This window comes from Sus scrofa, chromosome 6 (assembly GCF_000003025.6).
Source record: "Sus scrofa isolate TJ Tabasco breed Duroc chromosome 6, Sscrofa11.1, whole genome shotgun sequence".
Classification (NCBI taxonomy): Eukaryota; Metazoa; Chordata; class Mammalia; order Artiodactyla; family Suidae; genus Sus; species Sus scrofa.
The window spans coordinates 45,335,800-45,615,186 of NC_010448.4; the positions used below are offsets into that span (position 1 = coordinate 45,335,800).

Sequence of the window (279,387 nt, forward strand, 5' to 3'; positions counted from 1 at the left end):
AGGATCTGGGTTGTCACTGCAGGGGCTCGGGTTGCTGCTGTGGGTTTGATCCCTGCCATAGGTGCGGCTAAAAAAGAAAAAGGGAGGGAGGGAGGAAGGAAGGAAGGCAGGAGAAAAAAAAAGAAAAAAAAATGGAGTTCCCCTCATGGCGCAGCAGAAAAGTGTCCGACTAGGAACCATGAGGTTGTGGGTTCGATCCCTGGCCTCACTCAGTGGGTTAAGGATCCGGTACTGCTGTGAGCTATGGTGTAGGTCGCAGACATGGCTCGGATCTGGCATTGCTATGGCTGTGGCTGTGGTGTAGACCTGCATCTGTAGTTCCAATTAGACCCCTAGCCTGAGAACCTCCATATGCCTCAGGTGTGGCCCTAAAAAGCTAAAAAAAAAAAGAAAGAAAGGCAGGGGGAAGGCTGGAAGGCAGGCAAGCAGGCAGGAAGAAAAAATTACCCCAAGCTTGTAATTAGCACATGAATCAACTCTAGATGGCCATTAGCAAGGTGGATCTCTTTGACTTGAGAATTATTAACACGTGTTCCTGCCCAAGTTTGTGATTTAGCCCTGCTTGCTCTCGGACAGTTTTCAATCAGCTCGGGTTTATAATTAGCACATGAATCAGCACAGGTTTGCACAGGGATCAGATGTCTGATTAGCACTTGAATCAGCAGTGGTTTGTGTTAGGTGCTGGAATCTTTAGGTTTCTGATTAGCATTCACGTTTGCACTCAGGGATTATGTTCACGCCGTGTAAACCCTATCTCCTTTGGTTTAGGTGACCTTCTCCTCAAAAGTTGCCCTCATCCTGAACCCCACCCCCACCATCATCAACGGGCAGGCAGATTTGATTTCCTTGCCCCTCCCCTGTCTCCCATCTTGTTCCTAATGAAATACCACAGCCACAAGCACAGGTTCAGAACCTGTTCCCTTTCTGCCTTATGAGGGGGGCACAATTCCAAAGCCTGGACTGTGTTTCATTCATGGGTCCCACACAGTAAAGGCTCAATAAATGCCTGAAGAAAGATCACTGGGCTCTCACCATTATCATTCTGCAGTGACATAAAGATTTCTCAAACCAGGCCAGATTTTCTTTGCCCTCAGAGGTTTTTTTTTTTTTCTTGTCTTTTCTAGGGCCAATTCCGCGGCATATGGAGGTTCCCAGGCTAGAGGTCTAATCGGAGCTATAGCCACCGGCCTACGCCAGAGCCACAACAACGAGGGATCTGAGCCGCGTCTGCGACCTACACCACAGCTCACTGAGCAAGGCCAGGGATCGAACCCGCAACCTCATGGTTCCTAGTCGGATTCGTTAACCACTGAGCCACGACGGCAACTCCTCCCTCAGCTGCTTCTTGCTGCCCCTGCGGAGCTTGTGGATGTAGCAGTGGTTGCTGTAGGGCCCATTGTAATCCACATTCCCTTTGCATAATTGTGACTAGGATAGAGCTGCCCAGCCTGCAAATATGTTTTCAGCCCCCCTTGCATCTGTCCAATGAAATATGGGCAGAAGGGAGCTCTGTAGAAGGTCACTTCTGGGCCACATTTTTTTGTTTTTTGTTTTAATTATAGTTGATTTACAATGTTCTATCAATTTCTTCTGTACAGCAAAATAACCCAGTTATACATATCGGAGCCAAGTTTTTTTCTTCTTTTTGGCTGCACCCACAGCATGGGATTGAACCCATGCCAGAGCAACGACCTGAGCCGAGCTGCAGCACTAACACCAGATCCTTAACTACTGAGCCACAAGGGAACTCCATGTGCCAATTTTTTTTAAGGAGCTGGTGAACTTTCTCCACCCTCTTTCTTTCCATTTGCCAGGTAGAAGCAGATAATTCTGAGCCCTAGGAGACAACAGAGGCACAGGATTAGCAAATTGACTGTGTGAATCAGCAGATGGAAGATAGCTGCCTAGCAAACAGGATACCTGTGGTGAGAAATTAACTATAGTATGAAGTCACCGAAATTCAGGGCATTGTTTGTTACAGCAGCTGGCATTACACTCACTAATACACTAATGCTTCCTTTCTGGACCCTGGATATCAAGAGAGTTGAGCCCCCCTGTCATTCTGTAAAATGAGCCTCGAATCCCCCCTCCCCAACTGTGGTATTTAGGCTTTCTCAGAACTGGTCTATGCGGTGGCCCAAAGTCTCTAAGTTTGCTAGTTAAACTTTTAAAGCATATTCCCCTCCATTGTTGGCACAAATATAAACTTTTCCCTATGTTCTTATGGAAGACTTCTTCCATGTTAATTGCTGGAAGTCATTCAAGCAGACTCCAAAAGTTGCATTCCATCTTGCAGCACAGTAAGCAGAGCCTCAGGCACAGGGTCTTGTGGCTGCCTGCTGGAGTGAGGTCAACGCTTGTCTGGAAGCCGATTTAGGGAGGTTAGTGTATGTATATGGGGGCTGGGAAGGACCCACATCTCCCAGACCCTCTCTTTTGACCACTCTGTATGGAGGTGCATCTACAGACAGGATCTGTCAGGTGAGTCCTTTGTCCTCAGCTCTGACTCATGCACTCACTGCAAAGCTAAGCTCATTTCAGTGAACCCACTGGCTGGACTTGGGTGGTACTAGTTGGCCGGTACTAGTTGAGGATAAGGCGTTATGAACTCCATCCCTTCTTGCTCTAAAACCCCCCTGATTTGGAAGGGGCCTAAGTTTCTTTATAAAGTGACAATTTTTTGGCAGACAGGCTGACTTTAGTGATTTTTTTTTTTTTTTTTTTTTAACGCACCCTGGGCTGGGGTTGAATCGGCATTTCAGCTGCCGGCCTATGCCACAGCCACAGCAACGCCAGACCCAAGCCATTTCTGCGACCTACACCATAGCTCACAGCAACGCTGGATACTTAACCCACTGAGCAAGGCCAGGGATCCAACTTGCATCCTCATGGATACTAATGGGGTCCTTAATCCACTGAGCCACAACGGGAACTCCTAACTTTACAGACTTGAGAGTATGTGTGCATGTGTGTGTCTCTGTGTGTGCCCATCCCTTGCAGGTGTCTGGTGCAACTCTCTGAATATGTTTCTTGCGTGTATGTGTGGGATTGATGCAGAATACTAACTCAGGTCACCAGTGTAGGAGCATGGGCTCTGATGCATTCTTGATATGGCCATTGATTAACATTTGTGGCTTCAGGGCTCCAGGCAGTAACATCCCCACAGGCCTTGTTTACTGTAGGGAGTGTACCTAGATGGACATTAATCTCTAATCCCCTGTGACTCCGTTTACGGGACAAAAAGGAACTATGAGATTTATAGGACATTTCCACCCCCTTGGACCTTATTGGACAAGGACTGATAGAGGTACCTAAGCAAGGCCAGTGGGAGAAGACCTATCTCTCTGGACCCCACGTTGGTACCCCCACATCTTTAAGGGATAAAAACCCCTATAGGACAATAGAGAAGGGGGGCTGTTCTCCCCCCTCCCAGCAACTCTGGGTGCCATCTGCTTTCATTTATTTATTTTTTTTTTTGTCTTTTTGCCATTTCTTGGGCCGCTCCCGCGGCATATGGGAGGTTCCCAGGCTAGGGGTCTAATTGGAGCTGTAGCTGCCAGCCTCCGCCAGAGCCACAGCAACGTGGGATCCGAGCCACGTCTGCGACTTACACCACAGCTCACGGCAATGCCAGATCCTTAACCCACTGAGCAAGGTCAGGGATGGAACCTGCAACCTCATGGTTCCTAGTCGGATTTGTTAACCACTGCGCCACAACGGGAACTCCAACCATCTGCTTTCCTTTAATAAAGACTTTGCTTGCTTGCTGCCTGTGTGTTCGCGGAGTTCACTCTTCAACTGCCGTGAACAAGAACCCAGATTCCAGGACCATCTTTCCGACATCAGGAGGGGGGCTCACACATGTGTATAAGAGAGAATCTGCATGCAGTGTTTCTGCACACGTGACCTCTCACCTGTCTGCTTTGTGAGTCTGCGTGTGTGTTTTGGAACTGTGTCTAAGGGTGCATCCCGGTATTCGAACATGTACGTCCCTGTATTTGAACACAAGGCAAAAGATGTGTGTTCTACGTGCCTGCTATCTCCATGTGTGTGTCCCGGTGAGCCTCTGAGTATGAGATGTGCATGTGTGAATGTGGATGTGTATTTTTGGGTGGATTCTGTGTGGGGATATGAACCGTTCCCTTCCCTCCAAGGCTCCCTCCGCTCTCAGGCAGTTTAACCTCATTCTTCCTGCTGTGGCTGTTTCCACTGTTTCTGTCCCCTTCTCCAGATGTTGCAATTAAGTCAATGCAGCAATTAAGCGGAGTTCCCAAACAACCGTCCCACCAGGATCCCCTTCCAGGAGCTAATGGGCGATTATAGCTCATGCAGACACACACACAGTACTATTCGGGCACAGCAGGAACCCCCACCCCTCAGATTGTACAAGCTATGGCATGAGGGCGCACAAACAGCATAGAGGTCCCTTTGCCCACTGGCTTCATTCATACTTATCCTTCATGTCTCAGTATAAAGATCACCTCCTCCAGGAAGCTCTCCTGACTCCAGAGGGAGGGAGCAGAAGGGTTGGACTCTGCCTCTGGGGCCCCACACAGCCCTGACCCCGTTCTGCTCTGTGCTTTGTCATCAAAGCCCTTATTATCTGGCCCTGTGCTTCCCCTACCGCACCCTGACCCTATGGTCTGGGCTTCTGTCCTGACAGTCCCAATGGTTTGGCCCAAGCTTCTGCCATCCCAGCCCCAAGCACCTGGGATGTCTAGAGATGTGTCTTTTTCCTTTAGGAATGTGAGCCCAGTGAAGCAGGACTTGATGCTGTCTTGGTCTTTTTTTTTTTTTTTTTTTGGCTACATCCACGTCACACGGAAGTTCCCAGGCCAGGGATAAACCCAAGCTACAGAGCTGCAGTTGCTTGTGTTTGTTTTGTTTTTTTGCTTTTGCTTTTTAGGTCTGCGCCCGTGGCATATGGAAATGCCCAGCCTAGGGGTCAAGTCGGAGCTGCTGCTGCCGGCCTATACCACAGCCCCAGCAAAGCCAGATCCAAGCTGCATCTGTGATCTACACCACAGCTCACAGCAATGCCAGATCCCTGACCCACTGAACGAGGCCAGGGATCAAACCCACATCCTCATGGATACTGGTCAGATTCCTTTCCGCTGAGCCACAACAGGAACTCCCCCGTGCTGCAGTTGTGACCTGCTCCGCAGCAGCGGCAATCCAGATCCTTAACCCACTGTGCCACAGGGGAACTTCCTTGGTCACACTTTTACTGCAGTGTCATCCAGCACACAGCCATGCCCAGAAATCCAAAGTGAATGTTGAACTAGCATCTTTGCCTCTGCCTCTCTCGGTTGCCAAATCCCTCTTTATGTCTCTAAACATGTTGGTTTCTTTGGCACACTCTTGGGGTGCTACAGCCCCTCAAGCCACCAGGTTTCGCTGTAGCTGTGCTAGAAAGTTCCACACACACTGCCGATGTTCCTGGTTTAGCCCGGTAGCTCTCAAAGTGTGGTCCCTGGGCCAGCAGCATTACCATCACCTCGGAAGGTAGGCATGCAAGTCAGAAATCCTGGGACTGGGGCCTGGAGAGCGATGGTTAACAAGTCCTCAGAGTTCCCATTGCGACTCAGCAGTAATGAACCTGACATCCATGAGGATGCAGTTTCGATCCCTGGCCACGCTCAGTGGGTTAAGGATCTGGCATTGTCATGAGCTGTGTGTAGATTACAGACAAGGCTTAGATCCCACGTTGCTGTTGCTGTGGCGTAGCCTGGCAGCTGCAGCTCTGATTCAACCCCTAAACTGGGAACTTCCACATGCTGCAGATGTGGTACTAAAACAAAAAAAGAGAAAAAAACCCAAGTCCTCCAGGTGATCCCGATGCAGCTACAGCATGAGGATCCAGGTCTAGCTCATGCAAAGCATCCCTCTCTGCTTTTCTGCTTCAGCTCGCAGCATCAGTACCGCCCCCTCTCACCAAAGGGACGAGCATTACCAAAGGGGGTGAGATTTGGTGGATAAATTCCCAAGCCTCTCTGAACTTTGCAGCAGAGGAGGAATAGACGGAATGACACTTCTGATGTGTCCTACAAGCTTCCTAAATGTTCCCCAGCAGAACTGAGTCCCAGTTGCCCAGAGAGGTAACCTGCTCCCCATCTGTCCCTTCTATTAATTGGGTTCCTCCTCTGCCTCACTCTCCCCCACCCCACCCCCACCTCCCATTTCCTGGGTCCAGTCTCAAAGCAGCCATTTCCACTGAATTCCAATTCCAGTCTGTTTGGAATCGACTCCAGGTTTTTTTCTCTATCTCCCCCCGCCCCACATCTGTAGCATCTCTGAAACTTCTCGTCCTTTTTCTGAGTGTCTGAGAAACCAGTATCTGCTGTGCCAGGCCGGGAGCACTGATGAACTTTACTAATGATCAGGAGAGGCGGGCCCGAGAGCGGAGTTAATTTTAGCTACAAGTTTTCAATACGCATAAGTGCAAGGAGCCAAAAGTCTGTTCTGAAACCTTCCGGGGAGCTTGAGATGCCAGGGTGGATGTGTACTCCTGCCTCCGCCCGCAACAAGATTGCTTTACTCCTCCACTCAGATGAGGGTTCCCGGGGGGTGGATTGTGATCAGGTTCCCCCAGGGTCATGACCACAAGCCAAAGCTGTGTCCCCTCCAGACCAGGGCTCCCAAAAGACTATGTTCCCCATAGTGCTATAACCAAGTTCCAAGGCCAGGCTTGTAGACCATAGCTCACATCCCTCTTCCTGCCACACCATCTGCCAGGAAACATGTGGGGCCCCCTCCCTCATCCTCCCCTCCACTATCCTCCAAGCATCAGCACAGGCAGACACCACTCCTGGTGAGTCATGTGTTAGTACAATTCTAATAGGCTACTCTGTGGGATAGTAGACCTGAGCTAGGAAGAGGGGAAGGCTGTGGACATACTTTTCGGGGTCAACTCGGTCAGCCCCCTGTCTCTGTCCAATTTTTTTTTTTTTTTTTTTTTGTCTTTTTAGGACCACGCCCACGGCATATGGAAGTGACCCAGGCTAGGGGTCAAATCAGAGCTGCAGCTGCCGGCCTACACCACAGCCAAACAACAGCAAACCTGAGCCGCGTCAGCAACATACACTGTAGCTCACTGCAGCTCACAGCAACACCAGATCCTTAACCCAATGAGCAGGGCCAGGGATCGAACCCACATCTTCATGGATACTAGTCGGGTTTGTTACCCCTGAGCCACAACAGGAACTCCTCTGCCCCAATTCTTATCTTCTTCTCCATGGGTTATCTGGCCAGTGTGCCTTGAGGTATAACTCTAATTCCAGAGGGCACAAAGTCTTGGAGGCAAGTTTTCCCCTTGCAGCCAGAGCAAGGAGACTTGGGAAGGAGCAAAGGCTCTGCTCTGGCTGCAAGATCAGCCTTGATGATGGGCAAGGTCCAATAAGGAAACTCCATCTGTGGGAAGGGCATCCTGGGAGGTGGTGCTGAGACAGAGGCACAGAAGGAGACAGACCGGGAGGGGGTGCCTCTGGGATGGAGAACCACATTCAAGGCTGTGATTGAGAACTGGGTACACATGTACACACATGTGCCCCAGCTCAGTCTGTCTCTGTCTCTCTCTCCCCGCGACTTTGTCTCTTTGACTTCTTCTACGTCTCTTTGTCTGTCTCTAACTTGTACTGTCTCTTGTCTCTCTTTTTCGTTCCGGGTCACTCCCTGTCTTTGTATTTCCATCTCTCCTTGAATATATCTTTCTATTTCTCTATCTGCCTCTCTCATTCTACTCTCTGTCCCTCAATCTAAGCCTGCCTATTTTTTGTCTCTGTCTTTATCTCTGTCTGTCTGTCTCTCTCAGTCTCTGTATCTCTCTGACTCTCTCTTTATCCAAGGGTTCTGTCTCCCAAGCAAAGCTAGGACGACTCCATAAGAGGTGGGGCCAGGGGCGCGCCTTTGAGAGCGGGGACCTGCCTACACCTTTAAGTGCGGGCGCGCGCGGGGCCTGCGCCTTTAAGCGCGGGTGCGCGCACGGCCCTGGGTTCCCGGCGAGGAGGCCGCGGGAGCGCCCGGACCCGGCCCGCCTGCCCGGCCCCCGCCCGGCCCCCGCCCCGGCCCTGGCGGGGGAGGGGTCTCTGAGCGCGGCCCCTCCCCCCTGCGCCCCCGCCTCTGCTGCGGTGCCCCTACACCGCGTGTCTCCGTCTGTCCGTCTGTCTGCGCCGGGCCTCGCCCCACCCCGGCCCCCGGGGCTGCCTGGCCGCCCCCCCACCCACCGCAGCCGCCCCCCTGCCTCTGGGCCAGCCCCCGCTGCAGCCCAGGAAGCAAGTCAGGACGCCGCCGCCTCAGATCCAGGGCCTGCATCGTGAAATCGGGGGCCTGCACCCCGAGATTGGATCCGGAGATCTGGAAACCCGAGCCTGGGAGCCTGATTTGGGGCTGAAACCCCAACACCTGGAGCCTGAACATCAATATCTGGGGCTGAAATCCCAGCATCAGTCTCTGGGGCTGATTTGGAACCTGAACCCCAAGAATTGGAATATGGACCCCAAGATTTGGAGCTTGAACCTCAAGATCTGGCATCTCAAACCCCAAATCTGGAGCTGAACTCTGAGTTCTGTGCCTGGGACCTTGAAATCTGGGACTGGATTCTCATGCTTATACCCTGGAACCCACTATTTAGAACCTGAACCCTGAGATTTAGGCCTCAGATTCCAAGATCTGAACCCTGGCATTCCACAGGGCCTAAAGCTGAGTTTGGGCCTGAAGTCCTTGCTGCAAACCTGAATGCTGAGATTTGGGGCAAATCTTGACTCAGCACCCCAATATCAACTGAGCACCCCAGTATCAGATTCCAAGACTGGGCCTGCGACTCAGACCTTAAACTCTGCATATGACTGTTTAGCCTCTCAAGACCAGAGCTGGGAGACCCTGACTGAGCAACCCAAACTGGGTTGGACCCTTAGAGGCCCAATATTTGGAGATCTAGGACTCAAAGCGTTAAGGTCTGCAGACACTGTGGCCACAAGTCTGAGCTGAGACACCAACAGATAGTCCCTCTACAGAGGCCTTGGGGACAAGGAAGGCATGACCAGGCACCCCCTCCAGAGCCCTGACCCCTGACCCCCTTGGAGCTTGAGGACTTTGCTCCCTGGGGCAGCTTCCAGCTCAGGTAAGGCTACTGAGAGACCCTCTGGAGGGGAGGGACTTGGGAGGAACTTTGTGGCTGGGGGTGGAGGTGAGGAGGACCAGGTCTCCCTGGGCACCCTTTGGAGTTTCTGCAGGAGGCAGGTGTATCCACTCACAAGGGTCTGCCTCCAACTCCTGCTCTGCCTCGAACACTCCGGACATTTGGCCAGCCCTGCCCCTCCCTGCCCTCCTCATCCCCAGGGGATGGCATCTCCAGGTCTGTGACCTCCCCACCCTGGCTCTCCAGCTTCTTCCTGCCCTCTGTCTTATTTGAGTATCTCCAGCTGCCTCTCCCGTCCACCTTCCACCACCTCTCCTCTCACTGACCACATCTCCATTCACTTTTCCTCTCTCTGATCTTCTTTGATGCTTCTGTCCACCCCTCTTCTCTCCCGCCACCCCTCCTCTCACTGACCACCTCTGTCTGCCTCTTCGATCTTTGATCATCATCTTCGACGCCCCTGTCCACAGCCCCTCTCTCCAGCCACCTCTGTCTACTGTTTCACTCAGTGACCAGCATTGGCATCGCTGTCCAAGGTACCTCTCTCTAATCAGCTTTCAGCAGCTCTCTTGACCTGTGACTCTCTCTGACCGGCTTTGACATCTTTCGCTACCACGCTTCTCTCCAGCTGCTTCTCTCCTCTCTGACATCCTTCGTCTGCCTCTCCTCTCTCTCTCACCATTTTACCATTTCTCTTGCCCTCTACCCCCCCCACCAACTGCCAGTCTGCAGCCATCTCTGGTCTTTACCGACCGCCTCTCCTGCCCATTGGCGCTCTCGGATCCTTCCTGACGTCTCTGGCTGCCTTTCCTCTCTCCAATGACCTCTCCCCACACCCATCGTCCGCGCCAGCTGTCCCATCTCCAGCAGCCTCTGACATGTCTGTCCTCTCCTTCTCCCTTTTAATTGCCTCTCTGCCATGTTGGACCATCTCTGATCCTCTCTCCTGGGTCTGACCACCCCTGGCCCCTTCTCCTCTCTTTGTCCACTTCTCACCTTCCCGGCCATCTCGAACCACCTCTTTGCTCTGGTCATGTCTGGCTACTTCTAAGCCTTCCCACCATCCTGAGCACCTCTTCTCTCTCTGGCCATCTCTGAGCATGTGTGTTGAACCACGTCAAAAGCTCTTACCTTCTACCCGGCCTGACCACTGCTCCTGTTCTCTCACTATCTCTGACTGTTTCTCATGCCTCCTTGCCCTCTGACCCTCTTTGTTCATTTCTGCTTCCTCTGTTCCCCTGCAACACATCTCCTCCTGCTTTTGATCTGTCTGACCACTCCTCTCTCTCTTTTTTTTTTGTCTTTTTGCCTTTTCTGGGGCCACTCCCGTGGCATATGGAGGTTGCCAGGCTAGGGGTCAAATCAGAGCTACAGCTGCTGGCCTATGCCACAGCCACAGCAGTGCCAGATCCGAGCCGCATCTGTAACCTACACCACAGCTCACGGCAATGCCAGATCCTTCACCCACTGAGCGAGGCCAGGGATCAATCCCGCAACCTCATGGTTCCTAGTCGGATTCGCCAACCACTGAGCAACAACGGGAACTCCTGACCACTCCTCTCTCCGACCGTCTTTGACCAAGTCTTCTGCTCTCAGCCCACTGGGACCTTCTCTTCTGGTCTCGGACCACCCCAATCACCCCCGGCACCCCTCAGCCTGCCCTAACGCCCCCTTCTTCCCTGCAGGCCGCCCCTGCCCGCGATGGCCGTCCTCCCGCTGCTCCTCTGCCTGCTGCCGCTGGCCCCTGCCTCGTCTCCCCCCCAGCCAGCCACACCCAGCCCGTGTCCCCGCCGCTGCCGCTGCCAGACACAGTCCCTGCCCCTCAGCGTGCTGTGCCCGGGGGCCGGCCTTCTGTTCGTGCCACCCTCGCTGGACCGCCGGGCAGCTGAGCTGCGCCTGGCGGACAACTTCATCGCGGCCGTGCGGCGCCGCGACCTGGCCAACATGACAGGCTTGCTGCACCTGAGCTTGTCTCGCAACACCATCCGCCACGTGGCAGCTGGCGCCTTTGCGGACCTTCGTGCCCTGCGCGCTCTGCACCTGGACGGCAACCGGCTGACCTCGCTGGGCGAGGGCCAGCTGCGCGGCCTGGTCAACTTGCGCCACCTCATCCTGAGCAATAACCAGCTGGCAGCCCTGGCGGCTGGTGCCCTGGACGACTGCGCCGAGACACTCGAGGACCTGGACCTCTCCTACAACAATCTCGAACAGCTGCCCTGGGAGGCTCTGGGCCGCCTGGGCAATGTCAACACCTTGGGCCTCGACCACAACCTGCTGGCTTCCGTCCCCGCCGGCGCCTTCTCCCGCCTGCACAAGCTGGCGCGCCTGGACATGACCTCCAACCGCCTGACCACCATCCCGCCCGACCCACTCTTCTCCCGCCTGCCGCTGCTGGCCAGGCCCCGTGGCTCCCCCGCGTCCGCCCTCGTGCTGGCCTTCGGCGGGAACCCCCTGCACTGCAACTGCGAGCTGGTGTGGCTGCGGCGGCTGGCACGGGAGGACGACCTGGAGGCCTGTGCCTCCCCCCAGCCCTGGGCGGCCGCTACTTCTGGGCTGTGGGCGAGGAGGAGTTTGTGTGCGAGCCCCCCGTGGTGACGCACCGCTCGCCGCCCCTGGCGGTGCCCGCCGGTCGGCCGGCCGCCCTGCGCTGCCGGGCAGTGGGGGACCCTGAGCCCCGCGTGCGTTGGGTGTCACCCCAGGGTCGGCTGCTGGGTAACTCGAGCCGTGCTCGCGCCTTCCCTAACGGGACACTGGAGCTGCTGGTCACCGAGCCAGGCGATGGTGGCATCTTCACCTGCATTGCGGCCAACGCAGCTGGCGAGGCCACGGCTGCTGTTGAGCTGACCGTGGGTCCCCCGCCACCCCCCCAACTAGCCAATAGTACCAGCTGTGACCCCCCGCGGGACGGGGATCCCGATACCCTTACCCCGCCCTCTGCCGCCTCTGCCTCCGCATCTGCCAAGGCGGCTGACGCTGGGCCCCCGACCGACCGTGGCGTCCAGGTGACTGAGCATGGGGCCACAGCTGCTCTTGTCCAGTGGCCAGATCAGCGCCCTATCCCAGGCATCCGCATGTACCAGATCCAGTACAACAGCTCGGCTGATGACATCCTCGTCTACAGGTGCAGGGTCCAGGTGGCGGCGGGCCGTTTGGGTTGGGGCGTGTTGTGGAAGGAGGGTTGGAGGAACACGTACTAATACCCCAGTCCAAAGCACAGGAAATGAGGCTGCCACGTTACAAAGAAAATCGGATGTCAAAAGTAAAAAAAAAAAAAAAAATCAGGCAGCAGCGGTGCAAAGAAGGCAGCAAAAGTAAAGAGTAATGGGGAGTTCCCACTGTGGCTCAGTGGTAATGAACCTGACTAGTATCCATGAGGACTCTGGTTTGATCCCTGGCCTCGCTCAGTGGATTAAAGGACCTGGTGTTGCAGTGAGCAGATGAGGTTCAGATCCTGCGTTGCTGTGGCTGTGGCGTAGGCCAGCAGCTGTAGCTCCTATTCAAGCCCTAGCCTGGGAACTTCCATATGCTGCATGTGTGGCCCTAAAAACCAAAAAAAAAAAAAAAAAAAAAAAAAGAGGAATGAATAGCAGACAGAAAAAGGATATCAAGCAGCAAGAGCAAAAGGTAATCGGGCCAGAAGAGTAAACAGTTAATTAGGGGGTGGGGGGCAAGTTTGAGGAGATATAAACACATTTAAGTAATAGAAACCAGATGACAGGGCTAGATTCAAGCCACGCTGCAGGAAGAAAAAGAGGGATCCATATGCCTCGGGGTGGCCCTAAAAAAAAAAAGCAAAAGGCAATAAATAAATAAATAAAAGGAAAACGGGGGAGGAGGTTACCTAGAGATGAGGCTTTGGGTTCGTGTGGTGTGACCTGCTCCATTTGTTTGGAGTTCTAACATGTGATACCTCAACTTTGAGTTTTCTAACTGAGATCAAACCTAGTTCAAGCTCCACTGCTGGGTGAACAGGGACTGTCTGCCACTGTTGGGAACTCCCATTGCTCTTCTCTTGTTGCAAACACAAAACCCGGGGCTCACGCACTCCCAGAGGTAGGTTCGTGTAACGTTTGCCCTCAAGCCAGAGAGCCTTTGGAACATCTGCCGTGGCCACATGGGGTCACTAGCATGGGCTCTGACCCAGGTGCTGCTGACCTGTTTCCCCAAGTCCAGCCTTGCCCGCATGGCTGTGAATGGCTCCCTGTTCTCTCTGCCAGGCAGGGTCAAGGATCCCTGAGGCCTGGCTGCAGAAGACTGGGCCTCCCGAGGCCTGGGGTGTGTACCTTGTAAACTTAGTATCTGGATCCCCTTTGCCTCCCCACAAACCTGGGTTTCAAGAGATAATCACTTGGAAGTTCCTGTTGGGGCTCAGTGGGTTAAGGACCCAGCATTGTCTCTGTGAGGATGTGAGTTCGATCCCTGGCCTGGCTCACCAGATTAAGGATCCGGTGTTGCCACAAAGCTATGGTGTAGTTGCAGCTAGCCTGGGAACTTACATAGGCGCCTGTGAGGCCCTAAAATGAAAAAAAAAAAAAAAAAAAAAGGAGGGGGGAGAAATTATCACTTGATTTCCTTTTCAGGCCTGGAAAACCAACGAGCTTTTCCCACACCCTTTCTCAGACAGCAAAATGCAGTAGAATCCACGGAGGGCCCACACTTGAAAATCACACAAGTCCTGCCCACCCTGCCTGGCAGGGGGTGACAGATGCTCTCCAAGATAGTCACCTTCCCAGAGACAGTCACAGGGTTCCCTCATTAAAGCAGTTTAGGAATAAAACAGTGATTATAAAAACAAGCTATGTCTCCAGGGTGCTCTGCTGCTAAAGGAAATACAGTGGAATTGGCTACTGAGGGTAAAAGGAAAATGGGAAAGATAAGCATAGATAGAAACCAGGCCACAGAGATAGAGGGGAATCAGGAGACAGAGCTGGGAAGAAAAAAGGCAACAGGGAGGGAAAGACATCAGCAGTGATGACTGAGGCACATCAGTTTAATGAAAACGGAGTCAGAAGACGGGGCCCACCGGCCAGCAGGCTGTGGGTGCGGTAATAATAATACGCCAGCGGGGCTAGGGGGATGTTCGTTGACAGGTTGGAAGGAAATCAAGATTCAACGCTTTGGGGGAATCAGGCAGTTAGATGAGACTTCTAACTTTACACTAGAGGAAAGTTGGGCAGCTGGAAAAAGGAAATCAGGCACCGGCTGGAGGAAAGTCGGGGGAACAGAGGGAAATTAGGTGAGGGTCTCGAGGGAGACTTGGAGGTGGGATTAGAGGGAAATGGGTGAGGGCCTAGGAGGAACTGGGCATCAGGTTAGAGAGATACCAGCCAGAGAAGAAAACTAGGCACTGAGCCGGAGCGATGTCTGGCAGCAGGGCTGGAGGGAGCCCAGTGGTGGGCTGGTGGGAAGGTGGGTGATAGACTGCAGGGGAAACTAGGGTAGGGGAGCGGAATGCAATCAGGCCGTGGAGTGGAGCAACACTGGGCAGCCGAGCTGGAGGGAACTTGGGCTGCAGACTGGTGGGAAATTGGGTGGCATCACAGGACGGGAATCAGGCTGCTGGGTATGAGGGGAAACAGCACTGGGAGTTCCCATTGTGCCTCAGTGGGTTACGAAGCTGACTAGTATCCATGAGGAGGTGGGTTCGGTCCCTGGCCTTGCTCAGTGGGTTAAGGATCCGGCATTGCCGTGAGCTGCGGTGTAGGTCGCAGGTGCAGCTAGGATCCCAAGTTGCTGTAGCTGTGGTGTAGGCCAGCAGCTGTAGCTGATTCAAGCCCTAGCCTGGGAACTCCCATATGCCACATCTACTGCCCTAAAAAGCAAAAAAAGAGAAAAGAAAAGAAACGGCGAGAGTTCCCATCGTGGTGCAGTGGAAACGAATCCAACTAGGAACCATGAGGGTGCGGGTTCAATCCCTGGCCTCGCTCAGTGGGTGAAGGATCTGGCGTTGCCATGAGCTGTGGTCTAGGTCACAGATGCGGCTCCGATCTGGCGTTGCTGGGGCTCTGGCGTGAGCTGGCAGCAACAGTTCTGGTTAAACCCTTAGCCTGGGAGCCTCCATATGCTGCGGGTGTGGCCCTAAAAAGACAAAAGACAAAAAAAGAAAAGAAACAGCCCTCAGGAGACAGACAGGGTCCAGCGGGAAACCAGGCGGCAGAGGGGAAGTGAGCGGCGGCACTGGAGGGAATTGGGGCACTGAGGCCAGAGGGAGGTCAGATGGGCATTTGAGCAGCAGCAATGGGGCAGTGAGAGGGTGGGTGCAGGTAAAATTGGCTAAGACGGAGGGATGCTGGGCAGCTGATACGTGTCAGACCAAAGGGAAATCAGTAGTGGTTGCAAGGAACTCGGGCTGGGGGAATCCTCCCGACTGGAGCGTGCAGGGTGGGTGCTGGGCAGCCAGAGACCTGACCCCCACCTGCCTGTTCCTCCAGGATGATCCCGGCCGACAGCAGCTCCTTCCTGTTGACAGACCTCGCATCGGGCCGTACTTACGATCTGTGCGTGCTGGCCGTGTACGAGGACAGTGCCACGGGACTGACAGCCACCCGGCCCGTGGGCTGCAACCGCTTCTCCACCGAGCCGGCGCTGCGGCCCTGTGGGGCCCCACACGCGCCCTTCCTGGGCGGCACCATGATCATTGCACTAGGTGGCGTCATCGTGGCCTCGGTGCTGGTCTTCATCTTCGTGCTGCTCATGCGCTACAAGGTGCACGGCGGCCAACCCCCCGGCAAGGCCAAGGCCCCGGCGCCCGTCAGCAGCGTTTGCTCCCAGACCAACGGCGCCCTGGGCCCCACGCTGGCCCCGCCTGCCCCTGAGCCTGCCGCACCCAGGGCCCACACCGTGGTCCAGCTGGACTGTGATCCCTGGGGGCCCAGCCACGAACCCACGGGACCCTAGCCTTGCACCCACCTCTCGGCCCTTCCGGCCCCAGGGGTGGCAGGACCCAGACTCCCTGTGGGACCTGGCCTGAGACTCACCAAATTGCTCATGGTTTTTAAAACTCTGACGGGGAGGGTGACGGGGACACCAGGGCACAACAAGAAAGTCCTATTTTTCTAAGCTTGGGCGTGGGCCCTTGCCCTTGTCTCTGTCTGTTGGGACTGGGGGATCGTTCAGGGGTCTGGAGCTGGGATGCCCCCTCCGGGGAGAGGAACACCCTCCGCCCCCCGCCGCCAGTTCTGTCTGAGGTCCCTGGATGAGGCTGAGGATGGTTATTTAGTCAGTCAACAGACATTCTTTGAATGTCCTCTCTGGCCTGCCCTGTGCTGAGTGGTGCCAAAGGGACCCAGGCGGCCCCGAGCCCTGCCCTTCAGACCGTGGTAACTCGTGGTGATGAGGGAAGCCTAGGAGATTGTAGGAGCCCAGAAGAGGTGCCCAACTCAGTCCAGGGTGTGGTTAGGGGGGGCTTCCCGAGGGAGAAATGTGATCTGGAGGAGATAATTGGGCAGAGAGCAGAGGGAAAGGTGTTTTTGGCAGAGGGAAGCAAACGTGAGGGCTTAGGAAGTGCCAGGCACAGGGCGGGGGGTGAGCAGGGGTCAGGACCCCAGGCCAGGGAGCTCAGACACTGGCCTGATCGTCTCGGGGAGCTACAGAGGAGCCTGTGCAAAGGAGGGGCAGGGTGAGCTTCGGGTTTGAGGAAGATCCTTCTAGTCATCCTGAGGAATGTGGACTAGAGGAGGAGACGGGCTGGGAGCCCCGGGGAAACCAGGGCAGGGACTTTGCATGGGCGCAAACAGGGCTGGACCAGGGCAAGCCTGGGGGAAGCTGAGTGGGGGAGTTCCCGTTGTGGCTCGGCAGGCTAAGAGCCTGACTAATATCCATGAGAATGTGGGTTCCATCCCTGGCCTCGCCTAGTGGGTTAAGGATGCAGCTGTGGCACAGGCTGGCAGCTGCAGCTCTGATTCGACACCTAGCCTGGAAACGTCCGTATGCTGCAGTGCAGCCCTAAAAAAAGAAAAAATATATTAGCAAAAGAAGCTGAGTGGATGGGCTATGGAGCTGAAGGGCTGTGGGGGAGGGAGGTGTCCAGGGTAAGGCCCAGGCCTCTGGCCGGGGGACGGACAGTGGAGCTGTCCTAATGCAAGACCAGGGAGGAGGGGCAGGTTTAGGGAAGATTCTGAGTCCACAGTGGGACATGGTGGATATGGGGGGGCCCAGAGGATGGAAAGGCCACCAAGGGTGACAGCCAGGAGGCCTCAGGACCCCTGGTCTGAGTCTAGAGCTGGGGACAGAAATGGGGTTCCGACAGCTGTGATGGGGAGCTGAGGCCATCGGACTCTATATTTAAGGGACGGACAAAGAAAAACCTAGACCACAAACAAAGGCTAGGAGTTCCCTAGTGGCCTAGCAGTTAAGGATCTGGCATCGTCACTGCTGTGGCTCAGGTCATTGCTGTGGCACAGGTTCAATGCCTGGCCTGGGAACTTCTGTGTGCCGCGGGCTCAGCCAAAAGGCAACAACAACCCAAAGACTAAATGAGAGCAGCAGGTGGAGGAACAGAGGAAGGCAAATCAGACGAGTCACACTCAAGTGACTTTTGAATTTAATGATATCAAGGCTTCAGTGACCTCAGGGAGACTGGTGTTAGGGCATCAGCAGGGCAGGATGGAGGTAGGAAGGTGCAGACAGGCAGTGTAGATCCTGCAATTCTGTGGGCCTAGAGCCTGGTTTGATTGATCTGGGCCTTTCTGCCTCATGTCTCTCCTGGGCTGGTCCTCACTCTGTCTAGGGCTGCCCTAGGTACCTTCTTCAGACACCAGGCCTGGAGGTTTGGAGAACCGAACCCTGGGCCCTGGAAATGTCATGCCTCAGTGGAGATCCAGTGAGATCCAGCCTCCCTGGAGCGGGCAGTAAGAGGAATCGCGCTCTGTGATGGTGCAGAGGCAGAGATGCGGAGGGAACTCAGGTCTTGTCATCCTTCTCTGAAGTGATGTATGAGGGGCATGGTGAAAAGAGCCCGAGACTGGACCATTCCATGATCTGGCACCCGTGACTTGTCCTCATGGGATGACATCCTAGTTTCTGGCACAGCCTTCTTTGTTGGGTATGGGCCTTGGAAATGATGCTCCATCGGCCAAGGGAGCAACCTGAGTCCCAGGGACCTGGTCTGATCCCCAAGTTCTCCAGCAGCATCATGAGGTCTTTATTCTTTTCTTTTTCTTTCTTTCTTTCTTTTTTTTTTTTTTTTTTTTTTTTTTTTTTGATCTTTTTAGGGCCGCACCCACGGCATATGGAAGTTCCCAGGCTAGAGGTGTAATCCAAGCTGTACCTGCTGGCCTACACCACAGCCATGGCAACACGGGATCCGAGCTGCATCTGCGACCTACACCACAGCCCACGGCAACACTGGATCCTTAGCCCACTGAGCAAGGCCAGGAATCAAACCTGCATCTTCACGGATACTAGTCGGGTTCACTACTGCTGAGCCAGGACAGGAACTCCATGAGGTCCTTATTCTTATTGTTTGTTCCCCTCGGTGGCTGAGGTCATGCGAAGCCATCAGGGAGGGTGAGGTGTCTTGGGGAAAGGGGTCTAGGGAGTAGGACTCCTCAATGGACTCCTAGGGTCCGTCACAAAATACCAGTTGCAACCATGAGGGGGAGCCAGAGCGCGCCCTTCCTCAACCCTCCTTTTTCAGTTTGAAGGATTAACTGCGTGCCCACTGTGTGCAACGTGCTGGGGACTCAGTACTAATCAAATACAGGCCCAGCCTGCCCTTATGTATCTCACCATTTGATGGAGGAAACAAGCATTAAATAAGCAAGTGTGACACACCTGTAGTGACAAGACAGGGTCATGCAGGAGAGAGAACCTGGAAACTGTGAGACCCTATACTCCAGCGACTTGACCCAGGGAGAGAGATTGAGGGAGGCTTCCTGGAGGGAGTAACGCCTCCGCTGGATGCTCAGGTTGGACTTAACCACGCAGGGGTTGGAAAGGGTGTTCCATACAAATGGAACAGCACCACAGGAGGCCAAGGGGCTGGAGTGGAGGGACAGGGTGTGATGCCATGTTGAGGCTGGAGAGTGGGAAGGGGGCGGATGATGCAGGAGCCTGTAGGCTGCTGGGAGGAGCCTGGAGTTTATTCTTGGCGGGACAAAGGTGAAGCGAGGGGACCAGGGAGGAGGCTACCGCAATGGTCCAGGCAGAAAAGTAACCGGAGGAGGCTGGGACCTGCAGTGGACAGATTGAGAGATTTGAAACTACCTCACCAGAGGCTTCCATCCTCTACACAGACAGGGACAGTATGGACCACTGTCCAGCTACCCCTTTCTCAGGCAGGATTGCTTTGGCATCTGATATCCAGGGATCCATCCCTTAGATAGAGGAGCTGGCTTCTCTATAGCACAGTAATTAAGGACCTTTTCCAGGTTCAAGTGCCAGGACTGAGGCCATGGCCAGTTGGAGGGAATGTGGACACAGGACATGGAGACCCAGGAGGCGGACACACACCCACAGTGGTGGTTTATTACACATTCAGAAGCAGGGAGGTGGGAGGACGTACATGGGGACAGTTGGTCCCTCTAGCCTGGTCCCCCTCCACCTCCCCCACAGGATGCCTGGACCATCCCCCACCCCCATGTGGAAACAGTATGACTGTGGACGAATGATCCCGTGTATCTGGAATTTAACGTTAAGATGTAGCTTGTCCACCCTTGCCCAGTGGATTCCACACCCCTGTCTGTGTCCTGCCAGATGCGACCCATGTGTCTGGGTGCAGCTAATCCCCCAAAGGCCCTGAGGGTCTGACGTACCTGGGACCCCTTGCAAAGCCTCAGCTAATGCCAAGCCTTCACAGCCGTTTACCTGGGCACATGTGGGAGAATCAGATAAAGAGTCCTCAGGAATGCGGCTGTTTCTTTCCTAGGTTGAACTTGGCCATGGCTCTTCCCTTTGGTTCCTCTGATGCCTGTACCCTTTCATGCCTCACAAAAGCAAGGCTAGGTATCCCTGTGTTGGTATTGGTGTTAGGGTTGCCCTGACCTGTGCAGAATGATGCTGGAAACACAGTATTGGCCAACACAGCCCCAGACCCTGCCCTCAGTGAGTTCAAGTCCAGTGGAGGAAATAAACACTCACCAAACAATGGCAGCTCAGAGTGGTCAGGGCTGGGATGGGGGAAGCACAGGCAAGGATGATTAGGGCCTGTTTAAGCCCAAGGGACTCTGGGAGCTAAAGGGGGTTCCTAACAGCCTGGGATGGGAGGTGGGGAGATTTCCTGACGGCAAGGCCGGCTTCAAGGAAGTGTGACCTGTGCGGTCGACCGGCATCTCATGTTTAAAAGGACCCTGTGCTCGGCGGATGCCCCGTTGTCACCATTGTGAATTTCTTAATGATTTTTGAACAAAGGACTCCACGTATTCATTTTGCACTGGACCCAGCACACTGGAAGGATAGACAGAAAGAGCTGGGAGAAGAAACAGTCTTCCTAGGAGAGAGAACATTGTGCACAAAAGCTAAGAAAGGAAAAGAGAGACTTGTGCGCTTGGAGAGCTGGCCCCAGTTCCAAGGAGGAACCAGAACACAGAATGGGAGAAGGGGTGAGGGGTGAGCTCAAGAGGCGGCGGACGCCTGCTTCCAGGCTGAGAAAGTGTGACTCTGTGCCAGGGGCACTGGGAAGCCAGGGAGGGACGGGGTTAGGTTTGGGCTTGAGAAAGATCTATGTGACTCCGGTGGGGAGGGTGGATGGGACACATGGTAAAGAATGAGGTGGGGGGGGTTCCCATTGTGGCGCAGCTGAAACAAATCCAGCTAGGAACCATGAAGTTATGGATTTGATCCTTGGCCTCACTCAGTGGGTTAAGGATCTGGCATTGCTGTGCGCTGTGGTGTAGGTGGCAGACATGGCTGGGATCCCTGTTGCTGTGGCTGTGGTGTAGGCTGGCAGCTGCAGCTCCGATTCAACCCCTAGCCTGGGAACCTCCGTATGCTGCAGGTGCAGCCCTAAAAAGCCAAATAAGAAAAACAAACAAACAAAAAAAAACAAGCTGGGGACCTGGGGCTCCGCTGCCTGTAGAGAAGTTGGGAGTGTCGCCCACTGTGGGCGGGCTGATGAACAGCCTTGAATGGCTGGGTGACAGACACCCCAGTGCACCAGGAGACTGGCCGGGAAGATCCCAAAGCCACAGGCTGGACCCGGAGCTTCATTTTCACTGTTGAGGATGGGAAGGGGGTACACAAGGGTAGGTTAAAGGATATCCTGGTAAGTACTTGAAAAATCTTCTTTTTATGTGAGAACTCACATGGATAGGCTGATGGAGGTGACTGCAAAATTGACAAGAATTTAGAGTATAAACTGTGAGACTGCAAAGGACTTTATTCTGGCTTCAACTCTGTGGAACCCCCAGGGTACACTTCACTCTGCCCAGTCCTCTGGATAAACCAATAGTTCTTTGGGAACCTCCTCTTCATCTGCAGCCCTGCGCTGGGACCGCACCCGCTTCCTCCTCCTCCACTCACCTCTTTCTGAGGCATCATCCCCAACACATCCCAGCACCTCCACTTCTCTGCTTTTGGCCCTGGCCCCTCTCCTGAAACCCCAGACCTGGCTTACCTTGGCTTCCTGAACATCCTCCAGGCCTCTCATACCCTCTGAGTCCCACGCTGGCCTCAGCTTCACACCTGCCCCTTTTCCCAGGTCCTGTCTCAGAGCCACCCCCACTCAGCCTCCAGAGCAGCCGGTCCACTCACCCTTCCTCCCTTCTCTGGCCCCATCCTGTTCTAGCTTTGGCCCCACCCAACTGGATCCCTACACCTCCTTCCCCTGGGCTTCTGGCTTCTGGTCCCAGGAACCTTCCTAAAAGCCAAACCTGACTCTGCATAGAAACCTCTATGGGTGTTCCCGTTGTGGCTGAGCTGGTTAAGAACCTGACAGAGTATCCATGAGGATGAGGGTTCGATCCCTGGCCTCTCTCAGTGGGTTAAGGATCTGGCGTTGCCACAAGCTATGGTGATGGTTGCAGATGCGGCTCAGATCCAGTGATGCTGTCCTGTGGCTGTGGCGCCCCAACAACTGTAGCTCCGATTCAACCCTTAGCCTGGGAACTTCCATATGCTGCAAGTACAGCCCTAAAGAGGAAAAAAAAAAGAAGAAGAAGAAGAACCCTCTATGACTCTCCAGGATTCCCAGGACAGGGTCCCAGCTCCATCTCTAGCACAGAAATTTCTTTCCTGAGGCTGGAAAGAAATCACAGCTCCCTGAACACCGCCCACCTGTATACGCCCCCACCTTCCCTCACCTCCTTCTCTGGGCCTTGCTTCCTCTCCTTTGCTTGTAATGAAGAGCTCAGGAAGGATCTGAAGCAGGTGAGAAACGAAGCTATTGAAAGAAAGTCGGTTTCTTCTAGAATTCTCTCCCGCCTCCCACCTAAGGTAAGGCTTCTGGGGGGGAAGGGGCTAGGGATGCAGGCTCCTGGGACCTGGGGGAGGAGGAAGGGGTTGGAAACTGTACCCAAGGCCCCTCGTCTCTCTCTGTCTGGAGCCCCAGCGTTGCCCTTCCGCCAAGATCCTCTGTGGAGGGTACAGCTCCACAGTTCTTCAGCTCAGGATGGCTGGGAGGATGGGAGTTACTGGAAGCCATTGTCTCCCCTTGGGGAGCTCTGCCCCCAAATCCTCCACAGGCGTCACACAGCATCCTCTCCCCTGCTGTCTCCAACCACGTCCTCTCCCTAGGGGTCCAGGCCCCAGCCCCCTCCTTCCCCAGGAGTTCAGGTCCCCAGACCTCTCTCAGACGCAGAAATCCAGTCTCCTCCTTCCACAGAATCCAGGAGCCCAGGCTCCTGATGCCTTCCTTCCTGGGATTCCCAAGTTCAAGCTTGAAGCTCCTCCTCCCTCTGCAGGATCAGCCCTGCTCCTCTCTTCTTAGGAACCGCATGTTCTTGCCTTGCCCTCTTTGGTCCCCTGATTTCTCATTTTCTGTCAAACTTGGAGACTTCACTCCATCCAAATACAACCACTTCCTCCGCACTCAAAGGCCCTCCTCGGAAGAGACAGCTTTCTTGTCTCCTTTGGTTCTTGTACATCTGTCTCCACCACTCTCCACTCTATGCTGACTCTGCCTGTCTCTCTCCCCACACCCATCTCGCCATCTCGCTGCTCTTGTATTTTTCCTCTCCCTCTATTTTTTTCCTTTTTTTTTTTTTTTTACCCGTTGGCATATGGAGTTTTCCAGGCAAGGGGTTGAATCGGAGCTACAGCTGCCGGCTTACACCACGGCCACAGCAATGCAGGATCTGAGCCACGTCTGTGACCTACACCACAGCTCACAGCAACGCTGGATCCTTAACCCACTGAGCGAGGCCAGTGATCAAACACGAAACCTCATGGTTCCTAGTCGGATTCGCCACGACGGGAACTCCTCCTCTCCCTCTTTCATCATCTCTGCTCTTCTCTGTCTCTCCCTCCCCTCTCTGCCTCTCCCCTCTCCCCTCTCCCTCCCCTGTCTCTCCATCTTCCCCTTCTCCCTGACCCTGCCCACATTATTAGGCCTCATTTTGATCGATGGCACCACAGCAGACTGAGCCAGTGCTAATGGGGACATCCGTGGGCTGACCCTGGGAGGATGCTGAAGGCCAGGCCCAGGCAATGGGGACTCTAAATGCCCCCCACAACGTGCCTGGCCTCAGTCCCCCTCCTGGCAGGTGAGACTCTCAACTTTGCCTTTTCCCCTGGCCTTTGAGGCCCAAGACCTTTTCTGTGATTCCCCTTGTGTCCCCTTCTGCTCCTGAAGTAGGAGGGCTGGTAGGCAGCCTGGCAGGAGAGGCTGCACCAACTGGCCCGGATCTACCCACCCCATCTCCAGCCATGGCTGTCCTCACACCTGCCTGGCTGTCCCTCTGCACCCTGAGTTTCCTACGGGGTTAGTGATCTCGGGGAGACAGAGTAGGCTGGTGCACTGGTCTCCATCTGTAGCAGGGGACTGGCTGTGCTGGCTGGGGTTGGGCGCAGCCTGGCAAGTTCTGTGACAGGGGATTCACCAACCGTGGCACTTCCGAGGACAGGGCCCTGGCCACCTGGAACAAAGGATGTTCTGGGCAGACTCTGTGGCAAGGGATGGGCCAAACCGCTTATGGGAAGGGCACTAGCCAGGCCTTTCTGGGATGACGGCCCCTGGAAGCAACTTTCGTATTTATATACGAGACATCGTTCCACGGTCCTCGCATACATTATCTCAGCTAATCTTCTCCTAGCTCTGTGAAGTGTGGGCTAACACCGCCTCTCACAGATGAGGCAGCTGAGGCCCAAAGAAGGTAAATACCTGCTGCCCACGTTCTCGTGGCCAGGGAGTGGCAGGCAGCGTCAAGATTAGAACCTGATATATTTGGCCTCAAAAGCCACGGGATTAGGCTGACTCCTTCCTATCCGCTCCTAGTTTCCTCCAGCTCGATGGCTGCGTTCTTGGGTTTCCACTGCCGTTACTTCATCACAGCTTTCTTGGAGTATCCGAGTGAAGCCCAACTGTACCAGTCGCCACCGCCCAAGGGGCCCCAGACGACGGCGCTAGTGAGGCGCAGCCGGTGCACCGCGGGTTTGGTGTGCCTGCCCTGCGATGCAGAGTTGCGGGGCTTGAGGCGGGCAGCCGGCGGCGAGCTGGGTCTAGAGGACTCGCGGCCAGGGAGGGAGAGTGGCCAACGTGGGTGTACGCGCCTCTCCAGCCATCGCGCTGGCTCTTCCGCGCCGCCTGCTGGTACTCGCTACGTGGTGGTGACGCCGTCGCTGCAGCCCCTTGACCAGCCCAAGGAGTTTGCAGTGGTGGCCGGAGCTCGGTCCACGCACCTGCGCCTCAGTCCTCCGCTGTGGGTCCTGCTGGACCGTGTCGAGCACACTGTCCACGGGCCTCTCCTCCTACACCTTGAGCCTTTCCAGGTACTGCGGGTGCAGAGCTCCGGAGACCCGGTGGGCACCTACGTCGTGACCACTCATCCCATCGCGCTGCTGACTGGGCACAATTGTCAGCAATCGGGAGACAAGGCTTGTGGCTACGTGTCCAAACAACTGCTGTCCCAGGGTCTTTGAGGCCGGGTCTATGCCGAGCCTCCGTTCGCGCCCGCGGATCCGAAGCTCGAGACCTCTTTTGGGGCCTGCGCTTCGGGCTGGGAGCGGCGGTGGGCGGCGCCGAAGGGGCGCAGACCCTGGAGCTTCGCTGCACTTCGGCCTGGACCCTGTCGGTGCGCCCGCCTGCGCGGCCCTCCTCCGCCCGCCTGCAGAGGCCGTGGCCCGTGGGGCCGTCGCCTATGATCCCTTCTTTTCTCGTGCTCCCAGTGGGTGCGTTCAATCCAAGCGTCGGGCTCACGGAGCTGCCAGACTTTTCCAACTGGCGGCCGCTGCCCAACCTGCACTGGAGGCCTGTCCTCGCTGGTCCCGAGCCGCATCACCCGCAGCATTCTCGCCAAAAGCCTAGTCCCGGCTCAAGGCTTCACCTAGACCGAGTTGGCTTATGAACTGGCGCTGGCGCGATGCTCTGCACAGCCTGGAGACGCGCGGGGCGTCCATCCAAGGGTTCAGCTTCAGCACTGCCCACAGCGCGGGCTTCCGGACCCAAGCCGTCGGGTAGCCAGCGGCCAGTGAGCAGCCCTGGGACCCAAGAGAGCCCAGGGGTGGGCACGTGATGGGATCTCTGGGGGTCGAAGAAAATCATAACCCTACATTCAATTGTTCATTTAGCAACCAGAGACCGTTTTGGTTTTGGTTTTCCTTTTTTTGCCACGCCTGTGGCAGGTGGAAGTTACAGTGCCAGGGATTAACCCCTGTCACATCATCGACCCAAGACCGGCAGTGACAACGCCGGATCCTTAATCCACTGCGTCACAAGAGAACTCCCAGAGACAGCTTTTAAATGCAAGTCATGTCCCACCCCTCATTCAATCATTCTATCTCACTCCCAGCAAAAATAAAGTCCTTACAGTGTTTTATAAAATTCCATACGACCTCCTCCCATTACCTCTCTGATCTCATCTCGTCTCTTGTCCTTCCCTCACTCTATTCCAGCCACACTGGCCACCTTACTTTCTTCTCTCTGCTCCAGGGCCTTTGCACTGGCTGTCCCCACTATTCCCTTATAGGTTGCTCCCTCACGTCTTTGCTCAAATGTCACCTTCTTACTGAGGCCAAACTAACTACTCAATTTTTTTCTTTTTTCTTTTTTTGGCCACCCCTGCAGCATGCAGAAATTCCTGGATCAGGGATCGAACCCACGCCACAGCTGTAACCAGAGCCACAGCCTTTAAAATGCCAGATCCTTAACCCGCTAAGCTACAATGGAATTCCAACCACCCAATTTAAAATTGCAATTCCTCAGAAGTTCCTGTGGTGGCTCAGAAATAAGGAACCAGGAGTTCCCGTCGTGGCGCAGTGGTTAACGAATCCGACTAGGAACCATGAGGGTGCGGGTTCGGTCCCTGCCCTTGCTCAGTGGGTTGACGATCCGGCGTTGCCGTGAGCTGTGGTGTAGGTTGCAGACGCGGCTCGGATCCTGCGTTGCTGTGGCTCTGGCGTAGGCCAGTGGCTACAGCTCCGATTTGACCCCTAGCCTGGGAACCTCCATACGCCGTGGGAGCGGCCCAAAGAAATAGCAAAAAGACAAAAAAAAAAAAAAAAAGAAATAAGGAACCAAACTAGCATCCATGAAGACATGGGTTAAGGATCCGGTGTTGCCATGAGTTGTGGTGTAGGTTGCAGACATGGCTCAGTCTCAGATCCAGCATTGCTATGGCTGTGGCCATAGGCTGGCACCTGTAGCTCTGATTCAACCCCTAGCCTGGGAACTTCCATGTGCCATGGTTGTGGCCCTAAAAATCAGTATATATAAAATGGCTGATATTAAGTGCTTAACCTTCCCTCTAGACTTTAAAATAGACTCTATAATAATATAGTAATAATTCCTTTTTTTCCCCCTAGAGAAGGGAGAGGGAAAGGCTGGAGTGCAAGTCTTTTGCCAAGTTTATACAGCTAGAAAGGGGCAGAGCCAGGATTTGAACTCCAGTCCACCTGCTTCCAGAGCACAAGTTTTGTTTGTTTGTCTGTTTTATTTCATTTGTTTGTTTTTGTGGCCACACCCACAAGATGTGGAAGTTCCCAGGCCAGGGATCCAACCCAAGCCACAGCAGTGACCTGAGCCACTGAAGTGACAAGCCCGATTCTTTTTTTTTTTTTTTTTTTTTGTCTTTTTGCCATTTCTTGGGCCACTCCCGAGGCATATGGAGGTTCCCAGGCTAGGGGTCTAATCAGAGCTGTAGCCACCGGCCTACGCCAGAGCCACAGCAACGCGGGATCCGAGCCGCGTCTGCGACCTACACCACAGCTCACGGCAACGCCGGATCGTTAACCCACTGAGCAAGGGCAGGGACCGAACCCGCAACCTCATCGCAGTCGGATTCGTTAACCACTGCGCCACGACGGGAACTCCCCACAAGCCCGATTCTTAACCCACTGCAGCGGAAGGGAAACACAGAGCACAGGCTTTTTTTTTTTTTTATCACCTTTTTGTTTCTTTTTTTTTTTTTTTTGGTACTGCCTTACAAAGACTTATAAATAGTCAAGACTTATGAGCTAAGTGATAAGTCCTTTTATATAGAACGTGTGTATGTTATATAATGTAGTCCTCATAGCTACTGTGGAGGCCAGTATTTTTATTATTCTCATTTTATAGAGGAAGCAGTTGAAGAATGAAGTCAAGAAATCGCCACCTAGGAGTTCCTTGTGGCACAGCAGGTCAAGGCTCCAGTGTTGTCACTGCAATAGCTCTGGTCACTGCTGTGGTGTGGGGTTGATTCATGGTCCAGAAACTTCCACATGCCTTGGGCACAGCCAGAGAAAAAAGAAAGGAAAGAAAAGTCACCCTTCAAATCTGCACATGGAGCAGGTAACAGCTGCAACCCCACTCCGGGCTGATTCTTTGTAACTGGATATTGACCAAAGTCCTGAATTATTCTGAGACTTGGGATTTTCGTAACCCTGGAATAAGACACTCCTATCCAATCTCTTCCAGGCCTGAAAAACAGTAGGTGATCAGGGGGATGAAAGAAGCCTGAAGGATATGCAGAGGCTAGGGTTTCTTACAAAGACAAGGATTTCAATTTGTTTCATCATAATGGCTCAGAACCAGACTCTGCTGCCAAGAGGCCTGGATGAAAATCATTCTACACACCTCCTAGAGTAATGACAATAAAAACAAAAATAAAGAAATGGGACCTAATTAAACTGAAAATTTTTGCATAGCAAAGGAAACCCTAAATAAAATGAAAAGACAGCCCACGGCACAGGAGAAAATATTTGCAAATGAAGTGACTGACAAGGCATTAATCTCCAAAATTTCTAAACACCTCCTGCAGCTCAATATCAAAAAAAAAAAACAAACAATCCCATCAAAAAATGGGCAGAAGATCTAAACAGACAATTCTCCAAAGAAGACATACAGATGGCCAAGAAACACATGAAAAGATGTTCAACATCACTCATTATTAAAGAAATGCAAATCAAAACTACTACAAGGTACCACCTTACACCAGCCAGAATGGCCATCATCAGAAAGTCTACAAATGATCAGCGCTGGAGAGGTGTGGAGAAAAGGGAACCCTCTTACACTATTGGTGGGAGTGTAAATTGATGCAACCATTATGGAAAACAGTACGTAGAATTACCCTTTGATCCAGCCATCCCACTCCTGGGCATTTATCCAGAGAAAACCATGACTGGAAAAGATATATGTATTCCAGTGTTGATTGCAGCACTATGTGCAATAGCCAAGACACAGAAGCAACCTAAATGTCCACCAGCAGAGCAGTGGATAAAGAGATATGGTACATATACACAATGGAACATTACTCAGCCATAAAAAAGAAAGAAAGAATGGCATTTGCAGCAACATGGATGGACCTAGAAATTATCATGCTAAGTGAAGTTAGACAGCAAGACGCCAACATTGTATGCTATCACTTATATGTGGAATCTAAAAAAAAAGGATACAATGAACTTCTTTGCAAAACAGATACTGATTTAAGGACTTACTAGTCGATTCATTAACCACTGAGCCACGACAGGAACTCCTTGATGGCTACTCTTTCCTCATGACTGGAGGCTGCATCTACATGCTGAGCCATTGACCTCAGACCCTACCCTGTGGCCTCCCTTCCTTCCAACTGTGGGTTGCCTCCTCCAGAGGAAGACAGTCCATGCTTTGTCACAGTGTACATCTTTGGCATCACCGTCACCATCACTGCTGTCAAACATGAGTTCAAGTTTGCTTGGTTAAGAATTACACTGTTTGAGAGTTCCCATTGCGGTGCATTAGCAACAAATCTGCCTAAGAATCATGAGGTTTCGGGTTCCACCCTGGTCTCGCTCAGTGGGTGAAGGATCTGGTGTTGCCATGAGCTGTGGTGTAGGTCGCAGACATGGCTTGGATCCCACGTTGCTGTGGCTCTGGCGTAGGCCTGTGGCTACAGCTCTGATTAGACCCCTAGCCTGGGAACCTCCATATGCCGTTGGTGCAGCCCTAAAAAGACAAAAGACAAAAAAAAAAAAAAAAAAGAAAAAAAGAATTACACTGTATGGAATCCTGGGAAACCGCATCCTTCACTGTCCCTCGTTTTTGTTTTCTCTAAAATGGAGGCAGTTATGCAGATCCACAGAATCTTATGTAAAATGATTGAGGCCAGATGCATTACTGGTTTTGTAATTTCAAACGGTTATACCATGCAAACGCTGCATATTATATAATCATCCTAGTGGGTATTACAAAATCACAAATAATAATATCTCTGTGGTGATATTCATACCAAGTGGGATAAATTGAACCTATAAGCAGCCACACATGAATTCAGGTCAGCTTTTGCTGCCAGTTTAGTTTTACCATCAAACACACGTCTTGTCTTTCAGTCTTTGTATCATTTTTGCATTTGGGGATTGTCGGTAAGGGGTTGTGGGTTTCTAGTACCTATGTCGTCAGGTTTCTGTGAGGTGGGAACAAGTTTGCACAAGAAAAGCACTTGAGGAGTTCCTGTCTTGGCGCGTGTGCGCGCAGGGCTGGGGAGCACAAATCCAACTAGGAACCACGAGGTTTCAGGTTCGATCCCTGGTCTTGCTCAGTGGGTTAAGGATCCAGTGAGCTCTGCTGTAGGTCACAGATGCTCGGCTCTGGCGTTGCTGTGGCTGTGGTGTAGACCGGCGGCTACAGCTCTGATTGGACCCCTAGCCTGGGAACTTCCACATGCTGCAGCTGCTGCCCTAAAAAGAAGAAGAAAAAAGAAACTAAGGACACGTCAGCATCCATGATAGGCAAAATCTTTGTTCTCACAGCGCTTATACTCTAGAAGAGAGAGAGAAACCATGCATATAAATTAACTATATAGTATGTTAGAAGACACTACAGGCGGAAGAGATAAAATAGAGCAAGGAAAGTGGGATCCGGATTTCTGAGCATACAGTTTTAAATAGGAGGCCCTTCCTGAGGAGATGAAACTTAAGCCAAGTCCTAAAGGAGGTGAGGGAGAGAGCCATGTGGATATCTGCAAAAAGAGCATTCCAGGCAGAGGGAACAGCAAGTGCCTAAAGTGAAAATCTGCCACCCACATTCAAGGAACAGCAAGAAGTCCAGGCTGCAGTGGAGGGAGCTGAGTAAGGGGAGAGATCATGGGAGTCAGAGTGTCTATGGCTTGTGGGTTGTTCCTGCAGTAACTTTGACTTTTCTCCTGTGTGAGGCAGGGACCAAGGAAAGATTTTGTGCAGAGGAGGGATGAGATGTCACTTGCATGTTGATAAGAGCTGTGCGGCTGCTCTGCCGGGGGGAGGGGGGGACCTTTGGGGCTTGTGAAGGAAGCGCTGGGAGCCCAGGGAGGAGGCTTGTTGCACTAGGAGGGGCAGGAGATGATGGGGGCTGGGCCAAGGTGGAGGCGGTGGAGGAGAGTCAAAGTTGGGTTGGGGACACAAGAAGGAAATCAGGAGTTCCTGTTGTGGCGCAGTGGTTAACGAATCCGACTAGGAACCATGAGGTTGCGGGTTCGGTCCCTGCCCTTGCTCAGTGGGTTAACGATCCAGCGTTGCCTTGAGCTGTGGTGTAGGTTGCAGACGCGGCTCGGATCCTGCGTTGCTGTGGATCTGGCGTAGGCCAGTGGCTACAGCTCCGATTCGACCCCTAGCCTGGGAACCTCCATATGCCGCGGAAGCGGCCCAAAGAAATAGCAAAAAGACAAAAAACAAACAAACAAACAAACAAACAAAAAAAAAGAAGGAAATCATGCATCGGGAGAAGGGAGACACTCTCTGAGCTGGAAGCAGTTGGTGGAGGTTCTTGGTAACTGGGGGAAAGCCTTTTGGGTCCTGGCTGAAGGTCCACCTATTAACTGGAGGAGGAGGCACTCCCAGCTCCACAGTGGGATCGCTTATCTGGATCCCTCAGAGGAGGACTTGGAGTTTTGTACGAGGACAACTCTGGGTTGTGGAAACAAGACTGCTGGTTAGTGGATGAGGGTGAGACCTCGCACAGCCCCCACTCCTTCAGCACCCCAACATTCAACTCCCTCAGCTTCCTTCTCTCACCCTTCCTCAGATTCTCCGGAATGCAGCCTTTCTGGTGACCCTGTCTCTTGGGTCACCCTGAGGGTCACCCAACAGTGCCTGCCAGTGACCTTGAGAGTCTGGACCAGGACAGGGGCTGGGGAGGAATAGTTGCAGGCTGGCACTGTGGGAAGTACCAAGTCTCAGGGACGAAGCTGTGCAGGGAGGGGCTGGCACCGGGAGGTGGGCAACTCAGGTTGGAGGGGGGCCAGATTCCCCAGATAAACAAAGGGAGAGGCTGGATCGAGGCCCTGGACACTCACTGCACAAGCTCAGTTTCTGCCAGGAGAAGGCTTGGTCACTCAGCAACTGGCAGGTTTCACAGTAGACACTTGGCATAAGACAGGGTCCAGTGCCCAAGTGCACCATGCAATCTTGGACATCGGGGTTTGGTGCAAGCAGCTTATGACACAGTCATAGGGGCCCTAGGGGGGCTAAGGGGATGTCACTTATGTGGGCAAAGTGGACTGGGATGCTAGTGGTTGGCAGAATGACACAGGAGATGGTGGCAGTGGCAGCATCTTGCCAGCAGCCTCAAGGCACCCAGCCAGGGAATTCATCAAGAGGTTATAGCTGAAGGCCCAGGCCAGCGCATCCTCAGGAAGCTTGGTATCCCCTAGAGCGGAGGCTTTCCAGCCCCCAGCCTTGGCAGTTTCTGTTGGACTTCAAGGCCCCTTCAAGGAGATAGAACGCAAAGCCTCTGGCCAAGAAAAGAATTACCAGACCCTTATCATCCCACCCATCTCATTGTAATGCCCCTTCCTCACCTCGAGCAACCTGGCCTTCTCCTTCCTGCCCCTTTAGGGCCCCCTCCAAGCTGGGTTGCCCACCTCCCGGTGCCAGCCCCTCCCTGCACAGCTTTGTCCCTGAGACTTGGTACTTCCCACAGTGCCAGCCTGCAACCATCCCTCCCCACCCCCATCACAGTCCAGACCCTCAACATTTGCTCATTCTAAAGTGTCAGCCCAGGAGTTCCTGCATCATGGCACAGCGGAAACAAATCCGACTGGGAACCATGAGATTGCGCGTTCGATCCCTGGCCTTGCTCAGTGGGTTAAGGATCTGCCATTGCCGTGAGCTGTGGTGAAGGTCGCAGACGTAGCTCAGATCTGTGTTGCTGTGGCTGTGGTGGAGGCCGGCAGCTGTAGCTTCTATTCGACCTCTAGCCTGGGGACCTCCATAAGCCACAAGTGTGGCCCTAAAAAGAAAGGAAATAAAGTGTCAGCCCAACTCTGACAAAAGTCCAGCCCCAGCTCTCATCCTTCCCGCTTCTTAGTCCTAATTATGGTCCAGCTCTTCAACCCCTACCTCCTCAGGAACTCAGACCTATTTATGGTCCAGCCCCCAAATCCCTACCCATCCCAAGCCCCTACAGAGCAGTTGTACCTCCGATTCATGACTGGTCACCTGATACTTATCTATCTGAGGGGTAGTTTCAGCTCTGCCCCAGTCAAGCCATCCAGCCCTTACCCCTTCAGGGACCCAGATGCCCCATCCCAGCCCCAGAGGTGGGGGGTGAGACTCCAGCAGGCACTTACCACCAGTAACCCTCCAATCCTACTCCTTCCCAAAGGCCTGCTCCGCCCAAGGAAAGTGGGGGAGGGGGGAAGACGGCTTCTTCCTCATCCTTCGAGTAGCTGTCAGGCTTACATCACTAGCTCCTCCTTCGTATCAGGTAAGAGAGTATTTGACCCTATGAGGTCAAACTAGGACTGTCATGGTGTTTATTCAAATCAGCAGAAGGGCAGTAATGCTAGGGGGACCATGGACTGAAACTGCCCACCTTGGCCGGGCATGACCAGAGTCGCTGGCTCCAGCTGTCTCACAGCAGGAGGTCCTGCTAGGGAACAGGGTGCTGCCCTGAAGACTCACCCAGAGGAATTGGGAGGGGCAAATAAGAGGGAGGAGACGACCAACCTCCTAGGATCCTTGGTGCTGGAATCTGCCTTGGCTGAGAGGGGCACCTGCCACCAAGAAGGACCCAGGGCCAGACCAAGTGTGGGCCAAGCAAGACGACTGACCAGAGACAAACCTGGAAATTAACTCCATTCCTGGAATTCCTATCATGATTCGGCGGAAATGAATCTGACTAGGATCCATGAGGATGCAGGTTCGGTCCCTGGCCCTGCTCAGTGGGTTAAGGATCTGGCATTGCCATGGGCTGTGGTGTAGGTCATAGATGCAGCTTGGATCTGGCGTTGCTGTGGCTGTGATGTAGGCCAGCAGCTACAGCTCTGATTCAACCCCTAGCCTGGGAACCTCCATATGCCTTGGGTGCAGCCCTTAAAAAGCAAAAAAAAACTTCATTCCCATAAAACCTGAGGCTGCGAGCCACGTGGCAGAGCAGTTCTCCTGGGTTCTCTTCCCCTGCTGCTCACCACCTGGACGCCCCTTCCCAATAAAATCTCTTGCTTTGTCAGCACATGCATCTCCTCAGAGAATTCCTTTCCATGTGTCAGACAAGAGCCCATTCTCAGGCCCTGGAAGGGGTACCCCTTTCTGCAAGGGTAACATATGCTAAAATACATTGAATCATTTCAGGTTTCCATAAAATGAGGGTCTCCTACTTTTTTGGTTTGTTTTTCTTCTTAGGGCCGCACCTGCGGCACATGGAAGATCCCAGGTTAAGAGATGGGAACTCCAGCACTGGTTTTTATCCCTGCACTACTGTTTCTTGAAAGCTTTTCCTTTGTTCATACATTCGCTTACTTCCCTTAAGATCTGTTTAAGGGCAGAAGCATTGTGGCCGGGTTTCGATTGGAAAATGAGTTAGGCCAAAAATGCCTTCTTTTATGTCCAGAAAACCATGCCTAGTTCTTTTTCTCCAGGGACCGCCCCCCCCCCCGCCCCATCTACTTACAGTTCCAAAGGCCCACACTGACCCACCATCCCTCACGGTCCCCACTACCCTCAGGTAGCAGAGTGACCCCTCTTCCTGCTGATGCCCCCTTTATTGACTCTCCCATTGGTCCTCGAAGATGTCCACTCTAATTCCCTAGCGCCCTATTCGTCCCTTAGCAATGGCTACGGACCCCCCTCCCCACTGACTCGCTTACTGCCTCCTTCCCACCGACTCCCACTTGTCAATTTTACCACCCTTGAGACTCCTATGACCCTCCCATTAACTCTTCTCTGAGTCCTCAGCAGACACCCTAATTGGCTCCCTTTAACCCACAGGCTCAGCCCTGTGCTCCCCATCGGCCTTCCCTTTCACCACCCCCTCCAGTTAACATCCCCTTAACCCACTGCCCCTCCCCATCCTACTATGGGCCCCCCCTCTCAACTTGCCCATTAACCCTATGTACTGCCCTGTTGACGCCCCCCACACTCTCACTCTGGAAAGGGCTCTCAGTGATCTAATGGCCCCGTTTACACCCGGAGGATCTTCCCATTGAGCATCCTCGGACATGGACCCGTTCTCAGGCCTCTTATCCTAATTGAGCCTCTCTGACGCATTGCTTCATCCACTGAGCCTTTGATAATGTCCCCTTAAATCATGGACTCACCTTCTGACCCCATCCTCAGCCTCCAGCTGAGCCCTCCCATTGCCCCCCCAAGCCGTCTAAGCCTTCTCTCCAGCCTCAGTGAGGCAAGGATTTGTCCATCCGCTTCCTCTAATTGCCCTCTATTTGTCCTCCCCTTGGTCCCCCACTGGCCCCTCCCACCAACTCCCTAAGTATTCTCTTGTTACCTCGTTATCTTCCACTGACCCCTCATTAATTCTGACCATACAGTCACTCTAGCATTGATCCCCCATTGGATCTTTTATTGACTATTTAGCCTCCAACTGACCTCCCCCTGAATTCTCTTTTGATCCCTAATAACTGAACTACCCACAGGTGTTCTCCTCAATCCTTCTCTGATCCTTCACTGATGTTCCAAGGATGTCTTCTGACCACCACCACCACCTCCCTGGCTGTTCCCCTCTCCCGCATGCCCTCCCTGTAGGTGGATGGAATTCTGGAATCGCTGCCCTTCGTTCACGGCCACCACCTCCGTGCCTACTGCCGGGGCTGCCTGCTTTGCAGAGACATGGACTTCAGCATCTCAGTGACCTACGATTGGGAAAGCCTGGCACTTGTGATGCTGTTGCACCCTACCTATGTGGATTCTGTAGCCTAGGCAGCCCTAATGGCCCCTCAGTGCCCTTGCCCAACACCTGGTAGGTGACAGGCCCCTCTGCTCTGGCTGGTGCCCTGTGGCTGCGTGCATACGATTCTCTAGAGGTGCACACTGTGGGCTGCTAGTGGCAGCCCAGGGTCCCCTAGCACCATGTCATGCTATGCAGTGCTGGACTCGCACCAGATCCATACTTTCTGGATGATGTATGTTGCTGCCACAGCACCTGCCTCACAGCCTGCTTACACTGACTGTGTAAGCAGTCAGGACTCACTGACTGTGAGTCCTGGCTGCTTACACTGTTGCCTGTCAGGTCCTGAAGGATGCCTTACTTCTGTCCTAAGTGTGCAGGACTGTTGGAGATGATCTCAGAGAGACAGCAGTGAAAGATGGCTTGGAGATTTTAATTCTCTGTTCAGGAATTGAAACTGGGCAGCCAGGGTAAAAACCAGGAATCTTAGCCATTAGACTAGCTAGAGGCTAAAAGCAGTACAACACGTGGGAGAGCACAGTGAGAAGTAATTTACTTATCTAAGGCAGAAGCAAAGCAGTAATACACACCAAAAGCAGGAGTGCAGGTGCCGGCATCCTCCAGAATGAAGAGTGTGCCGGCGAGGTGATTTAAACCACATATATAGACAGTTCTTCTGAGTCTTTGTTTTCCTTTGGCCAATTATCTTGTTTTATTTCTCACACCTGACCAGACCCAGGGCCCGCCCCCATATGCGTGTGCATCTCTTGGCCAAGATGGATTCCAGAGCAAAGGATTGTGGGATGATTATCAGGACTTATTAGGTCCTGGAACCCCCCTCCCTTTTTGACTCCTAGGAGTGCATCTGTGCATCTGTGACTCCTAGGCAAGAAGGTCTCCTTGACCTTGGGTGAGACTGATGGGATCATCTTCTCTTTTTACTCCAGCAGAGCTCAGCTCCTGCCATTAGCTTTTCCCTGACGTGTCAAAGACAAGCAAGGCCCAATTTACTCAGCCTAACAAGTCCCAGCTGTTCTCAGCCCAGGGGGTCATCTACCTCCTGCCTCAGAGATACAGTGAAGCTGGGAAAAGCTTACATTTTGGGCCAGCAGGAGACGGACTCGGGAGGACCAAGGGAGTTCAGGCCTGGGTGGACGGGGTCAGGTGAAGAGGGTGGGAGAAGAGTTAGGACGAGGTTTAAAGAAGCAGCCAAACCTGGAGGGACAGCATCTTGACAAGGTCTTTCTGTCTTTTGTTCCTTGGTCTCCCTTTTGTCTCCCAGCCTATCCTGCAGCTTGCCAGGAGGCTAGGCTCCCTGGAGGGGTCCCAAGCTTTGCTGTGAGTTCTCTGGGGTGCATCCAGGGTGGGTTGTGGGCTGATGAAGAACCCCTCTCCTGATGGGGATTGGAGAAGACCTGACGTAGATGGAATTGGCTGGGAGAGTGTGTCGGAGGGACATCCAAGGGACAGGGAACTGGAATTGCAAAGGTGGTGAGGTTGGGAAACATCAATGGAAAGCGAGCCTGACGAGGGGCAGGAGGCCATGGGCTTGGAAAGGGAAACCGGAGTCCTGAGCCATCCACCTGCAGCCCTGACTTGCCTACCCGAAACCACTATAGCATCTGTGCATGGACCAATCATGGGGGCTGTGTCCTGCCTCTCAGCCTTGCCCTCTTTTCCACCTGATGCCATGAGGGCTGGGAGGGTGACCCTGTGTGTCCCAGGACCACTGTGGCTGCTGCCACAACGGATGTTACATCCCTGTAAGAGAGGTCTCTAGCCCTGGGTGGGAGGGCACAGAGTCTCCCCTACCTCCCTGAAGCACAAATCCAGCAGGGAGAGATGCCAGGGTGGAGGAAGCGTGGCTCCTCAAGGAACTTGGAAGCAGGAGAGCAGCAGGAGAATTGGGATCTGAGCAAGCAAAATGGACAGTAGTCATAAGGAAGGGGAAAACAAACCTGAAATCCTGTGATGAGAAACAGCATCACCTCAGAGTTCTCATGGTGGCGCAGCAGAAACTAATCTGCGTAGGAAGCATGAGGTTGTGGGTTTGATCCCTGGCCTCACTCAGTGGGTTACGTATTGGGTGTAGCTGTGAGCTGTGGTATAGGTCACAGATGTGGCTCGGATCTGGTGTTGCTGTGGCGTAGACCGGTGGCTACAGCTCCGATTTGACCCCTAGCCTGGGAACCTCCATATGCCACGGGTGCAGTCCTAAAAAGACAAAAAAAAAAAAAAAAAATTGAAATGTTTAATAAACTATTTTAAATATTCACTGTTTTCAAATAAACATATTACATAAAACAAATTAGGTGACAGCATATTAAAATATCAATTGCATCATATTGCATATTTTATTAACAATACTGTCATACATAATCTTATAAATGAAATATTAAAGCGCTTGGAACAGTGCCTGGCCTTGAATATGTGCTCGGTAAACAGATATTAGATTATGAAGACACAGGTGAGAGAGATGTGATAGGTTCCAGAGGCTTTTTTTTTTTTTTTCTCTAAAGCTCTCCTAAGAAAGTGTTTATTATGGAAAATTCCAAGCATCACAAAAGGAGAGACTAGTGTTATGAAACGCCATTACAGTTACAAATATTTTGCCATGCTTGCTTTCATCGTCTCCTCCCACTCTTTTTGTTTGTGCTGGAGGATTTTAAAAGCAAATCCCAGCCTTATTCCTTTAGCAAAGACCTGGGTATGTATTTCTGATAGTGACACCAGAGGGATTCACAGTGGGTTTCAGATCTTCCCTTGTGCTACTCCTGGACTCCGGCCCTCATTCCCGCCCCCGACCCGCCTCCCTTCTGGCGGAACCCACGCCTCGTGCTGTGCAGTTCGAGTAGCTGGTGTGCAGGAGGTGGTCGCACGCTGGGCATAGGGCTCTGGTTATTGTCCAGTAGTCCTCCACGCTCAGGGTGCTGGTAGGGCCCTAGGGGGCCGTGGCCTTGCAGGCCTCCCAGAGCTACCAGGACGCCTCCAAGTAGCCTGTGGGGCGTACAACGGAATTTCGGGCAGCCTATTCGACGGGTTTCAGGCAGGCTGGACTCCGGGCTATAATAGCTGGGGAGGTCCCTCCCTCTCCTACCCCGGGAACCGACTCGCATCGGCAGAGGGCGCTAGCAGCCCAACTCCCAGCCCCACCTTTGGAGGCTTGCAACCTATATCATCTCCCTATGCTCGTCTTCCCACAGCACCGGGAGGCTTGTCCCGCCAGCTGTGACCCAACACTTCATCGCGTGACCCCGAGCCTCTCGCGTTCCTAGGGTTGGGGTCCTCGACGTACACCCGCTTTGGGGGTGGGAACGCCCGGAACTTCCCGAGATTGCTTTAATAAATGAGGACTAAACCATGCCTGTGCCTGTCTTCTCTCTCCCAGTGCCCCTTCGCGCCCTGGGGGGACACACGAGTCCCGACCTCCAGATCTCTCCTCTCGCAGGACCCAAGAGTAAGTCAGGATCCCCTGCTCCCTTCTGACCCCAAACCTAAGAGTCTGAGCGCCTACTGCGCTCCTGCTCCGGGCCCTCAGAACTACCGTCCCTTCAAGGACATGATTCTCCCTTGGGGTCAGCAGCTCCGCCCCTTACTCACAGCATTGTGACCTAACAGCTGCGACAGCCAATGGGGCGCGACGGCGCCGTAAAGCAGGAGGCGGGCGCCGGAAGTGCTCTTTGCCGAGCTCTGCCGCGTCTCCCGAGTGCGCTGAGGCGCCGCTTGGTGGGGTTTCGCGGCGTGCGCCCTGGACCCAGCTGCTACCATGAGCCGACATAGCCGGCTCCAGAGGCAAGTTCTGAGCCTGTACCGCGAACTGCTGCGCGCCGGGCGTGGGAAGCCAGGGGCCGAGGCGCGCGTGCGGGCCGAGTTCCGGCAGCACGCCTGCCTGCCACGCTCTGACGTACTGCGTATCGAGTACCTTTACCGCCGCGGGCGGCGGCAGCTCCAGCTGCTGCGCTCAGGCCACGCCACGGCCATGGGCGCCTTCGTGCGTACGCGTGACCCGACCGAGGAGTCCTGCGGCGCCGAGGCCCCAGGGACCCCGCCTGGTGAAGGTCCGAAGAGACCGCTGGACAGCATGGGGGCACCGGGTACCCCGTCCAGTGAACGGTGACCGGCTAAAGGGCTCGCTCGATGGCTCAGGGGAACTGGGGGGCCCGCCTGACTGCCTGGGAGGCCCAGGAAACACGCTTGATGGAAAGTGAAAGGGCTTGAGAGACTGGATCGACAAATTGGGGGAGTTGCAGAGCCCTCCTGGCAACGGGTCAGATGGCGAGAGATGCCTGACCTTGCCTGCTCACGGCTCGGGGCGGCCTGGGTCGCCCGCTGACTGGACTGTCAGGCTGAGAGCTATTTATCCCAAGGCCTGGGGAGCCGGGACTCCCCGCTGTTGGACGGAAAAAGACCGAGACGCCTTCTCTTGACGCCTGAGAACGTATCACTCCTGGTTCCTCAAGGAGACTCTCCTGGATTTAACTCTTAGAAGAGCAGACTTTTTGCTGAGGAGTTTGGGAAGATGTCCTGGTGGACGGTGAAAAGCCTGGAATCCTCCTTAAGAAAAATCTTTCCCCCGTTGTTACAGACTGGGACCAGTGAGGAAGGGGCTAGGGGTCTTTCACCCCAGTTAATCAACTAAAGACCCCCGTCGAGACCTCTACGTCATGGTTCTGAGGGGACCCCCAACTCTTGCTCCTTTCCTTGCTCAGGGCCACTGGACAAAGGGAATAAAATGGGGGATGTGCTTACTTCCCTGTTGATGATCTTAAAGATTTGATGTGTTTGGGTTTTTGAAGAGGTCCCCCCTACACACACCAAGCCCTGACCTATGGGGAGAGGATGTGTGTGGGGAGCTGTTTCTTCTCTAAGCTCTCTGGAGTGGTAGATTGGTTGGAGTAGCATAGTTCTCACCCCTGGGCAGATCCATGGAGCAGACCCACCCTGGTTTGACCACAGAGAAGCCCCACTTGACTTCTTCATGGAAAGCAGTGAGGTGGGAGAGGAGATGATGGAGCAGAGGAGACGAGGCTGGTAATCCCTGAGGCAGTAGTGGGGCCCTTAAACCTGGCTGAGGAATCCAGTCTCAGCTACAAGCTGGGGTTTTGCTAGCAAGGCCCAGGGGTGGGGAAGGAGAGATAGACCACAAGCCACAGGCACAGCTCCTCGCATGTCCCCACATTCTCTGGGGTACTTCATTTTGCAGCCCTCAGCGGTATTTGCACTCAGGTCGGTTAAATAAATGGAAAGTGGGAGTTCCCGTCATGTCTCAGTGGTTAACGAATCCGACTAGGAACCAGGAGGTTGCAGGTTCGATCCCTGGCCTTCCTTGCTCAGTGGGTTAACGATCCAGCGTTGCCTTGAGCTGTGGTGTAGGTCGCAGACGCGGCTCGGATCCCGCGTTGCTGTGGCTCTGGCATAGGCTGGAAGCTACAGCTCTGATTCGACCCCTAGCCTGGGAATCTCCTTATGCCGCAGGAGCAGCCCAAGAAATAGCAAAAAGGCAAAAATAAAATAAGCCGCTTCACTCATGTCCTTGGCTTGGAGTATGCTGCTGATAAAGCTCCCGGTTGGTAGTGTGTCTGTGTTGCCATGTGTTAACACTCTTCTTAGGCACAGAGTGAGTGCATCTCAACCCCTTGACCCTCTTCTGTTAATCTCCTGATCTGAGAAAATTGCTATAAAGGACTTAAGGGACTGAGAATAATTTGGAATACAGATTGTGGGTTAATAATTGAATTTAGTGGGAGTTCCGGTCGTGGCTCAGTGGTTAACGAATCCGACTAGGAACCATGAGGTTGCGGGTTCGGTCCCTGGTCTTGCCCAGTGGGTTAACGATCCGGCGTTGCTGTGAGCTGTGGTGTAGGTTGCAGACGCAGCTCAGATCCTGTGTTGCTGTGGCTCTGGCGTAGGCCAGGGGCTCCAGCTCCGATTCGACCCCTAGCCTGGGAACCTCCATGTGCCTCGGGAGCAGCCCAAAGAAATAGCAAAAAGACTAAAATAATTGAATTTAGTTATTAAATTTCCCGATTTTGGTAACTGTACTCTGGTTATATAAGAGTAACCTTGAGGAGTTCCCATTGTGGCTTAGTGGGTTACAAACCCAGCTAGGTATCCATGAGGATGCAGGTTCAATTCCTGGCCTCGCTCAGTGGCTTTAGGATCCAGCATTGTCATAGGCTGGCAGCTGCAGCTCTGTTTTGACCCCTAGCCTGGAAACTTCCATATGCCACAGATGCAGCCTTAAAAAGAAAAAGAAAAAAAAAAAAAAAAAGACTAGCCTTGAGGGAGTTCCCTGGTGGTCTAGTGGTTAGGACTTGGCACTTTCACTGCTACAGTGGTGGATATATTGGGTTAGAGTATAAGTTAAACTAATAAAATTAATTTCACCTGTTTCTGTGGTTTTCCTGGGATAGCTAGGAAAGGTAAAGATAAATTTGTGGCTCATATTTTTACTGGTCAGCACCCCTGTAGGAGTCCCGTGGCTTGCATCCTCACTGCAGTTTGGCAATGAGATAATTATAGCATAATGATGTAATTGTCACCTTAGTTCCTTCCTCAACCACCCTAATTGTGCCCCCTTCTGCTTTGCCTTTGCTCACTGTAGTTTTCTCCTTGGCACTGACCATCCTTGGCCCTATTACATATTTTACCTGCTTCTTTTACTTCCTGTTGCTTTGCCCCACTAGGATGTCAGCTCCACAGAGACCAGTGTTTCAGCCTGCCTTGTTCACGGTCACAGCCCTACTCTTTGACCAGGATCTGGTTCACAGCAAACAGCATTAAATGAATGAATGAACAAGTGGCATGGATGTGCTCCATTACCTGGTAGGTTGGGTCAATATGGCTAAAACTCTGCCCATCTTATATGCTGGTGACCCCAGGGTGACCATGCCTCCTCCTCAGTTGGGGACAGACACCTGGCCTGGCATTTGAAACAGGACAGACCCAGGTGTGCATCCTGACTGCTTCCTGAACCCGGAGTTATTCCCAGAATCCTCTGCTTCCCACCCACCCTCCAGTGTCCATTCCCCATCTGGTAACAGCGCCCTGATTTTCTTTTTGGAGAACCACTCCTCCAGCCATCCCATTTTCAGCAAGCAAGGCTGGCTGCAGCCCTCAGTGAGGCATGAGACACTAGCCAGTGGAGGTAGCTTTGGGATTTTGGTTGGAACATTAAGGGAAGAGTACTCTCCTATTGCCACATTGGTGAGATGTAGGCGGTTTTGAGGGGCACTTGGCCACCCCTGGGATAAGGAGGCCAAAATAGGAAAGACCTGAGCCCCTGGATCCAGCTGTCCTGAACTTTCCAATTACTCAGGAAAATCCTGTTTGTTTTTAAATCGGTTGGACAGTGGGCTTCAGACACTTGCCCCCCGTGTGGCTTCAGGTTGGTGGCTTCTCCTCTAGAGCCTCAGTTTCCTGTTCTGTTAAGTGGGGACACATTGCGTGGTTGTGACAAAGAAGGGATCTGTCTTAAGTGCACATCCAGGAGCCCTGCCCAGGGCTCCTGCCTCTGTTCTGAGTCTGATCTGCTCCACCTCTTGTCCTGTTAGCTTAAGCTCCGGGGAGAAGACGAGCTTAGACACCTGAAGCTGGGGACCAGGTTCCAGGACTGAGCCCTGGCAGTTCAGCTTGGTGTTGTCAAGGCCCAGGAGAAGGGCTTTCACAGTCCTGGGCCAGTGATGGCCCAGCCTGGGACCCCACTGGGTAGAATGAACAGAGCACTTGGATGAATGCAGGTCAGGGGCTATAGCAGGTGCCGTTGGCAATCTGCCCCCATCACCTGCGCCCCTCCTGTGCATCGGCAACCCCCCAACTTCCTGTGGCAAGCACCTGAGGGTCTTTTACAGGAGAGGCTGGAAGTGCTAGGGGGGTTAACATCTCCAGGAAGAGTCCTTAACCAATGAGAGATGGGAACTGGTACATATATGCCACAACTTCTTCATCTTGGGGGGAACAACTTTGCATGGTTCCACAATCTCTGGGGAGACTGCGGGTGGCACCCCAGGTGCCCAGAGCAGCGACCAGCTCGTTAAACTCCCTTCCTGGGCTCACTTCCCATTGCCCTATCAACCTGCCCAGGATCACCTCCCTAATAAACTACCTGTGCTTAAATCTTTGTCTCAGGGTCTGAGGGAACCCAAGCCAAGATGAGCTGATTCAGTCCCGAGTCCTGTGCTCAAGGCAAAGGGATCTGTGGAGGGGGCTGTCCAGATGTACCAGGGCTCCACGATTCTTGGTACTCCAGCACCCAAGAGCCTACACATCCTCCTTTTGACAGAATGTCTGTGTCTCCTCAAAATTCACACATTGAAATCCTAACCTCCAAAGTGATAGTATTAGGAGGTTGGGGCCTTTGGGGGTGATTAAGTCATGGGGGGGGAGCCCTCATGAACAGGATCAGTGCCCTTATAAAAAGACGTCATTTCCCTGCTTCTCCTTCCACGTGAGGACAGTGAGAAGACAGACGTCATGAACCAGGAAGTAGGTCCTTATCAGACACTGAATCTCCTGACACCTTGATCTTGGACTTTTCAGCCTCCAGAACGGTGAGAGATCAGTTCCTATTGTTTATACGCCACCCGGTCTATGTTATTTTGTTACAGCAGCCCACACAGACTAAGACACATCCTTTGGCAGTGACCATTTATTGCATGTCTAGGGCGTATACTCAGATTGGGGGAGGCCCATTGACATAGCTGAGCACCAAGTAAGGTGTCCTGGCCAGTCGTGCAGGAGAGCAGCAGGAGCCCTCTGATGTGGGCAGGAGCAAGGTGGCACCCACCAGGAGAAGGAGGAGGAGGAGAAGGAGGAAGGTCAGGGGCCGCCTGGAGGTAGGAGCAGAGGCTCTGTGGAGGGAAATGCAGTGTTAAATGTAGGGGCGGGGTGCCACCATGAGCCCTGCCCCCGAGCCCATCTCCCAGGCATCTCACCCAGGGTCTACTTCCAACAGCATATCCTGAAGATCGGGAGATGCTTGTCTCATCTTGTCCTAAGGGCAGATAGCATCCAGCAGCAGAATGGGTAAAAGTGCCATTTAATGTGGTCTTCCCCTTACTACTATTGACCAACAGAGGTGGGCTTATTTCTCCTTTCCTAGCTGCCCCCCAACCCCAAAACCCCATATCTCCAAGTGCAGTGGATGTCTGTCTGTTCCTGCCCTCATCCAATCCCCCTTTTTCCAGTCACAGTGGCTCAGCTTGAGGTGTGGGGTGTCATACCTGCACACTCTCCAGACCTCACAACTCTACGTCCCTGATGAGGCATGTGACCCAGATCTGGCCAATCAGAGCCCTCCATTAGCTTGGCCTCGGTGGCTGGTTCAGGGGGTACCGTAACCCAAGTTGGGGAAGCACAAGTCAGCCCTCGGATTTTGCTGCGGGTAGGTTGCCAGTAGGTCAGTGGCAGTCTCTCCTCCAGGGGTGGGTAAGCCCATGGGAAGTGAGTGCTGGGGTTGAGAAGGAATCTACCTTGGAGAAGTAGAGCCCGAGAGAGGGAGGGACTGAGCCCTGACAGCATCTGAGGTCTTGAATTCCACAGCACCTGGACTTTTCAGTTCCATGAAAAAAATAGCATCCCCTTTTCTAGTGTAATTCAACTTGGTTTGGGTTGCTGTCACTGGTCAACAAGATTCCTAAGTGGGGAGTTCCCATTGTGGTGCAGTAGAAACGAATCCAACTAGTATCCATGAGGATTCGGGTTTGATCTCCGGGCTCACTCAGTGGGTTGGAGATCCGGTGTTGCTGTGAGCCATGGTATAGGTTGCAGATGTGGCGTGGCTCTGGCCGTGGGATAGGCTGGCAGCTGCAGCTCTGATTCAACCTCTAGCCTGAGAATTTCCATATGCCACGGGTATGGCCCTAAAAAGCAAAAAAAAAAAAAAAAAAAAAAAAAAAAGAATCCTAAACAGTGCATCTGGCTGAGGACAAGCTTACCCGAGACTTCTGGAGCAAGGAGCGTCTTCGGTGACCTGCGAAGTGTTTCCGGTGGCTGAGGCCTGACCTGAGCATGTCCTGTCGGGGGAGAGAGGGGTGTGGTCCTTGGAGAATCATTGACAAAGAGACACAAAGTTGGGGAATGGCCCAGATCCGGGGTGTCATAGAGATGAAGACTCTCTCTCTTCCTGGGAAAGAGATCTCTGAGATCAAGAGAGGAACAGAGCCAAAGAAAGGAAGAGAGACATTATTTATTCATCCATTCCACAAATATTTAATGAGGGTCTGTTACATGGCCAGCACTGCTCTAGGAGCTGGGGACACGGTGGGCATGGAAACAAGCCAAGTTCTGGTGTCCATGGAGTTTATATTCCAGCAGGAGAGAGAGACCCCATAAGTTATTAAACAAATGTATAATGACAAGTGGTGATAAGTGCTATTAGGACATAAAGTAGGAAGGTAAGGAGGGAAGACGTTTGGAGGCCAGGGCAGGCCTCTCCAAAGAGGCGGCATTTAGGAGAGGCTGGAATGAAGGGCATGCATCTGGGGGCTTTGAGATGGGTGAGTATTTGGAATATTTGAAGAGCCAGGAGGCTAGTGTGGCTGTGGTGGGGTGAATGGGGGAGAGTGGGAGGAAGTGAGGAAATGCAGATACAACAGAGGGAAACCAAGACGAGACAGAGGAAGAGCCAGAGGCCAAGAGAGGCAGAGGGAGAGACAGCCACAGAAACCTCCTTGAAAGAGAAGGACCCCATTGGAAGCCACAGAAACCTCCTTGAAAGAGAAGGACCCCATTGGAAGACACACAGACCCCACCTGCTCTCACCTCAAGCCACTGTCCCCTGCCCTGGGGGCCCTTGTGGCCACACAGCTCACAGGGAGCCCCTGGTGTCCAGGCCGTCCTTCGTCCCAAAGGCCCGAGGCCCCCAACGTCCCCCGCTGGGTCCCACTCCAACTCTGCGGGAGTGGGGAGGCTACTGGGTGCCCAGGGCCCCCAGACCCCACCAGGTCCTGGCCCGTCTGAGTCCCCCTCAACCTCCAAGTCCTGCTCCAGTGTGCTGGCCTCCTCATATACCTGGTCAGAGGACAGAGGTCATGAGGGTTGGGATTGGCACCTGTGCCAGGGGCTGCCAGGGTGGGCCATACCAGGCTGTAGCTGACCAGCTGGGCTTGCAGCCGCCACAGCTGCCGGAAGATGCTGTCTCGGTGGGCTCTGAAGGCCCTCAGGACCTGCTCCAGGGAGGCCTGGGCCTGAGGCTCACTCCGCTGCACCAGCCCCTCACCGAACACCAGCAGTGCATCCAGATGCTCAGCTGTCCCACGTAGGTCTGCCTGGAGGGTCTGGGACACATGGGTGGAAATCACCACCATCCCACCCTACCCCAGCGCCTGCCTCCATACACACACACCGGGACACCAGAGACTTGGGACCTGGAGTTAGAACGGCCTCCTTTCCCATCTAGATACCTGGAACATGGAATAAACCCATTTCCCACCCCAGGAAGCTGGTACCCACTCCTGAGGCCCCGCCCACCCTCCCACACCTTGGCCTCCCACTGCCCACCTGCAGCTGGACCATCCCTCTCCGGGTTGATGCCCACGGCGCCAGGCCTCGGTCCAGGTCCTGCAGCAGGAGGCCCAGCCCCAGAAGGCAAAGATGCAGGCTGTCCTGCTCAGCCTCCAACACCTCCCAGCCAGAGATGGGGCGCTGGGGAACACAGGGGGCTGAGTCAGGGCCAGTGAGCCAACCAAGACCTTACCCCCACACTCCCACTGCACCCTTCTGCAGGCCCCTGCCTTCGGGATGCTTCTCTGCAGCAGAGCCCACCTCTGGGTGTGCACCAGGGCTCCTCCCACCTAAAGAAACTTCCCAGTGGGAGAACCTCATGTACAAATTCTCCAGGTTTTCAGATGTTCCTATTGTGGTTCAGCGGGTTAGGGACCTGACATGGTGTTTGATCCCTGGCCTGGCGCAGTGGGTTAAGGATCTGGCATTGCCACAAGCTGCAAATGTGGCTCAGATCTGGTGTTGCTGTGGCTGTGGCATAGGCCGGCTGCTACAGCTCTGATTCAACCCCTGGCCCCATATGACATATGTGGGGCCATAAAAAGAAAAAAAAAATCCAGGTTTTCAAGGCTCCTAGAAACTTATACATGTGGGGCATGGGAGTCCAGAGGGGGTGGGTGATGGAACTGGATACCCCACAGGAATGGGGCTACACCAAGGCCAATGATAAAATATCAAAGTACTTTTTTGGTAAAATATCAAAATACTTTTATAACAATCGGTTTAAAGGATCATGTCTAGAGCACCCCTCCCCACACAGATGCCCAGCACTTTTCCAGAATCATCACCTATCTCCGGTGTGGGGGCCAGATTCTGGGAGACAGACAGGAGGTAGAGGCGCACAGGGGCCCAGGACACCTCAGCTCACCTCACGGCATTTGGCCCCAGCTGAGTCCTCATGAGAAGTGGGCGTTGGCTCAGTGCCCCTCAGGCCACCCTGGAAGGGCTCGGGAGGGTCCAAAGTGTCCTGCCCCAGCTTCTGGGCCTGTTCCGACCTGAGAGGTAGGGGACATTGACAGGTGAGCCTAAGTCTCCATTATCCACCCTACCCTACCCCTGTCCTCAGCTACCTCTCCCAGGGCCCCAGGTGATCATAGCCACAACACCTCCTACCCTCGGAGTTCTCCTGTGGTGCAGCAGGTTAGGGATCCGGCATTGTCACCACAACAGCTTGGGCCACTGCTGTGGCGCATGTTCGATCCCTGGACCAGGAACTTCCACGGGTGCAGCCAAAAAGAAGGAAAAAAAACCTCTCCTACCCTCAAAGGGCCCCCTTTCACTGCCCCACCCTTTTGGGACCTTGGTTTCAAATGCCCCAGCCCCTACCTTATTCTCTCCTTTCCAGACGCCGGGCAGATGGCGTATCCAGCAGCATCCAGTTCTCTAGGGGCTCCAGGGGGGTGGCTGAAGGGCTCTGAGGTGGGTCTAGGGTCCAGGGGTGGGGGCAGGGCCATATTTGGGAGCCTAGGGACAGAAAGTCAGGATCCCCGGTAGGAGCCCTTTTTCTAGCGGGGGGGTATCCACTTAGACCTCCTCAGCAGGACTCAGCCAGGCAGAGACAGCCAGAAGCCCAGGGGCAGCAGGCTGAGCGCCACCTCCTTCCAGGTGGAACACTGGACCCAGGTAATTTGATGCCCAGCTCAGGTGACAGCAGCACCACTTAACTCCTTCCTCCCTAGTGGACCAGTAGCTGAACCTCCCAAGCTCACCCCACGCCCGGAAGGGGTATCCAGATATAACCCCGCCCTCCCAAGAGCCCTGGATTCTTCTCCACTCTATGACCCATCCAGGGCCCGCGCCTTCCGAGGTCCCAGATGCGGCGCCCCTTAGGAATCCCATCACCGGGCTCCCCGCCCCCAAATATCCAAAGCCAAAGTGAAGATTTTGTAGTTGTTTATTTGGAATGGGGCCTTTTCCTGTGGTTCCCACACAGTTACAAGGAAAATAACCCGCGGGAGCCGCCTCTGCCCCAGGGTTCCAAGGTCACAGGGCGGTAGTTGTCCAGAGCAGGCGAGAGCTCAGGAATCTGAGCGGGTCCGAGGGCCTGGAGTCACTTGCTGAGCAGGAGGCTAGCGCGCAGCACGCGGGGCACGCGGCGGATGGTCAGCGAGATGCGGGTGCCGCGGACCAGGCGCGCTCCGGGCTGCGCCGAGGGGCAGGCGGCTGCGTTGGGCGGCAGGGAGACTGCGTCCAGAGCGTCTATGCGGGCGGCTGCTATGCCATGGAGGAAGCGCGTGTAGGCGGTGCCACGGAGCACCAGCAGGCTGCGGGGTTCAAGCAGCAGCGAGGTGGCCGGCCGGGGCGGGGGCCGGGGCTGCGGGGCGGGTTGAAGGTTAGAGGGTCCCCAGAAGTCGGGGGTGGGGTGGGGGTGGGGGTGAGCGTGAGGGCGGCAGTTCAGGGGGCAAGGGTCAGCGAGTCCCAGGTACAACAAAGCCTGCGGGGCAGGTGTGCTCCCAGGGATCGGGACTTTGGAGTGCAAGTCCGGCGGGGGCCAAAGCCAGGCTTGCAGTGAAGTGGAGAGGGTGTGTGTGGGTGCGGGTGTCAGCAGTCCTCCGGGAGGGGGCAGGTCCTAGGCTGCAGATGGGGGCGTCTAAGAGTCTGCAGGTTGTGAGAACCGCAGCTGGGATCTGCAAGGGGCTGGGGCTGAGGCTGGGGGTTCAGCGGTCCCAGGAAACTCGGGTGGAACTGGGTGGAGGACTTGGCCTCCAGGAAGTGAGGAAGAGATAAGCAGGAGTGCTCTGGGCCCGTGTGCAGCTCTCTGGATGCTTGAGGACCCCGGCAAAGTAGGAGGGGGTGTCAGTGTATCCCAGAGCATGTCGGATTAAAAAGGAGAGCCCTAAGGAGCAGCTGGGGTCAGGGTGTCCAGGGGAGTGAACAGAAAGGCATCAAAGACAGAGGTTAGGGAAACTGTTGTCACGGGCATCCTTCACAGAGGGGAGGCAGGCTATCTGAGGGTCCTTGAGCAGTGAGTCATGGCTGAGGTGCCAAGAAGAATCTGAGGGTGTCCTGCATGGCAAATCACATTACCAGAGTGAGAGGGAGGAAGTCAGTGTTGGGGTGCCTGTGCAATGGCCATCGAGGGTCATGGTGTCTAGGAGGATGTCAGAGACACCCATGGGTGGATGGTATTGAGGTATCTGAAGAGCTCAGTGTCTGCAGGAGAAGTGGGGAGCCCTGCATGAGGTATTGGAGCACTCTGAATGTGTGAGGTAGGGATCTGCTGGATGTCAGGGTATTTGTTCAGCAGGTGGGGGTAATGGTGTGCCTGCGGACATCATGGTTTCTAGGGCACCCTGCTAGCAGAGGGGTCAGGCATCAGGGAGGATGGGGGTGCCCTCCATGAGGGGACAGATGAAGATGTCTGGAAGGCTATCAGGGGTACCTGGCAGGCTGGTGGGATTGGAGGATATGAGGTGTTGGAGCGCCCACAGTGGCTGGGGCGTTGTCTCGGGGCCCACCTGCTCTGTAGGGTCATCATCCTCTGGCTGCCGAGGCTCGTAGAGGTCCAGCATGGTGTGGGAGCCCAAGCTGATGGTGCTGACGGTCGGGTAGTAGAGTGGCCCGTCCTCGTGGGGCTGGGGAGTGGGCACCAGGGCTGGACAGGGCAGGAGTCCACACCCCCCACCCTCTGGGGCAAAAGGGGGGCTCCCCAGCTGGGGACAGGGAGGCGAATGCCTGGTTGGAGTATGTGGCTGCTTAATGAGAGTGGACGTGGGTCAACATGATGCCCTGCCCCATGGTGGATCTGAGGTCTAGGGGTCGGGGTGAGAGTGTGGTTACCATGATGCCCTCCCCAGGCAGATACTGGTTCACAAGGACGTGGTTGGCTGGGAGACCCCCAAAAAGGCTGAGGTCAGACACTTTGTCCACATAGCGCTGGAGCCACGGTGGCAGCCGCTCAGGAACCATCCCCCGGGGATGGGGGAGCCCACCTGGGGGAGGGGGAGGCTGAGGGCACCCAACCAAGGAGCCCCCCATGATGGATATCCTACTGGTTGGTAGTACTCTGACCTCCTCCGGGACCCCTAACTCTTTGAAGATCACCACTCTACCCTTCAGAGTTTTCCTGACTTCTCTAAACCCCTGGAAATACTCCCCAACTCATCAGGAAATCCCTAACCCCTCAGAATCCTCCTGGCCCTTGGGACCCCTTGAAGCCTTAGGGACCCCATCCCTACCAATAACTCTCCAGGACCAGGACCTCCCCACCCCCTACCCCTGACCACCCCACCAATGTCCTGAGACTATCCAACCTGAACTGCCTAACCCAGCCCACATCCCTAAATCACCCATGCCCACAGCCAGGGACACTTACCCCAGTTCTGTAACTTCCTCCCGGAAAGCTGGGTCCACTTTGGCTTTGGGGCATTGAAGACCTGGGAGGTGGGAAGGGGGTCAGTCCTTTTTCCAGGACCGCCCTCGAACTCTCCCACCCAGGCCAACACAGAGATTTTTACCTGGGGTGGAAATGGGTCATCTCAGTGTCTGTGGGATCATTCTCTGGGATAATGTTCCCAGGATTTTGTGGTTTGCCCTTTGCCCTATGGAGGCCACTAGCTTCGAAGCCCACCTGTGTTGCCCAGGATTGAGGAAAGGAACCAGGCAGGGCTGCACAATCAGGGTCTGAATCTACTCAGAGCTCTGGGCCAGCTTGGGCTCCTTCATCCCGGCAAACAGTTTGCACTCAATTTCCTGTTGCCTGGGCTGAGCAGTGGAATCCAGTCTGAGTTCTGGAATCTCCTAGTTCCTATCACCTGGGGGAAAGAATGCTAAGCTGGGCTCTTTGTAATAGCAAAGAAAATACTTGGAAAATTTTCCACTGCCAAGATTCCAAGGGTCTAGGAGTTCCCATCATGACACAGCGAAAATGAATCCGACTAGCATCCATGTGGTTGCGGGTTCGATCCCTGACCTCACTCAGTGGGTTAAGGGTCTGGTGTTGCTGTGACCTGTTGGTATAGGCAGCAGACAGCGGCTCGGATCCCACGTTGCTGTGGCTGAGGCATAGGCTGGCAGATGTAGCTCAGATTAGACCCCTAGCCTGGGAAACTCCATATGCTGCAGGAGCAGCCCTTAAAAGCAAAAAAAAAAAAAAAAAAAAAAAGGGTTCCAAGGATTGAGAATGGGCTGTCTCCAAGAAGTCTAAGAAATCTATTCTCTACTTGCTAATCTCTTTATTCCCTCCATGGTTACAGGGCTGGAATGGGCTGTCTCAGCGTGAGAGTCTGAGTTCTGTAGCTAGCTCATTCCTGGGACTCAAACTAGACAAAACTAGTTGGGAGAGCACAGGAAGATCTGTCTTCTGTGAGGTTCAGAGGCTGCAAAGGGCCATCCCAGTGTAAAGACTGAGCTTTGTAAATTCTTCTTTCCCCGAATACAGATTGGGCTATCTCAACCCAGGTGATCTGTGCTTGGTTCCCAAGATTCTGGGTCTGTACTGAACTGTCAGCACAGAGAAGCATTTCCTCTGTAACACTCTGAGGCCTGGGCTATCTCAGCACAGATACCTCAACACTGTAAATTCTTCAGTCCCCAAATCTCAAGGGCCTGAACTGGGCTATCTCAGCCTAGGTTTATAACTTCCTTTCCTCTAAGGTGGAAGGATTGGGCTGTCTCAGCACAGGGAGTCTAAGCTCCATAACAACAACTTCCTTTCTAAGAATCAGTTTGGTTTCCCCTAAGTCTCCTGGGAAAAGCTCTTTCAGGGGCTGAGAAGGAAGAGGGAGGTGAGGGATGGGTGCTAAGTGGCACTCTTCCTCCTGCCAGGATCTTCACTGTGGCCTTTTAGGCTCTCACAAGGGAGCTGGGGTTTGGTGAGGGAAGAGGGGAAAAACAGACCAGAAGGGTGTTGGGGTCACCTGTCGAAGCAAATACTCCTCCTCTTCCTTGGAGATGAAGTCAGGGACATAGTAGATTACAGGTGGCGCCTAGGATAAAGAGATCCCTCTGAAGGTGTGGCCCTTCAACCCACACAGAGATGCTAGCATCCATGAGCAGCCCCTCCTCTGGAGCGAAGCTCCAGGATGTTCCCTAGACAGGCCAGGGCCTTAAGTCGAGGGACCAGTGCCTATTTGGAGGATGGGGAGGTAGGAGTGAAGATGGGGCTGGGTCCTTAGGGTAAGAATGAATTTGTAGGGAGGGGGCAGTCCTAGCCCACAAACCCAGGAGTCAGCCTGCCTACCCCCACTCTATCTCCCACCCTCTAGACCCAACCTTCACCCTCCTCTGCATCCCCAGTCCTGACAACCTGCTCCACCCTGTATGGTTCCAGGGCTGGGACCCTGGCGTCCTGATCCTCCATCGACACCAACTCCTTGTATGAAGTCAGTCCTGTGGGGGGAGGAGAACACACTGAAATCACAAAGCCTCCACCCTCAGGCTATGATACAACTTTCTGTTCTCATCACGGGGGCCAGGGCCTTACCTTAGCCCTCTAGTGAAACAACTGGTTTCTAAAACCTAAGTCCTCAGTATCTCAAAGGCACCCAATGGAACCCTAGGCTCCCTGCCCAGACACAGTGAGCACCCAGAACACTCTCCCCAAATCCATCCACCAGGGGCCCACCAAACTACACATATTTAGCCTCTCAGAGAACATCCTCTGACTCCACTGGGAGCCTTTCTCAAGAGCTCCACCCATATCTCCCAGAGCCCCTTTAAACACTTGCATTTGAGACCTTATCCTAAAAACTTCAGACCTGCAACGCTGAGCCCGTCTCAAGGACCCTCCTCCCGCCACCAGCCCTTTCAGATTCCAGCCCTTTCAGACCGCCCATTCTGAGCAGCCCGGTGCCCCAGCCTAAGCCTCCTCAGACACAGCCATTTTTAATCTCTTTCGATCCTCCCACTGGAGACTGCCCTCAGATCTGCTCCTGAGGGCCCCTTCACTGAAGCACCCTTGGACCTCTGACCCCGAGCCTGTCTCCTCTCTCATCTTCCCTCCCCTAATCCCTTGGATGTCCCGTTTCTGTTTCTAGAACCCCACACTCTGAGCTTTCTCGGATTCCTGTCTGAGCTTCCCCGGATCCCTATTCTCAGCCCTCTCGGATCCCCATCTCCACCCTCGGCCACCCCAGCAAACTGACCGTCCACCAGCGTCCCTTCCAAAATCCAAATTCAACACCCCCATTCCCTTCCCTGCCACTTCCGCCCCACATGCCTAACGCAGGAGTCCTCAGACCAATGGGAATTCTCAAAGGCTCTGGTGCTCTGCCTTCCACCCAATAGGCGCTCTCATACAGCATTACCCCGCCCCTTCAGCCTTGCTCGGTGATAGGCTGTGCTTCCTGGTCTCTGAGCCACTGGGGACCCTTCAGAGACCCGTCTTCGTCTGGTACGGACCAATCAGAGCTCCAGAGCCGAGCCTGTCCACACTGCGCAGAGAACCCAGACCCGAGGCGCAAGCGCGGCGGCCGCAAGGGGAAAGGTGACCAGTTAAAGGATTTCCCACAGGCTAGAGCATCCTATATCCAAGCCAACCCCGGCAAGATTGAGGGATGGACTTCCTCTGCCATCCTCCCGTAGCAAGTGGACAGAGGCAGGGCCCTAATTACCTAAACACCGACCCGACACAGAGAGCCATAGAAACGTCTTTATTGAAGGGGTTAGGGGTCATGCGGTGGGGACATGCAGTGAAGGGGCAGTCGTGAGCTGTCCTTGGTGTTCAGGGCCCCGGGTCTGCCCTGGACCCCCTGGGCCTTCAGGGTCTCCGTCCGGCTGTTGGTCTGGCCAGAGTGCTGTGAGGTCCTTCCGGGCCAGTAACAAATATTTGGTGTTATGGACCTGTGACCTTAATGTAGATTGAAATGGGGGTTCCAGGATTTGGGATCCCCTCAAGGCCCTGGCACCTTTCATTCTTGAGGACTTGGGGTTCCTTTGGGGCTGGGGCTCTTGGAATTTAGGTGTTCTGAGGTCCCCAGACTCAGGGCATTGAAAGTCCTCTGGTTTCCAGGAATGGGAATTTCTTTGGGGGTCTCCTGGTGCCTATGAATAGGGCCTGAGGTGCCCTGGGAGCCCAGGATGCATATCCTGAACTACAGTCTCCTCCATTCCAGGCGCAAGCACCTCCGTGATTGGGGTTTCCTGGGAGCTTGGGATTGGACTTTTAAATTTGGGATTCCCTGGGGATTTGCGGGATCCATGATTTGGGGGTCCTGTGAGTTAGGGCTTTGGGGTCTCCTAGGAGTTGTAGGACTTGGGGGCACAGGGGAGTTTGGGACATGTACTCTGGGGTTTGGGATCCTCAGAGTCCCAGAATGGGGCCTCCAAATTTTGGGGTCCCCCAAAGGGGGAAATAATTACTTTAAAAATAGAGAATTTTCTGGGAGCCTGGCCAGCACAGGTGCTGTGGGCCGCATGGGGTGGGCTTCATACAAGGCACTGGGGGTTTCTTGAGGGTGCAGAGGATAGGAAGACTTGGGGGTCCTGTAATTAGCACTTCCAGGACTGTTTTGGTGTCTGTAAATTGGGGGGTGAGAGTGGGCTGGGTAATGTGGGTCTCTTCTTGAGGGATAAGAGCGGGTTTTTGTTAATGGAGGGAGTCTCTGATTGCAGTGTAAGGATTGTTGGGGTGACCGGGGGGGTCCCAACATCTTGAGGGTACTGATATTAAATGTACGGCTGTTACTCTGTTGCTCCGGAGGTGTTTCTTTCAAGGGGACTTGATGGGAGGGGTCTTTGTTAGCAGGGAAGGGTTCTGATCCAGTGACGAGTGACTCAGGAATGTTCTGGTGTGGAGCATTATGTAGAGAAAGTCACTGTCATTTGGGGTGATGTGGAAATCTGTTATTGGGGGTCTGCTCTGAGAGGTTGGGATGAGGACTAGCCTGAAGGGGCTACACTCAGGGAATCTCTTTCTGGGTAACACAGGGTCTGTATTTGGGGGGTTATCAATGGGGGACATCTGTTAATAATGGGGCCTCAGTGATCGAGGGCTGGCTAACGGGGGTCTCTATTCTGGATGTGTTACTGGGAATCTCTATCTCAGGGTAACTCAGGGGCTCCGTGTGTCAGGAGACGCTAGAGGGGCCTCTGTGTCTCGTCATCGGATGTCCAGGGCCTCTAAGACTGCATCTCCGCCCTCAGCATCCAGGGAAACCAGCAGCAGAAGAGCAACCTGGGGAGGAAAACTGTGTCACCCCCAGTGCAGGGCGCAGAAGGACCTGGATCCATCCCCACCCAGCTCTTCCCCAAGTGCCTGGGATTGGGTCTTTCTGGATTCTGCCTCTACCTCTTGAGGTGTGCACTCTCGGGTTCCTGTGGGGCAAAGGGTGTTCTGTCTCCTTCACCTGCCCCTTCAAAGTTGAAGTTACCAGAATGCAGTGTGGGGTCTCCCCAGGACCTTTTCTGGGAGTACCTCTGTGGTGCAGAAGGTGAAGGATCCGGCATTGTCACTGCAGCAGCTAGGGTCACTGCTGTGGTGCAGGTTCAATCCCTGGCCCAGGAACTTCCACATGCTACAGGTGTGGCCAAACCCGCAACCCCCACCCCCCCAAAAAAAACCCAGACTATTTCTGGGTAAGCTAACTAGTCATAAGTTTTCCTAACCTCTATCTCTAGTCCCAACCAGAACTCCAGACCCCTGTGTCCAATGGCCTGGTGGATGCCTCTCCCTGAATATCCCATAGGACTGGGGCCCCAGGATGCTACGCACCTGGAGATAGAGTTCTCTGATGCGATGTCCTTTGGGGTCCGTACTGTTGTGAAGTTGCGTTTGGGCTGCGTCACTGAAGGGAAGGGCAAGGTCTCATATGAGGGGATGACAAACCCGCTTTTGTCCTTAATACACACCTAGACTCCCTGTCATTGATATTCATCCATCTCCAAGATCCTATATTCCCAATAGCCATCTAATACTCTCTATGTCCTGGAGTTCCCGTCATGGCTCAGCAGAAACAAATCTGACTAGCATCCATGAGGACGCAGGTTCGATCCCTGGTCTCACTCAGTGGGTTAAGGATCCGGCATCACCATGAGCTGTGGTGTAGGTCGCAGATGTGGCTCGGATCCTGCGTTGCTGGGCTTGGTGTAGGCCAGCAGCTGCAGCGCTGATTCGACTGCTGGCTTGGGAACCTCCATATGCTGTGGGTGTGGCCCTAAAAAGACAAAAAAAAAAAAACAAAAAAAAAAAAACCCTGTGTCCTCCAAAACTGACCCATGTCCCCAGTGCCTGCTCAGAGTCTTTTCATTAACATCCCCAACCCCAGAGAATCCAGCTCTCTTGATATCCTGTCTCATCATTTTCCAGGACCTCATTTCCCCGGATTATACACTGGTGATTCCGTCATCTCCGATTCCCAAACGCACACTCCTTCCCACACCCAGCCCCAACTCACTTGTCACTTGATGTACTTTTTTGGCTCCAACATTGTCCCCAGGGGGGTCAGTGGATCCACCAATCCTGGGGAGACACAGGGAGTGGGAGGAGTCAGAGCCACAAGAGGCCAGGCAGGGGCTGACCAGGAGCTGAGCCCCAGGGGGCCTACGAGAAAGAGCTGGGGTGTGGGGGTGGGCATCCACACTGTCCTCCTGGTCCAAGAGGAGGAGATCTGAGGTGGGGATCAGGGTTCTGGGTAGGGATCAGTGTTTGGGCTCACCTCTGAATTCGAGATGCTGGTGCAAAGACTCCATGCTTCGGGGGGCAGGTGAAGTACCGGACACCGAAGATGGAGCCATCGTGCTTGCCAGTGGGCTGGTCTAGCTCAATGCCATACCAGTAGCCTGCAACAGAGGGTGTCAGGATGCCTGGCAGCCCTGCCTGCCTCCCAGCCCAGATAGCTGTCCTCACCTGGGGCAAAGTCTGTCTTCCCGTAGAAGCGCACAATCCCTTGCTTCTGGCCTGCGACGAGGACTTGGTCTCCAACCTCAGCCTTGGCTCCTTCGCGCTGCTGCAGGCTGCCTGCAGATGGGGATGACGTGGGCTTCTTCTTGCCTGGGAGTGGAGGGGACAAGGGTGAGGCCTCCAGATGCCAGCCCTAAGGACCCAGTGTCACTCAGAAAGCCATAGGGAGAAACTGCTCTGGCTCAGGAGTTCCCATTGTGGCTCAGAGGGCTAAGAACCTGACTAGTATCCACGAGGATGCGGGTTCAACCCCTGGCCTCACTCAGTGGGTTAAGGATCCTGCGTTGCTGCAAGCAGTGGCTTGAATCTGGCGTGGCTATGGTGTAGGGTGGCAGCTGCAGCTCCAATTCGACCCCTCGCCTGGGAACCTCCATATGCCATGGGTGTGGCCCGAAAAAGACCAAACAGCAACAAACAGAAACTGCTCTGGCTCAAATGGGACGAACTGCTGAGCGTTCCCCAAAATGGGAAGGCAGTGGGGTTTGAGAAGAAACAACCTCAGCTGCCAGAGAACTGGGGGTGGGGGCTCTAAGCCTGAGGGAAAACTGAGCCAGGAACTTAGAGAACCCCAAAACTCCTTCTCAAAGTTCAGGCTATTTGGGCTAAAGGAAAAACTGAGTCTCAGAAGTCAGGGACCCAGAAACTGTCCTTTTGAAATGAAGCAGGGAGTTGGGACTGAAGATAAATCAAGTCACTAAAGGAGTTCCCTTGTGACACAGTGGGTTAAGGATCTGGTGTGGTTACTGCAGTGGCTGGGGTCCCTGCTGTGGTACAGGTTCGAACCCTGGCCGGGGAACTTCCACATGCCATGGGCATGGCCAAAAAAAGTCACTAAAGCCAGGAACCCCCCAGATTCTTCCCTAAAACTGGGAGAAAACCTTTGGGTCTGAGGAGGAACTATGTCATGGGGGCAGGGAACATCCAGGTCCTTTCAAGATCTGGGTAGGGCCAGTACTGAGACAAAGGAGAAACTGCATCACAGAAATCAGAAACTCCCAGATCATCCTCTAAAATGGGAGTTTGGGCCCGAGGAGAATCTGCGTCAGAGAAGCTGGGCTCCCCACGAAATAGCCTCAAGACTGGCTCTCCTCTCTGACCTTTGTGTTCCCTGCGGCCTTTTCCAGTGACACGGGAGAAGTCCATCCGGGGAGTCCGAGGTGTGGAGGTGACAGATGAGGGGGGTGCATCCACTGCCTTGGAGATCTTGGACACGGAGGCAAAGAGACCTGGGGGGACAGACAGAGCCTGGGATGGGAGCTGTCCAAGCCTCTGGCCTCTGCCCCGCCATCCCCCCCCAAACCCCATCACTCAGTCAGCAGCAGCAGAACTACTGAGTGGACCCCAGCACCGTCCTCTAGCCCCAGGTGGGACTGACCCTGCTTGGGAGGACAGATGAAGTACCGGACACCCCCAACGCTGCCATCATTCTTGCCCTCAGGTTCATCCAGCTCCACGCCCACCCACTGGCCGCTGGCGAACTCCGTGGTCCCGCAGAACCGCAGCGTGCCCGTCTGAGGAAACAAGGGAGGATACGGCTTGGGTGGGTCTTGGAAGGCTGTGGTAATGTCGCAGGCACACAGGCAGCAGGGTGGGGTGGGGAAGGGAGCCCCGGGCTCAGATCTCAGCTTGGACATCACCATTTGCTGGCATTCTGAATGACACGTTCACCGAACCGCACCTCAATGCCCTCATCTGCGCAATGGGCCTCATCTGCGCAATGGGAACAGAAATCGCACCCATCTGAGAGGATTGTGACAGAGCTGCCCTGTCTGATGTCATCCGTTGCCACTGGCCACCTATGACTAAATTAGCTAACAGTAAATTAAAATATCCTCTCTCCAACGGCACTAGCCACATTTCAAGTGTCTACTTCACTGGGCTACAAGGACCCAGAACGTTTCACACAAAAAGGTCTACTGGACATGAAAGCTATAGAGACATTAAAGCCGTCAGAACAGGGCCTGGTGCTGAGTAAGGGATCAGCAAGTATTGCCTATTATTATCCTTTAACTTTGGTGAAGAGACCATACTGGCCTCAATTTCATCTGGAAAATGGGGATCGCAATCCACTCACTTCTGAGGCCAGGTGTCTGGTTGAAATTTTTTTTCCCCCAAACTTACAGCATGGGGAAATTCCCAGTCCAGGGATCAAACCTGAGCCATGGCAGCAACCCAAGCTGCTGCAGTGACAATGCCAGATCCTTAACCTGTTGTGCCACAAGGGAACCCTGAAATGGTTTTGATATATGTGAAGTGCTTAGCCGCACTGAATGTGGTTATTATCACCGTGTGAGGTACCCTCATCTTTCTAAGGCTCAGGTCCTCATCTATAAAATGGGCTAAATAATAGTGTCTACTTTTTTTTTTTTTTTTTTTTTTTGGTCTTTTTAGGGACACACCTGCGGCCTAGGGAGGTTCCCAGGCTAGTACACCACAGCCACAGCAAGGTCAAATCCAAGCCGTGTCTGTGACCTACACCACAGCCCAAGGCAATGCCAGATCTTTAACCCACTGAGCAAGGCCAGGGGTCGAACCCGTGTCCTCATGGATATTAGTCGGGTTCATTAACCACTGAGCCACGATGGGAACTCCAAGAGTGTCTACTTCAGAGAACTGGTGTGGGGATCAGAACAGTGCTTGGCACATAAAGAACATGTGGTGTGTGCCAAGCCCTGCTGTAAAGGCCTTACACGTCTTACCTAACTTAAATCTCATACAACCCCCTGAAGTCAGTACTATTAGCTCCATTTTACAGATGAAGAAACTGAGGCCCAGAGAGGTGAACTCATGGGCCCCACAGCTGTTTAAGTGGGAAAGCTGAGATTTGCCTGAACAAATCCATGAGCCTGAGCTCATACACAGTGCTATGCTGCTTCCCCATGGACAGAGATTGTTATTACAGATCTTCTGACAAAGGGTTTCACCTCTCTGAGCTTCTTACAGTCTTCTGTATTGTAAAGGGTTTCACTGCTTTGAGCTTCTTAGATCCTGCTTTCAAAACTGGCACATGGACTTGATTAGATCATGTAGAGAAGCTTTCCAGATGGGGCTGATGCATGCAAAACGCTTGACTAGGAAACAAACTGACTTTTATGGCTTCTCACTGTGCAAAGAAACAAAATTCAAATGCATTCCAGTAGCCTGCAGGTCTGGTGTGATCCAGCCCCTGCAAACCTCTCACTTCACCCTCCCTAGATAACTCCTCTCATCCCACTACCTCTTCGTACCTGCTGTTTCCTGTCTCCATATTTTTGTGAGGTGAGCTCCTTCCCGTCTCAGCTCAGAGACATCTTCTCAGCAGATCTAGCTAAAACCAGCTCTGCCCTCAGCTGGTGACGATTTATTAAATCCAAGCATTTCATGGTTTTCATAGCCCTTGTTGCTACCAGAAATTACCTTAGCTATGGGTTTAATTTATTGACTGTCTTGTCTTCAATAGAAATGGAGTTCTACGAGAGCAGCACTGGGACTGAGACAGCCCTTTATCTCCAAGGACAAGCTGGGTCCAGCATGGAGCCTGAGGGACACCAGGTAAACGAATCAAACTCGGAATGCCTGGATGAATGAAGAATCTCTCTGTCCTCTGGGCCTTTATACCTGCTCCCCTCCCTGAGAGCCCCGTCTCCTTTTCTCCTCCTAGCTCACTTCTCCACATCTTCAAGTGGGTGCATTCCCATCACACCCCTGATCGCTCTGACCTGTACTTTTTTCCCAAAGTACTGAACATTCTGGGAGCACAGGTGGCCCCTGGATGGGGACCCCAGAGCCCAGGGGGGACCCAAATGGGGCCAATCACTCTGTTTGTGCTTTCTCATGACACCCAGGACTGCTCTGGGCTGTCACTGCCAGGTGATGGATCTGTCTTCCCCCTTGGACTGAGAGCTCAGCCTAGGGCGGGGCACAAAGGAGGCACTCAGAGAACAACTGTGAGATGAAACAAATACATGTGAATGATCTGGAGGGTGGGATCCCAGGAGGGTGGGATGAGGGCTGAGTCCCGCCTCCCCTCCCCGCTTTAGTCCCTAACCTTCTGGCCATCCAGCAGCACACGGTCTCCCAGGCGCAGGCCCAGGGCGCTGAGCATGAGATTGCCTGGGACGTTGTCATAGTTGGGTAGTGTGACCTTGGGGAGGGCACAGGAGAGCGGCACAGCCTCCTCCAGTAGCGTCCTCAGCTCCTTGGCCACCAGCGCCGCCTCTGCCTTGTCCAGGGACATGTCCATGGGGTCTGGGACCACCTCCGCTGGCACCTGTCCCTTTCGGTTCTGGGGACCAACAGGAAGAGACGGGGGGCTGAAGACTCAGCAGCATAGGCTGCACCCCCACTGAGCCCCATACCCCCAGAGACCCTGGGGTTAAGGTGAAGAAGAGGTAGGGCTAGGTCATACCTGAGCCAACACGGAAATAGGAAGGGGCAGGGCGTTAAGGTATCAGGGTCCCCAGGGAAGTCCACCCAGAGACCTCGGCTGGGAAGGTCAAGTAATTGAGGGTGGGACTAGGGGTGGAGCCAATGGGGAATGAAGGTCATACTTCAGTGGGTGGGTCAGGCCCTCAGGACCCAGACCCCAAGCCTGGAATTGGACCACTTGAAAGGCAAATACTGAAAATGGGCTCCTCAAGTCCTGGGTCAAGGGTTCAACTGGGCCAACGGGGAATGAGTAGAGGCCATGTCCCCCCAAGACATCTGTGTCTGAGATGCTGTAGAGTGACTGCTGTTGGGGACAGGACCTGGAAATGGATGGGTCAGGGTCAAAGATCACATTGAGGGCTTATGGGGGCATAACCCTTTCATTCACCAAGGGTCTCAACCCAACTCCATGATCTCAAAATGCTGTGTACACACAGCCACAGGGTCAGCCAGGATATGAGAAAATATTCCTTGGTGGAAGGTTCCTTCCTGGACAAATCACTTATTCCTTCTGCCTCAGTTTCCACACTGTAAAATAGAGCTCAAACTAGAGCCCATTTGACGTATCATGAACACTAAACATCAGCTATTACTTCCTTTGTTGAAGGTATAGATACTTTTTTGCAATAATTTTTTTTTTTTTATCTTTTTAGGGCCGCACCCACGGCATATGGAGGTTCCCAGGCTAGGGGTCGAATTGGAGCTGCAGCCGCCAGCCTACACCACAGCCACAACAACACGGGAGCTGAGCCGAGTCTGCGACCTACACCGCAGCTCGTGGCAACGCTGGATCCTTAACCCACTGAGCAAGGCCAGGGATCAAACTGGCAACCTCATGGTTCCTAGTTGGATTTGTTAACCACTGAGCCATGACAGGAACTCTGATTTTTTGCAATATTTTAACAACTTCAATAAATTTAAGTGGTCCTGGCCCTGGCCCTGTCCCACCCCATCCTCTGCAGAGGCCTGCTGGTTGGGAAGGCAGCTGGGGGGAGGAAGGAGAAGGAAGATGAGAGGCTGGGCCAGGGTGGCAGTACCCGAAGTGCTGGGTTGGCACCGTGCTCCAGCAGACACTTGGCAGCGCCCAGGCACAGGTTGGAGGCCGCGATGTGCAGGGCTGAGCCGTGGTTGAAGTCACTGCACGTGGAGTTCACCACTGGGAAGCCAGGGAGAGAAGGGTTCCAGGTAAAAGCTCTTGGCATCCCAGCCCTCCCGCTACCTTCCAGCCTCCCAAAGTCCATCTCTTCATCCATCTCTGAACCCAAAGGCCCCAGTGCCTCCCGCAGCCTCTGGCGCAGAGCTTGCCCTTCCTCCGCCACCCCCTGCCCAACCAGCTCTGGCCATGCCACTGAGCCCCGTCTCCCGCATCTCCTGCCTCCAGCCTCCAGGTCTCACCTCCCAGGCCAAGCCCCATCACTCGCCTTCCCCACCTTTCTCACTCTGGGTCTCCTCCCCCAACCCCTGAGCACTGCCTTCTGCTTCCTGCCCCCCTCCCAGCCCAGCTCCTCTTCCTCACCTCGCGGCCGTGCGCCCTTCAGCAGCACGCGCACAAGGTCGGGCACATCGAAATAGGCCGCGTAGTGAAGCGCGTTCATGTTCGTCCAGCGGCTGCGCAGGGTCACATCGGCACCCAGTGCCAGCAGCTGCTGCGAGAGGCGCACAGCTGCCGCGGGGTCCCCTGTGCAACAGCCTAGGTCAGTTTGGGTCCTCTCTTCCGGAGCGTGGGCCCAGGGGACCGGGAAGACTCTGGGTCACAGGGACTGCACTCTGGGATCTCAGGCTGTGGGTTCAGGATGAGGGTCTGAGGGCTGGGGTTCTGAGGGTGTCAGGTATAGGAGCCTAGGTTTGGGGGCTCATGGTTGGGGGGTTGGGCCCTCACCAACTCCGTGGGCCCCAGCCTTGCACGCATAATGGAGCAGTGTCATGTCGGTCAGCCCATCGCGATCATTCACATGGCAGCCTCGCCGCAGAATCTGGGAGTGGAGGGGACCGAGGAGGGGTTACCCAAACACGTGAGGGACCTGTCCTCTCCTCCCTTGCTTCCCCAGCCTTCTTACCTCATTGCCAATGACGTCGATCTTGTGCTGGACCTGCGGTACCCACTGGCGCACAATGGCAAACAGCTCCGGGATGGTGGTCTGCGGGTCAAACAGAATCTCCTGGCAGGCAGGGTCGTTGGGGTCGAAGAAGGTGAAGGCTGGGGTGGTGAGAAATCCATGGTCATTCCAGACAAACAGACCCCCCCTTCCTTTCATCCTTTGTCTTTAAGACCTTCTAAGCAGGGTCTCCAACTAGTGGCTCATGGGCCACAGGCATTTTCTGTGTGGCCAGCATGAGGTCTCAAAATCAGGAAATTTCACATAAAGATTTGGATGCCCAGCATGTTTTGAAAAATTGGAAGATACGGCGTTTCCGTCGTGGTGCAGCAGAAACGAATCCAACTAGGAACCATGAGGTTGTGGGTTTGATCCATGGCCTCGCTCAGTGGGTTAAGGATTCGGCGTTGCTGTGAGCTATGGTATAGGCTGGTGGCTGTAGCTGTGATTCAACCCCTAGCCTGGGAACCTCCGTATGCCATGGGTGAGGCCCTAGGGAAAAAAAAAAAAAGATAAAAGAAAAATTGGAAGATCAGGCAATTCCCAGACAGCAACCAACTCTACCCCAGAAATAAGAGTGTGATAAGGGGTTTGCATGCCCAAGGGTGCAGCTACTGCTCTAGGCCACTGCCACCCTGTTAGAGTAGGGGCACAGTTTGGCCAAATCTCCAGAGTAAAGAAAATTTAAAAGCCAGACATCATGGTGTTTAAGAAAAATCTCTCCAATTTTTCAACTGTGCAATCCACATAAAATGCATCTATGGGCAGCCAGGCAGTGCTCAGAGGAACTTCCATCTCCCCCCTTTATTTAATCAATTTATTTTTGGTTTTTTGGGCCACACCTGCAGCATATGGAAGTTCCTAGGCAAGGGGTTGAATCAGAGCTGTAGCTGCCTGCGCCACAGCCACAGCAACACAAGATCCGAGCCTCATTTGTGACCTACCCACAACTCATGGCAATGCCAGATCCTTAACCCACTGAGCGGGGGCCAGGGATCAAACCTGCATCCTCATGAATATTCGTGGGGTGAATATTAGTTGGGTTCGTTACTGCTGAGGCACAATGGGAGCTCCTATTTTTAAAATTTTTATTTATTTTTACAGCCACCCCTGTGGCATACACAAGTTCCCAGGCTATGGGTGTGATTTCACAGAGCTGAGGCTGCCGGTCTACACCACAGCCACAACAATGCCAGATCCAAGCCCATCTGGGACCTAGACTGCAGCTTGCAGCAATGCCAGATCCTTAACCCACTAAGGGGGCTGGGGATTGAGCCTGCATTCTCACTGACACTGTGTCAGGTTATTAGCCCACTGAGCCACAACAGAAACTCCTCCTCCCTTTAGACTCTGCTGAGTGTTGCTCTCTGTAGTAATGTGGGCACCCAGCACAGGGCCTGGCACAGGACAGGAATGCAGTGTGTGCTGAATGGATAAGCAAATGAATAACCAGATGATACAGAGCCCGGGGAAGGATGGCACAGAATGTGTCTCCAGGAACCAGCCTCGTGTACTCCTTTCAAAATGCCAGTCACGGCACAGCCCTCTCTGGCTGAAAACCCTGCCCTGGCTCCCATCACACTCAGAGTACAGGCCAAAGTCCTCAGCCAGGGCCCGCAGGCCCCGCACAAACTGGCCTTGTCTGTTCTCTGCCCTCTCCCCTTCACTCATTCCCCTCCAGCCACTGGCCTCCTTCTGTCCTTCCAATTCCCCAGGCAAATTCCTGTCTCTGGGGCTTTGTGCTTGCTGGGCCTTTCTTTCTTGCCTGGACCAGCTTTCCCTCAGATCTTAAGGCTTCAGAGAGGCCTCCCCAGACCACTTGGCTAAATCAGCAACTCTACCCATTTCCATCTCTTGCCCTTTTTTCTTTCTTTCCTTTTTTTTTTGTCTCTTTAAGGCCACACCTGCAGCATATGGAGGTTCCCAGGCTAGGGGTCAAATTGGAGCGGCAGCTGCCGGCCTATACCACAGCCACAGCAACGCAGGATCCAAGCCATGTCTGCAACCTACACCACAGCTCAAGGCAACGCTGGATCCTTAACCCACTGAGCGAGGCCAGGGATGGAAAACCTGCATCCTCATGGATACTAGTCGGTTTTGTTACCACTGAGCCAGGACGGGAACTCCTCGCCCTTTTTTTATTTCTTAATATATCACTACTTAACATGACTTGTTGATGCCTCCCTCCCTCTTTCCCCCTCTTTTTCTTCTTCCCTCTTCTTCCTCTTTTGCTCCCCTTCTCACTTGTCCCCCTCACTGGCTTGTATCCATGCTGCTTTGTTCACACCCTTATTCCTAAGGCTGGCACAGCACCTGCCAAGCAAGCTCAGTCAGTCTCAGCTGAATTAATGCAGAAATTTCACAAACAAATAATGTGAGTTTTTCCTGGCATCCACCTTAGCCCTCTCTCTGTCCTAGGTGACATTTTCAGATTCCCTCACATTCTGCAAGCAAACCCTCCTTGTCCTACAAGCAGGATACCTGGGAGCGGTGGGGTGGGGGACACAGACTTTTCTGGACACCCAGATAACATTCTTTTTTGTTTTGTTTTGTTTTGTTTTTTGTTTTTTTTTTTTTGTCTTTTTGCCTTTTCTAGGGCTGCTCCCGCAGCATACGGAGGTTCCCAGGCTAGGGGTCGAATTGGAGCTGTAGCCACCAGCCTACGCCAGTGCCACAGCAACACAGGATCCGAGCCACATCTGCAACCTACACCACAGCCCATGGCTATGCCGGGTCCTTAACCGACCGAGCAAGGGCAGGGATCGAACCCGCAACCTCATGGTTCCTAGTCAGATTTGTTAACCACTGCGCCACGACGGGAACTCCCCCAGATAACATTCTTATTTTTCTATCAGACTGAGGACAACGTGTAGCCTCTCTGATCCACCTCTAGTGGGTGACATGTCCACGGATGTCAACCCTCCTGCCCTAACCTGGGGACGCCTACCCTCTGAACTGGAAGCTAGTTTCTGAACTCACAGCTGCTGGAGATTCCTGGCCAACATCTTCTAAGAGCTTCCTCCTGTATCCAGTTTTGGCTGTGCTCCACCCTCTATATCCAGTAGCTAGAGGGAGTTTTATTATTTATTAATTTTTTTTTTTTTTTTTTAGGGCCACACCTGCGGCACATGGAAGTTCCCAGCCTAGGGGTTGAATTGGAGCTACAGCTGCCAGCCTATGCCACAGCCACAGCAATGCCAGATCCAAGCCATGTCTGCAAACTGCCCGGCAGCTCATGGCAACGCCAGATCCTTAACCCACTGAACAAGGCCAGGGATTGAACCTGCATCCTAATGGATGTTAGTCAGGTTCGTTTCCACTGAGCCACAATGGGAACTCCCAGAGGGGGCTTCTAAAAATATAAATTCGACCCGCCAGTCCTCTGCTTTCAAATACCAGCCCCTCCCACCACAACTGCTCTTCCCCACCTCACACTTAAAAATATATCCAAAGTCCTCACAGTCGCCTTAAAGCCCTTCCAGATCTAGCACTGCCAACCTCTCATCTCAACTCCCATCACTCACTCACTGCAGTACCACGATTTTCTTTCTGTTTCAAGCTCAGTCCTGCCTCAGGGCTTTTGCACTTGCTGCTTACAGCCTGGAACTCTCGCTAGTTCTCCTATGGCTGATTCCTTCTCACGCCCTGAATCTCAGCTCAGATGCTACCTCCTCAGAAAACCCACCCTGACCCCTCTGTCTCAAGGTGCTGCCCCCAAGCCAATTTCTATTATATCTCCCTCCATCTTTTCTTTCTTTCATTGCATTCACTCCAATCTGACCTGGCTGCGTGATAAATCTCTTCCTTGCTTAGTCTTGCCTTCTCTCCTGAGAGCCGGGATCATGCCTGGATTGCTCACCGTTAAATCTCCATCTCCCAGCACAAGGCTTGTCACAGAGAAGTAGTGATGAATAAACATTGCTTGGTGAATGAGTAGACATTTTCAGTTTCTCCAAGATGCCACCCTCTCAGCTCCACATCTTACCACCTCGGAGTCTTTTTACTCCTGTAGTTACATCTCCTGGGATCCCCCCCCCCCCCCGTTCCCCTGACTCTTTCCTTTGTTAACCCTCAATTCATCCTTGGGTGTCCCTAGGATGTTATATCCTCAGGGAAACCATCGTAAAAAGCTCTTGCAGAACCCTGTTCTTGGCAGACACAAGTCTCATCATGTTTATATACTGATATTTTTACTTATTTGTGGGGTCGTGAGTGAGGCCTGTGACATCTCTCAGGCAAAGACTGGATCTGTCTTGCTCCATGCTGTGCCGCCAGCTCCCAGGTCCATAGCAAGGCTTTCAAAAAATGTTTGTTGAATGACAAAATAATTGAATGATGTGTCATGAATCAAAGATGAGGACTATCCTAATTCCATTCTCCAACAGATGGATGAATGAATGAATAAAGGCGGGGGGGGGGGACCCCAAGGGCCACGACTCCTCCAGACCACCTACAAATCCTCCAGAATCCTCCCACCATCTCCACCAGCACAGTTCAGCCAAACCCCCCTGGCCATCCAAGGCTCCGGGTCATATTGCAGGGTGGGGAGGGTGGTTACCGTAGTCCTTGGGGAGGGGGGCAGGTGCAGAGGGGTGCACAACAGGCTTTTGCCGGCGCTCCTGGGTGGGGCTGGGGGGCTCCTGGACAGGCTCATCTTCTTCCTCCTCTTCTTCTTCCTCCGCCCTGAGTGGTGGGGCCATCGGGGCTGGATCTGTCTTAGTCATGGTCCTTGGTGGCCCTCAGGGGGCAGATGAAGAGTTGGGGGTGGCCTTCAGGCAAATCCTGGGGGCAGAGGTCAGCTAGAGCCTGTGCTCAACAATCTCCGGAATCTGAGCCCCCAGATGCTCCCAAGGCTCCAAGTGGCTCCCACGCCCCTAGCTCTGGATTTTGAGCAGTCATAGGGGTGCCAGTCACCCAGCAGAGGACCCTGGTTTGTGGGTCCAGCGCCTAGCACTTCCCGCAGGCCTAGTCCCCCATTCTTCTCCAGTCAGGCCCCTCAGTCTAGGCCGCCCCCTCCCCGGGTTTGTTTATCTCGGGATGCAGGATGCTTTGCCCCTCCCCTTCTCCGCAGGCCTCCCCTCTACCCCACTTACCTCGGGTGGATGCGGCTGGAGACCAAAGCTTAAACCCGGGAAACTGGCGCAACGGGGTGTCAGTGTCGAGGGAAGTGATGGGGGCGAAGGAGACAGAGAAGGGGACGAGGCCCAGACGCCGACGGGGGATGGGGGTGGAGAGGGAGGGGCGCCGACAGCGCATGCGCTGTGTCACCCTCAACTGAGGCGCGGGGGCGGAGACGCTGAGAGGCTGTTTGCATTGATAAAAAGGCTGGAGGCAGCGGTGGGAAGGGTATAGACACCGAGGATGGGGAGAAGAAATGGCTACGGAGAAGGATGTGAGAGATGGAGATGGAAGGAGAGAGATGAAGCAGAGCCAGGGTAGAGAGAGGGATGGGAAAACGCGCACAGTTCTCCTTTGCCTATCCCGCTGTGATGGCGCCTTTCCGCAGGCGTCCAAACCAGACCAGTTAGGACAGGAGCTAGGTGTGTGGTAGCGATGGGTGTTCTTCTCTCAGACATATCAGACTTGACCTCTTCTCCATGCTCTTCGTAGACAAGGGATGTCTTAGAGGCATGATTTTGTAGAGACTCCTATAATCATTATCATCAGCTTGATCCCGTAGTGCTCGAAGAGCACTTACCAGGCCCAGAAAGGTTAGGCCACTTGCCCAAGGGCACACAGCAAGTAGGTGATGGAGCTGACTTGAATTCAGGTGGCCTGGCTGTAGAGTCTGGGCTTTTAATCACCACACTACATGGCTTTAGCAGTGTTTAGGGGATACATCTGCCAATGGACTCCTCCCCAAGAAAGGCCTCCAGGAGCTATCTCAGGGCTCAGGCCTTCCTGGCTTCAGTACCCTGGTTTGGCTGTCATACCTGGCTGGCTGTGGCCTGCGCTGTCCAATCACCCTAGCCTGAACAGGGCTGGTTGACTTTGCCTAATGGCCAGGCCCGGTAGCTACATTCAAAACATTTCCAGAATTTCATCCCTCACGCCCAACTCCAGGCCCCCATCCTGGTCCATCCTTCATCCTCTTCCACCTGGACTATTGCAGCAACCTCTTCCCTGTCCTCTCCACTGCCCATATGCCTATCACATTAGGACCTTCCTGGAGGCATCTGCTTGCTACACCCTGCTCCAGGTAAAAGCCAATGTTCTCAACCACAGCCCACAAATCCCTACGTGAACTTTCCTGTCTCTCTCCAATCTCACCTCCTCTCGCTCAGCCCACTCTAACCCCACTGGCTTCTTTGTTTCTACTCACCCCAGGACCTTTGCACTGGCTGTTCCTTTTGCCTGGAATCCTCTCCCCCCAGAAACCTGCCTGGTTCCTGTTTTCCCCTCTTTTAGGCTTTCACTTCTTGGTGCCTTTTCAATGAGACCATTTCTGCCCTATATAAAATGGCATCCCAAGCCCACTCTCCTCACACACACATTTCCTCCTTGCCCTGCTTCAGGGTTTGCCATGGCGACACTGCCCTCTTCCAGCTTACACTTGTGTCCTGGGGCATGTGTAGGGACTGTTCTCTCTGCAACAGCTGGCCCACATGCTTTCAGGCCAGCTCCTTCTCATCATCCAGGTCTCTGCTCAAACATTGTCTCCTTCAAGAAGCCTCCCCACTGCCCAGCCTGTTCATTTTCATTCAGTTTTTATAGCACTTATCACCATCTGAAATTATCTTGTTTATTAGTTTACTAGTTCATCTACTCAAGCAGGGTGTGAGCACCATAAGGACAGGACTTCGGTCAGCTATGTTCACTGCCGTATTCCCAGCTTCGTACTAGGCCTGGCAAAGGGTGCGAGGGGCTCTTCAGAACCAGATGTAACTCTCCCCAAACAACCCTTGTTCTGCTCTGATGGGTTGTTGTTGTTTTGGCCTTGACAGAGGCATGTGGAAGTTCCTTGGCTAGGAATCAAACGTGCACCACAGCAGTGACCTGAGCCACAGCAGTGACAATGCCAGATCCTTAACCTGCTGAGCCAATGGGGAACTCCTGAGGGTGTTTTACTGACTGCAAAGATTCCAGGTGGGGTTGGCAGGGATCTGATACCCAGGGTAATCACTGCTGACAGGGATCTTGGGCCCGGATCAGCCCGAAGATTCAAGGGGTCCCTAGGGGTCCCTAGTAGCGGGAGCCAGGCACTGAAGGAGACACTGCTTTGCCCCAGGCGTGGGTGCTGCGGCTGGGCCAAGCCCATGTGTGATGCCTCTCTCTTCTATGTCTTCTGTCATCTGTCCTGTGACATTATCTGTCCTGGTCCTTATGCACTGGGAGTCTGAGAGTCCAGGAGCTCAAGCTTGGCATCCAGCGTGGGAGGTGCAGGACCTTGGGCTAGGACCACAGCAATGTCAGCCCCTCCACAGATGATGGTGAAGGCTTGGGAATCCTGGGGTCCAGGGAGCTAGGCCGTCCCCGGCAAGGAAGTAGTGTAAAGATGGAGGACACAGGGGAGTGAAGTGGGGGGCAGGAGGGAGGAGGGAAGGAAAAAGTGGGAGAGGGGGAGGTGGGAGGTGGGTACCCAGAAACAGAGAGAGAGAAATGGGCAGAGGGAGGCATGAGGAGAGAGATGCGAGGACCAGAGAGACATTCGGGAGAGAACAAAGAGGTAGAGGGAAACAGGGAGAGAGATGCGGGGGAAGAAAGACACAGAGAGAGACATGCAGGTGGGAGAAATTCAGGGGCAGAGTGACAGGGACATGGATACGGGCGATAGAGAAAGATGCAGATGAAGAGAGACGCAGAGAAGTGGGGAGACAGACAAGATGGCAGAAAGACAAAGATGGATATGGGGGAGAGAGAGGAAGAGATTGAGGATGGGATGGGGCAGGGGGAGCAGAGAGAGACATTGTCAGACAGGGGCCCTGGCAGAGTTCATGGAGAGCCCCAGGCCCAAGTTTGAATCCCCACCCCCGCCCCCGCTTTTTAGGGCCACGCTCTTAGCACATGGAAGTTCCCAGGCTAGGGATGGAATTGGAGCTGCAGCTGCTGGTCTACACCACAGCTATATCAACTTTGGATCCAAGCCGCATCTGCAACCTACACTGCAGCTCATGGCAACGCTGGATCCTTAACCCACTGAGCAAGGCCAGGGATCAAACCCTCATCTTCATGGATACTAGTCAGGTTTGTTATCGCTGAGCCACAACAGGAACTCACCAATCTGAATTCTCTCCTTGCCCCACCCCACCGTACATCCCTCCTGTGCCCCAGCAAGGTTCAGGCTGCAGTCTCAAACCGAAAGCCTGCAGGGACAGCCACTGCAGCTCCAGCTGACTGCTACTCTTTGGGGATATGAACCCAGGGCTGCTAGATCTGCTGAGCCTTCAACAAGGAATATTTTAAAGCATTATGGAAGCCAAAAGAATAATATCTGCAGGCCAGGTCCAACCAGGCTGTCAGGTTGAGACATCTTAGTTACAGAGGCACCTCAGGGGCTTTCTGAAACCCCCTCCCACCTCCCTCTTCCGAGCAAAACAAGAGCCCTGGGACCTCAAGCTTGACCTTGGGGTTTTAAGCAGGAGAAAGACCTGGTCAAATTTTGAGTTTTTACAACATGATCCCTTCCGTCTCCAACCCTGGAAAATACTCAGCAGTAAAATAGGGCCTTAGACAGTGCCTGGGAGACTCTAGTATAGACTTGCAAAGCTCTCTACGGGCCAGGCAGGGAGCTCTCCAACAGGAGAGCACAGGCCTCCTCTCTGGCCAGACACCCTGGCCCTGCCATGGACCCGCTGCCAGACTTGGGCCAAGTTACCAGACCACTCTGTGCTTCAGTTTTTTCCCATGGAAAATGGGGAGAAGAGCAGGGTCAATAACAAGGTCACAGTGATTTTCCATGAGTTATTAACTCTATGTCTAGCAGACAGTAAGGGCTTCTTAAATATTATTATTAATAAATGGAGCGGCCACTACTCAGCTCCGATCAATAGTTGCTTGACATACCAGATTGATTTTTTCAAGCCAGAAATTTGGAAACGTGGATGAAACGTTCTGATGTTTAAACATGGGCCGGGCGGGGCACTCACCGCGCGCAGCAGGCCCTGGCGCGCCCGTGCCAGCAGGCTCTCCGCGCACAGCTGCTGCGCCAGCTGTTCCAGAGCCCGCAGCCGCCCCTGGTGCCGCTCGTGGCGCCGCTGGAGCCTCCACACCCGCCGCTGCAGCGCTCTCAGCGCCGCGTGCAGCCCAGCCCGGCGGTGCTGGGCCGAGACTCCAGGGCGCGGCCCCGCGGGAACCGGCGGAAGGGGTAGGGGAGTCAGGATCACGGTGGCTGGGGCCTCGGGGCCTCCGGATGCTGGCCCCAGCACCACCAGGCGGACGGGGCCCGGGGCCGGGCCGGCTGAGCCAGGGAACAGGGACGTGGCCTCCGGCGGAGGCGGAGGCATGACTGGTTTCTCGGTGCTTCCGCAATTCTCTTGCCTCTGGAAGACAAGGTGGGGGGTGGAGGACATCAGGGCGGGGCTCCCAGGGAGATTTTCTCAGGAGTGGAGGGTTCGGGGCGAGACTCCAGCAGTGGGACCTCCCTGAGCTCACCTCGGTGAACGTCGCCGGGGAGAAGATGGAGGGCACAGCATCTGGCCGCAGGTAGCGCACCCCCCAGCGCCACTGGAAGCAGGAGGGGGCGAAGTGCTCGCTGCACAGGTGCTGGTGGCAGCTGGGCACCCAGTGCTCAAGGCCCATGTGCCTCAGCCAGGCCTGCAGCCTGGGGCCGTCCTTCAGTGGGAACCTGCCAGGGGGGCGGAATCAGCAGTATCAGGTCTAAGCCCACCCCTCCCTGAGGATTCGTACACCCAGAGGTTTCTGGGCTCCAAACCTCTGCCTCCCCTGGATCAGGCCCTGCCTCCCAACCAGGCTCTCTACCTCCCACCCACGTCTAATTTTGCGGCATCGGCCCACCTCTCCGCCCCTCCCATTCAGCCTCCAGCCTCCCCTGGCTGGGTTTTTGCCACAATCTCCTTCCTGGTCTCCCTGCCCACTGCCACTCTCTACCCACCCCCACCACCCAAAATCTGTTCTCCCTGTGGATCTAAGAGAGCAGTTTACAAAAACTGGACAAATCTAGTATGTGGGTGATCCCAAATTAATGGGGGTAGTGATGGGAATATAGATTTAAAGCGATTTAAGAAACATCAACCCAAAGGCAGATGTGGACTTGATCTGCAACAAATCATTCTGTAAAGATGTTTTAATACAGTTGTGAGCAACTGAACATGAACTGAGTATCAGATAACTATAAGAAATTAATTTTGCTAGGTGTGATGATTATATTGGTTTAAGCATCTAAAATAACAATCTGTTGGGGAGTTCCTGCTGTGGCTCAGTGGGTTAAGAATCTGCCAGCAGTGCCGGGGTCACTGTGGAGGTGTGGGTTCTATTCCTAGCCCAGTGCAATGGGTCAAAGGATCCAGCATTGGAGTTCCCATTGTGGTGTAGTGGTTAACGAATCCGACTAGGAACCATGAGGTTGTGGGTTCAATTCTTGGCCTTGCTCACTGGGTTAAGGATCCTGTGTTGCCATGAGCTGTGGTGTAGCTCAAAGACTCGGCTTGGATCTCTCATAGCTGTGGCTCTGGTGTTTGCCGGTGGCAACAGCTCCGATTGGACCCCTAGCCTGGGAACCTCCATATGCCGCCGGAGCGGCCCTAGAAAAAAGGCAAAAAGACAAAAAAAAAAAAAAAAAAAGGATCCAGCATTGCCCCTGTGGGTAGGTCACAGCTATAGCTCGGTTGCAATTCCTGGCCCAGGAAATTCCATTAGCCTCAGGTGTGGCCATTAAATTAAAAAAAAATTTTTTTTTTAACTGTTATCTTTGGAGTTCCCATCATGGCCCAGCAGTTAACAAATCTGACCAGCATCCATGATGACGCAGATTCGATCCCTGGCCTTGATCAGTGGGTTAAGGATCTGGTATTGCCGTGAGCTATGGTGTAGGCCAGCAGCTGCAGCTCCGACCCCTAGCCTGGGAAGCTCCATATGCTGCAGGTGCATCCTAAAAAGGAAAAAAAAAAAAATAGTTATCTGTTGGAAAAGCATTCTGAAATATTCATGAATAAAAGACTTAAATGTCTGGAATTTACTTTAAAATACTGAATTAAAAATGTATGTGGGAGTTGGGGAGTTCCTGTTGTGGTGCAGTGGAAACGAATCCGACTAGGAACCATAAGGTTTTGGGTTCGATCCCTGGCCTCACTCAGTGGGTTAAGGATCCATAGCTATGAGCTGTGGTGTAAGTCACAGATGCAGCTCAGATCTGGAGTTGCTGTGGCTCTGGTGTAGGCCAGCAGCTGTAGCTTGGATTAGACCCCTAGCCTGGGAACTTCCATATGCTGTGGGTGCGGCCCTAAAAAGATAAAAGACAGGAGTTCCTGTCGTGGCGCAGTGGTTAACGAATCCGACTAGGAACCATGAGGTTGCGGGTTTGGTCCCTGCCCTTGCTCAGTGGGTTGGGGATCCGGCGTTGCCATGAGCTGTGGTGTAGGTTGCAGACGCAGCTTGGATCTCACGTTGCTGTAGCTCTGGCGTAGGCCAGAGGCTACAGCTCCGATCTGACCCCTAGCCTGGGAATCCCCATATGCCGTGGGAGCGGCCCAAGAAATAGGAAAAGACAAAAAAAAAAAAAAAAAAAGATAAAAGACAAAAAAAAAAAGTATGTGGGAGGAAGGTGGATGAAAGCCATTAGCAAAATGTTGACAGCTGGTATAATTGAATGATGATACGTAAAGATTCATTTAAACAACTCAGTTTTGGAGTTCCCATCATTGGATCTGTGGTTAACAAACCCGACTAGTATCCTTGAGGTTTCAAGTTCGATCCTCGGTCTCGCCCAGGGGGTTAAGGATCCGGTGTTGCCATGAGTTGTGGTGTAGATCACAGATATAGCTCAGATCCCGTGTGGCTGTGGCTGTGGCATGAGCTGGCGGCTATAGATCCAAATGGACCCCTGGGACCCTCCATATGCTAAGGGTGTGGCCCTAAAAAGCAAAACAAACAAACAAAAACCCAAAAAACTTGTGATTGCATTTAGGGCCAGCCGGGATAATCTAGGATTTCCCCATCTCAAGACCCTCACATCTTTGGCCATGAAGTGTAATATTCATAGGTACTAGGCCTTAGGACCTGGATCTCTTTTGGAGGGAGTGGGAACTACGGCTGCAGCTATAGCTGCTGGCCACAGCCACAGCCACAGCCACGCAGGATCTGAGCCGCATCTGTGACTTAAACCACAGTTCACGGAAAATGCTGGATCGCCAACCCACTGACCAAGGCCAGGGATGAAACCCACATCCTCATGAATACTAGTCGGATTCGTTTCCACTGATCCACAATGGGAACCCCACAAGTATTCTTATAAGAGGGAAGCAGAAGAATATATTACCACAGACAAAAGAGGAGAAGGCAACGTGACCACAGAGGCAGAGACTGGAGTGATGTGGCCACAAGCCAAGGGATGCCTGCAAACACCAGAAACTGGAAGATGCAAGGAAGAGATTGTCTCCAAGAGCCTCCCAGGGAATGCAGCCCTGCTGACGCCTTGATTTTGGCCCAGTAAAACCGATCTGGATTGTGAGAGAATAATCCCTACTGTTTTAAGGCACCAAGTTTGTAATGGCAGCCACAGGAAATGAATAAATAGAGGGAGGAAATAACATGTATTCAGATTTGCTTGTATCTGCATTCACACTGGGAAATACGCATAGGAAATTAAAGAGGCCATAGTGGGGAGGAGGTGGATGGGATGAGGAAGGTTGGTTTGTTGGGGGGAAAGCAAGATTTCTCAGGCAAAAGGCAGACAGAGAGGGAAATGGGGGCCAGCTGGTGAATGGGGACAAAAGGGCTGACTCAGAGAAGAGCCATAGTATCCGAAGAGCAGAAGCCCAGGCACAGAGCCAGGAACTCTGGCTGCGGCAGTTCCTTCAGCCTCAGTCTAAGATCCAAATGCTCTCGTCAGCTTCATTCTGCCTGGACAGGCACATGAAACCCCTTATACCGCACTTCCCACCCTCTCCTGGGCAGAGACTGCCAACTGGTTCCAACATAGCCACTCCTTTCTTCTGTGGTATGAAAAACTCCAACTTTGAGGCCATAATGTGCCTTGCTAAACTATTTCCCAGGTTCCTTTGCAGTACATGGAGCCATGTATCTAAGTTCTAGCCGGTGAATATTGGCCAGAATGCATATGATGTTGTGTGAGGTATCTGGGATGGTACCTTAAATATGAAGGGGTTGAAGGAGAAAAGGAGGAAAGTAGTATCATTAAAAAAATCTCTTACTGGAGTTCCCGTCGTGGCGCAGTGGTTAACGAATCCGACTAGGAACCATGAGGTTGCGGGTTCGATCCCTGCCCTTGCTCAGTGGGTTAACGATCCGGCGTTGCCGTGAGCTGTGGTGTAGGTTGCAGACGCGGCTCGGATCCCGAGTTGCTGTGGCTCTGGCATAGGCTGGCAGCTACAGCTGCGATTAGACCCCTAGCCTGGGAAACTCCATATGCCGCGGGAGCGGCCCAAGAAATAGCAAAAAGACAAAAAAAAAAAAAAATCTCTTACTAACTTGGTCTTGATTTTATTCTCTCTCTTTGGTTGCACCCATGGCATGTGGAAGTTCTCAGATCAGGGATTGAACCCAAGCCACAGCAGTGACAACACCAGATCCTTAATCTACTGAGACGCCAGGGAACTCCAATTTGCTTTTGTTTCTCTGGTTGGGAATATTTTTAGGGTTTTGGGTTTTTTTGGTTTTTTTTTTGTTTTTTGGTCTGTTTTGGCTGTGATATACGGAGTCACAGATCATATCAGGGCCTCAGTTGTGACCTACGCTGCAGCTGTGGCAACACCAGATTCTTTTAACCCACTGTGCTGGGCTGGGGATCGAACCTGCATGCTGGTGCCGCAGAGATGCTGCTGATCCTGTTGTGTCACAGCAGGAACTCTTGGATGGCAACAGTTATAATGGGAACTGTGCTCCTCTAAAAATCTACCTTCAGTGGCCAACCAGTGTCCTCCTTTTTTTATTTTACAGCCACACCCATGACATTTCGAAGTTCCCAGGTCAGGGGTTGAACCTGAGTCACAACTTTGGCAACGCCGGAATTTTTAACCCACTGCACCTGGCTAGGAATCAAACCCATACCTATGTAGTGAGCTATGCTGCTGCAGTTGGACTGTTATTCTTAACCCACAGCAGGAACACTTTTTTTTTTGGTCTTTATAGGGCTGCACCTGTGGCATGTGGAGGTTCCCAGGCTAGGGGTCTAATCAGAGCTGTTGCTGCCGGCCTACACCAGAGCCACAGCAACACCAGATCCAAACTGTGTCTACAACCTACACCACAGCTCACGGCAATGCCGGATGCTTAACCCACTGAGGGAGGCCAGGGATCAAACCTGCAACCTCAACCCGGTTCTTAGTCGGAATCGTTTCCACTGTACCACGACGGGAACTATCTTCTCTCCTTTTTTTAAAAAATAAAATACCTTAGTCTCATTGGCCAGCCTATCTAGAGTATTGCTAGAAGTTCTCTTCTTCCTCATTAACATAACTCAAAATGTCTTCAGGGTGGTTAAATGCCCAGCTAAAAGACCACACTTCCCAGCCTCCTCTGCAGTTAATGAAGAACTCACCATTGGGTGGGGTTTCCGGGAAGACTCCTTTAAGGGAACGGGCTCCATTTAGAGTTGATCCCCTTTTGCTCTTCTCCCTGCCCCTTCTCTCCCTACCAAGAATACTATGGCATGATGGCTGGAACACTTGGCAGCCAAAGGATGACTTATGAAAGATGGGACCCTCAACCCTGGGGACTGTGGTGTTGCCACACTAGTGCTGGGCAGCCAACCCCTGTACCCCTGAGGCATGTGGAAGTTCCCAGGCTAGGGGTCGAATAGGAGCTGCAGCTGCCAGTCTACACCACAGCCACAGCAATGCTGGATCTGAGCTAAGTCTGTGACCTCCACCACAGCTCATGGCAACATCGGATCCTTAACCCACTGAGCAAGGCCAGGGATCAAACATGTATCCTCACAGACACTACGTCGGGTTCTCACCCCGCTGAGACACAACGGGAACTCCATCATCTCTCCTTATTTTCTAACAGGATTCTGCCATTTGCATCCATAACTGTACTGCCACGGTATTAGGGGTTTTGCTGGGACTGTTGCAGGATGGGGATGTGCTGGAGGGTAGAGTCAAAGGATGGGTTAATGGACTAGACTGGGGGCAGTGGTGCTGAAGAAAAGAATCAAGTCGTGAACTCAATTCTTCAATGACTGACCCCTGCTCTGTCAGGGTCCTTTGTGACCAGCAGGGGCTTACTTACTCCAGGAGACACTCAAAGTTGCTAAACTAATAAACAGTGTCAGAGTGATATATTTTTGAAAAGCAAGTCTGGACATACTTATTCTGGTACAAAGACGTCTCTGCATGCCTCCTACCCTCAACCAGGGTCCCGCAAGGGACTGCTGGGGCACAGAGTGCTAGGTTTCCTGAGGGTCCCATCTGAAATGCATTCACTAAATTCATCCAACAAATATTCACTGAGCACCCACTCTGTGCCAGGTACTGTTCTAGGCACTGGGAACACAACAAGGAATAAGAGACAAAAATCCCTGCCTTCATGGAGTTGACATTCTAGTAGAGGAGACACAAAGTGAAACTATCGAATATGTGGTGTGCCAGACAGTGGTAAGGGTTAAAGGGAAAAATAAAGCAGGAGGCAAACAGGAAGAATGCGCATGAACTGGGAGAGGGTATCATTTTCACCCTCACTGTTAGAGAGGTGGTCATAAAGGGAAGAATTTTTCAGGGGGAGGGAGGTAATGGCACAGGCAAAGGCCCTGGGGCAACAATGCATCTGGTGTGCTAGAAGAACATCTAATAGGCCAGTGACACTGGAGTGGAGTGAGTAAGGGGCAGGAAGGAAGAGATGAGGTCATACAGAGAGTGGGGATCCAGTTCCTGCAGGGCTTTGTAGGCCTGTTTTCTGCCTGCGCCAGCTGTGTTTCTTGTCTTTTACAGAGTTCGATGGGAACCAGGGGAGGGATCCAAGCCCTGATCTGACTCAGGGGTTGACAGGTTCCCTGGGACTGCATGTGGAAAACAGTCTGTGGAGCAGGCTGACAAATGGAGAGGCTACTAAAATAGTGCAGTTGAGAGATGACAGTGGCCAATACCATGATGGGGACAAAGAAGAGGGTCAGAAGTGGTCAATTCTGGAGAGACTTTAAAGGGAGAGTCAACAGGATTTACTGATGGACTGGATAAGTAATGTGTCCTGGGAGTTCTCGTGGCTCAGTGGTAATAAACCCAGCTAGTATCCATGAGGACACAGGTTCAATCCCTGGCCCCACTCAGTGGGTTAAGGATCTGGCATTGTCATGAGCTGTGGTGTAAGTTGCAGATGCAGCTTGGATCCTGCATTGCTGTGGCTGTAGTGTAGGTCACAGACATGGCTTGGATCTGGTGTGGCTGTGGTATATGCTGGCAGCTGTAGCTCTGATTCAATCCCTAGCCTGGGAACTTCCATATGCTGTGGGTATGGCCCTAAAAAAAAAAAAAAAAAAGAGAGAGAGAGAGAAAGAGAGAGAGAGGAAGAAAAAAAGAAAGAAAAAGGAATGTTTCCTGGCCCACTTAGACTAAGGCCCCCAGGGAAAGACCTGTAGTCTAAGCAAGTCAGGATTACTTACCGTGGCAATAAGGAAACTGCACACCAAGGGAGGTACTGTGGGGAGTTTCATCAAAGAGGAAAAGAATTATTATTTGTGGTTGGGGGGATGGGTGGAGTTCAAGTGAAATCTAAGTGAAATAGCATTTGGATAGACTCAAAGCAAAATAGAACTGTGTGTAAGGGGATCAACATCAGACCTGCATTGCAAAGTGGGCCCAAAATCTGTCCCTTAGGAAGCAATAAAGTTTGGATAGATGTGGAATACTGTATCCAGAAACTCCTTACCTGAAGCTCTGCACCTGGACTATAAATCAAGGCTGCTTCTCTGTGTCAAAGCGATTTTTTCTCCAGGCCTTTAGTAAGATTTTTTTTTCTTACTGATGTAATTTCAAACAGCAAAATTTGTGATAGCCTATGATTTTAAAGAACAAAGCTTCCTAGTAAGAAGGCAGTAGTCAAGAGTTTCATTGTAGCACAGGTGGTTAAGGATCCAGTGTTGTCACTCCAGGGGCTGGGGCCACTACTGTGGCACGGGTTCAACCACTGGCCTGGGAAATTCTGCGTGCTGCAGGTGTGGCCACAAAATAAAATAAAATAAAGAAAAAAGTAGTAGTCACTTGAAGGAGAGTTTCGTCACTTTACACTTGCAGCACGTCCCTGAGAAAAATATAGTATTTTTTTCTAGGGAGTTCCCGTCGTGGAGCAGTGGTTAACGAATCCGACTAGGAACCATGAAGTTGCGGGTTTGATCCCTTGCCTTGCTCAGTGGGTCAAGGATCTGGCGTTACCGTGAGCTGGGGTGTAGGTTGCAGATGCGGCTCGGATCCCGCGTTGCTGTGGCTCTGGCGTAGGCCGGTGGCTACAGCTCCGGTTCGACCCCTAGCCTGGGAACCTCCATATGCTGCGGGAATGGCCCAAGAAATGACAAAAAGACAAAAAAAAAAAAAAGGAAGTATTTTTTCCTATTAATTCTTCAGCTGGCTTTTTCTGTGTGTTATTCCAACCAAATTAAAGAGAAGGCAAGGGTTTTTTTTCTTTTCTTTTTTTTTTTTTTACAGTTTAACCTAATTTTTATTTTCTCAAGTGTGAGAAAAGTGAAGAAATAAGGATGATTCTAAGGGTTTCTAGCCTGAAAGACAGGAAAGGAAATGGGAGACTTAAGAGATACAAAATAATGCCGTAGGTTTTGGCCGTTCTGAGTTTGAGACGCCTCAAATTCGGGGATAGGGCGAGTGGGCAGTTGCAGCCTTTTACTGAGTCTGGATCAATCTCACTTCTCTCTACAAACCGCCCTCCCATTCTTCTGCTCGTCCGGTTCACCACCCGCAGTTAATCATCTACCCTTGGTTCACACATCTGCACCTTTGCATGTGTAGTATTTACTACCAGTGAAACTCTGGGAATAAGGTCTCTTGAGCCCGGTAACCCTGCTTTTAAACGCCCGCAAGCTGGACGGTGCCCCACACTGCAGCATTTATCGTCGGCACCGCCCCCACAGGACCCCGCCTCCCTAAGCCCCGCCCCTCGCTTGCGCTCACTTGTAGAAGCTCACCGGGCGGTGATCTGCGCCCAATCGGCCCGCAGTGTTGGAGCAGTTCGGAGCCCGGCAGTACCTGGGCATGGCTGTCCAACTCAATTGGGTTTTGCCTGGTCTGCAGACGCACTTTGGTCCTCGCCAGGCGCCGCCGAACCCTGCCCCGCCCGCCCGCCAGCTCTCCGCCTGTCTCACGTGATGGCCCTTGGGGCCTGGTCACGTGCCGGGGGGTTGTAGTGGGAGGAAAGGGGAGCGCCTGCGTACTACGCGCCCAGCCTCATAGCTAGCTACGCCCTCGTCACGTGGCAAATGGGGAAAAGAATACGTCTGCGCAAAGCCAGCTTTTAGTCACCCGGACTTTATTTGTTGAGGGACAGGTGGCGACACGGCGTTTCTGAATCTGCTCTTCAGTCTCTGTCGGCTCCGCCCTACGCTTACTTCCGGGCGACTGCCACTGCGCGGATAGCCGCCCTGGTGGAGGGCAGCAAAAAACGAGGTGAGGATTGGTAGTAGCCTCGTAAAGGTTAAAGCCTGTGTATTTTGTGAATGATGAAAACACAGATAGGGTTAAAATATTCCACAGCGCCAGCTCAAGCATCCAGCTGACAAACCGTGGCTACCCCATATCAGACCCTCCGCTCCGCCTCCTAGCTATCATTGGTCAAAAGCTCCGCCCGGCAGCCCTGAGATTGGCCAGAGGACGGTTTGCCGTGTCCAATGGGCTGCAGCGCCGGCTTTCCCGCGGCGGTTCGCTATTCGAGTGGGTTGCGGCGGCGGCGGCGGCGGCGGCAGTTGGGCGTGTAACGGTCGCCCGGCCCTGGCGCGACGATGGCGGCCTTGGGGACCGGAGGCTACGTGCGGAACGATGCAGTCGAGAAGCTGCCAACCATCATGGCGGGAGTTCCGGCGCGGAGGGCCCAGTCGTCCCCGCCCCCTGCTCCACCGCTCTGCCTACGGCGGCGGACGCGACTCACAGCGGCGCCAGAGGACGCGGTGCAGAACCGGGTGAGGAGCTGCTGGCCCTGTACATCCCAGTTTCAGTTCCCCGGGTCTCCCTTGGCCCCGCCTTAGGTCTTTGGCCCCACCCACCAGACCCCAACTGGTATCCCCTAGCAGCTCTCTGGCCCGCCTTGTCCCCTAAGTCCCGCCCCCTCATCCAGGGCTCCTCCCACTGTCCCTTCCCCCTTCTCGGGTACTGCCTGTTATTCCTAGTCCCACCTCTCAACCCCTGGTTCCACCCTTAGTCCTTGGAGAAATTCCCGGAGTTCTTCCTAGGCCCTATCCCTTGGAGCGCATTTTAATTTTGCTAATCACCTCCTAGTCCTGTCTTCCTCCTGCTTATCCCTTCAGTCACCTTTAGACGCCTGTCTGGGCCCTTCGACTTTTGACCTCACCCTGCACTAGATCTTTAGGGAGTCTACCAGGGTTCAGTCTCAAGTCCTACCTGTTTCAGCTCTCCCTCAGCTCCACCCTGCCTTCCCTAACCTCCTGCCTGCTTTCTTTCCTTCTTCCTTACCAAGATTGGATTCTTAATCCATGTTGCCACCCTAAATTATGGAGACGATGTGAGTAATATTTGTAAATTCTGAGGGACAGATGGCGATACGGCGTCACTTCCAGGGCGGGCTGAGGAGGACTGTGGTATAGAACAGCTCCCTAAATCCTGAAACACAGAAGCAAAATTTTAGAGTAGGTAGAAGAAATTCCAGTAGCACAGCAGAAATTTTAAAAAATTGGAGTTCCCATCGTGGCGCAGCGGTTAACGAATCCGACTAGGAACCATGAGGTTGCGGGTTCGGTCCCTGCCCTTGCTCAGTGGGTTAACGATCCAGCGTTGCTGTGAGCTCTGGTGTAGGTTGCAAACGCGGCTCGGATCCCGCGTTGCTGTGGATCTGGCGTAGGCCAGTGGCTACAGCTCCGATTCGACCCCTAGCCTGGGAACCTCCATATGCCGCGGGAGTGGCCAAAGAAATAGCAAAAAGACAAAAAAAAAAAAAAAAGAAAAAGAAAAGAAACAAGAAATTTAAAAAAATTGTTCTCCAACTCTTTGAGTTGCAAAATCTGTTTTTGTAAAATGGAGATAACAGTAACCATGATGTTTCAGGGAGATGAACTGTAATTGCGCATATGACCTACTTGGCACAAAGTCCAGATAAAGGGTCGATACATGGTAGCTGCTTGTGGGCCTTGTTCCTGCCACAGGGCTTCCTGCTACACTCTAATTCTGTCACCCACTCCTGGCTGCAAGGCGTTGGGCAAGTGGCCCCTGCCCCCCTCTTTGGCCACATTTTCCTGTCCTCCTTCTCATGGAGGTTCAGTCACACTGGCCTGCCTACTGTTTTCCTGAGGCTCCAAACTCTTTTCCACCTCCTAGCGTTGGTATTTGGTGAGTCCTCTCTCTGGGCTTTTTGCTGCAGCCTACCTGGCTGGCTCCTGTCCCTTGAGTCTCAGCCTGAATATCCCTACCCTCAGATGCCTTGTTGAACCCCAGCCTAAAGCAGATATCCACCTTAATCCCACCACCCTGTACTTCATAACTCTTACCTTGTATGTTCATGAAAGTGCTTTGTGAGCTCTAAAGTGTATAAAGAGAGGAATCACAGTAGTAGTTTCAGAAAGGCAGGATAGCTAGGTGGTTCAGAGCACTGCCTTTGGACCCAGACTGCCTAGGCTTTAACCTTAACCCCACAGCATATGGAGATTCTAAGGCTAGGGGTCCAGTCGGAGTTGTAGCTGCTGACCTTTATCACAGCCGCAGCAACCCAGGATCCAAGCCGAGTCTGTGACCTACACCACAGCTCATGGGAATGCCGGATCCTTAACACACTGCTCAAGACCAGGGATCGAACCCATGTCCTCATGGATGCTGGCTGGGTTCCTTAACCGCTGAGCCACGACGGGAACTCCTCTTTCTTTTCCTGAATTTTTCTGTGCCTCTGTTTCCTCATCTGTAAAATGAGAATAATAATATAAATGTTCCTATAGGGTATTTATGAGGATTAAATAAGCTCATGTATCTTAAGTACTTAAAAGAAAACACATGGCACGTTGCAAGTACTGGGTTGGTGTTAGTTACTACTTTTACGACTGTGAATTTTGGGTGATTGGTGTCATTTATTTTTCTTGTTTGTGATGTTGAATCCAACCAGCTTGCAAAATTCTGCCAGCTACGAAGCGGGTTAAGGATTCCACATTGTCACAGCAGTGGCTTGGATTGTGTTGTGGTGCAAGTTCGATCCCTGGCCTGAGAACTTTCATATGCCGCAGGTGTGGCCAAAAAAAAAAAAATGACTAGCCATGCTAATGCCCAGTAGTGCTGATTAACAGATAAAAAACAATGTGAGTGCCACTCCCTGGTTGTATGGGTTAGTCCTGACACTGCTCTTTCCAGATTACCTCTCAGGGCCTCTTTTTCTTTATCCATAAGGTGGAGATGATGAAGATGATGATAAGGACCATATCACAGGATTATTGTGAGCCTTAAATAAGTGAATACAGTTGCAGGTATTCAGACATGCCTGGCTCCTGGTTAAATGCTCAAAAAATATTTGTTATTACTATCCTATATTTGTCTTTCATTTCTGTATGTGTGTGTGTGTGTGTGTGTGTGTGTGTGTGTCTTTTGTTTTTTTAGGGCCGCACCTGTGGCATAGGGAGGTGCCCAGGCTAGGGGTCGAATCGGAGCTGCAGCTGCCCGCCTACACCACAGCCACAGCAACAGCAGATCTAAGCCGCATCTGCGACCTACACCACAGTTCACGGCAACGCTGGAACCTTAACCCACTGAGCGAGGCCAGGGATCAAACCCGAAACCTCATGGTTCCTAGTTGGATTCGCTTCTGCTGTGCCACGACAAGGACTCCGCCTCTCATTTCTTTTTTTATTTTATTTTATTTTATTTTTTTTGTCTTTTTGCTATTTCTTTGGGCCGCTCCCGCGGCATATGGAGGTTCCCAGGCTAGGGGTCGAATTGGAGCTGTAGCCACCGGCCTACTCCAGAGCCACAGCAACGCGGGATCCGAGCCGCTTCTGCAACCTACACCAGAGCTCACAGCAACGCTGGATCGTTAACCCACTGAGCAAGGGCAGGGACCGAACCCGCAACCTCATGGTTCCTAGTCGGATTCGTTAACCACTGCGCCACGACGGGAACTCCCCGCCTCTCATTTCTGAGGCCAACATCTCACTTGAGAATTTTTTTGTTGTTGTTGTTGTTTTTTTTTTTTGTCTTTTTGCCTTTTCTTGGGCCGCTCCTGCGGCATATGGAGATTCCCAGGCTAGGGGTCCAATCGGAGCTATAGTTGCTGGCCTATGCCAGAGCCACAGCAGCGCAGGATACGAGCCGCGTCTGCGACCTACACCACAGCTCACGGCAACGCCGGATCGTTAACCCACTGAACAAGGGCAGGGATCGAACCCGCAACCTCATGGTTCCTAGTCGGATTCGTTAACCACTGCGCCACCACGGGAACTCCAGAGAATGTTTACTTTATAATGTTTAGAAATTAGTCTCTTCAAAATATGAAAATACCACCGTTCTACTAGTCCCTACTCTAAGTTGTTTAATCAAGCGTGAAGGGGACTGGCTCATTTGGCTTACTTTGCTTAGAGAGTTTTAAATTTTTAAATGTCATCATTCACTTTTTTCTTTACTCGTTGAACCTCTAGACTGAATTTAGTGGTGGAATGGACAGTACCCACTTTTGCTCACTGCTGTGTCTCCCCTGCACAAAGTGCTGGCTTTGAAGCCAGAGACTGCCTGGCTTTGTATTACCCAACCTTGCCACTCAGCAGGTGTGGTACCTTGTGCCTCAGCATCCTCATCTGTAAAATAGGTGTGATGATAGTGCCTTCTTCTTGGATTGTTTCAGGCTCTCAAGTCTTTCATCCGTATAAATACTTGAAGACTTACTCACATCCTCAGTGAGGCTTTCTCTACTTCCTCTGTCCTCTTGATCTCCTTCCCTGCTTCATTTTTCACTCCTACCTGACATCTATTTTACCTATTTGTTCTGTTCATTTTCTGTGTCTGCCATCCCGTCACCATCAGAATGTGAGCTCCGAGAGGACAGGGGCTTTTTTTTGTCTACCTTCCTCATCCTTCTGTGTCCTCCACCCAGCAGTATATTTGTCAAAGCAGCATTGAGGAGAACAAGCATTAGCCACTAGTAGATGCCTCTAGGAGCTCCGGGCAGGTGATGGAAGTAACAGGGTGGGAGGTGGCTGTGCCATGTGGGGCCTGATGGGGCAGGTGCTTCAGATTTCGGCCTTTTCCCTGCAGGTATCACTTGAGAAGGTACTTGGCATCACAGCCCAGAACAGCAGTGGCCTAACCTGTGACCCCGGCACAGGCCACGTGGCCTACCTGGCAGGGTGAGTGAGTGGGTGGGCCTCGGCCTCTAATCTCTGATCCCGAATTCAGAGCCTGAAGTCTTTGGTGAGCCTCCCTGGGCCTCAGCTCTTCCAACTGTAGATTGCAGATAATGCCGCTTCCTTCTGAGGGCTTAGGAAGGGTTCCACGGCCCCTCTGTGTCTAGAACGGTACCTGGCATGTGTGAGTGCCATGAAAAAGTCTTATTGTGACTGCAGGTGGGAGGGGGCAGAGATTCTGCCAAAGACAGGTGGTTAAGATCCAAGCCATGGTTGATGTCAGGCAGTCTGGGTTCGTGTCCCAGCTCCACCATGTACGTTTCTCTCTGAGCCTCTGCATCTATTAAATAGAACTCGTGCTACCCTTCTCTTGGGTAGTTAGTTGAGAGAACTGAAGGGCATCTGTACCTGTTTGTTCTATAAATACTGGTCTAGCCTGGCACTCTTCTAGGTACCAGAGGGACCCTCACCCCTGTAGGGTAGGGCAGGGCCATAGAAATTCCTGACAACCGGTATCTGTTATTGAGTCTTTGGGAAGCAGCCAGAAGAGAGGACAAGGGTGGTCTCTTGAATCTGACAGGTGTGGAGTCATAGCCCCACTCTGTCCCTGACCTGCTAGGGAGCCCTGGGCAAAGGACTTCCCTCTCTGGGCTTCAGTTTTTTGTTTTTTGTCTTTTTGCCTTTTCTAGGGCCGCTTCCCGCGGCATATGGAGGTTCCCAGGCTAGGGGTCTAATTGGAGCTATAGCCACTGGTCTACGCCAGAGCCACAGCAACTCGGGATCCGAGCCACGTCTGTGACCTTCACCACAGCTCACGTCAACGCTGGATCCTTAACCCACCAAGCAAAGCCAGGGATCGAACCCGCAACCTCATGGTTCCTAGTCAGATTTGGTAACCACTGTGCCACAATGGGAACTCCTGGGCTTCAGTTTCATCATCTGTGAAATGGGACTAAGATTCCTGACTTCACCTGGCATTTGTGAGGATTTTAAGAAATTGTACACAGTATATCTTTATTAGCCCAGAGCCTGACAGAGGAAGTGTTGGCTTCTGTTAAGCACCCTAGAGTTCTCAGCATAGATGCCTGGAGGAGGAGGAGGAGACCAAAGAGAGAAGTATCTGTTTGGAAAGAGCCTTGTTTATATGTGGGCTCTTGTGTTGAGAATAGAATCATTCCTGGACCCAGTACTCCCCTCATTTTGAGCACATTTTTCTCTTTCTCCCCAGCTGTGTGGTGGTGATTTTGAACCCTAAGGAGAACAAGCAGCAGCACATTTTGAATACTGCCAGGTAAGCTGGGTCCTGGGCATGCTGTAGGGGTGTGACCAGGGTCCTGGCACATCCTTCCTTCCCCACATTGCCTGGAAGCGCTTGTGAGTGACTCCACCCCACCCACGCACCCAGTGGTTCAGTGACAAGGTCCATAGTGCTAGGTACTCTTCTGGGTGATGGGGACACAGCAGTGAGTCTGCTCTCGCCAGGAGACGGACTAAGCTAGGTGGCAGATTACTAGCCGACCAGGACTGTCGCTGTGGAGGAAATGATGGGCATGTGTTAGGGCAGGTTCACAGGTGGAGAGTGAAGGGGAAGCCATCTCAGATCCTCCCTAAGGCTGAGAGCTGAAGAAAGTCAAGGGGTGACCATGTGAAGGTGTGGGGAGAGCTTTCCAGGCAGAGGGAAGAATAAGAGCAAAGGCCCTGCAGTGGTTAAGAATCTCAGGTTGTTTGCGGAGCAGTCAGGGTTCCGTGGGCCAGGTTGGCTGCCATGCTGATTGCAAAGACGAGCCACTAGAGGGCGTTCATAGGCTAAGAACGTGCCTAACCCAGCCCAGCCCTCCAGCGCGGTGTCTCCCTTTCCTGCTTTATTTCCCCCCCCCCCACCCCCGCAAAATGTAATCCTTTTTGATATGCTGTCTAATAATTTCTTCAGTGATGATATTTACTGTCTCTTTCCACAGTGTGCGCTCTCTGAGGGCAGGGAATGTCTCGTAGTTAATTTCTGTGTGTGTCCCTGTACCTTAGATCAGTGTCTAGCATGTTGATGGCACTTATTGTTTCCTGAATGAAAGTGTTTGGGGTTTTAGAAAGATCCCTCCTGCTGCCAGTTCATTGGGGAAGGCCCCTGGACCTGAGCAGACCCAAGTTGGTGCCCAGGGTCTTCCTTGGGCTGACTGATCACTGTGTCCTCCTGGGTCTTTGGTCCCAACTGGGTTGTGACCTTGGGAGGCGGCCCACTACAACTTTTTATTCCACAAATACTGCACAGATAGCTCAAGCTAAGCTCCTTCAGCCTGGCTCTCCATCTGCACTCTAGCTAGACAGAGAAGATGTGGATTTTCTTTTTCCCTTACGGTTCCTAAAGGAAGGTCCCTAAGGTATGGTTTAGCAGATACAGATTCCCTCTTGGAAGGAACTTCTGGGACCCTTGGCTCTGACTGTGGGTTCTGTCACTTATGGCGAGGGGAGAGGTGGGTTCCAATTCTGGCTTAAGCATTTATTCACTCTGTGTCTCAGATGAAACACTTCTTGGCAGTAATCACAAATGAGAGGCCCCAGACTTGGCTGACAGAATTCTTAAGTATCAAATTTAGCGGACAACATTTAAGAGTTTTCTCCACAAAAATCCAGATGAGAGATTCAGGTCTCTAGAGCCCCCATTCCCCCATGGCAGGGATGGTCTGGAGCTTAGTGGCATTTATCAGAGCCCCCCTTCAACCCTTCTGTAATCCGCCCTGTTGCCTCTGATTCCTGTAGGCAGCGGGGTAGGTGACCTTGATCTGAAGCAGATAGCAGAGAAGTATCCACTCTCGATCACTGGTGGCTGTGTCTCAGGAGGTGGTGTGGCTAGAGTGGAGGTTTTCATTCTGGCTGCATTTCAGAGTCACCTGATCCCTGGGCCTCACTCCCAGAGGAAGCTGAATCACTTAGTCTGGAGTAAGGCCTAATCACCACGGGCAATTTTTAAACTTATGTTGAAGTAATTTCAGACCTGTAAGATAGTACTGAGAGCACCGCCACACCTTTCACCTATGTTTCCCAAATGCTAACATTTTAGCACATTTGCTTTATAATTCTCTGTCTATGGATGTAGTAATTTTTTTCTGAACTGTGAGGGTAGTTGAAACCTGATGCTCCTGAACCTCTAAATACTTGAGTGTGAATTTACTGCCCCCCCCAAAAAAAAATCTTTCAAAGCCAAAATGCATTAGCAAAATCAGGAAATTAAAATTGGCACATCACCACCATTTACTCCTCATTCAGGCTTTACCATTTGTCCCAAGAATGTCCTTTACAGTAAAAAAGATTCTGCCCGGAATCATGCATTGCTGTGAGTTGTCTCTTCAGTATCCTTCAGTCTAAAGCAGTTTCCTTCATCTTTTTATTTCATTTAATTAATTAATTTATATTTGGCTGTGGCCTGCAGTGCTTTGATGCACTTAGTTCCCAGACAAGGGATTGAACCCGGGCCAAAGTGGTGAAAGCACTGAGTCCTAACCACTAGATCACCAGGGAACTCCCCTCCTCCATCTTTTCTTTTTTCTTTTTTCTTTTTTTCTTTTTGCCTTTTCTAGGGCCATTCCTGCGGCATATAGAGGTTCCCAGACTAGGGGTCTAATTGGAGCTGTAGCCACCGGCCTACACCAGAGCCACAGCAACGAGGGATCCGAGCCACGTCTGCAACCTACGCCACAGCTCACAGCAACACCGAATCCTTAACCCACTGAGCAAGGCCAGGGATCGAACCCGCAACCTCATGGTTCCTAGTTGGATTCGTTAACCACTGCCCCACAAAGGGAACTCCCATATTTTCTTTTTTAGGGCCGCACCCATGGCATGTAAAATTTCCCAGGCTAAGGGTTGAATCGGAGCTACAACTGCTGGCCTATGCCACAGCCACAGCAACGAGGAATCCGAGCTGCGCCTGCGACCTACACCACAGCTCATGGCAATGCCGGATCCTCCACCCACTGATCAAGGCCAGGGATCGAACCCGCTATCTCATGGTTCCTAGTCAGATTCGCTTCTTCTGCGCCACCGTGGGAACTCCCTAGTTGAATTCCTAACCTACTGAGCCACAGTGGGAACTGCGGCTCCATCTTTTCTTGACTTTCATGACTTTGACACCCTTGAGGACTGCAGCCCGGGGGTTTTGTAGAACATCTCAGTTTTGGGGTTTGTTTGCTCTGTCCTCGTGGTGAGACTCAGGTTCTGCAGGAACACTGCGGGAGGAATTTCTCATCCTGCGCAGTGCGTTCGGTCAGGAGGTACGTGATGTTGGTCTCGTCCATGACTTGAGCCCCTCATGAGGGTGGTGTCGGCCAGGCTTCTCCACCTCGAAGCTGCTCTTTCCTCTTTGCGATTAGTGAGTCTCTGGTGAGGAGCTTCTCTGAAACGATGCAGATATTATCCTGTTTCTTACCAAAGTTTCACTCACTAGTCTTAACACGATAGCTTTGACATTTTTCAAATCCTCCCCAGGGAATTCTCATGTGCCCTGTCTGGTTGAGTAATCTTGGCAGGATGTCCTTGTGTTGAGTCTCCTCATCTCAGAACTGGCTAATGAGGGTCCTGACTTCACAAGGCATGCTCAGTGACCTGTGTGGTGATGCTCAGGTGGATTTGGCAGAGGGTCGGGCATGCAGTAGTTGGGCTAGGAGCAGCCGCACACCACAGACATCTCCCAACAGGCATGGCTTCAAACACAAAGGCCTGCTCTTCCTGAGCATGAAGTCTGGAAGCAGGCACTTAGGGGCTGGTGTCTGCCAGCATCAGGCACCTCACTCCTTCTATCTTTCTGTTCACCATGCTTATTGGGAGGCTTCTGTTCTTAAGGTCCCTTCATGGCCCAGGATGGAATTCTGGTTGTCATGTCCTTGTTTCAGAGGGGAGCGAGTGGGGAGGAGGGCAGAGATTTCCCTTTGGGACGCTTTCCTGGGAGTCCTACACAGCGCTTCAGCCTACCTCTCGACTGGCCAGACTACATCCTGCAACTGAGCCTCTGCAGCTGCAGAGAAGGCAAGGAAATGTACTCCACCTGGGGACATTGCCACCCCAGTTAAAACCGGGCTTCTGTTGGTGAGGAGCGAGGACGAGTGCATATTGGATAGGCAGCACACCTTATCTGCTACTTTCTTCTTTTTCTTTCTTTCTTTCTTTACCCCGGCCGCACAGTATAGCAGCTCGATGTGAGATCTTAGTTCCCAGACCAGGGATTGAACCTGGGCCACAGCAGTGAAAGCACCAAGTCATAACCACTAGACCACTAGGGAACTCCCCTTTTTTCTTTTTTTTAAATTGAAGTATAGTAGATTTACAATGTTGTGTTAGTTTCAGGTGTACGGCAGAGTGATTCAGATATGGACATATGAAGATAGAGCTGTGTGGAGATAGAGATCTATAGAACATACACATCGATCTTCTTCAGATTCTTTTCTGTTAGAGGTTTTTACAGGATAATTGAGTACAGTTCCCTGTGCTGTACGTTGGCTCCTTTTCCTTGGCTGCTACTTTAAGGAGTGATAGAGGGTTAAGTTGATGGTGTTAAATGTTCTGTGAGATTGTCAGTGACTCACTTCAGGGCATTTACTTCGTTATCTGCACACCAGTTACTCATATGAGGGGGACAGTGACTAGACGGTGAAGGGACAGAGTTAAAAGCAAGACTAGAAGAGAGAGGGGAGAGAAAAAACAAAAACAACATAGTGTGGGAACAGTGCCCTCTCTGCCACAAGACATGCAAACGAGCCGGGTCATTCCGGGCCGGTGCGCGCTGGCTGGGAAAGAAACGTGCTGAGGTTCAGGGTTTGCCACGACACCTTCAGTGTTTAGCCATGAGGTCCTCACATCAGCACCACCTCCATGGTTAGGCCAGGTCGGCACCATTTCCTGCATCTGACTGTCTCAAGGTTACAGGGTGGTGGGTGCGATCTTAGGGAGCCCAGCCCTGCTGAGGGAGGGAGCGGGGGGTCTCCATACAGCATCTACCCCATCAGGGTTTGGGGTTTTAGGGAGAAGGAGCCTGTGTCTTTACAAAACCCCATTTCCCTGTGCCACTGCCCTCTTCTCCCCAAAGCATTGGCTCTGTGGGAGCTACTGGCGCTCACCTCCCCTGGCCAGTTCCAGGCTTGGGAGCGAGGAGTGGGCGGAGTGCCATGAGCACTGCCAGGCTGGCGTCTGGCTGCCCACCGTCAGTGGATCCAGTGGCCACCCCCTTTGCTTGTCCCCAGGAAGTCTCTGAGTGCTCTGGCCTTCTCCCCTGATGGGAAGTACATAGTGACAGGGGAGGTGAGTCACCATCAAGATTGAGTGGGTGGGAAGGGACTTGGGGGGGGGGGGCATTCCTTCTGTCCCCAGCAGGCCTGAGGAGTCCCTGGAATAGGTCCTTCCTTGGCTGGAAAAGATGGGGGAGGTGGCTTTTGGGCACACCCTGGGGCACTGCCAACTTCAGCCCTGATAGCCCCTCAAGGCCTGCCCGGTGCAGAACCCAGCCGCAATAAATGGCCCCATCTTTTCCAGAATGGGCACAGGCCAGCTGTGCGCATCTGGGACGTCGAAGAGAAGAATCAGGTGGCGGAGATGCTGGGCCACAAGTACGGCGTGGCCTGCGTGGCCTTCTCCCCCAACATGAAGCACATCGTGTCCATGGGCTACCAGCACGACATGGTGCTCAACGTCTGGGACTGGAAGGTAAGAGCTGGCCGGTGGCGGGGCAGGGGTGGGCAGCCAGCCGCCAAGCACCTGCACCTTGGGCACTGGGAGAGCGTGCTGAGACAACCTGGTAAAAGGCCCGTTTAGCTACCAGGTATTTATTGAGCACCTGCTACATGCCGATCCCTATTCTAGGCACTTACTGTAGGCCACTGACTGAGCTGACAAGCTCTCAACTGGTAGAATGTGTAATTCTTTTTATATTGACCAGCTGTGACCCTGAGCAAGTGACCTAATCTCTCTGAGTCTGATTCCTCCTCTGTGAAAAGGGTATCATAGTCTCTGCTTCGCTGAGGGGTGAGAACTCAGAATTGATATGCTGGAAGGCTTTGGAAGACGTGGAGATGGCAAAAATGGGTACCACGTCCTGGCTCTGTTCTTAACCTGCTCTGTCACCTTGAGCGTGTGACTATCCCCTCTGAACATGATAGGGTCGGGGGAGAAGCACCTCCCTGGTAGGACTGTTGCAGGGATTCCCAGCCTTCTCCTGTGAAGGGCTTGGCAGTGTCCAGGTCACTGGTGGCGTGGGTTGTGTTGTCCTTACTTCCCAGCTGTGGCTGTCCTCAACACTCTGTGTGGACTCTTGAGGAGAGCTCTGGAACTTACTGTCATGTGGGAACCTTTCCAAGCCGCAGTCTCCTCCGTGTTGGGACTGATAAGTGGGCCTCATGTAGGGTTCCCCACAGAGGAGGCCCGAGGAAAGCAGACTCAGAGCAGGGGGTGCGGGGAGACGCACAGCTGAGGGCAAAGCTCAAACCATCTGATGCGAACTCCTCTGCACTGATCCTTCCAGAAAGACATCGTGGTGGCATCCAACAAGGTATCCTGCAGGGTCATCGCGCTCTCCTTCTCAGAGGACAGCAGCTATTTTGTCACTGTCGGGAACCGGCACGTGAGGTTCTGGTTCTTGGAAGTCTCCACCGAAGCTAAGGTGAGTTTCTGTCCCTGCCACCTCAGCTGGGCCCAGGGAGACCTGTCAGGAGCTGTAGGGGCTCCCATTTGTGCCTGAGATTCAGGGGCATTGGTCTCAGAGGCTGGGTGGCTTTTCAGGGGTCTGCCTTCTGCTTCTGGGCCTGCTCTCCAGGTGCTGGCTGACTGGCAGGCCCTGCTGGGCACCCTCTTCTCCCCTGCCGGTCCCTGGCATCAGACCCTGTTCCTGGCCTGCTGCCTCCAGCCTCTGCCCAGAAGTGTGTGTTCCATTTGTCTTTCCCTCCTCCATTGGGAGGAGTTCCTTAGCCTTCTCTTGGGCTGTGTTATATCCACTGGTCATGAGAAGCCCATTAGGACCTTGCTGGGGGCTAGGCCATGGGATGGTGTCTCACTGGGCCCTGCTTTGCCCCCAGGTGACGGGCACGGTGCCCCTCGTGGGGCGCTCAGGCATCCTGGGTGAGCTGCACGACAACGTCTTCTGTGGTGTGGCGTGTGGCCGGGGCCAGATGGCAGGCAGTACCTTCTGTGTGTCCTACTCGGGCCTCCTCTGCCAGTTCAACGAGAAGAGGGTGCTGGAGAAGTGGATCAACCTGAAGGTACCACAGCCTCCCTCTCTGCCATCAGCACTTGCCATGACGTGTGACTCCAGGGACACTCAGCAGTGCCCTGCATGGCAGTTGGTCACCATGCAGTGACCTGCATGGGTCTGGCTTCTTGCTCTGCTCGTGTGACTTTCCCTCTCTGAGCCTTAGTTTTCCCATCTGTAAGACGGAACAATGCCGCCCACCTCACAGAGTTGATGGCAGTCACTTGAGATAATACACATGTGGCACTTAGCACAGTGCCTGGTACCACATCACGGTAACAAGTGCTTTCCTGTCACTGTTTGATCCAGTTCACATTTCTTTTTTTTTTTTTTTTTTTTTTTGTCTTTTTGCTATTTCTTTGGGCCGCTCCCGCGGCATATGGAGGTTCCCAGGCTAGGGGTCGAATCGGAGCTGTAGCCACCGGCCTACGCCAGAGCCACAGCAACGCGGGATCCGAGCCGCGTCTGCAACCTACACCACAGCTCACGGCAACGCCGGATCCTTAACCCACTGAGCAAGGGCAGGGACCGAACCCGCAACCTCATGGTTCCTAGTCGGATTCACTAACCACTGCGCCACGATGGGAACTCCCAGTTCACATTTCTTTTCTTCACTGAACACTCTTGGCTGGTGGGAGGACCACTTTTTTTTTTTTCCAATCTAAGGTATCATTGATTTAATAATTTTTATATTATTTTTATAGTCAAATACTATACAAAATACATAAGGTTTTAAACTAAAAGATAAGTCACTAAACTGTAGAGCTACTTTTCTTCAGGATCTGAAGGTTTGTGGGTTTGTTTTTTTTTTTTTTTTTTTTTTTTGCCTTTTTGCCATTTCTTGGGCACTCCAGCGGCATATGGAGGTTCCCAGGCTAAGGGTCCAATCGGAGCTGTAGCTGCTGGCCTACGCCAGAGCCACAGCAATACAGGATCTGAGCCACGTCTGTGACTTACACCACAGCTCACGGCAACGCCGGATCGTCAACCCACTGAGCAAGGGCAGGGACCGAACCCGCAACCTCATGGTTCCTAGTCGGATTCGTTAACCACTGCACCACGACGGGAACTCCTTTTTTTTTTTTTTTAACTTTTATCTTTTTAGGGCTGCACCACAGTATATGGAGGTTCCTAGTCTAGGGGTTGAATCAGAGCTATAGCTGCCGGCCTACACCACAGCTCACAGCAACATGGGATCTGAGCAGTGTCTGCATCCTACACCAGAGGTCATGGCAATGCTGGATCCTTTACCCACTGAACAAGGCCAGGGATCAAACCCATGTCCTCATGGATACCAGTCGGGTTCGTTAACCACTGAGCCACGGCGGGAACTCCAGGATCTGCAAGGTTTGAGTCCAGGCTGTCTCCCAACCCAGGACTGGATGCCTGTCTGACTCCTAGCAGGAACTTCACAGTTTCCCCCCTTGTTTTATATCTGCTTTTGTCATGCCCCTCCAGAGCTCAGCTTTGGGGTTAATGGCATGGCATCCAGTGTGGGGAAGAATTCTGAGTTTTATCTGTCTTTCCTAATTGGTTGAACATCATTTCTTTTTCTCATTTGAATCCTCTCGTGCAGCCTTTTTTGGCTGCACTCAAGGCATGTGGAAGTTCCCAGGCCGAGGATTGAACCTATGCTGCAGTTGAGACCTGTGCCACAGCTGTTGCAGTGCTGGATTCTTCTGTGGCCCAGCAGGCCACAGAAACTTCAGAACTCATGCAACTTCTAAGCAAGTGAGAAATTTTGGATAGATAGATGTTTAGCCCCTGAGCTGTTGTCTTAAATGATGTAAACTAAGTCCCTTTATTTTTGGAAAAACTCCTCTAAGTTGTATCTAGATGTCTGGCACTCTGTGCTCCTTCTAGCTGCATGCCCTGGTAGGATAGATAGTTCTTTCTGTGTATAATAACTTTGCTATACTGCCTTTCTGTTTTTTCCTGCCCCCCTCAGCATGTTCAAGTTCCCAGGCCAAGGATCAAACCCATGCCATAGCAGCAACCTGAGCTGCTGCAGTGACAATGCCCAACCCTTAACCCGCTACACCACAAGAGAACTCCCTTATTTATTATACTGCTTTGAAGTATAATCTCTATGAAGTTATTTATAAGCAATAGGGGATATAATTTAAGCCTAAAATTCAGCAGTATTACTGCAAGTGACCTCTTTGATGTCATAGTCAACTGAGGTGATATTTTCCACACAGAGCTGAATTCCTCTGTAGTATTGACAGCTCTATCTTGCTGCCACCTTCCATTCACTAGTGACTGTGCACTATATCCTGATTTCAAAAATCGTAAAGTTTGCGGAGTTCCCATGGTGGCTCAACCAAAACGAATTGGACTAGTTTCTATGAGGACACAGGTTCGATCCCTGGCCTCACTCATTGAGTTCACGATCCGGCACTGCCACAAGTGGTGGCAGGTCGCAGGTCGCAGACGCAGCTTGGATCTGGCGTGGCTGTGACTGTGGCTGTGGTGTAAGCCCGTAGCTGAAGCTCCGATTAGACCCCTAGCCTGGGAACCTCCATACGCCATGGATGCAGCCCTAAAAAGACAAACAAACAAACAAACAAAAAGACCCCACCCACCCAAAATCTTAAAATTTGCAAAAAATGGGCTTTTTAGACCCCAAAACTATAAGGCTTCTCTGGAGGCCCAAGGCTGTTCTGCCCGCCCCCTTATCCCTGAACCAGGCCACACAAAGCACCAAATCCACTTGGGTCCCCTTTGTGCCCACAGGTCTCCTTGTCTTCCTGCCTCTGTGTCAGCCAGGAGCTCATTTTCTGTGGCTGCACAGACGGGATAGTCCGCATCTTCCAAGCCCACAGCCTGCACTACCTCGCCAACCTGCCCAAGCCACACTACCTCGGGGTGGATGTGGCCCAGGGGCTGGAGCCCAGGTACTACCCAGTGGGGGAGGGAGAGGGGTCTACCCAGAGAGCCATCCGTGGCATCCATCCAGGCTTCCAGAACCACTGACCGATTGGCTAGCCTGAAGCTGGAAGCAGGATACAGGCTCTAACGAGGCAGTAGAATCTCTTCAAGTGAAATCTAGTGAGGGTGCTCAATGCTAAACAATAGCATTTCGAACAGTCATAGATGCTTTGCTGAAATAAAGCAGGGACTCAAGAAGGAGAGCATCTGAGGGATGGGGCTATGTTGACTGGGTGGCCATGGGGCCCTCTCTGGCCAGAAGAAGCTGGCTGGGTCCTAACAACTGGCGTAAAGGCTTTAGGGGGACAGCACACTGGGCTCAGCATGTCACGGGAACAGCAAGGGGCTGAGTGGCTGGAGCCCAGTGTGCCATGGAGGATGGAAGGAGACAAGCAGGAGGCTGAGGTCAGTAGGCAGCCTCTAGGGCTTCAGGCACCGGTGTTACACGGTCAGGCCTTGCGTAGTAGATGTCTCTGGTGGCATGAGAGCCAGTGGAAGGGCTGAGCTCTGGTGGACCTCCCTCTTTGTTCTAAGTCTGTTCTAGGGCAGGGGGGCTACCTAACCTGGGGGTAAAGGGTGCCTGGGGCTGCCTCTTCATAGACTGCTAGACACTACTTCCTGGGTGTGCCTTTTCTAAGAGAGGGCATGGAAGGGGTGACTAGATATCACAAAGGGAAGAGAAGGTGGGTAAGCAGCCCACAGACGGTGATGTGTTGGAGTGGTCAGGGTGCCCAGCTCTGCCACCTTCCGCTGTGTGCCATGTGGCCTCAGGTAGCGCAGTGTATCAACCAGTGCTTCACTTTCCCCATCTGTACAGTGTAGTACCACCTCTCATGGGAATTCCGTGTGGCTAAAGCTCTCAGCCTGGCACACAGTAAGTGCTCAGTAAACCATAGTCTTGGTAGGAAGACCTCAAGCTAGGGGAAGGCTCCCCAGCCCCTTGCACAGGGAATTTTTTTTTTTTTTTTTTTTTTTTTTTTGTCTTTTTAGGGCTGCACCTGCAGCATATGGAGGTTCCCAGGCTAGGGATCCAATCAGAGCTGTAGCCGCCAGCCTATGCCACAGCCACGGCAACCCAGGCCCTAAGCCGCATCTGTGACCTGCACCACACTTCACAGCAACGCCAGATCCTTAACCCACTGAGTGAGACCAGGGATCGAACCTGCATCCTCATGAATGCTAATTAGGTTCATTAACCGCTGAGCCACAACGGGAACTCCATGCACAGGGAATTTTGATCATGTGTTGGTGAGGCCGAGAGGGAAGGCCTGAGCTTCATGCCCATCATCCTTTTATACTCAGAGAGAGAGGATGGCACTTGGGCCAGGTGAAGTGAAGGGAAAGAAATGTTAACAGGAGTGAAAAATTCAGACCCTCTTGGAAGCCAGGCAGAGGCTTCTGGTTTATAATCTCTGTTTTAGAAGCAAAGCAAAGCAGAGGAAGAAGATGGAGGAGGGAGAAGTGGAGTTGGAGCAGGAGAGATGTGTCACCACAAATATAAGAAATGGCATTTCCAGATAGGAGGCAGCTCAAGTGTCACCAGAGGCAGCTGTCACTACTCACAGTAGCATTGATGGTGATTGATGACTCATGTGGCCCTGTTAGCTTCCTCTTCCATAGGAAGGCGGAAGCTGTCTACCCGGATACAGTGGCGCTGACCTTCGACCCCAACCACCAGTGGCTCTCCTGTGTGTATAAGGACCACAGCATCTACATCTGGGATGTCAAAGACATCAACAAAGTAGGCAAGATGTGGTCGGAGCTCTTCCACAGCTCCTACGTCTGGAACGTGGAGGTGAGCCCCTTCCTCCCTCCCCCACCCTGGCTCAGCTTCATCTGGAAGCTTCTGCAGAGTTTAGGGAACCCGTTCAGCCATACCTGCCAAAGATACTCATGGCCCCTTACTATGTGCCAGGGTCTGTTCTAGGTACTGGGGACACAGCTGGGCAGGAAGCTGACACAGGTCCTGCACTCCTGGAGCGTGTAACTGGGTGGCAGAATAGATCTGTAAGCACGTCAGTATAGAACATGCCAAGTGCAATAACTCTGTGAAGAAACCCAAAGCCACCTGGGGGAAGGGGGTCAAGGGGGCTGTTCCAGAAGGGAGAGTGGCCACAGAAAGCCTCTCTGAGGACATGACATTGCAGTGGAGACCTGCAGAAAGTGGGGAGTGGGGCATGTCCCCGACAGGGGGTACAGCAAGAGCAAAGGTCCCACAGCAGGAACACGTGGACTTCAGGGAGCTTTCTGTCAAGGTCATTTGTGTAGTTCATTTTAAGTGTTGAAAAAGTCTTTATTTTCTGAGAATGAATCTGTGGGGATTTTTCATTCTCTAAAGCGGTTCTAAGTACTTCTTGCAGATAAGGCAACTGGTAGAGGAAGAATTGTATTGGTATTCTACTTTACAGAAAAAAAATTTTCTGCAAATTTCTTGTCACTTGGAATGTTTGTCCTAGAGAAGCTGTTTTCAGTGACCCAGTTCAGGATTATGAGAAATAACTGTATCCTTTTGAATTGGCATTAGTCTACCCTTTGCTTGAATACATCTGCCTTTGTGGATCTGCTATTTCTGTTGCCGGCACTTTTCTCACTTAACAAGACTGTTTGTTAACTTTAAAAAATTATACATAAACATATTCTCCCTGAAAAAAAGGTGAAATATTAGATAAGTCTAGTCTGTTTTGATCACCTCCCCCACCTAATCTTCTTCTCTCTTTCACCCTCACTTTTGTTACCAGTCTATTATGTGTGTTTTTTTTTTTTTTCCCAGTTCATTTTCTTGGCATCTGCCTGTTATTTATATGTATATATATGTATTCTCAACAAAAGGATCTGTGGATAGATCTTTTTATCAGTTCTGGAAAGTTCTCGGCCAATATGGATTTAAGAATTGTCTCTTCCCCATGTTGTCTTTTTCTGTTACTCCAATGTCCTGTCTTTCTCTAGCCTTCATATTTTTAAAAAATAAAATGAAGATTTAGGAAACCACACAAAAGAAATGTAGTTTATTGATATTGTTAGCAGCTGTTGACACTCAGTGCCTAGATCCGTTTATTCATCAGGGGTTGCAATATGGTGATATTCTAATTCTATCATTTCTTTTTATTAGTTGGACTTCTTATATGAAGAGAAACTTCCCCTCATCTACCATTTGGTCACCCAGTGGTACACTTCCTATAGGAAAGGCAGGATAAGTGCTTGATTCTTTCCCTTTAATTACCAGTTTTCAAGATAATGAATTGGTTCCCTGTCCTCTAAAGGTAACTAGTTGTTTTTATTTATTATCATTATAAATTCATATATTTAATATATTGGCTATATCTTAATCCATTGCAATTATGAACATTATTGGAGCTCAAATTGTCCCATCTTGAACCAGTGGAAGCCTCTTCAGGTTGGCTCCTGGGTCCTTTGGACATGACCCCAGTGGTCTTTGACGGCTGCCTTGCCCTCTGGGATGATGAGGTGTTCTGGCCTCATCTTGTACATTTCCTGGCCCAGACCTGGAATCAGCCATTTCTTCAAGAGGTCCTGGTTTTTTGTTTTGTTTTGTTTTTTCAGTTTGAATTGTTATTTCAAAATCACAGTCTGGGTGCTGGGGATGCTCATAGCTATTGGATTGGGCCTTCCAGAATCCTAGTTCTCAAAGACAAAGTTAATCATTTCCTTGTTCTGACGTTATAATACAGCAGTCCAAGAATAATTCAATTCTGAAAACAGTTAAAGCAATTTTTGTCCATATGTGCTCTCCATTTTTCCCCAATTTTTAAAATAATTCTGTATCTATATGATCTGATCATATAGCTATTATATACTATATTCTCTCCTTTTTGACCCCATTTATTTGAGGAGCGTATAAGTGTACATACATATTATGGTAAAATACACATAAAATTTACCATTTATGTCATTTTAAATGTACAATTCAATGTCCTTTAGTACATTCACAGTGTTGGTGCAACCATCACTCCTTTCTGGTTCTAGAATTTTTTCATCACCCCAAAAGGAAATTCTGTACCTTTTAAGTAGTCACTCTCCATTTCCACTGTCCCTATTAGCTGTCCCCAACCCATAGCAACAGCTAATATCTTTTCTGTTGCTATGGGTTTGCCTGTTTGGAATATTTCGTATAGATGGAATCACAGACTTATGGATCTTGCGTCAGGCTTCCTTCATTTAACGTGTTTTCAAGATGCATTTCTGTTGTAGCATGTTTGAGTACTTTGCTCTTTTTTAAGTTTGAATGATACTATTCCATTGTATGGATAATACATTTTGTTATGATTCATCAGTTGATGGACATTTCAATTATTTCCTTTTGGTTTATTTCCTATTCATAATAGCCAAAATAAACTTGTGACTATTGTGAATAGTGCTGCTGTGAACATTCATGTACAAGCTTTGTTTGAACATCTGTTTTCATTTCTTTTGGGTGTATACCCAGGAGTGGAATTACTGGGTCATGTGGTAATTCTATGTTTAACTTTTCGAGAAACCACTACCAGGCTTTTCCGTGGTAGCTGCCCCATTTTACGTTCCCATCAGCAATGTATGAAAATTCCAGTTTCTCTGCATCCTTGACAACACTGGTTATTTTTCTCTTTGGGTTTTTTTTTTTTTTTTGTCTTTTTGCTATTTCTTTGGGCCGCTCCTGCGGCATATGGAGGTTCCCAGGATAGGGGTCTGATCGGAGCTGTAGCCACCGGCCTACACCGGAGCCACAGCAATGCGGGATCCGAGCTGCATCTGCAACCTACACCACAGCTCACGGCAACGCCGGATCCTTAACCCACTGAGCAAGGGCAGGGACCGAACCCGCAACCTCATGGTTCCTAGTCGGATTCGTTAACCACTGCGCCACGACAGGATCTCCTCTCTTTGGTTTTTTTAAAAGTTATAGCTATCTTAGTATTTGCAGGACAGTACGATATTGCGATTTTGACTTGTATTTCCCTATTGATTAATGATTTTGAGCCTCTTTTCATGTGCTTGTTGGTCATTTGTATCCTCTTTGGAGAAATGTCTATGTAAAATTTTTGCCATTTCTTTTTTTTTTGTTTGTTTGTTTTTCAGGGCTGCACCCACAGCATATGGAGGTTCCCAGGCTAGGGGTCGAATTGGAGCTGTAGCCACTGGCCTATGCCACAGCCACAGCATGTCAGATCTGAGCTGCGTCTGCGATCTACACTACAGCTCACAGCAACGCCGGATCCTTAACCCATTGATCAAGGCCAGGGATCCAACCTGTGTCTGCATGGATACTAGTCAGATTCGTTTCTGCTGAGCCACAAGGGGAACACCTCCTTGCCCATTTCTTAGTTATTTGTCTTTTTGCTTTTGAGTTGTAAGAGTTCTTTTACGTTCTGAATACTAGTTTGGTATGGTTTGTAAATATTTTTTGTAAATATATGGTTTGTAAATATTTTCTCCTGTTCTTTATGTCTTTCTTGATGGTGACCTTTGAGGAACACAGGTTTTTAATTTAATGAAGTCTAATTTCTCTGTTTTTTGCTTTGTTCCTTGTGCCTTTGGTGTCATACCTAAAAAAACATTTCCAGGAGTTCCCTTGTGGCACAGCTTGTTAAGTCTGGCGTTGTCACTGCAGCAGCTTGGGTCGCTGCTGTGGTGTGGCTTCGATCCCTGGCCTGGAAACATCCACATGCCACTGGTGCAGTCAAAACACCCCCTCCCCCAAAAATCACCACGTTCATGGTCACAAAGATTTACCCTTATGTTTTCTTCTAAAAGTTTTATAATTTTAGCTTTTCCACTTAGGTATTTATCCTCTAATTTTTGTATATGGTGTGAAAGTAAGGGTCTAACTTCATTGTTTTGCTCATGGATAGATGGTTCCAGCAGCACTGGTTGAGCAGACTATTACCCCATTGGGTGATCTTGGCATCCTTGTTGAAAATCAGCTGACCATGGGTGTATGGGTTTAATTACAGTTTTATTTTATTCACACATGTCTATCTTTACGCCAGTACCACATTGTTTCGATTACTCTAGCTTCTTAGTAATTTGATTTGGCTATATGGGGATCCCTTTCAATTCTATATAAATTTTAGGATTAGCTTTTCCATTTCTTCAGAAAAGACTGTTTATCTCTGTTATACTTTTTATTATTTCCTTCCTTCTGCTAGCTTTTGGTTTAGTTTGCTCTTTGTTTTCTAGTTCCTTCAGGTGATAAGTTAATTGATTTGAGATTTCCTTTATTTTATTATGTTTTTTATGGCCAGACCCGCAGCGTATGGAAGTTCCTGGGCCAGGTGTTGAACACCAGATCCATTAATCCACTGCACTGGGCTTCCAACCTGCACCTCCACAGGAGCCCCATCCGCTACAGTCAGATTCTTAACCCACTGCACCATGGCAGGAACTCCATGTAATTGATTTTTTTTTTGGTAATGTCTCATTTTGATTTCCTTCTCATTTCCTCTTCTGTATATTTTAAAGTTATTTTCTTACTGGAGGATTACAGGTGACTTTTTTTTTTTTTTTTTTTTTTTTTTGGCCGTGCCTGCAATGTGCAGGAATTGCTGGGCCAGGCATTGAATCCAAGCCACAGCAGTGATGCCAACTTCTTAACCACTAGGCCACTAGGGAACTCCTCATGTTAAATTTTTAACAAATTAGTTTGAAGTAATACCAACTTAGCTTCAATAGTATATAAACATTCTACCCCTTATATAGTTCTGTCCCCCTCCTCTATGTTGTTATTGTCACAAATTATATCTTTATACAGTGTATTCTCATTAACATTGATGTTTAATTATTGTCTTTGCCTTTGTCTTTTAAATCATATAGGAAAAGAAAAAGGAGTTACAAACTCAAAATATGATAATACTGGCTTTTTTATTTATTTATATAGCTACCTTTACCAGTGTTCATTATTTCTTCATATGACTTCAGGTTAGTGTCTAATGTCCTTTGACTGACTTAACCCGAAAGGACTCTCTTAGCATTTCTCATAGGGCAGGTCTACTGGGCACAAATTCCCTCAACTTTTGTTATATGTGAGTTCTTCCAAGTTTTCTGTTTTTTTCCTATGACCGTGCCCGTTCTGGGCCAGGGATTGAACCCATGCCACGGCCTCAACACAAGCTGCTGTAGTGACAACATCAGATCCTTAACCTGCTGCACCACAAGAGAACACCCAATTTTTCCATTTTGAAGGATTCTTTTGCTTGATATAGAATTCTTTATTTTTCTTTTCAGACTAGGGGTCGAATTGGAGCTGCAGCTGCAGGCCTACACCACAGCCACAGCAATGCAGGGTCCTTAACCCAGTGAGCGAGGCCAGGGATCAAACCCACATCCTCATGGATGCTAGTTGGGATAGTTAACTACTGAGCCACGATGGTAACTCCCAGTGTACATCTCTTTTAGTTTGTTTATCCTACTCAAAATTTTTTAAGTTTTTTAAATGTGTTGATTTATATCTTTTATCAAATTTGAGAAGTTGGAGTTCCCGTCGTGGCGCAGTGGTTAACGAATCCGACTAGGAACCATGAGGTTGCGGGTTCGGTCCCTGCCCTTGCTCAGTGGGTTAACAATCCGACGTTGCCGTGAGCTGTGGTGTAGGTTGCAGACGCGGCTCGGATCCCGCGTTGCTGTGGCTCTGGTGTAGGCCGGTGGCTAAAGCTCCGATTCAGCCCCTATCCTGGGAACCTCCATTTGCCGCAGGAGCGGCCCAAGAAATAGCAACAACAACAACAACAAAAAAAGAGAGACAAAAGACAAAAAAAAAAAAAAAAAAAAATTTGGGAAGTTTTTGGCTGTTATTTTTTCAAATATTTTTCCGCTCTTTTCCCTCTGTCCTTTCTAGTACTTCTATAATGTCTATGTTGGTATTCTCTAGGCTATTCCATAGGTCCCTTGGGCTGTATTCATTTTCCTTTATACTTTTTTTCTTTTGGATCCTTAGACTAAGTAATTTCAGTTGACCTATTTTCAGCTTCACTGATTCTTTTCTTTTGCCTGTCAAATTTGCTTTTGAACTCTAATGAATGTTTTATTTTACTTATTCTACTCTTCAGCTCCAGGTTTCTATTTGGTTCTATTTTATAATTTGTCTCTTTATTTATAGTCCCTATTTGGTGAGACATCATTCTCTTGGTTTCCTTTAGTTCTTTGTCCACAATTTCTTTGATCTTTTTTATCCTATTTAAAACAGTTGATTTTGGAGTTCCCATTGTGGTGCAGCAGAAACAAATCCGACTAGGAACCATGAGGTTGCGGGTTCGATCCCTGGCCTTGCTCAGTGGGTTAAGGATCCAGCGTTGCCATGAGCTGTGGTGTAGGTCACAGACTTGGCTCATTCTGGCATTGCTGTGGCTGTGGTGTAGGCCAGCGGCTACAGCTCTGATTCGACCCCTAGCCTGGGAACCTCCATATGCCACAGGTACAGCCCTAAAAAGACAAAAAGACCTGGGAGGAAAAAAAAAAACAAAACAGTTGATTTAGTAGTTTCTGCTCTTGTGCTGTCGGTTTAAGGATATGACTGCAGTGGCTCAGGTAACTGCAGAGGTGCAGGTTCACTCCCCAGCCCAGTGCAGTGGGTTAAGGAACTGGCATGCTGCAGCTGGTGATGTAGGTCCCAGCTCTGGCTCAGATTCAACCTTGGGTGCATTTGGAAAAAATACATGAGTAAATAAATAACATTTTTTAAAAAAATGTGTAACTCTGGAAATCAAATTCTCCTTCTCCCCAAGGTTTGTTGTTGTGTGTTGTAATTGTTTAATGACTTTTTGGAACTGTGCTTTTGAAGATTGTATTCTTTTTCATGTATGTTCACAGAAGTCTCTATTCCATTATCTTAGTGTTCAGCTAGTGATTTTTAAAAATTTTTTATTATAGTTGATTTACAATATTCTGTCAATTTTTGCTGTACAGCAAAATGACCCAGTTATACATACGTGTGTGTGTGTGTGTGTGTATTCTTTTTCTCATGTTATCCTTCATCATGTTCCATCACAAGTCAGCTAGTGATTTGATAGCCGTGTCCTTGGTTGTCAAAACTCAGCAACTTTTTTCTTCATTAAGCCCTCCTTTGTTTGATGTAAGTGAGATTCCAGAGTTCTGAAAAAGTTGATTTTGATAGTTTATGCCAGCCTAAGTTTTCATTGATATGGAGTTCCCATCCTGACTCAGCAGTATTGGACCCAACTAATATCCATGAGGACGAGGGTTTGATCGCTGGCCTCGTTCAGTGGGTTAAAGATCCGGCATTCCTGTGAGCTGTGTGTAGGTCACAGACATGGCTCAGATCTCACGTTGCTGTGGCTGAGGCATAGGCTGGCAGCTGTAGCTCCAATTAGACCTTAGCCTGGGAACTTCCATGTGCCGTGGGTATGGCCCTAAAAAAAAACTTTGCATGGACAGCTTTTTGGAGTTCCCTATGCTGTTTTATTTTCATTGATGTGACTTGACTTTCCTTTGTTTTTATTCTTAATTTTACAAGTAACTATATATTTAATCCTCATGTTGGCATCTCTCTAGTTATTATCTTTTTTTTTTCTTCTCACGGCTGCACCTATGGCATAAGGCAGTTCCTGGACTAGGGGTTGGAATCAGAGCTGCACCTGCAACCTACAACACAGCTATAGCAATGCCAGATCCTAACCCACTGAGGGAAGCCAGGGATTGAACTGCATCCTCCTGGATACTGTTTTGGTTTCTCAACCCACTGAGCCACAATGGGCACTCCTCTAGTTGTTATCTAATGCTTATTCTTTAGGAAATTTTTCAAGAATAAGTCATGGGAGCATTATTTCCTGAGTTTTTGCGTGTTGATCACAGTACTGTCCTGTTGATAACTGAGAACAATATTTCCTGGGTTGAATGTTGTTAGTACCCTTTTTATTTGAAAGTCAACTTTTGCTGGATAGAAAGTGCTTAGCTCACATTTTCTTTCCTTGTCTATATTAAATATGTTACTCCTTTTTCTTAATGGTTATTGAAATGTCTGGTATCTTTCTTTTCCTTTTAAGTGACTTGCAGTTTTTGCCTAGAAGCCCAAAGGACATTTTTTTTTTTTTTTTTTTTTTTTTGGTCTTCTTAGAGCCTCACTTGCAGCATATGGAAGTTCCCAGCTAGAAGCAGAATCAGAGCTGTAGCCGCCAGCCACAGCCACAGCCACAGCAATGCTGGATCTTTAACCCACTGAGCGAGGCCAGGGATGGAAAACCCACATCCTCAAGGATGCTAGTCGGATTTGTTTCCACTGAGCCACGATGGGAACTCTGACTTTTTTCTTTTTAAGCTTAGTAATGTTGCTGAAATTTTGTCTTCATATTGGTTTGTATAGTATATATATTCTTTTTTTTTTTTTTTTTTTTCTTTTTAGGGCTGTACCTGTGGCATATGGAAGTTCCCAAACTAGGGGTCAAATCGGAGCTTTAGCTGCTGGCCTATACCACAGCTACAACAATGTGTGATCCGAGCCACATCTGCAACCTCCACCACAGCTCACGGTAACGCCAGATCCTTAACTCCCTGAACAAGGCCAGGGATCGAACCCACATCCTCATGGATACCAGTCAGGTTCATTACCACTGAGCCATGACAGGAACTCCATTTATAGTATATATATTCTTGTCTTTTCTTTTTTTTTTTGTCTTTTTGCCATTTCTTGGGCCGCTCCCACAGCATACAGAGGGTCCCAGGCTAGGAGTCAAATCGGAGCTGTAGCCACCGGCCTATGCCAGAGCCACAGCAACGTGGGATCCGAGCCTTTTCTTCAACCTACACCACAGCTCACAGCAACGCCGGATCCTCAACCCACTGAGCAAGGCCAAGGATCGAGCCCGCAACCTCATGGTTCCTAGTCAGATTCGTTAACCACTGAGCCACAACGGGAACTCCTATAGTATATATATTCTTGAATTACAGATTTTAGTATTTTTTTTTTTCTGTTCCCTTGATTTGCTTTTCTTCAGGGATTTCTATCATCTGTATAGAAACTTGGAACTTCTCTGCCTAGCTTCAATATTTGCCACTTTTCTTCCAATCCTATTAGCTCTTTCATCATTTCTTTTTGATTTTTAATAATTTCCTCCTTAAGAAGTTCCTTGGTGGCCTAGTGATTAAGGATATGGCATTGTCACTGCTGTGGCTCAAGTTGATTCCTGACCCAGAAACTTCTGCCTGCTCCAGGTGTGCCCCTCCCCCCAGTTTTATGCATTAATGCCTTATCTTTTGTGTTTATTTAGTCTTGGGTTTTTAATTTGGCCTTTATTTCTGAATGATTTCTTCATTTATTTTTAACTTTGAATTCTGTCACCTAATCTCTGGGTTTTCCTAATTTTTTTTTTCTTTTTGGCCGCACTTGCAGCATATGGAAGTTCCTAGGCCAGGGATCAAACTGGTGCCACAGTAACAACCTGAGCCACAGTAGTGACGACACCAGGTCTTTAACCTGAGCCACAGAGGAACTCTTGGGTTTTTCTAATTATGATTTAAGTTGCTTTTCATGTCTTAAATCACTTTGTTAATGTCTTGTAGCTTATTTTAAAATAGAAATTATAATTTTTCTGTGTTCCAGTGTGCTTTTTTTTCTTTTCCTTTTTTTTTTTTTCTTTTATTTTAATGAGTAACTTTGGGGCTTGGCCTTGATCGCTTTTTTGTTGTTCATTTTTTGTGTTACTGGTTTTTCTGAATTTTTAGAAGTTGGTGTGGTTCAGGGCAGCTAACTTCCCAAGAAAGAACTCTGTCTTCTATGATTTTTGTTTGTTTATTTAAAAAATACGGCAGGAGCGCTCATTGTGGCTTAGTGGAAATGAATCTGACTAGTATCCATGAGGATGCAGGTTTGATCCCTGGCCTGGCTCAGTGGGTTAAGGATCCGGCATTGCTGTGAGCTGTGGTATAGGTCATAGACGCGGCTCGAATCTGGTGTTGCTGTGGCTGTGGTGTAGGCCAATGGATACAGCTCTGATTAGACTCCTAGCCTACATATGCCAGGGCTATGGCCCTAAATAGACCCCCCCCCCAAAAAATGGCAGGAGTTCCTGCTGTGGCACAGTGGGTTAAGGACCCAACTGCAGCTGCTCAGGTCAATGCAGAGGCACAGGTTTGATCCCTGGCTCAGCACAGTGGGTTAAGGATCTGGTGTTGCCACAGCTGTGGCACAGGTCGCAGCTGTGGTTCAGATTCTATCCCTGGCCCAGGAACCTGCATATGCCCAGGTGTGACCAAAAAAAAAAGGCAGCTTACTTTCTGAAACTTCCTTGTTATGTTCCTATTTTTGTGTTACGTCCAATTTTATCTGTACCTCCTCTTTCTTTTCTGTCTCTTGTCTCTATCCTGATCAGCTTTGTTTCCATTCCCAGGAGTTTCTCCTTACTATGAGCCTTTGTTCTGCAGGAAGTCCGGCAGGTTAGTTTTGAGAGTTCACGGGGCCTTGACTGCTCCAGCCCCTTCAGACCTTTCTGCCAAGCCCATGTCCTCCGCCATGGCTTGATAACTCCCACCCCCAAGTTCAACTGCTACTAAATTTGGCCATTAGTGCTTCCTAGTGAATACCTGCTTTATACATTCTCTCTGTCTCTCTGAGCTGCATTCTGAATGATGTCTTTAGTTCTGTCTTGCAGTTCACTTAATTTTCTTTTCAGCTGTGTCAAATCTTTTGTTTTTAATATGCTTTATTTTTCATTTCTAGAAGTAGTTCTATTTTGTTCTTTTCCAGTTCTGCTTGGTTATTCTTTTATAGTTTCTGATTGGCTCAAAGTGCTGTTATTTCTTCAAATATATTAAGCATAGTTATTTTATATTCTGTCAGATAATTCCAGTATTTGAAGCTAGACTCTGTTGTTTCTGCTGCTGCTTGCTCATGGTACCTTGCTTCCTTTTGTGCATGGTGATTTTTGACTGAGCTGCCCATTTTCCTTAGGAATTGTTTTGTGGGGATGTTTTATAGCCTGGGCTGAAGATGAGGCCTGGGTAATATATTATTTCATGTCATTTTTTTTCTTGTAAGGCATTATACTAAGGCAGTTTATACTTTTTTTCACCAAAATGCAATAGTATATTGTAGTGCCGTCGTTGAAGTGATTATGTTGAATCGCCCTTTGCCTTGTTCTCTGGGGACCATAGGTATATCCTGAGTTTGAAGATCAGAGAGCTTGTCTGCCATCAGGATCTTTTCTGACTTGTTCCTCAGACAATACCATCCGCTTCTGGAACCTGGACAGCAACCCCGACTCTCACTGGCAGAAGAACATCTTCAGTGACGTGAGTGACTCCATGGTGAACCATGCTTTAGGAGGACAAAGACCTCCTTGAAGCTGGGGTACACGGACAGGTGGGAGCTTTAGGGAAGCCTGGTGTTAGGCCTCACTAGGGGCAGGAATCAGGAGTGAGGGCAAGTCAGTCTCTGTCTCCTCTCTTTCTCTCTCCCTCTTTCTTTTTTTTTTTTTCCCCTGTCTTTTTGCCTTTTCTAGGGCCATTCCTGTGGCATATGGAGGTTCCCAGGCTAGGGGTCGAATTGGAGCTGTAGCCGCCGGCCTACACCACAGCCACAGCAATGTGGGATCCGAGCCACGTCTGCAACCTACACCACAGCTCACGGCAACGCCAGATCCTTAACCCACTGAGCAAGGGCAGGGACTGAACCCGCAACCTCATGGTTCCTAGTCGGATTCGTTAACCACTGAGCCACGACGGGAACTCCTCTCTCCCTCTTTCTTTCCAGGCACCATCGTCTTCCCTCTCTGCTTTTCTTTACCAGTCAGCTCCTGCTCTCTAGCTGTGTGTGGACACAGCCATGCCAGGCAACCGCACATACTTAACAAAGATGAAATTGCTCCCCCTGTCTTGGTTAGAACTCCCTGGGAGAGCACCTGATGGGCCAAACTAGCTGCCACACAGTGAGGTCTGGGGTGGGGGTGCTGACAGGGGCCTAAAGAGAGCCGTGATGAAAGGCTGCTGGGAAAACCTTTGCAGAAGGGATGGTTAGCATTGCTAGGTCAGTGAGGGAGCTTCTCTGAGCAGCCGAGATCTGAATCATGCCTTCATTGTTCTGCAGATCCTCGGTAAGGTCAGTGCTAGGTGCTGTGCTGCTTGGCTGGGGACACATCAGTGACTAAGACAGATCCTTCCCCTGCTCCTGTGGCATCTACAGTCTAGTCTGGGGAGACAGGCAGTGAGCCAATACTTGCACAAATTATGCTATAACCACAAGCATAATAAACACCAGGAGAGAGGTTGTAAGGTGTGACTAGGATATGTTAACAGCCATCTGCTTTCATCTGTGGCGTTAGGGGCAGCCTCCTGGAGGGAGAGATAACTGAACTGAGATACGGAGGCTGGGAGGAGTGAAGAGGGGAGGGGAGAGTGTTTTATACCAAGGGACAAAGGCCTTGAGGTTGAAAAGAGCTTGGTGGGTTGGAAAACCTAAAAGAGGTCAGTGTAGCTGGAACAAAAAAGACCCCTAGGGCACGGTGTGTGTAGAAGTTCTTTACTGCTCCCCTCACCAGCCCGTGCTGCCGTCTTCTCTTTTGCACCTGTGATGTACATGTTCTGTTGGTCTGCATACAATAGAAAAATGGGTTTTCTATCCCATACGATAGCAAGAGGTAAAAAGTGGATTTTTCCTAATCATAAAAATAGTCTAGAGGTGGAGTTCTACCTGTGGTGCAGCAGAAATGAATCCGACTAGTATCTATGAGGACATGGGTTCCATCCCTGGCCTTGCTCACTGGGTTAATGATCTGGCGTTGCCGTGAGCTGTGGTGTAGGTCACAGACACGGCTTGGATCCCTCGTTGCTGTGGCTCTGGCGTAGGCTGGCAGCTGTAGCTCTGATTTGACCCCTAGCCTAAGAACTTCCATATGCCTTGGGTGCAGCCCTAAAAAGAAACAAACAAACAAAAATAGTCTAGAGGTAACCGGTCCAGGCTGTTTTGGTGGCTCTAGGAAGCCCTTCGAGATCTAAGAGGAATCCAGCCCTCAACGCTGCCATTTTGAAGAAATGGCCCTTGTCCTTGTGCCCCAGGGTGGCTGCTGGAGTTCTGGTCATCACATCCAAGTTCCAGGCAGCAGGGCAGTGGGAGGGAAGCAGAAAAATTTTTACTTGCTTTACATTTCATTGACCAGAATTTATTCACAGCTTTATCCAGATGGAAGGGAGGCTGGGAAACAGTTTTTATTCTGAGTGGTGAAGCTCCTAGGTCAGAATTGGCATTTTGTTACTCCAGCTGAAGAATAGGAGACTGGCTCTCAGGAGACAGAATTGCAGAGGTGCTTCGGGGCTTTCATAGCACTGACCTCACCCTTTCCTTCCTGCAGACCCTGCTGAAGGTCGTGTACGTGGAGAGTGACATCCAGCACCTGCAGGACATGTCACACTTTCCAGACCGAGGGAGTGAGAATGGGATGGCTGTGGACATGAAAGCTGGGGTGCGAGTCATGCAGGTCAGTCCTGATGGCCAGCACTTGGCTTCAGGAGACCGAAGTGGAAATCTGAGGCAAGTGGGCCCTGGCGGTGTGAAGTGAACACCTCCCAGCTTGGGCTTGGGTTCTAGGAACAGTGGGGAGGAACTCTGGCCTTGGCACCTCCAGCTCCCCATTGGGATTGAGGGGGTGAGTAGCTGTCTGGTAGGCAGCCACCCCTGGGAACATAAGCTTCCAGCATGACTCTAGGGCAGGGTGACACCTCAGCCACGTAGTAGGAGCACTGCTGAACCATCAGAGAAGTTGCCAGCTGGAGCTCGGGGTTCCTGGTGGCCCGGGGAGAGGGGCCAAGAGGATGGGACATTTGAGAGCTCAGGCCGTTTACCACACTGCGGAGGGTTTCAAGATATGACAGACCCAATAAGTGCTGACAGAACATGATCCCTATCACAGGGATCAGGTGTAAGGGGACAAATGACCTGCGTGACCGCCTGGGTTCCGGGGCACAGGAGAGTGTGTGCCTTATAAAGGGGCACCACGCAGCACCAGCAAGACAGGCTCCAAGTGGTCATACAGCCTCGTCCAAGAGGGACAGAGTGCAGATTTTTTCTGTGACGACTTGTGGTATGTTAAATGGTGGCAGCTCTTTTGATGTCAATCCCTGCATAAGGCAGACCGCCTGTGTCAGGGGGCTGCTCCCCTTGACAGCACTTGCCTGTGAATGAGGAAAACGGTAATGAGAGCTCTCACGGGCACAGCAGGCTCCTCTAGTACCGCGTATCTGGACTGATTTCATCCCGTCACTGACCCACTGATGTAAGTGCTATTGTTAGCCCAACTCTCAGATGGGTTAGCTGAGGCGAGAGAGGCCGAGTGGCTGGACCAGGATCACACAGGTGGAGAGTGGAGGAGCTGGGATGACTGGTTTTTTTGTTTCATTTTGTTTGCTTTTTAGAGCCTCACCCGCAGCATATGGAGGTTCCCAGGCCAGGGGTCTAATCGGAGCTATAGTTACTGGCCTATACCACAGCCACAGCAAGGCAGGATCTGAGCCGCACATGCAACCTACACCACAGCTCACGGCAACAACAGATCCTTAACCCACTGAGTGAGGCCAGGGATCAAACCTGCAACCTCATGGTTGCTAGTTGGATTCATTTCCGGTGCACCATGACAGGAACTACTGTTTCTTATTTCAACCTTGGATGACCTGTATTCTGATGTTGTTTGGCAAGAATGTGAGGAAAGGAGTTCCCACTGTGGCACAACATGTTCAAGAGCGTCTTAGGAATGCTGGGAGGTGGATTCGATCCCTCTGCTGGTACAGTGGGTTAAAGATCTGGCATTGCTGCCAGTTTAGGTTGAGACTGCACGGCATGGATCTGATCCCTGGCCTGGGAACGTCATATGCCAAGAGGCCACCAAAAATGGGGAGAAAAAAGAATGTGAGGAAAGTCTGAATATGAGATGCTTTAAGAATGAGAAATTGGGGAGTTCCCGTCGTGGCGCAGTGGTTAACGAATCCGACTAGGAACCATGAGGTTGCGGGTTCGGTCCCTGCCCTTGCTCAGTGGGTTAATGATCCGGCGTTGCCGTGAGCTGTGGTGTAGGTTGCAGACGCGGCTCAGATCCCGCGTTGCTGTGGTTCTGGTGTAGGCCGGTGGCTCCAGCTCCGATTCAACCCCTAGCCTGGGAACCTCCATATGCCGCGGGAGCGGCCCAAGAAATAGCAACAACAACAACAACAAAAAGACAAAAGACAAAAAAAAAAAAAAAAAAAAAAAAGAATGAGAAATTGGGGAGTTCTCGTGGTGGCACAGTGGTTAACGAATCTGACTAGGAACCATGAGGTTGCGGGTTTGGTCCTTGCCCTTGTTCAGTGGGTTAAGGATCTGGTGTAGGCCAGCGGCTGCAGCTCCGATTCGACCCCTAGCGAAGGAAGGAAGGAAGGAAGGGAAAGGGAAGGGAAGGAAAAAGAAAAGGAAAGGAAAGGAAAAAGGAAAGAGAAATTGGGGAAGTTCCTGTTGTGGTGCAGCAGAAATAAATCCGACTAGTATCCATGAGGATGTGGGTTTGATCCCTGGCCTTGATCAGTGGGTTAAGGATCCGGTGTTGCCATGAGTTGTGGTGTAGGTTGCAGATGCGGCTCAGATCCTGCATTGCTGTGGCTGTGGCTGTGGCTGGCAGCTGCAGCTCCAATTCATCCCCTAGCCTGGGAACTTCTTCCATATCTGGCCCTAAAAAGCAAAAGAAAAAAAAAGAACGAGAAATTTGGAAGTTCCCACTGTGGTGCAGCAGATTAGGAATCCAACATTGTCTTTGTGGTACTATGGGTTCAATTTCCAGCTAGGCACAGTGAGTTAAGGATCCAGTGTTGCTGCAGCCGTGACACTGTGGCATAGGTCACAACTGCAGCTCAGATTTGATCCTTGGTCTGGAAACTTTCATATGCTGTGGGTACTGCCAAAAAAATAATGATGATGATGATGAGAAATTTGGAGTTCTCTGGTGGCCTAGCAGGTTAAGGATCTGATGTTGTCACTGCTATGGCTCAGATCACTACTATGGTGCAGGTTCAATCCCTGACCCAAGAATTTACGTATGCCATGGGCACATGGCCAAAAAAAAGGTTAAAAAGAAGAGTTCCCATGGTGGCTCAGAGGGTTAATAACCCAACTAGTATCCATGAGGATGCGGGTTCAGTCTCTGGCCTTGCTCAGTGGGTTAAGGATCTGGCATTGCCGTAAGCTTCAGTGTAGGTCGCAGATGCAGCTTGGATCTTGGGTTGCTACAGCTCTTTGATTCCACACCTAGTCTGGGAACTTCCATATGCCACAGGTGCAACCCTAAAAAAGAAAAAGAAAGCGATATATATTGATTAAAAAAAAAAGAATAAGGGAGTTCCCGTCGTGGCGCAGTGGTTAACGAATCCGACTAGGAACCATGAGGTTGCGGGTTTGGTCCCTGCCCTTGCTCAGTGGGTTAACGATCCGGCGTTGCCGTGAGCTGTGGTGTAGGTTGCAGACGCGGCTTGGATCCTGCGTTGCTGTGGCTCTGGCGTAGGCCGGTGGCTCCAGCTCCGATTAGACCCCTAGCCTAGGAACCTCCATATGCCGCGGGAGCAGCCCAAGAAATGGCAAAAAGACAAAAAAAAAAAAAAAAAAAAGAATAAGAAATTGGAATCAAATATTCCCTTCCATAGATCCTATCCTGGAATATAACCTCTGACTCCTTCCTGACCCCCAGGAATCACTTCTGATAGAGCCCTTCCCTAAGCCTTGTTCCCCCAGAGGATCATCCTAGATCTCACCTGTGGAACCATAGGGGCAGGTGCCCACTGAGGTGCCCCCAGGCTTGGTGCTGCTTCCTTGAGGATGGCGGGTTTCTAGAGAAGGAGGGTGGTTGGGCATCTCTAGACAAACTGGGCAGGGTAGGCTAGTCTCCATGTCGCCTTTCTGGCTGCTCTGACCTTTTCTAGTAGTGGCAGAGCACCTGGAATTGAGGGGTGGCGGCTTCATTCGGGGTACAGCAGGCAGTATGTGTCCCCAGGATCCACGAGCTGCACTTCATGGATGAGCTGGTCAGGGTGGAGGCCCATGATGCTGAGGTGCTGTGCCTGGAGTACTCCAAGCCTGAGACAGGTGAGCCCATGGCAGGGTTGGAGCTGGGGAGTGGCCTGCCTGGCAGAGCCACAGAGAAGGGCAGTTGGTATCTGTGAATGACAGCTGGGAGTCCTGTGTTTAATAAGGGCTCCCAGGGCTGGACCCTGGGAACAGGGTAGCTGGGACTTCAGAAAGCAAGACATCAGCAGGCAGGACTCAACTTGCTTATCCTGGTCCCTAGAACCCTGAGCAGTGCTCAGGCTAAAGAGGTGAGCATTGGATGAGTCAGTGTATGAATGAGCTCGTGTCTGCTAGAGAAAATAGATCAACAATCAAGCATATTATTCTGAAAAAGTTTGGTGCCTGCAGAAAAATTGTAAGAATATTATGATAAATAGCCATATCCTCCTCACCCAGATTCCCCAAGTTTTTTTTTTTTTTTCGGAATCCTGTCTGAGCTTGTGACTGTATATATGATTTTATCTGCTTGCCCTCTGTCCATTTCTCTGTTTCTGCATGTGTGTATGTACACACACACACACACACACACAGTACAACAACAGCACATATGGTCATTTTGGTTTTCTTTTTTTTTTCCTGTCTTTTCTCTTTTTAAGGCCGCACCCTCAGTGGCATATGGAGGTTCCCAGGCTAGAAGTCTAATTGGAGCTGTAGCCTCCGGCCTACACCACAGCCACAGCAATGCCAGATCCGAGCCGCATCTGCAACCTACACCACAGTTCACGGCAACGCCAGATCTTTAACCCGCTGAGCGAGGCCAGGGATTGAACCCACAACCTCATGGTTCCTAGTCGGATTCGTTTCTGCTGCACCATGATGGGAACTCCACATTTTGTTTTTCTTTTGCTAAACTATTCGAGAGTAAGTTGCAAGCGTGCCACCCTTTCCCCCTTCAGTGCTTCTGTGAACATTTCCTAGCAAGGAGGACACGCATTTGCATGACCACGGTGCACTTATCAAATGTGGACATTGCCTTTAGAGACTGTGCTGTCCTCTGTCCTGTGGGTCTCATTCACATTTTGCCAGTTGTCCCAATGTTTCCTTTGAGCAGCTTTGGTTTTCCAGTCCAGGTTCACACTTCAGTTGTCCTGGCTCTGTTGCCACCTTTGTTCTGGACTATTTCCACAGCCTTATTTAATTTGTCTTTATGAATTGGCTTTCTGCAGAATATAGACCAGTTATTTAATAGAATTGTCTTCCATTTCGGTTTGTCTTATTTTCCTCGTGATTTGATTCTGTTGCCAGATTTCCTGCAGGAATGTGACGTAGGTGGAGTTATGTCGTGCTGGGTTAAAGATCTTTCGCAGGCTCTTGTCTCCTCCTTCCTTCCCCTGCACACATCCTCTGCCCCACAAAATTTACTTTTAAATTTCTTTTCATTCAGGACTCCTCTGTGGAGCGCTCCTCAGCTCATGTGTTAGGCCTCAGATATAGCAGGTGCCCAGGGGAGGCACTGTCTGCGGGACCAGCATGAAGGTCCAGTAGCAGCCAGTGGCCACTGGGTTCTTGACAAGGCTTCTGTAGCCAGATCTCAGACTATAAGGGGGCGGTGTTGGGGGAGGCTGAGAAGTTGTCACGGCTTCATTTGGCAGACCAAGTAGCTGGACTTGTAGGAAGGGGTGCTGGGCTCTGCTGAAATGTCTGGTGTGGTCACAAGTGGAGGAACCTCCGGATATCGATCAAGATTCATCCTGCACGAACCAGTGGCGAAAGATGTCAAATGCGCGAGTTTGGAGTGCTGGGGAAGGACTGCCCAGGGTGGGGTAGTGACCCCTCCCTGGGTTTGGAGTCAGTGGGCAGCAGTTATGAAACCAAAGACCCCTTCTTCAAGTCCAGGAGAGCTCGGTCACGCTGTTCCTTGGGAGGCTGAGGCATCAAGCAGCCTCCGAGGAGTCCAGCACCACACTCTCCACCCACAGGGCTGACCTTGCTGGCCTCGGCCAGTCGAGACCGACTGATCCATGTGCTGAACGTGGAGAAGAACTACAGCCTGGAGCAGACCCTGGATGACCACTCCTCCTCCATCACGGCCGTCAAGTTTACTGGTGAGCCCCTTCCTGCCGCGTCATGCACCTCATTAGATGGGCTCCTTTGGCTGCACGTAACAACAAAGCCCCCTTTAGCTTAAACAAAAGGGAGAGGCAAGCTCTGGATTCAAGCACAACTGGATCCAAAGGTTGATTTTTTCTTTTTCTTAATTATTAGGACTCTCCCTCTGTCATCTGTCCTTTCTCTGGTGGACAGGATCCTGGTGGTCGCTATGCCACTGGAAAGAGATTTTCCCTTGTGCTGTCAGTTTTGGCAGAAATTGGGAGCCAACTTCCCTTGTGCTGGCTTGAGGCGCTTGTCCTTTCCAGAATAGTTATCGGTGCCAGAGCTTAGGGGTGTTCTCTTGGGCCAGGTCTGACTCATGTGCCCCCAGCCCCCACCTGCCTCCATCTGCATCCAGGAGGACTGGCATTAGATGAGAACTGGTCCCCAGAAGGCAGTCAGGGTGCCAATCCAGGGTGGGATGGGTGCTGGTGACTTTGGCAGAAAAATGGGTGACAGCAGCCATGGCTGGAGGCAAATTCTGTGCTGGGTGATGGTCCTTGCCCATCCCAGCAGTTACCCACCTCCTTATCCCCTTTACAGCCAGGGACACAGCCAGTAGGTGCAGGCCTGGTATTTGGCATAAGGCTGTCCTTCAAAGCCTGTGCTCAACCCAGCAATTGAAGGGATCCCTCCAAGACTGGAAAGATTGAGTGTGGAGATCCCTGGCCATGAGGAATTCCAAGAGAAGAGCATGTAGGCCTCATGGGGGTTTAACTGATTAGAACCTAGGAACATATTCAAAACTGTATTCAAGAAGAATCCGGAGTTCCCGTCGAGGCGCAGCAGAAACGAATCCGACCAGGAACCATGAGGTTGCAGGTTTGACCCTTGGCCTCGCTCAGTGGGTTAAGGATCCAGTGTTGCCATGAGCTGTGGTGTGGGTCGAAGATGCTGCTCGGATCTGGTGTTGCTGTGGCTGTGGTGTAGGCTGGCAGCTGTAGCTTCGATTAGACCCCTAGCCTGGGAACCTCCATGTGCTGCAAGTGTGGCCTTAAAAACCAAAAAAAAAAAAAAAAAAAAAAAAAAAAGATTCCATTCATGGAGAGAATACATCTGTGTACTCCAAGTTCTCAACCATGAAGAGTTTCCTTCACATAATCTTGCGGCTAAGAATGTACTAATGTGCCTTGGTTTTCTCGCTTCCTGCCCTGCCTCTGTCTAACTAAGGTGGTCAGGAGCTGGGCCAAAACGGGTCAACAATATTTGCAATGTCTTAGTGAGGATCTAACAAAAGCTCATCTGCTCAGACTTCTCAGACATCCTTAAAAGACCATTCTTTCCACAGGGTAGTTAGAATTGTTCAGTAAACCTGGAAGTTTGGCCAGCAGTGACCTCACCTTTAAAGAATGGTCTAGATCCTAGAGAGGTGATGACTGCCCAAGAGGGTGGCCCAAGAGTCAGTCCTTGAGGCCACCTTCAGAAGGTGTGGGCCTCTGGTAAAGTCCCAGCCAGGCTGAGGAGGCGCATCCTAAAGCAAACTCCTGTGAACCCTGCTCCGACTGGGCTGGCTCGCCTGGGCCTTGTCCTCAAAACGTTGATAGTTCATAGAAACTGGGCTCCAGCCAGTCAGAAACTGTCTGGAGCTACCTAGCTAAAAAAATGAGTCAGTGAAATACACATCCAAAAATACACAGAAAACCTGTTACTAGTTCACAGACTCCTTCAGTGAGTGTCCACATCAAGGGTCATAGCTGGTAGGTTTGAACCATGCCAGACACGCATTGTTTACAGCCAGCAACTGTTCTGATTGGTCCTGGTCCCAGTATTGCTAAATACTTGGACTCACCACCCTGGGTAAAGAAGCAAAACATTACCAGTGACTTGCAGGCCCTCTCTGGGTCCCTCCTGGGTCCCAGTCCCCCTCCCTCCAGCCCCCAACACACACCCCCTTCCGTGATCTGCTAACTCCTGCCTGAGCAACACCTTAACTTGCATGTCAGGCCCGGACGCTCTTCAAAAGTCCTGTCATGAAGGAGCAGTGTGTTCTGTCTTTTCATTCTCACTACAACTCTCTGAGGTATTTGTGCTGTGATTATTGTTATTTTATAAAGAAAGAAGGATAAAAGCAACGCCACGCCAGTAGTGCTTACCAGGTGGCAACCATTGTCCCTAGAGCTTCACGCCGCTCCACGGTGAAGGAGGCTCGTTAAACAGGCTGGAAGCTGAGGCTCAGAGAGGAAGCCTGGCTACAGAGCAGTGTTTAACCAGAGCTTGCCTGGGTTCAGCCCTGGCCCGGTCCTGACGCTGCACCCTGGGACAAGGACTGTGTGACGCTGAGCCCCTGGGTTCCCATTTGTGCAACGCAGTGGCTGGTGACAGGAAGGGGAGGCGCAGGCAGTGCAGGCCCTGGACCGAGGAATGTGTGGATATTCTGATTGTTCTTGATAGTGTGAGCCTCCCAGAGGTCTGCCTGTCTCCTCTCTTCTGTTCAGTCCCACCTCCATGCTGCAACCCAAGTCACCTCTCCAAATCCCACATGAAACATGGTGCCCCTGCTGCGTCCTGGCCTCTGCTTCCCTACCTGCTGTTGCTCTGCAGAGGCCTGCAGCCCACTGCTCCCTGTGTCCCCACACACACACACGGCTCTACCACTCACCGCACCTCTTCCACGAACCCCAGCACTCACCTCACCTCTTCCACGAAGCCCCCTCTGACCCCCAGCAGAGTTCCCTTGCGGTAGTTTCCCTAGCTAGGATCTGCAGCCCAGCGGTGGCCCAGCCCTGCCTAGTACACTGCTCCTTCCTCCAGGCAGCAGAGACATCCAGATGATCAGCTGTGGTGCCGACAAGAGCATCTACTTCCGCAGTGCCCAGCAGGTAGCGTGGGGTGGCCTCCTTGGGGTAGGGGGCTTGTCAGGGGCGTCCTCTGAAGGCCCTGCCTGCCCTGCCAGGCCTCGGATGGACTGCACTTCGTCCGTACCCACCACGTGGCAGAGAAGACCACCCTGTATGACATGGACATTGACATTACCCAGAAGTATGTGGCCGTGGCCTGCCAGGACCGCAACGTCAGGTGAGGGCAGTCCTGGCTTCTGAGTTGGCTTGGCCTGGGCTGGTTTCTGAGCGGGGCCTGTAGGGGCCTAGTTGGGCCTGTCTTCTCATGGGCTGCTTGCTTTCCTCCTGCTTATCTGGTCCCTGAAGCAGGGTGGGGTGGAGGGACCGTGTGGGTGTTTCTTAGGAGCTGGGCTCACCCAGGTCAGCCGAGGGTTCCCCTGGCTCTCAGGAGCCTGTGTGGGGTGACTGAGAGGTGCTGATGTGGCTCGTAGACTTATTCACTCACCCTTGTTTCCTGAGCAGCTGTCTAGAAGGGACAGTGGGAAAGTCATGTGGAGTGGAAGAGAGAGAACCTCCCCAGACTGTGACAGCACAGAGTGACCAGAGCTGGGACAACAGGAGCTTGTGGAAAGGGCCTGTTGGAAGGGACGGCTGAGCTTAGCCCGGGAGGATGGGGAGGAATGAGCATGTGCAGAGAGCTTCTCCACCACCTTCATTTGCTCATTCGAACTGGATGCCAGGCCCTCAGCTTGCTATGGACGGGGAGGCAGACATGAACTCAAGGGACACCCAGTACATAGCCTCTGTGACCCAGCCTGGGATGAGGTCACATTCCCCGGCATGGGGTTTCAGCCCAGACATTAGATGGGGGATAGGAGGAATGGGGACTTCCAGGGGAAAGGAGGGAGCAGGTAAGGCTGGATCCAGAGGACAGGAGAGGGTGAGTGGGCAGGGCCAGGTTAGTCACTTATGCCCCCCACCTTCCTAGAGTCTACAACACCGTGAACGGGAAGCAGAAGAAGTGCTACAAGGGCTCCCAGGGAGATGAAGGGTCCCTGTTGAAGGTAAGAAACTGGGGCTCCCGGGTGAAAGCCGCACACACAGCCACACACAAGGCCCCCCTCTCTGTCTTCTCCCCTGCTAGGCCGCCTGAGACTTGCGTCCTCCTTGGCACCTGATCCGTAGATCACACCCTGGCCAGTATCCACTAAGGCCTGGCTGACCAAGGATGCGGGGAGCCAGCCCTGATTGCTCTACCTTTATTTACTGAACCCTGCCCCAAGCGGAGCCATTTAAGTGGTTTCCATCTTGAGTGTCAGTAGAGCGGGGTGTGGGAAGAATCCGAGAGACCTGGGGTCCCTCTCCAGCCTTGCTCCCTGCCTGTGTCATCCAGGACGAGGTGGGAGCCTTCTTAGGGGCCTCTGGACAAGGAGTTTAGGCTTCAGGGTCAGACCCTCTTAACAGCTCTGCCTCAGGCTGCCTGTGACCTTGGGCAAATGTCATCTATTCTCAACCTGTTTCATCATCTGTAAAATGCAAAGAAGCCTCTATCAGAGAGTTCTGTGGAGGAAATAGGTTCACACACGTACAGTGCTCAGCACGGAGCCTGGTTGCCGTTAGTACCATTGCCATGGCTGGTCGTTTCGCCTGTGGAGGGGGAGGTGTATGTGGTGAAGGTTACCTGGGACAAGTCCATGTACCAGGTGCCCAGCAGAGGGGGCCACTGAGTGGGGCCCTGAGGTTGCTTCCCAGGCCCCTGGGAAGGAGGAGACCGCCCAGGGGTCACGTGGATCCTCTTCTTGGCAGGTCCATGTGGACCCTTCAGGCACCTTCCTGGCCACAAGCTGCTCTGACAAAAGCATCTCCGTGATTGACTTTTACTCAGGCGAGTGCGTTGCCAAGATGTTTGGCCATTCAGGTGGGTGTGCCTCCCTGCTTGGGACACCTCCCCACTTGTCGCCACACAGCCTTCTGGCTCAGAGGGCCAGCGCAAGCCTCTCTGCTCTGCTTGCAGAAATCATCACGGGCATGAAGTTCACCTATGATTGTCGTCACTTGATCACAGTTTCTGGAGACAGGTGGGAAAGGCCTGGAGGCTGCTGCTGGCCTGGCCTCCTCCTGGGAGTGGTGGGCCCTCCCTGTCAAGGGCTCAGACCCGGGCCACCTTGCCCAAAGCCTGCCTGGGCAGAGGGCCCTCTGAGCGTTCCAGCCTACTCCCTGGACAGTGCACCAGCCCTGAGTTGAGATCCCAGATCTGCCACTTACTTGTGACCCTGAGCAGATCATTTCCCCTCTCTGAGCCTCTGTAAGAGAGGCCACTCCCCTCTGCCTCGAAAATTGTATGGTGAGAGTCAAATGAGATGACATATATAAGTTCCTTAGCACATGGTTGGTACCCTTTTTAGCACGAGGAAGTCCCTTTTGTTGTCACTCTTTGATTTACTATGGTCCTTCGTCACAGCCCCCTTCCTTGGGTCTTCAGGTGGAGACCTGACTTGGACCTGAGCCCTTGCACTATGCTGATGGGGGGCAGGGACTGAGGAATAGGGTCCTGGCTGTGGTGACCCAGGTGGCCTCAGGGTCAGATGGTTTCTGCATTTCCTGTTCCTCCCTCTTCCACGTCTCTCCTTGGCCTCTGTAGCTGTGTGTTCATCTGGCACCTGGGCCCGGAGATCACCAACTGCATGAAGCAGCACTTACTGGAGATCGACCAACGGGAGCAGCCGCAGCAGAACACGAAGGACGGGAAGTGGAGCAGAGACCCCAGGTCCTGGCCACCTATCCATCCCCTGTGGGTCCATTCACTGGAGGAATGTCTTCCTGCCTTGGACCCCGTGAGGAGTGAGGCAGGACACAGCTGTGGCTCAGACAGCCCTGAGCTGGGCCTTTTGTGCATGCGAGGCCTAATGGGGAGATGGAATTTGAATACAGAGTTACAGTATTACATATGAGAAGGGTTTGAAGTGGGAAAGCAAAAGTGCTTGGAGATCCCCAGAGCACTCTGGTGGGGAAGCCCCAGGGGCTGTGGGGACCAGAGGAGACCCCCAGCTTAGCCCAGGTGGGGAGGGAAGAGGTCAAGAAAGGGTCCAGTGGAGCCAGGATGTCTTCTTAATCTTGAAAGTTATTTCTTCAGTTATGTCTTTGAGTTTCTTGAACTTTTTTTTTGTCTTTTTGTCTCACTAGGGCCACACCCGCAGCATATGGAGATTCCCAGGCGAGGGGTCCAATCTGAGCCATAGCCGCCAGCCTGAGCCATAGCCGCCAGCCTACGCCACAGCCACAGCAACGTGGGATCCAAGCCGCATCTGTGAACTACACCACAGCTCTCAGCAACGCTGGATCCTTAACCCATTGAGCAAGGCCAGGGATCAAACCCGAAACGTTATGGTTCCTAGTCAGATTTGTTTCCACTGCGCCACAACGGGAACTCCAGTATTTCTTAAGTCTTTATGTTTCAAGACCAATATTATTTGTAGTGAATTCCTGTTCTGATTTGGGTTTGGAGGTCTCAGTTTGAGTGGGAGGTTTTGAATTTTCCTCTCTCCTGCCTCTAGAGCTGTGCTTGCCTCTCCTTCTCTCTCTTTTTTTGGCGGGGCGGAGCGGGGTGGGCTGCAGCATGTGAAAGTTCCCTGGCCAGAGATGGAACCCACGCCACAGCAGTCACCTGAGCTGCTGCAACACCGGATCCTTAATCCACAAGGGAACTCCTTTCTGTCCTGAGGCTTTGCCGTTGCCTCCCTGAGGAGACCAGGCCTGACATGGGCCTCCTGGTCTGTAGTCTCGGAGGGAATGCAGATCAAGGCACCAAGGGAGTGGGTAGTTCTTTGGCTCTTAGAGCTGAAATCTCATTGCTAACCCTGCTCCCCACAGCAGAACCCAGCAACTCAGGACTCATGGCCCGCTGTCTGCATTGCTTTCCATTCCATTGCTGTGACCCTTGAAGAGTTTGTCTTATTTTTTTGGCCCAGGCTTTGTTACATCTCATTTTATTTTGCAGTATGTTTCTAGCGGGGGCGGGGGAGGTGGCAGGGGAGCCCTCCCAGTACCATCTTGATCAAAAGCTAAGAGTATATTCATATGGACCGTAGCCCGGGGCCCAGCTCAAGGCAGGTCCCCTCTCCCACCCCATTTACCTATACTTCCCTCCCTGTTGTCCTCATTGCTGGCTTCAGGCAGGAAACGTGCACATCCATGCCCAGCGAGATCTCTCTAAGCCCTGGAGAACAGACAGAGGATGAGCTGGAGGAAGAGTGTGAACCTGAAGAGCTGCTGAAGACGCCATCCAAAGAGAGCTTGGATTCAGGTTGGGAAAGGGGCCCTATTTTGAACTCTCAGTGGAGGGATCATTGCTGGGTTTTGGCCTGCGATTTGTTTTCAGAGCCTGGCACATCTTGAAGCTTGATACTCCCATCAGTCAGGACTCTCAGTGTGATAGCAACTAGACTCTCATGGACTTAAGCTGGAAAGAGAATTTATTGGTTCTTGTAAATGAAAATTTGGAAGTATTGGTTCAGGCATAGCTGGATCCAGGTAGTCAGGTGATGTTGAGAAATAGATATTTTTCCACCTCTGGCTCTGCTTTTCTCTATGTTGACTTTGCTCTCAGGCAGACTCTCCCTGTACAAGGGCAGAGTATCCCCCAGTAGCTCAAGGTTTTAACTCTCTGTAGAGAGGAGAGCACCTCTTTCCCAATAGCTCAAGCAAAATCCTGCGTTCATGACTCACATTCCTGCTATAAGTCACGTGCCCATTTCTGAGCCAGGCACTGATGGGCCAGGCCTGAGTCATAGGGTCATCCCTGAGGGCAGAGGCTTTAGTCAGCTCCACTTGAACCACCTGACCAAAGGCCTGGGGTGGATGTAAGGAGGTGTCCCAGGGGGAAAACAGGATGATATTTTGTTTTGTTTTGTTTTATTCTGGTTTTTTTGTTTGTTTGTTTGTTTGTTTTTTTGTCTTTTTGCCTTTTCTAGGGCCACTTCCTGCGGCATATGGAGGTTCCCAGGCTAGGGGTCGAATCGGAGCTGTAGGTGCTAGCCTACACCAGAGCCATAGCAACCTGGGATCCGAGCTACATCTGCGACCTACACCACAGCTCACAGCAACGCTGGATCCTTAACCCACTGAGCAAGGCCAGGGATTGAACCCGCAACCTCTTGGTTCCTGGTGGGATTCTTTAACCACTGTGCCATGATAGGAACTCCAAAACAGGGTGATGTTAATCAGAAGACAGAACAGGTTCTCTTGTTCAGGCAGAAGGAAGAGTCCTAGCTCAGCGGCTTTATGAGAGGTCAGGCCCTCAATAATACATTTCTGCCCCTCTGCATATCGCCTTGGCTTAGGCCCTCATGGGTGCAAGGAGGCTGGTTGCATCATGGGTGCAAGAAGTTGCAGGCATCAGAGGCACTCCCTCCTGGAATCTCCTTTAGAGAGGAGACTCTTCCCTAGAAGCCCCTGCAGGCTTCTCGCAGGTCCCATTGGCCCTGATTACTCAGTTGTGAGGGAGGCTGGCAGCAGTGACTGGCACTGGGTGCTCTCAGTGAGGGTGGTGGACTTGCCCGCAAGGAGGGAACAGATGGGGGCCGACGGGATGGCTGATGGGTAACAGCAGTGTGAGACTGGGAACAGAGTAAGCCCATTTGCTTTGTCACCACCCTCGTGTCTAAATATCCTCGCCAAGGGGGCCACTTGTATGAGTTTGGTGTGAATTCTAATAGGCTTTTTCCTGAACATGAATATACGTATTGCATATCCATAGGAATTATTTATGTCCACAAACTGTATTATACTGCATATCTTTCAGTATCTTTTTCCTCTCAGAACTATCTTTTTGACCTGTTGGATGGTGGAAACAAAGCAGAGGCCTCCCTCTTTTAACCAACAGTGGAGTAGGGTGTTTTGTACTCCGGGTGGGCATTTGGGTGTTTCCTACTGTGACAACGTGGTGAATGAAGCCTCCTCCTTGGCCATGTGTGGGGTGTTTCTCCAGGACGGAGGCACATGAAGATGGGCTGTGCTGGTCCTGGGGTCAGCCAGGACACTTTCTATTTTAAAAGAGACCCTGGGGGCCTTCCAAATCCAGTTACTACCTATCTAGCAGTCAGTGTTAAGCCCTCTGTCCCCGCCCCCACACTTTGCCATTTCAAACATCCCATAGTTTGAAGCATTTTACTTTTGGTCAGTCTTGTGGGTAAAGCATATTCTATTGCTTACAGTTGTGTTTCCTTGACAATTCGTGAGCTTAACTGGCTTTGGATGTTTGTTGTTTCCTGTATTGTCTCTTTGGAGGACTGCCTGTTTATGTTGCCCATTGTCTTTTGGGTTGTTTATTCTCTTTTCATGGATTTTATGCATCTCTCCAGATCCTCGGTGCCTGCTGACCAACGGCAAGCTGCCACTCTGGGCAAAGCGGCTGGTGAGTCTGCCCAGAGAGTGGGACTCCTAGGGGCTGGCAAAGGAGGGGTGCCCTCCCCTGTTCTCCTTGTTCTTTTGGGAGCCCTTTTCCCCGTCTGCATCTCTCCTTTCCCTGGAGAACCCCTGTCATCCTTCCAATCTCAGCACAGACAGTCCTTCGTTCATGCAACACATATGTACTGAGCATCAGCCCTGTACTGGCTTTGCTCTGGCTCTTAGACACTGCAGTCAGCAAGGCAGAGGAAATCTCTGCCTTCCCAGGCTCTTTTTCTGGTGTGGGAGATGGACAATATCCACATCAAACAGGTAAATTGTAGAAGTTCCCTTTGTGGTTCAGCAGTAACGAACCTGATTAGTATCCATGAGGACGTGGGTTCCATCCCTGGCCTCACTCAGTGAGTTAGGGATCCAGCATTGCTGTGAGCTGTGGTGTAGGTCGCAGATGCGGCTCAGATCTGGCGTTGCTGTGGCTGTGGCGTAGGCTGGCAGCTACAGTTCCCATTCGACCCCTAGCCTGGGAACCTCCATGTCCTGCAGGTGTGGCCCTTAAAAAAAAGGGGGGGGTAAATTGGGTAAATTGCAGAGTATTGAGTATTTTGGAAACCGATAATCAGTGCTATGGAAGAAAGAAAGCTGAGAAGGAAAACAAGCGCTAGGGAAGGGAGAGTGACCGTTTTAGGGTAAAAAGAAAAGGCTTCACTGGGAAGATCATATTCGAGCCGGACTGAAGCAAGTGAGAAATGCAGATTCTGGGAAAGAAGACCAGTCTGCAGGGGTGCAGGCTGGGGGACAGGATGGATGGTGCTTAGCAAGTTCAAGGAAGTGCGGGGAAGCCCAGGTGCCTGGGTTCGGGCGAATGAGGGCAGAGGAGCAGGGGAAGGGTTCCGAGAGGCAGTGGGCTGGCCGTGAGGGACCGTGTGGGCTTGATGCATTCCCTCGACACCCTCGGGTCCTTCTCCACCTAGCTTCCCCCTGTGGCGCTGAGCGGGTGGACAGGAGGGAGGGCTCTGAGCTGAGCAAGTCCACGTTCTAACTCAGGTGTGGCCACCTGTGGGAAACCAACCCTGAGGGCAAGAGGGGAACCAGGGAGGGGACTGCTGTGACAATCCAGGAAAGAGAGGTTGGAGGCTGGATAAGGGGAGAGAAGTGGTTGGATTCTAGATGGATTTGGAAGGTGGAGCCAAACCGTTGGGTGTGAGGGGAAGTGAGGGACTAGGATTAAGTTAGGGCTGAATGAGTGGTCGCTGACTTGAGGGAGGGGCAGGCTAGGAGCTGGTGGGTTGGAGGTTGGCAGCAAGTTCCAGGTTGAAGGGTTCATTTCAGGAACAATGTCAGCCCTCAAATCAAAGCCTAAATGTCAGCTCCTCAGGGAAGCCCTCCCTGCCATCATCCCCTGCCCTGCAGGCCAGGTCAGGGCATCTGGCTGTACTCTCTTGGGCCCCCAAACTTCTTATCAGTGCATGTTACAGTTGGAATTATATCCAACAAATGCTCACAGACACTGACTCTAAGTGTTGGCTTACACTGTGGCTTACTCTGGTTCTATTGAGTCCTTTATATATATTATTTAATCCTCATCCATACATGGCCTTTTCATATCCGCTCTTATTCACAGATAGGGAACTGAGGCCCAGAGAGGTTAAGTACCTCATCCAAGGTCACAGAGCTAGGAATTAGCTAGAAGGCTGGCTCCAGAGCCTGAGTTCTCAAGCACCCAACCTCTGCTGTTTCTCAAACAAGTCTTGATAAGAGGCAGTGGTGGGCAGGACCAGAGTAGGGGGCCATGGGAGGGGAGGAGTCATATCTTGCAAGTGTTTGGATGGCAGAGCAGAAGAAATACAGTGTGGAGCATGGGGGACAGGATAAGGAATGACAGAGGGCCTCAAGTTTGGGACTGGAGCAGCCGGAAAGACTCACTAGGTCAGGGAAGGCTTTGGGAGGAGTAGGTTTGCAGGGAAGGGCAATCGTTGTCTTCAGCTTGTTCCCTCTGAAAGGTCCCTCAGCATCCACGGGGCCATGTAGAACAGTTGTGTGTGCACTTCTGGAGTTTAAGGGCAAAGTGCAGCCTGGAGGTCGATCCTTGTATCTGGAAGTTGTTTCTGAGAGGCATCTAAAGCCAAGAGGCTGGATGAGGGTCCATGCAGTGTCCCTAGGCCCCACTGGAGTTGGTGAGCGCTCGGCTAGCTGCCTGACCGTCCCCTGTCCCCCGCAGCTCGGAGACGACGATGTGGCAGACGGCTCAGCCTTCCATGCCAAGCGCAGCTACCAGCCACACGGCCGCTGGGCAGAGCGGGCTGACCAGGAGCCTCTCAAAACCATCCTGGACGCCCGGGACCTGGATTGCTACTTTACCCCCATGAAGCCCGAGAGCCTGGAGGATTCCATTCTGGATACGGTGGAGTCGCAGAGACTGGCGGGCCTGCTGAGCCAGGTACAGACTGCCTGCCCCAGCCCGGCCTGCAGCCCCTGCACCATGACTGCCTGCCCAGGACCTGGGGTCTTGGCTCTCTCATTTTGAAAATAAGGCTGACTGCCCCCTCCAGGGGTGAGAGAGGTTACATGAGATGGTGGAGGGCAGGAGAGTGAGCCCCTGGACTGATGTACAGTGAAACTTCCCAGAGACCAGGAATCAGGGAGGCGGTCACTCGGGAATTAAGAGCTTGGGTGGGTGGGGGTGGGGGTGGTGCAGGTCTAGGCCTGAGTGGGGGGCATTTGAGCAGGTGGAGCCCTGGTCCTTACCCCTTCCTGGCTCTGTAACTTGCAGCAAGGCATGCCATTACGGGCTTTTATTTTCAAAAATATGATCATTTGGGAAAAAAAAAAAAATGACCCAGAAAAATTTCAGATTTCAAAAACAGATCATTTCAAAAAATGGCTATTGGGGAGTTCCTGCTGTAGCACAATGGGTTAAGAATCCAACTGCCGTCGCTTGGGTCATTGCAGAGTTGAGGATTCTATCCCCAGCTCAGTGCAGTGGGTTAAGCATACGGCATTGCTACAGCTATGGCATTGTTCACCACTGTGGGTCGGATTCAGTCCCTGGCCCAGGAACTTCCATATGCCACAGGTGCAGCCAGAAAATAAAAGGGGGTCATGGGGGGAGTTCCCCTCATGGCACAGCGGAAATTAAGCTGACTAGGAACCATGAGGTTGCGGGTTCGATCCCTGGCCTTGCTCAGTGGGTTATGGGTCCGGCATTGTCACGAGCTGTGGTGTAGGTCGCAGACGTGGCTTGGATCCTGCGTTGCTGCGGCTGTGGTATAGGTCAACAGCTGTAGCTCCAATTCAATCCCTAGCTTAGGAACCTCCATATGCGGCCCTAAAAAGACAGAAGACAAATAATAATAATAATAATAAAATAAAAAGGGTCATGGGAGTTCCTTTGGGGCACAGAGGGTTAAGGGTCCAGTGTTGTCACTGCAGAGGCTCGGGTTGCTGCTGTGGTGTGACTTTGATTCCTGACCACAGTGGGGTCAAAAACCCCAAACAAACAAAAACAGAAAACAAAAAGCAGTCATTTAAAAAAACTCTCAGAGGGCTTTTACAGGAATCCGGTGCTAAAGACAGGGTCTGGGCCCTTTAGAGGTGCTGACACAACTTTGGCTCTTATTCTATTCTTTTCCTATATAAGATTAATTATTTCTTAATCTTATATAGGTTTTCTTATGTGGCATCATATACATACGGTTCGTTAGGTGCACACAAATCATAAGTATACAGTTTGATGAATCGTTACCTGTGTACACCACCCAAGTCAAAGCATGAAGCCTTTTCTACTTCTCCGAAGACCCCCCTATACCCCTTCCAGTCAGTAACCCCACTGAGGCAGTCCACATTCTCAGCTCTCTCACCATGGGTTGGTTTGCCTGTTCTTGAACTTCATGTGAATACACTTAAAGGTTGGAGCCGTACCTGTTTCTTATCTGCAAATGGGCCGATGATAATGCGGAGGCAGCACAGAGTGAGCTCGTGTTGGCCGGGGTCCAAGCCACTGTCGCTGTTGGTGTTGGTGGAACACCTAGCAGCTTCTCGCTGGTTGTCACAGCCGCCTCTGATGACTGTGCCTTCTTCACCCATAGTCAGAGAGTCCCCAAGAAGATGGCTGTAGGCATCCTTCCTTAACGCCCCCACAGAGGGAGTCTTCTGAGGTCAGTGAGCTCCTCTGCTCCCTGGAGTCAGAGGTGACAATCACAGGGACAGACAGGTGGGTGTCCTTTGCATTGAGGGGAGCCCTTGTTGGAGAGAGGAAGCTTCAGCCAGTAGGGTGGGCCCACCCTAGAAGAACTGCTCTCTGCTCTCCCAGTGAGCCCCTGGCAGGGAGGTGGAGGGGTGAGGCCAGGATGGCCTCTGCTGCAGCCTGTTTCCCTGGTTCCAGGAGGAGAGGGAGGGAGCCTTTGGAGGAGGCAGGAGGAGGCGAGGCCGTATTTCGGGTAGGAGCAGGTGCAGCTGCCTAGGGGTTCTGGGCGGAGGTAGCAGTTTACTAACTAGTATGTTATCCTTTCCTCACCACCTCCCCCACTGGCACTGCAGCAAGCCCTGCGCTGAGGAGGGAGAGGGGGCGCCTGGGGACCAGCAAGATGACTTCTACCTCCGGGTCCCTTCCATCACCTCCAAGGACCTGAACCCCCCTGAGGGTGAGTGAATGCCAGGCAGAGACCCTATGGCCCCTTTCGAGCACTGATGGTGACCTTGACTCAGTCTTCCTGAAGCTCGAGTCTGTCACAGAGACAGACATGGTCCCTGCTGTCACCCAAGGCTTTTGGAGCCCAACTGGCCACCAGTGGGAGCCAGCTCTGCACCTTCCTGGAAGTGTAGCCTTGTTGGGCCATAAAAATAGGGGGGCAGGTATTGTCACTCCCTTCTCCAGATGAGGGGACTGAAGCCCTCAGAACTGGAGGCCCGTACCTGCCCCAGCCAGTCGGCGTCCCGCTTTGGGTTCCTGACCAGCCCCACCCCGCCTCCTGCAGACTCAGGGGAGTCAGAGGCCGACTTAGAGTGCAGTTTCACCGCCGTCCACTCCCCTCCACGGCCAGACCCAGACCCTCCATTTGACGTGGCGGTGCCCCCGGCACCAGGTAAGCGGGAGCCAGACGCAGGGAACGGAGTGAGGACATGGGCCTGGCTGGGGGCCGGCCGGTCATGGTTTGTAACCACCGGCAGACTCAGGTCAGCCCTGCCCTTGGGCCCTGAGCCCCAACTTCCTCCCCTCCAAGACAGAGCCATTGGCCGTCCTTCTCCGCCTGGTGGCAGTAGGGTGTGTGATGGGCGAGGCTGCTGTCTGCATTGCGAAGCGGCCTGGTGGCTTTGTCAGAGCGTCTGCCATGACTCATGGTGTTGACGGCACTCCCCTGCCCACCCCCCACCCCCACTTCACCCCAGGATGCCCAGGTGCCACGGAAGAATTGGCCCGGCCCGAGGTGCCAGGCCTCTCCAACGGCTCCCTGCCCCAGACCCCTGAGCAGGAGAAGTTCCTCCGCCACCACTTCGAGACGCTTACTGATGCCCCTGCTGAGGGTAGGCCCTGTCCCGCTCCGACCCTGCCTGGGTGGGCCATCCAGGGCTGGGCCCAGTGGGGGTGTCTTGGGGTAGGGCTCTCCCTGCCGGGGCTGGCCAGGGTGGTGGGAGGGCGTAAGGTTTACCTAGAGACTGAGCTGCCTGGTTTCCTCTATCTGTTCCATTTGCATCTGAAGTGTGTGTATTGCCTGTTGATGGTGGTTTCCGAGGATCTGTCTGCTGGTCTGTGGGTCTGTCTGGGCCCAGGGCTGGATGGTGGGGGGATTCTGAGGATTCCCTCGGCGTCTTGCCCTAGAGCTCTTCCACGGATCCCTGAGAGACCTGAAGGCCTCTGAGGCCAAGGATGACTTCTTCAATCCCCGGCTGAGCATCTCAGCACAGTTCCTCTCTCGCTTCCAGAAGCCCTCCAGGTGGGAACTGGTGAACTGGAGCCCCCCCACCCCCACCCTCCAGCTTTGCATCTCCCGACATGCGGGGCCGTGTCCCCACAGGCACCCCCAGGGCAGCCACAACCACCCATTTTCCTACCTGCAGGTTCACCCACACCTTCCCTACCCGGCTGCCCCGACACCCCATGCAGTCCCCAGAGGTCAAACTCACGGACCTTGCGGGCAGCCAGCCCAGAGCAGAGCCCCTGAGAGCGGGAACCGGCTATACCTCCCCAGGCAGGACCAACGTGAGTGCTGGGGCTGCCTCCCTGTGACGTAGGGCTGGCAGCCTGGAGGCCTGGTCCTCACCTCAAGGCTGTATTTACAGGTTCTCTCTGCGGGCAAGGCTGAGGAGCCCCTCGAAGCCTGGTCCCCACTGAGTGAGTGTCCGCCTCCCCAGATGAACAGCCCTGGGTTTCTCAGCACAGGGTGTTGGGTGCCCAGCTGAGCCATGGTGGGGATGGACAGAGTCCACTCAGACTCTTCAGCCATCCTGAGTGGGGGGCCCTGTCTATCAGCTCTGCAGCTGGGTGTGAGAGTAAGCCGTCTGCTTCCTTCACAGCCTCCTGCCTCACAGGCCTAGCGCCCTGTGTCTCCTCCTCCTCGGTGCCACCCACAGATAAGACGCCTCCGACGCCCACAGCCCTACCCACTCCAGGCCTGGCTCAGGGTGTTCACACCCCTGCCACCTCCTCCTATGTGGAGGCCACCGCCGGTTCCCGGGCCAAGATGTCACGCAGCATTTCCCTTGAGGACAGTAAAGGCCCTGTCCTGGCTGAGCTAGCCAGGCCTCCCTGCAGGCCCTCGTCCTTGGGGGAGCTGTCCTCCCTGGGCCAGGAGCTCCGAGCCATCACCACCACAGTGACACCCAGCTCTGACAGTGAGGGCCAAGAACCTGCCCTGCCTTCCCGGGGCAATCATGAGGCCCGTGCCAGCCTGAAACTCACCCTCTCGAGTATCTGTGACAGGCTCTTACTGCCCCCACCCCAGCTAGAACCTTCTGCCATGTGTGTCTGGTCCCAGGAACCTGTGGCCATCCAGCCCAATGTCATGGTCACAACGGCCAGCTTCTCGGCTCCTAGCCCTGTGAATGTGAGCGCCTCAAGGCTCCATAACTCCACCTTTCTCCCAAGGTTTCTAGCCCCTGAACCCCTGAATACCTCTGCCCACCCCAACAGCCCCCCGCTTCCAGAGGCCAGGCCCGGGGTCCCTGGGAACATCATCTCCCTCCTGGAGTCTGCTCCTGGTGAGTACCACCCTTGGCACAGGGCATTGTCCCTTAGGCTCATCCCATGTAACAGCTGCTTAGCCTCAAAGGCAGGCCCTTGACCTGACCACAGGCACTGTGCTGTTCATTCATTCATTCATTTCTATAAATATTTGGTGAGCACCTCATAAGTGTTGGGCTTTGTTCTAGGCCCTGGGGACATGGGACTTGGTGGTAAACAAGAGTACAGAGGTTTGGAGTTCTTCCTGTGGTTTGGTGGAAATGAACCCAACTAGTATCCATGAGGATGCAGGTTCGATCCCTGGCCCCGCTCAGTGGGTCAAGGATCTGCCATTGGCTTGAGCTGTGGCATAGGTCGCAGATGTGGCTCAGATCTGGCATTGCTGTGGCTGTGGCGTAGGCTGGCGGCTGTAGCACCGATTAGACCCCTAGCCTGGGAACTCCATATGCCACAGGTGCGACCATAAAAAAAAAAGAGAAAAAAGAAAATACAGAGGATTGACATCTCACCTGGGGGAGATACCCAGACTAAATCTGTATGGAAAGCGTTAACTGTATTATGATATGATGTGTGCTAAGGAGAGAAATAAGAGAAAGAAAGTGTTTAGGGAGAGACAGGTGTGCGAAGTGGTCAGTTTTAAGATGATGAGAAAAGCTTCAGGGAGAAGGTGGCATTTGAGCAGAGACCTGCAGGAGGGGTAGGAAGGGAGCCTTGGGGACTGAGTGTTCCAGGCAGAGAGACAACAGTTGGGACCTTGGCCTCTTTAGAGGCATCTTTCTCATTTTCTCCCCTCCACCCACAGATGCTCTCAGTCCGGTCCATCGCTGCCCTGGACACTGCGGGCAACCCAGGGTGCCAGCCAGGGTCCCGCCCCCAGGTCCCCTTGAGCTGAGCAATGTGGGGAGCATTGTGCACAGGCTGCAGACTGCCTTCCAAGAGGCCTTAGACCTGTACCACATGGTAAGCCAAGCCTCAGGATCAGGGGAAAGGGCTGCAGGGGCTCCCTGGCCTTGCCTGACCTGGGTGGCACCTAACAAGCTGGGCCCCCCTTGCAGATGGTCTCCAGGGACGAGGTGAGCGCCGAGCAGCAGCAGGCACAGACTGAGCTGGCCTCCACTTTCCTTTGGATCCACAGCCAACTAGAGGCCAACGACTGGCTGGTGGGGACTGATGGGGCCCCAGCCCAGGCCCTGCCCAGCCCAGGTCCCCCCTCCCCACCTACTTTGTGCCCCTTGGCCAGCCCAGATTTGCATGCCCTGCTGGAACACTACTCAGAGCTGCTGGTGCAGGCTGTGCGGAGGAAGGCACAGCGGGACTGAGGGTTGGCAGCCCCTCCACCCCAGCCCTGTGCTTCAGAAGAAATAGGTATTTTAAGCAAATAAACTGACAGCTTGGGGGAGTGGTTCCTGGTGCCTGTCCTGGCGCATCCACAAAGCCCCTGCAGGTGGCTGCAGGGAAAGAAGGTAGAGGGGGAACTCCCAGGTGCCCCAGGGCCAGGCGCTGTCCCAGGACTCCGTCATGGGGAACACAGGACTTTGGGAACGGCAGTAACAATTACCCAGTGTCTGGCTCCTATGTCGCCTGTCCCCAGCCCACTGAGCTGTTGTGAAATCACATGTGGTTCTCGCCCCGGTGCCTGCCTGCACCCTAGGGAGGGGCCAGCCTTCTTCCTTGCCCTCTACTGATGCCCAAGAATCCATTGGAGCCACTGTAATCACCACGTGCCAGACCCTGGCCACCCATGGCCACAGCACTGGCTCACGGTCCCTGGGCCCGGCCCATGCTGGGTCCTACAAGCTCCAGACTTCTGTTGCCATTTGCAGCAGGGGAAATTGAGGAAGGACAAACAGGCTTACCCACTGGACCATGCAGGCAGCATGCCCAGGCCACCCAACAGCTGAGACCCGTGATTCCTTCCCCAGCCAGAGGACTGTGACCAGCTTCAGCATCCTGTGAGCTCCCAGCACTGGTACCAGCTTCCCCAGGCAACAGGCATCTAGCCACGTGGCATGTCTGCTAAGAAGGCCCCTCTTGTGACCACAAAAGTCTTCACTGTCCCAAGCCTGTAATAAGGAAGCCAGCAGGAGCAGGGCCCTCTCCTCAAGCACAGTCCTACCACTGGTCTGCTTGGCCTGAACCCCTGCTTGCCTGGGAGTGTCTCCCTGCTCCGTTGGTGATCATGGCCCACCAGAAACATAGGGTCCCACAGAGCTGAGCCTCAAAACCAGGCTTGCCTGGTGGTAGAGCCAGACCCTTCAGCACGAGGACATGGTCCTCTGTTGCCCCTGTAAACACTGAACCAATCAGGCAGGTGCTGAAAGACCTGGCAGCCCCCAGGTACCTGTCACGGTCATGCATGAAGGGTGGGATGAGGAACAGGACAAGCAAAGCAGCTGCCCTTGTGGCATTTGTTTTCTAGAGAAGGAAACACGACAGGAATTAAAGTAACTAAGTGTAGGTATTCGGAGGGAATTGCCTGCGCTGGTCGAAGGTCAGAGAAGGCCTTTGTGAGGTGACATTGGAGCTGAGGCTTGATGGAGGGCGCAGGCCTTGTAGAAAGTATCCGGCGGAAAGAATAACCAGTGTGGAGGCCCCATGGCAAACTCAGACAGACACGTGAGGAGCAGCAATGAAACTAGGAGGCTGAAATGGAGCGAGCTTAGGGAGAGGGGAGGAAGAAGGGGTCCTACTGGGCAAGGCCTTGTGGCTTCATCTATTTTATTTTAGTCTTTTTAGGGCCACATCTGCGGCATATGGAGGTTCCCAGGCTAGGAGTTGAATCGGAGCAGTAGCCACCAGCCTACACCACAGCTCACAGCAACACTGACCCACTGAGTGAGGCCAGGGATCCAACCTTCGTCCTTATGAATTCTAGTCAGATTCGTTTCCACTGAGCCGTGATAAAAAACACCTGCTTCATCACATTTAAATCCAAGACACATTCACAATACAAATTTTCCCCCTAAGTAAAACCCCTGATCATGGTGTTTGGGAAGATGCCTGGGATTGTTTATTTCCCAAGGTCCCCTCCTCTGCCTCAGGGAGCCCAGGCGGTCCAGGACTCATAGGTGCCACTTCTGCCAGGAGGCTCCTTGCCCAGGGCCCACGGGCCACCCCTGTGAACTGGAGATCCCCTCACCCTGCCCCTGCCTAGCTCAGCCATGGGTGCCTAACGCTGAGGTGGGGTTTGGTGTCAGGCCCCTGGACGCCCAGAGTACCACCTTGAGCCTGTTCCCTCATGGATTTATCCCTTGTCCCACCCTGTATCACAGTTAAGTCTTCAACTCCAGGCAGCAAATGCCTGGCTTAAGGGGCCCCAAGCTACAGGGACATTTATTCTTTTTTTTTTTTTTTTTTTGTCTTTTTGCCTTTTCTGAGGCTACTCCTGCGCCATATGGAGGTTCCCAGGCTAGGGATCTAATAGGAGCTACAGCTGCCGGCCTCCACCACAGCCACAGCAACGCGTGATCCCAGCTGTGTCTGTGACCTACACCACAGCTCATGGCAACGCCAGGTCCTTAACCCACTGAGCAAGGCCAGGGATTGAACCTGAAACCTCATGGTTCCCAGTCGTATTCCTTAACCACTGAGCCATGATGGGAATTCCCAGGGACATTTATTCGTGATTCTATTCCTGTTCTGTTTTACCCTCTGAGTCACACTCTCCAGCTTAGGCCCTCACAATGGCAACGTGGCTGCCATAGCTCCCAACAGTACGCCCCTCACCAAAACAGGAGCAAAGGCACAAAGTAGGTGGCTACCAGCATAGTGCAGAAAAAGTGCAAAGCCTTTCTAGTGCCTCCCCTTTCAGAGCAGTGTCAGGCAAACAAAAGGAGATGGCCTTAATTCAGTTGGACCAGCCATCTCTCTTGTCCTGGGTAAGTTGCTGTTAGAACAAAATTGGGTTCTCAGCACAGAAGAAGGATGGGCTGGTACAGGATCCAGTGTATCTGTCACTCTCCATCTTCTAGCCCCAATCTCCTCAGCCCTGGAAGAACCAGACTTTCCTTGGACAAATGAACTGGTTAAGTAAGAAACCACTGATGGATGTGTATTAGCCAGTGGCTTAGCAGGAAGAGGCAGCATGTTTGTGTGCCGTATTTCAAAGAGTTTAGCAAAGGGATCAGTTGCAAAGGAATGGGCAAGGAGTAGGGAAACCTCAGGCCAGTACAGTACCCTGGACTGGTGCCACCTCCCTCCGGCCACAGGGCACAGGGAGCAAAGTGGAACCCAGAAGAGCTCATCCTGCACAGGCTGCCCCGACGGAGCTGTGTTCCCAGAAACCCCACAGGGAGGGAGTTGGGAGAACCCCTCCCCCATCTTTCATGGGGCTCCTCATTACCCTAACCCTATTGGAAGCCAGAGGGCACGGGTGCCAGATGATGGTGCCCATCCAGGTCAGCCTCCCAGGGACAGGACAGAAAGGGGACCTGGGGAGCAAGTAGAGATACCTAGCCCCAGAGTTCTTCCCCGATGGGTGTTCAGCAACAACTCAGGAGGGAACCAGTTGTCCCAAGAGACACGGTGTTGGGCATGGAGAACTGGGCACCTGAGAGAAAGTGGCTCCTTCAGTGCACCTGGCCCTTGCACACCACGTCAGACCTGGGCCAGACACACCAGTCCGATAACTGGGAGATGAGAGGCTTCACGTGGGCTGATTGAAACTCAGGTGCTTGCCTAGCCACCCCAGCCTTCAGGACTTTCTAGCATTCTCCGCCTGAGATCTACGTGGATTTTCAGCACAAACCAGTAGTAGGAAGACTCATTAGTCCAGTTTCCAGATAAAGAAACAGGCTCAAGAAGACATGACTTGCTGCCCCAGGTCCTGCAGAGAGAAAGTGACAAAGCCCTGGGCCAGCAGACTCTCAGTGCTGCCCGCCTTGCTACCCAAACGGCATCAGCAAGACTGACTTTCAGGAAATGTGAAGAAATGAATAAATACTGCATCTTTCACCACCCAGCCTTTGTATAGACTTCCTCTGTTTACCAGGAACATCTTCCTTCAGGGATCACACCTAAGAAGTCATCCGTGAACCCTTAGACTGAATCAGGAGCTTCTGGGTCCCCTGAGCCCCCTGGCTCTTTCCCATGAAGCCTGAGTTACTCTGCTTGTGCTTCCTGTCATAGCCCCAGTCATTCGGGCTGTTGTGGTGTGTCTACCCCATGCACTGAATTATATCTTCCTTTTCAGTGCTGAGCTGAATGGCCAAATGGTTGGAGCTCAGAACTGTTGGGCGAGTCAATGAGAGAAAGTAACTGCATGGGGAATATTGAGAATCCTGAACCCCTGGCTAAGTGGCCAATGACCAATCTAGACTGCAGCCTGGCCAGAGGGCTGGGTAAGCGTCCTGGCTGTCAGGGGACCCCTTTTAGTTCTTGGGCTGTGGGAGAGTGGAGGACTGCTAACCCAGGCAGTTACTAACTTGATTCACAAACCAGGGTATTTTGTTAGGTTTGTTTTTTTGTTTTTTTTCTGGGGAGGATGCCGCACCCACAGCATGTGAAAGTTCGCAGGCCAGGGATCAAACCCATGCCACAGCAGCGACCTGAGCCACTGCAGTGACACCAAATCATTAACCCACCGCACCACAAGAGTACTCCAACAAACCAGTATTTTAAGGCCCCCAACACTTAAACAGTGCTCTTGGCTGAATGTCAGCTCTGGGTCTCTCAGGATCAGAGAGCTGGAGCTTCCTACATGAAGATGCACAGCCTGGACCCTCACTTTGATCTTGCCAATTGGACCCTCTGGAGCAAGCAATCACAGTCACCCCTCCCCTGCTCCCTCAGACAGCTGCTGCGATTTGAATAACCAAGCAGGCTGCTGAATGTCCGGTGGTGACTGATTTGCTTGGCAAACAGACCCTTAGGTCCTTGGCCCTGCTGGTACTGGGGGAAGAAAGACACTCAGCCCCACTGGGGTCTCTGTTTCCCCTCTTCCCACCCCCAAGAGCCATCTAGGCTCCAGTCTTGCCCTTGCTTGACCTCCCGGGGGCCCCTCGCATTTATCTTCCCTAGAGGTTGGAGAATGTCCCCGGGATCCTGGCAGAGAAGTGGGGGGAATAGCAGGGCCCAAGGTAGAGGTAACAGGAGCCAGCTAAGTCTGCTCCCTGGGCCTGTCACGGAATTTGCATGGAGAGAATGAGGCTCCGTGGTTCCCCCTCCCTTCGCCACCTGGGATAGTCATCCTGGGCCTGAGGTCTGACAGCAGGTGGAGGAAGCAGCCGTGTGTGGAGCCATCTTGCTATTCCCAGAGGTGATGCCCCGTGCCTTCCTGGTCAGGAGTCGACGTCCACAGCCACCCGACTGGGGCCACCTGCCTGACCAGCTCCGGGGAGACACCTATGTCCCAGGTGGGCCCCTCACTGGGCCTGGAGGTGAGGGGCAAGGGAGACACAAAGTCTCACCATCTGGCTTCTCTCCTCAGACCTCAGCAGCCAGGGAGGGCAACCAGCACACCAGTCTTCTGGCCTTGGGGACTCTTGGGCAGCGGTGAGTCTGCAGCTGGCCCACAAGACCCTGCTCCATTTTACCCCTGCCTGCTCCAGCCTCAAGAGAATCTAACCGCCCCTTACTCCCACCCTCTGGCCTCAGGACCTCTGCCCGCATTGTCCTCTCTGCTGGAATGCCTTGCCTTTCTCAGTAGTGGGCTCACTTTAGGCTGCATCCCAAGCATCATTTTTCCAGGGTGGGCAGCCACAGCCCCTGCCCCCAGGGATTCTCTGCTCTGTGGGACAGAACGGGACTCAAGCCAATATGTGGGTAGTGATTTGCTTTATGTCAGAGGATCAGACAGGGTGACAGGAGCAGGATGGGGGTTGGGGGAAGAGGTTGGGCCTCTCAGAAGCGAGACTCAGCAGGGCACGCACTGGAAGAAGGAAATGTGAATGTGCTGGAGATTATTTCAGTTTTTATTGGGAGTCAGGGCTGTTCTAGGCAGTAAGTGTTGAGGAGTAAGACAAAAATTCATTCCTTCCTGAAGCTTATAATGTGGTGGGGCTTCCGGTATAGATAACAAAATTAGAAACAAATACATATCACTGTGGAAGGCGGCATGAGCTATGGAGAAACATAAAGCAAGGTGAGGGTGATGGGGGTGGGGTGGTCAGGGAAGGCCTTGGAGGGAGGGTGTGGCATTTGCACGCACTAGTGCAGTCTCTGGCCTTCCCAGACCTCCTTGGTTCTCCAGCTGCTCCATTTGCTCCAGAGCAGGAGCCAGGGTCCTAACTCCCATGTCCCTCCCACAGCCTTCTCAGGGCACTCTGACTGCTGCTCCTAGGGGCCCTGGGACACTTGGATGCCCACTCTGCCCCAAGGCCTTCCCTTTGCAGCGAATGCTGACCCGGCACCTCAAGTGCCACAGCCCTGCACGCCGCCACGTGTGCCGCTGTTGTGGCAAGGGCTTTCACGACGCCTTCGACCTCAAGCGCCACATGAGGACTCACACTGGTGAGCCATGGCAGGGTTTGGGAAGAAAAGGGACAAAATGAAGGGAGGTGCATGGAATGTGGAGTTTCCAGCTGTGCTTGTGTTTGTGGGGTGGGGACTCAGCCACCAGGTCCACTTCAGCTCTCAGCCACAAGGAAGGGGTGGGGGCTACTGAGGGATATGGAGTGAAAACAGGTATTGATGACGGGATTCAGGTCGCAGACTGAAGGGTGCAAGGGGAAGCCTCCGTCCTCCTGCAGAGGAAGGAACACACCCCGTGAGGGGAGGTGGGGACACAGGTGTCTGGCCCACATTTGCGCTGGGCAGAGGCAGCAGGTGGCTGGCGAACTGGAAGTAGGAATTCGGGAATGCTTACAGAGAGCAGAGGGTTCCGAGGTCTTCCCCTATCTGTCCTCTCTCCCTCCTGCCCATCTGCGCAGGGATCCGGCCATTCCGCTGCGGAGCTTGCGGGAAAGCATTTACCCAGCGCTGCTCCCTGGAAGCGCATCTTGCCAAGGTGCACGGGCAGCCAGCCAGCTACGCTTACCGCGAGCGCCGTGAGAAGCTGCATGTGTGCGAGGACTGCGGCTTCACCAGCTCGAGGCCCGAGGCCTATGCGCAGCACCGTGCCCTGCATCGCACGGCTTGAGGCTGCGCACCCCGCATCCAACCCACGAGAGGCAAATAAACACAGGAAATGCACGCACAGAACACAGCATTTATTACACGAGGGGAGGGTGGTTCACTCGGTCCAGCGGTGGCCGCAGTGTGGGGCCGTGCACACGTAGTACAAGCGCATGGCGTCCTGGCAGAAAGGATGGACGGTTAGGGTCTGGGAGGGCACAATACGGAAACTCCATCCAGAAGAGCCTCACTTCAGAAGAACAGACCAGGGGCTTTTCCTACAGCTAAAGGGCCAGTTCAGGATGCCAGGAAGGGCAGGGTCCCCCCAGTATTAGCGTCACCACCCCAGGAAGGCCCAGGTCCAGGTTACCCTGAAAGTCTTGTTCTGGCGCCACTCACCTCGGCCCGGGCACTGTGTGACTGGAAGAACACCGCCTCCTTGTGGCCGCACCTGAGGGGACAGTCTGCCACTCGGAGCCTGCCATACCCTTCCCTCTTCCCTTTGCCCAGTGAGCACGAGCCACCCTCCCTCCCCGATACCGGCTGCATGCTCACTTTTGGCATGGGTGGTCTTCAGTCCGCGGCAACGTGGGGTCCTGGGACACGTCAGCGATGATCTGGGTTAGTTCGCTGATGGAAGAGAAAAGAGAATAACTATGCTTAGACCAAGCCTCCCGAGCCAACAACCCCGGCCCCGAGCTCCCGTCCTGCCACTCACTCCACTTCGTGTGTGATTTTGTTGACGTAGATGCAGCTGTTGTCAGCCTCCTGCTGGTAATCACAATTCCGGCACTGCGGGAGGGAGAGTGTGGCGGGAAGGGGGTTACGGAGAGATCCCCGATGGGACTGGAAGGGAGGGCAGGGTCTTCCTCGGAGGGGATGGAATCTCGAGGTTGGGATCATGGGGTGTAGTCGAGGATCACCTCGGGGATGGGCAGGACAAGAGTCGGGTTCACTCGGGGGGTAGTTCGGGAACTAGACCAGACCCCACGGGGGGCTGTACAGGGAGCAGGGCGGGACCCCGTTAGGAACGGGTGGATAGGCTCGCGCTCACCGCGTAAAGCAGAATGCGGTTCTCCTTGTCTTCCTTGGGGTAAAGCATGTTGTTGCTGGGGGGGGGGCGGTTAAAGGTCAGTCTTGGGACCATTACTTGCTCCCCTCCAACACATGCTGGCCGTGTCTCACCATTCCTGGCAGAATCGAATACCCACGAAGCCTGGCTCGTAGGTCCCGTCCGGTTCCATAGCGGCGCGCTGCCCGCCCAGCCTTCCGCGCTTGCCCCGCTGCGCGACAGGTGGCGGGAAGGGTCAGACCTCGTAGCTTCGCCAAAAGAGGGGCGGAGCTGCGCTCGAGTACTGGCTCCCAGTGGCTTTACGCTCGGTTCTCTGCCCTGAGGTTTGATTAATTACTTGCTTCAAGCTCTTGATATCCTAGAATAATTGCTTCCAACATCTGGGCTTCGCTTCCCCAGTTTACAGAATAGTGTGGTACGAGAGCCAGAAATACAGTGCGTCACATAACCCAAAGCTCTACGCATAAAGAAGCCATGGCTTTCTGCCGACCGAAGGCCAATGCACATGCGCGAGTTTACCCGTCGCAGACTGGAGTAGCTCTTGCCAGTCCTTCCTCCTGGCTTCGGCCTTCGTCCGCCGGGCCGTCTCCCGTGCCCCTATTGGAAGAACTGTACCGGGTGGAAGACCTTTCAGGATTGGCTGGGCCCAAGACTAGGGAGAATCCTCCTCCTGGCGGCGGCGAAGAGATGCGGCGATTGGCCGACCCTCCTGGCGGGAGAGCGTGGATTGGCCAGGTCGCAGAGCAGGGGGAGGGACTGATATCCCAGAAGCGGCGGCGACTGCGGAGCGTGTGTTAGGCGGCTGAACGGGCTGCGGGCCCCCTCAGGGCGCGGCGAGATGGAGGTGACGGGGTTGTCGGCGCCCACGGTGACCGTTTTCATCAGCAGCTCTCTCAACAGCTTCCGCTCCCAGAAGCGGTATAGTCGCAGCCTCACCGTAGCAGAGTTCAAGGTGTGGCCTTGGGGGCGGGGCTCGGAGGGGCGGGGCCAAGAAGACCTGGAGGGTCTTCCCCAGTGCCGGGAGGAAGCCCGAGATAAACCGAGGTTGCAGAGGCTGGGGAATGAACCTCAGCGGGGCGGGTTCATAGGGAACCTGAGTTTACAGAGGATGGTCGCGGGGCCTGGGAAAGTCACAGGTTTCAGGATCAGGGCCCGAGGGGGTGGGGCCAGGGGTAACCAGGGATAATACCATGTGAGTATTTCTATATGGTGGGAAGGAGTGTTGGTTATGGACACAAAGGGCAGAGCCTCAGGATAGAGGACAGGGCCCCTGACAACCTTCCACCTCTTCTCCGCCTCCCCATTTGTCCTCCCACAGGATAAACTACAGCTGGTTGTGGGCAGCCCTGCTTCCTGCATGGAATTGGAACTGTATGGACCTGACGACAAGTTCTATGTCAAGCTGGATCAGGAGGATGCCCTGCTGGGCTCATACCCTGTAGATGACGGCTGTCGCATCCATGTGAGGCCTCCCTACCTGGGATCCCTCCCTTCTGTTCATTTACTTATTCAACAGATGCTTGCTGTGGTTTGCTATATGTGATAACTAAAATAGGCCCTAACCGCGTGGAGCTCCCAGTCCATCAGGGAGAGAGACAGACCCATCACCAGACACTGGCAGTCAAGAGTGGTCTGGACTGGGCTGAGAAAACCCCAGGGGACTGGAGGCAGCCAGAAGAGGTGCCTGACTCCACCTGGGGGTATCAGAAGGGGCCTCCTGAAGGGAGGGATGCCTGAGCTGAGACCTGAAGGATGAGGAAAGGGCAACCTAAGAGGAGAGTGGGAGGGGCAGGCCAGGCAGAGGGAACAGAGTGTGAGGGGGGGTCAGAGTGAGTCATGAGGCTCACATGTTGGGAGAAGCCGGAAGCAGGACCTCTGTATGCATCTGCTCACATCATCCTCTCTGTCCTCAGTGTTCCCCCCAAAAACTCCTCAGACATCCAAGCATCCCTGGTGCACTTTGCATGTGCTGTTCCCTGTGCCCGAACGGTTCTTATTTCTGTGCCCACATGGCTAACTCCTTCCTTCCAGTCTTTACTTAAATGTCACCTTCCAAGTGTGAGAGCTTTGTTGCCTCAGTTTAAAATTTAAACCTCTTCCCTTTCCTTTCCCACTTTATTTGGTTTTTGTCCTTTGCACTGATCACCCTGTGCCATACTGCGGATTTTCCTCCAGCACCTGGAACAGTGCCTGGTACAGAAAGGATGCTCAGTGAATCATTGTTGAATGATGAATTGAATCCAGTAAATAAGACATGGAAAATGGTATAATTAATTCTTAGCTTAGCTTAGCCTGAAACTTAGCTTCAGGATGGAAGTTACTTTCCTGAGGAGAAACTCTAGCTAGAATTTTTACCTCAGTCGGCCTGGCTCCAGAAGTCAGTGTACCCAGAGTACCAGTTCTCGTTTATCTCTTTCATTTATTCATAACTGTTTACTGAGCATGTGTGTTATACCAGGGGTAGGGCTGTAAATCCAGTCTGAGAAGGTCTCTGTTTTAGCTCTCTCCAGTGTGTGAGGTAGATGTTAGCTGAATAGTCACAGGAACAGATGTGAAGAGTCAGTGAGATGAGGGCCATGAAGGAAGCGATCACAGAGCTTGGACACCCTTACTGGGGAGCCTGACCCATCAGAGATCCAGGAGGACTTCCTGGAGGAAGTGCTACTTGAGCAGAGACCTGAAGAATAGGAAGGTTAACTGAAGGAAGGGAAAGGATGCTCCAGGAGGAGGGCACAGCCTGTGCAAACACTCCGAGGTGGGAGGGAGCACAGTGGGTCTAGGGGCTGAAGAGTGACCTCCTCTATTGTGGAAGGAAGTGGGAGCCAAGGGAGGACTCGGAGCCAGGCGGGTCCTGGTCTCACTCAGAGTTCACAGACTCCCGCTGACTACATGTAGGGAACAGACTGTGGAGGACAGAGGGGTGGGGAGAGCAAGGAGGAGGTTGTCTCTAGAGTCCAGTTGGGGCAGTGGGTCGTGGACCATGATAGGAATTGGTCAGGACTGTGAAGAGCCCATGACTGCCTCTGGCCTGACCTGGGCAGTTGACATAGGGGTGCTGGTGGGTCAGGCTGGGCGGTGGCATCCTCAAATGGGAGGGTTCCACACGCATGGTTTCAGCTATGGACACCCCGCTCGCTGACTTCTGATGCCACACAAGGCGGGTTTCTCAGAGGTGGAGCCTCTGGAGAATTTGTATTTGTTCTGTATATAAATATCCCTCAAATTCCTCACAATAGCGAATGCCAGTAACTTCAAACTTACAAAAATACCTAATAGAGTAGAAATTCTGAGTGCTCCTTGGCCGTTTCTGTTTTGCCATGTTAGTGCAGTGGCTCAGGCCAGACACCTCAGGTGTTCCTGACCTCTCTCCCTCCCACCCCAATCTGATCTGTCCTCAGACCCTAAGGGCTCCACCTAGAAAATCTATGCAGAATCCACACTATTCTCCCCCTCCGCCCCCACCCAGGCCCAGCCTCCAGCTTCATCTCTGGTCTCTCTGCTCCCATCCCTGTGCCCCTCCATCTCCCTCCTACACTTGGCTGAGGGAACATATGAACCCCCAAGTCAGATCAGAGGCTTCTGGCTGAGCATCTCATTCTGGGAAAAAGCCAAAGTCTCCAATGATCTCTTGTGTCTCCCCTGCCATCCCCCTGGCTCACTTCTGCCACACGGGCCCTGCCATTCCTCAAAGGGGCTAAAGATATTTCTCCATCCGGGACCTTGTGCCTGTTGTTCCTTCAGGCCTTGTCTCAGGCATCCCCGTCTTCCAGAAGCCTCTTCATGGTATCTTTCTGCATAGAACTCTGTCATCCTGTAGGGTTCAGTACACATCCCTAGAGTCCCCACTGGCAAAAGGGGATCAGCGGCGTCTCTGGAGCTGGGACGCAGGTTTGATCCCCAGCCCAGCTCAGTGGGTCAAAGATAGGGTGTTGCTACAACTACGGGGTAAGTTGGATCTGATCTCTGGCCCAGGAACTCCCTATGCCATGGGGCACCCCCCCAAAAAAAAATAATAGTAATTACAATTAACACACATCGCTGCAGATTTGTTTCTGGTCGACCTCTCAGCAGAATGAGCTCTCCATGCAGAAGGGCATGATCCACTCCGGCACCGTGTCCCTAGTACCCAGCACTGGGCGCAGCTGGGCCCCTGGGAGGAGCTCAGTAGGCCAAGAGTAAATGAATGTTGGGGGCAGTACCGGAAGAGACGCTTCAGGATCTAGAAGTTGGGGTCAGCTTAGGAGGGTCCCAGAGGCCCAGAAGGGATAGACGCACTGCCCAGGAGGCTCATAAGCAAGGCCCGGGCTCTGTCCTTCAGTTCCGTGTCCTGGGGCCATCAGTGATGTGATGCCAGTACGTGGGGGTTGCTGGAGGCAGATGCAGCCTCCAGGGCTTGGATGGAGTGTGGAAGGGGAGACGGCCATCGAAGGCCCCTGCTGTCACCCCTTCCACTGGGCTCTGGGGAGAGGAGAAGGCGGGGGTGAAGGTGATGGTGGAGGAATGTGATTTTTCTGAGACACGAGAGACTTGAATCCATGGAAGGCTCCAGGACGCAGCCACGCTCACCCCCTCAGCGTCCCAGGCCTCCCTGCGCAGGCCCTGATCCCCACTGACCCCTCCCCTCACGGCAGGTCATTGACCACAGCGGTGCCCGCCTTGGGGAGTACGAGGACATGTCCAAGGTGGAGAAGTACAAGATCTCACAAGAAGCCTACGACCAGAGGCAAAGTACGGGGTGCCCAGGGGCCAGTGGGAGGCAGAGGGAGTTGGGGGTGTGTGGGGACAGATGAGATAGACAGGGGTATTGAGGGGAAGTAGGTGGTGGGGACAGGTGGGCATGGGGGAATGAGGGAGTGGGGTGAGGTTGGGGACAGATGGGTCACAGGAGAGCCTTCCGGGGTGGACCAGCGTGGGGTGTGAGGGGCTGTGGGCAGGCAGGCAGGGCCATGGCAAAGTGGAGGGGGTGTGAGAGGAAGGTCTAGGGTGGGGGGGTCAGGCATGAGGGGCTGGTCAGGGTCACACTGGGAGCGTGGTGTAAGGGGCAGAGCCATGTAGAATATGTGGAACAGACTGGACAGCGAGGCAGTCGGTATACGTGTGTGGGGACAGACGGGAATGTGTCATGGGGAAGGGGAGAAGGGTTTCAGGGGCTGGCAGGAGGCAAGTGTGACACCGAGGGACATGGGAAGGAGTAACCTGAAAGACTGGAGGTGCGCATCTTCCCTTTACATTCTGGATTGTGACGAGGCCCCCCCCACCCAGGAGACCATGTCTGACCCCCTCCCCACCCCACTCCACCCACAGACTCAGTCCGCTCCTTCCTGAAGCGCAACAAGCTCGGCCGATACAATGAAGAGGAGCGGGCGCAGCGAGAGGCTGAGAGCTCCCAGCGCCTCATCGAGGAGGAGGCCCAGGCCAGTGCCATCCCCGTGGGCAGCCGCTGTGAGGTGCGGGCGCCTGGGCAGCCCCCTCGCCGGGGCACCGTCATGTATGTAGGTACGTGGCCCACGGAGGCTTAGTGCCCCGCCCAAAGGTGAGCCGTGCTGGGGACCCAGCCCTCAAGGAGATCTCAGTCCAGTAGGGGAGATGGACCCAGGGACTGACCAGGACAGCCCAGTGTGTGCGCAGCAGACAAGTGGGAAGCAGAGGCCGAGTGACTTAGGCTGGGATGGAGGAAGTAGAGGCCGAGTGATCAGTACTGAGGTGAAAGCCTGGGGCACGGTGGGCAGAGCCAAGATGGGGGAAACGGGCAGTATTATTAGGGCTGCGATGAGGAAAGCACAGGCTGAGGTGATCGGGGCAGGGATGAGGGAAGCTTCCGGGGCTGTGTGAGCTGAGAGGAAGTACCAGACCATCTTCCCCCACACCTGAAGAGTAACCCAGGAGGGCTTCCTGGGGGAAGGACTATCTGAAGGATAAGTGAAGGTTAAAAGGTGGGGTTGGGGGGCAAGTTCCCATCGTGACTCAGTGAAACAAACCTGACTAGTGTCCATGAAGACATGGGTTCAGTCCCTGACCCCGCTCAGTGGGTTAAGGATCCGGCACTGCCATGAGCTGTGGTGTAGATCAAAGAGGCAGCTCAGATCTGGTGTTGCTGTGGCTGTGGTGTAGGCCGGCAGCTCCAGCTCCAGTTTGACCCCTAGCCTGGGAACCTCCATATGCCCAGGGGTGGCCCTAAAAAGACAAAAAAAGGCCAGGGGAAGAGCATTCCAGCCAGAGAGAGTAGTGAGTGCAAAGGCCATTTTCTCATAGAAAGCCTCATCCTTCAAGCAGAAACGAGCTTGGCCCCTTTGAGGCACAGAAAGGAAGTCAGCAAGGCTCTCAGGGAGTGAATGAGGGGAGAGCTAAGAAGTGAGGTCCAGGTCAGGGCAAGGCTGGACTGTGCTGGGCCTTGGAGGCAGGAGAGAGCAGTGTTTGGTTTGTTTTTTTAATAACAGCTTTATTGAGATAAAATTTTTATACCATAAAATTCACCCATTTGAAGAGTGCTGTTCATTGATTTTTGTTTTTGTTTTTGGCCATGTCCACAGCATGTGGAAGTTCCCAGGCCAGGGATCAAATCTATGTCTCAGTAGCAGACCGAGCTGCTGCCGTGGCAACACTGGATCCTTAACCCACTGCACTACAAGGGAACTCCGACGCAGTAGTTTTTATTTAGTATGTTCACAGAATTATGCAGTCATCACCACAGCCAGTTTTACATTTCATCGCCCCATAAAGAAACCCTGTAACCATTAGCAGCTAATCCCCATTTCTGAGACCTCAGTTCCCCAGTCCACGCACTTGGCCACTAACCGATGTTCTGTCTTTATTTTTTAATTTTTTTATTATTTTTTTTGTCTTCTGTCTTTTTAGGGTCGCACCTGTGGTATATGGAGGTTCCCAGGCTAGGGGTCGAATCAGAGCTGCAGCCACCAGCCTACACCACAGCCACAGCAACACCAGATCCAAGCTGCCTCTTCAACCTACACCACAGCTCATGGCAATGCCGGATCCTTAACCCACTGAGTGAGGCCAGGGATCAAACCCACATCCTCATGGATGCTGGTTGGGTTCATTAACCGCTGAGCCACAACAGGAACTCCATATGTTCTGTCTTTATAGATTGGCTTATTCTGGAAGTTTCACGTAAATGGAGTCGTACAATATGTGATTTTTCGTGACTGGCTTCTTTCACTAGAACCATAATTTCAAGGACCGTCCATGTAGTAGCATGTAGCTATATTTCATTTCTCCTTATCACTAAACAGTATTGCATTGTATGCAACACCACCTTTTATTTATTCATCCATCAGTTGAAGGACTTTGGGGTCCTTTCTACTTTTTGGTGATCACAAATACTGCTGCTTTGTATGATCTTTTTTTTTTTTGTTTTTTTTTTGTCTTTTTAGGGCCACTCCCATGGCATATGGAGTTCCCAGGCTAGGGGTTGAATCAGAGCTGTAGCTGCTGGCCTACGCCACAGCCACAGCAACACTGGATCCGAGCCTCGTCTGCTATCTACACCACAGCTCACGGCAATGCTGGATCCTTAACCCACTGAGCGAGGCCAGGGATCGAACCCACAACCTCATGGTTCCTAGTCTGATTCATTTCCGCTGCACCACTACGGGAATTCCTGCTTTGTATACTCTTGTGTAAGGTTTTGTGTGGACAAGGATTTTGTATTTCCACTTCTCTATACCTAGGAATGAAATTGCTGAGTCACACAGGAACTCTGTGTCCAGCCTTTTGAGGAATTGCCACACTGTTTCCACCAGTGGCTGCACCATTTTACATTCCCACCAGCCATGTGTGCGGGTTCCAATTTCTCCACATCCTCCTTAATACTTACTATTATCTATCTCCTTGATTAACGCCATTCTAATGGGTGTGAAGTGGCGGAGTATTCTGGTTTGGCTTTGCATTTCTAGGATGGCTAATGATATTGAGCCTCTTTGTAGGCGCTTAATCGCCATCTGTATATCTTCTTTAGAGAAATGGCTCTTTAGGCCTTTTGCCCATTTTTCATTTGAGTAGTTTGTCTTTTTGTTGTTGTGTATTAGGGCTGCTCTAACAGATTACCACATATGGGGTAGCTTAGACAACTGAAATTTTTTTTCTTTTTCTTTTTAGGGCCGCACCCACAGCAGACAAAAGTTCCCAGGCTAGGGGTCAAATCAGAGCTACAGCTGCTGGCCTACACCACAGCCACAGCAAAGTATGATCTGAGCCTGTCTGCAGCCTACACCACAGCTCATGGCAATGCCGGATCCTTAACCCACTGAGTGAAGCCAGGAATCGAACCTGCATCCTTATGGTTCCTATTCAGATTCGTTTCCGCTGAGCCACGATGGGAACTCACTGAAATTTATTTCTCATAGTTCTGGAGGATGGGAGTCCAAGATGAAGGCCTCGGCAGGTTTGTTTTTTCTGAAGCCTCTCTCCTTGGCTTGCAGACGGCCACCCGTGTGTCCTCACATGGCCCTTCCTCTGTGTGCAAGCACATCCCTGGAGCCTCTGTCCAGATTCCCACTTATGACAATGACCGTCATCCTAGGTCCCACCCTAACGGCCTCATTTTAACTTATCTCTTTAAAGGCCGGTCTCCAAATTCAGTTACATTCAGAGCTACTGGGGGTTAGGGCTTCAACATATGAATTTAGGGGGATGCAGTTCAGCCCATGACAAGCTGCAAGAGTTCTTTCTATATTTTAGATACATCTTTTTTTTTTTTTTTTTTTTTTTGCTTTTTAGGGCCACACCCATGGCATATGGAGGTTCCTAGGCCAGGGGTCCAATTGGAGCTGCAGCTGCCAGCCTACCTCACAGCCACAGCAATGTGGGATCTGAGCTGCGTCTGCAACCTACACCACAGCTCATGGCAACGCCAGATCCTTTAACCCACTGAGTGAGGCCAGGGATCGAACCTGCAACCACGTGGTTCCTAGTCAGATTCATTTCTACTGCACCATGACGGAAACTCCTAGATACACCTTCTTTATCAAATACATGATTTGCAAATATGTTCTCCCATTCTGTGGATTGTTTCATCTTTTTACTTTCTTGATAGTGTCCTTTGAAGCACAAAAATTTTTAATTTTCATGAAATCCAATTTATCTGTTTTTTTCTTTTCTTGCATCTGTGCTTGGTATTATATCTATGCAACCAGTGCCAAGGAGTTCCTGTGGTGGCTCAGCGGGTAAAGAACCCAACTAGTATTCATAAGGACGTAGGTTTGATCCCTGGCACCACCCAGTGGGTTGAGGATCTAGCATTGCTGTAAGCTGCAGCATAGGTAGCAGATGCAGCTGGGATCTGGCGTTGCTGTGGCTGTGGCATAAGCTGGCTGCTGCAGCTCCAATTTGACTTACATGTGCCATAGGTGTGGCCCTAAAAAAAGGGAAGAAATCAATGCCTAATACAAGGTCACCAAGATTTGTTCCTGTATTTTCTTTTTTTTGTTGTTTTTTGGGGTTTTTTTTTGTCTTTTTGCCTTTTCTAGGGCCACTCCCGGGGCATGTGGAGGTTCCCAGGCTAGGGGTCGAATTGGAGCTGTGGCCGCCAGCCTATGCCAGAGCCATAACAACATCAAATCCGAGCCGCATTTGCGACCTGCACCACAGCTCACGGCAACACCAGATCCTTAACCCACTGAGCGAGGCCAGGAAATCGAACCCGTAACCTCATGGTTCCTAGTCAGATTCATTAACCACTGAGCCACAACGAGAAACCACTGTTCCTGTATTTTCTTCTAAGAGTTTTATAGTGTTACATCTTACATTTAGGTCTTTGACCCGTTTTGAGCTATTTTTTCCATATGGTGTGAGCTAAGAGTCCAGTTGCATCTCCTTCCATCTGGATATCTAGTTGTCCCAGCATGGTTTTTTGAAAAGACTTCTTTCCCCATTGAACTGTCTTGGTGCCCTTGTCAGAAATCATTTGGCTATAAGCAGTGTGGAGTTTATGCTGAGTAAGATGGGCAGCCTTTGAGAAATTTGGGGCAAGGCTGTGGTGCTCTTTCCTTTGATTTGTACACAGCCCCCTTTGGCTGGGAGTGTGGAGTGAAAAGAGAATAGGGTAAGAACAGGGAGACCAGGAGTTCCCATCGTGGCTCTGCGATTAACAAACCCAACTAGCATCCATGCAGACAGGGGTTTGATCCCTGACCTTGCTCAGTGGGTTAACGATCCGGCGTTGCCCTGAGCTGTGGTGTAGGTCGAGGCTCAGATCCTGCGTTGCTGTGGCTGTGGCGTAGGCCAGTGGCTACAGCTCCCTATGGACCCCTAGCCTGGGAACCTCTATATGCTGCAGGTGCGGCCATAAAAGACAAAAAGACCCAAAAAAAAGGTTTCACTGGGATTTCTCCCTTGGGCAGGACTCACAGATTTCAAGCCTGGCTACTGGATCGGCGTCCGCTATGATGAGCCGCTAGGGAAGAACGATGGCAGGTAAAGATGCCCACTCAGGGTCTGCGTGTGCGTATGTGTGCGTTTATGTGTAAGTGCATGCATGTAGTCTGGGGGGAGCAGCCCACACCAGCATCTGGAGTAGGCGCCCTGTGACGCTGCCTCCCCCATCATGCCCTCCTGCAGTGTGAATGGGAAGCGCTACTTTGAATGCCAGGCCAAGTACGGCGCCTTCGTCAAACCATCGGTTGTGACAGTGGGGGACTTTCCCGAGGAGGACTACGGTTTGGATGAGATGTGACACCCAAGGAAGGGCATCCCCCTGCTCCAACTAACTCGCCTCGCTATTCCCTGTGTGTGCCCACAGCCCCCTCTTCTGACCCTGTTTTTATGTTATTCGCTTTACCCTTGCCATTGACTTTTGAGACCCGTGTATTAAATTTGCTGAAAACCTAGGAAGTGTTTGGAGGACTGGATTATAGGAGGGGCTGGGGACCGCTGGGTTGGTGGGAGTGAAACAGGAGGCTGGGCTGGGGAGGTTTGATCCCTTGGCTGGTAGTTGGAGGCCCATGAGGGTCTTCTTTGTCTTTATTAGTTCATGTAATGTCATGCTCTTATGACAGAGAAGCCCAAAATAACAGTGGCTTAAACAAGATGGAAGTTTATTTCTTACTCATGTGAAGTCTCATGTAATCACCGAGAGCTGATAGGGTGACCCCTCCATGTCAGAGGATAGGCTCCATCTCCATGTGTCATGTTGCTCTCCTGTCCCACCTCTTCCTCATGATTCCCACCTCATCAGCTCCAGGTGCAGGGGGAGGGGAGAGAGAGAGGGGATCCCCTTTGTTTTTAAGGAATATGTATATATAACTAAGCTTATTCCTCTTTCATTGGCCAGAATTCTGTCTTGTGGCCACTTGTAGTGGCAAAGGGGGCTGGGAAATGTAGTTTTTATTCTGGCCCACCATTTCCTTGACAAATATCAGAAGTTCCTGTGCTACAGAAGCTGGGGAAAGGGACATTGGGGGTCAACAGGTAGTTCCACTACTGTCCCTCTGGGTGGGGATCTGTTCACCTGATATTTGAAAGAAGAAAGAAATCTCAGGTCCTTAGAAATAGCACGAGGCCCCTCCCAGCATTATGAGCTGCATCTGCGACCTATGCCCAAGCTCATGGCAACAACACTGGATCCTTAATCCACTGAGCAAGGCCAGGGACTGAACCCGCATCCTCATAGATACTAGTCAGGTGCTTAACCCACTAAGCCACAACGGGAGCTCCAAACAACTGGTTACTTTATAAAAGGACCTCAAGGCTAAGGTCACTTCCATGTGAGGCAATTGTTAGAGTGAGGAGCTTTTTAGATGGGTGTCCCCAGAGTCTCAACCAGCACCTACTAGTCTTAAGTTCAGCAGAATTAGCTCTGCTAATGGACCAGCATTGAGGACCCGAGGCTCACTTTAAGATCAGGCCCAGGAGTTCCCACTGTGGCAGTGGGATCCGCAGTGTCTAAACTAGGACACAGGTTTGATCCCCAGCCCTGCAAGTGGGTTAAAGGATCTGGTGTTGCTACAACTCCAGCTCAGATCTGATCCCTGGCTTGGGAACTCCGTAGGCTGTGGGACAGCCAAAAAATAGGGGAAAAAAGATACAGAAATTTGTGGAGGAGTTCCTGTTGTGGCTCAGCAGAAACAAATATGACTAATATCCATGAGGACGCAGATTCAATCCCTGACCTCCATCAGTGGGTTAAGGATCCAGCAGTCCCATGAGCTGTGGCGTAGGTCGCAGATGCGGCTCAGATCTTGCGTTGCTGTGGCTGTGGTGTAGGCCAGCGGCTATAGCTCTGATTCAACCCCTAGCCTGCAAACCTCCATATGCTGCAGGTGTGGCCCTAAAAAGATAAAAAATAGGAGTTCCTGTCATGGACAGTGGTTAACAAACCCAACTAGGAACCATGAGGTTGCCGGTTCGATCCCTGGCCTCGCTCAGTGGGTTAAGGATCCAGCATTGCCGTGAGCTGTGGTGTAGGTCACAGACGTGGCTTGAATCCCGTGTTGCTGTGGCCATGGTGTAGGCTGGCAGCTACAGCTCCGATTAGACCCCTAGCCTGGGAACCTCTATGTGCCACAGGTATGGCCCTAAAAGGACAAAAGCCAAAAAAAAAAAAAAAAAAAAGATCTAAACACAGCTGGTGTGCCTTCCACCTGGCAGCATGGAAAAAGCTGTCCCCATCAAAACATGGGGAAACGTTTACATTTTTGATGACAGTGGAAGTGGGGATCATGCTTATAATTTTTTTTTTTTTTTGTCTCTTCTTGGGCTGCACCCACAGCACATGGAGGTTCCCAGGCTAGGGGTCTAATCAGAGCTGTAGCCACCAGCCTATGCCAGAGCCACAGCAACACTAGATCCGAGCCATGTCTACGACCTACACCACAGCTCAGGGCAACGCCAGATCCTTAATCCACTGAGTGAGGCCAGGGATCGAACCTGCAACCTCATGGTTCCTAGTTGGATTTGTTAACCGTTGCGCCACGAGGGGAACTCCCCATGCTTGTAATTCCTAATTAGGAAAACTACACTTGCTGTGTGACTCAACCCCAATTAGGGGTTGGAGACCCACTTTACAGAAGGACCTGGTGCTTAAGAAAGGAAGAGGGCAGTGATCAGTGTGTTAAGGTAATACCAGCTGCTGTGATAAATAGCCCCCACCCTCCTCACCCCCACAGTCCAGTGTAGACATTCTGGTCGTTTGGCAGCAGTCTCCATGATTCACACACCCAGACTCCCTATCAGGGCTCCATCATTTCCCAGTGCTCAGAATTACCTGCCTCCAGCTGGCACATGGGAGAAGACCACGGGGGGACATACCTGTTCTGTGCATTTCACTTCAGCTCATGTTGGTGAGAACCTGTCAGTCATGCAGCCACCCTGGTTGCAGAGTGGGCTTTGGAACATACTCCTGTGTTGAGCAGCCCCTTCCAACCACGACTATGAAAATGGGCCATGGAGTTCCCGTCGTGGCGCAGTGGTTAACGAATCCGACTAGGAACCATGAGGTTGCGGGTTTGGTCCCTGCCCTTGCTCAGTGGGTTAACGATCCGGCATTGCCGTGAGCTGTGGTGTAGGTTGCAGACGCGGCTCGGATCCCGCGTTGCTGTGGCTCTGGTGTAGGCCGGTGGCTACAGCTCCGATTAGACCCCTAGCCTGGGAACCTCCATATGCCGCAGGAGTGGCCCAAAGAAATAGCAAAAAGACAAAAAAAAAAAAAAAAAGAAAGAAAAAAGAAAATGGGCCATGGATTTTGGCAGCTCCAGCACTGGCCAGATCCATAACCTCAGGGGAGGTGGCAGGAAGGGGCTATGGGATCCACCAGACCCATTAAATCCTGTTTCCCCCACCCTCACCCCCAGTCCTCCCCTGCCCATGCCTGACCTGTACCATCCACCGGCCTGGCCTTACTCCTCACTCAGGTCAGTGCAGACGGAAGACAGTGAATGCCCAGTGCTCTTTTGCCACATTTTTTGAGCCCTCCCCACCCCCACTGTATGTCCAGCTTGATGCTGGGAACACACTCATGAATTGAACACACTACTGCCTTGGGAGTTGAAGGCAGACAAACAGGTGATTACCAAACGTCCCCCCCCCCCCTTTAACTGTGGTATTTCATCATGAATAAGGTTGCTGGCAGTTAGGGAAGGGAGAACAAGACCAGTCAATCTGCCAGGTGGTGCTGGTGTGAGGAAAGGGGTGGGATGGAGGAGATGTAACTAGGAGTTAAGTGAACAAAAGTGGACAGGGCTTTGTAGGCCTGAAGTCATCCGTTTGGTGATTCATGCTGATCGGAAACTAGATCCCAGTGCTAAACATAAATTCAGGCTGAATGCAACCCTTGTCCAAGAGCTGGGCTAAACTGCTAATACAACACACTAACAGCCCACTAGATTTCATTCCTGTACTGGTTACAAACTTGGGATAATGCAATGGGTTAAGAGGTGGTATAACCTTAGGAGGAGGCAGACAACCTAGGTCAAACCCCAGCTCTACCACTCACCAGCTGGGGCACTGAACAAGTATTCCTTCTCTCTGGGTTTCAGCTTCATTTCTATTAATTGGGGCCAATAATAGTTACCTGGATTATAGTTCCCATTGTGGCTCAGCAGGTTAAGAACCCAACAGTGTCCATGAGGATGCAGTTTGATCCCTGGCCTCATTCAGTAGTTTAAAGATCTGTGGCGAAAAGCCTGCAGCTGCAGCTGTAGCTCCAATTTAACTTCTGCCCCAGGAAATTTCATATGCTGCAGGTGTGACTGTAAAAAGAACAAAAAAAAAAAAAGAAAGAAAAAAAAAGTAGTACCTACTCCAAATGACTGTTGTGAGCATTTAATAAGCTAATACATGTAAAGCACTTAAATTCAGAGCCAGGCACACAAGAAACACTGTATTAATTGTAGGTATAAAAACACCCTATGTAGGAGTTCCCGTCGTGGCGCAGTGGTTAACGAATCCGACTAGGAACCAGGAGGTTGCGGGTTCGATCCCTGCCCTTGCTCAGTAGGTTGACGATCCGGCGTTGCCGTGAGCTGTAGTGTAGGTTGCAGACGCGGCTCGGATCCCCAGTTGCTGTGGCTCTGGCGGAGGCCGGCAGCACAGTTCCGATTCGACCCCTAGCCTGGGAACCTCCATATGCCTCGGGAGCGGCCCAAGAAACGGCAAAGAAAAGACACCCTTTGTACAGTCAACAGTTGCTGCCTTCATTTAATCCTCACAGCAGGTCCTGTCCCCAATGTCTTCACCGTTTTCCCTTCCCCCCTCCCATCTTTACTGGCCTAAGTCTGGGCCACCCTCTAGGAAAGGGGTTCCTAGGACAGAACTAGTCTCCGAGGTCCCTGCAGCCTCAGACCCCTCGCCTTCCCACTACCCCGGACACTAGGCTGCCACGTGAGGGCAGCAGCGCACCGCTCCGAGCGCCGCGCGCGGTGCCTTGTGAGACGCGTGGTTTCGCTGGAGTTGGGCGGAGTCGCCCAGCTTGACCCGCGAACTACATTTCCCAGGAAACTATGCGACACCCTCATTCTCCCCTAGGTCAAGTGTAAATAAAAGTGGACGTTTTAACTGCCTTCCTCTGGGGGAACTGTGGGGTCAAGGGGTTTGGCTCCCCCGCAGAGGGCAGGCGTGCGCAGGCGCGGGGAGGCCGGGCGAACGGGTCACGGCTGAATCAGAAAGTGAGAGCCAGTGTCCTGGAGTCGGGGGCGCTAGAGCTGACTTGGCTATAAAAGAACCCAATGATCTCGCTTCCTTCCACGGGCCGGGTAGCTCATCTTCCCTACCTCCTGCTTTCCTGCATTTCAACTGGCCACTCTCTCGGGCTCCTGGTCAACTCTTAGCTGGGTCAAGGCTCCCATTTTAAAGGGAAAAAAAATAGCCGTTTTTCCCCTCTTACTTATCAACCAGCTTCAGTAATTCTCAACGTGTGGCTAATGTTCAGTTTTTCTGGTTCTCCTCCTATTCTCCCCCCTCCCCTTATTTTAAATCATATTTCAGGCAACGTATCATGTCATCCAGAAATGGTTCTGTTTTTACGTATCTCTAAAAGATAAGGGGTCCTCATCACACCTAACAAAAATTGCAGTAATTCTTTAGTATCATCTAATATACGGTCAGTGTTCAGAAGTCCTCGGTTTGTTCCGTGTTTTTTTACTGTTGTCATGTTCTAATCAGTCCAAATAGGGTTCGTGCACAGCGTTTGGCTGATACCGCTCTACGTCTATTATTCTACAACAATTCCCTTTCTTCTCCATTTTCCTGTGGGATTTCCAACCATCTAATTTGGCTAGTTGTAGCCCTTGCTGTCCTTTAATATATTTCTCTATCCCTATGTATCCTACAAACTGGTTGATCCAAAAACTGGATCAGATCCAGGTTCAATTTTAGGATAAATGTACTTTATGGGTGGTGTTGGGTTTTTCCATCAGGAGGCGTGTACCATCTGGTTGTCTTTTTGTGATGTTAAGATCCAATGTTGGATTATTGTGTTGTCAGCCTGATCCATACAATATAAAAACCACAGCTACCCTTCAGGAAAGAGCTGTCTATACTGTCCTCCCTGCAACCCTCTCCTTCTAACTCCACACAAACAAAACCGTCTTTTTATTGCTAAAGCCCTTCCTTGTTGCTAAACTCAAGAGGCAACTCTTCACCTCAGCTTACAGGTACTGCAATGATAGCTGACATTTAGACCAGAGGCTCTCAAACTTGTGACTCAGGACCTCTTCACATTCTTAAAAATTATTGAGGACCTCAAAGAGTTTTTGTTTATGAGGGTTATAGCTGTAGAGATTTACCACATTGGAAATTGAAAGTATTAAACATTCATTTAAAAAATAATAAACTATTACATGTTAACAATATTAACAAACTTTTTTTTACAAAGAATAACTGTTTTGAGGAGTTCCCTCATAGCTCAGTGGAATAAGGATTCTCATATGTGCTTCTGCATGCAAACTATTGAATATTAGCATATAATTTCAGGAAAACCCTTTAAACTCATGAAAGAATAAGAGTGGGAAAGGGGGAAAAGTCTTAGTATTATTAGGAAAATGGTTTTAACTTCAAAGACCCCCTGAGAAGTTCTCAAGGATGCCCAGGTATCCCTATTGTTTGAAAACTCCAGGTATCCCCATTGTTGAAAAGTCCAAACATTCCCTGTGACAATACTGATTGCTGGCTTCTGCCACATTGGGATATGTGACAACACAAAGCTCACTTCTCTACTTGGGCCCAGTGGGCTGGATCCAAGGCCAGGGATCGAACCTGAGCCACAGTGGAGACCTGTCCCATTGCAGTGAACACGCTGGATCCTTAACCCACTGCACCACAAGGGAACTCTGAATTTTTTTTTTTTTTTTTTTTTTTTTTTTTTTGGTGTGTAGCAGTTTGATGTGGGGTCTCAGTTTCCAGACCAGGGATTGAACCTGGATCACAGCAATGAAAGCATTGAGTCCTAACCACTAGACCACCAGGGAACTCCTATTTGTAGACTTTTTAATGGTGTTCATCCTGACCAGAGGTGGTAGCACATAGTAGTTTTCATTTGCATTTCTCTAATAATTAATGATGTTGAGCATCTTTTCATGTGTCTGTTGGCCCTCTAGATGTCTTCCTTTGGAGTTCCCGTCGTGGCGCAGTGGTTAACGAATCCGACTAGGAACCATGAGGTTGTGGGTTCGGTCCCTGTGCCCTTGCTCAGTGGGTTAATGATCCGGCGTTGCCGTGAGCTGTGGTGTAGGTTGCAGATGCGGCTCGGATCCCGAGTTGCTGTGGCTCTGGTGTAGGCCAGTGGCTACAGCTCTGATTCGACCCCTAGCCTGGGAACCTCCATATGCCTCGGGAGCGGCCCAAAGAAATAGCAAAAAGACAAAAAAAAAAAAAAAAAATTAGATATCTTCCTTTGAGAAACATGTATATTTAGGTTTTCTGTCCATTTTTCAATTGAGTTATTTGTTTTTTTATTGTTGAGTTGTAGAAGTTGTTTGCATATTTTGGAAATTAAGCCCTTGTCAGTAGCATCATTTGAATTTTTTTTTTTTTTTCTTTTTCTAAGGCCGTACCCATGGCATATGGAGGTTCCCAGGCTAGGGGTCTAGTGGGAGCTATAGCAGCCAGCCTATGCCAGAGCCACAGCAATGCAGGATCCAAGTCACGTCTGCAACCTACACCACAGCTGACAGCAACACCAGATCCTTAACCCACTGAGCGAGGCCATGGATCAAACCCGAAACCTCAGGGTTCCTAGTCAGATTCATTAACCGCTAAGCCACGACGGGAACTCCTGAAAATATTTTCTCCCAGTCCAAAGGTTGTCTTTTTGTTTTATTTATGGCTTCCTTTGCTGTGCAAAAGCTTGCAAGTTTGATTAGGTCCCGTTTGTTTATTCTTGCTTTTATTTTATTGCCTTGGAAGACTGGCCTAAGAAAACATTGGTACAATTTATGTCAGAGAATGCTTTGCCTGTGTTCACTTCTAAGAGTCTTATGGTGTCAGGTCTTATATTAAGTCTTGAAGCCATTTTGAGTTTATTTTTGTGTATGATGTGAGGAAGTGTTCTAACTTTATTGATTTACATGCAGCTGTCTAACTTTCCCAGCGCCACTTCCTGAAGAGTCTTTTTTTCCATTGTATATTCTTGCCTCTTTTGTCAAAGATTAATTGACTATAGATGTGTGAGTTAATTTCCAGGTTCTTGCTTCTGTTCCACTGATCCATATGTCTGTTTTTGTGCCAGTACTATGCTGTACTGATTATGGTAACTTTGTAGTGTTGTCTGAAGTCCCATTTTTCGTCTTGCTTTGTTCTTTTTCTTCAGGATTACTTTGGCAATTCTGGGTTTTTTGTAGTTCCAGATAAATTTTAGGATTACTTGTTCTAGTTCTGTAAAAAATGTCATGGATAATTTGATAGAGAGCACATCAGATCTGTAGATTTCTTTGACTACTATGATGGCCATTTTAACGATATTAATTCTTCCAATTCAGGCTCATGGGATATCTTTCTGTTTCTTTGAATCATTTTCAGTTTCCTTTATTAATGTTTTAATGCTCTCAGAATAGAAGTCTTTCACCTCCTTGGTCAGGTTTATTCCTGCGTATTCTTGGATGTGATTTTAAAAGGTATTGTTTTGGAGTTCCTGGTCGTGGCTCAGTGGTTAACAAATCCAACTAGGAACCATGACGTTGTGGGTCCGATCCCTGGCCTTGCTCAGTGGGTTAAGGATCTGGTGTTGCCGTGAGCTGTGGTGTAGGTTGCAGACACGGTTCGCATCTTGCGTTGCTGTGGCTCTGGCGTAGGCTGGCAGCTACAGCTCCAATTCGACCTCTAGCCTGGGAACCTCCATGTGCCGTGGAAGCGGCCCAAGCAATGACCTAAAAAAGACCAAAAAAAAAAAAGGTATTGCTTTGTGGGTTTTTTTATTACATTCCCTTTCTGATATCTCATTGTTAGTGTAAAGAAAGAAATGCAACCAATTTTTGTATGTTAATTTTATAGCTTGCTACCTTGCTGAATTCACTTATCAGTTTTAGTAGTCTTTGTGTCTTTGTGTGGACTCTTCAGCATTGTCTCTGTCACCTACTGTGGTCTTGGTTTTTTTTTTTTTTGTCTTTTTAGGGCTGTATCCATGGCATACGAAGGTTCCCAGGCTAGGGGTCAAATTGGAGCCACAGCTACCAGCCTACACCACAGCTACAGCATCGCAGGCTCTGAGCCCGCCTATGACCTACCTCACAGCTCATGGCAATGCCAAATCCTTAACTCACTGACTGAGGCCAGGGATTGAACCCACAACCTCATGGTTCCTACACAGAAACTCCATTTTTTTTTTTTTTTTTTTGTATTTAATATTTTTGGTGTGAGGGCTATTTTTAGTGTGAGTGCCTGGCATCTCTTTCCTCAGTGTGTGCTGCTGTTATCCCCTTGATAAGGGGACTAGTGTGGTGACTGGTGTGGTGATCAAAGCCTGCACTGGATGTTGAGTGGGGCCTCTTCTTTGCTCTTTGCTCTTTTCCTACCCCTGCTGGGGAGCAGGGTCTGCTCCTTAGTTGTTGGGGTAGAAGCCCCTGGATCATTTCTGAGCTGCGGCATGAGGTGCTTGGGGTTGGAGCCCTCTTGGGGAGAGGAGACACACAGGGTATTCCTCCACCAGAGCTGGCCACCAGAGAGTGCTGTCTGTAATGTCACCTGTCACCCATTGTGTGGGCACTGTTTTCGGCCCTGCCTGCATTATGGGATATCAGGCTGTCAGCCCCAGGGCCCCCTCTGGTGCTGTGTTCACAAAGCCACCAGTGAAGATCCGCTGGCTAAGATCCACTGAAGTCAGGTACCAGGACTGCAGCAGTGATGCACCTGGACAGTTGTGGGAGCTATGGAAGCAGCCTAGACTCTAGCTCAGCCTCCATGTGCCTGCACCCACAAAGTGCACAGCTGCTAAGACCAGACCTTCCCAGCCACGGGAGCACCTGTTATCCACTTAGATGTCCCATTCAACTATATTTCAGTTCTAAAAAGGGTTAAATAGGAGTTCCCACTGTGGCTCAGTTGTTGGTGAACCCAACTAGTATACATGAGGACGTGGGTTCAATCCCTGGTCTTGCTCAATGGGTTAAGAATCTGCTTGCTGTGGCTGTGGCGTAGGTCGGCAGCTGCAGCTCTGATTTGACCCTCAGCCTGGGAACCTTCATATGCCACAGGTGCAGCCCTAAAAAGACAAAAGCTCCCCCCCAAAAAATTAAAAAGGGATAAATAGGGAGTTCCCAATGTGGCTCAGTGGGTTAAGAACCCAGCACTGTCTCCGTGAGGAAATGAGTTCCATACCTGGCCTCACTCAGTGGATTAAGGATCTGGTGTTGCCACAAGATGTGGTGTTGGTCGCAGATACAGCTTGGATCTGGTGCTCTGGTGGCTGTGGAGTAGGCCTGCAGCTCTGATTCATTCCCTGGCCTGGGACCTTCCATATGCTGCAGGTGCGGCTGAAATTTAAAAAAAGAGAGAGAGAGAATAAATAAATAGATAAAATATGTCCACAAATTCTTTGATGCCTCTCTCTCTCTCTCTCTTTTTTTTTTTTTTTTTTTTTTTGTCCTTTTGTCTTTTTTAGGGTCTCACAGCGGCATATGGAGGTTCCCAGGCTAGGAGTCTAATCGGAGCTGTAGCCGACAACCTACGCCACAACCATAGCAACTCGGGATCCAAGCCCCATCTGTGACCTACACCACAGCTCACAGCAACACCAGACCCTTAGCCCACTGAGCAAGGCCAGGGATTGAACCTGCAACCTCATAGTTCCTAGTTGGATTCGTTAACCACTGAGCCGTGACAGAAACTCCGATGGCTCTCTTTTTTTAAGAGCCTTCCCATTGAGTGTGGGCTGGTCTTAGTGCCTTCCTGCTAACAAACAGAACATGGCAGAAGTAATGATGTGGGACTATTTTTTTTTTTTTGGTCTTTTTTTTTTTTTTTTGCTATTTCCTTGGGCCACTCCTGTGGCATATGGAGGTTCCCAGGCTAGGGGTCGAATCAGAGCTGTAGCCGCCGGCCTAAGCCAGAGCCACAGCAACGCGGGATCCAAGCCGCGTCTGCAACCTACACCACAGCTCATGGCAACGCCAGATCGTTAACCCACTGAGCAAGGGCAGGGACCGAACCCACAACCTCATGGTTCCTAGTCGGATTCGTTAACCACTGTACCATGACGGGAACTCCCTCATGTGGGACTTCTAAGGTCAGCTCATAAAAGGCATTGCATCCGAGTTCTCTCTGTGGCATAGTGGGTTAAGAATCCCACTGCAGCAGCTTGGGTTGCTGTCGAGGTGCAAGTTGGATCCCTGGCTGAGTGCAGTGGCATAGGTCACAGCTGCAGTTCAGATTTAATCCCTAGCCTAGGAACTTCCTATGTCATGAGTGTGGCCATAAAAAAAGGGCATTGTATCTTTGTCCTGCTCTCTCTCTGGGATTACTGGCTCTGAGAAAAGCCTGCTGTCCATATGTGACAAAACTCAAACACTCCTATAGATGAGAAGCTAAGGCCTGCCAAGAGTGGCTTCCTGCCACCAGAGCTGTGAGCTAGACAGGAGTAGGAACTCCTGAGTTCCTGATCCATAGAAAGTGTGAGATAATAAATATTGCTTTAAGCTATGAAATTTTGGTTTTAGGAGGTCCCATTGTGACTTAGCAGGTTAAGAACCTGACTACTATCCATGAGAATGCAGTTTCAATCCCTGGCCTTGCTCAGTGGCTTAAGCCGTGTTGCCATGAGCTGCGGTGTAGGTCACAAATGAAGCTCAGATCCTGCATTGCTGTGGTGTGGACCGGCAGCTATAGCTCTCATTTGACCTCTGGCCTGGGAACTTCCAGATGCTGCAGGTGCCACCTAAAAAACAAACGAACAAATAAATTTTAATTTGTTAACAGCAACGTCTACCTAATGTACTTGTGTCCCAGTTATAACTGCATTAAGTTTTTATTTTAGCCCCACCTGTAGCAGGCAGCAGTTCTTGGGCCAGGGATTGAACCTGAGGCACAGCAGTGACAATGCTGGATCCTTAACCTGCTGCACCACCAGGGAACTCCAATAATTGCAATAAATTTTACCTAAGCCTCCATAAGTTAAAACAGCCACTGTAGTTTTCCTGTTTGTGTAGATCAGGAACTTGGGACATTGGCTTAGGACCTCTCCTGTGTTTGAGTCAGAAGTTGGCTGGGGCTGGAATCATCTCAAGGCTTTCTGAGGCTGGATGTCCAAAGTGACTCAGCTTCCTGGCTGACAGTGACCCTGGCTTTTGGCTGGGAGCTCAGCAGGGACTATAGCACCTCACATGCTCTTTCCATAATGGCTGTCCCAGGGTAGTTGGACTTTTTGCATGATGTCTGGCTTTCTCCAAAATGTTCTTGGAGAACCAGGCAAAAGCTTCATGGCCTTTTCTTTTTCTTTTTCTTTCTTTCTTTTTTTTTTTTTTTTTTTTTTTTTTTTTGCTTTTTAGGGCTGCACTCACAGCTTATGAAGTTTCCCAGGCTAGGGGTCGAATCGGACCTATAGTTGCCAGCCTACCCCACAGCCACAGCAGTGCCAGATCTGAGCCGTATCTGCGACCACAGCTCACGGCAATGCCAGATCCTTGACCTACTGAGTGAGGCCAGGGATCAAACCCGCATCCTCATGGATCCTAGTCAGATTTGTTTCCACTGAGTCAGGATGGGAACTCCCTGCATGGCCTTTTCTGACCCAGCCTTGGAAGTCAGATAGTATCACTTCTGTCGCGTCCTAACGTGGGTCGGAGGAAGAATTTCTGGACACAGAGTGGAATGAGAAGAGAGATGAGATTATTGAGATAAGAAATGCTGCTGGCACAGCAGGACAGCTTCCTGATGCTCAGGGAGAGCCGACCCCAAGAAGTTGTCTGTTTCTTTTTATAGCCAAGAGTAGGGGAAAGGGTGGTGTGGTTTTACCGATTATCCAGGGGTCTGAAACTCTCCTCATTCCTGATAAGAGTCTGCTTGAGTAAACCATCCCTTTACTGACAAAAGGAGAGCTTTCTAGGGCAGGTTACTGCTTTATGAGAAGAGAGCTGTTCTTGTCACCAGCGACAGCTTCAGGTTTTGTCCATTAGCTTCAGGTTTTGTGTTTGAGCTAATATGCTATGGCTTGAGTTCCACAACTTCTGCTGCTGTCTATTGATCAAAGTGATTACAAGCCCACTCATTTTCAAGAGGAAGCCACGTAGATCTCAAATCTTTTTTTACTTTTCTTTCTTTCTTTCCTTTTTTTTTACGGCCACACCTACAGTATATGGAGGTCGAATCGGAGCTTCAGCTACTGCCCTACGCCACATCCACATGCCATCTGAGCCATATTTGTGATCTGCACCACAGCTCACAGCAACACCGGATCCTTAACCCACTGAGCAAGGCCAGGGATTGAACCTGCGTCCTCATGGATGCTAGTCAGGTTCGTTACCACTGAACCACAACAGGAACTCCTGTTGAGTAAATTTTATGTGCCCATTGACTAGGATACAGAGTGCCCAGATACTTGTTTTGGCTAGATTTTATTTCTGGGTGTGCCTGGATGAGATTAGCATCTGAATTGGTAGACCAAGCAAAGCAGGTGGTTCTCCCCAGTGTCAGAAACGTGGGAGACGACGTCATCCAATCCTTTGAGGGTCTGAATAGAACAGAAACATTGAGTAAGTGTTGCTGAGCCAAACTTTGATCCGCTCACCCCAGCATAAGCAAAGCCAAACTACTGACACCAAGTTGTGAGTGAAAGTACAGCCACAGCGTTCATTGCAGGGCCAAACAAGGAGAATGGGCAGGTTATGCACAAAAGACTCCAACTCTATCAGAGAAATGTTTTAAACACAAAGTGAGGGAGAGGGTTTCAGGGTAAGTGATCAGCTGGTGCACTGTTCTCTGAATGGTGGGGGGTGAGGTAACCGCATGAGGTCACGGGGTCAGCATTATCGGTTCTCAGTCTCCAGCCAGTCTGACGTTCATGGTCATCATGCAGGTCGCTTCTGCTCCCTGGCAAGGTGCTCAGTACCTGGAAAACAACTCAAAGATACGACTCAAGATATTATCTAGGAGTTCCCGTCGTGGCGCAGTGGTTAACGAATCCGACTAGGAACCATGAGGTTGCGGGTTCGGTCCCTGCCCTTGCTCAGTGGGTTAACGATCCGGCGTTGCCGTGAGCTGTGGTGTAGGTTGCAGACGCGGCTCGGATCCTGCGTTGCTGTGGCTCTGGCGTAGGCCGGTAGCTACAGCTCCAATTCAACCCCTAGCCTGGGAACCTCCATATGCCGCGGGGAGGGGCCCAAGAAATAGCAACAACAACAACAACAAAAAAGACAAAAAAAGGACCAAAAAAAAAAAAAAAAAAAAGATATTATCTATAGCCATTGAGGAGCAGCTAAAGGTCCTTGACTTTGTTTTATGGCTAATCTATTATTATTTTACCTTGCTTGACTGTTTCCCTTTGTTTATGCATTTGCTCACTTCTCTGATTAATTTTGCTCTTTGGAACTAGAAAAAGGCCTGGGAGGCTAGAGCTTTTCTTTTCTTTTCTTTTCTTTTTTTGCTTTTTCTAGAGCCGCTCCTGCAGCATATGGAGGTTCCCAGACTAGGGGTCTAATCGGAGCTGTAGCCACCGGCCTACACCACAGCCACAGCAACGCGCGGTCCAAGCTGCATCTGCAACCTACACCACAGCTCACAGCAACGCTGGATCTTTAACCCACTGAGCAAGGCCAGGGATTGAACCCGCAACCTCATGGTTCCCAGTCAGATTTGTTAACCACTGAGCCATGAGGGGAACTCCGGCTAGAGCTTTTCTACAAACAAGAGGCAAGGGACCTGGGAGAGGGGGGACGTCTGTCCTCTTGAAGACCACCCAAGGTCCTGCTCAGTTTCAGAAGGAATAATTCACCTTCTGCCTGACTACTGAGCTGGGACGTCAGTCTTTTGCACTCAGACTTGTACCTGGACTTAAACTACTGGCTTTCCTGGAGTTCCCGTGGTGGCACAGTGGTTAACGACTCCGACTGGAAACCATGAGGTTGTGGGTTCCATCTCTGGCCTCGCTCAGTGGGTTAAAGATCCAGCTTTGCTGTGAGCTGTGGTGTAGGTTGCAGACGCGGCTTGGATCCCGTGTTCCTGTGCCTGTGGTATAGGCCGGCAGCTGTAGGTCCGATTAGACCCCTAGCCTGGGAACCTCTATATGCCACTGGCCCTAAAAGGACAAAAGACAAAACAAACAAACGAACAAAACTACCGGTTTTCCTGTCCCTCCAGCTTGCAGAGAGCAGATAATGTGACTTCTCAGCCTCCATAATTGTATGAGCCATTTCCTTTTAATAAATCTTTTTTCTTTCTCTTTTGCTCTATATATCCTGTTGGTTCTCTTTCTCTAGAAAACCTTGACTAATACATCGGTGAAGGGAGGGCAATGAAGGGACAGTAAACTGGGTTAATCATTACAGAACTATTTGGCATCAACCATGCTGGTATAAACCGTGTTTATACCTGGCTCTGCCATCCCCTTGGGCAAAGGACTCCACCTCACTGAACCTCCACTTCCTTTCATGTTAGTTCCTTTCTCAGAGGGTTGTGAGAGGCCTTGCAAGACAGGCCTGTAATGCAGTTACTCCAGCCTGGTCCCATCAAACCCTCGGGAGGCATTAACTAGGGTAGTTATGACTATTTGAAGTTTATTAATTGGTGGCATTATAACATTAACATTGTCGAGGCAGCAAATTTTAACTATTAAGAGCATGAGCTAAAAACTCAGCCTTCCTGGGTTCGAATCTTGACTCTGGCACTTTTCTTTTTTTTTTCTTTTTAGGGCCACACCTGGGGCATATGGAAGTTCCCAGGCTAGGAGACAAATCTGAGTTATAGCTGCCAGCCTACGCCACAGCCACAGCAACGCCAGATCTGAGTCGTGTGTATGACCTATACCACAACTTATGGCAATGCTGGATCATTAAGCCCACTGAGCAAGGCCAGGGATCGAACCTGCATCTTCATGGATCCTAGTTGGGTTTGTTACCACTGAACCACGACAGGAACTCCTATTCTGTCAATTTCTATGTTGTATTCTTAAACCCGCTGAGCCACAACGGAAACTCCAGGAGTTCTGCTTCAGATGTGTTAAGCTTGAGACATCTCTTAGGCTAGTGAATAGGTTGCAGAACGTAGGAGCCCAGAGATAGAAATATCTGGGCTGAAGATAGAAACTTGGGTATTGATAGTCTCAAGATGGAAATGAATGGAGTTCTCGTGACACAGCGCAAGTGAATCTGACTAGGAACCATGAGGTTGCAGGTTTGATCCCTGGCCTCGCTCAGTGGGTTAAGGATCGGGCATTGCTGTGAGCTGTGGTGTAGGTCACAGACACAGCTGGGATCCTGAATTGCTGTGGCTGTGGTGGAGGCCAGCAGCTACAGCTCTGATTGGACCCCTAGCCTGGAAACCTCCATATGCTGTGGGTGCGGCCCTAGAAAGCTAAATAAGTAAATAAGGAATCGAAGCCATGTGTGGGGGAGATCCACTGTAGCACGAGTAGGCTAGAAAGGGGGACCAAGTGCGAATATTTGGAGCTGGCCAGGGTTAAGAGGTCAGGGAGACAGACCGAGAGGACTATATGACTGTAATTGGCAGTGAGTGTGATGAGAAAGTGTAAATTACAAGCCCGTAACTGCAAGCCTCACATAGTCTCAGGTTCAGATGGACTTCCTAGAAGAGGTGACTCCTGAGCTGACGTCTAAAGTCCAACTGGCTACAAAACCAGACCAAAAAGGCAGGAATGTTCCAGGTAGAAGGCACAGCCCACGCAAAGGCCTGGCAGCAAGTGAGCCCTGGAGAAAGCAGAGAAGGAAGCTACTCATTCTGGAGGGGGTGGGCAGGGCAGGATGGGGGGAAGAGGTGTGGTCAGAAGGGAATCCAGATTAGTCATCATCAGAAGTTTTGGCATCAGCCAAGTCCAGGTTCAGACCTGGTCCTGTCACCTTCTGTGACCTCAGGTAAGTGACCCTGCCTTCAGAGCTTCCATTTTCTCTCCTGTTAGTTCTTGCCTCACAGACAAGGCTTGTGCATTAGCCCCGGCAAGCCTTCAGGAAGCATTGCTGTGACTGGAGTTTTCTCTGTTGTGATTTTTTTTTTCTTTTTTGGTCTTTTTAGGGCCACACTCACAGCATATGGGGTTCTCAGGCTAGGGGTCAAATTGGAGCTGTCGCTGCCAGCCTACACCCACAGCCACCAGCAACACTGGATCAGAGTCGTGTCTGCAACCCACACCACAGTTCATGGCAACGCCAGATCCTTAACCTACTGAGCAAGACCAGGGATCGAACCAGAGTCTTCATGGATACTAGTCATGAAGTATCCGTTAAACACTGAGCCATGACAGGAACTCCTGTCTGTTGCGATCTTGTTAATATTCATTGTATTACGGAAGAGAGAATGCATTAGGTTAGTGCTTAAGAGTACAGGCTAGGGAATTTACCCAGAGTCAGTTTACTTATTTGTAAAATGGAGATAACATATAGCATCCGTCCCATAGGACTGGTACGAGGACATGTGAGCCGATATATGTAAGGTACTTAGTAGGGTGCTTGGCAGTTAGTTTTTTGCTTTGTTTTGTTTTTGTTTTTTGGCCGTGCTGGCAGCATGTGGAAATTCCAGAGTCAGGGATGGGACCCACACCACAGCAGTGACCCAGGCCGCTGTGATGACAATCTGATGCATACAAAAGAACTCCCCAGTTATTTTTTTTATCAGTATTATCTAAGGATGAACAAGAGATGACCCAGGTGGCCTCCAGGAGGAGGGAACACCACAGGTACAGACACAGAGGCTAACAGCTTCTTCTTCTTCTTCTTTTTTTTTTTTTTTTTTGTCTTTTTAGGGCTGCGCCCATGGCATATGAAAGTTTCCGGGCCTACGCCACGGCCACAGCAACCCCAGATCTGAGCCACATCCATGACCTATGCCACAGCTTGCAGCAACACCAGATCCTTAACCCACTGAGCAAGGCCAGGGATCTAACCCGCATCCTCATGGATGCTAGTTGAGTTCTTAACCCACTGAGCCACAAGAGGAACTCCAACAGCTACTGTTTACTAAACATTTACCACAAAATTCTCGTAGAGGCCTAGAAGTGGGGACATGGAAACCCTTGTTGGCATTTTACAGATTAGAAAATCATTGTTTAAATCACTGTTATGGGACCCCAAATTATTAAGAGGCAAAGTCAGGATTCAAACTCCAGCTGAACCAGCTTCCCAGGAAGAGGCTAAGGGCTGGACAGCCAGCCAGTGTGCCTGAAGGAGCCTTGAAAGAGTACTGGGCGCTCACAGGTTGAAGGTTGCAACTAGAGAGCAAGCAAAAGGGCTCCAAGGGTTGCTTCAGTTGCCATTTTTCCTTTCAGTTGCATTCCCCACCCTGCCCACCACCTGACCTTGGGAACATCAAGCTTCAGAAACCAGGCTGTGGCCCCCAGCCTCTTCCAGTGTCTGGACCCTCTTTAGAGACTGGAAGACTGAGACCAGGTAAAATGATTTTTTTTGGTCCATCCAAGTAAAATGATTCTGGTGACCCTGACCCAGGGGGTAAAGGGGTGCAGGTGGAGGAACAAAGAAGTCCCATTCCTGGGAGTAACTGGGCTGCCATCAGGGCTGTGCCTGCAGGGTCCCCCCACACAGATGAGGGCGCTTGTCCTCAGACTGTGAGCAAAACAAAATCCGGGGTCTCCAGACGCTGTCTGTCGCGACAAGGCTAGGATAGGGTACAAGTGCCAAGAGTCCCAAGAATCCCTATCCGAGCAGACCAAAAACATCTGGAGGCTTGGCTTTGGGACGACAATTCACACTACAACATTTAGGCTTGGCGACTGTTCGGGTCACCTCGGAGTCCTGGTCCCCGAGTGCCTGCATTGGGGACCGAAAGGCGTAGAGAAAGATTTCCAGTCTATGAACTCCGGGCGGCGTCAGAACTGCGGCTCAGGAAACGCACAGCGAATTCTCAGCAGCCGCACCCTGTTACACTGGGCGGGGCCAGCAGGCGCCTGCGCAGTTTTAATACCGGCTCTAGGACCGCGCGGAATCCGTCCGGGCCGCCCTGCATAGCCTAACCCTGCCCGGGCCGCCTGAGTCACCCGCCCCGCCCTGCGGAGCCGGACGCAGCCGGAGGCCCAGGAGCTGCACAGAGAAGCGGACCCGCGGACGCGTGAACGAGGCGGTGAGCGCCCAGTCCGGACTTCCCCCCTGGTCTCCCTAAGCCCGGCCCTGGCGGCCTCCAAAACCATAGAGATCCTACAATTTTGGTCTCAGGAGTCCCCTAGACCCATGTTCAAACCCCTAGATCTGTCTGGCCCCAGTTATCCCGCCCCGGAGACTCTTCCACCCTCCCTCTCAGGTTCTGAAGTAGGAGCATGGATTTGAGAGGTAGCCGGTAAATTCAGCTCTGGGTGCGGCCTCCAGAATCGCGATCCTAGATCCGATCTCAGTTCTAATGGGGACTCCGTTATCTCGGACCCCGGGGCTCACACCCACAGTCTTAGACCCGAACCCACAGACCCAGCAATGACACTGTTATCTCGCTGCTGTTTGTACCTAAACCCGCAAGCTTACATTCTGGCTTCCCTAAATCCTGGCCCTGGGGCCTCCAGGCAGAGAATTTCTGATCCACGCCCTGATCCGCCCCAGACCTCTACATCAGTTTTGGGGCTCTGAATCCCAGATTAGAGCGCCTGCTTGGGGCCCCCATCTCGAGAACCCCACTTGACTTGGCTGGTGTCTGGTGCTTAATGATGCCTATGCGTATACTCAGTCCAGGGTCCTTCGAGCCAGATATGGACTCTTTGGACCGGGAAGAGGTTTCAAACCAGATAATCCGACTTTATGCCACCCATCCGAGACACCCTCCCCCAGAAGCCCAGGCCCTATCCTGAATGAACCCTCGAGCCCCAGTCAGAGGCTTCTTATTACTTCCCCCAGTCCAGCAGCCAGAAATGCGTGTATTTGGGGGGGAAGGGGCGGGCTTAGGGACGGGACAGCAACTTGACTCCTTTTTTCTCCCCCTCAGGAATCTTGAGTCACAGCCATGTTCCTGGTTAACTCGTTCCTGAAGGGTGGCGGCGGCGGCGGCGGGGGAGGCGGGGGCTTGGGCGGGGGCCTAGGGAATGTGCTCGGAGGCCTGATCAGCGGGGCCGGAGGCGGCGGTGGCGGCGGCGGTGGCGGAGGAGGCGGCGGCGGTGGTGGCGGAACTGCCATGCGCATCCTGGGCGGGGTTATTAGCGCCATCAGGTAAGGCGGGGCCTGCAGAGGGGCGGGGCCTGGAGGAGGAGGCTGGTCCCGCAAGAATAGAATGGGGTAACTTAGACCCGGACCCGGAACATTAATTAGGCTGGGGCTGGTCTGGGCCAGCAGACCGGCCTTGAGGAGGCCGACTGTATTGAGTTCAGGGAGCGGGACTTGATATGGGAGTAGTTTTGACTGTGGTGGGAGACACAATTTGATGGGCCAGGTGGGGCTTAATGGCCAGGTGCAGCCTCCTTCCGCTAACCTGGAGACTAACGTTAAGGGGGCGGAGCTACTGAAGCCGGGTGTCACTTCACTGGGGCAAAGCTTACCTAGGGGCGCGGCATAGCCCTCGTAGGTGCGTTCAGGGGTGTGCCCAGAAGAAGGCCAGGCTTAATGGGATAGGGGAAAAGGACTTGAAGGGACAGGGCCTGGCCAGGAACTGGCTGGATTAAAATAGAAAAATGTCCTGAGGGAGGTAGGGCGGGTGGTCGGTAGGGGCCTAGTTAGTTTTGGCCCCTGAATGTGATCCCTTGAAGGAGTGAGAACTCACGGAGCTGGGGTGGGATCTTGGGAGGACGCAAGTGTTCAGAAGCCGTGGAGATGGAGTAGGTTCCTAGACAGGTGAGACCTGAGGAAGGTGGGCCCTGGGAAAGCTGGGGCCGGGCTTCTAGGAAGTATGCCCTCGAAGGGGCTTTGTCTTTTGAGAGATCCGCCACTGTGTAGGGGGCACAACCAGGGCAGCAAGGATAGGGACAGGTGAGGGCAAAGACTGATGAGGCAGGCGGAGGGAGCTGGTAGGTAGGCTGGCAGGCTACGCGGTGGGGCTTGGTGGGCTGGGTCGTGGGGCTGGAGCTGCCAGTTGGAGGCCCCGCCCCCTGGCTCTACACTAACTTCTCCCGTTTCCCTTCAGTGAGGCGGCTGCGCAGTACAACCCCGAGCCCCCGGTAAGCCGCCCTTCGCACTCAAGCCGCCCTTCGCAGTCGGAGACCCCTTCTCATTCGGAGGCCTTTTCCAGCACCCGTCCTTGTCCCTCTGAAAAAAGCCCCACACCTCTCCTTATGAAATTTATCTCATGAAGTCTCCCCCTTGTCATGTCCCCAAACTTAGTGGTATCCGCTCCCTAATCACTGGCCACCTCTCATTCTCTGGTCACTCAACCTCCCAGCCCACTCTGACTTTCCCATTTAGGGCTGTCCTGGCCAGGACACCCCTCTCCCTTCCTGCTCTGAGATCTCCTCCTTCTGCAGCCCCCTCGCACCCATTATTCCAACATTGAGGCCAATGAGAGTGAGGAGGTCCGGCAGTTTCGGAGGCTCTTTGCCCAGCTGGCTGGAGATGTAAGTAACCTGGGGTCCCCAGACCTGTCGGAATCCTCCGGTGCCTTCCCTTGGGCTGCCCTTTACGTGTACAATCCTCAAGTTCCCATCCTCCCTCATGACACGCACAGACCCCTTCCAGTCACCCCGACCCATTCCTAACTTTTCCCCTCAGGACATGGAGGTCAGTGCCACGGAACTCATGAACATTCTCAACAAGGTCGTGACCCGACGTGAGTGTCCGGCGTCAACACATGGGGCAGGCTTAGGGGCATGGTGGCTGGGGCAGCTGTGATCTCTGACCTCTGATTTTCAACCTGTTCCCCACAGACCCTGATCTGAAGACTGATGGTTTTGGCATTGACACATGTCGAAGCATGGTGGCTGTGATGGATGTATCCTTGAGGGCAGTCTTGGGGAGGCCTTGGTGAAGATGGGATTTCCTTCCTTCCTTTTTTTTTTTGCTGTTTAGGGCTGCATCTGTGGCATATGGAAGTTCCCAGGCTAGGGGTCGAATTGGAGTTACAGCTGCTGGCCTACGCCACGGCAACATGGGATCCAAGCCATATCTTCGACCTTCACCACAGCTCATGGCAATGCCAGATTCTTAACCCACCGAGTAAGGCCAGCGATCAAATCCGAATCCTCACGGATACTAGTTGTGTTTATTACTGCTGAGCCACAACGGGAACTCCTTGAAGAATTTTATACATGAGGAATTCTGAGTGGTTATGGGTTTTTTTTTGTTTTTTTGTCTTTTCTAGGGCCACACCCATGGCACATGGAGGTTCCTAGGCTAGGGGTCTAATCGGGGTTGTAGCCGCCGGCCTACACCATAGCCATAGCAATGCAGGATCCGAGCCATGTCTGTGACCTACACCACAGCTCATGGCAATGCCAGATCCTTAACCCACTGAGCAAGGCTAGGGATCGAACCCGTAACCTCATGGTTCCTAGGCAGGTTCGTTAACCACTGCGCCACTATGGGAACTCCCTGAGTGGTTCTATTTAGAGAGTCCTTATCATTTACAAATATAAACTAAAATATGGACAAAATGAAAAATGAAGCCACACCCAAGGTGACATGACTAGGATGAGACAGGCACTAGGATTTTAGCCCAGGTTCCCCTGCTTGGCTGTTATTATCATCACAGACACGGTATACAGCGCACATCTGGGTACAGGTATTCTTAACACCCTCCTGCCAGAGTGACACAACCGGCAAGCTGGGCTTCGAGGAATTCAAGTACTTGTGGAACAACATCAAAAAGTGGCAGGTGTGTGCGGCCTCTGAAACTCAAAGCACAAAGCCCCCCAAGCCATGGAGAGGCCATGCCCCCCGAGGCTCAGCCGAACCCTGCTCTTGTCCCCACAGGCCATATACAAACAGTTCGATGTTGACCGTTCAGGGACCATTGGCAGCAGTGAACTCCCAGGGGCCTTTGAAGCCGCAGGTGTGGAATGTGGTGGGGCCGGGGGTGGGATTGGCGAGGCAGACTGAGCTGGTTTGGGGCCGGAAGTGGGTTGGGTCATGGGGTCCCCACTACTGAGAGATCAATTGTTCTCAGGATTCCACCTGAATGAGCATCTCTACAGCATGATCATCCGACGCTACTCAGATGAGGGAGGGAACATGGATTTTGACAACTTTATCAGCTGCCTGGTCAGACTGGATGCCATGTTCCGTGAGTGACACCCCAGCTCTCTTCCTGGGTAGGGGGTTTGGCCAACCTCCATTGGCCAGGTCTCCTGTGAGCCTGATCCTGGCATGGGCATTGTGAGGGGCGCAGCAGTGACGGAAAGAATCTTAGATCCTGCCTTTATGTCACTCATAGTCCAGAGGAGGAGAGGCACATTGCCACACGGCGAGGGCTCGGCATGGTTATGGCTGGGATGGGGAAGCCTAGGCGAGTGCTGGGCGCCGTGAGGGGAAGCTCAGGGTAGAGTGGGTGGAGGTTTGTAGCTGGGGGAGCTCTCACAACTATTCAAACGTAATGAGGCACCTGATGCAGCTTAAGGGGTTAAGGAGGGCTTCCAGGAGGAGAGCACACGTGAGCTGAGACCTGAGGGATGAGGGGGAGCGACCTCACCAGGAGGTTGATTGTTGAATGGGAACAGCCTGTGCAAAAGCCCAGAAGGAAGAGAAGATGGTGCTTTGGGTTTTTGTTGGACTCAAAAGGAAGGGGAGACACAAGTCAGGGAGGGGTCGGGAGGGCTGGGTCATGAGGGCTCTTGTGAATGTTTGTGCACTGAATCCTTAAGACAGCCCTGTGAGGGAGTTTCCGTTGTGGCTCAGCAGTAACGAACCTAAGTAGTATCCATGAGGATGCAGGTTCAATCCCTGGCCTCGCTCAGTGGGTTAAGGATCCAGTGTTGCTGTGAGCTGTGGTGTAGGTCACAGGCATGGCTTGGATCCCGCATTGCTGTGGCTGTGGCGTAAGCCAGCAGCTGCAGCTCTGATTCGACCCCTAGCCTGGGAACTTCTATATGCCGCACGTGTGGTCCTAAAATGCAAAACAAAATAAAGCAAAACACAAAACAAAACACACACCCCACACACACACAACCCAACCCTGTGAAGTGGGAATTACTGTCCCCATTTTATAGAGAAGGAACCTAGGTTTCAAGTAGGAGCAGTGGGCATCGTCAGGCCAGGCAGGGGTGTGAATGCCAAGTGCAAGGAGTGCTCAGACACTATCGGGGACAGTGGAGAGCCCAGCAGGTTCTAGGCCAGGGAAGGACAGGGTCTCAGGTTTAGCTTTAGGAAGCTCTCCCAACTCCTCAGAACTCAGGGAAAACAATGCAGTAAGATCTCCGGTGGAGGAGTTCCCATCATGACTCAGCGGGAACAAACATGACTCGCATCCATGAGGACAGGCCCAATGGTTAAGGATTTGGCGTTGCCGTGAGCTGTGGTGTAGGTCACAGATGCGGCTCGGATCTGGTGTGGCTGTGGCGTAAGCCGGCGGCTACAGCTCCAGTTTGACTCCTAGCCTGGGGTCATATGCCGCATGAATGCAGTGTCAGGGTCCCACTTGTGTGGACACGAGGGTGGTAACTGAGTGGTGAGTGAGAAGCAGCAATGTGGATGCCTCGGTCTGGCTCTGAGTGGGAATGTGGGGTTGAGTGTCAGGGCAGGAGTGAGGACCACACCAGCCTGTAGGAGTAGGAAGTGCAGAGCCTCGTTCCAGTAGCTGCTCGGGCCAGAACTGGAGGGCATGGAGCTTAGAGGTGGGTGGGAGGCTGAGGCTTGGGCAGAGGCTCATGAGGGGTGTGCAGGTAACAGTCTGGGTTCCAACCTGTTTCCTCACTTTCTCGCTGTGTGATGTGGGGCACATCACTTCACTTCTCTGTGCCTTATTTTAAAATGATGCTTATCTCACAGAATTGGGTTAAATGAGTTAATACACGGAAAGCACTTTATTACTCAGTAGAGTTCGAGCTATTATTATCGTCCTCCCATATATTAGTATATTTTTATCCGAAAAGCCAATCCCTTCAACCCTTCTTTTCTCCAGGTGCCTTCAAATCTCTTGACAAAGATGGTACTGGACAAATCCAGGTGAACATCCAGGAGGTAAGAACCCCTGTCCTTGGAGTTCCTGCCATGGCTCAGTGGAAATGAACCCGACTTGTATCCATGAGGATGCTGGTTCGATCCCTGGCCTTGATCAGTGGGTTAAGAATCCAGCGTTGCCATGAGCTGTGATGTAGGTCACAGAGTTGGCTCAGATCCTGTGTGGCTGTGGCTGTGACCGGCAGCTGCAGCTCCGATTTGACCCTTAGCCTGGGAACTTCCATACGCCTCAAATGAGGCCCTTAAAAAAAAGCAAAAAAAAGAACTCTTAGGCGTTCCCGTCATGGCTCAGTGGTTAACGAATCTGACTAGGAACCATGAGGTTGCCAGTTCGATCCCCGGCCTTGCTCAGTGGGTTAAGGATCCGGCGTTGCCATGAACTGCGGTGCAGGTCGTAGACGTGGTTCGGATCTGGTGTTGCTGTGGCTGTGGTGTAGGCCGAGGCTACAGCTCTGATTCAACCCCTAGCCTGGGAACCTCCATATGACGTGGGAGCGCCCCTAGAAAAAGACAAAAAAAAAAGAACCCTTATCCTGGGATGTGGGAACCTAGCACGGGCCCTCCTCTCAGCCCCACGTACCAGCTCGTTTTCCCAGCAATCCCTGGGCGCGGGCAGAGGGGGGCTGCTGGAATGGCGAGGTGCCCTGCGCTTCACCCTCCGTACCCTCCTCTCCCCAGTGGCTGCAGCTGACCATGTATTCCTGAACGGGAGCCCCAGACCTGCCCCCTCGTCGCCTCGCTGAGGGAGTCACCTTGGACTCTTCGGTCTCTCCCAGGGCTGATCTCATCCGCAGCCACATCTTCGTGGGTTCTGTGGACCCACACTCCTTCCTGTTCTCCCAGCCGTTGGCACCCAGATTCTCAGTCAACAGCCAGAGCCCAACATGCTTCAGCACGCCCTGCCCCGACAGTCACCCCACACCCGTGCACCCATCTCATACCCGCTCCATTAGCCCTCTCTTGCACCAGTGCCAAGCCCAACATTTTTGTTGCTTCCACACCCCAAGGGCCTTTCTCTCTGTTCTGGGAGGATCAGTCCAGTCCCTTCACTCCCTGGCACACCCATTCAGTTACCACCCAGGCAGCCCAACTCCAGGCCATGACAGGCCCACGTGCCCCAGTGCCTTTGTCTGTATTCTGCCCTCAGCCTGCCAGGCCCAGGAGGAAATAAATGCACCTACTTGCTGCTGTCCTGAGGTCGGCCTCCTGTCCTGGGAGCAGATGGGTGGCTCTGGCTGCTTCTGGGGCAGAGGGAGTCTGTCTCTGTGTGTCTCTTAGCCCTCATCTTTCTCAGTGTGGATCCCAGTTGAGCTGTAGCCTCATTCTTGCTGAGATGTCTCACAGATCCTAAGGGAGGCCGAGCCTGGGACCTAGAAGCCTGGGCCATCTCTGCTTCTGCTGTGAGGGCCAAGCTGGTGGGAGGTCTCAGTGCCAGCTCTGGCTCTGTCCCCCAAGGCCATGTCTGCCCCTCTCAGCTTCTGTGCTCGAGTGAGTCTGTCCTTATTTGCCTCTGCCAAGCTCGCATCTTCTTCCCCACCCTGGGGCCTCTGCAGGGAGAGGGGCTGCCATCCCAGGGTACAAAGCCCCTGTCCCATGCCAGGTCCCCAGGCCCCATGGGGCAGCCCAGGGCTGCCTTTTGGGATTCCAGCCCTGCTAGGAAGGCTGAGAGGTAGCTCCGGTCTAGCATGAGGGATTAAGGGCTGGGGCAGTGGGCTGTCACAGGGCAGCGATTTGCTTGTGGGGTGGAAGGATGGGCTGGGAGGCACACGCAGGAGAGAGCAGGGCTGGGTTCCCCAGGAAGCCAGAACATTTATTGATGCTTGTTGAGGTCCTGCAGACTTCTTGGTCTCACTTCTTGTGAGGGAAGGAGGCCCAGCCGAGGCAGTACAGGCTATAGACAGTGCCTAGGGAGGGAGTGTGTGAGATACAGAATGAGACCCTAGTTTCCCCCCTGAACCCTTTTGAGCCCCCCTCCCCCAGACTCCTCAGTCACCATCCTGGATCTCAGCCCTACTCCCAGCTCCAGCTCCCTTCTCAAACTTCACTTCAAATGGGAAATCCTGGACCTTGATCCAGACCAAGCTGCAGGCTTTCTCCCCAGACCCATCACGAGTCCAGCAGCCCTCCTGGGACAAGGGCCCAAGCCCTAGGGTGCTCCTTCCCTATTTACCAGTACAGAGTCCCATACTGTCCACCCTGCCTCCCCGAACCCTAGCCCTGGAACCAGCCCCTTCCCCACTCCCATCCTGCACTCACCCCCCAGACACAGAGTCATAGTCACTCGGTACAGGATGTTGTCAGTTGCACCGCCCTTCAAATGCACCGGGAGGTCATTGTCCGCCTGGATGTTGGGGGAATTCGATGAGAAAGGAGCCGCCTTCTCTCTGTGGACCCTAAACTCCAGCCTCCACGACTCCCTCCGGACCAAGCAAGCGGCGGGGAGTCCTCCCCGCCAACCCCGGCCGTCGCTCCGCCTACCTGGAAGATTTTCTGTTTCTCAGCCACTCGGTTCTCCAAGCGGTTCCGGGCGGTTGAGCTAAAGGAGCGGACCAGAGCCTGGGAGACCTGTGGGGACGGGGTGGAGGGGTACTGGCGGCGCCTGGAGAGGAGACCCTCGCCGGGGGGAGGGTGTCGGGCTTTCCGAGGCTCTGACTTGGGGATAGTTCTGTCCCTTGGGAGCGTCTCCAAGATCCGAACTGGCGGCACGAGTGGGGGAGGGGGTCCTGCTCAAAAAGGCCCAGAAGAAGGGGACCCGTGCCTAGAAGGTCAGGCTCGGAGGTTACCAGGCTGTCTAGAGGGTCCTGGAAGAGGGTCGGACCGGGAAGGAGACTCATGTTCTGCAGGTCCAAGTCCCGACATGGTTTTTTTTTGCGGGTCCCTGGATTAAGGGGAGGAGCTCAGGTCCCAGGGGAAAGTCAGGACTGGATCCGGGGTGCCTCGGGGGTTCCCCTGCTGCCTAAGAACTCCGGGGGCGGGGAAGAGGCGTGAAGTTCCCGGGACCGAGGTCCCGAGGTATTACAGGTGCCCTGGATGAAGGGAAGAAGTTCAAACTCGGGGCTTCGGGCCGTGTCAGTGGGTCCCCAGCTGTCTCAGCAGCTCTCGTGTTGGGAGCTGGGGGAGGGGGTCCCAAGCCCTGACAGGGGCTCACGATCCAAGTCCCCAGATGCCGGGATGTTTGGGGAGTCTTGCACAGGGGCGAGGGATTCCAGGTTGGGGACCCCAACCCGACCCGTGGGGGCCCTCACCCGCAGGGCCCTCATCCTGCGTCCTCCTCTTCGGCCGGAGTCACCTCCCCTCTCGGCCCAAGGACACACGGTGCCCTCCCTTCCCGGGGAATCCCAGGCCACGCCCTCGGCGCGCCCCACCGCCGCGCAGCCCCGCGGCCGCTTTCGGATTCGTCCAGTAGGTGGGCGGAGAAGACGCTGCAACCTCGTCCCCGCATCCCAGCGCCAAGTGGTCGGAGCACCCATCTGTAACTCATCTTGGGATTCTGTTGGTCCACGTGGAGAGAAAAGCGGCCCCAGAGACTATATTTTGGGGTTGTTTCTGCGGAGATCCCAGCCTGGAGCAAGTGCAGTGCCTCGGGTCCGGTCCCTCGGATCCCTCTCCGTCCGGTTGATGTTGGAGAGCGAGTGAGGAAAGGTAAGATAACCATGTTTACGTCCAAGTGCAGTCCTTTTTCCTACCATGTCGAAACACATTGCTGTGGCTTTGGCTAAACATTAGTGTGCATCTGGGGCTTAGGGACCGTGTTGTTTGGAAAATGCAATCCGCTCCCACCTCATCCAGGTGAGAGATGGGAAGCCTGGAAGTGGTAGATTACGCCCCTGTCTCATATTCACAGGGGCAAATGCTGCTCACTCGCTGAGTGGAAGCGCAGGATAATTTTCCTTGTTTAAGTACTTGTTTTTCATTCTCGGTTTATTGTGAATCCTTGCAGCTGACTCTGCGTAATCTAAATAGGCGTACGAAAGGACTCCGCTGCATAGCAACCGTCTTTGCTTCTTCCTATTACCTTATTCCCAAGCCCAGTTCTTCATCCTGGAAAGCAGTGTAGCTGCTCTATTTATCTATCTGTTTATTTTATTTTAGTCTTTTTGCCTTTTCTAGGACCGCTCCCGCGTCATATGGAGGTTCCCAGGCTAGAGGTCGAATCGGAGCTGTAGCTGCCAGCCTACACCACAGCCACAGCAACGCCAGATCCGAGCCGCGTTTGAGACCTACACCACAGCTCAGGCAACGCCGGATCCTCAACCCACTGAGCAAGGCCAGGGATGGAAGGATGGAACCCGCAACCTCACGGTTCCTGGTCGGATTCTTTAACTACTGAGCCACAAGGGGAACTCCTATTTGTTAACTTTAGACTTCGGTTGCATCCCTAGCACCTGGCACATGGGTGGATTTGATCAGTATTTGTTGAAGGCAGTACAATGTAATCCAAATGTTCTCTGATTTGGTCACTCCCACCCACTTAACAAAGTAACACCTCGGTGCTTCTCCTAGATTCTAGCCATCTAGATAATTCTGGCCATCCTCAGAAAGTGGCTGCACCTGTGCTCACTCACCCAGCTGTCCCCTGTTATCTGCATTTGTGTAGGATCAGTATTCCAAGAAGAAAATACAAATCGGCAGGGTGGGGGTGGGGGGAAATCTCTTGCAGTGCAGCAGGTTAAGGATTTAGTGTTGTCACTGTAGCGGCTTGGGTCACTGCTGTGGCTCAGGTTCGAGCCCTGGCCTGGGAAATTTCACATGCTTCGGGTGCAGCCAAAGAAAGAAAGAAATTGCTCTGACAGTGTATACCAGGAAGGTTGGAAAGGCTGAAGGAGTGCCTTCTAAGTAAGACTACTCTATGGGGCCCCTGTTCAAACAGCAAGAAACAAATCACCATTACAAATACTAAAATATAGGCATTCCCCTTGTGGCTCAGTGGTAATGAACGCGACTAGTATCCATGAGGACACAGGTTTGCTCCCAGGCCCTGCTTTGTGGGTTAAGGGTTGCCTTGAGCTGTGGTATATATCACAGATGTGGCTCAGATCTGGTGTTGCTATTGCTGTGGTGAAAGCTGGCAGCTGCAGCTCCAATTAGACCCCTAGCCTGAGAACTCTGTATGCCAAGGATGCCGCCCTAGAAAAGATAAAAAACAAAAACAACAAAACTTAAATATAAAGCTTTTTTCTTTCTCCCATGATTGCTCTTAACCTGTCGTGGTGTTTTTATTATTCAGTGTCATGCTCCCTAGAGCAAGGGACACCCTGGGGTGTGTATGAACTCTCTTGGTCACCTGTGATCGTGAGGCAACTTTGTGTGTGTGCCTAAACAAGCAGCTGCTGGTGCCAGGTTCTCCTCCCCTCCCACCAGCCACTAGACCAATGCGTTGCGCCCTGACCAGAGGTGGAGAAGTTGAACAAAGCATTTTCCTTCCCGTGGGCTCGCTCCCTACAGGGTGATGCAACTTCCCTTCCAAGAAGAGCCAGGAGGAGTTCCCACGGTGGCACAGTGGAAACGAATCCGACCAGTAACCATGAAGTTTTGGGTTCAATCCCTGGCCTCGCTCAGTGGGTTAAGGATCTGGCATTGCCGTGAGCTGTGGTATAGGTCGCAGACTCGGCTCAGACCTGGCGTTGCTATGGCTGTAGTGTAAGCTGGCAGCTGTAGCTCTGATTTGACCCCTGGCCTGGGAACCTCCATATGCCTCGGGTGCAGCCGTAAAAAAGCAAAAAAAGAAAAATGAAGAGCCAGGAACCTGGATCAAAGGTGGGCAGGACACTCACCCCTGCCAACCATCTCTATGCTGAGGGCCCAGGAGCAGAAGAATAAGCAGCTAAGAGGCTGTCTCAGGGAGACGGAGAGCAGGGGAGGAGAAAATCCACAGGGGTCAGGCTCTAAGTCCCTGGTGCCTGCTCCATGGTCCCAGCAGACTTCACTTTTAAAACATAAACATAAATAACATGAAGAATTACAACGTGGCAACCACAGAGCATTAAACCCCACACTCCCGGAGTTCCCGTCGTGGCGCAGTGGTTAACAAATCCGACTAGGAACCATGAGGTTTCGGGTTCGGTCCCTGCCCTTGCTCAGTGGGTTAACGATCCGGCGTTGCCGTGAGCTGTGGTGTAGGTTGCAGATGCAGCTCGGATCCCGCGTTGCTGTGGCTCTGGCGTAGGCCGGTGGCTACAGCTCCGATTCAACCCCTAGCCTGGGAATCTCCACATGCCACGGGAGCGGCCCAAGAAATAGCAACAACAACAACAACAAAAAAGACAAAAAAAAAAAAAAAAAAAAAAAACCCACACTCCTGGAGTTCCCACCGTGGCTCAGTGGTTAATGAACCCGACTAGGGACCATGAGGTTGTGGGTTCGATGCCTGGCCTTGCTCAGTGGGTTAAGGACCCGGCGTTGCTTTGAGCTGTGGTGTAGGTCGCAGACGTGGCTCGGATCCCACATTGCTGTGGCTCTGGCGTATGCCGGCGGCTGCAGCCCTAGAAAAGACAAAAAGACAAATAAATAAAAATAAATAAATAAATAGGAACGGGTTCGTCAACTTGCAGGACAAAAGGGCTCGAATGGGGGATGATGAGACATCTGGGGGAGTAGGCTCTGCTGCCCTGTGTTAGCACGAACTTATTGTCGTAACAAAAACGCACCAGAATACTGTGGTTTAAAGAACTTATATACCAGCCAACCTCAACTTGGATCTTGATATGAACAAACAGTAAAAAAAAAAAACCCAAAAAAACAAAAACGGGCAGAAGACCTAAATAGACATTTTTCCAAATAAGACATACAGATGGCCAGTAGGCACATGAAAAGATGCTCAACATCACTAATTATGAGAGAAATGCTAGTCAAGACTACAATGAGCTGCCAATTCACACCAGTCAGAATGGCCATCATTAATAAGTCTGCAAATAACAAATGCTGGAGAGGGTGTGGAGAAAAGGGAACCTTCCTATACTGTTGGTGGGAATATAAATTGGTACAATCAATTTGAAGAGTATGGAATTTCCTCAGAAAACTAAATATGGAGCTACTATATGATCTAGCAATCCCACTCCTGGGCATATATCTGGACAAAACTCTAATGTAAAAAGATACATGCACCCCTATGTTCACAGCAGCACTATTCACAATAGCCAAGACATAGAAGCAACCTTAATGTCCATCGACAGATGAATGCATTAAGATGTGGTACAGGAGTTCCCAGTGTGGTGCAGTGGAAATGAATCTGACTAGGAATCAAGAGGTTGCGGGTTCCATTCTGGCTTCGCTCAGTGGGTTAAGGATCCAGTGTTGCCGTGAGCTGTGGTATAGATCACCAATGCGGCTCGGATCTGGCGTGGCTGTGGCTGTGGCATAGGCCGGCAGGTGCAGCTCCGATTTGACTCCTAGCCTGGGAACCTCCATATACCCAGGGTGCGGCCCTAAAAAGCAAAAAAAATGATGTGGTACATATACACAGTGGAATACTACTCAGCCATAAAAAGAACAAAATAATACCATTTGCAGCAACATGGATGGAACTAGAGATTCTCATACTAAGTGAAGTAAGTCAGAGAAAAACAAATACCATATGATATCAGTTATATGTGGAATCTAAAATATGGTACAGGAGTTCCCGTCATGGTGCAGTGGTTAACGAATCCGACTAGGAACCATGAGGTTGCGGGTTCGGTCCCTGCCCTTGCTCAGTGGGTTAACGATCCGGCGTTGCCGTGAGCTGTGGTGTAGGTTGCAGACGCGGCTCGGATCCCACGTTGCTGTGGCTCTGGCGTAGGCCGGTGGCTACAGCTCCGATTCAACCCCTAGCCTGGGAATCTCCACATGCCTCGGGAGCGGCCCAAGAAATAGCAACAACAACAACAAAAGACAAAAAGACAATAAATAAATAAATATGGTACAGGAGTTCCCTTCGTGGTGCAGTGGTTAACGAATCTGACTAGGAACCATGAGGTTGTGGGTTCGATCCCTGGCCTTGCTCAGTGGGTTAAGGATCCGGCGTTGCCGTGAGCTGTGGTGTAGGCTGCAGACACAGTTCCGATCTGGCTGTAGCTGTGGTGTAGGCTGGTGGCTACAGCTCCGACTGGACCCCTAGCCTGGAAACCTCCATATGCTGTGGGAGTGGCCCTAGAAAAGACGAAATAAAATATGGCACAAATGAACCTATCTACAAATCAGAAACAGACTCACAGACATATAGTACAAACTTGTGGTTGCAGGGGGTAGGGATTGGGATGGACTGGGAGTTTGGGATTAGTAGATGCAAACTGTTAAATTTAGAATGGATAAGCAGGAGTTCCCATCGTGGCTCAGTGGTTAACGAATCTGACTAGGAACGATGAGGTTGCAGTTTCGATTCCTGGTCTTGCTCAGTGGGATAAGGATCTGGCGTTGCCGTGAGCTGAGATGTAGGTTGCAGACGCGGTTCAGATCTCACGTTGCTGTGGCTCTGGTGTAGGCTGATTAGACCCCTAGCCTGGGAATCTCCATATGCTGCAGGAGCGGCCCTAGAAAAACAGGCAAAAAGAAAACAAAAATTTAAAAATAGAATGGATAAGCAATGAGATCCTACTGAATAGCACAAGGAACTATATCCGGTCTCTTATGCTAGACCATGATGAAAGATAATATAAGGGGAATGTATATACATATGTGTGTGTGTGTATATATATATATACACGTATCTGTATACATATATATAATTAAAATTTTATTGCTATTGTGGTTGTATTTTTAAAAAATGAGTCTTGGAGTTCGCATTGTGGCTCAGCAGTAAAGAGCCTGACTAGTATCCATGAGGAGTTGGGTTCAATCCCTGGCCTCGCTCAGTGGGTTAAGGATCCAGCGTTGCCTCGAGCTGTGGTATAGTTCACAGACTTGGCTTGGATCTGCTGTGGCTGTGGCGCTGGCTGGCAGCTGTAGCTCTGATTCGACCCCTAGCCTGGGAACTTCCATATGCTGGGGGTTTGGCCCTAAAAAGACAAAAACCAAACCAAACCAAACAAAAAAAACCCTAATATCAAAAAAAAAAAAAAAAAAAAAAACCCTCAGAGTCTCAGAGCCCCCAACTGTGGCACAGTGGGTTAAAAATCTGACTGTGGTGGCTTGGGTTGCCGCAAGAGGCAGGGGTTCAGTTCTCAGCCCTGCACAGTGGGATAAAGGAACCTATGTTGCAGCTGGGATTCAATCCCTGTCCTGCAAACTTCCATATGCTGTGAGTGTGTCCATAAAACTTAAAAAAAAAAGAAAAATGACTACATTTTTTTTGGTCGAGTCTCTACATTTTGGAAGTACATACTCAGCTATTTTTTGGTGTAATGGTATGAGGTCTAGCATATAACTGCCAAGTAACAAATCACCCCAGGAGTTCCCATCATGGGTTCAGTGGTAACGAACCCAACTAGCATCCATCCGTGAAGACGTTTGCTCCATCTCTGGCCTTGTTTAGTGGGTTAAAGATCTGGTGTTGCCATGAGCTCAGTGGTGTAGGTCACAGATGTGGCTTAGATCCCACGTTGCCGTGGCTGTGGTGTAGGCCGGCAGCTGCAGCTCTGAATCAACCCCTAGCCTGGGAACTTCCATGTGCTGCAGGTGTGGCCCTAAAAAGACAAAAATAAGATAAAAATCACCCCAAATAGCAGCTTAAAACAACGAGAAGCATTATTTCACATATTCTGTGGGTCAGGAATCTGAGTGTGATTTAGCCCAGCCGCAGTCACGCTGCTCAGGATAGAGGTGGGCAGGAACAGGATTTGTGTTATGACCCCAGCCGGGCAGCCTTCGAGTCCGCAACGAAGCTCAGTGTCGCTCTGCTGCCATCTTGTGGCAGGTCTGAAAAAGGCCACTCCCACCTCTACCTTCCCACACTACTCTGATGTTTTAGGGACTTGCCTTTTAGACACTTTTGACTTTTATCCACCCAATTGTTGAATAGATCATGAGTTCAACATATTTTAAAATTCATAACCACGAACAGGAAGAAAAGTCTTCTTTCCTCTGAGGACTCTGAATCCCTCTCCAGAGAAGCCATTTTATGTTTTCTTGTGTATCCTGCCAGGCAAAAAAACCAAAAAATAAACCCCAAAACACAGCAACAATGACAAAACCGCAACAAGAGGGTCAGCCTTCCCCAGTCATAAAAGGATAATTTTTCCCCCAAATTAGTAAATTCATTCAACAATATTGATCCTGATTTGAGCAAGTAACATGTGTATGTTTTCAACAAACAAAAAATATAAAAGTATAATATGACCCAATAGGGAAATGTGATATTTTATCATATGAAGGAATTAATGTTAATTGTTTAGGGATGATATAGAGTTTGAACTGCACGCAAGCCCCCGCGTCCCTGATTTTTTTATGTAAGAGCCTTTTGCTTTAGTTTCCCAGGTGTCTGTTGAGTCCCAAAAGGCTTGTTCAAGAGTTAATGACTAGGAAATGTGAAGATACGGAAACAAAAAAAATAGGAGTTCCCATTGTGGCTCAGTGGGTTAAGAACCCGACTAGTATCCATAAGGATGTGGGTTCAACCCCTGGCCTCGCTCAGTGGGTTAAGAATCTGGTATTGCTGTGAGCTTGCGTCATTGCAAATGCAGCTCGGATCTAGTGTGGCTGTGGCTGTGGCTCTGATTTGATCCCCAGCCTGAGAACTTCCATATGCTGTAGGTACAGCCCTAAACAGACAAAAAAAAAAAAGAAAAAAATAAAGGAAAAAAGAAACAAAACATAGCTGCTGAGCTGGGAAACTGGTAACAATTTAGACTAAAAACCAGTCACAGAGCAGCCTGAACCCCCAGTTCCCTGAACGATACAAAGGTCTGACCCGCATTCCTAAAATGTTCTTTTGAGGAGTCAGATCCTCAGCAGATGAAAACGGCTGACCTCAAGCACACAGACCCCAGACTGGTTGCAATCTGAAGACTGATGATGTGCAAAACCTTGAGGCCAACCAGCTGGGGAATTGAGCACAAGCTGATCAAGAACCTGCAGCTGCCTCCCTCACATGGCTTTTAAAAACCCTTCCCTGGAAGCCATTGGGGGGGGGGGCTGTCATTTGAGCATGAGCTCTTTGTTCTCTTTGCTTGGGCGCCCTGCAAATAAACACTGTATTTTCCTTCACCGCAATCCAGTGTCGATAGATGGGCTTGGCTGAATGTCAGACAAGCAGCCCCAAGTGCAGATTCCGTAACAAGCTTCACGTTATCTCAGGTGTTTTCTGAGCTTTTGCGTTTTTGCCTGGACATGGGCAGTGACTTTCTAAATTCCCTCGGGCCTGGGTCTGATTTTGCATGTCATACTCTTTAAATGCCTGGTTTCCAGAAGGGGAAAAAGGAACAAAGGGAAAAACAAAACAAAATACTCATTGTCACTTTAAAACCCTTGGAAACCACTTCAGCTGGTGGGGTTGCAACAGGAGTGGCCTGCTTCTGTGTCTGCACTTCCATGATCTGGAGTAATTAGCAATGAGAATGCAGATCTCTGATATTTGGAGGCCAGGTCCTATTGCCCATACTGGTTGTGTCAAGCTGATCTAGGATCGCTGGTGTGGCTGCCTGCCACGGGCTGGGGGAGAGGGGATGAATAGCAGCCACCACACTAGCTAAGCTGAAACTGACCATGAATGACCAGCCAAGCCTTCCTCTGGAAGCTATGAGCCTTCAAATAGACTTCAGAGTTCCAGAATAGTTACATCAGAAGGATTCTGCCAGAAGTTCCCTTCATGGCTTAGCAGCTACCAAATCCAACTAGGATCCATGAGGATGTAGGTTCGATCCCTGGCCTCGCTCAATGGGTTAAGGATCTGGCATTGCTGTGAGCTGTGGTATGGGTCCCAGACTTGGCTCAGATCCCAAGTAGCTGTGGCTGTGGTGTAGGTTGGCAGCTGTAGCTCCAATTCGACCCCTAGCCTGGGAACTTACATACGCCATGGGTTCAGCCCTAAAAAGGAAAAAAAAAAAAAAAAAAAAAATCTGCCGGTACAGTTGTGGTCTATGCAGTGGATTCATGACGCTTCTGACTCTGCCATCTTCTTTGACATCACCCAACCATTCTACTTTCTGTCAATGAACTTGACTCCTCTTAGGCATCTTACATAAAATGGAATCATACGGAGTTCCCGTTGTGGCTCAGCAGGTTAAGAACCTGACATAGTGTCTGTGAAGACGTGGGTTGTTTTTTTTTCTTTTGTCCTTTTAGAGCCGTGCCTGCAGCATATGGAGGTTCCCAGGCTAGGGGTCTAGTGATCCCTAGCCTTGCTCAGTGGGTTAAGGATCTGGCATTGCTGCAAGGTGGGGCATAGGTTGCAGACATGACTTGGATCTGGTATTGCTGTGGCTGTGGTGTAGACTGGTAGCTGCAGCTCCGATTCAACCCCTAGCCCAGGAACTTCCCTATGCCGCAGATGTGACTGTGAAAAGAAAGAAACAAAAGAAAATGCAATCATACAATATTTCTCCTTTTGTATCTGGCTTATTTCACTTAGAATGTCTAATTACCTGTTGAAGTATATGTCAGAATTTCTTTCCTCTTTTTTTAATTTATTTTTTATTTTTTTGTCTTTTTGCCATTTCTTGGGTCGCTCCCATGGCATTTGGAGGTTCCCAGGCTAGGGGTCGAATTGGAGCAGTAGCCGCCGGCCTACACCAGAGCCACAGCAACATGGGATCCGAGCTGCGTCTGCGACCCACACCACAGCTCATGCAATGCCAGATCCTTAACCCACTGAGCGAGGCCAGGGATGGAACCCGCAACCTCATGGTTCCTAGTCGGATTCGTTAAACACTGTGCCACGACGGGAACTCCTTTCCTCTTTAAAGCTGAATAAATATTCCATTCTATGGATATACCATATTTTGTTTACCCATCCATCTATCAATAGGTCCTTTATTTTTAATTTGTGCAAAGATGGAAATACTGGTTCATGCAAATAAATGAACATATGCCTAATGATAGCAACATATTTTTCATGTATCTGGATATTCTTTTTTTTTTTCTTTTTGGCTACACCCAGCACATGCAAAAGTTCCTGGGTCAAGAACCAAACCTGTACCCCAGCAGTGAGAACTGCTGGATCTTGACCTGCTGAGCCACCATGGAACTCTCAGATATTAGGGTTTTTTTGTTTTGTTTTGTTTTTGTCTTTTTGAGGGCTGCACCTGTGGCATATGGAGGTTCCCAGGCTAGGTGTTGAATCAGAGCTGCAGCTGCCAGCCTACGCCACAACCACAGCAACACTGGATCCGAGCCTTGTCTGCCATCTACACCACAGCTCACGGCCAGATCCAAGCTGAGTCTACGACCTACATCACAGCAATGCTGGATCCTTAACCCACTGAGCAAGGCCAGGGATCAAACCCAAAACCTCATGGTTCCTAGTCAGATTCGTTTCTGCTGCGCCATGACAGGAACTCTGGAACCCTTGGGTATTAATACTGCTCAAAACGATGTCTTTCAGTCATTCTTCAGTGCAAACCAAACTAGCTATAACATTCATTACCTTTATTTGGCAGCAAGTTTAACACAATCATTAAGTATGGGTTTTGTAAAGGAAAACAACCTTTTTCTTTCTTTCTTTTTATGGCTGCACCTGTGGCATATGGACATTCCTGGGTCAGGGATTGAACCCAAACTGTTGCGGAAACCACAAAAATCGTGGCAACGGAAGGAGACAAACAGCACTCGGAGATATGGAAAAGCAAGGTTTATTCAGCACCAGTGCGGGCTCAGAGGAGTCACCTCCAGAGTCTGAGCACCAGGTCTTTGTTCTCAGTAACTTTTATACACTACAAGGTCTTGATTTTCCCATGTAAGCATCCCGGAGCTCCCCCATCCCCAAGCAGACAGTGTTCCTCCCGAAGAAACTGAGCCGGCAAGGTTACAGAAGCAGAACTGATCAGCAATGCTGGGTACCTGATTAGCAGGGCTGCTGGCTTGGGCAGAGAGCACACAGTTGTTACATTATTACAAGAAGGGTGGCATAGTGATTAGCACAGCTGGAAAGGCTTGCAGCTGCTTTCTTAGCCAAGGAGGAGTTGTTCTTTAGTTAAAACTCCATTTCAAAACCACTGCTGTTGGATTCTTAGCCCACTGTGCCACAGTGGGAACTCCAAGAAAAATAACTTTATCTAAACATTTTCTTTAATGTTTAAAATTCTCTTCTGGGGAGTTCCCTTTGTGGCTCAGTGGAAACAAATCCGACTAGTATACATGAGGATGCAGGTTCTATCCCTGGCCTCACTCAGTGGGTTGGGGATATGGCATTACCGTGAGCTGTGGTGTAGGTCACAGCCACAGCTCAGATCCTGAGTTGCTGTGGCCGTGGTGCAGGCCGGCAGCTACAGCTTTGATTCACCTCCTAACCTGGGAACCTTCATATGCTGTGGGTGTGGTCTTAAGAAACAAAAACAAATTAAATTTAAAAAATTCTCTTCTGGAGAGCAATGATTAACGTTTGAAACAGAAATAAGATGTAAGAGGAGTTCCCGTTGCGGCTTAGCAGTTAATGAATCTGACCATCGTCCATGAGGACTCAGGTTCTATCCCTGGCCTCGCTCAGTGGGTTAAGGATATGGTGTTGCCATGATCTGTAGTGTAGGTTACAGAGGTGGCTTGGATCCTCCATTGCTGTGGCTGTGGTGTTGGCCGGCAGCTACAGCTCCGATCGAACCCCTAGCCTCGGAACCTCCATATGAAAAAGACCAAAAAAATAAATAAATAGGAAAGGAAATAAGATGTAACAGATGGGATTTTAAACAATATTTGCTATTTTAGCTTTCCAATCATCTTCACACCTTTCTTTTCAATAGATTGCAACAATGCGGTGATGACTTAGTTTTCTTGTCATCATAATTTCCTTGGAGTTCTTGGCTGTGTTCCTCAAGCTGAAACATATAATCTCCTCCCTGCTTCCAGTGCCATCTATTAACAGTGCCAAGAGTGACAGTTAAGCGTGGCAATATTGTTTGACACATAAGCAGCTCTGAAAATATTTGTCAAGTGAAATGACTTTTCAAGCAGAAAGACAGGTATCTCATCACTGAATACCGTTGACTTAGGTAGTATGGTCCCTCCTGACAACACATTTTAGCATAGTAGCTCCAGTCTTTGAACAAAATATAGTATTTCAAAAATGCAGCTCTTCGAATGCTTTAACAATTCTTTCTGCATTTTCAAATGCTTCTAAGAAGATTCAGAAGACTCTCTTTGTGTGCCAGTCAAGCTCTGTTATATAAAGAATTGTGCCTATATTTTTCCCAACAATTTAACAGCTCCACTAGGTTTTCTGGTCATACTTACAGGTCCATCGCTTGTAAACAGTTATTGCCCCTCAGCTGAACCAGCTGCACAACCTAAGCCTCAACCTAATGGGTTTCACCTCTCTGCCAGTCTGTGAAATTATCTCTCTCACTTTTTTTTTAAAAAAATCATCTTTTGTTTTTTTGAGGGCCACGCCCATGGCATATGGAGGCTCCCAGACTAGAGGTCCAATAGGAGCTGTAGTTGCCGGCCTACACCCCAGCCACAGCAACGCCAGATCTGAGCCACATCTGCCACCCACACCACAGCTCACCGCAGTGACGGATCCTTAACCCACTGAGCAAGGCCAGGGATCGAACCCCCAACCTCATGTTTCCTAGTCAGATTCTTTTCCGCGCCACGATGGGAACTCCGATTTATCTCTTTATTATTTATTTTTTCTTTTTAGGGCCGCACTCATGGCATATGGAGGTTCCCAGGCTAGGGGTCCAATTGGAACTACAGCTGCCGGCCTACGCCAGAGCCACAGCAACACGGGATCCGAGCCACGTCTGCGACCTACACCACAGCTCATGGCGTCAGGTCCTTAACCCACTGATCAAAGCCAGGAATCGAACCCACAAGCTCATGGTTAATAGTCGGATTTGATTCCGCTGCGCCACAAGGGGAACACCTGTGAAGCTGTCTAAAAGAAGCGAATCACACCCTCCCATGGGACCTGGGGGCAGGGCGGGCACCTGCGGAACAGGGTCCCCTCAGCTCCTCTTTGCTCGTGTTCACTCTTCTCTCTGGGGCTATGAGGATTCTTGATCAGTAAGCGTCTGTTTGATTTCATCTGTTTAATGCCAGGTATCATGAGTTCAACCAAGGATGAGGCAACCATCCTTTACCAATGGGTGAGTCGGAGGCAATCAGGTCACCCCACCAGAGGAAGAACCTAGAGGGGGTTCTGGCTGAGGGTGGTGGAAACACAGGATTGGATGACAGAAGAGGGAAGATATCAATTATGGCCTTGTGACCAGTTCTAGAAGGAGGATTGTCATGGTTTTGTCTGTTTCCTATTGGCCTGTATGTGTTTATTTGTATATGCTAAATATGCTCTTCTCAGAGTTCCCCGGTGGCCTAGCAGTTAAGGACCTGGCATTCCTACTGCTATGGTGCAGGTTTGATCCCTGGACCAGGGACTTCTGCATGCTGTGTACGTAGCGCCCCCCCCCCCATTTTTTTCTTCTTTCCTTCATTCATTTAAATTTTATCTGCAAGTTGCTAGAAGTTAGTTTACAATTTGGCCTTTAACTGGTAGGGTATTCAGTCAGACTCTGACTGAGTTGAGGAGTAATTGATGTTGCCAGTGATGGATACAAGGACTTTTGGGTCTGTGCATCTCTTCTTTTGAGGGGAGAGTGTGAGAATGTCTTCATTTGTGAGGAGGACAGGTGTATCTTGTTAGGAACAACTATAGAGTTTTTCTTGGTGCTGTCGTATCGGTATTCACACGTGTGTGGAGGATGCTTCTGGGTGGTGGTTAAAGGGGTAGAGTGTGCTGATTATTTCTTGCCCTTCAGCTCTAAATTCAACCTTGTGTCAGCTCTGTGAAAACGAATAGGGACCCACTGAAAAATATTTTTCTGGAGTTTCCATCGTGGTGCAGTGGAAACAAATCCGACTAGGAACCGTGAGGTTCGATCCCTGGCCTTGCTCAGTGGGCTGAGGATCCGGCGTTGCTGTGAGCTGTGGTGTGGGTCGCAGACATGGCTCAGATCCTGAGTTGCTGTGGCTGGGGTGTAGGCCGGTGGCTCCAGCTCCAATTCGACCCCTAGCCTGGGAACCTCCACATGCCGTGGGTGTGGCCCTAGAAAAGACAGAAAAAATTTTTTTTTCCTGGAGTTCCTTTGTGGTGAAGCGGGTTAAGGATGTGGTGTTGTCACTGCTGTGGCTTGGGTTCAGTCCCTGGCCTGGAACTTCCACGTGTCAGGGGCTCAGCCAAAAAAAGTATATTTTTCCTTTGCTGGCTGGTGTGGTGATAAGCTTCATCAGCAGAGGTGGAAGGAGAGAGACTGCAGAGTGGAGAAGGGTCCTGCGTCCTGGGTCTGGTGTGCCCGATTGCCAGGCTCCAGCAGAGGGGGCAGTTACTTTAGCACCAGCTTCCTACAGCCACCTCCATGTCTCTAGAACCAGGATTCTGCACAATGGTGCATGGCAGCTGCGCCTGGTGGCCAGCAGCTTTCCTCACTGTCTCCCTTGGGTGGTTTTATAGCAGAGGTCCTTAGGTGAGACACTTCCCGCAAACATTTCGAGTGGATTTCCAGCAAGTTCCAAAGGGCAGATTTCCAGCAAGATCCACCAGCACGTCTCTGCTATTCAGTGGGCCACAGCCATGCCCTCTCCAACAAGGTCTAGATCTCAGCTCTAGAGGGCCTCTTATTTATTTTTTTCTTTTTGGGCCACACCTGCAGCACATGAAAGTTCCCAGGCTGGGAGTTGAATTGGAGCTGCAGCTGCCGGCCTACGCCACAGCAATGCCAGATCCCAGCCGCGTCAGCAGCCCACACCATAGCTCATGGCAATGCCAGATCCTTAACCCACTGAGCGAGGCCAGGGATTGAACCCGCATCCTCATGGATACTAATTGGGTTCGTAATCCTATGAGCCATAACTCTGAGGAGCCTCTTTTGAGTGCTCTCCACCAGGCCTAGGGGAGCTGTGGAACTTGGACGGCCCCACAGGGTTTTCCAAATTGGGGCAATGGGGCTGGAATCCCCAGCATCAACCAGTAATTAGATACAGACACACCTCCTTTTATTAAGCTTCACTCAATTGTGCTTTGCAAATGTTGTGGTTTTTACAAATGAAAGGTTGGGGAATTCCCATTGTGGTTCAGCGGGTTAAGAACCTGACAAGAGTGCCCATGAGGATTTGGGTTCCATCCCTGGCCTCGCTCAGTGGGTTAAGGATCCGGCATGGCCACCAGCTATGGTGTAGGTCGCTGATGCAGCTCAGATCCAGTGCTGCTGTGGATGTGGTTGGCGTAGGCTGGCAGCTGAGCTCCCATTCGACTCCTGGCCTGGAAATCTCCGTATGCTACAGGTATGGCCTTTTAAAAAAAATTAAAGTTTGGTGGCACCTCTGAATTGTCAGATGAAAGTTAGCTTTTTTCTTTTTAGTAATAAAGTATGTTAAAAAATAAGGTATGTCTATTTTTAAAGATGTAATACTGTCGCTTAATAGATGACAGCGCAGCGTGAACATAACTTTCATGTGCGCTGGGAAACCATTGATTTGTGTGACTCATCGCAGTATTCACTCTATTGTAGTGGTTGGAACTGGGCTCAGTGGTTTTGATGTATAAACTACCTCTGCAAAGGGGATATTACCTTGAAACCTTTTTTAGACAAGAGCGCGCACTGGGAGGAGCCCAGCTGCAAGGCGTCTAGCCAATGCTTCGAGCAGATGAAGGACTGAGTGTCTTGGTCCTGGAATTGTGATTTTGGCAGCATATCGCACACGGCAGCCTTTGGACATATCAATGAATGGGTGTGTTATATGTCCAGGTATTTTTTTTTCTTTTTTTTTGGGGTCTTCTTAGGGCTGCACCTGCGGCATATGGAGGTTCCCAGGCCAGGGGTCTAATCGGAGCTTCAGCTGCTGGCCTACGCCAGAGCCACAGCAATGCAGGATCCGAGCTGCCTCTGCAACTTACACCACAGCTCACGGCAACGCCGGACCCTTAACCCACTGAGCAAGGCCAGGGATCGAACCCGCAACCTCCTGGTTCCTAGTCGGATTCGTTAACCACTGAGCCACGACGGGAACGCCCTTAAGTCAGAACTTTGACTAAAGGGGTTAACTTTTCTGCAAATTTCCAGGAAGCATATTAGTAGTCACTATTCCATCCTTGCCTTCTCCCCAGACCCTGGGGGGTTGTGAACCTTGTGGTCAAAAATAAGACGATAAGAGTGAAGGGCAGTGCCAGGAGCACCCAGTGAGAAAGAATAGTCTTTTTAAAAAATGGTCTTGGGGAGTTCTCATCGTGGTACAGGGGAAACGAATCTGAATAGGAACTGTGAGGTTGTGGGTTCGATCCCTGGCCTTGCTCAGTGAGTTAGGGATCTGGCATTGCTGTGAGCTGTGGTGTAGGTCACAGATGAGGCTCGGATCTTGCATTGCTGTGGCTGTGGCGTAGGCCAGCGGCTACACCTCCGATTAGACCCCTAGCCTGGGAACCTCCGTATGCTTCGGGTGTGGCCCTAAAAAGACAAAAAAGAAAAAAAAAAAAACGGTGTTGGGAGTTCCCATCATGCCTCATGACAAAAGACACACACACACACACACAAAAGACCAAAATCAGTTTCATTAGGAAGAGTCGAGATGTGGGCAGCCCTTCCTTCTGGAGCCTCCAGGGAAGCCTTGTCTCTTCTAGAATCTCCTGCATCCCTTGCCTTGTGACCCCCTCATTCAGTCACTCCGACCTCTTGCTTCCGTTGTCACATCTCCGGCTACCTGCTTTTAAGTACTCTTGTGCTTACAGTGGGTTCACCAGGATAATCCAGGACCATCTCCCCATTGTAAGACCCTCACCTTAATCATATCTGCAAGGTCCCTTTTGCCAGATAAGATTCTAGATTCTAGGGATTAAGATGTGGCCATCTTTTTTTTTTCCGGCTTTTTAGGGCCGCACCCACAGCATATGGAGGTTCCCAGGCTAGGGGTTGAATTGGAGCTACAGCTGCCGGCTTACACCACAGCCACAGCAACATAGGATCCGAGCCACGTCTTCGACCTATGCCACAGCTCATGGCAATGCCAGATCCTTAACCCCGTGAGCAAAGCCAGGGATCGAACACGCTACCTCATGGTTCCTAGTTGGATTCATTTCCATTGCGCCGAGACGGGAACTCTGTGATTAATTTTCATACTGTATGCCATCTGGATAACCTTTCAGAAGAGTTTGGTGACTAAAAAGAACTCTAATATTCCTTTTTTTTTTTTTTTTAAGTAATGTCATGTTTACGAACACTAATGTTTGGTGCCTAAAAGGGACTTTAATATTCCTTTGTTTTTTGGAAGTAATCTGCTTATGAACACCAGTCTTTACCTTAGTATCAGAAACTAGAAGAACAGTGGTTACCCTGCAGCTCGGTGTTATTTTTGTGGTCGCAGAGCATCCTTCTCTTTCACTTCAGATGAGCGCAAAGAGTGACCCTGTCCCCTCTCTCATTTCATCGCATTGTAGGAAATATTGTGTTGTGAGGATGAGCTGCAAGTGGCTTAGGTAGTACGTGGAGGGCCCAGCTGGATCTGGTGAGCTGAGTGGGTTTGAGCCTAAGGGAGAGGCTTAGAGCTCGGTCAGGGAGCCTGGCCCCTATTCCTTAAGTGAGCAAAGACTACTGATGTGACGTATTTGCTTTTAGATCCAGATTTCCAGGGGCAGATAGGAGATGATGAGGGCTGAGTTAAGGGAATAATTAAAATGATAACAATGATAAAAAAAATCACTGATTATACTACATAATAATTAGCACTGAGCAATTATAAATAGTAGCAAGTTCATTAATTCATAAACAGGGAACATGTATAAGTATTAATGTATATAAATAATTATTAAATACTTGGTAATGACAATAATTAGTCGTCATTGGAGTTCCCGCCACGGCTCAGTGGTTAACGAATCCGACTAGGAACCAGGAGGTTTTGGGTTCGATCCCTGGGCTTGCTCAGTGGGATCTGGCGTTGCCGTGAGCTGTTGGTGGAGGTCGCAGACGCGGCTCGGATCTAGTGTTGCTGTGGCTCTGATTCGGCCCCTAGCCTGGGAACCTCCATATGCTGCAGGAGCGGCCCTAGAGAAAAGGCAAAAAGATAAAATAAATAAATAAATAAACAAAATAAAATAATTAGTCGTCACTCTAGTTGTGCCCTCCCTCCCATTCCTAATCTCCTTTTTTCTTTCCTAACTGAAAATGAGTGTTATTTATTTATTTAATTTATCCATGCATTCATTCACTGGCCATACCCACAGAATGTGGAATGCCCGGGCCAGGGACTGAACCCACGCCACAGCAGTGACCCAAGCCATAGCAGTTATAACACTGGATCCTTAACCACGAGGCCACCAGGGAACTCCTAGCGTGCCCTTTCTTCACCTTGATGTGTAACACCTTCCAACACAGTACAAAATCTACCCATTAAGTGGGCCTCTCTTCCCTTACTGGAACCCAACCTCCCTGAAGGTGGGCTTTATTGTCTGTTTTTTTTCACTGCTGTATTTTCAGTGCCTAGAATGGTGCCTAGCATATGGTAAGTGCTCAATAAATACTGTTGAACCAAACTGAAATACAAGTAAATGTATTCTTGGAGTTCCCGTTGTGGCTTAGAGGTAATGAACCCAACTAGTATGTGTGAGGACACGGGTTCGATCCCTGGCCTCTCTTGGTGGATGGGTTGGGCATCTGGTGTTGCTGTGAGCTGTGCAGCAGCTGCAGCTCAGATTTGAATCCTAGCCTGGAAACTTCCATATGCTGCAGGTATGGCCCTCCCCCCCCAAAAGTAAATGTACTCAAACTTTACTATGTTCCAGGTGTGTTCTAGGCATATTAATATTTATATCCACACACAAAAATTACTGCCTAGATACAAATTATGAAACTAGTTCAAGGCCACTTGGCAAGTAAACTGGCAGGACTTGAATTTGGCCTCTGGAATCCTGGCTCCCTAAAGTACCTCTTTATGGTACTTAGGAAAGGGGTGTGTGTGCTCCAGAAATGTCCTAGTGGTAGAAGCAGAAGAGATTTCCAAATAATCAGGGACGGGGAGGCCAAGGGATGGTTCCTGAGTGTCTGCCCTGGGGAACTGAATGGGCACTGAAGGGCCACTTGCTGACGAGAAAGAACAGAGTTAGAAGAACTTATTTGTATGACTGGGAATAGCTCAGTTTAGGTATGCTTCAATTATTTAAGTAACCCTGAGTTGTGTAATATCAAAATTTTGCGGCTCTAAAAAAGAAAAAGAAAAAAAAAAAAATAAAAGGCAGAGTACTCCAATGCAGAAGGAAAAAAAAAAAACAAAACACAGCTTAAACGGATTTAAACATACTGAATATGCTTTACATACACCGCCCCCTCCTACCAAACTTCCCGGTTACCATGACAGAATGCTAGGGAAACCGATTCACTATTTTGAAAACCAACAGAGAGCAAGAAAGAAGCATGTCCCCTGGCTTTCCTTATTGTAACCTGGTAACCAAACAGTAGTCGAAGTTTTTCTTCACATAAATAATCTAGCTCATAAAGGAAGAAGAAATAATGTATCATTATTTTGCAATCTCTAATAAATTAATAGATTTACCAACTGAACATCAAAGGCTGCTACCATCATAAAAAGACACATACCTAAATATTATGTCTCTCAATATTAACCACCTATAAGTAGTCTTAACAGCAACAAGAAAGATGGAGCCTCAATCTGGTCATGCCTCTAGATACCAACTACCAACTTAAAGGAACAAGGATAGAGAAGCAGGTTAAACTACCCATTGGGATGAGCCAACAAAAAACAAGCTCTGAGAAACTCTCCAAGGCAAACAAACTAGTTTCATTACAAAATAAATTGCAAGGGGAACAAAAAAAAGATGAAGGAGGGAGTTCCCATGGTAGCTCAGCAGAAATGAGCCCGACTAGTATCCATGAGGATGAAGGTTCGATATCTGGTCTCGCTCAGTGGGTTGAGGATCTGGTGTTGCCTTGAGCTGTGGTATAGGTCGCAGATGTGGCTCGGATCTGGTGTTGCTGTGGCTGTGGTCTAGGCTGGCAGCTACATCTCTGATTCAACCCCTAGCCTGGGAACCTCCATATGCTACTGGTGAGGCCCTAGGGGGGGAAAAAAAAAGTGAAAGAGGAGTTCCCATTGTGGCTCAGCAGAAATGAACCCAATTAGTATTCATGAGGACACAGGTTGGATCCCTGGCCTTGCTCAGTGGGTTAAGGATCCAGCATTGCCGTGAGCTGTGGTGTAGGTTGCAGACGTGGCTTGGTCCTGAGGTGCTGTGGCTCTGGCATAGGCTGGCAGCTACAGCTCTGATTCAACCCCTAGCCTGGAAACCTCCATATACCACAAGTGGGGCCCTAAAAAGACCAAAAAAAAAAAAAAAAAAAAAGATGAAGGAGAATGCATAGATTGAGACTTAAGAAACAACCATTAACTGCAATTTGTGCACATTATTTAGATCCTGATAACTTAAATTGACATTTATGAAATAATTGGAACATTGGCTATAATAAGGCAGCATTGTCAATTTTTTTTAAGGCATGAAAATCTTTTCTAAAGTTGTGATATATTTTAGGGACACGTGTTATAATTTTTACAGATGAAACATGCATCTGAGATTTATTTCAAAAATAACATGGAGTTGTGGGAGTGGGTCGAAATACAGACAAAACAAGCCTGGACGCGAGCTGATGAGGATTGAAGCTGGTCATGGGGGCACTGCGATATATTATAATAGTCTGTGAGGATAGAGAGTTTAAAAGAGTATAAACATCTTTTTGATGTTTGCTAGTTAAAAAAGTATATACATTTTGATCTAACATTTCCACTTTCAGAAATTCATCTTAAAGATACATCACACATATACAAAATAATGTATGTGCAAGGATATTTATTAGAGGATTATTGGAAGGAGCAACAAATAATTAAAACTAAATGGCTAAGATTAAATTATGAAACACATAGAATATTATGCAGCTGTTAAAAAAGTATAAGGCTGCTACATATGTATTGACGTCTAATCTCCAGTGTATGAATAAGCAAAAATAGCCATGTATAGAAACTTCCTACTATTTTTATTTTTATAAAGAGTGTTAAGTGTATGTCAACACTTAAGCAAACAGAGAAATCAGGAAGTATACACAAGAATTTGATAACAATGATTGTTACAGGAAGAATGTGTAACAAAAGGTGTGGAGATTCACTTATGCCTGTATACAAAAACTGAACTTTAAAACTTTTATCCTGTGCCTGTGTTTTCACAATTCAGAGTGATCACTTTGAATGTCATAGTTTTCAGTCCCTCCAATTACACATCCTAATCATTAAGACGCTTAGAGAAAAATGACATACTGAATACTGCTTTCTAACCCTTTGTAGGCAGTGGCAAATGCAGAAAATCAGGTGCTGTTTACTGAACCCCAGGATGACTGAGAATGGATGGCATCACAGTGAAATAGGTCCTCTGCCCCAGACACTGCCTGGCTTCCTAAGATACATTTTTAAAGACACCTCAGATTCCTTCATAAGACCTGATCCAGATGTCCCTAGAGTTGGATCGAGGCTCTTGTCCCATCACTGTCATATCCTGGAATTACATCAAAATTCTGAAAACACATTTAATCTGTAATAGGTGCAATTCCAGGCATTCCATCTAAAATTAACTTTAATAGACTGGATTAAAGTAGCTGAGATTATCTTTATAGTTATCCTCACAAATGGTGATATCTACAATTTGTTCTTTCTGGAGCTATCTTTGTTGAGTTTTTTATTTTTTTTTAAAATTATTTTTTTTTTTTTTTGGTCATTTTAGGGCCGCATCTGCAGCACATGGAGGTTCCCAGGCCAGTCGCCAACCTACACCACAGCCACAGACACAGCAATGCAGGATCCGAGCCACATCTGTGACCAACACCACAGCTCACAGGGACACGGGATCCCCGACCCATGGGGTGAGGCCAGAGATGGAATCTATGTTCTCATGGATACCAGTCGGGTTCGTTAACTGCTGAGCCCTGACGGGACTCCATTTTGAGTTTTTTAAATCATAACTTTATTTAGCCTTGAAAGATAAATTGGCAAGCTTCTCTCAGGGATTATCTGTCCCTTAAGAGTTTTTGGAGGTTAAAACATTTTCTTTAAAGGGTCAGAGTTTTGATGACTTTTTACGTCCTTCCACAATCATTGATTGCTCAGAAATCCTACATCTTCTTGAACCAATTTTGTTATTTTTGTAAAAATCCATTCTCTCTAGATTTCCCTGTTTCTGCTTTTTTAGGGCTGCATCCATGGCATATAGAAGTTTCCAGGGTAGGGGTTCAGTCGGAGCTGCAGCTGCTGGCCTACACCACAGCCACAGCAACGTAGGATCCAAGCCGCACCTTCAACGTATACCACAGCTCAAGGCAAGGCCGGATCCTTAACTCACTGAGCAAGGCCAGGGATTGAACCTGCATCCTCATGGATACCAGTCAGATTTGTTTCCACCGAACCATGACAGGAACTCCCTCTCTCTAAATTCCTAAATATATTAGAATAAAGTCATGCCTAGTAGCTATTAAAATAAAAGTCCACCCCTTCCTCATTCATAATGTTAAATGTGTTTTTTTCTGTATTAGAGTTGTCAATTGTCTATTATACTGTTAAATACCCTTCAGATCTACGACTGTTTTTGGTTTTATTAAATTTTTTTTTTTTTTTAAATAATCATTCTTACTGTTGGGTTCATGTGGTAACTTCTCTTAACTTTTTAAGGGTTGACTCTTCATGCATTTATGTATTTAGTTTGTAACTGGCAATGAGTAGGTGCTGGAGATCGACATTTGGAGAACAAAGGCCCCTACCTTCAATCCTTCGGTTCTGACAGGTGTGCAGCTTCAGCTACACTGAACTGGTCTTGATAGGTAGAGTCTACCGTCATCCATTTCTAGTTTGTAATTTTAGTTTTGATTCTCTTGAAATGACATGTTTGGAGGTTTAGATTTCTAAATGGGCAGATTTTTTTCCACTACTCTTCTGTGAATTTCTCATCTTCAAAATTTACAACCTTATAAATGAAGATCTTCTCATGACAATTACACTTTACTACTCTTTTTTCAGAGTGTGTTATCCTGACAAGTGGTTAGTGAAGGCTTTTTGACATGTGATATGTTCGTTAGGTCCTCCTCTTACATGAACTCCTTAACAGTAATACTGTTATTAATTAATGACAATATTTATTGAGCATAGGCTTTACAAAAATATCAGGCAGTCCTCACAAAAACTCAATTAGGTAGGTATATAATTATCACCGCTTAAAAGCAAGTAAACTGAGGAACAGAGACATTGCATAATTTGCCCAATGTCATACAGTCAGCAGTTGGTGGAAGTGAGATAATGTTAAGGTATATGGCAAAAGGCACAGTCATAAAATATTTTAATAGGGTCATTTTCTATTAGGAATTCTCAGAAGTTTAACATATTTTAAGTAACAGGAGGCTTTTCTACATTCAAATTAAATTGTTTTCACTATAAGCTCTTTGATGCTTAGCTAACAGTGAGTGTGAGGCAAAAAGAATTCCCACATTTATTGAATTTTCTTCTGATATGAGTCACCTGATGTTCCATAAGGGAGATGACAAATGAAGGTTCTCTGACAATAATCACACTATGCATCTAATATTGGGTCAGGCATGAATTCCAGAAAAAGGCTTTCCTACATCCCTAACATCCAGAGTCTCTAGCCAGTATGAATTCTGTAGTGTTCAATGAGCTGTGAGCCAAGAATAAAGGCCTGCCCACATTCTCTACATTCATAAGGTTTAATACCAGGATGAATTCTCTGATGTTCAGTAAGTTGTGAACTACGAATAAAGGCCATTCCACATTCTCTGCACTGATAGGGTTTCTCACAAGTATGAATTCGCTGATGATGAGTCAGCTGGGAAACACGAATAAAGGCCTTCCCACATTCCTTACATTCGTAGGGTTTGTCACCTGTATGAATTCTCTGATGTTGAATAAGGTATGAACTACGACTAAAGGCCTTCCCACAGTCCTTACACTCATAGGGTCTGTCACCAGTATGAACTCTCTGATGTCGCGTTAGCTGTGCGTGCTGTCTGAAGGCCTTCCCGCATTCCTTACACTCGTAGGGTTTCTCCCCAGAATGAATCCTTTGATGTCGAGTAACTTCTGAGCTATGAATAAAGCCCTTGCCACATTCCTTACATTCATAGGGTTTCTCCCCAGTATGAATTCTCTGGTGTACAGTAAGTTGTGAATGTTGTCTAAAGGCTTTCCCACATTCTTTACACTGATAGGGTCTAGCCCCTGTATGAATTCTCCGATGAACAGTAAGTTGCGAGCCACGTATAAAAGCCTTGCCACAGTCTTTACATACATAGGGTTTCTCACCTGTGTGAGTCCTATGATGCAGAATAAGTTGTGAATGCTGCCTAAAGGTCTTTCCACATTCTTTGCATTCATAGGGTTTGACACCAGTATGGAGTCTCTGATGTAGAATAAGTTCTGAAGTGCGACCAAAGGCCTTCCCACATTCCTTACAGTCATAAGGTTTCTCACCTGTATGAATTCTCTGATGTTGAACAAGGTGTGAGGTCCGACTGAAGGCCTTCCCACAGTCCTTACATTCAAAGGGCTTTTCACCAGTATGAGTTTTCTGATGTTGAATAAGGTGTGAGCTGCGGCTAAAGGCTTTCCCACATTCATTACAGTCTATCAGTTTCTCGCCAGTCTCATCGCTGGAATATAGGGTGAGGGATGGATGATGCTCAAAAGTGGGCATGTTTCCATAGGTGATTTTCACTTCCTTGAAATAGCACTCATGATTTGCTTGCTGTTTTGCAAACTGGCCTTTGTATTCCCAGTCATCTCTAAAACCGGAGCCTTCAAAATTGTGGCATTTAAGGCTTTTCATTAGGTCCCAACTGAATGACTCTACTTCAAAGATATCTTTTTGTAGAAATTTTTCACACCTGGACTCCCAGTCTGCGGGAAAAAAAAAAGTAAATACAACTTGTAAAGATTCTATAGTAACACCAGAGAGAAAATGAAAATCATAACCATAATAGATGAACTGTTTATCTGTCTCAAATATTGCTGTGCAATTTCTAAAAAGCACATTAAAGCACAAACATGATGCCAGAAAAGAACAAGAAAAAAATTAAGCCAGTGGTTCTCAATTTTGTTAGAGATCAGAATTATCCAGGAAGCCTTGTAACAAAAGAAATGTCCAAGAACTACCCCACACTGAGTCAAAATCTGTATGAGACATGGCCAAGGCATGTGTGTATGTGCATGTGTGTACATTATCCATCTATCTTAAACTCAGTGAATTTTATTATATGTGTAGTTGTACAACCATCATCACAACCCAGTTTCACATTTCTATCCTAAACCCTTAGCCCATCCCTCCCCCCCAACCTGTCGCCTTTGGTAACCATAAGTTTTTCAATGTCCGTGAGTCAATTTCCATTTTGCAAAGAAGTTCATTGTATCCTTTTTTGTTTTATTTTAATTTATTATTATTATTATTTGTCTTTTTGCCTTTTCTAGGGCCGCTTCTTGTGGCATATGGAGGTTCCCAGGCTAGGGGTTGAATCGGAGCTGCAACTGCTGGCCTACGCCACAGCCACAGCAACGCAGGGTCCAAGCTGCGTCTGCAACCTGCACCACAGCTCACAGCAACACCAGATCCTTAACCCACTGAGCGAGGCCAGGGATCAAACCCACAACGTCATGGTTCCTAGTCAGATTCATTAACCACTGAGCCATGCCGGGAACTCCCCATTTAATGATTTTATAATGTACAATTTTAAAGAGTACATTCCTGGTGTTATGCAGTCATTGCCACCCTCTAGTTCTAGAACACTTATCATCCCAAATAGAAACGCTGTGCCCGTTAGGCAGCCGTTCCCCATTCCCTCCATCCCCTGCAATCACTAACAGCAGAGAGCTAGTAATTTTGAATTCTGTCTCTATGAATTTCCCTGTTCAGGGCATTTCATATAAATAAGGCATACACACACACACACACATTTAGGGCTGCACTTGTGTCATATGGAAGTTCCCAGGTTAAAGGTTGAATCAGAGCTGCAGCTGCCATCCTACACCACAGCCACAGCAATGAGGGATCCAAGCCATGTATGCAACCTACATCACAACGCATGGGAACACCGGATACTTAACCCACTGAGCAGGGCCAGAGATCAAACCCACATGCTTATGGATACTAGCTGGGTTCTTAACCCGCTGAGCCACAACAGGAACTCCTTGGCTTCTATATTTTTATAACACTTTCTATCACATTATGCTGAGGCCAGGCAAAATGAGAATCTCTACTTAAACTTTTTTGCAGCCTCGCCAGCACACTTAGAACAGATTCCAGTTTCAACACCATGGCTCACAGGTAATTGGCAAAGCAGATCCCTACTTGTCTTTGCTGTCACTCTGTTGCTCTATCTTCAACCAAGGACAGTGCTTCTTCATATAGAGGATTCTCCCCTTTCCTCCCTAGGTAACAGGCCTCCTTTGAGCCTCTAGAATAAATCTTAAGTCTTCTCTGTCTTGTATCTTCATCAGATTCTTCTCTATCAGGAACCCCGTCCTGGGCTCTTTATATGGTTGCTTTTCTCTTCAAGTCTCAGATAGATTAAAACTCACATTTTCAAAAAAGCTCTCAGCGTGATAACCCTTAGCATATACTTTGATCTCTCTCATAACTTGTGTCCTACTGTCATAATACTTTTTATCAGCTGTACTTGGAGTTTCATTTGCTTACTCATCTGTTGATTTGTGTGGTTTCTTATCTCCCCAAAGGCAGAGATAAAGCATTTTTCACTAGCCATTGTCACCAAATCCTAGCACATAGTAGGCTTTTAATAATGGATTGTTTGATGAATAAATATTAGGTTCTAGGGACAAGAGAAAGGCCAGAAATAGGCTAAAATTTATATGGAAATTGAATTTATTATAAAGGTGTTAACTCAAAAGGGAAAAGACTAGTTTTTATAATAAATAATGTTGGGAGCTCCCGTCATGGCGCAGTGGTTAACAAATCCGACTAGGAACCATGAGGTTTCGGGTTCGATCCCTGGCCTTGCTCAGTGGGTTAAGGACCCGGCGTTGCCTGAGCTGTGGTGTAGGTTGCAGACGCGGCTTGGATCCTGCGTTGCTGTGGCTGTGGTGTAGGCTGGCGGCTACAGCTCCAATTAGACCCCTAGCCTGGGAACCTCCATATGCCGTAGGAGCGGCCCCAGAAAAGGCAAAAAGACCAAAAAAAAAAAAAAAAATGTTGGAACAACTAAATCATCATTTGGAAGAAGATAAAATTAGATTCATATGTTATACCACTATATAGCAGAATAAACTGCAAATACAGTTTTAACGTTAATAGAAGGAAATGTGGTAGCTTACCTTATAGAATATAGGGAAACATTCTAACAACGAAACCATGACTCAAAATCCAAAAGAATCAAAAGAAAAGACTGATAGGAGTTCCCTTGTGGCACAGTGGGTTAAGGATTGGCATTGTCACTGCAGTGGCCCAAGTCACTGCCGTGGTGGAGGTTCAATCCCTAAACTTACACATGAACAAAAACCACCAAAAGCAAAGTCAAAAGATAAATGACAGGGAAAATATTTGAAACTTCTATCATGGATAACAGGAAGATCTTCATAATTTATAAAAGGCTCTTAAAAATTAAGACATGGGGAGTTCCCGTCATGGCGCAGTGGTTAACGAATCCGACTAGGAACCATGAGGTTGCGGGTTCGGTCCCTGCCCTTGCTCAGTGGGTTAACGATCCGGCGTTGCCGTGAGCTGTGGTGTAGGTCGCAGATGCGGCTCAGATCCTGCATTGCTGTGGCTCTGGCATAGGCTGGTGGCTACAACTCCGATTGGACCCCTAGCCTGGGAACCTCCATATGCCGCGGGAGCGGCCCAAGAAATAGCAAAAAGACAAAAAAAAAAAAAAAAGAAGACAAAAAAAAAAAAATTAAGACATGGGCTCAAAGAGTTAAACATAAATTACCAGCTGATCTAACAATTTCATTCCTAGGTATATACCCCAAAGAAGTGAAAACAGGGACTTAGATACTTGTGCACCAATGCTCAGAGCAGCATTATTTACAACAGCCAAGAGGGAGAAAGAACCCAAGTATCCATCAACAGAGGAATGAATAAACAAAATGAAGGGACTGTTATTCAGCCTCAAAAAGGAATTAAATTCTGACAAATGCTACAACACGCATGAACCTTGAAGATATGATGCTAAAAGTAAAATAAGCCAGATACAAACACTGGCTTATTTGCCTGCCTACATTTACACGAGGTACCCAGAACTGTCAAATTCACTGAGACAGAAAGTAGAAGTCGGGGTGGGGGATGGGCAGTCACTGTTTACCGGGTACAGAATGTCTGTTTGGGATGATGACCAAGTTCTGGAAATGGACAGGGATGATGGCTGCACACCATTATGAATGTAATTAATGCCACTGAATTTGTACACTGCAAAACGGTCAAACTGGTAAATTTTATGTAATATTACAATTTTCAAAAATCTTATTTAACAAGCTTCCCCCCTCCCCCTCCCCCAGAATCATAAGGACTTAGAAAACAAACCAACCAAATATTCTGTGAATGATCATACTTGTTACAGAATAAACAGTAATGGGTTTACTAGGGATAAAATACAGAATTTCAGTGGGGTCGTACTATATGCACTTTTTTTTTTTCTTTTTAGGGCTGCACTCCCGGCATATGGATGTTCCCAGGCTAGGGGGTCAAATTCGAGCTGTAGCCACCAGCCTAAGCCACAGCAACGCAGGATCCAAGCCGGTCTGCGACCTACACCACAGCTCAGGGCAACACTGGATCCTTAACCCACTGAGCAGGGCCGGGGATTGAACCTGAGTCCCTATGGATGCTAGTCAGATGTGTTAATCACTGAGCCACGACGGGAACTCCTATATACACTTTTTTTTTTTTTTTTTTTTTTTTTTGTCTTTTTGCTATTTCTTGGGCCGCTCCCGCGGCATATGGAGGTTCCCAGGCTAGGGGTCCAATCGGAGTTGTAGCCACCGGCCTACGCCAGAGCCACAGCAACACGGGATCCGAGCCGCGTCTGCAACCCACACCACAGCTCACAGCAACGCCGGATCGTCAACCCACTGAGCAAGGGCAGGGACCGAACCCGCAACCTCATGGTTCCCAGTCGGGTTTGTTAACCACTGCGCCACGACAGGAACTCCTACACTTTTAATTAATGCAAATTCAACAACCTGTCTTCAAAAAATCATATACAGAGTGGCGGGTCAAATAATGACCTCTCCAAGATGTCCACGTCCTAATCCCTGGAACTTGTGAATATACTGTTACCCAAGAAGGGGGAAGTAAGGGTGGAGATGAAATTAAGGTGGCTACTCAGCTGATCAGGAGGTGGGGGGGTAATCCTGGAGTACTTGGGTGGGCCCAGTGTAGTCATGGGAGTCCTTAAAAGCGAAAGAGGGAGGCAGGAGAAGCAGAATCAGAAAGGGGGACGTAAAGAAGCCACTGTTGGCTCTGAGGATGGAAGGGGGCTGTGATCAGGAAATGCAGATGGCCTCTTGGAGCTGGACAAGGCAAGAAAACTGATTCTCACCTGGAGCCTCCAGAAACAAACAGCTCTTTGGGACGCCTTGATTTTGGCCCAATGAGATGCATTTTGGATCTTTAATCTCCAGGACTGTGAGAAAATAAATGTGTGTTGTTTTAAACCATTAAGTTTGTGGCAGTCCATTACAGAGGTTGTAGGAAACAAATATACACAGAAAGAAAAAACTGAGTAATTTAATATATCAGACCTTTTCAATCTCAACCCTGGAGTCCACTCCTCCAAGGAAATGTAAGTTTAAGCGAAGTATAAAGGGAAGCCAGAAAGCTGGTTGGTGGTTTTCAACCCTTTAAGTACTGATGTTTTGGTGATTAAAGCTGGTTTCAGTACAAGGCAAGTAGAATTTTGATTATATATATTTTTCTCCTCAAAAAAGGACTTTCAACTGCACCTCTAAATCAGGGGTTGTCAAACTTTTTCTTTAAAATGCCAGATAGGGAGTTCTCTTGTGGCGCAGCAGGTTGAGGATTTGGTATTGTCACTGCTGTGGCGCAGGTTTGATCCCTGGCCTGGGAACTTCCACATGCTGTGTGTGAAGCAAAAAAAAAAAAAAAAAAGCCAGATAGTCAATATTTTAGGCTTTCTGGTTTAAGAGGGGAAAATGAGGATATTATGCAGGCACTTATATGACAAGAGAGAAAACAAACTGCTATAAATTTTTTATTGACGTCATTCAAAATATAATAAGAAATGAGTATAATTTTTTTTTTTTTTTTTGGAATACAGGTCTACGAAGGAGAAGAAGAGAATCCTTTTTCTGGAGGAGGTAACACATCACTTAAGTGGAGTTCAAGGTTAGTGTTCTCTAGCATTAGAATTGATGGCAGGAGTTCCCGTCATGGCGCAGTGGTTAACGAATCCGACTAGGAAACTTGAGGTTGCGGGTTCGGTCCCTGCCCTTGCTCAGTGGGTTAACGATCCGGCATTGCCATGAGCTGTGGTGTAGGTTGCAGACGTGGCTCGGATCCAGCTCGGATCCTACGTGGTGTAGGTTGCTGTGGCTCTGGCGTAGGCCAGTGGTTACAGCTCCGATTCAACCCCTAGCCTGGGAACCTCCATATGCCGCGGGAGCGGCCCAAGAAATAGCAAAAAAAAAGACAAAAAAAAAAAAAGAATTGATGGCAAATGTTTATCTGTTAGTGCTGATCTGTAATATGATTTTATGTATTTTACTTATGGAACTGTCTCATATAGATAGTACTGCCAAATACTGATATAAATCCACAAGCATATAATTTTAATTATGCATATGCATCCCTTAGAAGGCGTTTACAGAATAGGCTCAAGAGGCTCATGGGCCATATAAAAATGGGGAGCAGGACAGATCTGGCCCACAGGTGACTAGATGACTGATATACAGCATTATTGTTAGTGAAGAATAATGCATATTATACCTTTATAAAATATTTTAAAAATAATGAAAGAATGAAGCAAATGTTCCAGTTCACCAAAACAAAATCAGAGTATGGTGAATCCAGGCAGAGGTTAATGAACTTTTCCTGTAAAGGACCATATAGTAAATTTTTTAGGCTTTGTGGGCTATATAAGGTCTCTGTCACAAATACATGTTTTATTTTTATTTATTTATTGTTGACAAATATATACTTTAAACCTGTTTCAAAATGTAAAGTAATTGAGAATGGATTAAATTCTATTAGAGTCAAGGAATCTCAGATTGATTAAAAAAGGAAACTTGGAGGAGTTTCTGCTGTGGTACAGTGGGTTAAGAATCTGACTGCAGGAGTTCCCATTGTGGCTCAGTGGTTAACGAATCCAACTAGGAACCATGAGGTTGCGGGTTCGATCTCTGCCCTTGCTCAGTGGGTTAAGATTCCGGCGTTGCCATGAGCTGTGGTGTAGGTTGCAGACTCGGATCCCGAGTTGCAGTGGCTCTGGCGTAGGCAGAAGGCTACAGCTCCAATTCGACCCCTAGCCTGGGAACCTCCATATGCCGTGGGAGCAGCCCAAGAAATGGCAAAAAGACAACAAACAAACAAACAAACAAAAGAATCTGACTGCAGCAGCTCAGGTCACTGCAGAGGCGTGGGTTCAATCCCCAGTCTGCTTCAGCACTCAGCCTGGCTTGAGTCCCTAGCCCCTGAACTTCCATATGCTGGGGTATAGCCACTTTAAAAACAAAAAGCAAAAAACAAAACTCTAATTCCAATTATAATGGACATGCTTAAAATAAAATGGCAATAATTTTTTCAAAAGGATAGAGAGTTTCCTGGTGGCCTAGTGGTTAGGACTTGGTGCTTTTACCCCTGTAGCCTGGGTTCAATCCCCGGTCTGGAAACTGAGATCCCACATCAAGTCACTGCAAGCCACAGCCAAGAAAAAAAGAAAAAAGGATAAGCAAGAATACATCATAATTTTTTAAACTAACAGAAACAGGGCACTTTATATTACTATCAGAAAAAATAGATTCATGGTTAAAAGCACTAAGTGGGAAAATGAAGAATGGATTGTACTGATGAAAATACAGTTTGCAACAAGGATCTATATTTCATTTTTAGAAAAATGTAAAATGTGGTAGCAAAATGTATAATACAAGAAAGAGCTCTCAGAATTTGACAGCACAAGTGCAGAGAAAGTTAAAAGGATATGTAGACTATAAATCATATAATCGAAAAGGTTATTAGTTACGAGTTCCCTGGTGGTGCAGCGGGTTAATGATTTGGTATTGTTACTGCTGGGGCATGGGTTTGATCCCTGGCCTGGGAACTTTCACATGCCCCAGGTAGAGCCAAAAGAGAAACAAACAAACAAACAAAAAACACCCACAAAAAAACAAAAACAACAAAATGAGCACTAGTTTTAAATATATGTGGAACATTTTCCAAAATTGGAACATGACTTATTGACAGACCACATTGGAAGAGAAAAGGCAGTGGGCTGAGAGAAAATTCCTGCCAACACAGGATTCCACACTCAGTGAAGATATCCTACAAGAAAGGAGGTGGAATAAAGACATTTTCATGTGGTCAAAAACTGAGAGAATCTGTCAACAGCAGACATACACTAAAGGAAATTTAAGGGTGTTCTTCAGATAGAGAAAAAAAAAAAAAAAATGACAACAATACAGAGAAGTCAGGAGGTGGTAACTGATAACTAAATATTCAAAGCCTCCAATACTGTCCAGCAAGTGCTAGTTACTAATACTCACTACCACTTATTTATTTAGTGGGCCTATTGCCTGGCATTGTTCTGGGCATTTTCACACATTAACTCATAAAAAAGTCACAACCACCACATAGGAAGGTACTATTTTTTATCCCATTGGTAGAGAAGAAAACTGTAGCACAGAGAATTTAAGGAACTTACCTAAACTCACAGATCTAGTAAGTGGCAGAGCCAGGAGTCTGAGCTCAGAAAATCTGATTCCAGAACCTACCCTCAGCCCCTAGACATCCTTACCCCTCAACAGTTAAGAGGGTAAATGAATTGCTGAATTAGGTAAACCAAGAAGCTGTTTTAAGAAAGTAAGTTATTTTGTAAGGATTGAAGACACTTGAAGAAAAAAGGATCCAAAGTACAGGTAAAACGGCTGCCGCTGGGGAAGGAGGGGGCACACTGTGTTTTGAAATGAAGAGGAAAATACCAGAGAAGACAGAGCAGAGAGGAATGAATGGGACAAGGGCAAGCTTCCCTTGGAAGCTGATGCTGGCAAGATCTTTGCTCTTCATGTCCGCATGTCTCAGGCTTTTACTCCTCCATCTCGGTAGGGTTTGGAGGGAGTTTCCTGACAACTCAAGTTACTGCCAGTGGTTGACTCATCCGCTGGGCTGCTTCTCCCAGCCCTCACTCACCTGGGCACCATGGTCCTGTCATATCGTTTGCCATCATCCAGGGGTCTTTCCCTTGCTCCAGTAAGGAGATGACATCGGGCTTAGAAATGGAAAGTCCTGTTTATAGGAAAGGAGATGGGGCATGATTATGTGGGTCCCAAACCCAAACCCAATCCCTTGGTCGCTAAGAAAGAGAGGTAATGACATAAGGAAAGTGTGGTTTGTTCAAAGGATGGGAAGATGGGGGTGCCAATGGCACTACCCGTTTCCACTTCTACAAAACACAGACAATTTCCCTGGAAACAGTGGAAACACAGCCAGATACTTAAGTCTTCCTAGAAATTCACCATGAAGAAATGAGAAATTCCGGAAGGCTAGTCCTGAATTATCTGGAGTAAATAACTATGGTGGCCCTCTCCTCCTCCCCCATCTATTCCCTGCTATTCCCGGCCAGGCTCTGGGACCCAGGCAGCTTCCCTGTAAGGACCATGTGACCTAGCCCTATTTCTCATTGGGTTTGGTCGATGGAAAGCAGCAGCGGGCAGGAAGAGACAGTCTGAGATGTTTCTTATCCCTCTCCCTCCCTCTGACCCAGGAGGCCTGGAGGCAGCCACAGCCCGACCAGCTGGCCCTTCTCCAGGCCTCTAGCTCTCACCATCTCCTGGTGGCAGCGTTTCCTCCCTTTACCCCTGCCAGCCAGAGGTGGTAACGGCCTCCCACTGTGGTAGCCCCCCCCCCCCGCCCCCGCCCGTTTCCTCCTGGCTGGTCCTGTATTATATACAAGTCCTTACCTAGCGAGACCAAGTTACCAAAGTTCTCCAAAGTCACATCCCTGTACAAGTCCCTCTGGGCAGGTTCCAGGCACTTCCATTCTTCCTGAGAGAACTCTATGGCCACATCCCTGAAGGTCACCAATCCCTGAAACAATAAAGCCATGCACTACCAGTACACGAAACGACTTTTATTTATTTTATTTTAATTTTTTTGAAACGGCTTTCTGTTTTTCAATTTATTACAAAGATTTTTCAAAATACACAGGAGTACAGCCAAGAGTATAATGAACCCCATGAATCCATCACTCTGTTTCAGTAATTTAAGGAGAGTTTGCAAATCTTGCTTCACCCTCTTCCTTTCTGTTTTTTTAACCCCTGGTGTATTTTGAGGCAAATCCTACATACCAAACATTGTAGTAGTTCATCCATAAATAATTTAGTATCTAGCAGATTAGACCTTTAAAAAAAGGCATATCATTACAAGAAATATCATTATCATGCCTAATAACATTAACACTAATTTCCTAATAACCAGATCAAGTTTCAAATTGCGCCATTTTCTCTAAAGTGATTTTTGACAGTTGGTTTATTCAAATCAGGATTCAAAAACATCCACCTCTTGCCATTAGTTTATAGATTTCCTAAAATCTCTCAAATCTCTAACAGCCCTCACAGACCCTGTAAATTTATTTACTGCTATTTATTCATTAAACAAACATCTGAGTCAGTAGCATTTCCCACATCCTGGATTTGGCAGACTGCCTCTTCCTGAGATAGTTTAACATGCTGTTCTACTACCCTATTGTTTTAGGCACCATAAACACATCAGAGACGAGACTGTGTACTTCCTAGAGTGTCCCACTAGGAGGCGCATAACACTGGCTGTCTCACTTTTAATGAGGTTAAAATTCATGCAGTTGGGAGAAATCCCAGGAGAAAAATTTTAAGCATGCTGAATTTGTAGTTTCCATTGTGGCACGGCAGAAAAGAATCTGACCGGAACCACGAGGTTGCAGGTTTGATCCCTGGCCTTGTTCAGTGGGTTAAGGATCTGGCGTTGCCGTGAGCTGTGGTGCAGGTTGCAGATGTGTCTCAGATCCTGTGTTGCTGTGGCTGTGGTATAGGCTGGCAGCTATAGCTCTGATTCAACCCCTAGCCTGGGAACTTCCATATGTTGAGGGTATGGCCCTAAAAAAACAAAAACAAAAACAAAAAAACCAGTACCAACAAACACAAAATTGAGAGTAGTCATTAACATTGGTAAGATGGGGGAGTTCCCGTCATGGCTCAGTGGAAATGATTATGATTAGTATACATGAGGATGCAGGTTCGATCCCTGGCCTTGCTCAGTGGGTTAGGGATCTGGCGTTGGTGTGAGCTGCGGTGTAGGTCACAGATGCAGCTCGGGTCTGGCGTTGATGTGGCTGTGATATAGACCAGCAGCTGTAGCTCTGATTCAACCCCTAGCCTGGAGACTTCAGATGTGCTGAGGGTGCGGCCCTAAACAAACAAACAAACAAACAAAGAGCAGTACCAACAAACACAAAATTGAAAGTAGTCATTAACATTAGTGAGATGGGGGAGTTTCCGTCATGGCTCAGTGGAAATGAATATGACTAGTATACATGAGGACACAGGTTTGATCCCTGGCCTCACTCAGCAGGTTAAGGATCCAGTGTTGCCATGAGCTGTGGTGTAGATTGCAGATGTGGCTCAGATCCAGTGTTGCTGTGGCGTAGGCCGGCGGCTGCAGCTCTGACAGGACCCCTAGCCTGGGAACCTCCATATGCCGCTGGTGTGGCCCTAAAAAACAAAACAAAACAAACAAAAAACATTTGGTGAGACAGTAATACAATAAGTAGAGAGACCTGGGAAGGGATGAAGGGTAATCAGATGGTACATTAAGCTGGGAAATGAATATATCAATATTTTATTATTCTTTATATGTATGTTGTAGACGTCTTTGTAACATTCTTTGATAGTGTGAAATGTTTTATGGTTTTTAAAGAGAGGATGACATTTAAAATTAGAAGAAAAAGGAGTTCCCATCATGGCTCAGTGGTTAGCAACCCAGACTAGCATCTATGAGGATGCAGGTTCAATCCCTGACCTCGCTCAGTGGGTTAAGGATCCAGCGCTGCTATGAGCTGTGGCGTAGGCTGCAGATGCAGGTTGGATCCAACACTGCCGTGGCTGTGGTGTAGGCTGGCAGCTACAGCTCCGATCTGACCCCTAGCCTGGGAACTTCCATATGCCACGGGTGCGGCCCTAAAAAGACCAAAAAAAAAGAAGAAAAAAATGAAACTACCTGGCTTACTGGAAAAGATCAAGGTTATCTTTGGCTCTATTCAACCATGGCTCTGATAAAGGTGGCTCTCATATTTCTCTCTCTGCTCCATTGGTAAGAGCACTGTGCATATACGTGGACACACTGGAGAAGAGAGGGCCACGAAGGGAGGTGGATGCATCACTCTTTCCCTGCAGTGGAGGAACTGGGAGTAGGTTTACTGAATGGGGCTCAGCGAAAGACAGAAGTTTCAGGGTAAAGAACACAAATGTTGGCAGGATATTATTTCAAGGACAGAGGAGATTTCGACTTACCTGGGTCATGGCTTTTAGAACTACCTGACCTGCTTGGATATCTTTAGACTCTTCCCTTGAACAAGTGCCAAGTCCTGCAAAAGCAGAGTAGGGGGAGAAGGGGTAAATCTCATAAACTGAGCTGGCCTCAGCACGCCTAAATACATGAGCTTAAAACAACTGTACTTCCAGTGTCCCTGCTCTGCTTCCTTTACCCTCCCCTTAGCCCACCACACAACACTAAGAACTACAGGGTTAACAAACCCCAGCCCCTCTCTAAAACATAAGGAACTGGAGTTCCCATGGTGGCTCAGTGGAAACAAATCTGACTAGCATCCATGAGGATGTGGGTTCCATCCCTGGTCTTGCTCAGTGGGTTAAGGATCTGGCATTGCCTTAAGCTGTAGCGTAGGGTCACAGACACAGCTTGGATCTGACTGGATCTGATGTTGCTGTGGCTGTGGAATAGGCAAGTGGCTACAGCTCTGGTTAGACCCCCTAGCCTGGGAACCTCCATATGCTGGTAGGTGCGGCCCTAAAAAACAAACAAACCCAAGGAACAGATTCAAGGCAGGTATGCTCCTCAGCAGGAGGGATTCTGGCTGGGATGGTCCTGATCTTGCTGATGTGAATCTCTACCCTAGACGGGGCCTAGACAGCTCCCAGCTGTTCCAAGTAGAACTTCTGTTGGAGACCACAGAACAGCAGAACTCTGCAGAAGGCAAGTATCTATGGACTCAGAGTTCTAAAGTACAGAGTCTCCTTTAAAGACAAGATAAAGGACTTATGCATTAACCATGTTGTTCTATAAACAGCTGCACAATGTCCTAAGGATACCCCCTTTGATATCACTAAGAAGATAATCTCATTATTCCCTGTGCATGTCCCTGTCCACCCATCTTGTCACCCTCCTTAATCCCATTAATACAAAGACAGAAATAAAGATCAGTGGAACAGGATAGAAAGCCCAGAAATCAACCCACACACCTACAGCCAACTCATCTATGACAAAGGAGGCAAGAATATACAATGGAGAAAGGACAGCTTGTTCAATAAGTGGTGCTGGGAAAAATGGACAGCCACATGGAAAAGAATGAAATTAGAACACTCCCTAACACCATACACAAAAAGAAACTCCAAATGGATGAAAGACCTAGATATAAGACCAGACACTATCAAATTCCTAGAGGAAAACATAGGCCAAACACTCTCTGACATAAATGACAGCAACATCTTCTCAGATCCACCTATCAGAGTACTGACAATAAAAAGAAAAATAAACAAATGGGACCTAATCCAACTTCAAAGTTTCTGCACAGCAAAGGAAACCCTAAACAACACAAAAAGACAACCCACAGAATGGGAGAAAATCTTTGCAAGGGCATCCACTGACAAGGGATTCATCTCCAAAATTTATAAACACCTCCTGCAGCTCCATACCAAAAAAACAAACAAGCCCATCAAAAAATGAGCAGAAGATCTAAACAGACAGTTCTCCAAAGAAGACATACAGATGGCCAGAAAACACATGAAAAATGTTCAACATCACTCATTATTAGAGAGATGCAAATCAAAACCACGATGAGGTACCACCCTCCACCAGCCAGAATGGCCATCATCCAAAAGTCTACAAACAAGAAGTGCTAGAGAGGGTGTGGAGAAAAAGGAACCCTAGTACACTGTTGGTGGGACTGTCAATTGGTGCAACCACTGTGGAAAGCAGTATGGAGATTCCTCAGAAAACTAAACATAGAACTACCGTTTGATCCAGCAATCCCACTCCTGGGCATCTATCCAGAGAAAACCACGACTCGAAAAGACACATGTACTCCGATGTTCATTGCAGCACTATTTGCAATAGCAAAGACATGGAAACAACCTAAATGTCCACTGACAGAGGAGTGGATCCAGAAGATGTGGTACATATACACAATGGAATATTACTCAGCCATTAAAATGAACGAAACACCAGCATTTTTAGCAACCTGGATGGACCTAGAAACTATCATGCTAAGTGAAGTCAGCCATACAATGAGACACCAACATCAAATGCTTTCACTGACATGTGGAATCTGAAAAAAGGACAGACGGAACTTCTTTGCAGAACAGATGCTGACTCACAGACACTGAAAAACTTATGGTCTCTGGAGGAGACAGTTTGGGGGGTGGGGGGATATGCCTGGGCTGTGGGATGGAAATCCTGTGAAATCAGATTGTTATGATCATTATACAACTAAAGATGTGATAAATTCATTTGAGTAATAAAAAAATGGAAAAAATCCCATTAATAATAATCCCATCACCTTCCTTAATAAAAGATCTTGTGGGCTAAAGCCTAGGGGCCTTTGTGCCTTTGTTCTTCGGATTGAGTGCCTTCTGGTCCCCCACTTTCTAAACGTAAGTGTCTTGTGTGTTCTGTTACACCACGCGGCCGTGCCATCCCTCTTCCAGGATTCCCCATTTCCCTGCAGCACTGGACACGGCAAACTTCCTTTGCAGCTGCAGCAAGGAGGGTCATAACTCAGCCTCACTCAGGCTCTACCCCTAAAGGTGGAGGACAGGACCTGCAGGCTAGAAGCACGGCATACCTGTGCAGGTCAAACCTGGTGCAAAAGACATCCTTAAACAAAGTCTTCCAGCTTCCCTGGGCTCAACCTCTTGGGTACCTCCCTGGCTCTGCTTTCCTCTTCTATGTCCCCAAAGGGGCCACACCATCCATACCAGAAGCTTTGTCAAAGCCTGCAGCCCCAGCAGGACTTATCAGAGTGGAGCAAGAAAACTATGGTAATACAGGCTTCTTACACGTACACTTGCACATCCAGAGTACTGAGCTGAATGGGAACTCAATTTCTAGAAGCCTAGCCTCTTGGCCCAGCAGTTCTTATTTTCCATCTAAGCCCTCTCTACTGCTTTCCTGCACAACATCTCACTTCCTCACTAGCTGGTAGGTGCTGAGGATGGTGAAGGACCTACTTCAAGATAATGAGAACCCAGGGGTTTTAAGGAAGGTTGTGAGGCTAGGTCTAATCAGAAGTGCTGGGAGCTTCCCGTGGTGGGGAGCAGGGGGTCCGATGGAAGACTAACCATTGGAGGTGGTGTCATGAAAAATTTCCTATAAGTTATAGAATATGATTTGGGACCTGAAAATCAGAGAATTTAATAGAAAAGGGAAAGAAGAGCACTCTGAGCAGAGTAAGAGCAGTAGCAAAAACAGTGGACCAAAAGTAGGTGGTGTGTTTGGAGAGCAGAGAATAATTGGGAATGCTCTGTAGAGTTTGGGGAAAGGTTTAAGTCAGCATTTTTTGGTTTTTTTTTTTAATTATAGTTGATTATTTACAATGTTGTGTCAATTTCTGCCGTGCCGTACAGCAGTGATCCAGTCACACATCTATATACATTCTTTCTCTTTCTTACACTATCTTCCATCATGGTCTATTCAAAGAGACTGGATTAGACCAATCCTTTTTTTTTTTAGGGCCACACCTGCAGCATATGAAAGTTCCAGGCTGGGGGTCAAATCAGAGCTACAGCTACTGGCCTACACCAGAGCCACAGCAATGCGGGATCTGAGCCGCGTCTGTGACCTACCCCACAGCTCATGGTAATGCCCGATCCTTAACCCACTGAGTGGGGCCAGGGGTCGAACCCGCATCCTCATGGCTACCAGTTGGGTTCTTAACCTGCTAAGCCACAAGCTACACCAGTGCTTTTTTATAGAACCTTCTATGACGATAGAAATCTTGCCATCTGGATTCCGTCGTGCGCAGTGGTTAACGAATCGACTAGAACCATGAGGTTGCGGTTCGGTCCTGCCTTGCTCAGTGGTTAACGATCCGCGTTGCCGTGAGCTGTGGTGTAGGTGCAGACGCGGCTCGGATCCGCGTTGCTGTGCCTCTGGCGTAGGCTGGTGGCTACAGCTCGATTGGACCCTAGCTGGAACTCCATATGCCGCGGAGCGCCAAGAAAACAACAACAACAACAACAAAACAAAAGACAAAAAAAAAAAAAAAAAAAAAAAAAAAAAAAAAAAAAAAAAAAAAAAAAAAATCTTCATCTATACTGTAAATAATAGAGTCAACAGCCACATGTGGCTACTGAGCATTTGAAATGCGACTAGTATGACTGAGGAACTGAATGCTTTATTTTTAATTTTTAAAATTAAAAATTTCAGGATCTGGAGTTCCCGTCGTAGCGCAGTGGTTAACGAATCCGACTAGGAACCATGAGGTTGCGGGTTCGGTCCCTGCCCTTGCTCAGTTGGTTAACGATCCGGTGTTGCTGTGAGCTGTGGTGTAGGTTGCAGACGCGGCTCGGATCCGAGTTGCTGTGGCCCTGGCGTAGGCCGGTGCCTACAGCTCCGATTAGACCCCTAGCCTGGGAACCTCCATATGCCTCAGCAGCGGCCCAAGAAATGGCAAAAAGACAAAAAAAAAAAAAATTCAAGATCTGACATTGCCACAAGCTGCAGTGAAGGTTGCAGATATGGCCCAGATCTGGCATTGCTGTGGTTGTGGCTGTGGCATAGACTGGCAGCTACAGCTCCAATTCTACCTCTAGTCCAGGAACTTCCATATGCTACAGGTACCAAAAATAAAAGAAAAAGAAAAATTTTTAATTTATTTTTGTCTGCCGCATGTGGAAATTCTCAGGCCCTTGCCACAGCAGTGACGACACTGGGTCCTTAACGGCTAGGCCCACCAGGGAGCTCCAATGAAGTTGTAATTTAATTTTAGTTAATCTGAATTTAAATTTAATTAATTCTACAAGCTAGAGGAAGATAATGTTTATGACATTAACTATGAGGGAAAGGATCAGGTCTCATCATCACTGTAACTGACACCTGCCATAGTGACTGAAGGATAAAGCTGACTGAATATATAAAAGTTTGGTTTTCCCCCATTAATGAGTGGAAGGCCAGTGAAGAATTTAAAGAAGGAAGTGACAGGGCCAATATGGCCAGGTTAATTTACTGGAGAGGAGTAAAAACTGGAATCAAGGAGATCCGCTGAAAGTGCTTGTCCTTTCCCAAGCAAACAACGGGGCCTGATCCAAGACAGGGACAGTAAAATGAGAAGGAAGGGGATGACTTCAAGGTGTAGAGAAGTAGAATCAACAGGCTCTGGCATCTGACTGGCTACAGGCACACAGAGAGAAAAAGGAGTCAGGAGTTCTTTCCTGTTTACTGAGTTCCTAGCTCAGCTGGCATGGTTCTACGTGTAAGGAAGGTAACAATTCCAGCCCCATGTCTCAGTGGATCTGACGTTCTAATGGAATGGGACAATAACAAATATTGACATACTGACATTGATATTCCTATTTATTTGTCAGGTGGCCAAAGTTCTACGGAGAAAAATAAAAAGATTAAGGGGATAGAGAGCTTGGGAGAATGGAGGGTGGCCTGAGAAAGCTTTTCACTGGGAAAGGGACCTGTAGGGACAGACTGAATGGGCGGGTGAGCTACACAGGTACCTGGCAGATGGAACAGCAAATGCAAAGTCCTCAAGGCAAGAGCAAGCTTTCTTTGACAACAAAGTGGAAGGAGACTAGAGGGGCTGGAATGGGCTGAAAAAAAGAGGGCCCGAGAGGTAAAAGGAAGCTGGATGATGTCAGGCCTGTGGACCATTTTAAGAACTTTGGTTTCTTACTTTTGGCTTAGACAGGAACCCACTGAAACATTTTACACTGCAAAATGGCATGCGATTTACATTTAAAAGAATCATTCACAGAAAATGGACTAAATGGATGGGAGGGTGGGGGCAGGGAGACCAGTGAGTAGGTTACTGCAGTAATCCTGGCAAGGGGTGAGGAGAGCTTGCATTGGGGTGATGTGGTCGTGGGGGAGGTGATGAGAACTGATCAGATTCTAGATATTCTCTGTAGGTAGAGCTGACAGGATTTGCTGATTTTAGGTGTAAATAAATAAATAAAAAGGCCAAGATGATGCTAAGGTTTTTGGCTTGAGCAACTAGAAGTACGAAGTTGCCATTTTTTAACACAAGGAACTGTGAGAGGAGCAGGTTTGGACGGACCAATTATGAGCTCTGTTTTACCTTAATTCTTGACATGATTATCATACATCCAGTAGACATGCTGAATGTCCATTAGACATTTGACCCTGGAGTCCAGAGAAAGGCCAAATGTAGAAATATAAAATCGGAAGTTAACTGATGTCCAGTTAATATTTAAAGCTCTGATACTAGGTAAGATAGGAAGAAAAAAGGTCCAAGACCTGAGCCTGGGTGGGCTCTGATGACTAGAAACCAGGAAGACGAAAAGAATAAAAGAAAGGAGTCTGCAAAGGCGACACCAGTTGGATAGAAGGAAAAAAAGAAAATTGAGCTTCACTGGAAGCCCGGTGAAAAAATTATACCAAGAAAGAAGGTGAGAACAACAGACAGTCAAATGCTACTAAGAGGTCGCGTGGTACAAGGAACGAGAACTGTCCATTGGATGTGGCATTAAGAGAGATCATTTGAAGTCTCATGGAGGACATGAAAGCTTGCCTGGAATAGGTTCAAGAGAAAACAGAAGGAAAGGAAGTGGAGGCAGAAGAGCCATCTCTTTCAATAGGTTTTGTTGCAAAAGAACAGAGAGGAGTTCCTGTCGTGGCGCAGTGGTTAACGAATCCGACTAGGAACCATGAGGTTGTAGGTTTGATCCCTGGCCTCATTCAGCAGGTTAAGGATCCGGCGTTGCCGTGAACTGTGGTATAGGTTGCAGACTCGGCTGGGATCTGGCGTTGCTGTGGCTGTGGTGTAGGCCGGTGGCTACAGCTCCGATTAGACCCCTAAGCCTGGGGATCTCCATACGCCACGGGTGTGGCCCTAGAAAAGACAAAAAAAAAAAAAAAAAAGCAAAAAAACCCAGAGAAATGGAGCTAGAAGTGGATATGGAATACAGCTAGGGTTGTTTGCTTTGAATGTGTGAGAAATTACAGCATGTTTTATAGTGACGGGAATAACCCAGCTGAGGAAGACTAATACGGCAGGGACATAGGAGACAACTGCACAGAAGCAATGATCTCGAGTGGGAGAGATGGGATGGGAACAACACCCAAGTCTAGGAGGTGAATTACAGGAGATCACAGATGGTTCGTTCATACCTGGGGAAGGCAGAGCACAAAGGTACAGGAATGACCCCTAGGATTCTACTGTGAGGTGAAGTGGTACTATTCATAGACACTTTCAATTAGAGTTTTTTGTTTTTATTTTTATTTTTGGCCACGCCCACAGCATGCAGAAGTTCCCAGGCCAGGGACTGAACCTAAGCCACAGCAGTGACATGGCCAAATCCTTAACTGCTAGTCCACCAGGGACTCCTAGTTTTATTTTTATAACTACCCTGTCAGTTAAATAAAATTGATTTTATTTTCCATATTATATAGAAGAGAAGCTAGAATGCCTGAGAGGTTATGAGATTCAGCCAAGGCCACTGGGTGGGATAAGAACCCAAATGTTCCATTTTACTGCCCATAGAAGTTTCCATTAAACTGCCTTCCCCTGGTTACTGCCATCAATGGGGGAATGAATAACAAATCCCGGGGTAGAAAGGGGCCAATTTACAGAGTTAGAGGGAGTTCCCTGGTACCTCAGCAGATTAAGGATCTGGCCTTGTTACTGCTGTGGCATGGGTTCAGTCCCTAGGCCTGGGAACTTCCCTAAAAGTATTACACAAGAAGGCACCAGATATGTTAGAAATCAGGGAGGAAAAACCCTCAGAATTCAGAGGAGAAAAGACACAGAAGAAACGAATTCTGAAAATAAAGGTCAGAGATACGGAGGAGAGATCCAGAAGGCCTAAAATACGTATAAAAGTGGAGAATAAAACAGAACAGCTAGAGGAAAAAAAAATGAATAAAAGGTAATAAAAGAATGTTCTCTGGAAGAAATGAAATATTTGAATCTTTAAATTAAAAAGAATCCCTGAGAGCTTATAAAAATTCACAGAAGGCCACACCCGGATGCATCCTGCTAACAGTCCAGACATTTTTACTTCGCCACAGGACACTCATTATCCTTAAACAGCCATAGACTATTTAGGACTCAGCAGGCATGTTCCCTTTGGGGGCTTTGTATGTTCTGACCAGCACGCTCTTCCTCAAGGCAGTCAGAGAGCTCACTTTTTCCCTCCTTGAAGGTTTCTGCTTAACCCGCATCCCTGTAACCAAGCTATTACAACATCCCCTTTGCCAGGCACTCCAGCCCTCTCTGCTTTGCTTTTCCTCACAGCTCTCAGTGCCACTAAACGTTCTATTATAGATTTGTCAATCATTTGACTCTTCCCACTACACTTACACAGGGATCTTGTCAGTTTTGTTCATTATTAACTCCCCAGGACATAAAATACCACGTGGGAGGCACTCAAACACTGCCATGAGCGTACAAGATCGCAACGAAAACCTTAAGAGGTTATCAAAGTAGAAATTTCTATAGCCTATTTTTTTCGTACCATAAGCCAGAAAGAATTGATAAAATATTTAATACAAAAATAAAATAAGGAATTCCTTTGTGGTGCAGTGGGTTAAAGAATTCAGCCTTGTCACTGCAGCAGCCTCGGTGGCTGCTGTGGCATGGATTTGATCCCTGGCCCAGGAACTTCCACATGCTGCAGGCATAGCCAAAAAACAAAAACAAAAATCCCCCAAACTATAAAATATTTCAGACAAATAGAATGTATTTATATTTTGTGGATACACAACACACAATGCAGAAAAATACAAAGAAAAAACCCTAAATTTGGGAAGATTTTGAAAATTCTAGCTCCAAATACTAAAATCAAAATGAAAAGGCAAATGATAAAATGGAAACACATCTCTAATTCACAAGTCAGATAAACAACAAAAATGTTTTTCTGGGGGGGACTGAAAGGATTTTCAACTGAATTTTTACATTTGTCTCTAAGTAATTATGGGGGAATCTCTTTTTCTGTATTTTTGAGTTTTCCCTTAAGCATGTTTTGTTTTTGTTTTTGTCTTTGTCTTTTTGGGGCCACACCCGTGGCATATGGAGGTTCCCAAGCTGAGGGTCGAATGGGAACTGTAGCCACCAGCCTATGCCACAGCCACAGCAACACGGGATCCTTAACCCACTGAGCAAGGTCAGGGATTGAATCTGCGTCCTCAAGGATGCTAGTCAGATTCGCTTCCACTGAGCCACGACAGGAACTCCAAGCATATGTTTTATAATCATAAATAATACTATTAGTTCCTTCCTCCTCATGGGATGGAGCAGAATATAAAGGGAAATATGAATGGAGTGATGAGTGAGAGTGAAGGGCCCTTGGGAACTGCTATGCTGCAAGAGCTGAATTTCCTCCATAGTTTTTTGTTTTTTGTTTTTTGTTTTTTTTTGGCTATTTCTTTGGGCCGCTCCCGCAGCATATGGAGGTTCCCAGGCTAGGGGTCGAATCGGAGCTGTAGCCACCGGCCTACGCCAGAGCCACAGCAATGCGGGATCCGAGCCACATCTGCAACCTACACCACAGCTCACAGCAACACCGGATCCTTAACCCACTGAGCAAGGGCAGGGACCGAACCCGCAACCTCATCGTTCCTAGTCGGATTCGTTAACCACTGCGCCACGACAGGAACTCCTCCTCCATAGTTTTAAAGCCTTTGAGGAGTTCCTGTCATGGCTCAGTGGTTAATGAATCTGAGTAGGAACGATGAAGTTGCAGGTTCGATCCCTGGCCTTACTCAGTGGGTTAAGGATCTGGCGTTGCCGTGAGCTGTGGTATAGGCCGCAGACACGGCTCGGATCCCGCGTTGCCGTGGCTGTGGTGTAGGCTGGCAGTGCAGCTCCGATTAGACCCTCAGCCTGGGAACCTCCATATGCCGCAGGAGCGGCCCTGGAAAAGACAAAAAAGAAAAAAAAAAAAAAAAGCCTTTGAGGGGCATCTTCTCAAACAATAACTTAAGGCTCCTGACCTCCTCACAGAGGAGCTGAGCTTTCTTCTGAAAGGCTTCCTGCTTCCTTGGTCTCCTCACTCACCTATGCACAGGCTTCCTGTCAACTTCCTTTCACGGTCCAGGATGTCTTCTTTGCCTCAAAAGAAATCACATCTAATTTACAGAAGCAACTTCCTACACAGAGAAAAAGAAATGGGTCTCAGTGAGTGTGGTAGACATTATTAATTTGATTACTAATGTTTCACCATTACCTAGTTTTTTAAGTAATACGTGGTATATGGAAGTTCCCAGGCTAGGGGTCCAATCAGAACTGCAGTTGCCAGCCTACGCCACAGCTCAGGGCAACGCCAGATTCTTAATCCACTGAACAAGGCCAAGGATCAAACCCACATCCTCATGGATACTAGCTGGGTTCATAACATAACCCTGTGAGCCACAACAGGAACTCCTCAAGCATCCAGTCTTCCTCTCCTCAGGGGCATGTACAAGATGACACTTTTCAGCCCCGTGCAGTTAGGTTATGATCATCGGAAATATGAGCTGAGGTGATGTCTGGGGCACTGGAAAGACTGCATAATTCTCGAATCTATTCCCACTGTGGCAGCCAAGGAAGCTGTGCGTTTCAGATGGCACAGCTACTGGATGGTGGCGTCTCCTTTGGTTTGGGACCTTGCCTGTGCTGATGCATAATGGACAGCAGCACGAGCAAGAAATAAAAAGTGGTTATGTTGTAGGGAGCTCCCTGGTCATCTAGTGGTTAGGATTTGGCGCGTTCACTGCTACAGCCCAGGTTCAATCCCTGGTTCTGGGAACTGAGATTCCACATGAGGCCATGGCTGAAAAAAAAAAAAAGTTATTTTGTAAACCACTGAGATTTGGGGGTTTGCTACCACAGTATAACAACTTGTCCTAATTAATATGCTAATTCACCTATAAGGACTACATAAAAATTCAGACTCAGGGCCTGGGTCAATATGAGAAAGAATAACTTCGTTTTTTTTTCTTTTTATGGCCACACCTGCAGCATATGGAAGTTACTGGCCTAGGGGTTGAATAAGAGTTGCAGCTGCTGGCCTGCGCCACAGCCACAGCAATGCCAGATCCAAGCCTGAGTCTGCAACCTACACCACAGCTCATGGCAATGCTGGATCCTTAATGCACTGAACGAGCAGGGATTGAACCTGCATCCTCATGGATACTATGTCAGGTTCTTAACCCACTGAGCCACAACAGGAATTCCAAGAAAGAATAATTTTGAAAAAGTCACAGGAAGCTTCAGAAATAACAGAGCCAAGCTGTCCATTCCCAACTGTATGCATCTCAAAGGGATTTTTCACAAACCCACAATGTGAAACAAAAGGCTCTAAAAAGGCAGATTACGAGTTTCGGCACAAGTTGAACTTGACCTAGCACAAAAATGCTTTTTTTTTTTTTTTGGACACACCCAAGGCTATAGAAGTTTCCAGGCCTGGGACTAAACCTTCGCCGAAGCTGTGACCCGAGCTGCTACATAGAGAATGCTAGATCCTTAACCTGCTGCACCATAAGAGAACTCCTTAAATGAATATTTTTAAAATCTGTGAAATGTAAGCTATTCCCAAAAAGCAGATCAAAGAGAAAATACTGTCTTTTTTTAACAGTCTTCCTTTGAACATGAAATAATAGCTCAGGATATTCTAAAAATAGTTTTTTATAGAATAGCTTTTGTTGTTTTTGTCAGCTCCCAATAGTTGCAAACTTCTCGATTTGGTAACTACATTTATGTGTGCCGGAGACCTGCCTGGAAAGGAACTAAAAGTCACTTAGGCCAAGTGCTGTGTATAAGTGATGCTTCCTTTCAGCTCTTCTTGCCAGATAAGCTTTATTATGTTTCCACACCTGCTGTATGTGCCTCAGTGTTCTCCAAACAGCTATAGAATCATCTCACCCCTCTGGTCATATTTTGGATTTGTGATGATTAGAATGAAAATTGAAGGAAGCATAGGTGACTCAATTTACCTCCACAGAAGTACTTACAGGATCAGTTTGACTTACATGTCATATGACATGGCAGTCACACTAATACCTTCCTCTTACGAATTCTCACAGCATACTATCAGGGTAAACTAGTGTCCTTTATCACATTTTACTCTGGACAACTGCATACAAGTTTTATCTCCCCCAGTACATTATTTGTAATTTAAAAATAGAGATTCTCAGAGTTCCCTGTGGCCTAGCAGTAAAGGATCTGGTGTTGTAACTGCTGTGGTGTGGGTCCAGTCCCTGGCCCAGGAACTTCCACATACCACAGGTGCAGCAAAAAAAAAGAAAAAAAGAGAGAGAGAGACTCTCACTCTTTTTTTTTTTTTTTTTTTTTTTTTTTTTAAGGGCTGCACCTGCGGCATATGGAAATTCCCAGGCTAGGGGTTGAACTGGAGCTACAGCTGCTGACCTACACCACAGCCACAGCAACGGGGGATCCGAGCCAGTCTTCAACCTACACCATAGCTCACAGCAACGCCGGATTGCTGACCCACTGAGCAAGGCCAGGGATTGAACCCACATCCTCAGGGATACTATTTGGATTCGTTTCCACTGTGTGGGAACTCCTGAGACTCTCACTCTTTAAAAAGTATTTTGTCTCTGTGAGTTCTAGATTAGGATTTTGTGTTTGCAAATTCTTAATCAATGTCTAATGCCTAACCCAAAGGAATTCACTATAAGAATATGTCAGGTTGTATGAACAAGTCTACTTTTGGGACAATTTCACAGTTAAAATACAAAAATATAAATACTCTTTAGTAGACAGAAAAGTGAATAAATTGAGGTGCATCACAACAATGAAATACTGCATATTGACTTGAAAAAATAACAGTAACATAGTCAATGCAGTATTTGATGAGGCAGGCAGGTTACAGAATTTACATGAAAGTGATACTACCCTATAAAATCCCACAGAAAATATCTGAAATACAGCCATCAAAATATTAAGAAAAAATATTAAGAATACTTATCTTGGAGTTCCTGTTGTGGCTCATGAGGTTTCGGGTTTGATCCCTGGCCTTGCTCAGTGGGTTAAGGATCCGGTGTTGCCGTGAGCTGTGGTATAGGTCGCAGATGGGGCTTGGATCCCGTGTTGCTGTGGCTGTGGCATAGGCCAGTGGCTACAGCTCCGATTCGACCCCTAGCCTGGGAACCTCCATATGCCATGGGAGTGGCCTTAGAAAAAGGCAAAAAGACAAAAAAAAAAAAAAAAAGGAAAAAAGAATACTTATCTTTAGAGAGAAGAATTACATTTTGAGCAGTTTCTAGATTTTTGCATTAAGCTTATATATTTCATAATAAAAAAACAATACTTTCCATTGTGTTTCCATTTAAACAAAAATAAATAACTAGAGTTGCAGTGGCTGTTGCAAAGACCAGGAGCTGCAGTTCTGATTCAACCCTGGGAACTTCCATATGCAGCAAGTGTGGTTCTAAAAAGCAAAAAAAAAAAAAAAAAGAAAAAAAGATGAGGGAGCTCCCATTGTGGCTCTGCAGGTTAAGAATCGAACAATGTCTCCATGAGGATGCAGCCTCAATCCCTGGATTCAGAGGGTTAAGCTGCAGCATAGTCACAGATGTGGCTCTGACATGGTCTTGCCATGGCTGTGGTGTAGGCTGGCAGCTGCAGCTCTGCTTTGACCCCTAGCCCGAGAACTTTCATACGCTGCAGGTTTGGCCTTAAAAAGAAAAAAAATGGTAAAATTAAAAAATTTTTTTTTATGTGATCTTTGTAAAATTTGAGTATCTTCTAATTTGTCATTTTCTGTGTTGTATCATTACAGTATTTTCATTGTTCTGGTTAACTTGCTGTAAGTATGCATTTATTAGTGAGTAATATTCTATCATATGAATGTAACATGTGATGGAAAACTTCCTCATCTACTTCCCTGCTGGTGGGCACAAACATCTCAAAGGCTATTACCCAGCATTACTGTCTTTGATTTCAGACGTGTGGTTCAAAATTTTCAAGGGTCATGAAACTCTTTGAAAGTCTTATGAAATCATAAACATTCTCCCAAGGGGGGAAAAAAAAATCAAGTAAAAAGTATCTGCAAAAACTGCCCCAAATTTCATGGGGTCTGCAGAGCCCTAAAGTTTAAGGGTGAGAGCCAGGATCTCCCTTAAAACCCTGCTGTGACCATTTATTAACAAGTATCAAGTACCACTAGCTAATATTCTTTTATCTTTCATAACTTATCAGAAGAACAGGGACTTGGCCTGAAACAAATTTAAGACGCCCTACCCAAAATGCCCTATATCAAATCAGATCTGGTCACTAAACAAACTCTTATCCCACCCAGATTTGTGATTCTAGACCCCTGAAATAGGTCCCAATCACATTCTTTTTTTTTTTTTTTTTTGTCTTTTCTTGGGCCGCTCCCGCGGCATATGGAAGTTCCCAGGCTAGGGGTCTAATAGGAGCTGAAGCCGCTGGCCTACACCAGGGCCACAGCAACGCTGGATCCGAGCCGCGTCTGCAACCTACACCACAGCTCACGGCAACGCCGGATCGTTAACCCACTGAGCAAGGGCAGGGACCAAACCCGCAACCTCATGGTTCCTAGTTGGATTCGTTAACCACTACGCCACGACGGGAACTCCCCCAATCACATTCTTACTCTTAAAAGCCAGAAACAGCAAAAGACCTTGTTCATCAACCTATACATCATGAAAATCAGAGATATCAATGAGTGTCACATGAGCCGGGTTATGAATCAGCAAATCGCAACCCTCCAAAAGATGTAGAGCTTATGTAAACAGAACGCTTTGGTGCAGAACTAGTGTAAAGGAGAAACTGAACAATTTGACAGTAAAAAATGAGTATCAGGAAACTAGCTGTAATAGACGTTAAAATGTACCGTAAGCCTCTATAATGAAAAGTGTGGTAGTAATGCATAAAGAGACAAACTGGAAGAAAACAGAAGCCCTAGAAGCAGAACCAAGCATGTACGGAAATTTAGTATATGATAGCATTTCAAATCACTGGCACAAATTTTTTTTTTTTCTTTTTAGGGCCACATCTGCAGCATATGTAAGTTCCTAGACTAGGGGTCTAATCGGAGCTACAACTGCCAGCCTATGCCACAGCCATAGCCATGAGGCAAGCCGCGCGTGTGTGACCTGCCCCACAGCTCACGGCAACACTGAATCCCTGACCTACTGAGCGAGGCCAGGGATTGAACCTGCATCCTCAGAGATACTAGTTGGACTTGTTTCTGCTAAGCCAGACAGGAACTCCCAGAGATTAAAATTTTTCGTAAATGGTTCTGGAAAAACTGGATAGCCATTTTGAAAATATAAAATTAAATCCATAACCCCATTCCATACACAAAATTACATTCCAAATGGCTCAGGGTGCTAAATGTAAAAAATTAAATTGTTGACTAAAAAAAAAAATATAGGCACAACGTAAAAGTTGAGAGTTAAGTTTTATTTGGGGCAAAATGAGGACTTAAGCCTGGGAGGCAGCATCTCAAGTAACCCTGAGAAATCTGCTCAGAGGATGCAAAGGTCTGGGCTCACCCAAATCATTCATTTGATATGCATCTCTGCTATCTGGGGCCAATATCCTGGGTTTCCACATCCTGAGTTTCCTTAGGGCTCATCCTTTGGGAATGGCTGTAGTCTGAGGGCTGCTAGATAGCAGCTATTCTAGGTTTCCATCCTGAGTTCCTTCAGGGCTCACTGGCTTATCCTTGGAGGTGGCTGCAATTGTTGGTGACTGTGACACTTTTTGTTTACTGATATGGCAGGCAATATTTTATTTCTTAAAAACCATAGGTTATTAGGAGTTCCCATCATGGCTCAGTGGTTAGCGAACCCAAATGCGATCCATGAAGATGTGGGTTCAGTCCCGGGCCTCACTCAGTGGGTTAAAGATCCAGCGTTGCTGTGAGCTGTGGTGTAGGCTGGTAGCTGTAGCTCCGGTTTGACTCCCAGCCTGGGAACCTCCATATGCTTTGGGTGTGGCTCTTAAAAAACAAAACAAAACAAAAATCATACGGTTATTAGAAGATAACACAGGTAAATTCCCCTTTAATCCTTAGGCCGAGAAAAGCTTTCAAAATCCAGAAGCTGTAAAGGAAAATATTGGTAATCTACTACATAAAAATATTCAATGGCAAAAAAATACCACAAACGGGGAGTTCCTGTTGTGGCTCAGCAGTAACAAACTCGACTGGTATCCACAAGGATATGGGTTTGATCCCTGGTCTTGCTCAGTGGCTTAAGGATCCAGCATTGTCATGAGCCATGGAGTAGTCCCAGATTCAGCTCGGATCCTGAGATTCTGTGGCTGTGGTGTAGGCTGTATCTCCCATTCAACTCCTAGCCTGGGAACCTCCATATGTTGCAGCTATGGCCCTAAAAAGACCAAACAAACAAAAAAACCCACCATAAATGAAGTCAAAAGACAACTGTCAAACCAGGAGATGATAACTTGCAATGAACATTACAGATGATGAACTAGTATCCGAATATGAAAAGAATTCTTAACCACTGTGACAAAGTATCAAAAAAGCCGGAAAAACAAACAAACAAACAAAAAAACAGTAAAAGTAAGTAAGAAAAAGAGATGGCTAATTCACACATACAAAAAAGGTGTAAAAATAGCCTTAAAGGATATGTGTGAAAATATGCCTATCAGCCTAATACTGGAAGTATTAGGCAAGAAAAAGAAGTAAAAAGCATTCAAATTGGAAAGAATGAGATAAAATGTATCTCTGTTCAGATGACATAATCTTATATATAGAAAACCCTGAAAAAGTCAAGAAGTAATAACAATCCCAGTAGCAATAAGCACATCTAATCTTGGTTTCTAAATATAATTTTCTAATAAAAGGAGCCAGTGATCCCTAGGAAACTTCTCATTACAGGACTGGGCCTGGGAAAGTACAATATCAACCTGGAACATCTTATGGTGCAGGAAAATAAAGAAGTACTAAAAAAAAAAATAAAACAAAGGGGATTTGTTGGAAGGACATAGGAGCCAATCCAAAGAGGTTCCCAGTGGCCAAATTTGGGACAATTTCAGTAATAAAGTAGTGACAGTAATGGATTATAACCTGTAATATATATTAACCCCCTCCCAGGAGTTCCCTTGTGGTGCAGTAGGTTAAGGATTTTGCATTGTTGCTGCACTGGTTCAGGTCGCTGCTGTGGCAAGGGTTCAATCCCTGGCCCAGGAACTTACACAGGCCGTGGGCACAATCCCCCAAAAATTTAAAAAGTAAAATTCAGACTATACTTTTGTAAGTTAGTGAAAAAATTAAATGGGGAGAAGGAAAATCTATTTCTTTTTTTCTGTCTTTTCTAGGCTGCACCTGAGGCATATGGAGGTTCCCAGGCTAGGGGTCTAATTGGAGCTGTAGCTGCCGGCCTACACCACAGCCACAGCAACTCGGGATCTGAGCCGCGTCAGTGACCTACACCACAGCTCACGGCAACTCTGGCTCCTTAATCCACTGAGCAAGGCCAGGGATTGAACCTGCAACCTCATAGTTCCTAGTTGGATTTGTTAACCACTGAGCCATGACGGGAACTCTGGAAAATCTATTTCTAACAGGATTCTAATTAATAAATGTAGAAGGAATAATGGAAGCCAAAAAAAAAAAAAAAAAATCACCATCTGGCAGATACTTGGTAATAAATTCTCAGGTAAGAATTAGCAATGCAGAGTTCCCGTTGTGGCTCAGAGGTTAACGAACTCGACTTAGCATCCATGTGGACACAGGTTCGATCCCTGGCCTCACTCATGGGTTAAGGATCTGGTGTTGCCAGGAGCTGTGGTGTAGGTCGAAGATGTGGCTTGGATCTGGCGTTGCTGTGGCTGTGCTGTAGGCCCGTAGCTACAGCTCCAATTAGACCCCTAGCCCGGGAACCTCCATAAGCTGCTGGTGTGGCCCTAAAAAGACAAAAGACAAAAAAAAAAAAGAAAAAGAAATAGAATTAGCAATGGATGCAGTTGGTGAAAGATTGATAAACAGCATATTTATAGGCAAAGTCTTTCTCCATGAGATACATTAACTATAAAGGGAAAAGAATGATTTTGCAGTGGAGAAACCTGGCAAATTAAAGTTAACACCGCTAACAATGAGACAAATTGATCTCATGGGACTCTCAATGAGATGCATTGAGAAGAATACATTCCTCTTGGGGTGGTCTTGCTTCAACTGCATAACCTGAATTTAATTATGGAGTATCAGACAACCTCGAATTGAGGAAGACTACATTGCAGAATTTACAAAATGGCCAGTTCTCAAGGTCATGGAAGACAAGGAAAGACTTAAGTGACTATGCCAGTTTAAAGAAGACTAAGGAGAATTATCAATGGCAATATATGATCCTGGATTGGATCCTTATCCAGAAAGGACCCTAAAGACACCGATGAAATTTGAATAAGGTTTGTAGATTAGTGATTAATAATATATGAGTGTTAATCTAATTTTGACCATGTACTGTGATTATGTAAAATGGTAACCTATAGAGAAACTGGGTTAAGAGTATTTGGAGAAATCTTTTTTTGTAGCAGTTTTAAATCTAAAGCCAATTCAAATGTTTAAAAAATTGTAGATGAACATTAGGTGTGCAGGGAGCAAAGAGGGTGTGGGTCCTTCAGTTCACCTTCATGGCACTCAGAAATTTACTCAAAGGCAAATACCAGACACTAGTTTCTCCCGGGGCAGGGTGGTGGTGTCTTATCTGTGTTAAGTAAGAAGTTTCAGAAGGAGGAAAGAAAAGCACGTGTTGAAAGGAAATAACAAGCCCCAAATGGTGTCATTTGTCCCCACAATAACAAACCAAGACTTATTTCTAGTTTCAGGCTTTCTCAAGAATGTGTTAAATCTTTAAACAATCAATCTGGAATTTCCTGGTTAGCACCAGAGAGATAATTTGCATGATAAAACCCTAGCCGTTCCCCTCCCCTAAAAGGTGACCGGGCCTAAAACAATGCTTTCTTTTCTTTTGCTAGTAACTTCCTTGCCCCACTTTCCTACTGCCTATGAAAACTTTCGATTTTGTACATCTCCTTGGAGTATCTCTCCGTTTGCTAGATAGGATCCTGCCCGATTCATGAACTGTTAAATAAGGACAATTAATTTTCACGTTTATTTGGCTGAATTTTTTGTTTTGCTTTTTTAACACACGTAGAGAAAGAAGGGTTTCAGGGGAAGAAGAAAACTTGATGCACGGACAGCTTGGCTTCTGGATGTTCAACAATAGTTCTTTCCTTCTCCTTTCAATGTATGTCTTAGAGAAGAGTCAAGAAAAAGCAATCATGAGGAGCCAGGGCAGTTTTAATGGGTCATCGCCCACCCGTCCTACACAGGAGGAGGGAGGGCACAGAAGATGCCCAATCTCGGTGTTACAGATGCTCGCTGTTCAGGGCTATAATTTGTCAGAGCACTAGAGTCACAGGGACCTCACACCCACAAAATTGGTGCTGCACAAAATAGTGTCACACGGACACAACCACACATCCACTCTTAACACACACAGGACACAACTACACAATCATAGACACCTCCACACCCGTATACACAGGCACAATCACACCACTAACGCAGTTACACAATCTACTCACCACCATGACACACAAAGACACATTCAAAATAGCGCATCCTCAGCCCGTTCCCGCCAGCGCGCACAAACCCAAGGCTCTGGACACGCCCCGTCCCCGCCCCAGACTCCCAGACCCCTCACCTTCTGCCTCCCCTTGGTCGCGTCCGGGTCCCGGCGGAGCAAACGATCTCGCCACGACGTCAAGAGACACGTAACGCTGGGCCGCTGTGGACTCTGGGAAACGTAGTCCAGGACCAGACCAGCCAGAGACATGATGGCGTCCTCAAACCAGAAAGTCAGAGCTCGGCCTATATGACACTGCTTCAAAGAGGAGGGTTCCAGCTCCAAACGTCCACCAGGCTTGAGCTGATATCCCCCCAAGGTAGGACTACTTGACCTGAGAGCCTCATAATCAAAGGACGTGGCCGCAACATTCGTATAGGAAAGGCAGAAGGAGATACTGGGTGTCGACCCGCAAAGCATTAAGGGAAATGTAGTTCAAGGCCGGAAAAGCGGCATTGCTTTGATAGAAGGTAACCAGACACCAGCTTGGGCTTGGCCGCGGTGACCGTGCGGGCTGCGTCGCGGGGGTTTCTGGGAGTGCTCACTCGCCCTCTGAGTGCGCAGGCGCAGCATACCGAGTGGACATTTTGGTCTTTGTCCGCGGGTCAGTCCGGCCCCTGGGTCCACGTGGCGCGAAAATAGGAGGTGGGATGTGGACGTCTTGGGCCGATAGGGTCGGGGAGGTTGAGGGGAAGGATTCCAGATCTATTGGGGTGCGGCGCGAGGAAGGGGAGTGGGTTTTAGAGCTTCTAGTCTACGTGTGGGGTGGGGGTGGGGGCCTCTGAGGAGGGTTCGAGTGTGCGTGACCCTGAGTTTGACCGCAAGTTAGACTAAATGTTTGAGAACATTGAGGAAGAAACTGGGCTCAGGGTATGTATGGCTTGCGTCTAAGAGGGAGACCGGCATTGAGATAACGTCCGAGCGGCACTTCTCTTGTCGAAAGTGCTGATAATAACGGTGCCATCTTCCTGGAATACCTAATTTACTTGCAGATTGGAAGGGGGTTAAGCACCAAGTGGTAATTAATTTTAAAATATGCTTTTCTATAAAATACATTTCTTATTAATTAGGTACAATGCAAATCATCGTGACTTATTGCTTTTTTTTTTAAACAAGCAGAAATATTTCAAAGGAACTTTTTGTTATGGGGACCCTGTTTCAAACGGTCTCAAATATTCTGATCTTTGAGGAACTTTAATAGGGCTGCTGTTAAGCCTAGGTAGAGTAGATATCAGCGTTACCTTTTGAGAAGTAGTGTCAACATATCGCAGAAAGCAGAGTACTAGGAAGTCAAGGGTCTGGGGTTCTAGGATAAACACAGTTATCCTCGTTCTTTGGGGAAAAAAAAAAACAAACAAACTTGCTGCAGTGTTTATCCATGAATCCGAACTAGTTAGGTGTACTAACTCCTAAATGCGTGGAAGTGTTCTCAGGTTGTATGGGTTTTGTGAAGAAAGGGAGATACTATTATTAAGGATAACCCACAGTTGTCCTTCAAGGTTTTAAATAATAAGAGAGTTAAATAATTGGTTACCAAATCAGTGTCTGTAGATCAGTAGCCTTCAAATAAACAACAGTCAGGTAGAAGGTATAGTAGAAGACCACTGTTTACACGAACTGTCTTTTAAAAATCGAGGAGTAAATTTAAGAAACGTTTAAAACTATTGGAAAAGAACTTTAGAATACTGCTTTCGGGGGTAACATAAGATGTGAACAAATAAATATACAATGTTTTTCAGTGGGAATTTCTCATAAAGAAGTGTGTGCAAGATTTCCCATCGTGGCTTAGCAGTAATGCACTAGACTAGTATGCTTGAGGACTTGGGTTCAATCCCTGGCCTTGCTCAGTGGGTTAAGGATCTGGTGTTGCCTTGAGCTGCATTGTAGGTCACAGACTTGGCTTGGATTTGGCGTTGCTGTGGCTCTAGCGTAGGCCATGGGCTGCAGCTCCGTTTCGACCCCTAACCTGGAAACTTCCATATGCCACACCTGTGGCCGTAAAAGGACCAAAAAAAAAAAAAAAAAAAAAAAAAAGGTGGATAAATTCAAGGGTTTGGGGTTTTTATGCTTTTTACGTCAGTACATGTGGCGTATGAAAGTTCCCATACTAGGGGCAGTCGAATCAGAGCTGCAGTTGCTGGCCTATGCCAGAGTCACAGCAACAGCAACGCCGGATCCTTAACCCACTGAGCAAGGCCAGGGATCGAACCAATGTCCGCATGGATACTAGTTGGGTTCGTTATCACTGAGCCATGGTGGGAACTCCCAAATTAATTTATTAATTTAATGTTATCCCAGTAAAAGTATCCATAGGTTTTTGGTTTTTTTTCTCTTGGACCTAAATAAGCTGATTGTGCACTTCATGTGGAAAAATAGACAAGCTAGAATAGCCGGTAGAGCTCTGAAAAAGAAAAGCATTTAGGGTATAGGGAGGTGGGAGCCTAACAATAACATTTTAGGTCCTCATAAATTAAAATAGTATTGTTATTAGAAGGAAACAGGCTTATGAAGGGCCATTCCTCAGTGTTTAATGACCTAGTTATTTCACAGATGGAAATTTTACAAATATACCCGAATTTACATGAAGTGACACAGGTACAAAGTTGCTCATTGCAGCACTGTTTCACATAGGGAGAGACAATTTATGCTCATCAGTAGGATATTAGTGTGATAAAATTATGGCATGTGTAAACAACAGTAACTTACAGCTTTAAAAAAGAATGAGGAGAAGTTTTCTGTATTCTTTTTTTTTTTGGTCTTTTGTCTTTTTTGTTGTTGTTGTTGTTGCTATTTCTTGGGCCGCTCCCGCGGCATATGGAGGTTCCCAGGCTAGGGGTCTAATCGGAGCTGTAGCCACCGGCCTACGCCAGAGCCACAGCAACTCGGGATCCAAGCCACGTCTGCAACCTTCACCACAGCTCACGGCAACGCCGGATCGTTAACCCACTGAGCAAGGGCAGGGACCGAACCCGCAACCTCATGGTTCCTAGTCGGCTTCGTTAACCACTGCGCCACGACGGGAACTCCTGTTTTCTGTATTCTAACACTGAAGTAACTCCAAAAATGTAAAGTGAAAAACGCAGAATGCGTGGTATGCTTCATATGGATTAAGGGGAGAGGTAAGAATATATGCTTGTATTACTTTCCATTAAAAAAAAATAAGAAGATCTACAGCAAATAAAATTGGCTACCTCTGTTGGGATAGAGGTACAGGCATAGATAGGATGAATGCAAATACTTTTTTATGTTTCTTCCCAACTATATGAATTTATTATATATTCAAAAATCAAAGTAATTTTTTTTTTTTTTAAATTCAATGACTGCACCTGAGGCATATGGAAAGTTCCTGGGCCAGGGATTGAATCCAAGCCACAGCTGTAATCTTTGTTGGGTCTGCAGCAGTGCTGGATCCTTTAACCTACAGCACCAGGCCAGGGATCAAATCTGCACCTCTGCAGCTACCCAGGCTGCTACAGCCCATTGCACCACAGCAGGAACCCCCCTCCCCCCCTTTTTTAAAGGAGAATTTAGGCCATGGAGCCAGATTCCTCCCTCTGCGGCTTTCTGCCTAGGTGTCCTTAGGCAGGTACTTATACCTTGTGTCTCAGTTTCTCAGCTAGTAATATAGGAAAAATAATAGTCCCTGATTCACAGGGTGATTGTGCAGATGCGGAGTTCTAAGGAATAGTGCTTAGGGAAGTTCTCTGATGGCCTAGAGGGTTGAGGCTCCTGCATTCTCAGGGCTGTGGCTCTGGTTGCTGCTGTAGGTTCAGTCCCTGGCCTAGGAATTCCCACATAGTGCCTGTGTGGCAAAAGAGAAAAAAAAATACAAAAACAAAAAACAACGACTCTCATTTAAGAAAAAAAAGAGTGCTTAGTATTAGGAAGTAGTGGATAAATGTTAAATGGTACTAATACCACAGAACAGTATTTCTTCAGAAATAGTGTAGTCATTTGTATTACGGTAAAAATTTCTGAAAGATTCAGATAAAGTAGATGATCTTTTTTAATTTCCGTATTTAAACGTTTTTCCTTTTGTAACTGGAATGAGGAAGTTAGGTTTGTGTTCAAGTTACATTCATCTAGAAACTCATCACTACCTCCTTCAGCAGATAAATCTGATTTCTGATTGTTACTTCCTCACAGTTCTAATTCAGAACCTCCGATGTTTTTTAAATATCCTAATTGTGACTTATTTTTGGTTAGACTGCATCAGAGGTGATCTTCAAATTGCATAACATTAGGGAAATGTATGACTGGTCCACCATTAGTGATTATATTTTTCCCTTTATGACCAAAATAAAATCTGTATGTTCACAGTTTGGCACCATACAAATATCCTTTGCCCATCAATCATTTAATGAATGGTTTTAACACCAATAAACAATCTTTAGCTGAATCTTTAACTTCAGTGTTGCAAAGTGCTGGTTTTCTCATTTTTTTCATTCCTTTTATGTTTATTTGATTGCTACTTCAAATTGTGTCACATTTATCCTGGCTTTTTTTTCTTTAAACATCATTTGAGAGCCTTCTGCCCTCGAGGCCCACCTTATACTTCCCTACCAGACTTGGAATTGACCGTTTCTCCTAGGAGCTCTGGTTCCTTTTCCTGGAGGATGGTATTGGAGACCAAAATATGGGTTCTGAATTGTTCTCATTGCTGCAGAGGTAACATTGTCTCAGGGCCATTTCAGAGAGGGAGGTAGAAAACCCATTTGTTAAAATCATGAGGAGTTTCCCCTGTGGCACAATGGGATTAGAGGTATCTTGGGAGTTCCGGGACACAGATTCCATCCTTGGCCTGACACTGTGGGTTAAGGATCCCTCGATGCAGCTGTGGCTTAGGTTGCAAATGGCTCAGATCCCCCGGCCCAGGAACTCCATGTGCCAAGGGGTGGCCAAAAAATAAAAATCATCACAAATTGGGAGTTCCCTGTTGGTGGCCTAGCCAGCTAAGGATCTGGCATTGTCACTGCTGTAGCACAGATTTGATTCCTAGCACGGAAACTTCTGAATGCCACAGGGTGTCAAAAGAAAAAAATGAATTCTTACTAGTATTTCTAATTCAATGAAATGATTCAGTATTTTTACCTCATGATTAGCTCCTCATTTTATTTTATTTTACTTTTTTTTTTTTTGTCTTTTTGCCGTTTCTTGGGCCACTCCCACGGCATATGGAGGTTCCCAGGCTAGGGGTCTAATCGGAGCTGTAGCCACCGGCCTACGCCAGAGCCACAGCAACGAGGGATCCGAGCCACGTCTGCAACCTACACCACAGCTCACGGCAACGCCGGATCCTTAACCCACTGAGCAGGGGCAGGGACCGAACCCGCAACCTCATGGTTCCTAGTCGGATTCGTTAACCACTGTGCCACGACAGGAACTCCTATTTTTTTTTTATCTGTCTTTTTTAGTGATTTTAATTTTTTTTTCCATTAAATTAACACTGTGGTTTACAGTGTTCTGTCAGCTTTCCTCATTGTATTTTATAGCAAAGATTTTGAAACAGGTTAACATAAGTAAGCACTTATTAGTTTTAGCCTGCAATATAAAGAAAATGGTTTCAAAAAAAACATTGATAATATTAGCAACTGCTAATGTACTGTGTCATGTGAAAATTTTCATTGTAGTTATGTTTGTTCTTAGAATGCATCCCACTAAATACATGTTGTCAAAGTTCCTTTCTTTGAGGAACTATGTTGCTAAATTAATGTACGGTTGAGTTAATTTCAGCTTGTTTTCAAAGTTCAGAGACTGCTTTGTAAAAGAATGATTTGATTATATAAAAAGTAAGTAATCCATTTCTGGTTCAACAGAAGCTATTCTCATAGAGATACCTCATTCTGCCCCTCTCCCCATCACATTTCTTCTCTGTCCCAGTTAGGTCATTTCCCTTTTGTTTGTTTGTTTCTTTAAACTTCAAGTGGATTTTTTGTTTATTAGACCATTAGTGTATATATATTCTTCTCTCCTATCCTCTGCCCTCCTTACATAAAATGTGTACTATTGTACATCTGTATTCTTCACTTTCTTCCCTAAACAGTTTGTCTTTTTGTTCTCTCTCTTTTTTTTTTTTTACATTTTAGGCCACACCTGAGGCATATGGAGGTCCAGGCTAGGGGGTCAAATCAGAGCTATAGCTGTTGGCTTACACCACAGCCATAGCAACGTGGGATCTGAGCTGTGTCTGTGACCTACACCACAGCTCATGGCAACGCTGGATCTTTAACCCACTGAGCAAAGCCAGGGATTGAACCCATGTCCTCATGGATACTAGTTGGATTCATTGCTGCTGAGCCACAATGGAAACCCCTCTTTTTGTTTTTAACTGCCTCATAAATAAGATGCCATTGTGTGTATGTACAGTAGTTTATTATGTTTTTGGACTTTTTGACTGTTACCAGTCTTTTGCTGTTAATAACTGCAGTACTGAATTTTTTTTTCTTTTTTTTCTTTTTAGGGCCGAACCTTTGGCACATGGAGCTTTCCAGTCTAGGGGTCTAATTGAAGCTGCATCTGCCACCTACTCCATAGCTCACGGCAACGACAGATCCTTAACTCACTGAGCAAGGCCAGGGATCAAACCCACAACCTCATGGTTCCTAGTCGGATTCATTTCTGCTGAGCCGCAACAGAAACTCCAGTACTGAATAATTTTTTATTTGTCATTTTGTACCTATGCAAGATTATTTCTAAAGTTGATTGCTGTGGAATTGCCCATAGAGCTAAGTACTTTCATTTCCATTAGCAATCGACAAGAACATCTTTCCTTCTAGAATTTGTAGGGTTGAATATTTTCTTTTTGACAAAAGTATCAGAGAAAGTTGGTGTTTCAATGTAGATTTAATTTACAACCTCTATCATGAGTGAGGTTAAGATCTTCCATATGCTTGAGGGCCACGTGTATTTATCTGGGAACAATCTGCATATCCTTTTCCCCATTTTATTAGGAGGTGCCTTTTTCTTCTAGGAGCTGTTATATTACATTTAACAATTTGCAAATTTTTTTTGAAGTTTTAATTTGTGTTTTGACATTATTCACAGTGTTTTTTTTTTTTTTAAACCGTGCAGAACCAGTCGGTTTTTATTTATTTATTGTTTTTTTATTTTTTTATTTTTTGTCTTTTTGCCATTTCTTTGGCTGCTCCTGCGGCATATGGAGGTTCCCAGGCTAGGGGTCCAATCGGAGCTGTAGCCACCTGCCTACGCCAGAGCCACAGCAATGCAGGATCCAGGCCGAATCTGCCACCTACACTGCAGCTCACGGCAATGCTGGATCCTTAACCCACTGAGCAAGGCCAGGGATGGAACCCACAAACTCATGGTTCCTAGTCGGATTTGTTAACCACTGAGCCATGACGGGAACGCCTTATTTTTTTATTTAAATTTTTAAAAAATTTTAATGTAGTTAGCATTATCAGTTTTTTTATTTATGGTCATAGAAAGCCTTTCCCAACCCATGTTTCACTTGTACAAGATTTTTTTATTTTATTTTTTTTGTATTTTTGTCTTTTTGCCATTTCTTGGGTCACTCCTGCCACATATGGGGGTTCCCAGGCTAGGGGTCGAATCGAAGCTGTAGCCACCGGCCTACCCCACAGCCACAGCAACTCGGGATCTGAGCTGTGTCTGTAACCTACACCACAGCTCATGGCAACACCAGATCCTTAACCCACTGAGCAAGGCCAGGGATCGAACCCACAATCTCATGGTTCCTAGTCGGATTCCTTAACCACTGACCTTATAGATTATTTTTATGGGCTTTTATTTTCAACTTAATTTTTTAAATCCATTTGGAGTTTATCCTGACCTACATTAATAGCTATGCATCCAGGTTTCTATTTTTCCAGTAGATTATCCTGTTCTTCCAACTTTTTTTTTTTTTTTTGCTTTTTAGGACCTCGCTTGCAGCATGTGGAGGTTCCCACGCTAGGGGTCCCATTGGACCCTACAGCTGCCCGCCTACACCACAGCCACAGCAACGCTGGATCCTTAACCCGCTGAGCGAGACCTGGGATTGAACCCACCTCCTCATGGATCTTAGTTGAGTTCGTTAACTGCTGAGCCATGGCAGGAACTCCTCAACTCCATTTATTAAAGAAAGTCCTTAACTCTGTTTTAAGATTCCATTTTGATCATATACTAAATTCTCATGTATTTGGTCTGTTTCTGGACTTCGTGTTCTCACCCATCCTCCAGTCTTTATTCATGTACCAATAGTTATCTTTTTATTATGGATGCTTTATAATTTTGTTTTATATCTAGTGTAGCTAGTTTCCTCTTACTGCTTTGTTTTTTTCAGTTTCCTAGGTATTGTTTATTTTTCTGGGTAAACTTGAGAATCACTTCTTAATTTATTTTTAAGGACATTATCTTTTATATTACTGTTATGAATGAAGTCATTGTTCTGGTATATATAAAGATTATCGAGGAGTTCCCCTTGTGGTGCAGCAGAAATGAATCTGACTAGTGTCCATGAGGATGTGGGTTCGATCCCTGGCCTTGCTCTGTGGGTCGGCAATCTGGGGTGGCGTTGGTGTGAATTGTGGTATAAGTCTTAGATCCCGAGTTTCTGTGGTGTAGGCCAACAGCTGTAGCTCCAATTCGACCCCTAGTCTGGGAACTTAGATATGCCATAGGTGTGGCCCTAAAAAGCAAAAAAGGGGGAGGGCTTATTATACAAATTTTATTCCTTGTGTACCTTATTAGATAATTTTTTGTAGTTCTATTAAAAAATAAGGCACTGGGCATCCTTTATCTTTATTTAGAGTTTAATAGAAATGCCTTCAGTGTTTTGCAGTAGCTAAGATGCTGGCTTTTGTGGTCAAGTATATAGATTTTGATTACCTGTGTATGTATAAATTGCCTATGCTGCCTGTGTCTGGGGATGTGAGTAGAAACCAAAAGTTTAAGGCTGAAGCCACTGCTTTGCCTCAGTTGGAACAATCAAGAAAGATCAGTTTAATGAGGACCCAAAAATCCCTCTAACTCTGATAACTGTAATTTTTTTTTTTTTTTTTTTTTTTTTTTTTTGGTCTTTTTAGGGCCACACCTGCATCATAGGGAGGTTCGCAGGCTAGGGGTCACATGGTCACATTGGAGCTACAGCTGCTGGCCTATGCCACAGCCACAGCAACAAGGGATCAGAGCTGTGTCTGAAGCCTACACCATAGCTTATAGCAATGCTGTCTCCCTACCCCACTCAGCAAGGCCAAGGATTGAACCCCCATCCTCATGAACACGAGTTGTGTTCGTTAACCACTGAGCTATGATGGGAACTCCTGATAACTGCAATCTTTTTTGAAGAATCAAACAGAACAAAAATAAAATGTCCATTCCTATTGTTTTCATTTCCTCTTGGATGACACCTAAGTTCCCCTTTTTATCTTCTGTGTGCCCTCTGTAACTTTGTTTGCTTCTTAAAGTTTTTATGTCTTTTTTTAAAAATTGGTTTTGTTACATTGTTCTTCGTTTTTTTTTTTTAATCTGCATGGGGCAGTGTATTTCATATGAGTTTAAATGTTGGAAAATTATGCTGTTCATTAGCACTGTTTTTCTTACAAGTGTACTTGTGTGGACTTAGACAAAGTATTTTGTGTTACCCATGTTTGCATGAGATAGATTTTCCTAGACAAGTACCAGGAAAAAGGAAACGTGGTAGCATTCTATGCTTCAGAGCTCACGGGCCTTTTCTAGGACTTCTATGCTTCCTTCCTCAGGCTTGATGACCCTAACATGGTGGGGGCAGACCTCTATCTCCTTATCTGTGTTTCCTGCAAATCATGTGGTACTTGCCTTCCAGGATGATGCGTTCACTTTTACTTATTTATTTATTTTTGTAATGATTTTCATTTGTCCATTGTTGATTCACAGTGTTCTGTCATCAGTTTCTCTTTTTTTTTTTTAATGATCATTGACTTTTAGAAATTGCTAAATTAGGTCACTCCACTACCAAGTACTTTTTCAGCCTACTCTTTCTGCTTCCCTTGCAGGTTATAAGCTGACCAAACTGTATGTGAGTCTCTGTTGAAGCAAGAAGACGAACTCTGAATGGTGGAGAAAAAAGTGGAAATGAAATTTGTCCAGGTGAGTGAATCACAAGCAGGCAGTTCACAGTTGTTGAATCAGCATTACCACCTCTGTAACGCTTTTAAGTATGTTTCCTTACAGGCCTTAGTGTTAGGATATCACTTGGTAGAATTTGCTAGATACCTGAAGAGTATTTCTAGTCATCATATTTTCTTGTAGTAATCTAACTTCTTAAATCAGATTCTAGGGGGGCAGATGCCCTCTTATCTATTCTGCATGTCAAAAAATCACTTCATTTGTACTGCCTCTGTGATTGTTCTCTTTCATGATACCCTCAGTCTCATATCCTCTGGTGTGTATAAACTCTTTATCTTGTTCATTGTCTTTTGTAAGTCTTAAGTGTTAACATATCATTTGATATTTAGGTCCCTTTTTATTACTTACCAGCTTCTCTCATTCTTTCAGTGGTTAAATGCTTCAGCATTATATTTTACATCTGTGATCACACATCTTATCCACCTCCCCATTATACATCAACAAATTCCTGCCTCCTTCCCTTCTGCTCCCATGTACCTCTTTCAGAAGTTTTTATCTTAGAAATTAATTCTGCCTTTCTGCTATGTGTGGGTATATGTATGCATGGATGTATGAGTTTGCATTTGTTTTTTTTGTTTTTTTTGTTTTTTTTTGCTATTTCTTGGGCCGCTTCTGCGGCATATGGAGGTTCCCAGGCTAGGGGTCGAATTGGAGCTGTAGCCACCAGCCTACACCAGAGCCACAGCAACGCAGGATCCGAGCCACGTCTGCAACCTACACCACAGCTCACGGCAACGCCAGATCGTTAACCCACTGAGCAAGGGCAGGGACCGAACCCGCAACCTCATGGTTCCTAGTCGGATTCGTTAACCACTGCGCCACGACGGGAACTCCTGCATTTGGTTTTTAATACGATTCTGGAATTTGTAAAAAGTTTTGAACATCCAGGCATGCAGTGAAAAAAATCTCTTCTGACCCTCAGTCCTATAGTTCTTTTTCAAAGACACAGTCACTTTTAAGAGTTTCACATGTATCCTTCTTGAGTTAGTCTATGAATAAACCAAATATTATGTGTCTGCTGCAAATTTGAATATATATAAGCCCTGAGTTTTCCTTGTCATATAAATGGTGGAATATATTCTATTGTGCACATAGTATCCTTTTCCTCTCTATCAACTATTTATTTGTTTAACCTGTCTCCTACTAATGGACATTTAGGTTGTTTCCAAGCTTAGGCAGTTAAAGATGCAAGTACGTATTCTTGTTTATAGTGCTTTGCAGAGATATGCAGATGCAATAACATAATTTACTCTTAAGTGGAAATACTGGGTCAAAGTTATGTTTATTTGTAGATTTGATAGAAATAGGCACATCGTGGGAGTTCCTGTCGTGGCTCAGTGGTTAACAAATCTGACTGGGAACCTGAGGTTGTGGATTTGATCCCTGGCCTCACTCAGTGGGTTAGGGATCCGGTGTTGCTGTGAACTGTGGTGTAGGTTGCAGATGCAGCTCAGATCCCGCTTTGCTGTGGCCCTGGCGTAGGCCAGCAGCTATAGCTCCGATTCGACCCCTAGCCTAGGAACCTCCATATACCGCGGGAGCGGCCCTAGAAATGGCAAAAAGACAAAAAAAAAAAAAAGAAAGAAAGAAATAGACACATCACTCTCAAAAGAAGTAAACCAGTTTACATTTCTACCATCATGGTATATTCATAATTGAATGATTTGTATTTGACACCATTTCGGGTACTAGGGAAAAGAGGATGGCATTTGTAAGAAGAGCTGAAGAGTATGAGAGTGGAACATGCAGCATTTGGTAGAAGAGCATTCAGCCAAAAGGAACAAAAAGTCTTAAAAACCCTGAGGTTGGAGATCCTGTTGTGGCTCAGCAGTAACAAGCCCGATTAATATCCATGAGGACGTAGGTTTGATTCCTGACCTCGCTCGGTGGGTTAAGGATCCGGCATTTCAGTGAGCTGTGGTGTAGGTCACAGACACAGCTCAGATCCTGCGTTGCTATGGCTGTGGTGTAGGCTGGCAGCTGCAGCTCCAATGCAACCCCTAGCCTGGGAACTCCCATATGCTGCAGGGGCGGCCCTACAAAGTAAAACAAAAACAAAAACAAAAACTAAAACCCCTTGAGGTTTTTAGGCTTGTTGTTCAGGAAATAGTGATCAGGCTAGTGAGTTAGAGCACAGTGAGCAAAGGGGGGTAAGGGTAGGTTTAATTAGGTAACAGGCCAAATCATAGACTCTGGCCTTTATTCTGAATGATTTGGGAGACCCACAAAGGGTTTGAGTTGATGAGTGAAAAGATCAGAATTATGTTTTGGCTGCTATAAAGAAAGTATGATATGGGGGGTGCCAAGGCTAGGGGATTAATGGGAAGCTACAGCAGTGATCTAGGTTAGTAGTTAAAGTTAGTGACAAGCAGTCAGATTCTTAAAATATTTTAAAGGAGTGGCTGACAGAATTGATGGAGATTTTATGTCAGTTATGAGAGAAAAGTCATCAGTAAGTCTTTAACTAGAAGAGGATGAGTTACCATTTACTGAGATAGGAAGAGTAGGCATTTTAGGAGACAGATCAAGAGTTTTCTTTTGGACTTTTTTTTTTGCCTTTTTTCTGGGGCTGTACCTATGGCATATGGAGGTTCCCAGGCTAGGGGTCCAATTGGAGCTGTAGCCACTGTCCTACATTAGAACCACAGCAACTCGGGATCCGAGCCACATCTGCGACCTCCACCATAGCTCACGGCATCGCTGAATCCTTAACCTGCTGAGCAAGGCCAGGGATCGAACTCACAACTTCATGGTTCCTAGTCAGATTCGTTAACCACTGAGCCATGATGGGACCTCCTCTTTAGGACCTTTTAATTGTGACATGTCTATTGATCCATCATCGAAGTGCATGTTAAGGTAGGCAGTTGGATACACAAGTCAAGAATTTAAGGAACCCGGAGTTCCCGTCGTGGCGCAGTGGTTAACGAATCCGACTAGGAACCATGAGGTTGCGGGTTCGGTCCCTGCCCTTGCTCAGTGGGTTAACGATCTGGCGTTGCCGTGAGCTGTGGTGTAGGTTGCAGACGCGGCTCGGATCCTGAGTTGCTGTGGCTCTGGTGTAGGCCGGTGGCTACAGCTCCGATTCAACCCCTAGCCTGGGAACCTCCATATGCCGCGGGAGCGGCCCAAGAACCAAGAGATAGCAACAATAACAACAACAACAACAACAACAAAAAAAAAAAAAAAAAAAGAATTTAAGGAACCTGCTTCTGTTTTGCTGTACTAGGAAGCTGACTTATTCAGGGGTGATGTCTCTGCACTTCCTTGCACAGTCCTGTTTTTCTTAATCTCAGGGATGCCAATCAGGGTCCACCAAATCTTCTACATCCGGCTTAGCTTCCTGGATTTGGTTGTTAGAAACGAGGAGATAGCGATGGTGCCCTTGAGTCTGTGCCTTTTGTTTTTGAAGCGCATTGTGCATGAGAATTCTTCTAAAAAAGGATGTTCCTTATCCTTTCTTGTAAGACATTAGAATTATAGCTACTTGCTACTTATAAAAAAATGCAGTTTTCCCTTTTTTCCTCTCTCTTTCACAGACATAAAGTGAGCAGTGATGTCTTTATTTTACCATTTTATTTTATTTTATTTTTGTCTTTTTGCCTTTTCTATGGCCACTCCCGCAGCATATGGAGGTTCCCAGGCTAGGGGTCGAATTGGAGCTGTAGCCACCAGCCTACACCAGAGCCACAGCAATGAGGGATCTGAGCCGAGTCTGCAACCCACACCACAGCTCACAGCAACGCCGGATCCTTAACCCACTGAGTGAGGCCAGGGATCAAACCCGCAACCTCATGGTTCCCAGTCAGATTGGTTAACCACTGCGCCACGGCGGGAACTCCTATTTTACCATTTTAGAAGAAAAGATCTATTTATGTTATGTTTGAATCACCCTTCTAGGAATTTTTTCCCACTTTGGCTTGACTGGTGCTTTGATGACCTGAGATGTTGGTTTATCTAGGAATTACCTCATTTTTTACCTTCCTCACCCCTACTCTCTGTCCTCTTACTGGAAGCTGGCTTCTGGAACTTTTCATTCTGCCCTTTCTCCTTCCCTTTATAAATTAATTCCAAGCAAGGACTCATCCATTCTGAAGTTAGAAGTAATTCTTTCTATAAATATCAGTTTTTATTTTGGCACGTCCATCCTTTCTGTCTTGCCCACTATAGTTTTACCTGTTTATGGGATAAACAGCTATTCAGTTGACTTGATTCTCATTGTGAAATCACTGCTACTTACCCAGATTTCAGGTCACTTCAAACCATTTTTAGATTATGTCTGGATTATATCTTTTCTCATGATCCTTGTAATATGGTCAGTAAAACCTTTTAATAGATATACTTTACTATTAGCCATATGAATATAAATGTGAACGTATTTTTTTCTTTCTATAAAATACTTTGAATCTTGGCCTTTGATTATAAAATGCCCTGCCTGTTCAGTTCTCAGTTATCATTTAAACCTGTTACTTCTTTTATTGATCTCCCCTCTAGTTGTCCAGCCTCCTTTACATTATTTCCACAGAAATTCGAAAGTCTTCAATAAATAGCATCTTACATGTTTTTATATTTTTATGTCTGGAATCTATCTTGTGAACCTATTGAAAGGAAGGCCTAGGAGTTCCCATTATGGCTCAGAGGTAATGAGCCCGACTAGTATCTATGAGGATGTGGGTTTGATCCCTGGCCTCGCCTAGTGGGTTAAGGATCCGCTGTTGCCATGGGCTGTGGTGTAGGTCACAGACGTGGCTCTGATCCCTCGTTGCTGTGGCTGTGGTGTAGATCAACAGCTGCAGCTCCAGTTTGACCTCTAGTCTGGGAACTTCTATGTGCCACGGGTTTGAAACCCTAAGACAAAAAAAAAAAAAAAAAAATTTATATGAAACATTTATTTTAGGAAAAGTGAATGTAATTAGAAGTTAAGGGAAGAGTTCTTAGGGCACAGTGGGTTAAGGATACAATGTTGTCACTGCAGTGGTGTGGGTTGCTACTGCAGTGAGGATTCCATCTCTGGCCTGGGAACTTCCACATCCCATGGGCAGCCAAAAAAAAAAGGTAAGGAAAAGATGTTTAGAAGTAAGAGACAAGATTAGAGAAGTCCTTTTTTAGGAACATATTATGCTGGAGCTGCTTCCAGGAGGTTTTTATAGATTTTTATAGACCTTTAATAGGAGATCAGGCTAAGCCAAAGGACATGAGGAACATAATATGCATAATTGTGACTCATTGATTGCGTACTTAACACTCTTAGCAGGCTTTTCCTCAGGGCCTCTGAAATTAACTACTGCTTAGAATGCTCTTCCTCCAGATATCTTTAAGGATCACCCTTTCTTCCTTCAGGTCTTGAATCTTGCCTTCTCAGAGGCTGCTCCATCTGAAATTGAAACTCTCTATCCCTTCCCTAATTTTTTCCCATAGTACTTAACTTGTTAACAAACCACCTTCTTTGTTTTGTTAGTTATTTTTCTCTGTCACTAGACTGTAAACTTGATGCAAGCAGAGAATTTTGTCAGTTTTGTTCAATACTGTTTATCCCTAGAGCTTAGACCTGTGTCAGGCACATAGAAAGGAAAGAAGGTATTTGTTGAATGAATAATGAGGAATGTTTATTAAGCATCAGTTCTCAAACTTTGGTCTTAGGAACCCTTGACATTCTTTTTTTTTTTTTTTTTTTTTTTTTTAATCTATTTCTTGGGCCGCTCCCGTGGCATATGGAAGTTCCCAGGCTAGGAGTCGAATTGGAGCTGCAGCCACCGGCCTACGCCAGAGCCACAGCAACACAGGATCCAAGCCGCGTCTGCAACCTACACCACAGCTCACGGCAACGCCGGATCGTTAACCCACTGAGCAAGGGCAGGGACCGAACCCGCAACCTCATGGTTCCTAGTCAGATTCGTTAACCACTGCGCCACGACGGGAACTCCGACATTCTTTTTTTTAAAACCTGCTTTAGTGAGATATAATTCAGATAACATAAAATCCACTTTTTTAAGGTGCACAGTTGAGTGTTTTTCAGTGTATTCACAAAGTTGCACAGTCACCATTACTGATTTCCAAATTTTTTTGTGTGTGTGGTGCCAACGGCATGTAGAAATTCCCAGGCCATGGATTGAACTAGCACCCTGGCAGTGGCAACACCAGACACTTAATCTGCTCAGCCACAGGGGAACTCAGTTTCCAGAAAATTTTCATTACCACCAAAGGAAACTTAATACTCATTAGCAAGAAAATTTCCATTCCTAAAACTTGAAGGCCCCCAAAGAGCTTTGGTTTATGTGGACTTTTGTGATATCTACTGTAAGGTAAAATTGAGAAATTTTAAAAATCATTTATTAAAAAACAAATAATCCCATTACATATAAACTTAAATTACTTTTTTTTTTTTTTTTTTTTTGGTTTTTAGGGCTGCATTTGTGGCTTACGGCCATTCCCAGGCTAGGGGTTGAATGGGAGCTATAGCAGCCAGCCATAGCCACAGCAACTCAGGATCAAAGCTACGCTGCTACCTACACCACAGCTCACAGCAACACCAAATCCTTAACCCACTGAGTGAGGCCAGGGATTGAACCCACATCCTCATTGATATTAAGTTTGTTTCCGTTGTGCCACAGTGGGAACTCCTGTTTGGCAAATTTGTAAATAACTTTACTGTGTGTCTTAACAGAAGAGAGCTGGATTCTCATTTCTGCTCTTGTCACCTGTTATTATTTTGGTTGGAGTATATTAAATTGTGGCTTCAGGAGGTCCTGTTGTGGCTCAGCAGTAACAAACCAGACTGGTATGCATGAGGACCCAGGTTTGATCCCTGGCCCTGATCCAGTGTTGCCATGAGCTGCAGTATAGTTCACAGGTGTGGCTTGGTTCCCTGTGGCTGTGGCAAAGGCCGGTAGCTGCAGCTCTTATCCAACCCTAGCCTGGGAACTTCCATATGCTATAGGTGTGGCCCTAAAAAGCAAAAAAAGGACAAATTTAAATAAATAAATTATGGTTTCGTACAGATACAGTTAGACAGGGGAGAAGTATTTTAATAGCATTTTCAGGTATCTGTTAATATTCTTTGGTACTATACCAACACTTGACAAGTGGTAATTTTTTCAAGGTTAGCTACAGTGTGAAACTTGAGACTATATCAGGTTTTTTTGTGCTCCTAAATAAAATCTATGGATCTCTTACCTATGTGTGATTTTGTAACATCATACCTTGTTCAGTGGAATAATGCAGATCTTTCTTTTTTTTTCTTTTGAGGGCCTCATTCTCGGCTTATGGAAGTTCCCAGGCTAGGGGTCAAATTGGAGCTGCAGCTGCTGGCCACAACTACAGCAATGCCGGATCCTTAACCCACAGGGCAAGGCCAGGGATCGAACCTGCGTCCTCACAAATATTAGTTGATTCCTTACTGTTAAGCCATGGCAGGAACTCCCTAATGCATTTCTTTCAAATGTTAACATATCTCTTTTACAATATCAAAGCATATTTTGTTAACAATACCAATCTCCCTTGAAAAGTCTTTTGAGGGCGTTCCCTTGTGGTACAGTAGGTTAAGATTCCAGTGTTGTCACTGCAGTGGCCCAGGTTGCTCCTGTGACATGGGTTTGATCCCTGGCCCAGGAACTTCATAGCCAGAAGTAAATATAAATGTATATATATGTATATGTGTGTGTGTGTGTGTGTGTGTGTGTATCTCCTTTGAGTATTAGGAGGTTTATCAGTCTCATTGGGAGAATACAGGTTTTCCAAAATTCTAATTTTTGCTTGAAAACTCAAATTTTATCATTGGCATCATATCCTATCAGTTGAGATAATTGTCTTTCTTTGTTCTATCTGAAGAAAGTTTCTGCCAAACATAACCCAAGTCTTAATAATAGTTTGTAGGACATTCATTAATTCATTAATTAATTCATTAATAATGTAAAAATGTTTCATGAGAAAAGAGGCTAGGTTTAGCTCACAACTTAAATGGTTTGTCCTAGTGCTTTTCCTTGAGACAACTATCATCCTCTGGTACATAACAGAAGTGTGTATGTATATGTATAAAATTATATTCCTTATAGAATTTTTATCCTGCTTCAGTCTGGACTGGCTGTACTCTGACCTGATAGGTCCTACCTTGTAGCTTTTCATCACTATTATTGTAGAAATTTTCTTTGCTTTTTCTCCTATGCATCCCCTCTTAAAAGAGGATTCTGTACTTGTTGCCTTCTCTGTCTACTAATTTCAGTGGAACACACCTTTTAATAGCATCCTTTGAGAAAGGGTACATTTTGAGGCTTTTGCGTATCTGAAAAATGCCTTTATTTGACTGTCTTCTTAATTGATAGGTTAAGCTTAAAATTTTTCCCATAGAATTTTGTCTTCTAGTTTCCAGTCTTTCTGCCAATAAATTTTATTCTGATTACTGTTTCTTTGAATTATCTTTCTTCTGAAAGCATTTATGGATTCTTTTTTCCTTTTTTGGCTTCACCCATGGCATATAGAGATTCTTGAGCCAGGTGTCACAGCTGCTGCAACATTTCCTTAACTCATTGCACTGTGCTGGGATCAAGCCCACACTGCTGCAGAGACAACACTGAATCCTTAATCCACTCTGCCGCAGAAGGAACTCCTGCATCTTTTATTGTTTATTGGGCAGGGTATCAAGTGGGCCTTTTAAGTCTAGACAGTCATGACTTAGGAGAGGAAATTTTTTTGTTCTTTGAATATTTCCTCTAATCTCTTTTCTCCTTTCATTTTCTGGAACTTGTACTCAGCTCTTGTATTACCTTGATTTATTCTCTGAGTTTGTGGTCTTAAAGCTTCTACCAGGAAATGACACTTGTTATCTAGGCTCATGTTTCATTGGCCAAACAAGGTACTCGACCATGCCTGAGTTTGCTAGAGAAGCAATATAATCCTTCTGCACTAAGGACACCCTGTAATAACAGACGAATGGTAATATAGTTTATTTTCCTTTCCATCCCACCACCCCACCCCTAGTCTTAATTTGTAAGGGAAGTTTTTTGTTTCTTGCTTACAAAATCCTGTTTTTGCTTCACTGATAAAATGGTTTCTCATAACTGATTGGTTTTAGGGTTTTGTTGTTTGCTATGCCTTACCTTTATTTCCTTAGAGTTTCTTTTTTCTTTAAGTGTTGATCTTTCATGTTAGTGGGGTTCTTCTTCATTTTAAGCATTTTTGTGCCTGGGTGCTTCTAGTCTAGGTTTCAGTGGATGAAAATCAGAATGCCTCATGAACTCGGGTGTAGCCAGGTCCTTTGAGCAAAAAAAAAAGTGAATACAAAAAGTTATCTTGGATGGAGACCATCCTATTTAAGTTTTTCATGGGCCTCTCCTTTTGTCCAGGGAAGGATCCTTTCATTTTCTGCTCGCAGCTTGCCAACATTTTTTGGCCTCAGCTGCAGAATGGAGCTGGAGGTTTCACCATATTATATACATCCCATTGATTCAGTGTAGCACCTCTCTCCTGTCATGTCACTAGTTGAGTGTCCCTGAGACTGGAGCTTCTCAGATTAAATTTCTGCAAAGAATAACTTTTCATTTTGTACAAAGGAATGGTCCTTTGTCCTCCTGACTGACAGTAGAGGTCCAGATACACCTCAGACAGTCTTTTTTTTTCCAGCCACCATCCTTTATTCTTTTTTTTTTTTTTTTTTTTTTGTCTTTGCTGTTTCTTTGGACCACTCCCACAGCACATGGAGATTCCCAGGCTAGGGGTCGAATTGGAGCTGTAGCCACTGGCCTGCGCCAGAGCCACAGCCACACGGGATCCGAGCCGCGTCTGCAACCTACACCACAGCTCACGGCAACGCCAGATCGTTAACCCACTGAGCAACGGCAGGGACCGAACCCGCAACCTCATGGTTCCTAGTCGGATTCATTAACCACTGCACCACGACGGGAACTCCTATTCTTTTTTTTTGAGATACTTAATTTCTCTTCATTTCCTGAGTCTTTCTGATACTTCGTGAAACAAATTGGCTTGCTTGACATCACTGCCCTCTTTTGCAGTACCTTTATGTAATTTAAACTTCCTCAGCTCTTTTCTGTGTTAATCTTTCATGTACTTCATGTTATCAGAAATGTTAATACCTGTGTATATTGATGTCTTACCATGTTCTCTTTTCTTGTGAATTTGTGCCATTTTCCCCTTTCTTGTCATTTTAGTGGAGTTGTAGAAGGAAGCACTTGGTTTTTCCTTCCCCTTTCTTAGGAGTTCCAGGTAGACTTTGTAAATTTTTATATGGTCATCTCTTTACTCTATTTTTTAATTTCTCATTTTTTGTTAGATTCAATTTGTTGGATTATGAAATTAGAATGGTGTAAGCTTTGTATACTTACGAATGTTAATTTTCAACCAGAGGTTCTCTACAAAGGTTTTCCTCCTAAAAATTTAGTTGGAAACGTTGGTCATGAGGATTCTTTCATACTGTGAGATGGGCTGCCAGAGTTCATCCCCACAAGCACAGTCTGAAATTTTATTACTAGTATTGGGAGAAATTTATAAAAAATTATAACATAAGGCTAACATTTATTGAGTGCTTATCATGTTCCAGCCACAGTTCTAAGCACTTTATACATTAATTCCATTAAATGATGGTTCTTTGTACTCCATTTTAGAAGAGGCCTGAGAAGATGATGAGCAGATAGGCCACAAGACTAGGGAGGCAAGTTGCATCCAGCTCCAGTAAAGTACAGACTGAGGAAAAAAGCAGTGAATATAAGAAAATTGGAAATTACTTCCTCTCAAATCTTATATCTTTAAAAGCAACCCCTTTTTCCAGCTTAACCTAGAAAGAATTTGAGACAATTTAGACTTAGTTATGTAGGAAAGAATCATCAACTTAATTAGTTTGGAAATCTTGCCACAGCTTACTACTTACGGTTATAACCCCCTTTAGGTGTAAATCAGTATGAAAATGGCTTTGTTTAAAAAAATTTGAAGCCCATCTGATATCAGAGCATTCATACTGGAGAGGAACCCTATGAATTTACTGAATGTGGGAAGATTTACATGCCAGGCCTCATTAAATGTAGAAGTCAGGCTAGAGAGAAACCCTCTACATATTGAAAAGCGTTTAGCTAGATGGCAGATCTTATTGCGCAGAAAAAAATTCATACTGAGAGGAAACCAGTGAATGTAACAAAACTTCATTGAGTACTAGAAAATTTATAGTTGGAGAGAAAGCTTTGAATGTACTGAGTATGATAAAAGTTTTCTCTTGAACCTTATCTCTTACTCTACATTTGAAAGGTCATACACAGAGAAGCCCTACAAATGTAAGAAATGTGGAAGTACCTTCAGCCAAAAGTAAATTTTCATTCATCAAAAAATTCGTACTGGAGAGAAACCTTGTGAATGTGGGAAAGCTTCCATTCAGATGTCACACCTCAGTCAGCAGAGAATTTGTAGTGGGGAAAACCCCTTTGCTTGTAAGGTATGTGGGAAGGTCTTCAGCCACAAATCAACTCTCACTGAGCATGAGCATTTTCATAATAGAGAGAAACCTTTTGAATGTAATGAATGTGGAAAAGCCTTCAGCCAAAAGCAGTATGTCATTAAACATCAGAACACCCATACTGGAGAGAAGCTTTTTGAATGTAATGAATGTGGAAAATCCTTCAGCCAGAAGGAAAACCTTCTTACCCATCAAAAGATTCATACTGGAGAGAAACCTTTTGAGTGTAAGGATTGCGGGAAAGCTTTCATTCAGAAGTCAAACCTCATCAGGCACCAGAGAACTCACACAGGAGAGAAGCCGTTTGTATGTAAGGAGTGTGGGAAAACCTTCAGTGGTAAATCAAACCTTACTGAACACGAGAAAATCCATATTGGAGAGAAACCGTTTAAGTGTAGTGAATGTGGAACAGCTTTTGGTCAGAAGAAGTACCTCATAAAACATCAAAATATTCACACTGGAGAGAAACCCTATGAATGTAATGAATGTGGAAAAGCCTTCTCTCAGCGAACATCACTTATTGTACATGTGAGAATTCATTCAGGTGATAAGCCTTATGAATGCAATGTATGTGGAAAAGCCTTCTCTCAAAGTTCATCTCTTACTGTACATGTGAGAAGCCATACAGGGGAGAAACCCTATGGTTGTAATGAATGTGGGAAAGCTTTCTCTCAATTCTCAACCCTTGCTCTACATTTGAGAATACACACAGGTAAGAAGCCTTATCAATGTAGTGAATGTGGGAAAGCTTTCAGCCAGAAGTCACACCACATTAGACACCAGAAGATTCATACTCATTAAAAACCTGTGGATATCATAAAAATTGAAAAGTGTTCATCAGGAATTTATACCTCAGAACACATCAGAAATAATCGTTGTGAAGGAAAGCATCACAAACAAGGGAAACAAAAGCTGTTAACTAAAAGGACACCAGAGAATTCATCTTGAAGCAAAAGACATTTGTTTGATAAAAATCCTATATCCAACAGAAAACAAACAGCAAAGGTAATACTGAAACTTACAGTGCATTTCCACTACAATTGGGAGTGGAAAACATGCTTACCATTGCTATCTGCATAGATCTGGAGATGTTCACCAATGTAAAAAAAAAAAAAAAAAATTGTAAGTATTAGGAAGAGACCTATGATATCAATTTAGCAGAACAGAAGAGATTCTGGAAACACCTATGCATTTATTAGAATTTATAATATAATAGAAATGGCATCAGGCGAAGATAATGGAACTATTTACAAAATGATTTGGAGATAATTTTTTCTCTGAGAAAAAAAATAATAGACAGTGAACTATACACAAAGATAAGATCCAAGAGGATTAAAAACAGGAATATGGAAAAGCTGTATACTAAAATGGTTATGACCTTGGAAGTTGGGAAACATTCCTTATAGCAAATTGAAAAATACCTGGCAATTTTACTATGCTCGGGAAATACATACCGGGCTATTTACTGTGGCATGATTTGCAGTAGTCATAAATTGGAAACAACTTAAATGCCCATCAGGAACAAATGGGAAATACTTAATGATGGAATGCTGTATATCTGTAAAATGTAGTAAATGAGATCAATATGTATTACAGAGAAAGATCTCAAAAGTCATGTTGAGGGGGAAAGATAAAGTTGCAGAGTGACATATAATACAATGACATTTTTGTAAATTTGAATTAAAACTTCCCTCACAAATTCATTGCTATATATTGGTAATGGATACATATATGTGTGTATGTTTTTAAAATGTTTCTGAAGTGGATTGGAAGGATACAGACCAAACTCTTGATAGTGGTTGCCTATGAAGAGAGGAGAAAGGGAAAGGGGGTGTGTGTGGGGGAGGGGGAGGGAGGTTTGGTTAGCTGAGACTTCAGTTTTTTATATAAACATCCATTTCTCTTTAAAGGAAAAAAAACTTCAAGTAAATATATTGAAGTACTGGTTAATTCTGGATTGTGGTATATGGATATCTTGTCTTATTTTTTGTACTTTTCTGTATTTTAAATTCTTCTCAAAATTAATAAAAATGGGGGTGAGGATGGGAACACTGTACCTATAGAAATGTTCTAATGGATTCATTCCCAATCAACTACTAAACTTTTTATAGAAAATATTTCTAAAATTTTATCAATGAGTGAATGGACTTGCTCTCTATGTAGTATGAAATTATCTATTTTATTAAAATTAAAAATGACAGCATTATCCACATCTGTTTTAATTTTTTTTTATATGTTAGAGTCTTCACTTTTCTAACATTATTTTGCGACATCATTTGAGCTTAGGAATTTTTAAGAAAATTTAGTTAAATGAGGATACATACACAGACTTCATATAATTTTTCTTTTTCAGATAAACTGATTTTGGAATGACCATTTTCCTGTCCTGTAGATTTCCATGGGAGCAGCTTATGCATTAAAAATTAAGGTTTTGATTGATTCGTTTTTAAAAAGAGAAAACCATTCAACTTCCCAGAACATCCACAATTCGAGTTAATTGCCAACAGCTGGATCTCAGTTTTAACCTGTAGGTTATTTCATTCTTTCCTCTGCTTTGACAAACACACCTTTTGTGTGTGTGTGTGTGTGTGTGTGTTTTCCAGTTTTATTGAGGTATAATTGACAGAATTGTAAGATATTTGAAGCTTACAACATGAAGATCTGATAAACATGGCCATTGTAAGGGATTCTCCCCATCAAGTTATTGTTTGTTTTACAAAGGTGGGGAGGATAGGATGAATAAGAAAAAAGTGGTTTGGACTCAACAGAATTCTACTGTGTAAACCACTTATTACTGAAGATATTTTGTATTTAGTCCATCATCACAGTGTAACTTGATATAAATAATGTTGTTAAAGGTTTTCCTGAATGGTGAACATCAGCAATAGAGCACTTGAGGTTGAAAAGGGGGGGAGATTGTTTTGTTTTGGCCATACCTGTGGCATCTGGCTGTTCCTAGGCCAGGTATTGAACCTGAGCCACAGCAGTGGCAATGCCAGATCCCTAACCTACACACCTCAATAGAACCCCTGGGATTGATTTTTTTTTTTCTTTTTTTTGGGGGGGGGGGCTTTTTAGGCCTGCACTTGCAGCTAGGGGTCCAGTTGGAGCTATAGCCTCTGGCCCACGCCATAGCTACAGCAGCGTCAGATCCAGGCCACATCTTTAACCTGCACCACAGCTCACAGCAATGCTGGATATTTAACTCACTCAGCAAGGCCAGGGATTGAACCTGCTAGTCAGATTTGTTTCCACTGAGTCATGATGGGAACTCCTGGGCTTGATATTTAAAAAAAAAAAAACACCGCTTTTGAAAAAGCTCTTAAGCTCAATTAAATGCCACAACATTTTGTGTATCTTTAGCCTTTTTGGAAGAATGACCATGACTAACGTATCTACATGAGTCTTCATCCTTTCTTCCATGAAGTCCCTCACCCCCTTAAAAGAAAGGTATTTTATACTAAATCTATTAGGGAATTGCACCTGATGTTTGTATTCCTTTTTAAAATTGCCTCCACTTATACCTAGAAGGGGAAAAACATTCTCTATAAAGATATTAGTCATGAGACATTTTTCTAAGCGACTTTTTTCTCCTTAATCTCTCATGCCTAACTCTGCTCTTAACTGTTCCCCCTGTGTTTTTGCAGCTTTGGAGTCAGCAGAGTAAATAAAGCCTGCCAGTAAGACAAAGCCAGGAGAATACTTACATGTCTCCTGGCCATGGGTTGGGTTACCCTCCTCCCCCATCCAGCAAGGCTGGTAATGTTGACCCATAGAGGGAAGTTGAATCAAAAATTAGTCATTTTACTCAGCATGTCAGGAAGCAGATGACCTGAACATCTGTCTTATTTCATCCTAATAGATATAGATGACTTGATTGGAGTTCCCACCTGTGGCTCAGCAGTCAATGAATCTGACTAGCATCCCTGAGGACGCAGGTTCGTTCAATCCCTGGTCTTGCTCAGTGGGTTAAGGATCCAGCATTGCCGTGAGCTGTGGTGTAGGTTGCAGACACTGCTCGGATCCTGCGTTGCTGTGGCTGTGGCATAGGCTGGCAGCTACGGTTCCAATTCGACCCCTAGCCTGGGAACCTCCATATGCCTCAGGCCTAAAACACACACAAAAAAGAAAAATGACTTGATTGTTAGAAACCTGAATTGTTAGTCAGGATTTATATTATCTATTGTGGTTAATCCCACATTGCCCACGTTCCCTGGATACGTCTTAATAGATAAAACTTACAGCATACCCAAACCATGTGAGGGACCATAAAACATCTTTATTTTTGCCCCAAGGCCAACAAAATCTCTCAAATAGCCTAATTTCTGTTACAACCTTGCATTTACTGTTTCAGGTATTCTTGGTTTTATCCGTCATTTAAGCAATACTATCTCTGCTTTTCTTGCATGACTGTGTATGTATTTCACTTTTAGGGTGCTCTGTGTTTAAAACCTGTGAACCAGGGAGTTCCCGGTGTGGGGCAGTGGAAACAAATCTGACTAGGAACCATGAGGTTGCAGATTCAATCCCTGGCCTCGCTTAGTGGGTTAAGAATCCGGCGTTGCTATGAACTGTGGTGTAGGTCACAGACGCGGCTTGGATCTGGTGTTGCTGTGGCTCTGGTGTAGGCTGGCAGCTACAGCTCTGTTAGACCCCTAGCCTGGGAACCTCCATATGCCGTGAGTGTGGCCCTAAAAGGACAAAAGACGAAAAAAACAAAAAAAAAAAACCCCACCATGAACCAACACAGGCTATTTTATGGAAAACTTGACTTTGTAATTTTACTGTAATTTTACTGTTTACCATTGATAAATAACATTGTTTTGTCATACAAAGCAATAATAACCTGGCATTTATTTAGCTCTATTTTTTTCAGTGTTTTCATCTAAATTCTTAAACTTGGGAGTTCCTGCTGTGGCTCAGCAGTGACAAACCTGACTAGTGTCCATAAGGACGGGGATTTGATTCCTGGCCTCACACTGTGGGTTAAGGATCCAGTGTTGCCATGAGCTGTGGTGTAGGTCGAAGATGCGACTCCGTTCTTGCGTTACTGTGGCTGTGATAAGGCCTGCAGCTACAGTTCATATTCATCCCCTAGTCTCAGAACTTCAGTATGTCCAAAGTTCAGCCCTAAATAAAAGAAAAAATTCTTAAACCTAAGTGTATGTTGGAATCACCTAGAGGGCGTATTACTGGGCCTTGTCTCCTGAGTTCCTGATTCAGTAAATCTGGGGTTGGGGCTGAGAATTTATTTCCAACAGGTTCCCAGGTGCTGCTGCTACCTACCACTGTGCCAGGGACCACACTTTGAGAACTGATGATCTGAACTATTTTATCTTCAGAACAGTTCCATTGGGATAGTAGAGAGTATATTATTCTTCATTTCTCTAGGAAAAATGAGAGGTAAGTGACAAGATTAGCGTTTTACATCTATTTAGTGGCAAGCCAAGTATAAAGCAAGTTACGGCTTTTATTTGCTTTTTTTTTTTTTTTTTTTTTTGTATTTCTAGGGCCGCACCCAAGGCATATGGAGGTTCCCAAGCTGGGGGTCTAATCAGAGCTGTAGCCGCCAGCCCACACCACAGCCAAAGTAATGCCAGCTCCTTGACCCGCTGAGCAAGGCCAGGGATCAAACCCCCAACCTCATGGGTGCTAGTCAGATTTGTTTCCGCTGCACCACTATGTGAATGTGCCACAATGTATGGCTTCTCACAACTTCCCATTATAATAGGTGGGAGGGACGGCTGTTGCAGACTTTGACAAACATTTGCCTCCTCTTTACTACATGCCAGACATTAGATATATAATGAATATCAGAAGAACATGCTGCTGCCTTCTTAACACTTTGCTAGTGCCCTTGTGTGTGATGCGGGGAAGATCTCTGGGATGTGGTTGAAGATACAGGCATGGAGTATATGATATGAGGGTCATAGGCCATTGTATCAAAGGCTTGATTTATTAAGTGCCCCGAGAGTCTGCCAAAGGAGACGAGTACAGCAGTATGATTGACGTTTGACAAAATCATTTAGTTTAAGCTTTGTGAATAGTGGACTGAAATGGGAACAAGAGCAGAGAGGCAGAGTGGCCATTTTAGAGGCTGAGTAATCACTGAAGCAGAGTGATAGAGGTTAGGATAGAGATGTTGCACTGGAGATAGATGGAAATGGATAGTTCTGAGATTTATTTGGAGGTGAGTTGACAGGACTCGAGGTGCGTGATAACAGAAAGGAAGACATCAAGTACAAATGCCAACTTTTTTTTTTTTTGCCTTAGGGCTGCACCTGCAGCATATGGAGATTCCCAGGCTAGGGGTCGAATCAGAGCTGTAGTTGCCGGCCTACACCACAGCCATGGCAACACGGGATCTGAGCCATGTCTGTGACCTACACTAGAGCTCATGGCAATGCTGGATCCTTAACCCACTGAGGCCAGGAATCCAACGTGGGTCCTCATGGACGCTAGTTGGGTTCGTTAACTGCTGAGCCATGACAGGAACTCCACTATGCCAATTTTTAATTTCCACAACCAGCTGATTAAAACTTTAGGGACCACGGAGAAGCATTTAGGGAGGGAATAGAATCAAAAATTGGTTTGAGGTGTGTTCGATTTGAAAGCCTTGTTTGACTGGAAATCAGAGGAGACAACCTCGGTGACTTTGGAATCATAAGCCTTCACATAGTGTTAAAGACAGCTGATGGGATAAGACCAGTGAGGTAAGGAATGTATTTAGAGGAAACTAGTAGGCAAGGTTTAAGCCTTAGTACTGCAGTGTTTAGAAGTCACGCAAAGGGGAGTTCCCATTGTGGCTCAGCGGAAAGGAACCCGACTAGCATCCATGAGGTGCAGATTCAATCCCTGGTCCCACTCAGTGGGTTAACCTGCATTACCATGAGCTGTGGTGTAAGTCGCAGATGCAGCTCGGATCTGCTGTGGCTGTGGCTGTAGCTGTGGTGAAGGCCAGCAGCTATAGCCTCTACTCAACTCCAAGCCTGGGAACTTGCATATGCTGCCGGTACAGCCCTAAAAAAAAAAGTTACACAAAGGAAAGAAGCAGCTAATCTGTGCTAATAAGGCAGGAGTCTAGGGAGTGTGTCTTAGAAGCTAAGAGAGCAAAGTGGATAAAGATAGAAATGGTCATTCTTTTGGCTTTGCGTATAAAATTAAATGAGCCAGTGTCCTTTAAATTTGGCAGTATGTTAAACCTGCCATGTAGTGGACTGCTGGGGTCAGAAACCAGAATGGATTAGCATAGGGTAAATTCTTAAGACCGTGGCTTTACTGATCAGTTTTGAAAACTGGTCCTGCCACTAATTGTGAGGCTTTCTGCAAGTTTATACATTTATGCCTTAGTTGCTTTACAACATCTTCTCATAGACTTTTAGGGATTAAGTAGTAATTCATTTTTAAAACATATCAGGGAGTTCCCGTCGTGGCACAGTGGTTAACAAACCCAACTAGGAATCATGAGGTTTCGGGTTTGATCCCTGGCCTCGCTCAGTGGATTAAGGATCTGGCATTGCTGTGAGCTGTGGTGTAGGTTGCAGACACGGCTCGGATCCCGTGTTGCTGTGGCTGTGGTATAGGCTGGCGGCTACAGCTCTGATTCGACCCCTAGCCTGGGGACCTCCATATGCTGTGGGAAGGGGCCCTAGAAAAAGTAAAAAGACCAAAAAAAAAAAAAAAAAAAAAAAAAAAGAGAGAGAGAGAGATGGATAGAGTATATTGATAAACTGTGAGGTAACTTTAGGACAAAAGTATTTGAGAGGCTGGGAATAAATGAGCTTTTGCATAGATGACCTAGTTAGTGGTTGATAGGAACTGAGTTCCTTTCTTTGAACAGGAGGGAAGAGAATATAGGTGTCAACATAAGCAGTTCTGAGGATTTAGTTGTGGGGAGAAAAAAAGGAGTTCCTATTAGATTAATTGTATTTTCTCATTGAACATCAGATGAAAATTGGTTTGAATGAGAGGAGGAGAGAACGCAAGATTTGAGGAGATAAAAGGTCTGTCATACTGAAGAGCTGAAGCATGTTCATAAGTCTCCCCAATATATCTTGATTAAGGCTCTGGAATTTTTCAGTAAAAATTTCTTTTTCCTCAACAGTCAACCTTCATTTCAGATAATTCCAAAATGTGTTGAGATTGAACTGCGTGTCCTGGGGCAGGGAAGGGGGAGTGTGGAGTTGACCCGGGACATTATTAATGCTGGCTTTTGCCAATGATTATTTTTCTACCCTAAGATGAATATCAGACCTGAAAGATTTTCATTCAGATATCTTGTCACATGAAGGGGAATTTTGAGGGCGTTCCTGGCGTGGCTCAGTGGAAATGAATCTGACTAGCATCCATGAGGAGTCAGGTTCAATCCCTGGCCTCACTCAGTAGGTCAAGGATCCAGCATTGCTGTGAGCTGTGATATTGGTGGAAAACACTGCTTGGATCTGGCGTAGCTGTGGCTGTGGCCAGCAGCTACAGCTCTGATGAGAGCCCTAGCCTTGGAACCTCCGTATGCCTTGGGTGCAGCCCTAAAATGACAAAAAAAAAAAAAAAAAAAAAAACCCTCAAAATGCTTTTTTTTTTTTAAGGGCTGCACCCGAGGCATATGGAGGTTCCCAGGCTAGGGGTCTAATTGGACCGTCAGCTGCCAGCCTACACCACGGCCACAGCAATGCCAGATCAGAGCTGCATTCACAACCTACACCACAGCTCATGGCAACAACGGATCCTTAACCCACTGAGCAAGTGAGGCCAAGGATCGAACCTGCATCCTCATGAATACTAGTCAGATTGGTTTCTGCTAAGCCATGACAGGAACTCCAAGAGTATGTTATTGAATGAAAGTTCTATATAATGTGATTATCATCCTACAGAAATGAAAATAAAATGCAGGTGGTTGGGGATTATCATTGTACGGAAGTGACAATAAAATGCAGATGGGCATTCCCATCATGGCGCAATGGTTAGGGAATCCGACTAGGAACCATGAGGTTGCGGGTTTGATCCCTGGCCTTACTCAGTGGGTCAAGGATCCTGTGTTGCCATGAGTTGTGGTGTATAGGTCGCAGACGCGGCTCGGATCTCACGTTGCTGTGGCTGTGGTGTAGGCCGGCCACTACAGCTCCAATTCGACCCCTAGCCTGGGACCCTCCATATGCCTCAGGAGCGGGCCTAGAAAAGGCAAAAAGACAAAAATAAATAAATAAATAAATAAAATGCAGATGGTTGGAGGACTGTGACCTTTAGGGCACAGCTGCAGTAACTGGTTAGAGTTTATTTTTTAACTCTGTTTAACTCTATTTCAGCAAGATGGCAGACATACTGATTATACATGCTGAAATAACCAGGGTAGCCACTAGGAGGAAGGGTAGGAGGGGTGGTAGGGAGAGAGAACTTCTCAAGTAGAAGAAAATAATGGAGTGAGAAAACAACCCAAAGAAAGACAGGAAAATGAGGCGACACCCCACCCCCCAAAAAAAAACCCCAAAACAAAATGGAGTATAAATAGCAGCCACATAAAAGTAGAAATAAATCTAAGTACATAATTCATTCCAGTAAATACAAATTGACTCAAATTTCCAGTTAAAGATCATGAAATGGGATTCTTTTTCAAAAGCAGCTATAGGCTATTTAACAGGGAACTATCTGGAGTTTCCTGTTGTGGCTCAGCGATTAACGAACCCAGTTAGCATCCATGAGGACTCGGGTTCGATCCCTGTCCTTACTTAGTGGGTTAAGGATCTAGTGTTGATATGAGCTGTGATGTAGGTCACAGACGCGGCTCAGATCCAGCTAGGTGGCAGCTACAGCTTCAATTTGACCCCTAGCCTGGGAACCTCCATATGCCATGTGTGCAGCCTTAAAAACAAATTTAAAGGGGGGGGGTTCTGATGGCCTAGCAGGTTGAGGCTCCTGCATTGGGAGAGGGGGAATGTCTTTTAAAAAATTAAGGCACAGAAAGCTGAAAAATATCGAAAAAGATATACCAGGCAAAAGAAAGTTGTTGTATTTAAACGACAGACAAGGGAATTTCCATTGTGGCTCAGCGGAAATGAATCTGAACTAGTATCCATGAAGATGCCTGTTCAATCTCTGGCCTCACTCGGATTGTCGTGAGGTTACAGACTCCGCTTGGATCCTGATTTGCTGTGGCTGTGGTGTAGGTCGGCAACCGTAGTTCCGATTCACCCTCTAGCCTGGGTGCATCCCCACCCCCCACGCCAAAAACAAAACAAAACAAAAACCAGACCAAATAATCTTTAAGGCAAACATTACTAGAGATAAAGTCATTAGAGGTGAATGTTAAAATATCAATTCACTAGGAAGATAAAATTCTAATCTTGTATGTTGCTAAATAAGTCTGAGAATATTCATAAGACTAAAATTAAAAAGAACTACAGAGAGAAATTGACAAATTGTCCAGGTATTTTAAAACTATCAGGAAGAGCTCCCATCATGGCTCAGAGGAAACGAATCTGACTAGTTCACTCCCTGGCTTGGTGGGTTAAGCATCTCTCATTGCCATGAGCTGTGGTGTAGGTTGCAGGTGTGGCTTGGATCTGGTGTTACTGTGGCTGTGGCTTAAGCTATAGCTCAGATTCGACCCCTAACCTGGGAATCTCCATATGCTGTGGATGTGGCCCTAAAAAGACAAAATAAAAATAAAATTATCACGAGCAAAGCCAATTCAAGAGAAACTCATTGTTATTTCGATTATTTTTAAAAATCCTTTACTACTGTAAGATGCCTTAAAATGAGGGGAGATGGAGTTTTGAAAGAGATGGGAGCTGGCCCAAACTGTGTCATGGCCTTGACGTCACTCTTTCTTTTCAGGGCTTTTATTTCCTCACCCATCAATTATGGAAAACCATTCAAGTCTGGCCTTCTCATAGGCCTATATTTAAGTTAGAAGGCTTTGGGGATCGCTTTTACCTGAAGTACTTTCGAATAGGAATCTGTCTCTCCCCTAACTCTGTAGAGTGCCCAGAAGCATGATACAGTGGGCTGGGAAAGCACACAGCACATACTTTTTATTATCATCAGGTCACTTTTTCCACTGCCCTTATGTGTTTTTACAGTGCAATAAAAAAATGTAATTTCCTACAGTGTGATTAAGGAAGCCAACAAAACAAGCTGTCAAGTAAGTAACCTTTTCTGTACAAATACCCTTTCTGTACATGTTCTGAAGAAGGATGGTTGTTAGCAAATGTTAGAGTGCTCATCCTGAATAGCTGAGTTTATGGATAATTTAGGATTTTCTCCTTTTACTTTTTTCTATCTTTTAAAAAATGTAGATGTGTAATAAAAATGAACAAAAAGATTTGTTTATTGCATTTCTTCTAGAATTTCTGCTTGGCTATTTTGGAGTCCTACTGGAATAAGTTTAGTACCTATTTAAGCTTTCAAGTCTGATTGCATAAATAAATGAAAGTGATGGAGTTCCAGTTGTGGCTCTGGGTTAAGAACCCAACTAGTATCCATGAGGATGCAGATTTGATCCCTGGCCTGTGGTGTTGCTTCAAGCTGTGGTGTAGGTTGCAGATGGAATTTGGATCTGGTGTTGCTGTGGTTGTGATGCAGGCTGGCAGTCGCAGCTCCAATTTGACCACTAGCCTGGGAACTTCATGTGTGGCCCTAAAAAGACCAAAAAAAAAAAAAAAAAAAGGGTGATACATACTTTCCCTTTTTAAATTTACATTTATAATACACACGGTATGTGCTCTTTCATTACTATTCTCTATCATTGTGAAAGTATGTGACAGGAGAGAAAGACCTTCAAATTAGGTAAGTTTTCCATGCAGATGATGATAATGGAACTAGAGAGAGAAAATTCAGAAATTGTTGCTGAAGTTTTCAGTGACTGAGGAGTTTACTTGTAGCCATAGCCATAAAAAAGAACAAAATAATGCCATTTGCAGCACCATGGAGGGAACTAGAGACTCTCATACTGAGTGAAATAAGTCAGAAAGAGAAAGACAAATACCATATGATGTCACTTATAACTGGAATCTAATATACAGCACAAATGAGCCTTTCCACGGAAAAGAAAATCATGGACTTGGAGAATAGACTTGTGGCTGCCCCAGGTGAGAGGGAGGGAGTGGGAGGGATTGGGAGCTTGGGGTTAACAGATGCAAACTATTGCTGTTGGAATGGATTTACACTGAGATCCTGCTGTGTAGCATTGAGAACTATGTCTAGGATATTAACATCGCAACACAACAATGGGAGGAAAAAGTATGTATACATGTATGTGTAACTTGGTCCCCATGCTGTACAGTGGGGAAAAAAAAGCTTAGTCACTGTGTTTACACCTGAAAATATTATGATGTAAATCAACTATACCTCATAAGTGCTAATACTAGATTCTTAATCTGCTGTGCCACAAGGGAACTCCTGTCTCTCTGACTTACTTCATTTAGTATGATAACCTCTAGGCCCATCCATGTTGCTACAAATGGCATGATTTCATTCTTTTTATGGTTGAGTAGTAGTCCATTGTATACATGTACCCATCGTCTTTAGCCAGTCCTCTGTCAGTGGGCATTTAGGTTGCTTCCATGTCTTGGCTATTGTAAATAGTGCTGCTGTGAACATGAGAGTGCATGTATGTTTTCAAATTAGAGTTTTATCCAGATATATGTTCAGAAGTGGGATTGCTGGATCATATGGTAACTCTATTTTTAGCTTTTTTTTTTTTTCTGTCTTTTTAGGGCCACACCTTCGGCATACGGAGGTTCCCAAGCTAGGGGTCTAATCGGAGCTGTAGCCGCCAGCCTACGCCACAGCCACAGCAATACCAGCGCCGAGCCTCGTCTGCAACCTACACCACAGCTCACAGCAACTCGGGATCCTCAACCCACTGAGCAAGGCCAGGGACCGAACCTGTAACCTCATGGTTCCTAGTCGGATTAATTTCCACTGTGCCACGGTGGGAACTCCCTATTTTTAGCTTTTTGAGGAACCTCCCTACTGTTTCCCATAGTGGCTGCACCAATTTACATTCCCACTATAGTGTACAAGGGGTTCCCTTTTCTCTATATCCTCTCCAGCATTTGTTATTTGTAGACTTATTTTGGAGGGGGCTCTGCCTGTGGCACATGGAAGCTCCTTGTGTGGGAGTATCCTTATCAGTCTGCGTGAACCCAGTGGCTTTGGTGAGAGAGCTGGATCTGATGCCAGCATAAATGTGTTCAACCAGGCAGCTATCACCTTGGTTGGAGGTGGGGCTGGAGGTGAAGGGGCTAGAGCCCAAGTCAGGTGGGATCTGGGCTTCTCCTCTGCTCATTGGCCAACACCACTCTATTGTAGGCTGCATCAGGTCCCAGTTGCTGGAGCAGAAGCCCTAAGGGTAGAGACTGAGCTCGCTATTTTCCTCTAAGTGTATGCTCTTCCCCCTCCCAGCACCAGCACCCTTGACCCAGCAGGAAGCAGTGTTGGAGCAAGGGGGCTGGAGCAGGCAGTTGACCTGGGTCAGGGTGTAGGATGTGCTGGCCCTGGCTTCAGTCAGTCTTAGATAGCTCCCTATGTGCTGCCTTTGTAAGTGCCAGTAATGGCTGCTTCTGCCCAGATTCGGGTCTAAATTGGCTCCATCCTTCACAACTGAGCTCTCCCCTCAGCCATGGCAACTTTTGTCGTAGTGTGGAGCTGTACTGGGGAGCAAGCAGGGCTGAAGGTAGTGCTTGGCTCAGGCTGGGGCATGCACCTGGCCTGTTCAGGAACTGGCCAGAGTTCCGTGTAGTTTCACTAGCTTCTTTTGCTTCATTGCCAGGAGTATGCAAGATGTTAGTCCCACTGGTTTTCAAACCAGCTTAGGAGACTCATCTTTCCAGCCTCAGATCCCAGGTCTGAGGCTCCGAATATGTGCCTGGAGCCATTCAATCCCTGGGGAGAGGCTCTTTCTGCATCATTCCCCACCTCTTCTGTGTCTTTTCTCAGGGATACAGGTCCTGACTTGATCGCTTCTTTTCCCCTCCTACCCAATTCCTTGTGGATCTTTTTTACAATCTTGTATATACTAGATTCTTTCTGCCAGTCTCGTTAGTTTTCAGTGAGAACTACACCACATGTAGATGTATTTTTGATGTGTTTATTGGCAGGGCTGGGGGGATAGTGAGGTGGGGGTGGGAAGATGGGGAGGTGGAGGTGGGGGCAGGGGCTCTCTGTCCTATTCTGTCATCTTGATCTCCCTTCCCTTGGCATTTCTTTTTTATTTTTTGCCTTTTCTAGGGCTGCTCCCGCGGCATATGGAGGTTCCCAGGCTAGGGGTCGAATAGGAGCTGTAGCCACCGGCCTACACCACAGCCACAGCAACACGGGATCCGAGTCGCATCTGTGACCTACACCACAGCTCACGGCAACATCAGGTCCTTAACCCACTGAGGAGCCAGGGATCAAACCCAAAACCTCATGATTCCTAGTTGGATTTGTTAACCACTGCGCCGCGATAGAAACTCCTCCCTTGGCATTTTTTTAAAAGCAGGGCGCTGGTGAGAATTCTCTTAGTGTTCTTTCACCTGAGAATGTCTTTATTTCATCCTAGATCTTAAAAGATATTTGCGCTGTATATGGAGTTATGGATTGGCATTTATTTATTTATTTTTTAGCACTTTACACATATCGTTTCCCCTGTCTTCTGGCCCTTAAGGTTTCTGATGGGAAACTTACAACTCTTTGAATCATTGTTTCCATATATAATGTGTAATTTTTTTGGCTGCTTTGAAAATTTTCTCTTTTTTTCCAGCAATTTGAGTATGTGACTGGGCATGCTTTTGAGTTTATCCTGTTTGGGATTTCACTGAGCTCCTTAAACTTGTAAATTCATGTCTTCTAACAAATTTCAGAAAATCTCAGTCCCTGTTTCTTTAGATATTTTTTTCTGCATGTCTCTCTTCCACTTCTGGAACTTTAATGACACAAATATTAGAGCATTTGATATTGTCCTTAGTTGCTAAGGATTTGTTCTTTTTTTTTTTTCAATCTTTTTTCTGCTCTTCAAATTGGCTAAATTTCATTTTTTTAAGATTTTTTTTTTTCTTGTTAGGGCTGCACCTGTGGCATATGGAAGTTCCCAGGATAGCAGTCAAATCAGAGCTGCAGCTGCCAACCTACGCCACAGCCACAGTCACAGCAATGCGGGATCTGAGCCATTATCAGTGACCTCTGCCCAGCTTGTGGCAGTGCTGGATTCTTAACCCACTGATGAGGCCAGGGATCGGAACTCGAATCCTCAGGGACACTATGTGAGGTTCTTAACCCGCTGAGCCACAATAGGAATTCCTGATAGATTTTATTAACTTTTTTTTTTAATTTTCTTTTTTGTCTTTTTGCCTTTTCTAGGGCCGCTCCCACGGCATATGGAGGTTTCCAGGCTAGGGGTCAAATTGGAGCTGTAGTGGCCGGCCTAGGGCAGAGCCACAGCAACTCGGGATCTGAGCCACGTCTGCGACCTACACCACAGCTCATGGCAATGCTGGATCCTTAACCCACTGATCGAGGCCAGGGATTGAACCCGCAACCTCATGGTTCCTAGTCGGATTCGTGTCACGACGGGAACTCCATAGATTTTATTGATTAAGTTCACTGACTCTTTCCTCTATTATCTCCATTCTGCAATTGATTCTATCTAATAATTTTTAATTCCAGGTATTGTATTTTTCAGTTTTAATATTTCCATTTGGATCTTTTTTTTCTTTCCTTTTTTGGCTGCATCTTCAGTATATGAAAGTTCCTGGGCCAGGGACCCAACCTGTGCCACTGCAATGACAATGCTGGATCTTTTACACACTGTGCTACAGGAGAACTACCTGATCTTTTAATAGTGTTTATGTCTCTTTTGAGAAATTGTATTTCCATTCATTTCAAGAATGAAATGAAGATTAGTCATAATAACTGCCTTAAAGTCTTTGTCTAATAATGCTAACATTTGAGTCATCTTTATTTGGCATCTGTTGACTTTCCCTTGATAATTGATCAGTTTCACTGGTTCTTTGTATATCAAGTATTTTTGGATTGTATCCTGGAAATTTAAAATATTTTCTCAGGAGTTCCCGTGGTGGTGCAGTGGTTAACGAATCCGACTAGAACCATGAGGTTGCGGGTTCGATCCCTGCCCTTGCTCAGTGGGTTGACGATCTGGCGTTGCCGTGAGCTGTGGTGTAGGTTGCAGACGCAGCTCTGATCCTACGTTGCTGTGGCTCTGGCATAGGCCGGCAGCTACAGCTCCGATTGGACCCCTAGCCTGGGAACCTCCATATGCCGTGGGAGCGGCCCAAGATATAGCAAAAAAAAAAAAAAAAAAAAAAAAAAGACAAAAAAAAATATATTTTCTCAGGTTCTGTTTTCTTTTTTTTCTTTTTCTTTTCTTTTTTTTTGTCTTTTTGCCTTTTTCTAGGGCTGCTCATGTGGCACATGGGGGTTCCCGGGCTAGGGGTCTAATCTGAGCGATAGCCTCCAGCCTACGCCAGGGCCACAGCAACGCGGGATCCAAGCTGCGTCTGTGACCTACACCACAGCTCAGTAGCAACACCAGATCCTTAACCCACTGGGCAAGGCCAAGGATTGAGCCCGCAACCTCATAGTTCCTAGTTGGATTCGTTAACCACTAAGCCACGACAGGAACTCCCTCAGGTTCTGTTTTCTTTCTTTTTTTTTTTTTTTTGATTCCAGCATATGTCTGTTTTCTGATAAAATCAGCTGGACAATATACCCACTTAGGTTCAGACTGAAAGTTTTGTTTAGCCTTCTGTGAGCAGTAGATCAATATCAGTTCAGTTTTCAAAGGCTTTGCTATGCTGTTTGGGAATGCCCACACATGTGCCACTCTGAGGTTAGTCTAG

General features: G+C 49.0%; 14 protein-coding genes across 36 annotated transcripts; 7 read left to right on the forward strand and 7 right to left on the reverse strand.

Moving 5' to 3' along the window:
- LRFN3 (leucine rich repeat and fibronectin type III domain containing 3) lies at window positions 8,047-16,980 on the forward strand. Its single transcript, XM_003481830.4, is given in 4 exon segments — window positions 8,047-9,118; window positions 10,822-11,654; window positions 11,657-12,257; window positions 15,568-16,980. Coding segments are annotated over 3 exon segments (1,884 nt in total). The 5' UTR covers window positions 8,047-9,118; window positions 10,822-10,837; the 3' UTR covers window positions 16,034-16,980.
- Window positions 38,915-40,547, forward strand: SDHAF1 (succinate dehydrogenase complex assembly factor 1). The gene has a single exon (XM_013998366.2). It carries the CDS (start codon window positions 39,544-39,546, stop codon window positions 39,892-39,894), a length of 351 nt encoding a protein of 116 aa, XP_013853820.1. The 5' UTR covers window positions 38,915-39,543; the 3' UTR covers window positions 39,895-40,547.
- On the reverse strand, window positions 42,115-49,070 carry SYNE4 (spectrin repeat containing nuclear envelope family member 4). 3 transcript variants are annotated; one of them, XM_003127070.5, is made up of 8 exons: window positions 48,606-49,070; window positions 48,148-48,274; window positions 47,277-47,420; window positions 46,859-47,053; window positions 46,529-46,787; window positions 45,713-45,816; window positions 44,711-44,769; window positions 42,115-44,626 (listed from the first exon to the last, which is right to left on the reverse strand). In XM_003127070.5, exons 1-8 carry the CDS (start codon window positions 48,731-48,733, stop codon window positions 44,449-44,451), a joined length of 1,194 nt encoding a protein of 397 aa, XP_003127118.3. In that variant the 5' UTR covers window positions 48,734-49,070; the 3' UTR covers window positions 42,115-44,448. The 3 variants fall into 3 exon arrangements, with proteins under 3 accessions (XP_003127118.3, XP_020952856.1, XP_020952855.1); XM_021097197.1 differs by having other exon boundaries at window positions 44,407-44,626; window positions 45,713-45,790; window positions 46,539-46,787; XM_021097196.1 differs by lacking the exons at window positions 42,115-44,626; window positions 44,711-44,769 and having other exon boundaries at window positions 45,716-46,787.
- Window positions 49,156-54,448, reverse strand: ALKBH6 (alkB homolog 6). Of its 2 annotated transcripts, none has more exons than XM_003127080.6 (7): window positions 54,365-54,448; window positions 53,527-53,609; window positions 53,138-53,206; window positions 51,595-51,655; window positions 51,060-51,211; window positions 50,738-50,854; window positions 49,156-49,593 (listed from the first exon to the last, which is right to left on the reverse strand). In XM_003127080.6, exons 2-7 carry the CDS (start codon window positions 53,578-53,580, stop codon window positions 49,330-49,332), a joined length of 717 nt encoding a protein of 238 aa, XP_003127128.3. In that variant the 5' UTR covers window positions 53,581-53,609; window positions 54,365-54,448; the 3' UTR covers window positions 49,156-49,329. The 2 variants fall into 2 exon arrangements, with proteins under 2 accessions (XP_003127128.3, XP_020952880.1); XM_021097221.1 differs by having other exon boundaries at window positions 50,738-50,954.
- On the reverse strand, window positions 54,857-83,067 carry CLIP3 (CAP-Gly domain containing linker protein 3). 2 transcript variants are annotated; one of them, XM_021097159.1, is made up of 17 exons: window positions 82,888-83,067; window positions 74,214-74,406; window positions 73,709-74,101; window positions 69,716-72,084; window positions 69,181-69,404; window positions 64,584-64,723; window positions 64,406-64,499; window positions 64,043-64,204; window positions 63,564-63,682; window positions 62,147-62,383; window positions 59,495-59,630; window positions 59,217-59,345; window positions 58,066-58,209; window positions 57,875-57,998; window positions 57,614-57,678; window positions 56,932-57,004; window positions 54,857-56,394 (listed from the first exon to the last, which is right to left on the reverse strand). In XM_021097159.1, exons 5-17 carry the CDS (start codon window positions 69,344-69,346, stop codon window positions 56,340-56,342), a joined length of 1,644 nt encoding a protein of 547 aa, XP_020952818.1. In that variant the 5' UTR covers window positions 69,347-69,404; window positions 69,716-72,084; window positions 73,709-74,101; window positions 74,214-74,406; window positions 82,888-83,067; the 3' UTR covers window positions 54,857-56,339. The 2 variants fall into 2 exon arrangements, with proteins under 2 accessions (XP_020952818.1, XP_020952817.1); XM_021097158.1 differs by having other exon boundaries at window positions 69,181-72,084; window positions 82,874-83,052.
- Window positions 71,346-83,049, reverse strand: THAP8 (THAP domain containing 8). 3 transcript variants are annotated; one of them, XM_013998368.2, is made up of 5 exons: window positions 82,888-83,008; window positions 81,355-81,389; window positions 74,214-74,406; window positions 73,709-74,101; window positions 71,346-72,084 (listed from the first exon to the last, which is right to left on the reverse strand). In XM_013998368.2, the coding sequence occupies exons 1-5, from the start codon at window positions 82,954-82,956 to the stop codon at window positions 71,944-71,946; spliced, it is 831 nt and encodes a 276-aa protein (XP_013853822.2). In that variant the 5' UTR covers window positions 82,957-83,008; the 3' UTR covers window positions 71,346-71,943. The 3 variants fall into 3 exon arrangements, with proteins under 3 accessions (XP_013853822.2, XP_020952867.1, XP_020952869.1); XM_021097208.1 differs by lacking the exon at window positions 81,355-81,389 and having other exon boundaries at window positions 82,874-83,049; XM_021097210.1 differs by lacking the exon at window positions 81,355-81,389 and having other exon boundaries at window positions 82,949-83,030.
- On the forward strand, window positions 83,167-141,820 carry WDR62 (WD repeat domain 62). 5 transcript variants are annotated; one of them, XM_021093223.1, is made up of 33 exons: window positions 83,167-83,874; window positions 88,151-88,242; window positions 89,468-89,530; window positions 94,467-94,524; window positions 94,756-94,926; window positions 95,741-95,878; window positions 96,291-96,473; window positions 99,200-99,360; window positions 101,000-101,189; window positions 111,727-111,772; window positions 112,557-112,627; window positions 114,682-114,860; window positions 118,336-118,427; window positions 120,329-120,454; window positions 123,252-123,319; window positions 123,394-123,515; window positions 124,266-124,341; window positions 125,084-125,195; window positions 125,292-125,355; window positions 125,919-126,044; window positions 127,450-127,580; window positions 129,637-129,689; window positions 131,901-132,119; window positions 133,768-133,892; window positions 134,219-134,322; window positions 134,656-134,763; window positions 135,068-135,202; window positions 135,498-135,612; window positions 135,737-135,878; window positions 135,959-136,010; window positions 136,193-136,876; window positions 137,662-137,819; window positions 137,915-141,820. In XM_021093223.1, exons 1-33 carry the CDS (start codon window positions 83,698-83,700, stop codon window positions 138,176-138,178), a joined length of 4,605 nt encoding a protein of 1,534 aa, XP_020948882.1. In that variant the 5' UTR covers window positions 83,167-83,697; the 3' UTR covers window positions 138,179-141,820.
- OVOL3 (ovo like zinc finger 3) lies at window positions 141,462-145,023 on the forward strand. The gene is made up of 4 exons (XM_005664527.3): window positions 141,462-143,212; window positions 143,287-143,351; window positions 144,107-144,308; window positions 144,728-145,023. The coding sequence occupies exons 1-4, from the start codon at window positions 143,119-143,121 to the stop codon at window positions 144,934-144,936; spliced, it is 570 nt and encodes a 189-aa protein (XP_005664584.1). The 5' UTR covers window positions 141,462-143,118; the 3' UTR covers window positions 144,937-145,023.
- On the reverse strand, window positions 144,986-146,519 carry POLR2I (RNA polymerase II subunit I). 2 transcript variants are annotated; one of them, NM_001205404.1, is made up of 6 exons: window positions 146,097-146,519; window positions 145,966-146,020; window positions 145,630-145,703; window positions 145,467-145,541; window positions 145,311-145,362; window positions 144,986-145,092 (listed from the first exon to the last, which is right to left on the reverse strand). In NM_001205404.1, the coding sequence occupies exons 1-6, from the start codon at window positions 146,153-146,155 to the stop codon at window positions 145,030-145,032; spliced, it is 378 nt and encodes a 125-aa protein (NP_001192333.1). In that variant the 5' UTR covers window positions 146,156-146,519; the 3' UTR covers window positions 144,986-145,029. The 2 variants fall into 2 exon arrangements, with proteins under 2 accessions (NP_001192333.1, NP_001192335.1); NM_001205406.1 differs by having other exon boundaries at window positions 145,966-146,164.
- Window positions 146,743-156,828, forward strand: TBCB (tubulin folding cofactor B). The gene is made up of 6 exons (NM_001205403.1): window positions 146,743-146,935; window positions 147,302-147,445; window positions 150,615-150,711; window positions 151,288-151,479; window positions 156,342-156,414; window positions 156,559-156,828. Exons 1-6 carry the CDS (start codon window positions 146,822-146,824, stop codon window positions 156,671-156,673), a joined length of 735 nt encoding a protein of 244 aa, NP_001192332.1. The 5' UTR covers window positions 146,743-146,821; the 3' UTR covers window positions 156,674-156,828.
- Window positions 175,611-182,811, forward strand: CAPNS1 (calpain small subunit 1; the record flags this gene model as incomplete). The annotated part of the gene is given in 11 exon segments (NM_214318.2): window positions 175,611-175,659; window positions 176,506-176,726; window positions 177,634-177,667; window positions 177,971-178,060; window positions 178,215-178,272; window positions 178,370-178,434; window positions 179,248-179,316; window positions 179,415-179,493; window positions 179,608-179,724; window positions 181,558-181,616; window positions 182,295-182,811. Coding segments are annotated over 10 exon segments (801 nt in total). The 3' UTR covers window positions 182,322-182,811.
- On the reverse strand, window positions 183,426-184,922 carry COX7A1 (cytochrome c oxidase polypeptide VIIa-muscle/heart). Its single transcript, NM_214411.1, has 4 exons — window positions 184,862-184,922; window positions 184,095-184,181; window positions 183,873-183,957; window positions 183,426-183,520 (listed from the first exon to the last, which is right to left on the reverse strand). Exons 1-4 carry the CDS (start codon window positions 184,874-184,876, stop codon window positions 183,465-183,467), a joined length of 243 nt encoding a protein of 80 aa, NP_999576.1. The 5' UTR covers window positions 184,877-184,922; the 3' UTR covers window positions 183,426-183,464.
- On the forward strand, window positions 185,086-267,414 carry ZNF146 (zinc finger protein 146). Of its 10 annotated transcripts, XR_002345320.1 has the most exons (7): window positions 185,086-185,258; window positions 210,988-211,038; window positions 215,009-215,076; window positions 235,137-235,163; window positions 240,505-241,297; window positions 250,971-251,064; window positions 262,348-264,762. XR_002345320.1 is itself a non-coding variant. In XM_013998374.2 (4 exons), the coding sequence occupies exon 4, from the start codon at window positions 262,475-262,477 to the stop codon at window positions 263,351-263,353; it is 879 nt and encodes a 292-aa protein (XP_013853828.1). In that variant the 5' UTR covers window positions 185,113-185,258; window positions 215,009-215,076; window positions 250,971-251,064; window positions 262,348-262,474; the 3' UTR covers window positions 263,354-264,762. The 10 variants fall into 10 exon arrangements, 5 of the variants coding, with proteins under 5 accessions (XP_013853828.1, XP_020952866.1, XP_013853827.1 ...); XR_002345318.1 differs by lacking the exon at window positions 210,988-211,038 and having other exon boundaries at window positions 185,113-185,258; XR_002345319.1 differs by lacking the exons at window positions 235,137-235,163; window positions 240,505-241,297 and having other exon boundaries at window positions 185,091-185,258.
- ZNF565 (zinc finger protein 565) lies at window positions 207,272-241,167 on the reverse strand. 3 transcript variants are annotated; one of them, XM_021097171.1, is made up of 6 exons: window positions 241,057-241,167; window positions 231,413-231,504; window positions 221,445-221,518; window positions 218,862-218,988; window positions 218,092-218,187; window positions 207,272-209,618 (listed from the first exon to the last, which is right to left on the reverse strand). In XM_021097171.1, exons 3-6 carry the CDS (start codon window positions 221,451-221,453, stop codon window positions 208,348-208,350), a joined length of 1,503 nt encoding a protein of 500 aa, XP_020952830.1. In that variant the 5' UTR covers window positions 221,454-221,518; window positions 231,413-231,504; window positions 241,057-241,167; the 3' UTR covers window positions 207,272-208,347. The 3 variants fall into 3 exon arrangements, with proteins under 3 accessions (XP_020952830.1, XP_020952831.1, XP_013853826.1); XM_021097172.1 differs by having other exon boundaries at window positions 231,413-232,166; window positions 241,057-241,124; XM_013998372.2 differs by lacking the exons at window positions 221,445-221,518; window positions 231,413-231,504; window positions 241,057-241,167 and having other exon boundaries at window positions 218,862-219,448.

Bases quoted from the DNA above. Each gene is read 5' to 3' on its own strand.
- POLR2I (NM_001205404.1), bottom strand. From the start codon at position 146,155: ATGGAACCGGACGGGACCTACGAGCCAGGCTTCGTGGGTATTCGATTC. The intron at 146,021-146,096 runs GTGAGACACGGC...CCCCCCCCCCAG, and splicing joins ATTCGATTCTGCCAGGAATG to CAACAACATGCTTTACCCCA. The intron at 145,093-145,310 runs GTGAGTGGCGCC...CCTTTCTGCCAG, and splicing joins CACACAGTGCCCGGGCCGAG to GACGCCATGCGCTTGTACTA.
- CLIP3 (XM_021097159.1), bottom strand. From the start codon at position 69,346: ATGACTAAGACAGATCCAGCCCCGATGGCCCCACCACTCAGGGCGGAG. The intron at 64,500-64,583 runs GTAAGAAGGCTG...CTCCACTCCCAG, and splicing joins TCGACGTCATTGGCAATGAG to ATTCTGCGGCGAGGCTGCCA. The intron at 64,205-64,405 runs GTGAGGGCCCAA...GCTGTTGCACAG, and splicing joins GGCTGGGGCCCACGGAGTTG to GGGACCCCGCGGCAGCTGTG.
- TBCB (NM_001205403.1), top strand. From the start codon at position 146,822: ATGGAGGTGACGGGGTTGTCGGCGCCCACGGTGACCGTTTTCATCAGC. The intron at 150,712-151,287 runs GTACGGGGTGCC...CTCCACCCACAG, and splicing joins AGCCTACGACCAGAGGCAAA to ACTCAGTCCGCTCCTTCCTG. The intron at 151,480-156,341 runs GTACGTGGCCCA...TCCCTTGGGCAG, and splicing joins GGGCACCGTCATGTATGTAG to GACTCACAGATTTCAAGCCT.
- WDR62 (XM_021093222.1), top strand. From the start codon at position 83,698: ATGGCGGCCTTGGGGACCGGAGGCTACGTGCGGAACGATGCAGTCGAG. The intron at 83,875-88,150 runs GTGAGGAGCTGC...TTTTCCCTGCAG, and splicing joins AGGACGCGGTGCAGAACCGG to GTATCACTTGAGAAGGTACT. The intron at 132,120-133,767 runs GTACAGACTGCC...CTTCACCCATAG, and splicing joins TGGCGGGCCTGCTGAGCCAG to TCAGAGAGTCCCCAAGAAGA.
- COX7A1 (NM_214411.1), bottom strand. The intron at 183,958-184,094 runs GTAGGCGGAGCG...CCCAACATCCAG, and splicing joins AGAAACAGAAAATCTTCCAG to GCGGACAATGACCTCCCGGT. The intron at 183,521-183,872 runs GTGAGTGCAGGA...CTCCCTCCCTAG, and splicing joins TATGACTCTGTGTCTGGGGG to GCACTGTCTATAGCCTGTAC.
- OVOL3 (XM_005664527.3), top strand. From the start codon at position 143,119: ATGCCCCGTGCCTTCCTGGTCAGGAGTCGACGTCCACAGCCACCCGAC. The intron at 143,352-144,106 runs GTGAGTCTGCAG...TCCCTCCCACAG, and splicing joins TTGGGGACTCTTGGGCAGCG to CCTTCTCAGGGCACTCTGAC. The intron at 144,309-144,727 runs GTGAGCCATGGC...CCATCTGCGCAG, and splicing joins CCACATGAGGACTCACACTG to GGATCCGGCCATTCCGCTGC.
- SDHAF1 (XM_013998366.2), top strand. From the start codon at position 39,544: ATGAGCCGACATAGCCGGCTCCAGAGGCAAGTTCTGAGCCTGTACCGC.
- ZNF565 (XM_013998372.2), bottom strand. From the start codon at position 219,006: ATGGCTTTATTGTTTCAGGGATTGGTGACCTTCAGGGATGTGGCCATA. The intron at 218,188-218,861 runs GTAAGGACTTGT...TCCTATAAACAG, and splicing joins TGGTAACTTGGTCTCGCTAG to GACTTTCCATTTCTAAGCCC. The intron at 209,619-218,091 runs GTGAGTGAGGGC...TTTTTCCCGCAG, and splicing joins GACAGGACCATGGTGCCCAG to ACTGGGAGTCCAGGTGTGAA.
- ALKBH6 (XM_003127080.6), bottom strand. From the start codon at position 53,580: ATGGAGGATCAGGACGCCAGGGTCCCAGCCCTGGAACCATACAGGGTG. The intron at 51,656-53,137 runs GTGACCCCAACA...CCCACCTCCCAG, and splicing joins AGGAGTATTTGCTTCGACAG to GTCTTCAATGCCCCAAAGCC. The intron at 51,212-51,594 runs GTAAGTGTCCCT...CCCCTCCCCCAG, and splicing joins GAGGAAGTTACAGAACTGGG to GTGGGCTCCCCCATCCCCGG.
- SYNE4 (XM_021097196.1), bottom strand. From the start codon at position 48,733: ATGGCCCTGCCCCCACCCCTGGACCCTAGACCCACCTCAGAGCCCTTC. The intron at 47,054-47,276 runs GTGGGCAGTGGG...CATGTGTCCCAG, and splicing joins GAGGGATGGTCCAGCTGCAG to ACCCTCCAGGCAGACCTACG. The intron at 46,788-46,858 runs GTATGGCCCACC...TCCTCTGACCAG, and splicing joins AGCTGGTCAGCTACAGCCTG to GTATATGAGGAGGCCAGCAC.
- ZNF146 (XM_013998374.2), top strand. From the start codon at position 262,475: ATGTCACACCTCAGTCAGCAGAGAATTTGTAGTGGGGAAAACCCCTTT.
- THAP8 (XM_013998368.2), bottom strand. From the start codon at position 82,956: ATGCCCAGGTACTGCCGGGCTCCGAACTGCTCCAACACTGCGGGCCGA. The intron at 74,102-74,213 runs GTGAGCTCAGGG...CTTGTCTTCCAG, and splicing joins CCCCGGCGACGTTCACCGAG to AGGCAAGAGAATTGCGGAAG. The intron at 72,085-73,708 runs GTGAGTGCCCCG...GGGACGGCCTAG, and splicing joins GCCAGGGCCTGCTGCGCGCG to CTCCCTGGACCCCAGGATTC.